Source organism: Tympanuchus pallidicinctus, unplaced genomic scaffold, assembly GCF_026119805.1.
Source record: "Tympanuchus pallidicinctus isolate F22 unplaced genomic scaffold, pur_lepc_1.0 scaffold11, whole genome shotgun sequence".
Lineage (NCBI taxonomy): Eukaryota > Metazoa > Chordata > Aves > Galliformes > Phasianidae > Tympanuchus > Tympanuchus pallidicinctus.
The window spans coordinates 11,635,637-11,923,994 of NW_026294627.1; the positions used below are offsets into that span (position 1 = coordinate 11,635,637).

Below are 288,358 nucleotides of genomic sequence, written 5' to 3' on the forward strand. Positions count from 1 at the left end.
AGGCAACTGGAGCTGAACTGATGGGCTGGAGAAGGCTGCACTGCATGCCTGACCCAGGTCAAAGCCCTGAACTGCTGAGCCAAAGCACCGATGTTTGTGTCTGAGGCTGTAGTGGGATGAGGGCGGCTCTGCCAAGAGCCCATCGCTGTTGTAAAGGTGTGCTCCTGCTCCTCCCATCCTGGCCAGCATTCCTGCTCTTTCCCCATGCCCTCTAACATCAAGTGAACCCTTGGGGCAACTGGTTCAAAGGGCTGAAGCCACAGAAAAGTACCCCGCAAAAATGAATTGTATTTTTCTTTTGGTTCCCTATGGCACGAGCAGAGCACCAGTACAAAGGAGGGGTGGGACAGCACAGATGGGAATGGGGAAGCAGGGAGTCAGCCAGGCATGAAGATGGGATGCTGGACCCTCTCCTATTGGCAGCAACAAGGTAAACATTTGTCTCAGTTTGTTGTGGGACAGCACCCCAAACTGCATTTGTAGCGTGCAGTGTTTGTATTTCTGAAAAGAAATTCAGATGTGAAGCATGAACATTGTAAATGCAATGTTTGTATCTCTTTGCACCTAGCAGCAGCAGTTAGCATATGGAAGTTATCCTCTTTGATTTCAGCTACATGTTTTGTCAACATTCTGCTTGCTGCACCCAAGAGATCTGGAATGAAGCACTTAGATGTAGCAAACTCAAACTCAAACCTTTTAGCAAGCCCTCTCTAATATTTAGCAAACTATTTTTTCTTGCTGACTTTTGCAGGGCTGCTGATGGGTAGGTTTGCTACAGCTCCTCTGTAGCTGTTGTGCTGTTTCCATGCTTGAACTGACATTTTTGGAGTGGCATTTGAGCGCCGGGGAAGGGCTGGCTGTTGCCTTCTCAGTGCATTTGGCAGCACAAGCGGGGAAAATTCACAGTGAGGCATCCTGCATGACTGAGGCGTGTGAGCAAGCCTTTACTTTTCCCCTGCATGCAGATCCAGGAAAGGACCTGCCTTCTTTGTGCTGCCCCCAAAGACCTTGTAGCTTTAGGGTTCAAATGAAGGAGAGCTCTTAGGTACCACAGAATGTGAGTAGGAACTGTTTTCTGGCTTTAATCAAAAGCTTAGTATGCTTGACAATCACATGGCCATTGGGCATGGTGGAGATACATCAACAAAGGCACATCTGTGACTTACATGGGGTGATCTGAACTGAAGAAATGACCTCCCACAGTACTTTCTGCCCTGCATGGGTTCTTGAGATTCCAGAATCTCTTTACTCTTGACAAAGCTGAGTAAGTCAGTGCCTTTTTCATGTGCTGGCCCTACAGTAAAACTCAATGAGACACGGATCTTGCCCTCTGCCCTGAGATGCAGCTTCTTTTGGTGAGCTTGGAGGTGGCTGTTGCCCACTGACTGCCCTGGAGATCACACAGTGGTGATGCTTACACAGCAGCAAAGCAGCCAGGATGAATTTGGGAACACTGCTCATTTCTTCCCTCACCCCATCTGCTCTCAGACTCATACATCCCCTATCACCAGTGCATGCCTTAATCATTGCATTAAGGGACTTGTGTGGGTACTTTCCCAGGAAGACCACTGCAGTGGGACTGAGCATTTGCCGCCACAGAACTGCTTGTTCTCTGACAGCATAATTCACATCATCTTATGAGGGCTAGCCCAAGTGCCAGGATTTTAATAGATCTGTCAAAATTTTAGCTGGGAATTTTGCCACTTCTTATTTTTATGTGGTTGAAATTCCACTCAGAGGTGTCATGCCAGTTTTGTTTGGCAGTTTTTACTTGTGGAAAGAAGTGGAAGTACACTTAAAGAACTCATACACACAGTTGCCATTAACTGTATAAACAACGGCCCATTAAATCAAAGGAAGCTTGAAGAAACTAGACATATATACACTATGATTTCACCCCTTACATTTATTGAAGGAACTGTAGATATCTTCTCTCCCACCTCTTCCTCCCTCATACTGCTTCTAAACTCTCCCCAGCTAGTGCCAAAAAAGCAGGATAGACTACGAAGATCTTGGATGTATTCAGGCACGAAAGAAGGATTTTCACTGCATCCTTCAGGATGCTGCTTTTTTTTTCCACGTGAAGAGATCTGCAAGATAAATCCACAGGAGAGGCTCTGAGGTTTGAGGAGCAATAACTTAGCAAGGAATGACAAAAACCCTTTGTATCATTATATAAGCCACAGTGTTAGCTAGGTAACAACTGGAAAAAAGCAAGGAAGTGATTGGGGTAGGTACACAAACAGAAAATTTAACAGAGCCTCGCATGTTCATTTAGATATTCCCAAACAGTAATTGCTTGTGTTGTAAATGAGGTTCAGTAAATAGTGTTACAGAAATTGAATATATTCTGAATAACTCAAGGACATTGTGCTCTACCTTCTGGGTTTTCTAACTTACTCATTGGGTTTGTGTTATTTTACTTCTTAAAATAGTTTGGGGAATTACGTTTTAGAAATGACTGGGGTTTCTGCCTTTGCCATGTGGAAACAAAAGAAATAAGTTTGCTATTAAAAGTCAGTGAAATCAAAGAACATTGACTGAAAAATGAAATACTTTATCTCTGGATGACAGTATTTTGAGACTACTGAAAATAAGCCTGAAGTAAGTATTGAGTTGAATAGCACAGTTTTGTCTGGTATTTGTTTATCTCCTATACTTCTGTTCATTAGCTGAGATTTTTCATCCTAGTTTTATTACATCCAACATTTTTTCTACTTCAGCTGGGCATTTTGTCCAGATTTCATTGGAAACTGAGAGACAGCACGTAGAGATAACTTTTATTATTTTAATTAACTGATTTTAATTAACTAGGAATTCAGATATATTTTTTGTATTGGTATTCTGTCCTTAAGTATTATGTACAATAACAAACCTGAAATCATTTACGCATTTCTATTTAACTGATTTATATAAACAAGCGTCGTAAGCTGCATGTCATTTCCTCTCACTGAATTCTGGCTTATTTTTTCATGAAGATATCCCAAGTGATTGGGATTCATTGATGTTATGTCACCAGTCATTAAACAAGAAGTCCAGAATGCCACATAATTTTGAGGTTTGCAGTAAAGGAATTGGAATAAAAATTTTGAAATTTGGCACCTTATATGTGACCTCTCATTTCATAAGTGGCGATTTACTAGGGCTATAATCTGAAGTTAGATGTGGCCTTGAGCAATGGGTGAGGCAGGAAGCACTGTGGTTGTGAGACACAATTAATTCACTGTTTCCTCTTTGCCATGCTGGCTGCTAATAGCTTCAGACTGTGCCAGTGTCCCAGCACAGCAAGCCTTAGAAGAAACTGAAATGTGTTAATGATCATTTACCTTCTTGCTGAAAAGGTTGGTAAATGCACCCCTTTCCTCTCCCACAACACTCACTTTCATGGATAAGGAACCAGCTTGTTTGATTCTTATTCCATTATTAAGTCTATCAGCAAGCTACCACATCTTTAGGGGGGCAGTTAAGGTGATGATCATTTAGCCCCTAGAAAGTATACTAAAGCTTCTTGTTTTTTTAGGACAGAAGACAAATCCATATTGTATGGTTGATCATCATATCTCTTAACAACAGCTAAAGTATTTGACTTGTTCAATTAGATGATTTGATAAATCATGTCATTAATATTATTCTGTTATTTCATCCACTGTAATGAATATCGTTATTACAATGGAGTGATTAAGAAGAGGTAGAGAAGAAGAGGGAGAGGTGAAGAGCATGGTCCTTCAAAGAGTCTCTAAGTTATGAAATTCTTTTTTGTGCTGACTGGAAAAAGCATACAGCTTTGGTAATTTGACTTTGATATTCAGCCAAGATAGTATACCACAAGGAAGCTCAAGGCACCTCTTTTAGAAGCCTGAGCTTTCTGATTCTTTTGGATATGAACAGGGAGAGCAGGGATGTACTCTGGGAAGCTGCTTGTCATTCTGATGTAATTGTTGTATGTAATTGTTACCATTTGAAAATTCAGGCAATCAGCGGTAGGCAGTCTTGGTCTTCATTTCATGTTACATGCTATCTTTCACGTGTAGATCACGTGTAAAACATGGTTTCTGAATCAATGCCTCTTAAGAAGAAAATATTTTGGATGCAGATGACTTGTGGTAGGTGCAATGTATTTAGCTGTTCAGGTGTAGAGACTTGAATAACAATTTTAAACACTGTAATGCACTTGGCCTGTGCTTGGCACAGCCTTAAGCTCTTTGTGACTGTGGTGGTAGCAGTCCATTTTTTGGAGGTGTTTGACTTTAATAAACTTGGAGTTCTTTGACATCTTTATATTTTCCTGTCCTTTCTATTTATCTATATATGACCACCACTTTTTGTAGCAATTTACAATGACCGTTAGCCAGCTATTATGACTTGACTAAGGGCAAATAGTGCCTGAAAAACGTGGTGGCCTTTACAAGCGAATTACATCAAAGGAACACAAGGGTACTCTTAGTCACTAAGCATGCCTCGAGTACAGGAAAGACATTGAGCCCTGGAGCGTGTCCAGAGAAGGGCAAAAGAAACTGGTGAGGAGTCTGGAGCACAAGACTTATGAAGAGTGGCTGAGGGAGCTGGGATTGTTCAGTCTGGAGAAGAGGAGGCTCAGGAGAGATCTCACTGCTCTCTATAACTTCCTGAAGGGAGGTTGTGGTGAAGAGGGTTTTGGCCTCTTCTCCCAGGCAACGAACAGAACCTGGGGAAATGTCCACAAGTTGTGCCAGAGGAGGTTTAGATTGGACATAAGGAAGAACTTTTTCTCTCAGAGAGTGGTCAGGCACTGGAATGGCTGCCCAGGGAGGTGGTGGAGTCGCCGTCCCTGGCAGTGTTCAAGAGGCGCCTGGATGAGGAGCTGCGAGATGTGGCTTAGTGCTTGTGGTGGCAATGGTGATGAGGAGACGGTTGGATGATTCTATGATTCTATGCCAGGGAGGCATCAGCTACAGAACAGAGGAACTGGTAAGCAGCAGTTTCTTAAGCTGGCACTACTGGCTCAATAATAAGAAATAACACATTTTTTTTTTCAGGTATTATTTTTTTCATGCTAAATATCAGAGTCATGACTTGTTTGGAAGGGATTATTCGGTGCTTTATTTACTGATAGTAGCCTACAGCTAATTGAAAAAGCATGAAGCAAGCTCATCAGGATGTTGCTTCATTATAGTTTTGTAAGATTTGATCACAGTATTTTCTCACCAAAACCTTTTGGAATGATACTTCAGATACTAGAGACCTCTTAAACTGTTCTCAGAGTTGTTAAAACAAGTTCGGCTGAAAGTGGACAGGGCAAAGGTCTGTGGGTATTCACAGAGTTTGAGGAATGAAGCAATAGGTAGCTGTGTAGTTCTTAAGGACTGATTTTTCCCTGGGTCGTGCCTTTACAATACACATAAAGTTTGTCAGCACATCTTCTCTGTCTACCATAATCACCTCCTAATAAAATCATTCTGACCTCCAGTCCTACATGTCTTTCTGGAAATGAAATACATCATCCACTGTACCATACTCTCTCAATGGCTGTGTAGCGTGAACTCTTTCAAAGATGAACTGGAAGCAGTCACATGGCTGTGCTGGATACCAAAAACCACAGCTTCAACTTACTAGTATGGTACTAGGGAAAATTTTATTTCCCCACAGAAATAATGACTAGCCTTACCTGTTTCTTAATAATTATTAATTATTAAATCATTATAAACGATTTGACCGATCTTTGGATTTGCAATGCGAAGCATGGGCTTATGACTATCTCAGGCAATACAGGAATATCCTTTCTTGATGCCTGTATTCTTAAATAGGTGCACTGCAGGGAGTTACGAAGGAAAAATAAAGTGCTAAGCTCAGGTGCTTATCTCTCATGGTGTATCTTCATCAGAACTACATCTGTAATTCTGATGAAGATACACTATGAGAGATAAGCACAGAGAGTAGATGTACAGATGGGAGAACACCCCACAGAAGAAGCTCAATGCACATACTTCTTATACTGCTCTTCAACAGAGGCTATCATGGCAGTCTGGAGATGGAACTGGGTCTTGTTCTTGTTCAGTGTGGCGCTTTTGGTCTTCCTACTAGGAAGCTCCTGTCACAGGATCACAAAGGTGGAGGCTGGTAGGGATCTCCGTGTCCACGTGGCCCAATGCCTGCGTCAGCAGGGACACCCAGAGCAGGGTGCCCAGGGCCACATCCAGGCGGCTTTGGGAGATCTCCAAGGAAACTCCACAGCCTCTGGGCAGCCTGTGCCAGTTCTCAGCATTCTTTTCAATGTTCCTCCCTCTCTTAATTCATTAACTAATGAAGTTCTTTCCTTTTTACACTAGTTTTCTTATCTTCAGGTCTATGTCTTGTGAGGAGGTAAAATGTGCTTTTGTTAGGACTATTTGTATGAACTTTAGATTCACTCCAAGAAGGTCTCTGTTGCCTTATTTGTATACCATCTTATTACTGACTTACACAAAAAGATTGAAATGTACTTGAAACTAAAAGTAAATGGAAAAGGACTCTATTGACAAAAGCTTCTTCATAAATTCTAGGTGGAAATAATATTGTGCATTTTGATGTTATACTGAGGGACATGGTTTAGTGGGAAATGTTGGTGATAAGTGGACAGTTGGACTGGATGATCTTGGAGGTCTTTTCCAACCATGGTGATTCTACAATTCTATGATTCTTTGATCCATTAGAGCAGGGGAGCAATGCATAAAGCTTAATGCATGTGGTTTCATTCTATTATAGCTAGCAGAAAGAACTTAAATACAATCTGATTGGACAGACTGTGAGGAAGAAGAGTTGCACTACTACAATAATTACTTACATGGCTTGGCTTATTCTGTCTGTCCTAAATCTTCCTCAAAAGGAATTTAATGGGATTGATGGATGTCTCCTGACTTTGGAGAGGAGATACGTTTGATAATTTCCAGGTGAAGGGAGCAGAACAGGTAGTACAGTACAGTACAGTACAGTACAGCAGTAGAGCCTGAAGGAAGAAGAACACAAAGGGATATCTTTATGCAGACAAACTCGTTTAGAGGACTAGAAATAGTCATCACAGCTGTGCATTAGTGCTAAAAATCCAGAAGATTAAAGATGGAGTTAACCTAAAAGCTATTATTTCTAAAAAGACGTGAGTCTATTTTTTTAATAGTTTAGTTCCCGTTGCTGTAAAAACTGTAAGAGGAGTCAAGGGAGGGCAATTTAATAAATTTTTATATTAAAAATATTAAAAAATAAATGCCTGAAATAACTCCTTTAACAAGGAGCTAACCAACTCCTGATTTCCTCAGTTTCTTCATTACCATAGAGAGAAATCCTTCCACAAGAGACAACGTTTGAGTGCAGCTGTACAAATATTTCTGTATTTTTCCTTTTAGTAAAAGCGCCAAAACCAACTGGCTGTCATGTTAACTGCTGAATCACTAGTATGGAGAATGGCAAACATGGACAGGAGCATGTTCTGCTCACAAGCAATTTAGGGGAGACTCAATCTGCTCATTTAAAAATAATGATTTTTTTATTGTTACAGACAGTGAAAAGAAAAGGAAAAGACTGTTGGATGGTGCTGTTTAACAAAGATATTTGCAGAAACAGCAAATATGCATGTAGAAAGTGCAGTAGGATTTTCATCATCCTATATCATCCTATTCCTGTGACAATAAAAGAAACACAATTAGTTAATTCTTCTGGAAAGTTTTCTAGAAAAAATCTCCAGCGCTACGGAACTGGGCAGAGTACGCCAATGAGGCAGACATTTCAGGAATAAAGAACTTATCCTTCGCTGTACTGCAGGAAAAGGAGTTTGACTCAGTAATTCATATCAGTTTTCTTGGATTATTTCTTTCTTAAGAGCATCAAAATGATGCATGACTCAAGTGTTTACAGATTATTTAGCAGAATGATTCAATTATTAGTATCTGCTTGAGGCCTAATTCCTGAGCAAAGAGTGCTGGAAGTATTTGCATCTCACTGCGGGAATCACGTAGCCACTTCCGTACCTGCAGAATTATTCAGATAGGGTCTGAACATATGTCCAGAAGATACAAGTCTATAAGAATGGGAAAGCAAATCAAGATGAAGGAATATTCTGAAAAATCACATGTATTTAATGAAAAGTTAGACACTGATCCTTCCTGAGTAGTGTCTGAGACCAACAGTGGTAGCAAGGAATTTCCTTAAAAAAATTCAGATGAGAGATCCCCTAATCCAAGGTACATCTTCATGTTTGAATAATGACATTGGTACCAGTGCAGGTGGGACAGCATAGACCTTACTGGCAGAAATCCACTTGGTGCATCATTTAGACAAAGTCTCTGACACCCAGTCAGAGGTTCAAGAACTGGTCCTGGAGAGCATGGTGTGACTCATACTCCCCTGCTTGCTCTCCTTATCCCTTATCTTTTCTTGACGCTGATGACAGGAGTGCGTGGATGTGCACAGAAGCATTGCTTGGGGGATGCTAAGTAGCACAGGTTTGAACCCCAAGAAAAAACCCCACCTGTCTAGCAGGTGCTAGTCCATACTGGTCCCACCACACTCAGCACCATGCCCTTCTTCTCCTCAGGCCATGCCTGAACATGGGAATTAGACCCAGAAACTAATGTGGGGGTTACTGATGTTTCATAATCTGGCACAGAATATTTTACCAGTGGATTTGAGCATCTTTTTATTTAACAGGCACCAATCCTAAGGCCAACATGTAATAAACATGAAATAAAAGCTGCCAGTTACCTATTTGTAAATATGAATTTATTCCACATGCAACACCCATCTGTTTCGGCTGATTCACTGTTTTGTAACAGCAATAGCTATGATGATAGAGATGGAATTGAATAATCCCTTTCCAAGACCTGCCTTTCCTTTTTAGCTCCCTGGATACCAACAACAAGCAAGAATTTGGCTTTCTTCTGTCTTTTCTCACACTCTTACTTTATGTGTCCAAGGGTGTTAGTGACCACAGAGGCTTCCTGAATCTTTCTGTATCAACTTTTTTCTGTGCTCAAATATAGTTTGCAAACATCCACACAAGGGAGATTCTCTTACTCGAACAAGTGCTTACAAGTAAACATTTCTTCCTTTTGATTATTTTACTTTATTTATCTTATTCTTTCTCACCAGCTCTTCTGTTTAACTTTTTGTCTGTGTGTGTGTGTGTGTGTCTGTGTCTGTGTGGAGCACTTCTGAATTTGAATCTTGTAACTCAGTTCATCTCTAATTCTGGCTATAAAGAGAAGCATTTAAATGCTGAACACTTTTAAATATGATAGTATCTCAGAACAAGAATGCAAGGACAACTAGCAATAACATGACAGAGCAATAAGGGTGAGTAGTACATAATTACTGAAACATGTGCACTGTGGGTGGAAGGGAAAAGGAGGAAAAAGAGGTCAATTAGACATAGCATTATGATGAGATCAGGTGAAAAATAGTGAGTTATTTCAAATAAAAAAATATCTTTCTGATTGAAAATTACACACGGCTGAGTACCTGACTGAGATCGCTGGGTATATTTGGAAGATACTATTTGTGATGCTTTTAAAGAGATGAACAGGAGTGAAATCAATTTCTCTTAATGTTGGATGTCTGTCTTTAAAGGATATCTGTATGGAGAATATGATTCATTTCATCCTAAAGGTAGACACTTTCATTGATCACACGTATAAGGCTTAAAAAGAAAACTGTGTTTCTTTGCTTTAACTATAACATGGGACTAAAAATGATGATCACAGGTTTAAAATTTTTCACCAGCTGGGTCTCAGCTTCCTAACAAATACTATTAGCAGTTTCATGATCCAGATGAACATAATATTATAGTCAACTGTGTTTACTCATAGTCATTGACTCCATATGAAGTACTGCTATTTGGGCCTTGGCTTTGCTAAGAACAAGGATATTATGGAAAAGCTGACTACTCAATTGCATAGACAGACAAGAAATAGTATCATGACTTACACTGACCCAAATCAAGGAATCAGATAGAAGGCAGTTGGAGTAAAAAACTGAAGGCACTTGGCTGAGAAGAGATCCACAGTTTCTGTGAGTCAAACGAAAAAAAATATTTCACCAAGCAAAAAAAAAGCTTTTTTTTTTTTTTTTTGCAGAAAGCTTTTCAGCATATTACAGTAATAATTTAATTTTAAAAAAATAAAAGTAAAGGTGATAAATGCAAGGGCTAGAGAACAGGTCAAATCTAAGATAAATCTGTCATAAATGTAGATTCTTAATTAATTTATCTAAGTTAAGAACGTAGTCATTCAGTTTCCTTATTATGGTAAAGGGAGAAAAACAGATGTCTTCACACAAAAGTTAAGGCACTTTCTGGTGCCTCTCTCAATCCATTGAGGATATGAGAAGCAGAGAATAATTGTACATCTGGCTTAGCATTTCATTTGGAGGCCTGAAGCTTAGGGAAAGAATACAGTCATTTAAAAAGGCTCTAATTTAGAGATTAGGAAATGTAGGGATAAAGTGAAAGCTGTCAAATGAAATTAGAACACGAAATGAAAACTTAATAGCAAGAAAGCTGTCAATTGTGCACAGAGATTGAAAAAAGTAGGAAAGAGCAAGACATTGTGTGTATATGGGTTGAGTTTTAAGATATTCTAGGAATGGCTTAGAAGCAAAATTGTTGCCTTGCTATTCATAGGAGCACTGGCACAGAATGTGTGATCAAATATCAGATGAAAAACACATTTTCAAGCTGAAGTGTAATTCAGAGCAAAACATATTAACTGAAATCTCTGAAAAAAGTCAGTAAGCTCGTCTGGAAGAAGTTTGTTGAAAAGGAATGGCATAAAATTGCTAAAATTAAGTAAATGTAAGGCCCATATTGGATGTGGTGGAACATTGATTCAGAGAGGAGAAAGCCTGTTAATGCAAGCATAATAAGTATGTAAAACATTAAGTAAATTTGAAGATAAGGAAATCCAGCATGCAATCTAATAGAATATGAGATACATATGGCACAGACTAAATAAATTAATATGATAAATGAACTTACTGTCTACCTTTGCCTGAGGAAATGCTTTACTAGGCAATGAAAATGGGTTAGATCATGTTTTCTTTGGTTTCCCTAAAGCTTTTGAAGCAATATCAAAGGAAAAATATTTAAACATAGAATATGATGATTAGAAGTAAACCAGTGCAGAGAACAAGGAATTAACTATAAAGAATATAGCTACGCAATATGCTTAGAGAGGAATAGAAGAGCTTCACAGACCTACTTTAGAAGTTTAACTAAAAGTTTGGACTCAAAAAAATAACATTGAGTTGGGAGGAAAATCAACCTTGTATTTCACAGACCTCATAAAAAATGATCACACAAACATCCTTTGTGAATCGAAAATATTTTCTTGCTTTTTCCAAGCCGGCCACTGAGCAGAACAAGACGTTCTGGTCAAATTGTTCTCACAGGGAAAATACGCTAAGCTCAAAATGATAATGTCTGGGGAAAGAGTAAAGTGAATCTCCCTTCCTAACAATCCAACTAGCCTCTACTTCCAGAAACTGATTATTAAGCCACAAAATTTTTCATGCATATTAACAATTATAGTAAAACAGCTCAATCTTTAACCAAAATTGCTTACATTTTTTACTGCAGAGTAATTCATTTTTTTCCAAAGTTAGTTGGTTCTTCTTGCAAGACACATCACATCTTAAACACTGACTGAAATGAGGTGCATGATGTCTCTGTTATTTGAACTTAATAAACCCTGGTTCAATGAATAAAATAAAGAAAAGAGAGAGAGCATTAATTCAGAATTGATTAGAGGAACAGAAGATTTATTGACTATTAGAAGTAATTACTGTAATGTGCTTCCTCTGCCATTTGTCTCACACTTAAATTCGTAAAAAGGAGTTCTACAATTCACCTTGCAGTTCTGTGGTACTTTGCTTATCTCTGTTATATACATATGTTATTTGATTAATTTTTCCGTAACACAACAGAAGCATTTCATCTATTCTACAGTAACAATTTTCTTATATAAGTGCATGTTGTTTTCTGTGTTTGCCCTTTCTTGTACAGCCCTGAAGGTTATCCTGTACCTTCCTTCATTGAACAAATTCTGTTTTGCAACCACTTTTTCCAAGAAATGAGTGTCTTCTGCTTCAGTCATTTGCTGTCACATGTTTAGACCTGTTCACTGTCAGACAGTTTAGGGCCAAGACTGTAACTGAGAAATGTTTTATAACATCCCAGGACATTATACTGTATCTCCTCACCTGCAGGGTGTTTTCCACTGGATAATACTTGAATATTATAACTTTGAAATTGAACAACATGAAAGACTTCAAGGCTTCAGGGCTGTGAGGAAGGGAGAGAGGAATAAAATGAGATGCTTAATTCATGTTTCTGACACGACAGCAGTGTCCAGGGGATCTAGCCAGGATGGGCATCCTGCTTGCTTGGATGACATCCCAATGGCTACAAAAGTCTTACATAAGCACTTTAGTGGGATGTGGTGAAGATTTGTTCTTTCAACTCTAAATCAAACCGTATTAACTTTCACACAAGTCCTAGCAAGAACAATTTCCTGTCACATAACACACCACAGCCGTGCACATTTGTTATTTGCAGAATGTATGAAGTCTCACCATATCTCAGCTCTCTGAGTGCCTGACACAAAAAATGAGAAGAAACTGTGCTAACACAAGGACATGAGAGCCAAAATGAAACTGTGCAAGATATTTGATGGAAATATGATTCAAAGCGAGGAAGCAGACTAGTCGCCTGGATTGTTCTAGACAAGTGCTACACCTACACATCAGACCAGGGTTATTCCCAGTTAAAAAAAGTAACAACAGTGGCTTATGATGATCTCCAGTATCAGAAACAACTGGAAGTCTTGCCTGAGCAACATACAACAATAAGTCATTTTCTCAGGTCTCCCCAGAAAATTATTTTGAATTTGAATATGTTCAGTGCCACTACGAATGGATCCATTGGCCCCCACTGAAAGGTGATACCCCTAAACTTATCCCATGATTATCATTATCTTTTTGCTGACTTAATACTTGACTTATACTACTTATACAATGGAATTTCCCAAGAAATTACCTTTGGGATAAACTCAGGAACCTGGTAATTACAGCTCTCTCTCTAGGAAATGGGTTGTAAGTGTTCAGATCTCTTAGGAAAAAGAAAGAGATTTTGAACCTGGATGTTTTGTATTATGCATAAGCAATCTGACAGAAAGCAAGTGAGATAAATGCTGTTCCTCATCAGCCTTTATGGGTTTTCTCTGAGGACTGACTTGTCTAGACCACAGCTACTACATAAGGAGACAAAGTCAACTGTGTTGAGGAATGTGTGGTACAACCGGTGAGTTTCATAAGGTGCAGTAAGCTGCTTGCATGGCTCACCCCTTATGCAGTTCTGGCCGTACTTGGCATCAAAAATATCAAGTGCCTTGGACTTGCAGAGTGAGTTGGGAGCACTGAAAGTGCAGCTGACATTTAAATGCACAATCACCACTTAAAATCACTTAGCTGCCACTTAAACATAGTCCCAGATGCTTTAGAAATGTAGTATTTTTGTGTCATTAAAAGCTGTGGGTGTAATTGCAGTGATTCTGCCTGTAAGCACACATCCCTGGCATTTCTACGCTACCACTGATACATGTATTCTCTCTTTGCTCACTTATCACAGTACTCAGAAGGACATAAAATAATGTGACAGTCCCAAGCAGCTTCTTATTTAACTGCACTTGAGGGATCCCTTGACATTACTGAGTAGCAAAAAAAATTGCCTTTTTTTTAAAAAAAAGACGTCATTTCAAACTTAACGCAAAGTCCCAGTAAATCTCTGCCTTTAATAAAGCAGGGAATGAAGGATTTGGTAAAACAACTCGTGGAAAATATTTACTGTTTACATAAAAACAAACCATCCTTCTTCCTCTGACTCTTCAAACAGGAAGAGTTCAGCCTGACTCCAAAACAATCCTGAGTGAATAAACAGGCAGGCCTGCAAGCCTTATGTCTGTCCAATGCTGGGTATGTCTATTGTTTTCTTAACTAAAGACCTGGTACAGACCAATCTCTAAAAGAGCTCTTCCATCAAGAACTGACAATGTTTAAATATAATATAGATAAAATATTGAGCCACACCATTGTGATCAGCAGGTCATAGGAGGTGATCCTGCCCCTCTGCTCTGTGCTGGTGAGACTTTACCTGGAGTACTGTGTCCACATGTGGAGTCCTCAGTACAGGAGAGACATGGACCTGTTGGAGTGCATTCAGAGGAGGGCCACAAAAATGATCCAAGGGGTGGAACACCCCTCTTACAAGGACAGGCTGAAAGAGCTGGGGCTGTTCAGCATGGAGAAGAGAATGCTCTGGGGAGACTGGTAGCAGACTTTCAGTACCTAAAGGGAGCTACAAGAAAGAAGTGGACAGACTCTTCAGAATCTGCTGCAAAAGGAGAAGGGGAAATGGTTTCAAACTAAAATGAGAGATTTTGATATCAGACAAAGTTTTTTATGATAAGGGTGATGAAGCATTGGCAGAGGTTATCCAGAGAGGTGATGGACGTCCTATCTCTGGGGACACTCAAGGTCAGACTGAATGGGGCTCTGAGCAATGTGACTGAGCTGTAGGTGTCCCTGATCATTGCAGGCAAGTTGGATTAGATGACCTTTAAAGGTCCCTTCCAACTCAAATGATTCTATGTTTCTGTGTTTCATTTAATGTCTTCTGAAAGAAATTCAGGGCACTGAAGTACCCTCTCTGGGTGTGGACAATGGGATCTGGGAGTCCATCCCAGCTCATGGGGCTCAGTGTGCTCCTCCCTGGCATCATTTCAGTTCCCGATGGGAGGCAGGTCAAGAAAAAGCTATCAACCCTATGCTTTGGATTCCACAGAATGAAACCAGGTGGCAAAGAACCAGTGTGTCCCCACTGAGTTACAGCACTGACCTGCCTCACAGGCCAGAGTTCGTCTGCAACAATCATTCCACATACCCTTTACACTTCCCCTCCTCATCTCTCCCATTTTCTTTGCTTCTTTCCAGGTCCTCTCTGCAGCTATCCTTCTCTCTTCTTTTTAACACTGTTTAATGGCTGCTCCAGCCGGAAAATCATCACTTGAATGTGGGGAAAACAAACAAACCATGGTGGGCTCTGGTACCCTCAGAGCAGGACTCTGCTCACACATGGCCATGGTTACACCTTCCCACTCGTGTGCATTGTACTTACCTGACGCATAAGCTCTTTGGAGGAGGAGCTGATCCTCATCTCAAAAAGGAGTTATGAAGACTACTCTCATCTGATCCACGAACAGTGCTTGTACCAAAACAAAGCATTTCACCTTAAGCTGTTTGACCTCCTACATCTTGCCTCTGTTTCTTTCCCAGTATTTCAGAAGAAGTGTGAATCCCCTGGAACGTTCTCAATGTGAGTAATTAGTGGTACAGTAAGTCTCATATCATATAACTATACGGTTTCTGTCCTGACTAGGTAGGTATGCAGCATGTTGTAGTTTAGTCATCAAACAAAGAGGAAGTGAGGCTAATTATGTCATTGCAACATTTTTAAAAATAGACAGTTTACATGTGCACTATTTTCAGTAACAAGTTACATTATTGGAAATACAAGAGTTGTTTTGGTTATATCATCTCACCAAAACCTAGTCTTACCTGGTCTGAGCCTAAACACATCTGTGCCACCTCCACAGCTGCAGCTGTGGTAATGTCAGGGGACAAAGGGTGTAACTACACCTCCACAAATCTGTAGCCTGGTCTGCAATGATGCATGATTTAATCTCCCTGTGTATTTCCATATGTGATCCAACGTATGGGTTTTACATATTTATCAAAGTTGGCTTGACAGTTCTTGCACCTGGAAGTTCTGTCTTTATGCATATTGCCTTTTAAGGACTGCCAGCATTGTCAGAATTTACTGGTAATGACAACTTTCTCCTTTTCCTGATATCTCTGTTCTAGGTCTGCACCCCAAAGTTCGCACTTCACACATTCATTAGACTTGTCTCCTTTCATAAACCAGATCTCTGACTGAAAGAAAAGAGTTTTTGCAGGCTGAATTTCTTTCATTATGCTGTTTTTTTGAACCTACTCCCTAAAACATGTCATCATAAGATTGGCACAATAATCTGATCTCTAAGCACCCTGACAGGAGTTTATCCAGTTTGTCTTACATCAGAGGAAGTAAAACAAACTGTGGTTTCATGCAAGTTCCTGGTGCTGTCTAAGCTAATATCTATCCATTACCATGGTCCTGAGTGGTTCCGTTATAACAGGGTGGCTGGGTTTTTTTTGTGATTCATTATTCGCAGCAACTGTTGACCCATAGTGTGTTTGCAGTTTATTCTGTTTGTTTGTGATCTTTTTGAGTAGCTTACACAAATCCTCTTATCTTTAATAAGCACAGAGTAAATGGTAAATTGTAGATAGCTAATCACTAATGATGCCCTTCGAGTTTCCTTGTTTGTTCATTATTTTCTTTGGATTCTTGAGCTTGTCTTCACTTAATGGTAATTCTGATAACAGAATGGTAGCTCTGATAACAGCAGTTAAAGTAAATATCTTAAATTGTACCTGTCTATAAAGAACAAGGTAAAGAACAAGGAAGTTTAAAGAAAGATACTTGAGAAAGAGATTGATTCACTTTGACCAGAGCATTGTGCCTAGTTCTGGTCATATGAAATTACAAAGCAGTAACCAAAAATAAAAGTTTGCCAAAATTGCCAGGGGGATTAAACAACACTGTTCACATCAAAGGGCAGAAAATGGTCACACCGGTTTAACAACTGAAATAAGATATCTGCTAAGGACACTAGAGAAGCATCTTACAGAAAGTACGTTGTCTTACGTATTTTTCCTTAACATAAGAACAATGACATGTTCAGTGATGTAGGACAATAGTTTACAATTAGGTAATAGGGAAGTACTCTTTCTTATGGAGTGCAAAAAAATCCCTGAGGTTTACTGTACTATTTTAAATCTGAGATTTTAGTGAGAATGCAGATATTAAGAACATCTGTATCTATGCAAGACAGAACTAAAGAAAAGCAATGTAAAAATCACCAAACAGGAACAAAGAAGAGATCTTTGTTCTGAGTAACAGCTCCCGAAATAGTCCATGATGGTATTTTGTTTACTCCTCATTACCATTAGGGATAGACAGAAATAGGGCAGTCCAAAAGGATGTCTGACTTGGTCAGCTGAGCCATTCTGATGTTCTGCAACTGTAATCATTACATCTAAAAGAAACTTCACACGTTAAGCATGTAGCAATATTACACAAGTCGTTCCTTGGAGTGCCATGAAAAATCCAATGCAGAGAGCTATGAGCAGAGCAAGAGGATTCATAAAAAATAACATTTCCAATGTTTATGTAAGGCTGCATGCACAGTACTGCGTGTGTGAGCCTGAACTTCCTACAAGTAAGTGTTCACCCTCCGGAGCTGATGCTTGTGCAGCCCCACACAGGGGCAGTGAGCCCACATCCGATATTTACTTTGCGCATCAAGTGACTCAGTTTCAGAGTGTGTAACTCATACTCTAAGTCCCATGAACATAATTTGGGAAAATTCCCGAATGTGAAGCCCTGAGCTGTGTGCTTCCTGCTTGGCACCCAGAAGAAAGCTGCCACAGGGCTTTGGCTTTCAACTGGCAGAAACGTTTGCATGGCACCAAGGTCAGGTGTTCATCCAACACCATGCACGGATGTTTGCATTTTCTTTCAAGTCACTGAGTCTGTTTGTGCAGAAGAAATAAATCTTCCACGTAGTGCCTGCACAGCAGCTGTTATCTGGGCAATTGCTTCCTGAACCAAAGCCAAGTGAAGTCAGTATTGAGTCTTCTGTTATGTTGATTGAATTGAACTTGATTAATTGAACTGAGAGTAGGAACTAGATGATCTTTGAATTCCCTTCCAACTCAAGCCATTCCATTATTCTATGCATTTTGATTCAAATCTTTATGATTCCATTAATTCTGATTCAAATCCAAGCAACTCTCCTTATTAATTCTGTACTCACACTCTAGGTACTCATAGTAGTTGTAGAAGTTAAGTAATTGTAAATAAAGTGATGTTATCACTTCCTTTGCATTTCCTAACATACCATGATTCTACTGTTATACCTCTTCCTTTTGTATTACTACCCTGTTGTTTCACCATTTTGCATCACCACAGATAGAGCTGATTGCATATGATTTTTTAAAAAAATGCTGGGATCCCATCTTTTACTACTGGTTGAAGTCAATTTGCACCAAGATTTCCAACCAAGTTGTAAACAGGATACTTTGGGGCTGCAAATGACAGCTTCATTTCATTTTGCTTCTCCTCATTTGGAAATCCATCCACATAAACATAATAATTTTTGGATTGATGAACATATTTAAGCTTTTCTTTTATTTTGGAGCAGAATCTCCACACTGAAGCTGAGAAATATTCTCAAAGCATATTGTCAATAAAATTTCCTGCAAAATAATTAGCGTGGCACACGCTAATATTCCATGAGAAAGGTTCTAAAGATGATTCCAAGAAACTGCAGCTGGACTCATGATTGGAATTTGAAAACTGAAAATTTTAGTGAAGTAGGAAAAGTGCCCTACCGTAAAAGAACATCATCTTATAGTTCTGAAATCCACACTCATTTTCTTGCACTGTCATGGATGTTCTGGATTACTTGGGATAAATCTTTGAGCTCTAAAACATCTGAGGGACTGAAACTGATCATCCAGCTCAGCTCCTTGAAGCATCCAGTTGCACAGTTAGAGCGTAAAGGTATTTGTGCCCTGCCTTGTCATCAGCTAAGTTTCTGCTGGTATGGACTATGTGGGGGCAGAAACTAATCTACCACCTTGTGTCTAAGCTTTGTCAGAATCATAAAAGTACAGATTTTCTTTACAACTTTGTCTGTAGGATCATATGTAGTAGACTAATAGATCAAAGCATGGAAGGGGAGCACGCATTTTACCAAGGAAATAGGTTGGTTTTTCCAGTTGCTTGACCACATCCTCACCATCTTGTTGAGTCACATAATTGGGTGATTCCTTGTTTGAAGCTGCACTCCACGGCACTGCAGACATGTGCTGATTGTTTGGGGGTACCTGTATTGCAGTCTGCTTACTGTACCCTCAGATATCTTATTTCATGGGCATTTGCAGCTTTCCATGACAAATTTTTTCTGTCATTTGTCTTATTCCAACTTCTCTTCACCATTGAGGTCTTTTGACCCCTCTTGCAGCTCTGCATGATTCACTTGCTGTTATCCACACATGTACTATAGCAGAACAGATGGTTTGGACCAGAGGTAAGACTTCTGATTTACCAGCTTACTATGGCCAGCATATGTGCCAGAACATGGAGGCCTGTGTAAGGTTAGAGATTTGATTTCAAATCTCTCAGACTAGGCCTCAGTGAGTGGTGACATCTCCTCTTCAGAACTCTGTGGCCCAAGCTTCACAGTGTGCTTCAGTTCTTCTGTGATACTTCTGTGACCCTTGCCCAAAGGCCTGCATACCTTCTTTTACTGAAGTACTCTGTAGGCCCAGGCCAAAATAGCTGAGCTCAAGAATACTCAGCCACAGCCAGTGGTAAACGTGTGAAGAAAGATTATTCTCTGGCTAGAATGAAAGGAGAAGAGAAGCCTTCTGGAACTAAGTCCTGTGGATCAGTAGTCATAATGCAAACAGCACACTTTCAATCATTTTCATTTCAAATGTAAACTGTACCAGTAATGTTAGCATAACATTGCTCTTAGTATGAAGAATAAGCCCCAGTCATCTGTGTAAGGAAGAGCACTTCCTGCACTTTCAAGTCCCTGCTAGAAGGGACTTTATCTCTTTATCTGCTTAGGAAAACCCTGAAATTGTGCATTTAAAGTATATGCATGCTACGCCTTGCCTGCTGGGATCTGCATGATGGTTGTCTGCTGAATCCACCTACGTTACCTTGATTCCTCCACCGACTCCACTGACTCCACTGAATTCACTAGCCAAAGCTGCAGCCAGCAGTGTCCTCCTGCCTGAGACTCAGGGATGTCAGCATGAATCACCTGGGGGGCACCAATGAGCTACACAGGCAAAAGCACGCCCAGAAATGGAGGGTCCTTCATACTAGTCACTGTTTCTAGTATCACCTAACTGTAGCTGCATGCTGTTCCTGCATGGCAGACATTAATAGCCCTTGGACTATTTATCCTCTCAAAATGGGGCACTGTGGGGGACATGGCTTTGGTGACAGCCTAGCACATGTCTGAAAAGTTATTTTTTTGAGTAAATACATAGAAAGGATGCTGTGAACTCCAAACCCTTCTGATCCAAGTGGTTCCTGAATAACCCCAGGTTCCTCAGAGGACTGCAGGTCATTACGGTCATTTTATTTTCCTGTGAAAACTATATTCAGATGATGTAAGCTTTGGTTAGAAAAGGAAATTTTCTTCTTTAAGAGCAGAACAAGACCATGTGATGTCCATTGCAGACTACATAGTATGAATGAGATAATTCTCAGGATGCTACTCCATGAAGCAGTTCCTACCACTTGGCAGCAGGCTCTCAGAGCAATTCATACAGAGGTAAAGATACAACCTGAGTGGTTCACTCACATGCACTCAGAAGTGCATCATGCTTTGCTACTATGGCAGTAACATGTTTATTATGAAAGTGAGAAGGCAGTATCTATTTCTCTACTGCTAGAAAGATATTTCTTAGATGATAATGCTCCCCCTTTCAGTTTCTCTGGGAAAGACAGAGAGGGGCAGACAGCACAGTGCACAGGAGATAAGGGCACATGACATTACAGAGGTACCTGTTGTGAGTGCCAGAGGCATGACTGAACAATGCTGGCTGGAAATGTAGTATGCAGTTGAAGAGCTGTGAGCAAAAAGGATGTTCCAGCCACAGAACAATAGTGTCGTGTGGGAAAGGGGAAGTTGCCAGTGCAGAATGCAATCTCTGTGAGCTTTGAACCTCTGGCAAAATGTCGGGGAGAACTGCTGGGATCATCTCTTGAAATGCTGTTTTCCCCTACGAGCAGTAGATTCATCTCATCAAACCCCAAAATTTGTGTGGACTTAGAGCGTGTGTAGTCAGACCATCTTGTATAAAGAAAAGAATCATGACTGACATCATGGCTTGATCTTACATTCCATGAGCTTTCTGATCAGTAGCAGCCATTTTTTCCAAAGAGTGCTGTATTGTATTTGAAGAGCAAACACCTTCAGCAAAAGAATGTAAATAAACTCACCACATCATAAGTGAACATGCAGCTCTTTCATCTAGAAGACTGAAGATTGAGGTCTTCTTTTAAATTAGGCTGAGAAAAAAAAAAACAAAAACACTCTGGTGAGGCTGCACTTCAAGTACTGTGTCCAGTTTTGGGCCCCTCACTGCAAGAAAGACATTGAGGCCCTGGAGCGGGTTCAAAGAAGGGCAACAAAGCTGGTGAGGGGTCTGGGGCACAGGGCTTATGGGGAGCGGCTGAAGGAGCTGGGAATGTTCAGCCTGGAGAAGAGGAGGCTCAGGGGAGACCTCATTGCTCTCTGTAACTACCTGAAGGGAGATTGCAGTGAGCTGGGGTCGGCCTCTTCTCCTGTGTAACTGGTGATAAGAGTAGAAGGAATGGCTTCAAGCTGCACCAGCTGATTCAGGCTGGATGTTAGGAAATACTACTTCTCTGAAAGAGTGGTCAGGCAGTGGAATGGGCTGCCCAGGGAGGTGGTGGAGTCACCGACCCTGGAGGTGTTCAAGGAAAGTTTGGATTTTGTCTTGAGGGACATGGTGTAGTGAGAACTATTGGTGATGGGTGGATGGTTGGACAGGGTGATCTTGTAGGTCTTTCCCAACCTTGGTGTTTCTGTGATTTCAGTGATTCTATCAAATCGAGAGCTTGTGGGTTAAAATCAAGGATCGGTCAGTAAAGGGCATCTGGTGGTTGGGGTCTGCTACAGGCCACCTGATCAGGGGGAGCCTGTTGAGGAGGCCTTCTTGCTTCAGTTGCAGGAGGTGTTGTGCTCTTGTCCTGATGGAGGATTTCAACCACCTGCTGGGTTATCTGCTGGGATAGCAGCAAGGTGGGTGGTAGACATTATAGGAGATTCCTGGAGTCTGTCGATGAGATGGATGTGATCTACCTGGACTTCTGCAAAGCCTTTGACATGGTCCCTCACCACATCCTTCTCTCTAAATTGGAGAGGCATGAATTTGGAGGATGGACTGTTTGATGGATTAGGAATTAGCTGTCTGGACGCAGCCAAAGGGTTGTGATCAATGGTTCTGTGTCAGGGTAGAGGCCGGTCACAAGTGGTGTCCCTCAGGGGTTGGTCTAGGGACTGGTGCTCTTCAACATCTTCATCAGTGACATAGACGATGGCATGGAGTGCACACTCAGCAAGTTTGTGGATGACACCAAGCTGAGCGGTGCAGTCGATGCACTGAAAGGAAGGGAAGCCATCCAGAGGGACCTGGACAGGCTGGAGAAGTGGGCCCATGAAAACCTAATGAGGTTCAACAAGAAACTTGGCCTTCCAAGTGCAAGGTGTTGCACCTGGGCTGGGGCAGTGAAAGGTATTTATACAAACTGGGGAAGATCTCCTTGAGAGCAGCCTGCAGAGAAGGACTTGGGGATACTCATGGAAGACAAGCTGGACATGAGACAGCAATGTGTGCTTGCAGTCCTGAAGGCCAACTGTGTTCTGGGCTGCATTAAGAAAGGGGTGGCCAGCAGGGAGAGAGAGGTGATTGTCCCCCTCTACTCTGCTCTTGTGAGGCCCCATCTGCAGAACTGTATCCAGGCCTGGGGCCCCCAGTACAGGAAGGATGTGGAGCTCTTGGAGTGTGTCCAGAGGAAGGCCACCAAGATGATCAGAGGGCTGGAGCACCTCTCCTATGAGGAAAGGTTGAGGGAACCGGGCTTGTTTAGCATGGAAAAGAGAAGGCTCGGGGGAGACCTCAGTGTGGCCTTCCAGTACTTGAAGGGAGCTTATAAACAAGAGGGGGAATGGCTTTTTACAAGGGTGGGTAGTGATAGGACAAGGGGAAATGGTCTTAAACTGACGGGGAGGTTTAGGTTAGATATTAGGAGGAAGTTTTTCACACAGAGGGTGGTGACACACTGGAACACGTTGCCCAAGGAGGCTGTGGATGCCCCATGCCTGGAGGCATTCAAGGCCAGGCTGGATGTGGCTCTGGGCAGCCTGGTCTGATGGTTGGTGACCCTGCACACAGCAGCGAGATTGAAACTGGATGATCATTGTGGTCCTTTTCAACCCAGGCCATTCTATGACTCTGTGAATACACTGTTTAAGTGTATAGCATTGATACTGAAAAAAGAAATATCAATGGGCTGAAAAATTAGTGGTCTTCACAGTGACTGTATCCGTAAGTTTCCTAAGCATTTCAGTGTTCTACTTTATTCCTTGGAGATCCAACTTCAACAAAATATAATCATTCTATTCTATTTATTGGTGCTGTTTGTTTGATATATTTTCACTAACTGTAAGACTTTGCCATAAGTAGCTGTAGCTTCCTCACCCATCCTATTATTTTTGTCTGTGGCTGAGGGTTTCTGCACTGGTCCTGCAGGGAGCAAATCTGTCACTGCCATCTAGTGTTCTTGCAGAAGGTTTCTGGAGACTATACCAAAATAAAAACTGAACACTAACATTGATTTTCTTTGTCAGTTTCCCAGCTAGTAGCAAATCTTACGTAATTACAGAACCTCTTACAGTGTTTGTTACCTTTCCAGTGTATCATTCAGTTTTGTGGACAGCTGCCTTGTTTCTCACTTTGGAAAGTTTAGAGTTCTTTTCTTATTTTGTCTTTTCTAAGAGACGTTGTGTAAGTCCTGCTTCTTTGGGATCGTGCAGTCAGCACAGAAACCGGTACTGAGGAGCATGCAGCAGATTCTTGTGGTCCCTTCCAGGACCTGGAATGCCAGGAACTGACAAGCTGGTATTTCTCTCAGCTGGGGTAGAGCTGACCGCAGAGCCACGTGTCTCTCACCAGGGACACAGACACATGAGCTGGAGCCATGTTGGACCTGTGCCGAAGGCTGCTTCCAGGCAGCCAAGCAGTAAACAGGAATGTGAATGTTTGGGCTGGGGAGCAGCTGGGTATGATCATGCTGAAGACTCTAAAAGGCCCAGCTTCCCATGCAGTACCTGTTCCTCTGCCAAATGTTCAGAAATTTGCATAGTTACGTGAATTAATTGGCGCTCATGGAAGCTTCTTTACTATTTTGACTATAGAAAATATTTTGCTGATCTTTGTACTAAAAATAATGAAAACTAACGTTAAATGTCCAGGCCCTTACATCCCTGAAGAGAGATTAAATGTAACTGCATTCCAGTGTCAAGCACTACTCAGGCAAGTGTCTATCAACAATTACACTGATATAGAAATGAATGGTTTTCTGTTTATTAGATATAGAGAATCATGCTGACATTTTTCTAGCAGTTTTATCAATATAATATTGTGGAACAGGATTCTGATTTCATAAGTTTTCCTATTTGTAGTTTTCCCTTGCATGTCTTTTAAGCATTTTAAGGTCTGACATTCACTTTACCATTTTACAGTCAGAATAGGCCACAATAGATGATAGGCAACATCATCTGACCATCCGCATCATGTGAATTACAGAATCAAACTCACCTAGCCTGTTCCTGTGTAAACCTGGCCATTTGTGCGGGTTCAATGGGCTTTGCTTGGGAGGCTGACGTACAGAGGTGGGGGGCTGGTTTTAAAGACAAAAAATACAACAAGATTGTTAGTTTAAATTAGTTATTAATATTCAAATTAGTATGGAATTGAATTTCATAGTATTTTTTAATCATTTATGATACTTACTGTAACAATAAGAGCTAATTACAACTTCATTCTTATTCTGGAAATTTATCATAGTATCATAGAATCACAGAATGGTTTGGGTTGAAGGGACCTTTAAGATCCAATCCCCATGCTGTACACAGACACCTCCCTATAGACCAGTTTGCTCAAAGCTCCATCCAGCCTGGCTTTATGCTTCCAGGATATCCGTAACCATTTTGGGCAACCTGTTCCAGTGTCTCACCACTCTAACAGTAAAGAATTTCTTCCTAGTATCTAGTCTAAATTTAGCCTCTTGCAATTTAAAGCCATTTCCTCCCATCCTGCCACTGCCTGCCCTTACAAAAAGTCCCTCCCCAGCTTTCCTATAGGCCCCCTTCAGGTACTGGAAGGCTGCTATAAGGCCTTCCCCCAGGAGCCTTCCCTTCTCCAGGCTGAAGGGCCCCAAATCTCAGCCTATCCTCATATGGGAGGTGCTCCAGTCCTCTGATCATCTTCGTGGCCCTCCTCTGGACATGCTCCCACAGTTCCATGTCCTTCTTGTGTTGGGGTCTCCAGAACTGGACACAGTACTCCAGGTGGGGTCACACGAGAGCAGAGCAGAGGGGCAGAATCACCTCCCTCAACCTGCTGGTCACGCTTTTCTTGGTGCAACCCAGGATACAGTTGGCCTTCTGGGCTGCAAGCACACATTGCTGTCCCATGTTGAATCTTTCATCAACTGACACTCCCAAATCCTTCTCCTCAGAGCTGCTCTCATGTCATTCTCTGCCAAACCTGTACCTGTGCTGGTGATTGCCCTTACCCAGCATTTGGCCTTGTTGAACTTCATGAGGTTGGCTTGGGGTTGGTGATTATTTTGTATTTTCCCTCTTCCTGTCTTTTCTATAAAATCAGTTATGTCAAAACAAAAAAAAACCAAAAACCAAAACTTTAGTAAAAACTCCTCAAGATAAGAATGTACTAGAATTTTACTTGAGGTGAAAAAATTGATGAATAAAATGCACAGTATAGCTTTCTCAGTTTTTCAGTCCATAGCTCTGTCTTGCTTTTATGACATGCAGTGAAGGATATCTTAACTGAAACAATTCCACAGTGTCACTTCATTCCTCCAGTTTATTTAAAACTACTTTCTTAAACTGAGAAATAGTCACAGTCCCATTTCATTTTCAGTGATTGAAAACAAAACAAAACAAAACAAACAAACAACAACAAAAATCACAAAAGAAGCCCCCAGAATTTATATGGTACCAAAACAATTGCTATAAATACTGAAAAGGTGACAAATATGAAAAGGTTTTATTTTGAATATTTTGATTTGAACGTTTGAGTTCTCTGCCAGCACAGATAGGCATAACCTCTTTGAATGTCACTTGAATCACTTCACAGCAGCTGGAAACACGGGCTGTGTTACCAGATGAAAGGCTTCAACCTGTGTGATTCCCTTCATATTGCTTTCTGTCTTTCCAGTGTCAGGCAAACTGATGATTTCTTCAGGGAGTGCTGTTCCTTTTTCCTGCTCTTCTGTCTGCTTTGAGATGCTGCCTTGCTGCCTCTATGCATTCAGTTTCTTTCACATATAACATGGACATCTCTTTCTAGGGAGACATTCCCATTTAGACGGGGATACATTTAAATAACTTTGGGTTCCCTAACTTCAGTGTTGCAGCCTGCTGTTATCTTGCTCAGGGAAACACCATGCTGTCCTGACTTATTTCTTACAGGTCTGGATCCCCAGTACTTCAGAAATAATTTTGCGAAGAGCACAAGGATTAATTTTAAAATAAAACATTCCAGGGAGAATTAGCTCTATTTCTTCAGAAATACTACACAGTTCTAAGAAGTTGCTAGATTGCTGGGACTTAGTCATGCTTATGATCATGAAGAATGTATCCATCTCCTCACTTTAATGCTAGACAAACTTTAAATGGTGTAATGCCCCTTAAAATCAGTATCATTTCTTTCCTGTTTTCCTATTAATTTAATGCAGTTCCAGACTGACATAGAGCTGTATAGTTCCATATATACAGTATATGAGTATACGTTTGGTTCTAGGTAGCCAGTGCTTTTTCACAGAACTCTGCTTTCTTCTAATAAACTTGTATGCCTGAATTATTATTTTCGTGTACTAAAAGCTGCTCTGCAGCTTGTAGCATGGCACTCATCTGTACTTAGCACCAAAATAAGGAGTTGGTATGCAGGATGCGGACAATTCTTTTACTCCAGATGCTGTATTCAAACTGCAGCGGTCCATTGAAGAAGTAGAGGTAACCTGAGGAAAAAGAAAGTTGAAATGAATTTAAATTGAAAAATCTATTTCTATTACTATTACTATTACTATTATCACTATTACTGTTACTATCTACTTTGACTCTGAAGATATACATCTCCATATTTTATAATAATATAATTGTCAAAGAATAGTTGATATCAGAAGCCTGATCTAGGCAAGAACAGAAGTGTTGATGTCAAAAAAGTCAGAATTACAAATGACAGAATATCCTACAGAACACTAATGTCAAGCTGCAGCCACAACTAATAGTAATAAAGCTTCATTGTCAGGTTACCTACCATTTCTGTGGTAGACTGCATCCACTCTATCACCAATTCCTGCAAATTCATCTTCTATGAACTTGGGGTAGCCCGTGTCCATAACCTCTGTCTCTTCATCATAACTACATTAAGCATAAAAGAAAATAAAAATTCAGAGAACTTAGCCTGGTCTGTTCCCTTGCATGCTTTGAAGTTACCCGCACCAAGAGAAGCCAGCAGCCATTCAATCCCTTACGCTCAGTGCAATAATAAAACTCAAGGCAATAAGTAGGGCACCATTACACCAGAACACACTCTCAATAATCACAAAACCAGTAAAGTCACATTTTCAAAAGTGCAAAAACTACCCATTATAGGGAAATGATTGTACGTCAGCTTATCAGCAGTGTGATTCTGCCCTCAGGCTGCTTGACATGGAGATTATTGGAAGGGATGGTAACATCTTTTCTAAATATGTGAGAGACCTGGCTGCAAGCCCCCCTCCTGGCCAAGAAAAACAGCCATTGTCAAGTAAGCTAGATGTCCTGCTCCCACAGGAGCCACACGAACAACTTTAGGGAGCAAGATAAAACTTTGTCTAGAAGATTCATCCATGTTATAGACTCTCATGGATAGGGCAATTTGTTCTTTCCTTTCTTTCACTCTTTCAGTTTTTACAAGCTGTGCTCATATATTTATAAAAATCCTGCATGCACTTTCATGATATATTCTAGACATATGTCACAGCTGTGAAAAACATAGACTGACAACATCTGAAGCATAATGCAAAATATTTGCTGATCTTTTGACACTTCTGCACACGTTATGAAAAGGGCATTGAAAAGAAGCACCAGTCTGTTTGCAGCTTACCTCCAGTACTTATTCCCTGTAAAAAAGAGAGTCTTGCCAGTGTCATCAATATGGACCACTGCATCTATCCTTTTCATTTCTTTTGGGAATCCCATTTCATATATCTTTTTAGGAAAGCCTTCAACTATGTCATAGCCGTTCAGAGCCCAAACCTTCTTTCCTGAAAATAAGAATAAAGCATGTATTATTCTTTTCTAAAGGCTGAGCTTTGAGAGAATGATAAAATGAAGATGATATGATCCTTATTTTCATATATCTAAAAGATTCTTAGGCCACATACTCCATGGGTATTAAACTATTCATGCTAAAAGTAATCCTAGCCATAGGAGTTTGATTGTACAGCTCTTAAGTTAATGAAAGTTATGTAGGTTTGCGTGGGATGGAGCCTGCATTCATTGTATTTTGTGTAAGGAAGATAGAATGTTATGTACATCCATTCATTACCTCTCTGTCTCTCATTGAACTTGAGTGAATATGTAGATTTTCCTGCCAACAACAAAACAAAAAAACTCACCTTTAAACATGAAGACAAGATCTTTAATGGGGTTTTCATAAGCTGCATCTATTTTGTTTGGAAGCTCTGGCCAAAAGGATTTAATTAAAACAAGTTCTGCTTCAACCATCTGAGGGTGCAGTCTCCAGAAAAACCTAGTTCAGAAAAAAAGAATAACAGAGAAGTTGGGGTGCTCTTTGTTTTTTTTTTTTGTATGTCTGGTTGGTTGTTTTTTTTTCATTCAGAATAAGAGAAACAATTGCACTCAATGTAATGTTTCTGAATCTAGTATAACTTGATCAAAATAAATGCGAGTAGATTTATGTGCATTGACAAAAGCCCTGTGAAATGAAAAATATGAAGAAATAGTGCAGCCTCCAGCCATATCAGCTTCACTTCACATTGTTGGGCAGTCTGGGATGTAACTGCACTGCAAGTCCTGCCTAAAAACACATGTGATATAACTTCTTAAAAATATCAATGCTGATTTGGGAATTTTTATATTTACATAGATCTTTAGTGAAAAACTCAAATGGCTCTCAAATTTTATCAAGTAGCCACTGTCCATTACACAACAGACTCTTTACCTGTCCTTGAAGACCAGCATTTCTCCACGAAGTTTTGTTATGGCATCAATTGATAAATCTGCAGCACATTGCTCTGGTGTTTTGGGATGTTTTGGGTTGGGATCTCTGTCTCCAGGACCTGGAACGATATAATATGATAACAGCCTGTCAGTTTTCCTGTTCTATGGCTCATAATATTAAATAGGGTATGGAAATGTCCCCAAAAACCACCATGAATAAAAGCAGAATGGCAAATGATTTGTACCAGAGAAAGTCTGTTCCCTCTTTCTCTCCTTTAGCCAAATGCATTATAGATTTTGTAGTTCAGCTGCAAAGATACTACATGGACTAATTTCCTTTATCCTAATTCTGAAGATCCTCTAAAAGTTTTATTCTTTCCATGACTGAAACCTGAATATTTCTGTTCTCCTTTCTATATCTGCCTGTTTTACCTTCTCAGGCAAAAAAATAAAAGGATTCTGTGTGCTCTCTTTTTCCACCTCATCAAAGAAACAGCACAGCTACCAACACTCCTCTGCAGTATTACTTTCTTTTTTACCCCCCTGAACTACTAAATCTAAGCATCTTTTGTCCTTTAGTCGGATTGCCATGAGTTCAGTGATTAGGACTTAATCAATCATGAGTGTTGCTACTGAACATCTGAAGGCCTTTAGTAACTGTGCAGCATATCTGTAACAGGTTATAATGACACAGGCAATACATATTTTACATTATACAGACTTACCATAGAGCTCTTGGATCCCTTGCACATCATCATCAGGAAGCACAAAACCAGATTTTCCAGTATAAGTGTAAATTGGGAACATCAGTGCTCCAGGGTCTCTGGAGTGTTCAAGTCCCAGCGAATGGCCAAATTCATGAGCAGCAACAAGAAACAAGTTATATCCTATAACAAATGACAACAGAAGTAAATGTATACCTCCCTATACAGCCAAAGTGCACTGGACTACTCAGCCTTAACACTGTGATTTAATGTGAGGTAACGAAGGAGAGAGAAATGGAGGAATTATATATAATTTCTTGACTTTTTCCATCTACTAGAACATTTGTTTTAAGAAGGGCTTAATCAACTGCCTCATAGCTGGTCTTCAACTATCTCTTATTTGACACTGTTCTGTAGGCAGCTTTGATTCCTTGATGGATTCCTTGAAATTTCTTAGTGATGCTGAAAGATCTAGGATGAAGTCTTAGTGATACTTAAATAAAGAAAAAAAATTTTGTTGGGAATTCACTTCCAGTGGAAAGTCTGCATTGTTTTTATATGGCAATAATTCTAGAAAGGTGAAATAACACTATAAAAAATTAATGTTTTGTTCTATTAAAGCTCTCTGCTGAATAGACAAGGAGAGTAATTTTCAAATTAGTTATGAGTAGTTGACTTCCAGCTGTGCAAAGTATATCATAGAATCATAGAATTGCAAGGTTGGAAATGACCTGCAGGATCATCTAGCCCAACTGTCCTCCCATCACCATTGCTAGCTCAAATGCTAAACTGTAGCTCCTCATCCAGGCGCCTCTTGAACACTGCCAGGGACGGCGACTCCACCACCTCCCTGGGCAGCCATTCCAGTGCCTGACCACTCTCTGAGAGAAAAAGTTCTTCCTCATGTCCAACCTAAACCTCCTCTGGTACAACTTGTGGCCATTTCCCCGGGTCCTGTTTGTTCCTGGGAGAAAAAGCCAAACCCCTCTTCATCACAACCTCCCTTCAGGAAGTTGTACAGTGCAATGAGGTCTCCCCTGAGCCTCCTCTTCTCCAGACTGAACAATCCCAGCTCCCTCAGCCGCTCCTCATAGAATTTGTGCTCCAGACCCCTCACCAGTTTTGTTGCCCTTCTCTGGACACGCTCCAGGCCTCAATGTCTTTCCTGTAGTGAGGGGCCCAAAACTGAACACAATGCTCAAGGTGCAGCCTCACCAGTGCTGAGTACAGGGGGATGATCACCTCCCTGCTCCTGCTGGCCACACTATTTCTAATGCAGGCCAGGATGCCGTTGGCCCTCTTGGCCACCTGGGCACACTGTCGGCTCATGTTCAGCCGAGCATCAACCAACACCACCAGGTCTCTTTCCTCTTCACAGTCATCCAGCCACTCATCCCCAAGCCTGTAACGCTGCAGAGGTTATTGTGGCCAAAATGCAGGACCCGATACTTGGCCTTCTTGAACCTCATCCCATTCACCTTAACCCAGTGATCCAGCTTATGTAGATCCCTCTGAAGGACCTCCTTACCCTCAGGCAGATTGACACTACTTCCCAACTTGGTGTCAACTGAAAACTTACTGAGGGTGCACTCAATCCCTTCATCTAGGTCTGAATAAAGATATTAAATAAGATGGGCCCCAGTACGACCCCTGGGGGACACAACTTGTAACAGGTTGCCAGCTGGACTTCACTCCATTAGCCACTACATATGTTTTTTCCAAAAGATAAAGTGAGGTCATTCCTGACTAGCTGTCCATGAGCTGTAAGTAAAATGCCAAGCTGACAGAGCACATTAAATATGCATTTTTAAAAATTGCTCCACTTCAGATATGTATATCTTAAAATTTATGGTTTGCTTATGTTATATTCCCATTTATGATTAGCAATTAAATCCACTTTCCAAGGAGTAGACAGTGAACATACAACCTAAAGAATAGTAAACAGAAAAAAACAGACCGAAACAAAACCATTTACAATTGTCCATCACCATTTAAAATAATCTCAGGAACCTCTCTTACCTTTAGAATCATTTGACCAAGTTTCATCATCATCAAAATGGGCATCTCCTCCATAGTCTGGACCAGGAGGGAAGGCATGAGCCAGTAATCCAGAGGGTCCATCAAAGGGGTAAAAGTCACCATGTTCTATAAAATAGCACTCAAACCAATTAAATCAATTATATCTCATCAAATTGGCAACAATATAACTATAATGTAAGAAGAACATGCTTTGTCTTACCTTTAGTGCCAAAAGAGATCATGATATCAGCAGTGCCACTTCGTATTCTGGTGAAGTTAAGGGGTGTCACATCAGACCAAACCTTGAATGCTTTTTTGAAGGCTCTCTCTACTTCAGCGCGTCTCAGATCGTGAGTGTAACTCACAATTCTATCAAACAGAATAATGTCTCTGGTTTAATTATGCAGATTGAAGAAATTATTTAATACACTTTCATCTGTCTGTACACTGCATTAAAAAGTATTGCTTGTTACCTCCCTGTGTTCTTATCTGAACATAAAGACCTGAACAGTTGCATACAATATTCCAAGAAATAAAAATAACCATTTCCATTTTCACTGTGGTTACTCAGATTCAACAGACCTCTATAATTAGTTTTACCTGAGTATTTAGAAAAAGACATATATTCATTAAGCCGTATCATTAACTTAAAACTATTTTAATGCCATTTAAAATGTCTAATGACCCTCGTTTTCTGCAGAGGCTAAGCATGATCCAAAGAGGCTTTGTGGGCCAGCATCATCGGCATTAAAGTAATATTTTTTACCAGATACTGGACTGATATCTCTGAAAGAGTTCAGTGATTTTATACTGGCTGCAGCTAACTGAAACACCATACCGATGGCACTGGTATTTAGGAAAATGAAGTCATATTGCTGTGGGAGAGCTCCCTCTCTGGCAGATTTGTCTAGGACAGGTCTAGAGGGAGCAGATGCCAAACCAGAGACAAGAGAGATCTAATGATTGAGCTCTGTGAGGATCAGAGGTGAGATGCGTGATTCCTATCCCTCTTTCATTTGGAACTGTGGATGTGCTCAGTGTCTACATGGAGGCCAGCTTGCTTCAGCTTGCTTACACACCAGCTCTACTACATGAAAAAGCATAATGGAAGATTATTTCCTTCCTTGGACTGTAAGACAGGTCTAGGGGACCTTATTAAAACTCTCTAAGGGACTCAAAGAATTTTAAATAGCAATAAAAATTCTGTCAAACTTGAACACACTCTTTTCCCATCAACTTTGTATACTGAGCAACCTAAGTGACAAGTTATCTGGAATGACAGAACACTCAAAATGCCATTCATTTACCTGTATGTTAAATTAGTTTTTGACCATTTGAGTTTTCGAGGGAAAAAGTTATATTCCCCCACATCTGGAACACCACATCTTGGTTTCTGCATGAGCTCGTATGTTTCTTCATCTAATTTTCCTGTCACCTCTAAACCAAAAAAAGCTTGCATTTCTCGAAGTTTAGAGGCCATTGTGTTGGCACTCTTCTTCATAACACCAGTGGGATTTGGACGGAGATCATAGTGAGTTCTGAGGTAGCGCTAAGAAAGGAAAAAAAAGTCATAAGCCTAGTTTCCATGCATTTCTAACTACACAACTGTTTATAAAACATGCAGATTAATTTATACTGTACCTCTGCAAACCGGAGGTCTTCCTCTGTGAATTCATGGCTATCATCAAGAGGAACAGGGACTGTCAGACAAAATGACAGACCCAGCAAGAAGAAGAAGACAGCTGAAAGCATTATGTTGGATTTGTGATGTCTGATGTGTTAGAGAGCAGTTACCTTCACATTTATAGCCCTGCTCCGATGAGTCACCACTTAGGGACAAGTTAGAACTTCCTTGTCCCTGAAAGTAAACATGCTTAGACGGCCACTTTTTCTTTCCTCCCCTGCACTGTGGTTTAGGCATCTGTTGTTCCACTGAGGTCTCTGAAACTGCATCTTCATATAAACAGTCTCAGGATATTTACAAAGGTTGTGGGAAGAAATCGGGAGAAGAAAATGGCACTTTTTGATTATTTTGCAATAACTTACACTGGCTTATTTCTCCTCTCTGCTAGAGTAATTATTTGTTTTCTACTTGACAGAAAATAAAAAATATATAATCAGCTTTTTTACTTTCAAAATAAATTCTACAACTTTTCAATACTTAGATGCATCAATTCTTAATTGTTGGAATAGACCAGAAATGTTTCAGTTGTTTTTAAATGCAGCTTTGAGTAATAAGAAATGATGTTATAGACATGACATGTAATAGGACATGACATTTCCTTGTTTTTGCAAAGAAATACAACTCTAAAGCATTAATAGAAGTTTTACTTCAGGAATCCTTAAAATGGCTTTCTGTCAATCTTTCAGACTAATTTACAGCTTGAGACATACCTAAAAGCAGAAATGTTAAGTGTCAGGAAACAGTTTTGAATATCTAACAGTGTTTTTACTAGTAGCTAAGCAGATCATGCAGAGGGGCTGCTTCATACAATCTCTCTTCTTTAATAACTTAAATTTACTTTGTGAGGAGAGAACAGCTATAGATCAGTGAAACACCTGCTCTAAGAGAGGCAAACTGCTACAGGCAGGCAATGAATTTGTGTATCTAGAATGACAGAAATGTGTGTTTTTCTTCTGAGGTGGAAAATAGGATGAATCAGGTGTTTTGACAGACATAGGCAATAGGCATTACTATGTTCGAAAGCTGAGCAGTGACTTCTGTCTCCCCAGGGTCACTCCAACCTCATCTGCTGCCCAGGCTTGTATCACTTACCATGCCCAGAAGTCTGGGTCCTGTTTTATCTGAATCCACCTTTCTCTTCTGTGGAGTCTATTCTCACATGGAAAACCTCAAGCAGCTTTCTGGTAGACACCAGTGCATGCTTTCTAATACACATGCCCTTGCACGCTGATGTTGCCTTGTTGACAGAACAGGAAGCAGACAAAAATCAGTGTAGCTGAATGTGACAAAGCTCAATTTTATGTAAACAGTATTAGCCTTTTATCTTACACGGTTAACAGCTAAAGAAAACAAACCTGGGAGGAATTTGCTATTTAGGCTATTTTTACCTCTCCACCCACCTCATTCAGTGCAAAATATGACTAAATCAATTAGGGATAGACAGCCTCTGTTCAGACTGTTTGCATATCCTCCTTTACATTGCCTATTACCGGTGCTGAGACTGTTTAGCAATGGTGGCATAAAGACTAGTATTACCTCATCTTCTTAAAAAGTGCTTCAAGGACAGCATATTGTTGATGTAATCATCATTCTGCACTCCTTGCAGGCATTGCCATTCCTACCAGCTTATCACTAGGAGCTATGCATGCATCTTACTTCTTTCTTTCCAGCACCTCCGTATTGATATTTGCTGCAGTGCGTTCATTGGTGTAGCGGTATTCGGTCACGGGGTCTGTACTTGACTCTGGTGAGGCTGCACCTCTAGTGCTGTGTTCACTTTTGGATCCCTCACTGCAAGAACGGCACTGAGGCCCTGAAGCATGTTCAGAGAAGGGCAGTGAAGGACCTGGACAAATCTTATGGGGAATGGCTGAGGGAACTGAGATTGTTTGGAGAAGGGGAGGATCAAGGGAGACCTTACTGCTCTCTACAACTGCCTGAAAGTAGGTTGTAGTGCGGTGGGGGTCGGCCTCTTCTTCCATATAATTGATAGGACAAGAAGTGATGGCATTTTGTTGTGCCTATTAGGAAAAATTTCTTCTCAGAAAAAAATGGTAATGCATTGGAACAGTCTGCCCAGGGACGTGGTTGAGTCATCATCCCTGGGGGTGTTCAAGAAATGTGTAGATGTGGCACTGAGGGACATGGTTTAGTGGGTATGGTGCTGATGGGTTGATGGTCAGACTAGATGGTCGTAGGTTTTTTTCCAACCTTAATGATTCTGGGATTCTGTATGGAATGATTGCTCACATTCAAGTGATGCCAGAGCCTGAGTTATAAATAAATAAATAAATAAATAAAAAACTGTGAAGAGAGACATGAATGCAGATAAAAGCAGTCAGAAGTGGTTTGTAGACATTGTGCTGATCCCACTGCAAACAAGCAAGCTTGGAAAGCTACATTTTGTAAGCACTGACACTCACAGAACTGCTGAACAGTGAGAATTCAACAGGCACTGCAAAATTTCTGCAGTTCTGGCGTCTTGTGGGTGTGGGCAAAGTTAGCTGGACTGATGGCAGTTTTCATAGGCACAACGGAGACTGGAATGAGCATGCTGTTTTTTTCCCTCAAGAGTAAATGAATACAGAAGAATGGGAGAAGTGGTGAGAAGTGTCTGAAACCAGCATTATTTGAAAACAAGAACTGTGCCAACAATATTGCTTCAACATATATTTTGTGGAAAGGTGTCATGTTTTGATTTACTCCCTGTGTGTGGTGACCAAAATAGCACTGCACAGAGAATGTGGTGAATGCTCTTTAACTCTCAAACTGCACACTCTTTACTTAAGGCAAATAAAGTCAGTAGGTCAATTTGTAAATGCACCTTACCACAAGTTGTATTTCAAGTTGGAACATCTCCAGCGCCTACAGTCACCTAATCACATATAGGTTGGCTTCCTATGGGAAGATATTCTGAGGCTCATGGTACAGATGGATAAATGAAGTCCCAGTATGGTTAAGATAAAAATCCAGCCATGCATCTGCAGGTGGGGATGGAGATGGAAATGGTTCATATGAGCAGGTCTTCCGCAGCGATGGTAAAGTATGTTACACCCACTTGGCTCCTCTAAGGTAATAGCACCCCTGTATCATTTACTGGACAAGAGATGCAATTGGAAGTGTTTTGCAAGGTCCAGGGCTGGAGTCAAGAATTATAAGCATGTTTTGTAAAGGCAATGGTTCTTGTACAAGTGGGTTCCTGCAGACCTTGTGGGCCACTATGTCATACAGCGACAAAGTGGCTGCCTTTCTGTTTGCCTACAGAGCAAGACAACTTACAGCACAGCACACTTATGAGTGTGACAGTACCCATAATAACTGTTGTTATATATGAGCTTCTGACTGCTTTTTTCTGCTTCAGAATGAATGCAGGATCCTAACCTGTCTGTGATCCTTTGTCAGATGTCACGTTTAGTTTTTGTACATAAGCAGTGGTATCTCACTGACCTGCTCAAGAAATGGGCCATCTGTTGTGCTTCTCTTTGCAATCAGGATAGCACTCCCATATCCAAGCTGTACGAACAATTTGAGGAAGATTTACAGCATTTGCTGTAATTGAATTTTATTGTTTCTTGAAATAAATAGATGGAACCTGTAAAAAATACTATTTTGAAGAATGACTGCAGTTATTGAGTTCTACGATAGTAAAATTATTTTATTCTCCCCTTATATTACTTTATTACTTCATAAAATGTGGTACCCACTTATCAAAGTTCAGTAGTCTCTGACCGGGCTCTTTTAGATGTTTCACACATTAAGAATTTAATATGTAAAACAAAGTTTACTTACATGAAGATATTTGACTGTACACAGCAATTTGATTTAGCAGAGTGATGGGCAATGTGCTTAATTCACAGTGTAAATATAATGCATTTCAAAGAGTGCAATTGCAAGATGCAGCTGAATCACAATACGTTTGTGATCCTTATTACCAGTCTCAGTAATGTGCTTACTGTAATGACACTGGGTGTCCCCAGTCCCCAGATAGTAATATACAGGTTGAAACCAAATCAAGTCCTTTGCTCTCTCCAGATCTCTTATTTATTTTGTTTCTCTGCAGCACTAGTTTATTTTTTATACTTACTGAGAGGCTAAAGGATGTATGCACTCCCCATGTTCGTCTGAGTAGCAAAGGAACGCGTTTTGCACTCTTGATTTACTCGGGGACACTCATTTACACAGCTGGTTGATCCACTGATTTAGCCAGCTCATCCAGCATGGTGGATGCCACCTCCAGTCCCATCTGTGTGAAGTTTATAATTCTTTGCAACACCCCTGTCAGTCAGTCACACCGTGTGCTCCTCATGAGTACACCCCCCTTGCCCACGGCCTCAGAGCTTCTTCCACTGTAGAGGTTCATTGACTTGTCACACCAATACCAAGTACTAAATATCCTGCTATCTCTATTGCTGGCAAACTGGGAAGCAACTCGGAGGTTTTTCTAGCCAACATAATTTTGCTCATAATGGGAAGAAACTGTTTAGAAGTAGAAAAAAAAAAGTGGAAAACAAAAACCCAGGAATCCAGTTCAAAAGTAAAAATGCAATTTGCTTTTTGAGACATCAACAACCTTATTTTTCTGTTTTTTAAATCCTGATGTTTACATTCACAAATGCTTACAAAATCTATTTAAAGATTACCTCTGTAGCACTGTGGCTGTCTGACATACGTGATTGGATCTTTGTATGTTTTGAGATATTTTTTCCTTTCGTCAACCAAGAAATACAAATAATATGCATTTAAAACATTTTAATTTTAGTTCTTCCATCATAGCAAAATATTTTCCCTGTCTGTAAGCTGTTTTATGTGTGACTTAATATGCAATATTATTCTTAAATCTTAACCAATCCATACAAGGATACCTGTTTTCCATAGAAATACATGCTTCACTGTAGGTCTAAAAATTAACATAAGGAAGAAACAAATGACTTCATTTATTCATGCAGTGATTCAACAGTTCCTTTCAGAAGCTTGGACACTTCATAATGAAACACAAATTTTGCATGTTTAATATCTAAGTAGAATTTGAACTTCTGGACACATTCTACACCTTCAGGAGGAACAGATGATTCTTTTAAGGATGTGAAATTAAAACTAATGTCATCAGCCCCCAAAAGATTTTTATTCACAATACTTATTTGTAAAAATTGGAGAAAGGAGCTTAACAGAAACACACACCTTCTTCTACCTTCATGTGCTCTTTACTTTAATGTGTTTCTATTAGTAATGAGGGCTACTCACGATTTCTGTTTTAATTTTCTATTGATTACCAATTAAGAAGAGCACTGTACTTCCTATATCTTTCAAGTAATAACAAATCAGAATACGTACAAGCACTACTGAGTCCAAACATTTCAAACCAGTGCTGTCTATAGCACCTGAATGCCATGGACACCTTTGTCATCTTTGGTATTCTAAGAAGAAATGTCACAGGTAGTGATGTGAATTTTGAGAAGGGGAGAGAAATCCTCTCCTTAGGGCCAGCTAAATATATGAGAGTTGTGGACACTCTCATATGTAGTTGTGGACACAAAATAATGATCTCTCCAGATGGAGGTATTAGCAAGCACTTTCAGAGACATCAGTGAATAAAAGTACAGTCTAGTTGAACTAAATTCTAATTCTGATTTCTATTCAGGATAAGAGCTTCCCACGTATATACACAAGTAATTGAAGATAGTGCCAAATAAATGGGAAAAAAGTGCACTGAAATTAGCAAAAGAGACAGTAACACAAATGCTAAGGACAACTGTTTGTCCTCCACAGAAGTGCACAGAAGACTCTTTACAAGTGAAGCTTACAGTACACTTTTTATTTGTAAGTAGTTGTAAGAGTAAAACCATACGTTTTAAAAACATTTAGGAAAGGAAGTATGATTTTAAAGCCCTGGCTTTTTCTTGCCAACCACACTCATGCTATTTATGCAGCTGGGCTTGTTAAAAAGCATTTTCTCATCTCTATTGCAAAAAGTCTTGAGAAGAAGTGGGAAAATCTAGATGTCTGATGCATACAGTTTCATAGGGAGTGCTACTAGCAAGTGATAAGGTTGATCTTAAGTTTTGAACTACCAATAAAACTACTAGAAGTAGATTTTAAGAACATCTTAGTGAAACCTAGCAAAATGCATGTTTTCCAGCGTTAAATTATCTGACACAGAAACAAACATGCCATTTTTCTGTTTCAAAGAAATGCAACGTAAAAGTGTCTTGCAAAAAAGTTACTGCTCCATATGCACTGAATTCATGAGAGGCCACTGGGAGAGCTGGAGCACTTGCCCTCTTAAGGAGAAGCTTGGGAATCCGGAGCAGAAAGAGCTCTGGGACGATATACCAATCAGCCACCAACGTGCATGGAGAGCTCATGGAGGAGCTGGAGCCAGGCTTCTCACTGCAGTGGAGGTCAGGAAAGAAATGACAATGGGTATTAACTGGAACAAGAGAGGTTGAGCCTGAATATAAGGAAAAGCATTTTTTCTCCATGAAGATAGTGAGGCAGTACCACAGGCTACCCAGAAAGGTTGTGCAGTGTCTGTCTTTGGGGGTTTTCAATCTCAGGAGGGTGAAGCCCTGAGCAGCTGAGTCTGATCTTATTTCAAATCTATCTTTAGTGGATTATCATGCATTTATTTTGGGTTTTCTCAATCACATTCAAATTTATTTATGACTGTTTTCACAGTATCAGTTGATCTTCAGTTACTGTGAAATACTAGCCAGAAACTGATACAGAAATAATAACCAGCTAATACATTTTGCAAATGCAAATGAATTTTAAAGGGATTCAGACTTAACATCTCTGGATAGTTTTAACAATTCAAACATACATTCTATATACTAGGCCAGATTGGATGGGGCCCTGGGCAGCCTGCTCTAGTATTAAATGGGGAGGTTGGTGGTCCTGCATGTGGCAGGGAGTTGAAGATTCATGATCCTTGAGGTCCTTTCCAACCCTGGCCATTCTGTGATTCTACCATGATATATTTTGTACACTGCAGTGCTTTATATGAACATTAACAGCATTTTCAGCAGTTAGTACAGACCTCATTTCCTCTGCCATTCTCTGTCATTCTTTTCATGCTTGTTTCTGTTGTATAGATGTCCTCTTGTATCCACTTCCACAAAAACAGAACAGCTTCTATTCCTCTTTCTCACAAGATCTGCAGACACAGTAATACAAACACATGAGGGCCAGCATTCAATTGCAAATATATGGGATAGATTACAAAGATTACTCCCACAGAATCTCTCATAAAAGTACTCAGTCTCAGTGTCATCTGACTCTAAACACCAAGCCCTGCTAACATGGCAGCCGTGGGAAGAAATGAGAATAAAACAGATCTTTAGAAAATAATTTCTCAATATATATATCTCTGATTTTATATCTCTGAAAATCATGTTTTTCTTGGTATTCGACATTTTCTGTACCAGTAAATACCAAGAAGTGACATTTCTGTCTTACTTGTTCTTCTTTCCTCTGCAGGCAGTATGCTCTGATTCACTGCAGTGATAAAGAGCATCTGCTATTAACTTGAGTTGGTTAGTGAGGTTAAAGTTTTGTAGAAAAGTAAAATTAGAAGTGTATCAATTAGCAGGAGAAGATTGACCAGGGTTGTGACTTTGATTCAAAATGCTTGCTCATTTTGGCACTGAAGCAATTTTACTGAAATAATATCAGTATCGGAGACTATGCCCATGTTACACTGTGTTGTGTGGAGGCTTGACACAGTCAAATTTATAAAAGAGTCAAGCAGAAGCTGCAAAACAGTAAAAGCCAATCAAGTGGGAAAAGCAGCTCAGCTTACATTTGTGAGTAGGCAAAGATGTAGCTTTCAGCATCCTAATCTAGCACTCCCACATACTTTTCCTTAAGATACCTCCTGTTCCACTGCTGCTTCAGGCTGAGGTTTTCCTGGTCAGCAGCAAGAACAGAAGCAGTCATTGGAATGTTCAGTGTGGGTATCTTCCTGACCTTCTCAATTTCTTTGCATCCTATCACTCGTCACCTGAGAAAAGAGATCAACACCCTCCTCACTACAACCTCCTTTAAGGTAGTTTTAGAGAGCAATGAGGTCTGCCCTCAGCCTCCTTTTGTCAAGACTAAACAATTCCAGTTCCCTCAGCTGTTTCTTGTATGTCTTGTTTCCTAGCTCCTTCAGCAGCTTCATTTCTCTTTTCTGAACATATTCCAACAACTTTCTTCTTTTAGTGAGGAGCCCAAAATGGAACACAGTACTTGAGGTGGAGTCTCACCAGTGCTGAGTACCAAAGGGCAATCACTTCCCTATTCCTTTCGGTCACACGACTTCTGAACCCTCTTGGCCTCATAAGCATACTGCTGGCTCATATTCAGCTGGCTATCAGACAGCACCCTCAGCTCCTTTCTCCTGGTCAAGTTTCCAGTCAGCTTTTCCCCGAGTCTGTAACACTTAATGGGGTTGTTGTGACACCACCACCCTAGTGCAGCACCCAGCATTTATCCTTACTGAGTGCAATCCAATTGGATGCAGCCCATGGAACTAGCCTATCCAGATCCCTCTGCAGAGCCTTCCTTCCCTCAAGCAGGTCAACACTACCACACAACTTGGTGTCATCTGCAAACTTACTCAGTGTGCACTTAATCCATTCACCAAGATCACTGATAAAAGCGTTAAACCAAATTGTCCTCAATAAAGAGCCCTGGTGAACCACATTTAAATCCATTCATGACTCCCTGTGCCAGGCCATTCAGACAGCTTTTTACCTAACAAACAATACATTAGTCCAAATCATAAACAGCCAGTTTCTCCAGGAGAAAGCTGTGGGAAGTAGGGATGCTGAAACAACGGACAAAGTAACTTGACATGCCAATGAGTTAAATGAATAAAATGCATTGGAACCTTGGATGAAACTACTAGTTTGATATTGGTCTACTTTTGTACCCAGAATGCTCTCATTATTGAGATGGCAGAGATCCATTGTAGTAGAATACCTGTGGGACTGAAAAAAAAACTATGTTCATTTTTTCAGTTGTATCCACATTTTTCCACAAACAGTAAATAGACGACGGAACAATGGAACAAAAACTAGTGACTCTTTCCCAAAGGCCCTACATCATATGAGAAAAGAACACAATGGACATATACACAGGTGAGTTCAAGAAAGAAAATGATACTTGGTATTGTTGCTAACAGGTACATGAATGGCCTAATTCTTGCTCTTTTCTTTGTCAGCTGAAGCCAAGAAAACCGACAAAGTAACTTGACACGCCAATGAGTTCTGTCAAGCAGGAGTTCCCTTTATTACAGCTCTGGGTGCATGGGGATCATTCCCACCAACGTGCACACCGAGAGAAGCAGCGACTACATTTGGCATCTTCATATTCATTACATTCCAAGGACACGGGCAGAAATAACATCCCTGGTGGTTGTGGGATGAAGGATGAAGTCATTTGCACTGTAAGTTTCCAACCTTTTAAGGGTGGTAGCCCAAACTGGTTCCCACTGATGTTATATTGAGCTGAGGCACCTGTTTTGCCCTCTTATCTTCAACACCAGGACATTGATTCTGCTTCCTTATCTTCACTTGACCACAACCTCCGTGGCTCTTCTGCATTCTGTTCTGGAGCTTGCACTTACACAAGCCTCCATCCTTCAGTTTATATCTGCTCACGTTGTGCAAAAGGCTGTTCTCACAATAGCCTGCTGTAGGGAACCTGCTTTGGCAGGGGCGTTGGACATGATGATCTCTGGAGGTCCCTTCCAACCCCTACGATTTTGTGATTCTGTGATTAATATAGAAAAGCTGTTCTCATGATTCAGTAGTACCAAATGTTTTGTTGAAGTCCAAGTTAATGACGTCGACAGCCTTTCCCTTGTCCTTTCTGTGGGTCACCTTATCACAGAATAAAATCGGGTTAATAAAGGTATAAACAGAAGGGATGAATCAGTTCTGTTTGCCTTTGTTTCTATGAAAAGGAATTATTTGAGTTTTTAACTATCTCCTGGATTACCTAACTGCCAGAGCACAAACTCTGAACGTACTATTAAGCATACTTTCATTTGGTTTTGGTGAATTGCTTCATTTTGTCCATTTAAAATATAAACGCATAAAGGGTCAATCCAGCTCAGTATTACATCTTTTAGGAATGACAATAGGAGATTACATCTAGGGAGAACAAGAGTCTGATGAATTTTTGACTGATGGTGACTGCTTTAATGATCTTATGCAATAGCAAGTTCCAGATGTTCAGTAACCACTCTGTCAGAGATGTTTTCATTTCCAGGTTTTAAATCAGACTCCTACAAGCCTGACTGAATGCCCTTTAGTTCTAATACTGTACGGTTTGGTACGTAAGAGTTATGCAAGATTAGCCTTCAAGATATTGCAAATTTTAGTTTTATCAAGTTCTTGATCTCCTGTTCTCTAAATTTCTCATTTGATAGCTGGCCATTTATTTAATCATTTTGACTGCCCTTCTGCTTTCTTTCCCTAGTGACATTACATCCTTTCTGTGGATGTGGAGAACTAAATTGTATGAAGTACTCAAGAACTGATCACAAGAATGTTTTGTACACTGCCAAAATCATGTCCTCCACTGTGTTCTCAATATGTATCCTGATGATGCCTAGCACTTTATTGACTTCTTTTGGCTGCCAGAGTATGCTGAGCCTGTGATTTAAGATCTATTCTTGTGGAATTCACTCTTACTCTTATAGAATACCCCATTTACTTCGAACTCCAAATGGCAAAAAGAATGTGAACTTAGAGAAATAAATCTGACATGTTTGTAGATTTTTGCCCCCGCTGTCTTAGTGGTAGTGAAAAAAGTACTCTAGAAGTGCATACTGTCCTCTAACATTATCAAAATACAAGGATTGTTTTATCTTATTGTGCAATTTTAGTTGCACTGTTTCTTTTTCACTTACAGGAAAGGAATAATAACAGGAAGATCAATTTCCCATTCAAAGCTAACATGACAAAAAAACCCATAACCATGTGGCTAAATAAGATACAAGTTAAATTATAGTGTATATGATATGCTGTCTGCAAGATAGATGTGTGGATTTTTTTTTTAATAAAGCTGTGTGAATAACTGATACTTCTGTGTAGTCAGAACAAGAAAAATATGAAAAAAAAATTGACCTGAAGATTTCTGTATTTGTCTTTCTTGCTAAAGGAAAAAAATAAAAATAAAAAAAAAACAAACAATAAAACCACAACATACATCAGGTACTTTTAAAAGAGAGCTAAACAAAGAGAATCTAAACAAATCCATTTAAAAATCTTTGGCTTTGGTAAGATGGTTATTATCAGTCCAGTAGGTTGTTGGAAAGTCTTTCAGAAGGAATCTATTATGCTCTGAGGTGCTGACAATGCAGTGCACTGATCGTCTTCACCTGATATTTTTGGCTTTAGTTAGAATTATATGTCTTCTGCTCACTGAATTAAACCATATTTTTCACTGAAGAAGATATTTGTCTAAACATTTGCTTAGCTTGAGTTTTCTCAGATTTCACAGTAATAAGTCAAGAAGAAAATTCTAAACATTAGTCTTGTATGTTCAAAATGCTTCAAAAGCAAAGCAAATTAATACTTACATATTTCTAGTATCTAACTAAGCAGTTTTGCTTGCAGGGTTTATAGTCACATTTTCAAATATTTATCCCAAATTTAAAAGTCATTTGTCAAGTTCAGTGCATTCATTTCCAGTAGTTTGTTAAACATAATAATTTAGTCCTCATATGCAATGCAATGAAAAATCAATGGTATAAAGGAATATAAAATTATTAGTGAAATCATCAGTCTATATTGAAGATCAGTAATGTCAGCAAGCTCATTAAAAATAGTCACAGGTTTGAAAGACAAAATTGTCTTTCAATATTTCTCATGCATGAAGCCCAACTGAAGTTTGTAAATTAATTCTTCAGACAATGTATGTGACAAAATAGTAACCACTGCTAATTGTCTCCCAATCCAATCTCTGTGTAATGACAGTTGGTATCCCTGCTCCAATCAAATATCAGTAGACCACCCAAAAGACATACAACAATAGTAGGTTTCTCCCGTTAAATTCTATGCCAGACACTATTGATTAAAACTGTGAATGAGTGAGCACGATGTTGATGAGAGTTATCTGTGAAAATAAAGTGAGCAGTTATGCTGAAATTGTGCAGTAATAATTATTATCTCGCCCACTTCATTCTTAGAGAATTAAACTGGTTGAATGCTATTGACTAAGGTCTATGACTCAAGCCTGGCTCTGAAACTCAGACGGTGTTTTTAGGTTATTATAAAATTGAAAGACAATCGAGACAGGGAACTCCCATGTCCTGTTTACCTAGGCAATGAAGAGTAAGGTGTTTCACAGACATTCAAAAGCAGAAAAGACTTTTCAATGAGTCATGGGTGGATTTTCCACAACTGCTGATAAATAATAGTTTGAAGCACAAAACAACCTGCAGAACTCTTAAATGAGCTGTATGCCAAAGGAGGTTCAAATTAGTTATTTTAAGTTCACAGTCATTCTGTTTGAAGCATACAAAGCTAAACTTGCCCAGACACAACAATGTGTTGGTATTTTCTCACTGTAAATCCTTTAGACAAGTGATTTAATTGACATATGTTACATTATGCTAGAGCCTTCTTTATCAAGGGTCTGTATGCAAGTAGACACTTCTCTGACCAATTTCTAAATCTCTTTGAAAAGAGTCACTAAATGGTTTAAAAAAAGAAAGTTTGGAAGATATTGTTCATTTATTTATGTTAGTATTTTCAAACAACATATACTGTTAAATATGCAACCACTTCACTCTCTGCTTACTAGAATTGCTCTAGAATACCAAGACTAGATAAGTATATTTTTCTGATTAAATAAAAGGTGTGTTTTCAAATACAGTCCTATATGATTAGATATATTGTCAGAGCTGGCCTGATAAGAATGTTGGATACTTCTCTTTCTCCCATTGGACTAGGCTTTGCAGACATTGAAGATGTATCAGGGGGAAAATCCTGCTCAGTTAGCCCCAACTCCTTTTATTTTTCCTTGGAGCATTCTGTTTACAGAAAACATTTTCTGTTTCTATAACAGGTTATGACTGGAATTTGGTGATTCATCTGATTACTTTAATCCAGATCATCTAATTTGTAGGTGATACCACAGAATTAGCATTCTTTGCTGATAGCAATGAAGCCACAGAGATGCTAGTATTTCTAAGTAGGTGCTAAGTATCAGAAGGTATTTGTTAAAAATGTTTGAGTATTGTCTGACTCAGACTGAAAGTAAACCAAGCCAGACCAAATTAAACAAAGTCCTCATAAGGGGCAACTTTACTTGTCAGTCAGCTTTATGGAACAGCTTTATATTCTGCTTTATAGTCAGCTTTATAGGCTGTTGAATTCCTGTATCTTGATTAACAAAGGACAGTCTTCAGTGTTAAAATATTGAACCTCTACAGATCTAGGTTATATCCCAAATTTGAGCTGCCAGAACAGATACACCTACAGTTAAACGAAGAAGAAAACATAAGCTGAATTATTTATTCTAACTCAAGCTGAGTTTGTTACATTTTCAACATGAGGGAGATCAGTCTTGCTTTTTTTTATAAGAAAAGTCTTTTATTTATAAGGAAAACGCAATAGATACTAACAGTTGCAGAGAAGATCGGATTGCAAAATAAATAAAATTGTTGGAGTGTTTTCCTTAATGCCTCACATCTATCATCAGTGCAGACATGGTCTTTACTGTTCCTATAATTCACCTGAGCCTCAGGATTTCTAGTATGAATGATATATTTTTACTGGGAAAGCATTCCTTGGTTTTATCCTTCCTATTTGTATTTTTAAATCAACTCCTAAATCAAATCAGCCCCTATCTCAAATCAGCTTATTATGCTGTCAGTAATACAGTCACCAAATGCTAAAATATTGAGAACATTCATGCCTTCTCTGATTACAAAAATATTCATATATGAAAGTTGCATTTATCTCCATAATTCCCTTTGCTATGGCACTATTGAATCATGAGAACAGCTTTTCTATACTGTGAGAACAGCCTTTTGCACAACGTGAGCAGATATAAACTGAAGGATGGAGGCTTGTGTAAGTGCAAGCTCCAGAACAGAATGCAGAAGAGCCACGGAGGTTGTGGTCAAGTGAAGATAAGGAAGCAGAATCAATGTCCTGGTGTTGAAGATAAGAGGGCAAAACAGGTGCCTCAGCTCAATATAACATCAGTGGGAACCAGTTTGGGCTACCACCTTTAAAAGGTTGGAAACTTACAGTGCAAATGACTTCATCCTTCATCCCACAACCACCAGGGATGTTATTTCTGCCCGTGTCCTTGGAATGTAATGAATATGTAGATGCCAAATGTAGTCGCTGCTTCTCTCGGTGTGCACGTTGGTGGGAATGATCCCCATGCACCCAGAGCTGTAATAAAGGGAACTCCTGCTTGACAGAACTCATTGGCGTGTCAAGTTACTTTGTCGGTTTTCTTGGCTTCAGCTGACAAAGAAAAGAGCAAGAATTAGGCCATTCATGTACCTGTTAGCAACAATACCAAGTATCATTTTCTTTCTTGAACTCACCTGTGTATATGTCCATTGTGTTCTTTTCTCATATGATGTAGGGCCTTTGGGAAAGAGTCACTAGTTTTTGTTCCATTGTTCCGTCGTCTATTTACTGTTTGTGGAAAAATGTGGATACAACTGAAAAAGCAGGTATTGAACATAGTTTTTTTTTCAGTCCCACAGGTATTCTACTACAATGGATCTCTGCCATCTCAATAATGAGAGCCTTCTGGGTACAAAAGTAGACCAATATCAAACTAGTAGTTTCATCCAAGGTTCCAATGCAATTTATTCAAGTAATTTTTAGACTTCATACGAAAACTGTCTGTCAGGGAAGTTTTTGTATAGTGCAGAAGAGAAAAGTTAACAGAAACAGGCTAGGGAATAACTGCCTTTTCTACCTGGGAAAAGAACTGAAAGAGAAAATGAAACACGGTTGAAGTCAGACTTCTAAAAAGTGACCATTAAAACAAAGGTGAGCCATCTGTTAAATAGAGTTACTCAGAATGCACATTTTTTTATGGAAAAAAGTCCTTATACTGTAAGGTCCAACTAAGTAGTTAGTTGGGGAGACAAGGGCATTTCTATTATACATTCATCTGCTTTCCACATAAAGTCTGTAAACATAAAAAGTGCTCTAACATTGAACAAAAATTTTCAAGATTTACACATTTTACACAAGGTGGGATGCCAGAGAGGCCTGCAGTAAGAAATGTGCAGAGATAGAACAGGAGGGAGTATGTTTTCTAACTAGGCAATGTCCTATGACCTGGGCGTTAAGAACACAGGGCAAAGAGAAGATGAGACACTGTAAAGCAAAGATGAGATAACAACGTGCTCCATTCATAAATGAGATTTGATTAATTCATATGGGAGGATGATTCTCTTGAGGCTAAGAGAGAAAGATCTGATGGAATTACTTCTTTTTTCTCCTTACTGGAACACTGCTAGAGGGTGTCACAAAATACAAGCATAGCCACAGATGAGCAGAATCAATACAGCAGTCTTACTAGTTGATGTATGTATGTATATATTTTTCTCTTTCCCACAAAAGGAACACAAAGAAGGAAAGTTGATTTGTGGTTTGAAATCTTTTCCCCATGTGTTTATAATTTCCCCTCTGCATTTGTCTCGAAGGACTGGTTCTAGTTATATAGAATCATGTATGTTCTAGTTGTAATTCATGGCAGAGGAGCATGTTAAAAGCAAGACTTTCTTTCAGAAATATATATCTCAAGAAAGTCTGCTTAGTTAGATACATTACAATAGTTTCCTAATTTATTTCTGCCTTAAAATAACTACAACAAAAACAATCAGGACAAAATACAGTGTAACTGTATTTTCTATTTGTAGCCTCCATGAAGATAACAAATAAAGTTTAAGAGTGGGAAACCATTACAATTAAAGGAGAAGCAAAATGATATGAGAGGAGACTACAGCCCCAAATTTGGAAAGGTGATATATCTGTAATCCCAGATGTTCTGGAGCTGGTTCATATCATGTCACAAAATGAAATGAAAAGTCTGGTAAGCACAACACATGATTCATATCCTGGTACTGGACTTGAAACACACACAAATAAATAGAATAAACAGAAACATTTTGTAAAACATTGGACCCTGTTTTATGAGGTACCTTGAATTTGCTTTGTTGTGTCCTCCACTGGAATGAGGTTTTGCATTCCAAGGATGAATATAATTACTGTCTGTTGGAAAGCAAGAACATTTTTAATAGATGAATATCAAACTCTTTAACTCACATCACCAGCTGCCACAAATTAATGATAAAGAAAGGAAGAATAGCAGCCAGTTTTAAAGCAGCAGAGCAGCTGTTGAACTCTACATAGCAGTTCCTACATTGTCAAGCTAGCTACTTACCTCAGCACAAGTTGCAAATAGTTTTAAGTCCAGCAAGTGCTCTCTTCAGGTCTACACTTTGTGAGTAAGCTTGGAAAACAAGTGCGGATTCAACTCAGGACACAGCCCAGAGTTCAAATCCAAGTATCCAAGATTGAGTGCTCATGGAAAACAATTTACCTATATAGGCATTTGAGCAGTGTAAATACTGCCCGCAGGGATGAGAATGTGTGGCCAGAGGTAATATAAAACTACTGACTCAGGGCTGTATGCTGTCCTCTGCCTGTGGGAGCTGGGCCACAAGTACAGGTTAATCATCCCACAGTGACTCTGGCTAACAGAAGTGTACATTTTTGATAAGTCAGAACTTCTTTCCTGAGGTTGCAAAGATTCCAGGATGAATCCTCATGGCCAATCACCAACTCAGAGATACAGCGTTTCAAAAATCTGCTCCAAATACAGAATTGAAAATTTGATGGAGTTGAAAAACTATATTAGATACTAATAACTATTACAAAGCCTTAGAATGAGTGATACTAGAAATAGCAGAGATTACAAAGATTTCTTTTGTTTTCTATTTGATTACTTGATGATATAAATCTATGTTATAGTTTTATTTTGAGTCTCTGTAGTACAATTAATGGTGGCTGTAGATGACATTTAAAGATTCTGGATAAAAAGTGATATTTCTTTTAAGAGAAAACTGACACCTGAATATAATATTACTAATATTTTTGCTGTTCTTAGTTATGAACAGAAGGCCATAAAGGATTAAACACATCTAGTGTTAATGTTAATTCCCCCATACGTCAGCATTACAGAGTAAGATCTAGACGATTTCAAAGGGTATCATGAAAATTTGAAAGTGGAAAAGGACAAAAATCTGAAATAGGAGGAAGATTTTTCAGAGTTTCAGTAGTTCTATAGAGAGCTAAAGTTCACAGCTGCACAAGAGGGCTTTTATTGGTTATTAAATACTTTTTCTTTAGTTCAGAATTTTGCTTGTTCATCTTAAAAATATATATATAAGTATATATTTTATATAGAAGTAATCCTAAATTTGTGTAATATCACAGTTCACAACTATAAGAAATATATTTAAAGGTACTAGAGGCACATGATCTTTCTTGACTAATACAGTTTATCAGTCATTAATTTTCCATCACATTTGAAATAGGATTGAGAACTGCATTTGCTAGATGAAGAAGATATGATTAACAGACCATGTACAAACTTGTTTGCATGAATTTTGTAAGAAATTTGTAACAACTACTTTGGAATTGTAACAGGATCTTTCCTACCGCAGACTGGAGACCTATTTTTCTAGAAGAAAGAGAATGACTGTGACTGTAAACCCTGAAGAAAGGAATTATAGGATTTTTAGGGCACATTCACTCCCATGGGTTGCCACCAAGTGGGATCACTGTGGGTTTCCTCATCTCTGTTGATGGTTTTACTGTTTACGGATGTGGAGTGTGGTGAGAATGGAAAGCAGATTCCTGGCTTTCCTATTAATTCAGACTTCATTTGGGGAAGGAAGAAATGAGCAAACTTCATTTTTAACGTTTCTTAGTAGGGTTAGGAAGGAAGGATGTAACATTTAGACACATACATAAATCTTTTTTAAAATCTGCACCAGAGGGCAGTGGGCATGGAACAGCCTGCCCAGGGAACTGGGCACGGCCCCAAGCTGCTGGAGCTCAGGGAGTCTTTGGACAGTCATACTGTCTGATTTTTGGGTAGTCCTGTGTAGAACCACGAGCTGGATTCAGTGATCTCTAAGGGTTCCTCCCAACTTGGCATATTCCATGATTAACAGAAAAATTAGGAAAGCTGTAATTACTGAGTACCATGGACTTCTCTCCATGCTATCCTTTGGATGTGGAAAGCTTAGTAGTTTTATTAAGTCTCTCGTAAATAAAATACTTGTCTTATTCATGCAGTAAAAAAAATAATAATAGCCTTGTTCTGACAGGAAGGAGTCAATTCAGCAGCTACATGCCCCCGCTAAAATTAAGTCCAGTTGCAGGGAAACTCAGGCCTGTGCATCCAGAAGGCTTTCATCTGGATCAAGCTACCTTTTCAGTCTGTTCAGCTGCACTTGTAAAAAATTAGAAGTGGGGAAAGATAACAGTCTGAGAATGGAAGGGAGCATTTTCAGCAGGGCAGGGGCACACTTGGCCAAGACCAACAGACTTTTGACACCAATCGCTCTGCAAAGGGCACTTCATGCAGGATACCAGCAGTTTTGCACATGCAAGCAAAAGAGGCAGATCTCCCTGTCACCCACAGGGGTCGGGAATGGAGATGGAGCCTGCAGGGCAGCAGGAGGGACTGGGATGGTCTCAGACCCCACAGCGGGGCGGGTCAGGGGGGCTCAGGACGGTTCCGATTTATGGGCTGTCTGGAGAGGAGGGTTGGGGTGGCTCAGCTCCTGGCAGGCCCCACAGGAACTCACAGAAACTTCCAGAAGGTGCTGCAGCCAAACCCAAACCAAACCACAGCTATGTGAACTGCTTCCCAACTGGCCTGTGTGGAAGTCTGTGACCTACTTACAACACCACGGCACAGAAACTCACCTCCTACCTGATTTATTTCCAAGAATCATGTCTTACCGCTTTTTTCTTTGTTTTCCCTTTTCTTTCCTGTCTGGTGCTATTTAGTCTGAAGACCAGTCTGAGGTGAGCCCTCTCTCCAGCCCCGTTCTCCCCCAGACCAGCTGATTTCCATCTCAAACGCCAAGTAGACAAGTCAGCTTTCTCTTAATATATTTGTCTCCAAGCTCAAATGCACTTTGATAGGTATATTCTTACACTTCTCTCAGCAGAACAGTCCACCAGACACCAAAAGCCTTTCTGAATAACCCAGCTCCCTGCAGCAGGATCCATCAGGATTTCTTTACGGGAGGCCTCGGCATTTTGCTTCTTGTAAAGAGTGAGAGACAGCTCATGTCCTGGACAAGCTGTGATGAGGGAGAAGCCCACAGCTGGGCAGAGCTCAATGCTGGGTCTGCAGAAAAGCCCCACAGCTGGGGCTCCTAAGCTGCAGCCCTTTATGGACAGGTGCATTTTGAAACAAAGCTTCATCAGCTGCAGGGAGAACACTGTCCAAAGATCTGTGCATACAGTATGGCACAGCATGAACCCCACTAAAAGCTATGCAAAATAATAATATGAAAGCATGAGCACCAATTTTTCTTGTAGAGAAGCAGGGGAAAGGTAGTAAAGGAGGGAAATCAATATCCCATGCAGTCTTAGTATGTTCTTTTTTATTTTCTCTCTATATCCATTTTTTAAATATCTTCTGCTTTTGAACATAGGTTGCTTTCTGCTGCCTCCTCTGAGAGTATCGTATTTTTGCTGAGGCCTCTATTCGGGTTTGTGGCTTCTGAGCATGATTTGTTTCTTAACAGCAGTGTCTGCAGTTCCAGCTGAAGCCAACTTCTGATTATGCATTTTACCAGATAATTTACTCAAGAGAATAAAACCACCATAAATATTGCCTTGGAGGTTCCTCTCATCACCAGAATCACAATTACAGTTAGGTCCTGCATGATGTGGAATAACCATTAGCAAAGGCCTAAGCATAACTGCTGGGTGCTGAAGCTCAGGCAGTGCACATACAGGTACGGATGCTGGATGAGCCTGGTGAAGCTGTGCGGTGGGCATGCCAGGGTTATGTGCTGCTCAGTAGCAGAGCAGCAGACGTGCCATTCCGGGCTGCGTTAGTGGAGGAGGATGTGTCTCACGTATTTTCTGTCTTTTAGAAGCAGACTTCAGAGGGATGCTCCAAAAGTAATGCCTCCTATTTTATTATACTGACCTACAATGTCAAAGGCTGATGTTGGTGGTATGACAGTAGAGATGGAACCTTCCTGCCACTGTTCCACTATGTTTTGTTGCCATGTGACAGATGGCAGCAGAGGGGCAGTCTGACAAGATGGCGTCTGATCTACTACTTGATGTAGTGATTGGCAATCCTGCCTATGGCAGGGGTTGGAACTTGATGATCTTTGAGGTACCTTCCAATCCAACCCTGTCTATGATTCTATATGTTTCCATGATTCTATGATTCTATAGATGTGGAAGTGTTCAGGAGGCAAAGGTGTGTATTCCTCCACATGGAAAAAGTTGCACCCCTTGACATTCACTGACTCTTGGTGAAACTTAATGGAGGCCAAACAAGGGATGTTGGCACACTGAAAGTTGGTCAGTGTGGGCAGCATTCTCCTAGCAACAATGCCATCCTAACAGCTGTGAAAAAACGTGTAGATTTTTATGAGCACAGCATCCAGGCTAAAACACATAGCTAATGGTGGAGACTAAGCTGAAAAATACTGCTTTATAGCTGAGAATTTGCTCTCTTCTATCAAATAGTGTTATGCTCTTTGTATCTTTTGTAGTTTCCATGGAAATAAATAGGAGGTGTTATTTTGGAGTGACCTACGTAAGGCTGCATAGCAGACATGTAACAGAGATATTGTCTGGAATCATGCATTCTCAATGTCTCAAGTTGTGCCAGGGAGGTTTAAGTTGGATATTAGGAAGAATTCCTTTATGGAAAGAGTGCTCAAGAGGTGCTCAAGCATTGGAACAGAGAGTGATGGAATCTCCAACCTAGATGGGATTTCCCTGTGGACATGGCATTAAGAGATATGGTTTACTGATGGGACTTTGTAGACCAGGTTAATGGTTGGACTTTATGATCCTGAAGGTCTTTTTCAGCATGAATGATTCTATAACATACAGGGAATCTTCTGAAAAGAATGGGAGAGGTAAACAGTAATGACTGTGGGTTTGAGAAGGCTGGCTTGAGGAAAAGAGCATGGGATGGAAGGAAATGCAGTGGCAGTAATGAAAAGAAATGCAGTTGCAGAATGCTTCAGCCTGATACCAGTGACATTTTTCATAATCTGCTGTCTCAAAGGAATTTCATATTAGGTTCCAAGTCATCTGCCTGCCCTGAGCCTGGGCCATAACTGTTCAATGAATAAAGTTTGAGAATCCTATCCCATGCTCTCCCTTTTCTCACTTCTAACTGAACTCTCAAAATCTTGTTCCATGCTCTGCAGTCAGTACTACAGCTCCACGCAGCATCAGTTCCTGGTCTGTACAGAGTAGCTAAGCAGCATCAGTTCCTGGTCTGTACAGAGTAGCTAAGCAGCATCAGTTCCTGGTCTGTACAGAGTAGCTAAAAACTCATTTTTATGCTGAGTTAGCAGAGAGGGGGATGGAGCAGAGTCCTGGCACTAAGCCGCATAAATATTTTTCTCTTACATTAGGCCCTGTAAATTTTGTTTGTCTTCTTAGGAATTGCATAATGCATCAGCAGATTTTTGAGGGACGGTATTTCTGCCCTGGTCTAAAATCTATACAATATAGAAGTCTGAGTTGCTGCCACTGCTCTTTCCCATTTTCCAAGCAAAGAGGATTTTGTTCCTGGAAGCACTGTTTTTTTGCTAAGAATGATAACCACAAAATTGCTGTTTACATCATGGATTTGTAGGGAACAGACAGCAAGTCTCTTTCTTGTCAGTGTGGAGAAGAAGCTTGAGCCCCAGGTTACTTCAGTGGGAGGTGGCTGGCCATCTGAGCTGGTGTGGGAAGCATCCACCACTGGAATGTGACACCAGCAGTGGTTTTGCTGTACCAGGAAGGGCTGCAGAGTGCCACAGAACAGTGAATTTCTTGGCCTTCTTTTGTTATACATTAAGCTTTGCCTGAACTGTGTGCTCTCTCCTGCTGTCCCTCAAGAAAGATTTCCAGTTTGAGCATCAGAGCTTAGAAAGAACAGAACTGACAGTACTGACAGTAATCCAAACCGATAAAGAAGCTCTGTAGAAAGAAAAAGCCAGACGCCTCATCTGATTGCTCCATTCCAAGAAGTTCTGTGTGTGTGGATTTTGTCCTTTTAATATTTTGAATCTGCTATTTAGCATTCAGTGAAAGCTTTAGTGTTCTGTAAAAGAAATTCAATTATTTAATATAAATCACTAGTGTCTTTTCAAATGAGGTAGAAAGTATCCCTCTTTGCTTTTCATACAGATTTAAGTAAATACATATTTGTCTGAATCTCAAATGTATTAATTCCACACAACTCTCATGGTTTTACCCTTGCTAAATTTTGCAGGGTTCTGCTGTAAACGTTTTAAGAGATCCTTGGATGTAAAAATAAAACACCATGATTGTAGCTGTCAGGAGAAATTAATGATATAAATGCTTTTTCCACTTGTGCTTAACTGAACATGAATATGAAATAAAACCTTCAGATTAAAAAAAAAAGCTATAGAATTACTCACAGTTCTTACTTTGCAACCGTAACAACACTGTATTGCTTGCCACAGCTTATGTTTCTCTTCACCGTATCAATAACAAGTCTGCTTTTGGAAAGATAGAGCAGATGCGAGCAGTTGGAGTAAGAATAATTGGTTTCAGGAAAGCAGACCACAGCAAAATCAGGCAAGTGGTAGAATGCTACTTTTGAGAAAATAATCTAAGAAAATCTAGGAGTGTAGGATAGAGAACCCCTAGGAGAAGCAAAGTACCTAATCTATATAAAGGCAATCTCATGAGCAAGAGAAAGCTCAATAAAGATACCACTATACTTGAAATTATGTGAGAATGTGAAGGATTTGAATAAAAAGTGGAAATGTTATGAAGTAGGAATGTAAAATATCAGCAGTATCGTGGACATTGAACAAGAAACCATGAAATCACTTAATTTTTAAAGGGCGCACAGAGCAGTAAGTGCATATTGGCTTTATGGTGATTATACACATCTTACATGGCTTCATCTATCAGAGCTTCTACATTTGGTAACATCTAATAACCAAAGAAGAGCAGGCCGTAGAAGCAGCAGTGTTGTTACTTCTGTTCTTGGAAAATGCTGTCTTTCTGTCTTTCTAAGGTAGAACCTAAAACACATTTGTTGCAATTTTCATTAATATGGAGGTTAACATAAGCAAGGTACTGTATGATCACTGGTCAATAAATGACAGCACATATCTAACGAGAAAAGCAATCATCAAACAAGTTTTAGCTTTAAAGGTGACTGTATGCTTCAAACACCAGCTCAGTCAGGCTCACAAAGTACCTATATTCAGATGATAAAACACGAGTTAGATACAAAGCACAGAGCCACTGAACGGAGAACAGGTGTGTAGTAGGTCACTCAAGTTAAGAGCAGCACTGCAACACTGACGGGAGGCCATAGACAGGAGGGTGTCCTCTGGGCACTGCTCCCACCACAAATCGCAAGCCCGCCAGTGTCACTGACAGAGCGGAGATGTGCTGTGTGCCTTCTTGCCAGAGGGACTTCTGTTTAACTAGTAAGCAGCTGCTCGTTCCCCTCCTTCAGTACTCTACAGATGATGAAAATTTCCCTTATTTTGCAATTCATGAGTATTCCAAAAGGGATTTTGAGGGAGTATTTTGAAATAATGTACAGATAGACTTTGATTTCTTGGATTTCTCACATCTTCACCCATCTAGAGCGCTGCACATGTTCCTTAAGATCATAAGCTCTCCCGTCAGTCCGGAATATGCGGTTACTTTTTGTGCCAGAATAAACTAATGACCACATTGGATGGTTGCTCTCAGAAAGTCCCAGTCAAATGGATGAAATGAAGACATGTTGTGTCCAGCACCTTTGTGTTTGTAGAAGCAGTTGCTGGCTTCTGTTTTCTGGCATGCGGAGTGGCATTTGCAAGTCAGCTCTATTACATGATGATTTCAGCTTTCTCTTTTGTGCTATGGAAGTTGCTCATGCTCGGTTTTCATTTTTAGTTTCATAGATATTTGATTATAGCTAGTATACAAGAAAGAAATAGTGAAACTTCCTTTCAGAATCAATTTCTTTGCCTGGATGAAACAGAAAAGGAAAATATTTATATGATTCTAACTAGTAACACTGAAGCTCTGATTTTCTTACAAGTTTTGGGTCAAAAATACATCACTAAGAAAAGTGCTGACTGAGTCTAGGATTTCAGGTCACTTGGTACTCATAATTCACAGGCACTAGTTCAGAAATATGAGATTATCAAACTGACAAACATTCTGCTCAGACGAAGGATTGAGAAGGTACACAGATTTGTGCAGTAGCTTTGCCTTTTACCCTTATGGCGTATTTTGTGATGCATGCTGCATACCTGATATAACATAGGCCAATCCTTAATTCATCTTCTTAAGCTCACTGAGATTCAAAGTAACAAATAACAAGGGCAAAAGCTCCTTGGTTACAACCTATTTCACTTCTCAGTAAATGAGGATCATAGCAAACCCTTCAGTTTCAGCAGTAGGTATTGCAAACAGGTTTTCCATTAGCTCCAGCTCATCTGGTCTAAAAGCTTCTGTTGTCCTTCCCTTTCTCTGGAATCTTTCCTCACTGCATACACTTGGAACCAGTTCAGGGTCTGTATTAGAAAACATTCACTAAATCTCAATCTATGAATAACTATAAAATTATTAAAACGTGTGTTTATCAGTGTCTTCAGAGCTGCCCAATGGTGCTGCTGTTAACCCTGCTTTGGAAATCCTTCAGTGGGAGCCCCTGTTGCCTATGCACAGGATCCATCTATTTGGCTGTGATACTTTAAAGAACATGATTTTGGTTACAGTTCTGTCTGCAGGATTACTTTGTTTTGGATCAAGGAGGTAGAGCTTGATGCAATGTCAGCCTCTGAAAACAAAAAAATAATGTGTTTTCTCAAAAGAGAGGAGTGTCAGCATCACTGTGTGGTCATGCTGAAGGATGTGCTCCCTCTTTCTGAGCTTCCCAGGTTTAACATCTGATCCTGCAATTCATGGTAGTTGGAGAACCCACGCTGGTATGATTTGCAGTTCCAGGTCCAAAAAGGATAAAGGGCAAAGGATGAGGAGACAGCACATACTGCAAGGTAATGAAGGAGTTAAATAAATAGCTTATTTTCTACGTCCAATGCAGGTAATAAGAAATGCGACGTCGCATCCCAGAATAAAAGGGAATGAGGAGTCAAATGAGCAGTAAATCTTGAATTCTAACTGCTGATCTCTAAACGCAGAGCTGTGACTTTGTTAGTCCGTGGAACTCAGAAGTGTTATTCCAGTTAGACATCCAAAACAGTTACTAAGCACTGCTATAAGTGTTCTGCATTGACTTGCTGAACACCAACTACCTTTGAAACTGAAAAGTTATTAGATGGCTATGTGCCAAATTGAACAATAGAAAACAAGAATTATTTTTACCCAAATAGTTGATTAGGCCTTGATTGACACAGAATTGTAACAGAACAATTCGACTGTAGTTCTTCTGCAGTACGGAGCTATTATTGTCTGTTGGTTGCTTTGTTCTGTGCTCCAGATTGCCACTGGCTCTAACAGCAGAAAGAAACCATGAGCTGCAGTGGTTGCAGTTCAGGAGAGCTCTGGGCTGAGTGACTGTGAGTAGTAAACATGGGGCCAGACAGAAACTCCCTGGCTGCAGACCAAACCCAGCGCTGCTCTTGCCAGCAGTGGGTGAGCAGTTTTGGTTTTACTTCCCTTTGCTTTTGCCAAACCATTCTGTTCAAAAAAGATTACCTGGAGGTACAGGAATTTTGAGCCAGTATTCTGCACACAACACTCTACTATACCAACAAAAACAGTGCCTTCTGCAACAGAAATAATGAAAATCATAAAAATAAGATACAGGAAGGCTTATTGTCACACTTAATTTGATCATTGTTCCTGCCAACACAAGATAATTAATTACTGGGCCCAAACAAGAGTTTTGTCACTTTTAGGAAGCCTGAGCTTCAGGTTTGTATTTATCTCTGAAAAAATGCCATTGAAAAAATGCCATACATATTTACCTTCTGAGCTTAAGCTTTCAACATTGCAATGCCATTGTCAATTCATCTTAGGCCAATTGCTTGTGAAATGGCCAAATACCTGCAATCTTCTCAACACTATTAAAACATACTTCTAAAGAAGTGATTATCCAGCTCTGACCAAAGCTTGTGCACTTGGTTGGATGCTCCAGGACCCAAGGTACACAGCTAAGAAGATTAAGAGTAAGCAGTAATATTTGTATTAAGAACTTTGTTTTCTTGGGAAGTATAGGACTTACAGCTCAATTTCCTTTGTTTGCTTGTTTAGGGAATTAATCACCTTTGCAAATATATGTAGCAATTCAGACATGCATTGAACTAGATTTTCAAAAATACTAATGAAAATAAGGAGTGCTGGGTACTCAGGTTCTCTATATATTTAATACTAAGCCACAACGTAAGCACTGGCATATTTTTAAGAAATGATAAAATCCTGTATGGTTCAAATCATAGGGGAAAAGACACAATTATTATAGCTGTTCTTTTATGACATATATATAGAGTATCCAAAGACTTAATACATATTTATACATATATGTATATATATAAGGGAATGGGGGAGGGATGAAGTGGGAAAAATATTCTTGATGTGAAATGTTGAACACGTCCTGCTACTTGTCCAGTTAGATGGAAATTGGGAGCTTTGAGTATTGTTCAGAAACTACACTGAAACACAAAACTGAGGATTTCTCATGTGTTTCCCAATTCCAATAGGAATCAGTTGCATCTCCATAACGAACTGCATGGCTCAGCATTAATGTCAGAAAGGAAATCAAAAGTGTTCATTTTCCTTCAAAATTCTGCCTACTGCAATTTGGTTTGACTGATTCCATTCACAAAATCAGTGCATTGCAGAATGTCTTCTAAACCAGTAAAGTCTTTAAATGACATCCCTACTCAGCTTGGAACTTCACTGAAATGCTGGAAATTTAAAGTATCAAGATGATAATTTTGCAACAAAAATAGGATAAAAGCAGGAAGATTGGCTATCTGGACAGAAATAGAAAAGTAATTTAAATTATCTGTCAAACTTTTTGTTTCTTACTTCAGCCCATAGTTCTGTGGCACAGCATGCACAGACTACATGACATATTCAGTTTCACTGATTTTATTATTACATTATTTTAAGAGCTATAGTAGAATTCCACAAGAAACTTAGGACCTTAACATGAGATATTTAAGATTCATGAATATGGGATTTTTTTTTTTTATTTTTTTTTTTTTGTAATAGTCTACTGCACCTTCATATTCCATATGGAAAAATATTTTTAAGTATTCTGAGCATTTCAAGTACCCACTTGAAGCGAGCCCCAGTTCACTGGTACAAGAATCTACTGTTTGTCTCAGCAAAGCAAACAAAAACAAACAAACAAACAAAAAAACCACAAAACCAACAACAAAAGTATAATTTTTATTCATTCTTACATGGCCATCATTAAATTACAGGAAAAATTAGGATTGAATTCCATTACGTCTTAATTGACTTTATCATGCAATACCAAGATTTGTGTTTTAAGGAGCTAGAAGCCGAGCTGCTTTGAGAAACATCCATTTGTGTTGTGTTGCGTTGCTCAAAGCACTTTGTATCACTGAAGACTGCTTTCTATTGACTTTCAGCTTGCACTCCCATCAGCTACAATGCACAGGATAATCCTTAGGGATCCCTTCCCATTTGTGATACTCTTCTGTGATTACCCACAAACTTGAGTAACTGTTAAAAGCCATACAGCTGGCTGATCTAGTGATAGCTATCATAATCAGACGCTTTGATATGTTTTTTAACTGCATGTGTCTATGTCACATTTCAAAATTGAGTCTTACTCCAGCAATTTGCTTTAGTGTTGCAGCAATGCTTATCCAACGGATAAACATTATTTAAAGGTCTGGTTTTATTCATTTTGTTTCATGATAAAATAAATATGCCAAGAAATATTAGCATAAATAGGTAGACTTGCAGCCTTGCTGTGGCTAGGCTTGCTGTGCTTAGTTCCTGTGTTTACTAGAATTATAAGGAAAAAAAAAATAAAAACCGAAAAAACTAGTGGCTTGCTAAGAAATAAGGTTGGTTGTGCTCACTGACGCCATCTCCAGGCACTGAAAGAGTTCGGTTTGGGCTGAATTACGCGGTAGTCGAATTTGGGCTGCTCTCTGGGCTCGAGTTTGAACTCTGAAGTCAAGGAGACCCCTAGTGGTAACATCTTTGTTAGAATGTTTGCTAACGGAACGATCTGCTGCTCCGAAATCCTTGCGCACGTCTGCGCTTTGGGGTGGGGAAGAATAAGGCTGATTTGTTTCTTTGGTAGAGCACGATTTTCCACTGTTATAAAAGGAAAAATGAATTTTTTGAAAGTGTTCACGGGACTTCAGCACTGCTCCAGTAGCACAAATCTGACATCAGACACTGCTCTTGGAGAAGTAGGTAAAATAATAATTACTGGCACCGAAACCATTAAGTTTCGCTGTGTCCCACTGTCATAGGCAAGATATGGCTATTTCTATGGTTAAACAAGATCCTGAAGGTAAACAAGCTTACCAACTTAGTCTGGATCCTTTGGGTTCAGTGGAAGAGTTTCATATAGGTTAAGTCTTTCTCAATTCAAATAAGGATTTAAAACAGATGAAAGCAGCCAGGAGATAATTTTAGGCACACAGGATTGGAAGGAGGCTCTGAAACTTTGGTAGAAAACGTATGTCAGAGTAGATTATGGTAGATCTAAGTGTAGTGGCATGCCTTGGCTTTTTGTTTTTAAACAAAAAGGCCAAAATGATATATGATGGTTCTCTCTATATATTAGTTCTGCATTTGTTTATATTTGCAACTGTATTCATTAATACTACTCTTCAAACAATAAAATTATTTCAAATATTTCAATGAAATTATATGAAATATTTAAAAGATTTAAAGGATAATGCTCAGTAACAAATCACAGTCTTGTTACTGACTGTAATATTGCAAGTGTAGCTGTGCTTTCTTAAAACAGTGCTCTTATAACTGAGCTGTATGCAGAAATTGCCCTTTCCTGAGTGGAAAAAGTTTGCAGCAGTCACAAGAGTAATAAAAGCAGGCAGCACCCAAGCAAGTAAGAAGTGCAGCACTTATTGCATTCATAGATACAGGGAAGGGCCAATGTTGTTTCAGTTTGAATTGCATGGCCCCCATGATGGTACATTGTGACTTCTGAATCAGAGCATCAATTCATAACAAGTAATCAAAAAACATGTTTTTCTCATAGGAGATGTGTATATTACATAACAGAGAACACAGATTAGAAAATTAAAAGAGCATATTTTTAAATGATACATTTGGTAGTGTTTGCTATAGATGTCCCTGTTCATCCACAGCCTTCTGACTTTTCTGGGCTCGTCTAGGGAACTGTTGCACTATAAACATTTAAACAACACCTGCCATTACTTAATGCTTAGATGAAAAAACTTACACGGACTCTCCTTCCCCTATAGCTGTCACAATGACTCCGACCAACCCGTGCAGAGATGCTGACCTACCTGGCTGCAACCCATGGCCCATGCACAACAGTTCCTTTAACAGTGAGAAAAACTCGCATTCCAAACAGAAAAGGACTTTCTAATAACAACATTAATTTGGAAAGAGAAATCTGCATGAGATAAAGAAACTGCAGTTATTTTAGAAGACAAATTATTCATAATTTTTATGTGCTGGGGAGCCTCACAAGTGAAATGTTCCTTACGTTTCTCATCTGACATCGGGAGAAGCAATGAATGTAAGATCAGGATTTTCTTGAAATGCTCTTTTCTTAGAAATCAGATGAAGTGTAAGAACACTTAACATTTTCTCCTACATACACAGCAAGTAAAATTCACACTTAAGTAACATACATACTGCAGCAAAGAGTTATTGAGACACACAGCCCAGCTCAAAATAGGGCACTCGGTAGCGAAAGTGGGCTAGCTGCGGAGGTGTGATTCTTCAAGAATAGTAATTTCTCCTGCTTTTGGTCCACTCCATTTGTCTACAAATTATAGACACAATTAATACAATTTCTTAAAAGTCTTCCCATGCCTGTATCTTTCCTAAATGTAGGAACAACTTACAAAGGACAAAAATTACTAATGGAAAAGGAAATGCGTTTGATCCTTTTACTATTCTTAAAAGCATCGTGCCCTTCCTGATGGTCTAGGCTCACAGTTTATTCTCCTACCTTATACAATTCCTTTCTTCTGTTAATTTCATCTTCATTACAGTTTCTGATTTTTTACTGGACTTGGACACTCATTTTATGAGCAGCATTGATTTGAGATGGTCTGGGCCAGATCTCCAGGTAAATTCCAACTGCTGAAGCAAGCAGTTGTAGTAACACTTTCTTCTGTATCCTGTATAGCTGATCCTGTATCTCCTGCTTAGTTTTGGAAGCAGAATAGTTACTATACCACCTTTCACAGGAAATCACCAGTGTCCTACCTGCTGTAGCTTCCAATAGTCCGATGAACTAACTTATTTAGTGTCTCTGACTCACCATCAACCTCTTTATTCATCATGGGAATATTTCCAGATGAAAACCTGTAGAGCTAACTCTGCAAAAACAAAGTACCTTGTGACTCGCTAGGCTGCAAAAATGCAAAAAGGCAAAGTTTGACCAATAAATTTGTGGCACTTGGCTGGAATCATTGGTGGGGTTAAACTATGCTAGCATCAATATAAGCTTTGAGGCAAAGAATTCTAAAAATCTGTGAACAAAGCGATACATTTGAATGGAATGATTTTCTATCTTGAATTGATAAAGCTAACACTGTAAAATAAGTTCTTGGTTTAATGCTTACATTGTTAAGGAATATTGAGCAATTATAGAGGAAAAAAGTTAATAATATGTCCTTATATGGAAAAAAAGTAATATTATGAGGAACATTCTAGTTAAAAGACAAGCACCATGCAAAGGATGAGCACAGCATTTATTTGTAAGACAGTGATGTCCTTAGATAGAACCACAGCTCTAACAACACAGTGTCTAGTGCAATGAAACTAGAGCCTTCACAAGTATGCTAGCTGCCCCCCAAACTATCAAATTAATAGAAACATGATCATCTTTTATGAAACAAGGATTAGGAACATGTTCCCTAATGAAAGGAGATACTCTAGAAGATTACAATGAATATAAAAAATAACATCGTAAGTGAAAATATATTTTGAAGCTTAAGCACTGTTTACTAACTGACCTTTCAGATTCCTTCCTGTGGTTTTAGCTATCAGTGGTTCTTAGAGCTGTGTCATGTTACCACATGGCAAAAGTACACGAAAAAGCTCTACAAACTGCCATCCTGTATCTTTAAAGCTATGAACATTCCATTTAAAATTGTACATCCTAATTAACTTCAGTATATAGTATACTCAGTGGTAAAGCACAGGCACAACAATAACCTTGCAAAATTTAATATGTGGCCCAAAATCACAGTTCCATAAACAATGTAAACCAGAAAAACTGGCTAAGGGTAGATCTTGGCACATAAGCATGCTGGTTGTTCACTCGCGTGTCAGTAACACTGTTAGGTTTGGCATCTCCAATTCTATGAGGACACTTTTCCACAGCAGAAGATCCATTCCTTATGTCACTAATCACTATCACAGGGTGAAAATGGGACTTGAATAAGCCTACTGAAGATTGAGGAAGGGTGTAGCATTTCACTGTCAAAATTTTAAGCTAGCTCTGAGAACAGCCCCAATCAGATGGGAGGAAACCACCACTGTGGCAGATTGGTGATTTGCGAAGGTCAGAAAGTTGACTGACCCCCATCCAGCAGCCCCCAGAAGTACATGTGGAAAAGCATGAGGAGCACTGAGCCTTCCTAGTTCTCCTTTCACCAGCTGGAAGAACAGATGTAACACCTTTTTCCGTATATAAAAACATCTGCACATGTGTACACGGGCTAAAACTCTGCAGCAGGAACAACGCATCACACAGTTTAAACAAATAGAAATGGAAACGATTAGAAAACTGATGGAATTTGATCACATTATATTGGCAAATATCGTCTATTCTTATGTGTCAGAAAGACCCACTTTTAACATCAAAAATCAATGCTATGGCTCATGCCCAGCCCACAGCACTCCAGCACCAATGTGTTTGGTATTACTACTACATTCCTTATGCTAAAGCAAAATGCATGTGAGGAAACAAGCCGTACCTCAAACCACCACGCAACAGAATTACTCAGAAGCAAGTGCCAGATGCACTGAGGACCCACTCCTTACAGAATTAGCGTTACTCCTTCTATTGTGACTGCAACCTGCAATTTCCTTAAGTGACTACATTCCTCATAGATTAATAATAACTAATTTCAGATGCGTTCTGAATTATTCATGTGCCTTGGCCAATGATTTTACACTTTCAAATAGAAGTATTTTGGCCAAATAGATGAGGACTCAGTATTAGCTGTTAATCTTATTTGTTTTAAAACTAATTACTGAGGGGCATTTCATCATAGCATATTTCATTGTTTGTAAATTGACTTGGAGATAAGTTTGAATGTAAAAAAGAATTCCACAATTAGTCCATAATAGCAGGGCCATAAATCATAACTACCATTTCATTTTACTGCCATTTAAATTACTTCAGTAGATTCATTAAACCTTTATGAAACATTCTAATGTTCAGAAAGAAAGTGAAAAAGAATAACCTTACTACTAGATCAGAAATAACTTAAACAAGTTGGAATACTATATTGAAACCCAGTAATTCATTATCATAAGATGTACAGTGAAAACAAAACTCATCTGAAAACCACACATGAAGAATGAAGTTCTATGTTACGGAGAATTTAAATAAGCCAAAAAACACTTTTAAGTGATTTTATTATCAGCATTAATTTACTACAAAGCTGACAAAATATATAGGTCAATAAGAATCCTTAAATGCATAGCAATTTTTTCTGAAGTTGAGAAAATAAACAAAGAAGTTGAAGATGAAAAATAGTTTTTTAAAGAATCTTTATTAAAGTTATAGTTTCTAGAAGAAAGGGACACGGTCACAGTATTTTAATAAACTATAAAATAATAAGGTTATTCAACAGAAACTGTTGGAACCACTGCAGGTCAGGAAAAAGTAGCCAGATTTTGAGATTATGTTCTGTCCAATGTAACATCTATAAAGGATTCATTCATATACACCTTCTGGCGTTGTCATAATGGTGAGTTACTACTGAAGAGCAATTCCTTTTAGGAAAGAGAAAGGCATTCATGCAAAAGAAATGCAGAATGTACAACAGAGAAGAAAAGGGTAAAGAGAAAAGCAATGGAAGTGTTGCCATCTCTCCCAGCTACAAATGAGATACCTGGATTGCATGCACTTAAACATCCCTCTGACTTGGGAGGGACTTCAATGTCAGAAGCGGATGGAAGTGGCTCTGGAGAGACAACAAAGTGGACTTTCCTGAGGTCAGAGAGAGAGAGATGATCCTCAAGGAAGAAAAGGTGTCCTAAGGCAGGAATGGCACGGGAACTCCATAATGAGAAAGCACCAAGTAACGGAGCAAGGGGTATGTGAAGGAAACAGTGGCACTAACACACACACACACACACACACACACGGCCGGACACTGGCTTTCATCCTTTTGTAATATGCTCTAAAAATCCCTATGGAAGAATACTCTAAGAAACAGCCAGATAAATCACATGAGAGTTGAGGATGGGAGGCATCCCGGTGTCCCTCAGGCCCAAGCCCTGCTTCATTGCGGACACCCAGAGCTGGGGGCCCAGGGCCACATGGAAGATCTCCAAGGAGGAAATCCCACAGCCTCTGGGCAGCCCGTGCCAGCGCTCCGTCACCTGCACAGCACAGCAGAGCTCCTGCTGTTCAGAGAGAACCTCCTGTGTGCCAGTTTGTGCCCGCTGTCTGTTGTCTTGGTAATGGGCACAAATCATAAATGCATAATTGCCCAAAAACAAATACATGAGGGAGGAGGAAGAAAAAGCTTGAATCTCTCCCCATTCATATGCTTTGCAACAGGTGTTGAAATAAGGCTGACTGAATGCATAATTCAGGACAGTTAACTACCAGGTTTGCTGCCTTATGTAAACAACTACCAACATGACTGAGATCAAAGATGATGTTTGCTATAGCTCTTAGTTAAGATTAGGTTCTGTTACTGGTGGGAGCACACAGTAGTAAAGAAATCATTGAGACTTAGGCTAGAAATAAAATTGACCCACTTTGCTGAAAGTAAGTCCTTCAGTGATCAATAACAGTTATACGCTCACAAAACAAACAAACAAAAACCTAAAAAAGGCAGCATGACAAAAAAGATTTGTTCTGCCCTATTACATAACACTTTTATTCGTCATACTCTACAAAGCTAAACCTGTACAACTTTGTACACATTGCATTGAAAGAACTGTTCACCAGCTATAAGAATAATGAACAAAACATTAGAAACATTAAACTTATGGTCCCTTTTGATTTTTTTTTTTTTTTTTTTTTTTTTTTTTTTTTTTGTGGTCAGTATCAATGTATCAGCTCAAAGCTTTCAAAAGATCGGAAAAAATACCTTAACAACCAAAATATTGACTACAGTGTCCCCTTCAGGGGAGGGGAAGGAAAATCTGTGAATCGGTACCAAATTTGTATCTAAATGCAAAATTCAAGTTCCACTATATAGAAATGTGAAATTACAGCCATCAGTAAAGAATTGTATGGTTAAACAGTAAAGATAAATGTGATTAAAAGTACAGATACAGTTAAAGAACATAAGTAAACATACATGACTGTTTAATTCAAAATCACATTTTTACATAGAAGAAATATTACATTCCAATCTACCAGTATGGCTTTTTCCATGAACAGGTGGGTGCTTCCAGATTAAAAACCCAAAACTTTGTTGTTCAAGAACTGAGAAAAATTTAGCTATGTGAAGAGAATTAATGTAAAGAAATTAAAAGTGAGACCAAAGCAAAGTTTATAATACCAAGATAGACATCACTGTGATTTAGTTGTGGAAGACATTTCACCTTTGCTTTTACTATTTGTCATAGCTATGGCAGCATATTTCACTTGTGAACTTTCATCATAAGATACGGCAGAAAAGGTGTCACTTCCTCATTTGAGAGATTAAAATGCACCTAAGCAAAGCAAAACTAAAATGTGAAGGTTAATGAAAGCATTCAGCTGAACTCAGTTTTGGCTTGTGGATGTGCACAAAACAGAACAAAAAAAATAAACAAACAACTTTTGGCACTTATCCACAGAAAGATGTAAGGTGATTTAATTAAAAAAAAAAAAAAAAAAAAAAGACAGCTAGGAAAAGTGACCAGCTCACAATGAAACTGTACAAGCCATTAGTTCACATTTAAACAATAAATCTGATTGCAGTTTAGAGCACAAAAACATAACTTAAAGTCCTATTTTATTCAAATTTGAAAAACTATATTGATTTTAAGTCGTTTAAATACATTCATTCCCAGTCAAAGTTTTACAGTAACTGATGATTTTCCATCACGCACACAACCAAGTTATAAATCCCTGAAATGTGGATTTATTAGAGGAATACTGATAAAACCTTAACAGAGATACAAATGATACATCACACAGCATCTTACACCTTAACTGTAAGTACTTGACTGTCTTGGATGGTAGATGCATCACTCCTACTGTTAGACACTAACACCAGCCTCTAAGACCAACTGGTTTAACTTGAATTCAGAACAGCTTGCAATTACCTAAAAAAGTGTGGGTTTTTTCCTTTTTCTTTATTTTTTCCCCCAACCACACTAGAAAATGTTCAACTTCTACCTGTATTTCAAAACTCCTGGAAAGAGAATTTTCCAGTTATAACTGGGTCTAAATATACTAAGCTAGAAGAGTCACTGAAGTGAATTTTAGAGTCATTTCAAAATCAGTGCCCTTGCAGAGATTCAATATACAGCAGTACTTCCCTAGATCTAATTGGTGTATCTTTATCCTGTGCACCTCAGAAATTCAATTCACTGTTTTTGGGACTCTTGAAGTTACTCTCATTCTGGCACTGAGTTTCTGTATGGAAGGGCAATTTCCAAACAAAAGGCACTCTGTTATGGGAGAAATCAGAATCATCGGCAACGCAAACAGACAACCTGAAACCTATTTAAGAGAACTGCTGAAGTCTTCGCAAGGTCTGAAATTAAGTACTTTCCTTAAGAAAGGTGGAAAAATAGACCAGCTGCAGTGCACGGGTCTGCATGCACACAGACACTAGCCACTGTATGAGCACAGCGATCTGCCAGTATCTCAGCTTCTTCTTCATTCCAAAGCTTTTTTGGCTTGGGCAGAACCATACCGCTAAGGCTCAGCTGCACTATCAGGTGACTTGCGGAAAGGCCCAGGGAACACCACTGACTGACAATATCGTCTGCATCCCCAACAGCAAGCAGCTTCAGAGAGTGGCAAGTAGCACAGGTGTTCCTTTAAAAGAATGAGAGCATGGGCACGCTTCTATTTTATTCCACTTCCTACTGCTATTTCTTCCTCTCTTCACCCTTCCCTCCCACTCTTCTCCCACCACTGAATAAAAATAAAAATAAAACAATCCACTGTCTTGGGAATGAAGCTTTCCTTAATGATAGAAAAACTCACACTTAGTCTGAATAAGGGATGTGCAAAACAGAAGTAATTTCCCTGAGGCAAAGATCTTCAAGTCATGCCTAGCTTACATTGTCTATTCTCATTTCAAGCTGTTGATGTATTTGGCACAATGAGGCCTTGATCTGGAGTCTCGTGGCATTATCACAGTCTAAACAATATAATTATATAATGAAGTAGAAGTTACAAATGCTTCATTCTCTCCTTCCATTTTGTTTTCTTATATTTACTCATTAAAATCCTGTTTCTTCTCAAAGATGGCATTCAGATTCCTGGCAGAAAGGTGGAGTGACAACCTTTAAATAAAGTTGGTCACAAAAACTGCCTAAACAGGCAATCACAGTAATTATTGTTCTCAACACATGAATAACAGGGTAAAAATTAATGGCCTGTTACATACGGGTCAAAAACAGATGATTCAAGTCTTTCTTACATCACAGAAAAACTTCAAGAGAGGTAAAAGAAAGTCATGCTGTGAATGCTTCCAGTCTAAAACACGAAAGAAGCAAAGCTTGAAGGCAGGTCTTTCCAGCTTTCCCTTTTTATATATAAATTGCACTTCTTATCCAAAGCAACTCAAAGTCTAAGTTGTAATAGAAATTTGGAGCTGCAGTACGGTATCAGAGTACCTTTGTTTGACATCTGAAGTACAGGTAACTAGTTTCCAGCTACCCTGCATCCACAGCCACACGTGAGCTCCACACCTTTCTGCTTAACAAAGCATCTGCCATTAAATGCCATGCCACTGGGTGAGTACAGAACAGAACGAAACAGAGCTTAAGGCCTTTATCTCCAGAAGGAGCTGAAAAGTGTGGCACAACCCATGACCAATACTTAATACTCAAATTAACACACCCCCACCCAGGGCTCAAATAATTAGTCACTCTTTCTAACGTTTCTTTCACAAGACAATCATACCGCCAGCAAGCAACAGTGCCAGGTAAGCATTTTTAAGGTCTCAATAAATCATAACAAAGGGCACTTCTGAGAAAGATCATTTTAAAGATTTGGTTCTAGAAATAGACACCACACTCACATTCAAGGGACATTCTTCACTTTTAGGCCTTTGTCACAAATCTGAATCTTTATTGTTCTGAAAGAAATGCTATAAATGTAAGACTCAAAACAAGAACTCCAACTTTCAGTCTCGGAAGAGGTGTGGTTCAAATGCCCATATCACATGTAACAAGAAAACTTCCTTAGAAAAGGAAAAAAATTACTGTAAAGTCTTTCATAAAAATGAAAATGCAATCCGATGTTTTTCTCATTAGTTTGTGTACAGGCGGGCACCAAAAAACTTGCATTTTCTTTTGAATTCTTGCTATGACGCTTGACGAACTTTCTGCCATTCGACAAACTCATCCAGAAGTACAGGCCCTGCAAAAGGAAGAAACTCAGAGTAATATCTACCACAGTCTTTCAAACATTTTCTCTTAACATACAGAGGTTAAAACTGAGCCTAGGCAACATGCACGTTAACCCTTACAGCCAAACACTTATGAAGACATGAGATGACTACAATCACTTCAATCCAAGGGTGGAATGAATAACACTACACAGTGAACTACAAAAAAAGGTATTCTTAACACACATAATAGGTGTACTGAACTGAATGGAAAGCATCAGAGTATATTCTAAAATGGGGCAAGTGACTCCTTCTTGCTGGAACTTCCAGAATTACACAATTAGAAACGCAGAATAAAATTGGATAACCTCTGCAATTCAGTTATAGTAGGCCTGACTATCAGCTAAGTGTAGACTTCAAGCTCCCTAAAGCATTTCTCAAGTACCAGCAGCTAGGCTACTTTATAATTTAACTAGAATTCATTACGTGTAAGTGTAAAAGAAGAGTTTGCTATTTACAGTTTAGCTTGCAAATAGTGTTTTCCTGTAGTAAGCAGCTTTACTAGATCCTTAAGTGGATATAAGTTGGCTTAGGTACATCGTCATGCCACAGACTTGCTTCTAAAATTAGTACCTGCAGTTCAGAAACGAGTGGCTGTTAGGACAGTTTTCTATGTGTTTCTGGAAAATAATTAGTTTTCCCTTCAAAGTACTGCTTCTGCTATTTAATGCACTCATGTTTTATGCCAATTAAAAATGCTAACAATAATAGCTGAATAAATGAAATGTTACGATTACTTACATGCACCATCTTCATCATAGTTGCTAAGATCTGCATGGACAGTTCTGCTGAACTCTAGCACATTGTACCACTGGTCCTTGTTCATGACTCTATACTTCGATTGCTAGGAAAAGAATTTAATTTCAAAACATTAAAATGCCAACATTAAAATGCTGCACGTTCTTTCCAGTTTTCTCTCATTTGTAATCTTCACTCAGTTCCTAAAAAACAATTCAGTGGGCAACAACAGCCACTCTCTCCCTTGGTTTTCCAGTTTTTAGAAGACTATGCAGCACATATTCCATAGCTCTAAAATTACAGAAAATAGTTTCTTGAAAGAAGATCAGAGCAAAACTGAAATAAGTTCACTGTATTCTGAAGCCTCAAAAACCTGTTTTTATCTTGCTCTCAAGTGAGGCATGCTTAGCACAGGTGCATTTCCAGAATGAACAGCTGCAGGAATCTTTTCTCCAAGATGTAAAGTAGCATTACTGTAAGGACACATACTTTCCTCCAACTTATCACTGATTTTATGTCCCAAGCCTAGTATGCTGAGCAGTGTATATACATTTACACTACTAAATTGCTTGTGGCTAAGAAGAATCTTCCAGAGGCAGTCAGAGCTTAAGGTACCTACACATCATTATCTACAGAAGGCAGATTTGAAATTAACATGTGTAGCTAAAGAGACAGGCTCTACTAATTTTACCTTTATTGCCCTAATTAAGATGGAATTTTGTTGCCTTCGATTGGAGAAGGGGAGAGAGGAAAAGTGATCTGTGATGTATATAAGAACATCACTGTTTCAGAAGGAGCCTGAGGAAGGGAAAAGGAGAAACCTGGATACATTCTTGACCCAAACAACACAAATCCTGAAATCCTCTCATGAAACTGCCCAACTAGCATTCTATCATTCTAAAACTCAAGGAAACGCCTACCTCCAGGTACTGATAAAATACTGAAAACAGTGGCCAAGTTCTTCCAAGCAGAAGCGCTAACATGGATTTTGCAGTATCAATATCAAGACTTCGCTGGTCTTTGTCCTAGAGTTACATAAAGAAAGCACAAGAACACTGAAGTACAAACTCACTGAATAACTAAAATTATAACTTCTCTAAGATGCCAGTAGCCTTACCCTTGCAAAATCAAAGGCATATCTGTAGATATTCTTAAAGGATGAGATGTCATTCAACTGTGACCGCAAGAAGTCAAATTTACTCTGTAACTTTTCTGTACAGTCACACCTTAAAATAAAGGAGAACAAATGGTGTTAGAAGTTCAAAACAAAACATTTGGACCATGAAAAATGCCAGGAAGAGTAAAAAAAAATAAAAGTAACTGCAATCAGCAAATCACAGAATCACAGAACTACAGCAGGTCACACAGGTAGGCATCCAGGCAGGTCTTGAACATCTCCAGAGAAGGAGACTCCACCACCTCCCTGGGCAGCCTGTTCCAGTGCTCCGTCACCTCACTGTAAAGAAGTTCTTGCACACATTTGTGCGGAACTTCCTGTGCTGCAGTTTCCAGCCGTTTCCCCTTGTCCTGTCTCCACTCACCACTGAAAAGATTCCAGCCTCACCATTCTGCCCCCCACACCTTAGATATTTATAGACCTGGATCAGGTCCCCTCTCAGTCTCCTTTTCTCAAGGCTGAATAGACCCAGTTCACTCAGCCTTTCTTCATAGGAGAGATGCTCCAGGCCCTTCACCATCTTTGTGGCCCTCCGCTGGACTCTTTCCAAGAGATCCCTGTCTTTTTTGTACTGGGGAGCCCAGAACTGGACGCAGTACTCCGGATGAGGCCTCACCAGGGCAGAGTAGAGGGGGAGGATCACCTCCCTCGACCTGCTGGCCACGCTCTTTTTAATGCATCCCAGGATGCCATTGGCCCTCTTGGCCACAAGGGCACACTGCTGGCTCGTGGCCAACCTGTCGTCCACCTGGACACCCAGGTCCCTCTCCGCAGAACTCCCCTCCAGCATTCATAATGCTGTGGAGGTAATGTGAACACTGGACATGCTCAGAAATTTGCAGCTGACGACTGCTGAGGTTCTGTAAACAAGATTTTTTTTTTAAGTATCAGCAATATCAGCCTTTTAAAAACCCATCAACCATACTTCTAAAAAAAGTCCTTCCATGCCATACTCATTATTTCCTTACCTTTCAATCATTCTTAACTTTGTAGACAACAGTACTCAACATGCACTGAAGTGATACAGCCCTTACTTACAGCTGGATTCTGTTCCATACACCTTTGGGAAAAAAGCCCAAAAACTAAAAAACACTTCCAAGTCCATACCTGTGTGAGTAGCAGGATTCAGCAGGTGCTTAGCAAAACTTACTGAGGTCTGGGAGTGTTTTATGACTGATAAACGCAAACTCTGATAAGCCCGTATCACCTGGACTAGTCAGTAGCTATTGAACCGAAAACTCACAAGTTGAGCAAGGATTTACCAGTCTGTTAGTTGGTATGAAAACCCTTTGGTAAAAACCCTCTCTCTTACTAATCCCAGGAAGGAAAGTCTTCCTGTACTTTACCTAGCAATCACTTCTTTCATAATAAAAAATTGGTTAGCTTCACCAACACTGGCACTGGAGAATGTAATTTACTCGTGTAAATCCTGTGGGAAAGGCTCACTCTAAAAGAACAGTTGTTACATTATAATCACATTTTATTTTTATAAAAATAACAGCTGTGTTGGGTTAAAAAAATCCACCTTCTTCTGTTCTCCGTTTGACAGAAGCAGTACTTTCAGAAACACACAGATATACGCATAAATACTTCCTCTGGGGTACCCGTCTGCCTCCTGCCTCTCAGAGAACATATTCTTTAAGGACTTGCACCAGAAGCCCTCAGCAACGGGCATTTCAGGAGTCCTCCAGCACACTGCCAAGATGTTGCACCTTGATGGGGAACTTTCCCTGCAGCTGATATTCCTGTTCATCAGTTCTGCTAGCCCATGCAAGCACATATGCAGATCTGTCTCTACCAGAACAGCTGCAATGAGAAAAATGTAATGATTCCAGCTAGTGAAGCCTTTTTGCTCAGTGGAACGCTTTTGTTATTGTCTCCAGCAGCATGTAGGTAAAGCAGGGCAAAGTCCAAGCTAAGATTAGTGCTAAATAAACAATTACCTAATTATGTTCCGTATTTAAATTATAAGAACTTAAGATGTTTATATTATTAACAAAATAAACAACTTAAAACTCAACTGAGATTATTTATCATAAAATACGTACAAACGTCAGCATACCTACGTCTCCTACAAAACACTTAGTTAAAGTTGCTCAAATATAAGTGTAAATACAAAGTGAAACTGCTATTATTGTCTATTCTGTAATTGGTAATATTAATCAGTACTGGTACCAGTGCTAACTGACATCTTGGTCAGCAACATGGACACTGGGTTTGAACGTGCCTTCACAGCAAGTCAGCCCACGACACAAAACTGAGTGGTGCTGTCAACACGCTGAGGGAAAGTGACACCACACAGAGAGACCTGCACAGGCTGGAGGAGAGATGCCCATGTGAACGTCATGCAGTTCAGCGCTATCAAATGCAGTTTTGCACCTAGGTTGGGGCAATCCATAAGCACAAACTCAGGCTGGGCAGAAAACAGATTGAGAGCAGCACTGATGAGAAGGGCTTCAGGATGTTGGTTGATGAAAAGCTCAGCAAGAGCCGGCAATGTGTGTCTGCAGCTCAGAAGGCCATACCACAGCTTCATCAAAAGAAGCACAGCCAGTAGACCAAGGGAGGTGACCCTACCCCTCCACTTCGCTCTTGTGAGCCCCCACCTGCAGTATCACAAGTGGGGCCCCCAGCACAAGGACACAGACTCGCTAGAGGAGGTCCAGAGGAAGGTCACGAGGATGCTTAGAGGGCTGGAACACCTCTCCGATGAAGACAGGCTGAGAGCTGGTGTTACTGGGGTTATTTAGCCTAGAGAAGTTCTGAGGATACACTATAGAGGCCTTCCGATACTCACAAGTGGCTTGCAGAGTAAATGGGGCAGGAACTCTTTATCATGGAATACAGGGATAACAGTTCAAAACTTGAAGAGGGGAGATTTTGGTTAGATGTTAGGAAGAAATTCTTTACTCAGAGAGAGGTGAAGCACTGGCACAACATTCTCAGAGACATTATGGGTGCCCCATCCCTGGAGATGTTCAAGGCGTGGTTGGACGGGGCCCTGGGCAGCCTGATCTAGCAGGTGGCAGAACTGCCCACAGCAGGGGAGTTGGATCTACGTGTTCTTTAACGTTCCTTCCAATGCAATCCATTCCATGATTCGCTCATACGTACTGTAACACAAAAGTAATTTCCTTAAAAAAAAAATTAAGGAATAAATGAAAGCGCGCTACATCTCAAGATGCTACTGCGGAGCTACTGTCAACCTATTTAAAACTGAGCAGTTTAATCAATCACATTCAGACACTGCTCTGAGGTCTGATACAGGGACATAGCATTTAAAGCCACTTCCACACTCACTCAGTGATTCTGTTCACACTGGTACACTAAGTAGTTTCCAAACCACTCTTTTATAAACACAGCTGTTTCTGTGTCTGCATCATGAAGATGACTGAGATCAATGGGAATCAAGTTTTCATATTAAAAAAAAAAAAAAAAAAAAAAGTGCTAAGACAGTCCTTTATTAACAGCAAGTGCAGTGACAGCCTTCATATTGCAACTAGATGTTTTACTTTGTGGGTATGTGGAGCCCATAGCTGACAAACACACAAATCTCCTTCTCCACTATTTGTCATATACCTAGAGTTCAATGCTCGAGTTATTCAGTCTCCAAAGACTTGAAAGCAAAATGTAAGTAAGCAGTCACTTGCTAAGGGCTATTCATTTCATCCTAACAAGGCATCTGAAAGAGCTGAAATAAGTTGTGCAGCTGAGGCGCTCTGCTGACAATGAGAAGAGTTTCAGACATTCAGATGATTAGTGTAGATTCAGGGAACCAGATTTCATATATATGAAAATGTCATGGACCACCCTACCAACATGACATACTAGAATCCTTACTTCCATAACTTAAGTATGATCAACTTCCATTTAATGCATGATCCACCTTAATTTTGACAGTAAATACCATAACACATAGCTATTTTTCTCCTCTTCTCTGTAAGAACAAATTTCATCAGTGTATCACAAAACCACAGATTAAAAGAAATAATCCTGCAAATGAAGAATGCTACTTCAAGATTCAGGCATTCAAATGTTGGCATTTAATTGCAGCCAAGAGCTTAGATTTTGATGTCTTCAGCTTTATGTGCTGCCATTCATAGAGCTCTAGCCAACCAACCCACAAGAGTAATTCAGCTGACCAAACTGGCCAGTACACCAGGCTTTGGTGTACACTGAATGCCACCTTACGTTCCAGCGCATTCACCAGATCTAGAGAAACTGCAGTAAGAGCTTAAGAAATCCAGCTGTTGCACATTAACCACACATTTAGATGTCTTGACCTGAATTCCTCCCAATGCTGACGATGCAATTACGTGACAAGGTGTTCCACGCATTTTGAAATAAAGATTCTGTAGTACAGTTCAGACTTAGGACACATGCTGGGCTTTTAATACTTGCAATGTTATTTCTCCATGTAAAACTGTAATAATGCTGTGCAAGAATATAATGATCCTGCTGCTCTAATAGCGTAAATCCTTCTCTTTCAAAACTCCTGTCAAACCTTTAACAAGAACCTGGAGTCCCTTGATCCCTATAGAGTCCATTATTATGATCCCCCATTCCCAGAAAGCACAAAGAACACAAGTCTACAGATTTCTGTTTTTTTAAGCCATTGAGCCTTCAGTTCTTTCATATGAGTGTCACAGGTTGACCAGATGCTTAGCCTACAACCTGGTGCTATACCACTGTTTTGCTCCCCCCCAAGTAACTGTTTTAGGCTTAGGTAGGTGCTTCAATTATGTCTGTTTATATAGAGATGCATAAAAGTATATAAAAAAATATATGTATTTTGTCTTAAATACATTACATCTACAGGATGATGAGCTCTATTCTTAAAATGAAGATTTAATTCTTAATTACACTAGATTATTACAGACAGAAATTAAGTCTACAGTATTGGCTCTGAAGAGTTGCCATGCATGTTTGTGCACACAATCAGCTAGACTGGCTGATTTTTGAAGCCTTCTAGTTGGTATAAAAATTAAGTTCCTTATAGAATTGACTTATACTTATTTACTACAGTACATCTAAAAATGAATACAGTTTAACTGAATGCAGTATCATAACAAGTCACCCTTGAAACATTAATGAATCCTAAGGTTCATAAATAACAAAACAACAGCTGAGCCTAACCTCACCAAAAGCTAACAGTTATACAAACAGGCATCTCTTTAGCATTTTACAAAAATAAAAAATAAAAAAATCCTACACACAGGAGGATTTGAGAAATCTACTTATAAACTGAAAAAGCATCATTCAACTTAAGCAATTAAAAATGGCTTCTGACCTGTATCTAGTAGATAATAACAATAAACAGTAGATTATCAAAAATAGGCCTCATCTCTAAAGCTTGGATATCAGTAACCAGCTTCTCAGAATACCAGTGCTGAGATAGAAGCAGATCTGAGATGTCCTTGAACATGTATCTGGTAACTGGTATTTTAACATGCCATCAAAACCTGATTAAGATTAGACAAACTTTTTGTGAAGTCATCAGATTCCCAATCTGATGAAATACAATAGCTACTTCAGCTGGTGACTGAAACCAGACCTAAAAACCAAGAGCTTCTGTGTCTTATTGCCAACATACAAGAAATAGTGGGCAAGATTCATTAAGGTACAGGTATAAAAATTTAATAGAACGTTCAAATTTGATATGTAAAAAACAAACAAAAACCCTCTTACTGTAATGAGGTCATCCCCTTTAACCATTCTTCCTTGGTAAAAAATCCCATGCTTTCAGCCTCTAGCTTCCAGGCTAAAACTAACATAATAATCTGGTGGAAACAAACAAGGGGAAAAAAACGGAGTTAGTATGTAAGAAAAAATTGATTTCTAGACTTCTTTTGAAGAAAACTCCAAACATTCAAACAAGATATGCAACTCTGCTTACTGAAACGAAGAGCTGTACATGGAACTAAGTCTAATCCAGTAAAAGTGTGATTAGTATTGTGAAAGAAACCTACATTTTCAGGTTCGACACCAATGTCTTCACAGAACTTTTCCATTCCTTCAGGCCCCACAACATCGTCAGGACCTTCGGAACCAAAAACAAACCAAAATGAAATAGAAGTAACATTTAATGAATGTAAATTACATTTGAATTATCACATTCCAAGGTAGAATTAGACAATGTTTTATACTTATACAATGTTTTATAGCTTATATAAAAGCTATCTTTAAGAACACCGCATTACTTTATTAATTAGATTTTGTATTACAGCCACTGTATCAGCTGCAACATGCAGACAGGTATGAAATGCTTGTCAATGACATAACTGTAAGGACCAAAAGCAAAAGGCATGCAGAACTGCTGTGAATTGCCTTCCCAGAACAGCGTACCACTATTTTATTTCACTTATGTGGGTTTTCAGAAGCATCCACTGAGCTTCACACAGACACAGCTAAACTCAGCAAATGTCACCTCTGCCCTATGAATAATGTTCTCCAAATAGTTATTTTACCAGCACAAAAAAACCTACATCTGTCTGACCTACCTGTTGCCATTATGGGTTTGCTCTAACATTGCAGATAACGATTCTTATAATAAATATTAACTCTTTATGATCAAAGCAGTATAATAAATCTGAAAAAAATGCTGGGCAAAAAGTAATAAAAGCCTTGGCTACAATGAAAAGAACTGAGATCAGAACACTTAATATTATGCTGTTAGCTTTCACTTATAACACAAAGAATGCCTAAAAAAGCAGCAATAGATTGTATTTAGAGAGCATATACGGACACTGCAAAATGGATTGTTTCCCTGAGTCCCTCTGGTTTCAGCTATTTCTGCTAAGCCTGTTCCAAAAACTTCCAGGCAACCCAATATTATCAGGGGGCTTTCTGACATGCTGTTTTGTACACATTTGAGATCTTGATGTTAACACTGCTTTAGTGAACATGAGCCCATGTAAACGGCAAAGGCTGTGTGCTCAAGAACAAAATATCACAGAATGTTTGAGAAATGTTGCTACTTTAAAAAAGAAAAAGAAAAAAAGCTGTTCTGTTTCTCTGTTTAAATTATGAAGAGATACAAGATATGGCATATTTAGATTACTGGTTAACTAACAATTATGACTCCCTACAATGAATTCTTGATTGAACAACAATAAAATATATAAGCCTTAAAAGATTAAAGGCACTTGAGTTACTTGTATTGTAAGAAGAAAATAAACAGAACAGAGAGGAAATTTTCCACAGGAAAGACTTCAAAACAGTACAGCTCAAATCTAATTGAGAATGCAGATTACTAGAATCAAGAGTAGTTCATTACTCTGGAAACACTGTCAGTAAGGGACTGGTTTTGAATCATAGCCTCAAACCAATCCCTGTAAGATAAAACACCAGCTCATTTCATATTGAGAACTGAGGCAATAAAGAATTTTAGTTACCAGTTAGCCAAGATGGACTTTAGTTAGTGACTATGTAAGAAAAGAAACTGATCATAGTTTACAGATGCAGAATTTCTAATCATACTGCAGTTTATTTACTAATTATAATTGTTCAGTGAGTGCTGCAATATACATTAGACATTTTCTCAAGGCAACTACTACTTGGGTAGTGAGTTAATTTATTCACAAGAGGGTACTTCCAGCTCTTGTGAACAAAACCTTAGTTATTTATGACATAAAACGTGTTAGGATAGATTCTCAGCAGAACCAGTATAAACATCTATCAACCTTTTTCTGAAATATGAAAACATGGAGCTTAGATCATTAATTATTATTTTATTATCATTCCAATTTGATTACAAACAAGATCACTGGAGAAATAAATTTCTATCTAAATGCTCATGGTCCCAACTTCTACTTGTCCTTTCCTAATGAGCAGCAGAATCCCTCAGTTCAACACTGCATACCATGCAACATCAGTCATTTTATTTTGACAAATGCCATGTAAAATTATGAAGCGTAGAGGAAGAAGAGAAAAACAAGAAGACAAACCCTGAGAATGTGTTAGCAAAAGCCATATGAATTCAAGGGTATATGGACATACTTACGTCTCCATGAGGACACAAAGCAAAAATGCAAATAATATCTGATGTATTTATTTGTTTTAAACAAAGCCATGCCATTTTAAATATGAATATACTGCATATTACCTGCATATTCATGAAACCATGCTAGGCACTTCTTGCTTGAAAAATGTTCCTCTCCGCTTATTACTTTACCAGATGCTTGTGACCTGCAATAGCTTATAGAAACAGAAGGACAAGAAGTGTTATTTTAATATGAGAAATGGGAAACCAGTTACATTGTGTTTATTTTTTACTTCAAATTAAGCCAACTGTTTAATGAAGTCAATATACACAAAAAAGCTGAATTTAAGAGGCAATTGTCAGCCGTCCTATTTCAACACTCACTGGAACAAGGAATTACCTCGGAAAACAACCTTACCTTAGCCTGATTTATTCCAACTATGACTTTTACTGATATGCTGAAATACTGCTACCTGATAGATGTTAAACCAAAAATCCACATGCAGGTGTTCAAAACGTCACCTCTTAGTAACTCAAATGCCTTAGCTACTCACAGACACACATACACACACACACAAATATATGTAAGACTTTAATGTTGGTCTCTAATAAACAGCATGATCTTCAATCAAGGGTGCTGAATATGCACAGATCCAATTTAGGTCATCAGGAGCTGCAGTTTGACATATTTAAAAGTCAGGCTATTTATATTTAGGCACCCAAATTTGGGAAGAAAACTCGGTCAGCTTGTTTATATTAAGCATGTAACTAAATCTCTAAGTTCTATGGCTGTTTGGTGCACATACAAGAATAGTATTATACAGCCTATGGAAAGACCCAAACAGCTGTGCACAAGCAGCTCCCACTCCCTACATTACCTTCCTTATGTGCCACAATATCCTTTTCATCTAGGAAGCCAATTTTTGTACCTTAGCATTCCACAAAAGAATGCACAACATAACTGATTGTTTCCAGTAAAAACATGACTACATGAAAACATCTTTATTCAGTAAGAAGCACCTTTACAAAGCATTCTCCTCTCAAACAGAGTACTTCTAGAATGTGCTATGATTACTTCTAAGAACTAGGTGAAAGTAGTTGGAGCTGCATAATTTTAAATCCTCTCATACCAAGACTGCCATTTTAAAAATAAAAATGTCAAACAAAAAAAGAATGGTTCAATTCTAAAGGTGCTGGTCAATTTCAGCTCCTACATATTGCTTTAAGCTTCCCTGGGAGAAAAAGGTATACAACACAAATAGCCAAAGGCCCTTAACAACACTAGTCACTAGGAAGGAAGAGCCATACTACTGTGTGTTGGTTTCAGTCATGTTAGCGTATAGCTATTTCTATAGACATATAGATGTTTCATTAAATAATATCAGCAATATATTGCTGCATTTAAACACTCCATTAGAAATGTTCCTATCTTCACCATTTTGTGACCAGCTAATACAAATATTCATTTTTGGTTATCAGTGTTCAAGAACTGAAACTGGAACAGCTGCAGAGAATGGCTATGATAGGCAAGGAAACTGAAAATCTGTCATACAAACCAGAAGAATTTAGACTGCTTCACAAAGTAAAGCATCAGAAAAGAAATTCTCACTCTGAATGCTCTAAGAGGTGGAACCACGAGAAAGAAGCACTACATAAAGCATGACTCAACTATCCCTTCCAACTCAGGCTGTTTTATGATTCCATTATAATGTTAGCAGAACGGTTATTAAGTAGTGGCTCTGAATAAGTTCAGACTGAAAATAAAAGATCATCAGCACCCGCAATAAGCGGCCTCTGGAGCAGTTACCCACAGTAAATAGTCGTAACAAAATAGAAGCTGAGGTGCTTCTGCTCTAAGTTCAAGTTTGGTCAACCTAAGAGGAAGAGCCTAGGCCGCAATTTCTCGCAAAAGCCATTCCCGTAGCACTGATTTCATAAGTCTGTTGTATTCTAATGTCTTCAGGATGTTTATTGTAACTGCTACATTACTATTATGCTTGGAAAGTTCTCAGAGATAGAGAACGCCTGCGGTTTCTTACAGAAAGCCACATGGGATGCTCCTGCTGCTACGCTGTAGCATTCTAATGGCCATTTTCAGGCACCATGGCTTAAGTGTCCTCTTTATGCATGTCAATCAACAAAACTCTTTTGGATCTGGACAGTGAGATCACATCTGGAATACTGTACAGTTCTGGGCTCCTCAGTTCAAGAAAGACATGGAACTCGAGTCCAGCAGAAGGCCACAAAGATGATGAGGGGCCTGGAGCATCTCCAGCATGAGGAAAGGCTGAGAGACCTGGGGCTGCTGAGCCTGGAGGAGACTGACGAGGATCTTATCACTGTTGATAAACATCTAAAGTACAATCACTGTTTATAAATAGCTAGAGTACAAGGCTCAAGTCGATAGGACTAGGCTCTATCCAGCAACATGCAGCAACAGAACTAGGAGCAACAGGCAAAGCCTGGAACACAGGAAGTTGGGTACAAACATGAGGAAGAACTTCTTTACTGCCAGTGTGACAGAGCACTGGAACGGGCTGCCCATAGAGACTGGGGAGTCTCCTTCCAGCCGGGTGCTTTCCTGTGCAACCTATTGCAGGGAACCCACTGTAACGGGTTTTATTACCTGCCTTTATTAATGAAACCGTTCCCGATTTTGCTTAGGGGCACACTGACCATTTCAGCGCCGGCCCTCCGACTACAGCCAACGGCACGAAAGAGGAGAGCCGCCCGCTGCAGGCGCGAGCTCAGGGAGAGGCAGAAGACAGGCTGCACTCGAACCCTACGCTACAGCAGCAAGCAAAGCCCGCACGGGACACGAGCAGCTCCGCAGCGCTCCTCCTGAGGCTCTCAGCGGCCGCCGCCAGCACCGCCGCGGCCGGGCAGACGGGCGGGGGGGGGGGGGGGGCGATCCCCGCTCCCCGCCCGCCTACCCGCGCGAGACCCGCAACTGGCAACAGCCGCCGGAGGCCCGGCCCGCTGGCCGCAGACGCTACCTGCCGAGTTTACACTTCTTGAGGCCGGTCTCGTCCGCCGCCGCCGGCCCCGAGGATTTTCTCTTCTTCTTCACCGGCATCGTTCTGCTCCGGCCGGGGGCCGCCCCAGTGCCGGGGCTCGCCGCCTGGGCCCCCCGGGCTCAGCGCTCCTGCCGCTGCTGTCGGGCGAGAGCGGAGGCGAGAGCGGCCCCGTCTCACCCCACTGCTGCTGGTCCCCGCCCCGCTGGGCTCGGCCGGTTCTAGTTGGGTCGGGCCGGGCCGGGCCAGGCCGGGCCCCGCCGCCGCCGCGCCGGTCCGAGCAGTGAGCTTCGCGCCCGGGGCGGGAACGGGGAACCGGGCGGCAGCGGCTGCGGAGGGAACGGCGGCGACCCGGACGCAGACGGCGCGGACACGGAAGTGACAGCGCCGCGGCGGGGCGGGGCGTCCGCGGAGACCGCGCCCACGGGGGAGGGGCGGTGCCGGCCGCGCGCTTCCCTCCTCTCGGGGACGGCCGCCATTTGCGGTCGCCATAGAAACGGGGCCCGGCGACGCCGGGACGGCTGCGGGCTCCGGAGTCATGGCCGCGGAGGCGGACCCGAGGAAGCGCTTCATCTCGGCCACGGCCGCGAACTACTTCGGGCTGGACCCGGCCGCGGCTCCCGCCGCCCTCCGCGCCCGACCCGAGCTGAGCGGTTTCCTCGACGACGGCAGCGAGTTCCTGCTGGTCGTGCAGCGCTCGGGCGACGGGCTCAGCGCCTCCAACAAGGTACGGCCGTGCGCCGCCTGCCCTCGGCGGCCCGGGCCGCCGTGTGTGTGTGCGCCGTGTGGCGAGCCCGCTCGGCGGGCTGCCGTGAGCGGAACGAGGTTTGGCGGTGTGCGACGCCCTACTGAGCGCCTCGTCCCGGCGCTGCGGGGTCGGTGTGCGGCCAGCGAGCTGAAGAGGAAAGGCTGAGTGAACTGGGTCTGTTCAGCCTTGAGAAAAGAAGACTGAGAGGGGACCTGATCCAGGTCTATAAATATCTAAGGTGTGGGGGGCAGAATGGCGAGGCCGGACTCTTTTCAGTGGTGAGTGGAGACAGGACAAGGGGAAACGGCTGGAAACTGCAGCATAGGAAGTTCTGCACAAGTGTGCGCAAGAACTTCTTTACAGTGAGGTGACGGAGCACTGGAACAGGCTGCCCAGGGAGGTGGTGGAGTCTCCTTCTCTGGAGATGTTCCAGACCTGCCTGGATGCCTACCTGTGTGACCTGCTGTAGGGAACCTGCTTTGGCCGGGGGTTTGGACTCGATGATCCCTGGAGGTCCCTTCCAACCCCTACAATTCTGTGATTCTGTGATTCTGTGAAGAGCGGTGGCAGCTAGGGGCAAAGCGGGGTTTGTGTGGCCTCTCGTGCTGTTGTGCCGGTGGGCTGCAGTGCCCGATGTGTCGGTGCGGCTCTTGGTGCACTGATGGGTAGCGCTGTGAGCTGTGAACTCATGGGCTGGGATCTATGTAGAATCATACAGTGCTTTGGGCTGGAAGGAAGGAACCTCAAATAGCGTCCCGTTTACAACTCCCTGCCATAGGCACGTTGCCACCCACCAGGTCAGGCTGTCCAGTGTCCCATCCAACCTAGCCTCAAGCCCCTCTGGGGATAGGGCGCTACAGCTTCTCTGGGCAGCTTGTGCTGCGGCCTCATCACTCTCCAAATGTAAAAATTTCCACCTAAGTTCTGATCTAAATCTCCTCTCTTTTTAGTTCAAAGCCATTTGCCTTAACCTGTTGATGGCAGACCATGTAAAAAGCCAGTCTCCTTTCTGTTTCTGTTGAGCTCCGCTCAAGTCCTGGAAGGCCATAATGCGGTTTCCCCAGAGCATTCTCTTTTGTAGGCTGAACAAGCCCAGCTCCTGCAGCCTTTCCTCCTAAGAGGACGATTCTCTAGTCATCTTCTTGGCCCTCCTCTGGACCTGATCAACAGCTCCCTCTTTCCTGAGCTGGGCGTCCCAGGCCTGGATGCAGGACTCCAAGTGGAGCCTCATGAAGGCAGAGTAGAGGGAACCATCACCTTCTTGTCCCAGGTAGGAGACGGCCACCCCTCCGTTGATGCAGCCCAGGATACAGTTGGCCTTCCATGCTGCAGGAGCACACTGCTGGCTCTGGCTCATGTCCAGCTTCTCCTACACCAGGACCCCCGAGTCTCTGTCCATAGGACTGTTCTCAATGAGTTCTTCACCACATCAGGTGGTGCAGACTGTCAAGCCCAGTGCATTAAATGTTTAAGAACATTCTTTTGTTTTATGGATTCTTTTTTGCCACAGATTTCAGTACATATTTTGAGGTAATGTTTAGAATTGCGACCATAAGTGGAAATGTGAAAGTGACAAGAGCTGTGGAACAACTTAATGACTTTACTGATGAAGAGGCATGTCTTTCTCTTTATTTGAATGATTCATAAATTACAGTAGAATTCTATAACTGCAGACTTGAGCAGTCAATACTGAGTATTTAGAACAGTGTTTTCAAAGTTATGCAGTGTAAAAATGTGACCAAAAAAAAAAAAAAAAAAGGGTTTAAATCCTTCTTGCTCAATCTTCTCTACACACAAATGAGAGTGAGTTTCTATTTTGCCCATAGAAAATGGTAAGTGAAGCTTTCAAAATGAAAAATAGGTATTTGTGGATATTTTATGATGAAAAAGTGTTGGAATTTACATTTCACGTTCTTGCCAACTCAGGTAGGACTATAATAAAAATTTTGATTTTCTGTGCAAATTAAATACTACCAGGGTGTTATGGTACCTGAACAGGACCAGCAGTACCAGGTGCTGGAACAGGCTGCCCAGAGAGGTTGTGGATACCCCGACCCTGGAGGTGTTGAAGGCCAGGTTGGATGGGGCGCTGGGCAGTGTGGTCTGGTATTAAATGGGGAGGTTGGTGGCCCTGCATGTGGCAGGGATTTGGAGATACATGATCCTTGAGGTCCCTTCCAACCCTGGCCATTCTGTGATTCTCTTTATCAGAACCTGTGTGGAATAATGTGGTATTTTATGTTATTTTCCTTGATGTAAAACATTTATTTAAAGAGTAATCTAATATAACATGCAGTCAGGGAGAGTTTTCTAAACAAATGCTGTTTTTTTTTTGTCTGTGTGCTTTTTTTCCTTTCACTATTACAGATTGAAACTACTCATTCAAAGAATAATGTGCTGGTGTTCTTCAAGCTGCGACCTGATGTAATTACAGAAGATAATCTTCACAGTAATATCCTTGTGTCATCTATGCTGGATTCACCAATTAACAGCCTTTATCAAGCTGTTAGACAAGTTTTTGCACCGGTATTGCTAAAGGTGAAAAATATACTGATTTAAACAGTCTGTAGATTTAAATTGAAAAATCAGAAATCCACAGCATATCTTAACTATTCTGACATGTATTTTTGAATGTAAGATATTTATATATTTTAAGAGGTTGAGTAATGAAAGATAGTTCTAATTTCTGAGTTAAAAAAAGACACTTTTGCCATAGCACTCTGGGTAATGGGAAGATTCTTTCTGGTCATGTGTGTGCCTGACTAGAAATGTGGAATCCACAGGACTTTGTTTACTGTAGCTGGGGGCAGAAACAGAAGATGCCGTTCCTTGACATTAATTGTAGTGTCTCATTATGTGGGCAGCTGAGTGGCCATCCTTGGATGTGTTTAAAAACTGTTTGGATGTGGTGCTCTGGGACATGATTTAGCAGAGGGTTGTTAGAGTTGGGGTGGTATGGTTAGGTTGCAGTTGGATTGACGATCTGTGAGGCCTTTTCTAACCTGAGTAATTCCACGATTCTATGATTCTATTTTGATTAAGGGGAAATAGCAGTAATTCTTCCGAGTCACATCTTGTGACATTTTTATTGTAGGATGAAAAATGGAGTAAAACATTGGATCCCAAACTCCAGAAACTTCTAAGCGAGCTCGAAGCAGGTTTGAGTACTGTGCTCAGAAGATCAGATCCTAATTGTACAGGAACAGAATTCACTGAAGATGATGTGCAAGGTTTGTTTGGCAACTATGCTTTTTATAATTAATTATCATGCTATTAATACCACTAATTTTGTAGTAATCAACATTATTAATTATATTGCTATAATAAATGCAGCTGACTTCAAATTGGGAGTAAATCACTGATAGACTGAATTTTCAGTCTTCATAATCCCAGTGCCTGCAGAATTGTGCAGCATCTTGTCATCTGTAGTTTGGAACTGGTGGTGGTCAGCTCTGGTCTCTTGGTATGAACTTGATGCTGCATTTCATTTGAATCAGAAGTTGAAGGGTAATCAGGGAATTCTAAGGCAAAAATTTACTTTATAAGTATATTCTGATTGACAGTATTTAGTGAACATTCATTTATTCTATATTTAAACACACTCTGTTCTTATCTGCAGCTATCCTTACACCAACAGATGAATTTCAGTTCTGGAAAGAATGTGCTCAGCATGGAAATAAATTGCGTGGTAAAGAGAGAGCTTCTCATTTCAAAGACCTATTTGAAGACCTTGCAAAAGTATATTCTCTTTTATATAATCAGTGATATATTTTTAGACATAGTTGAAAAGAGATCTTATGAAACGCAAGGCAGTGCATATTATAATTTGTTCAAAGATATGACAATATGGCTATTTAGTTAATTTTTCTTAGGCAAAAAACTTGACTTAAAATGTCATTTATGTAGTACCAAGTGACAGTGGTGCAGGGGAATGCCCAAAGTTAACAGGGAGGAGATCTGACAGTTAAATCCTAACAGCTGCTATGGAGATATAAGAATGCTACAGTTTGTTCATGCTAACTGATTGTATTGTGCAAAATTTTAGTCACCTGGAGAGCACTTGGTTGAACTGAGCTGCTGTTATCAAATTGTTCCTTACATGAATAAGCTTAAACTAATATTTAATGTTTTTTTGAGAGGATTCTTCCATATCCTATTATGCAGCAGACTACAGGAAATTATAGCAATTACTAGCTGCTGTAAAGTATAAATGTTTCTATGACATTATTTGCAAAGTGATTATATTTATTTTTTTCCTAGCATTATTACGACTTAGATAGTCTCTCATTACTTGAAGTTGTGGATTTAGTGGAAACTACTAAGGATACTGTTGACAATGTATGGAGGCAAACAGAACATGATCCTTATCCACAGCCACGCATGCGTAATCTCCTGGATGTAATAGGTAAATCCTTATGCAGTTTTTATTAAATAATAATTTGAGGAAAAAGTAAAATGAATCTTTGAGCACACATCTTCCTCCTTTTAAAGACCCCGCTGCTAGCTTACAGTGTTAAGATGCTTGCACGTTGTAATTATGATCCATCAATATTATTTGCTTTGTGGTGTCCAGTAATTAAACCAGTTGTGGTTGATATTTTCAGGTAATTGGGAAGACAATAAATAATATCAACATGGAGATTTATACCTTCCAGCCTGTGGATTACGTTTGTCTTGCCTCTGTTAGGGTTAGGAGCTAATCAACTGGAGAGGAACTCTGCAGAGAAGGACCTGGGTGTTCTGGTGGACTACAGGCTGGCTGTGAGCCAGCAGTGTGCCCTTGTGGCCAAGAAGGACAATGGTATCCTGGGGTGCATTATAAAGAACATGTCCAGCGGTCCAGGGAGGTGATCTCCCCCTCTACTTTGCCCTGGTGAGGCCACATCTGGAGTACTTTGTCCAGTTCTGGGCTCTCCAGTTCAAGAAAGGCAGGGAGTTTCTGGAGAGAGTCCAGTGCAATGCCACAAAGATGATGAGAGGTCTGGAGCATCTCTGCTACAAGGAGAAGCTGAGGCCTGGAACTGTTCAGCCTGGAAAAGACTGAGAGGGCACCTTAACAATATTTATTAATATCTAAGTGGTGGGAGCCAAGTGGATGGGGCCAGGCTCTTTGCAGTGGTGCCTGCTGACACAACAAGGGGAAAGGGCACAAACTGGAACACAGGAAGTTCCACAGAAACAAGAGGAAAAACTTCTTCACTTTGAGGGTGACAGGTCTGGAATAAGCTGCACAAAGAGATTATGCAGTCTCCTCTGGAGATATTCAAAACCCACCTGCATGATTTCCCGTGTAACCTACTGTAGGAAACTTGCTTTAGAATCATAGAATCATTTCAGCTGAAGGGAGCATTGAAGGTCATCTAGTCCAGCATCCCTGCAGTGAGCATGTACATATACATCAAGCAGAGGGTTGGATGAGCTGGTCTTCAGAGATCCTTTCCAGCCACTATGATTCTAGGTTTGACTCCTTGTCTTTTTTTGTTCCCAGAGGGTAAAATTTAATTGCATAAAAACTCAAAAGTGGATTCAGTTTGTATGGAAGTGAGGGCAGGACGTGCAGAGAGGTTGCTTTCCTCATTGTCATGACAGCAGTCCCACATCTTTGCACCATTGTAAGATACTGAACTTTCCTGATGCTGTTTGCGTGTGTAGGGAGGAGTTACAGTAGTTGGAGCTTGTTGTGAGTTTAAAGGAATTATTTTGGATAAAGAGTATATTGCTTTTGCCTACTTTGTGTTCCAGGTAGCTGTCTGGGTAGATATGTTCAGAGAAAACTAACAACTTTGAATCTGTGGGAGGATGCTTTTCACATTGTTAAAGAAAATACAAAGGCTGGCATCTTAATTTGTGAGCAGTGGGTGTCAGCTTGTGAGTACTTAACTGGACAGCTATGGCAACGTTGCACTCTGCATCAATGGAAAAATGAGAAGTATATCCCTGAATCATTAATTGAACTCTGCAAGCGTCTTGATGAGGTAATGCTCATTCTTTTTTATTTTTAATTTATTACTTATTACTATGTAAGACTACTTATTATAATCTATTTCACTGGACACAATTAAATGCCGTGGTTTTAAGTTATAAAAGGAAAATAAACCACTTCTTATAGCCTTTTCAGAGCAAGCATTCTGTAATTAAAAAAAGCTTGTATATGCCTTTAAAAACTTACTATAAAAGGTAGAGGGACATCATGCTGCTTATGTGCTTTTGCTTTAAATGTAAGTTTTATGTATGTCGAATGTATAATTTTTTTTCCTGTTGCAGGTGTTAACTGTTAGAACACTGCATGAAAAACTGACATACTTTTTGCCATCTGGAGAACAAAATGATCTACACCTTGCTCAGGTGTTTGAGCCCTTTGCTGGCCTAAATCCTGTACACTGCAATCCTTACACAGAGGTATATTGCTTGTTTTTCATTTATAATCAAACTTTGTCTTTTTTATTTATTTATTTGAATGCTCTTAAACTAACACGTATACTTGTTACCTGTAGCCATTATGGAAAGCTGCTGTCTCTCAATTTGAGAGAATTATTGCACCCGCAGAACAAAAAATGGCAATCAAACTGAAGAAATTTATTTCAGAAATTCAAGACAGTCCTCAACAGGTACAGTTATTTTTGCAATCTGAAAACCTCCCTTCAGACAAAGTTGCTGTATTCAGAAGCAGTAAGTTTTAAGCAAAGGAATAAATACTTACAGCCAAAGATTGTATTTATAAACAGCCATAAGCCAACTCTTTAAAATTTCATATTTCAGCTTCTTCAAACATTTCAGAAATATAAGGAACTGATAAAGCATCCAAATACAAGCAAAGAACTGCTTTTTGAAAGGGAAACATTGCTAGCAAGACTTCAAGATTATGTCAAAGGTAAAAGTTATCTAACAGTCTTAAATTGCATTAATATTTTTGCAAGTAATAGAATTCTTTATTTACTAATGAATTATGTAACTTTATCCAGTATGTTTCTATAACTGCAGTAATAAATTCAAGCTTGTTCTATTAAGTTTCTGGTCTAACATGAATCATCTGCTTGTGTTAGACTATCAGACAGACTTTGAAACTCGATGCCACGGTGTTCCTGGCGATGTTTCTGGACCTCTGTCAGGCAAAAACCTTTCTGAAGTTGTCAATAACATCGTATGGGTACGGCAACTGGAGATGAAGGTAACAGCTTCCATTGCAATCTGATTCCATTACAGTTTAGGATCAGTATTATTGTGTGAACATATATAAGAATATATAGATTCTGAGATCTTAATACTCATTGATCTGTACAGTGTTCACTTGAAGTCCAAAGGGATTTCTTGATATTACTTTTCTGAGTCATTGACATATTTCAATGAGAACGATTGATTGATATATCCCTCCCAAAGTAATGATTAGCCCAGGTTTTTGGATTCACTTGAGTTTTGTGTGACCTGTTTCAGCTCAGTATGACAGAGGGTGGAGGTCTGAAAGATGTTACTTTTCTGTAGGGCCTCTAGAAGGAAAAGCAGCAGTTGAGATTTCACAATGATTTCTCCTGCTTGCTCTACTGAAGAAAGTAATGCAAGTGATATGAAGAATAATCTCTTACAGATATGTGTCACTTGTATGCCCACTTTAGGCTGAGCTGAGTTTTTGAATTCCTCTCAAATCTTCACAGATGGTGTTGACTAAAGTCTTGATTAACTTGTCCATGCATGGGTCTGGAATCTCATTTGAAGTGCCCTTGAGAATTGACATGGACAGTAAAGAAGGACATGGGAGATTTGTACTTTTTATGGAATGTAAGCATGAATATGATCAGATGGGATACCCTAGGGTATCTCAACAATAGTAGACTCCTGTTGTGGACAACTTAGTCAAATCAACTTCTCAATTCACTCTAATGGGAATTTGAACACCTGGGACACAATTCAGGATTTATACTTTTTTTGTTATCTATTTTTGGCACTTAATTGGATCTTTCCTAATACTAATTTGTATTGTGATGATTCCTATTTTCTAATTTAATACCATGAAATTAAGCTTGCTTTCTTTGTGGTTGTGTTCAAGGTGGATGATGCTATAAAGCTGTCAGAGGCTCTTCTGTCTGATTTGTCTGGGTTTCAAACTTTTCACCGGAGTGCGGGTTCCTTTCTGGAACAGTTAAAAGTATACGAACAAGAACAATTTGATGATTGGTCTAGGAATATCCAGTCAGAAGTATCAAATCCCAAATCAGGACTTTGGTAAATACATTTTCATTAAAATGATGATCATCTGTAGTGATATGTAACTAACAGAACCTGCTTTAGGAATTACAAATTTCACAGAAATAAAAATGAACTGAGAAAGGAAATGAAAAAGTTTGTTATCATTTCACCATTCTGCCAGGATAGGTTGTCAGGATGTAGTTTACTGGACTATGCTAGTACCTGGTTCTGACATATATATTTGTTTTGCTTGCTGTTAATACTTTCGTAATAATTTCTAGAACTCAGATGAGTATAATAGTGATTAATAGATGACACAATATGTAGTTATAAATAATTGATATTCACAAGAAATTCTGCGGTCCAAATAGAGCAGATGGAAGAAGGGTGTGTAAATCAGTTTAAACTCATAACCTGCATTCACAAAAATATAGAAATAACTGTTTATTTATTTATTAATTTATTGGCTTGGCCTTAAAGCTTCTGATTGTGTCTGGCGTCTGTGTGTTGCCAGCTTTCTCTGAGAATAGTGAGAGTTCTGCAATGCCAAGTCTTGATACTCCTTTTTAAAGATGTCAGAGAAGAGGAGGACTATCACCTTCTTTGCCGTGTTGGCCACTCTTCTCCTCTTATGATGCAGCCCAAGATACTGTTGTTGACCTGGACAGGCTGGAGAGCTGGGCAGAAAAAAACCAGATGAGGTTTAACAAAAGCAAGTGTAGAGTCTTGCATCTGGGGAGGAATAATTCCATGCACCAGTACAGGCTGGGGGATGACCTGCTGGAGAGGAGCTCTGCGGAGAGGGACCTGGGTGTCCAGGTGGACGACAGGTTGGCCACGAGCCAGCAGTGTGCCCTTGTGGCCAAGAGGGCCAATGGCATCCTGGGATGCATTAAAAAGAGCGTGGTCAGCAGGTCGAGGGAGGTGATCCTCCCCCTCTACTCTGCCCTGGGAAGGCCTCATCTGGAGTACTGCGTCCAGTTCTGGGCTCCCCAGTACAAAAAAGACAGGGATCTCTTGGAAAGAGTCCAGCGGAGGGCCACAAAGATGGTGAAGGGCCTGGAGCATCTCTCCTATGAAGAAAGGCTGAGTGAACTGGATCTGTTCAGCCTTGAGAAAAGAAGACTGAGAGGGGACCTGATCCAGGTCTATAAATATCTACGGTGTGGGGGACAGAATGGTGAGGCCAGACTGTTTTCAGTGGTGAGTGGAGACAGGACAAGGGGAAACGGCTGGAAACTGCAGCATAGGAAGTTCTGCACAAATGTGTGCAAGAACTTCTTTACAGTGAGGTGACGGAGCACTGGAACAGGCTGCCCAGGGAGGTGGTGGAGTCTCCTTCTCTGGAGATGTTCAAGACCTGCCTGGATGCCTACCTGTGTGACCTGCTATAGGGAACCTGCTTTGGCCGGGGGGTTGGACTCGATGATCCCTGGAGGTCCCTTCCAACCCCTACAATTCTGTGATTCTGTGATTCTGTGATTCTGTGACTGTTGGCCTTTAGAGCTGCAAGTACACACTGCTGGCTCACTCCAGCTTTTTGTCTACCAGGACTCCAACTTCTCCTTATGTTGCTCTCAATGAGTTCTTCTCCCAGTCAGTAAACATCTGAGTTTGCCCTGGCCCAAGTGCAATGCACAGCACTTGTCCTTGTCGAACCTCTTTAGGTTCTCATGGACTCACTTTATGAGCCTGTCCAGGTCCCTCTGGATGGTTTCCCTTCTTTCTATGGTGTCAGCTGCACCACTCAGCTCAGTGTTATCTGTCATTGTTATTGACAATAACCCTCTGGCTATGGCCATCCAACCAATTCTTTACACCCCTAATAGTCCAGCCTTCAAAACCATATTTTCCTAATGCAGAGATAAGGATGTGATGTGTGACCATGTAAGAGGCTTTGCAAAAGTCCAGATAGACAACATCACTCTACCAATGCTGTAACTCTATCATAGAGGGCCACCAGATTGTTCAGGCATGATCTGCCCCTGGTGAAGCCATGCTGGCTGTCTCTAATCACCTCCTCATCTCATATGTGCCGTAACATCTCTTTCAGGATGTTCTGCCTCATGATCATCTTCACAGGCTTTGAATTAAGAGAAAGGTTATTAGAATAACATCTGAGTAATTTAAAATGCTAATAAACATAGAAAAATATAATAGAATTACATCAAGCTTTTCAAAATTATTACTTTATTATAAAAAGCACCTAAGGAACTAATAGGAAAAGTTTTTTACTGATGCGTTTAATTTGATTTTGTTTTAGCATCCAAGCTAATAGTCCAGTAATGGAGTTGGATCATGTTTTTGGAACATTAAATATACTTTATTCAGACCGTTTGGTGACTCTCCTAAGAGAAGTACGTCAGCTGTCAGCACTTGGTTTTGTTATACCAGCTAAAATACAGCATGTTGCAAACACTGCACAGAAGTTCTCCAAGCAAGCGGTCATCCTCAAACAGGTAAAGGTTAAATGCCATAATAACTTCCTGTTCTGATTTTCCATTTTTAGTAGTAGAACAATTCCAGATTATTATCTTTTCTGCTTGAATGTGTCGTTAAGCTTTCTGCTTATTGTAGGGCAATTCAGTCCAATTGGGAAGGAAGTAGGTTGTTTTTAGGTCTTGTATCATGTCCTGGAAGATGTCTTGAAAGCATCTAAAGTACTACTAGACGTAATTAAGGTGATGTATAATTATCTCAAGCATGTGTAAGTGGCAGTCCTTTTTACTATCAGAATTAATCACTTGAAGAAGACATCACATTACCACAGTATATATAATTTATTCTTACGAGTGTTATACTACTTCAGTTAATTCTAATTTCTAAGTAGCACTGATTGCACAGTACATTCAGAAATATACTGTAAATATTAGGAGTACTGAGATATAAATAATCTGTTCTTGGTAATTTAATCTCTTCATTTCTACAGGTGGCACATTTTTATAATTCTATTGATCAGCAAATGATTGAGAGTCAGAAGCCAATGATGTTGCAGTCTGCCCTAGCATTTGAACAGATAATTAAGGTGAGAGGACTCTCCTCTCCTGTATATACAATTTCAGTGTAATCTGCCTATCCTGTGGTACTTCTCTGTTTTTACTGGACATTTTAAGTGCAGTCTTACAATGTAAGCAACACCATCTTGTTCATTAACATTTATTAAAACTAGCAGTGCTTTCTTTTTTTGATATTTTGATTGACTTACTGACAAACGAATTATAACATGCCCACGAACAGTGCTTTTAGTCTGCCATTAAGTTTCCCCAGTGCATTACTGTAGCTATAATGATATGCCCATGTTTTTGTGGTTTGCCAGCTTGTTATTTCTCTGGCACAGTGGAATGGTGTAGTTAGAATCATAAAATCATAGAACCACAAGGTTGGAAATGACTTACAAGATCATCTAGTCCAACCGTCCTCCCATCACCATTGCCACCACAAGCACTAAGCCACATCTCTCAGCTCCTCATCCAGGCACCTCTTGAACACTGCCAGGGACGGCGACTCCACCACCTCCCTGGGCAGCCATTCCAGTGCCTGACCACTCTCTGAGAGAAAAAGTTCTTCCTTATGTCCAATCTAAACCTCCTCTGGTACAACTTGCGGCCATTACCCCTTGCATCCTGCTCGTTGCCTGGGAGAAGAGGCCAAATCCCTCTTCACAACCTCCGTTCAGGAGGTTGTAGAGTGCAATGAGGTCTCCCCTGAGCCTCCTCTTCTCCTGCACTTTGTACTCAAAGAGATCTTTCTCATCTCATCAGTCTCTGTATAGTAGGTGATAATCTACTCTATTTGTTATTAAACCTTACAAAGTTTGTGTGGTTTTAAGCATTCAAAGTCTGGTCCTGGAGGAAATGCTCAAATAACATGGGATAATCCCAGGGAATTGGAAGCCTACATACAAAAACTCCAAGCTGCTGCTGAACGTCTTTCCACTGAAAACAGAAAACTAAGGAAGTGGCACACAAACTTCATTGAAAAGGTATATTTTCAGGTGAAATCGAAATTGTGTTTTTTAAGCATTACTTTACTCTCTCTTTCATTTATATATAGTTATCTTTTAAAATTCTTTAACAGGTTATATCTCTTATGAATATTGATCTACTTCGGCAGCAGCAGCGTTGGAGAGATGGACTCCAGGAGCTCAGAACTGGTTTTGCCAGCCTCGAGTCACAGGCAGGGTTTCATTATCATATTGCAGGGGTTGAGCGTTTGACTTCTAATGCTAATCAAAATTAAGACTCAAACATATTCTCATTTAATTAATTTTGATTAACGAGTTAATTGCTTAATAATGAGGACAGGTGTTTTTTTTTCCAGTTGTGCTAATGGAAGAAGTAAAACACTTGTTTAATTAATTGGTCTTAGATGAATTAATAGAAAGACTTTCAGTCTTCTGCAAAGGGTGGGTCTGCACCATTAGCATGTTGAAATACAGAAATGGCTAGAGCTATAAAGGATCTCAAGACAGAATAGGATGAATGTATAAAATTTGGATTTAGAATGCGTTTGGAATGCATTTTTGACTGAAATAGTGAAGAAGCTACGTTTTTATTTGTTCATCTACCAGCTGCCAATTCTTGGTTAAGAATATCATACTATGAACTGTAAATGATATCACCTAAGCCACTTTCAGGAGCCATTAGTCAGTTTCTTATTTCCTGTTGCCTTTAACAATAATGGGTCTATAATCTTGGATGGATGGATGTGGTGTTCTTGGCCTTTCTAATACAAATGTGAATCACTTTAATTGGTACATATTTACTAGTCAAAAGTGCAGTAGTTCTACTGTATTTTTCCTATAAAATTTGCCATTTTCTAAAAGTAATATAAATAATAAGTGATTATTTAGCCTTTTTTTTTTAATTAGAAATGATAAAAGTGAGCAAAATATATCCTGTTTTACAAATTATAAGTCTTACTGTACCTTGCAAATACACGATTGCTCTTGTCATCAAGCTGTTAAAATTCTGTAGTAGCTGACGAGGATTTCAGGGCTCTGCTTGCAGAACTTACAGTAGCGACTGGAAAATCAGCATCTGAATTCATTCATATAAGAATTATAAAGAGGTTTGTGCTTACTCTTTAAGAGCATTATTTGGAAGAAAGGAGCTAGAAGTAAATGAATAACCTATAATAATCCATGAGGGAACGTTACAATGTAAGTAAGTCTCTCCAAAAGTAAAGCCTCCTGTTTATTTCTGTGAAAACTATAACAGATACAGAGAGCACAACAATACTGTTTCCTAGAGCAAATTCTCAGCGAAAAACAGTATTTTTCAACACAGTCATTACCAGTGGCTATGCATTTTCACCAGCAACAAAAAAGAGCCTGCTTGCTGTACTCATAAAAGCCTGCAAGGCTGTCTGGAATGTGGCTTGTCTTTCACATCCCTGTCGCCACTGCTGAAATGTATCACCCATTGCCTCTCTGTGCTCACACGCACTGTTTTGTTTCTATAAATGTTCAGCAAATGTTAATGAATGTCAATGGGGCCATTTTTTCCACATGGAGGAATTCAGTTCCACACCTTAGCTTCATATGCACTTCCAGTCAGACACCATTTGTCAGACTGCTGCCATCTGTCCCACTACAATAATGGAATGCTACAGTAATGGAATATGATTGGAGGGTTCAGTCTCCGCTGCCATACCACCACTGTCTGTTTCTGATGTTGCTGGTCAACATAATAAAACTGAAGGCATTACTTTTGGAGCAGCCATCGCACTATCTTACGTAGTCCATGAAGTTGTTCAAGTGTCAATTTCCAACAGTTCCACACTTTTCTTTAAAACTTTGTTTATCACTGTCTTAAAATTTAATTGAGGAAATGTCATTTTTCTTCATCCTAGGAATGCTTCTTTTGGAAGATTTCTCGTGTGCTGTCTCGAATTCTAGGATAGAGCTTAACTGTGTAGCTTCTGGTAGCAGCCTTACACTTCCCCTAAGGACTGGAAATCAATACCTGATTAAATAAGAAGGGATGCTATTAAGCTACAAGAAGTTTCTTATTTCTTTTTTGACTTCCACTGCCCTTCTGAAAATGCTTTGATGGCTTACAAATGACCACTTACAGACTTTTGTGCTTTCGATATTCTCATTGCTCACATTCCAATGAAATTTCTAATTCTCTAATATAGAATCTTATATCTGCTTATTAGTTGGTACTAATTAGACAAGGAATTTCTGAAATACAGTCGATGTATTGTAGGAGAGTAAAAGCTGTGTCTGTGTTGTGTTTAGATCTCTCATTCAGCAATCCCCATACCTTATTTTTAGCTGAGTCCCCTGTGAAATTCTTAACCTGAAGTGCAGTAGAGACTGCTTTGATTTGAATTTTGTTTCTTATTTCTGTGTTTTAAGATAAGATGATCTAGAATTACTATGCTTAATATTGAATCATGCAGTATTTCTTTGAGCTTTTTCCAAGATCAATACCTCCAGGCATTCCACTGTGCTGAGCTTTGCATAATAATGTTTTAAGGAGACAAGTGGAGTAAAATAACAAAATAAACATTTTTACATTTTAGGGTTTCAAATCAAGTGATATGAAGGCTTGGAGACAACACTGGAATCATCAACTGTACAAAGCTCTGGAGCATCAGTATCAAATAGGTTTAGAAGCACTTAATGAGAATTTACCAGAAATAAATATTGATTTAACATTCAAGTAAGATTTTTTTTTTTTTTTGTACAAAGAAAATGTTTTGGCTCAAATTGTATTCAAAAATTTAGGTTTTGTATTTTGTATCTGTTCCACATTTTAGGCAAGGCCGGTTGCAATTCAGACCTCCTTTTGAAGAAGTACGAGCTAGATATTACAGAGAAATGAAGAGATTCATTTCCATTCCAAATCAGTTTAGGGGAGTAAGTGAAACAGAGGAAGAGTCTATCTTCACTGTTATGACTGAGAGAAATGCAAATGGATTTCTGACTGCTTTTAGTAAAGCAGAAGATTTGTTCAGAAGGCTGGCAGAAGTTTGTAATCAATTCAAGGTATTTTCAGTATTTGATTCATGCTTTTTGATTTGTACCTCTTTGGGCTTTAGACCTTCTAGAACGAGCTGTGCTATGAAATTTTTGCATATTGTCCTTTTATGCAAGGCATGTAAGCCAGCCACTTAAGCACACGTGGCTTGAAGCATGTGTACAGTTCCCACTGAAATTTCTATTACAGCAATCTTTCTACCCTTGCTCAAGATCTGTTTTTATCATCCTTTCAATACATAAAGGGAGCTTATAAATTGAAAGGAGACTGATTTCCCCTGCCCCCTCCTCCCCCCAGAAAAAAGAATAAGGGGAAATAACTTTAAACTAAAGGAAGGAACATGTAGTTTAGAGATTAGGAGGAAATTCTTTAGACAGAGGATGGCGAGGCTGTGGCACAGACTGCTCAGAGAAGTTGTGGATGCCCCATCACTGAAGGTGTTCAAGGCCAGGTTGGATGTGGCCTGGGCAGCCAGGTGTGGTTAGCCTGCCTGTGTTAGGGAGGGCTGGAACTGTATATTCTCTAAAGTTCCCTGCTAACACAAGCCATTCTGTGATTCTGTATTCCTTAAAAGCATGGATATGTCAAACCATTCTGTACGTCCTGATTTTTGCACGAAGAGAATCAGTACGTAGTTGAAGGAGCATAAAGGTTAAAGAAAATGTAGCTTTAAGGTGTTATTGAAATATTGTAATATTATTGAGAAACGGAGTATTCTTACTCTACTAAATATTTGTTTTCCATGAAATTAAAAAAAACTATGTTGAGAAGGAATGGATTGTAATTGGCCAAGTAGATATGGAAACTCTGGCAAAGACGCACCTTTCTGGCAAACAGGACTGGGAAAAAAACTTCAAAGCATTAAAAGTGAGAGGCAAAGAAGCAGAACGTCTTCCCAGGTATAGTGCTACTCTGTTCCTTTGTTTGAATAAGGAATTCCTTCAGGTACTTTAAAGGCAATAGTAAAAAAGAATTATTTTTCATATGGAGTTATAAATACAATTTAAAGTGTTTTTCTAAATACTACCATAATTTTGACAGATTTGGATTTTGTTTTTCAGTTTTATTTTTAGACACCCCCTTTTCTCCATGGAACCCTCTCAGAATGCTTTTAATGACTTCTTTTCATGTGATGGGAGCCTTCCTCAAAATTCAGGGTTGATTCTGAGATAGTAAAAGACACTGCAGTATTTTAACAATTTTTTTAGCTAAGTCATGTACACCTGAATTATATATGGCATTGGAAATAGGCTTAAAAATATTTATATGTTAAATAATTCATGTATTTAAGCACTTGATTACATCCTTAAATTTATACTTTAAGATACAGTAGTTTAGGCTTTTATTCTTACAGGCATTTGTGTAGGATGCTGTGTATTGCATGGATAGAGTTACTAAATGGAATTTGTGGGAACCACCTTCAGAGCAAATAGAAAGAGATCGCATTTCATGCAGGAGAATGGGGCTGGTGGGATTGCTGGCTAATTGTTACTTTCAGTAGTAGAGATTTCCAAGTGCTTGAGGACAGACTGAGAGAGCAGAAGACAAATCAGCTGATGGATCTTGAAGCCAGAAACCACGAGTGGATACACAGTGTCACAAGTTGAAAATAATTGGTTTTCAGGCAGGATACTCAGGAAGATTTTAAAATAGGATAGCCCTTTTCACAGCATTCTTTAGGCATCTCCTTAAAGTCATTGTCAGAAATAGGGAACGGGGCCCTTATATGACTCACTTGGCTTTTCTTATATTCTTTGCACTATGAAGGCCTGGGTTAGTAAATTCTCATGGAAGTTAGAGACCTAAGGACATTATTGCAGAAATAATATTTTTGTTGCACCAATAATATTTTTCTTCTTGAGTATTAAAATTTTGAATTTTGAATTCAGTGTCGGGTATAAAATCAAGTGATTTACTCATTGTTGGAACGATCAGAGTGTTAGACCTTAGTCACCATAATGTTGAGTATATATGCTTGACATTTGTTATATGTCTTTCAGTGCTACGAGTAGCACAGTTATTATCCAAGAAAGTAAAATTTGTATTTGTAGAATGATGTGAGATTTTTTCTTACTAGGCTATAAAATCAAGTTAAACTACAGACATGCCTACATGATAGAACTATATTGGGACTTGTACATATTACTGAATAGTTGCTGTTCTTGATATTTTTCTTGAAGCACCATCAAGATAGATTGCATAACTGTTAACTGCAACCCTGTGAAAACTGCAATTGATGATTTTATCCAGAAGTTGTATGATGTTCTTGTCATTTCTTTGAGAAAATCTATACAAGGTAAATAACTTCAATGAATAGTAGTTTTTTATTTCTGTTGCACTTATTTGCACTGTTACTGTCTTTGTTGAAGACTTATTTAACAAATATTTTTCTTTTAGACATAGTAAATTGCAGAAATCACAGTGAAGCAAAAGTAATGTTACTTGATTTCCACTGGAGGCCTAAGCTATGACCTCTTGATCTCCATGTGCGTTTTTTCCATTCACTTGTTTTGGCAACATCTGTTTCGAATGCAGCAGAATACACCTAGACAAGAAACTCAGAACAAGGATCATGCAGAGGGTGAATTACTTCCCTAGCCTGACAACTGAATTGCTTTCTGGATGATGCATTATTTCCTGGAGTTGTGAAGAAAATATATTAAAAAATAGACATACATAGATAGCATAGCATAACAATTGTGCTTCATAGCATAGCTTTGCTTTTCTTTGTGAATATTTTCACTCTGCAAGGAGGTGGCTTTATTTATTTAATTTCCTCTAAAACAAAATAAAACTCCCACTCCCCCTCCAAAAAATTTCACATCTGTTTTTCTCCTATTACCGTAAAAAAACATACAGATTTTGAAAATATGCAAATAAATGCACTAAGTCTGTATGTTCAGTTCTCAGAAGGGACTGATACTTACATTTTAAGTAATACACTGCAAGTAGCGAATTAAATTCAGAATTCTATATGTAAACACGAGCATCCAACCTTTGTTGAAGAGGCATTTAATACTGGAGTCTGCAGTTTTTAAGCAAATACCTTATGTACAAAGCTATGTCTTATGCTGGTGTTGTACCACAGCACATTTGTCTGACTTTGTTATTTATTACTACAAATACTTTTCCATAACAGCTCTGTTTTCTATGTTTCTTTATGTAGCTCACCTTTCTGATGTTTCTTCATTTCTTAATGATGCCATGGAAACGTTAGTTGTTAGACCTCAAACTGTAGAAGAAATATCAGAAGACAAATTAAAATATTTAAATCTACATGAGCAAAAAGGAGAGGTAAGATACAATTTTATCATATCCAAGATAAAAACTATATAAAAAAAACCCAAACAACTGCATTCTGGTAGCAAAACTTACATTGAATGTAACTAATTTAGAATATGCAGTGGCATTATAGAGTCAGGGCAGAGGTCCATGTAACCATGTAAAGTATTTTCTTTCTAGCAGGTATATAAAGGTGAATAAAGTGGCAACATAGGGAAAGAATATAAAATCACGATATTGTATTTGATGTTTCCCACACTTCTAGCCTCTAACCAGAACCTTTATGATAACATGATAGAATGACCAGGGGTGAGCTTTATGTAGTTCTTCTCCATATAGTAAGACTGGCTTTCTTTTCTGCAGCCTTAGCTAGTCTCCTCTTAAGGCAAATATACCTTTGACATTTATATTATCTTCTGGTAAAGTGTAGCTTGGTCACTCATTACAAGTAGGACACTTTTATTATTTTTTACACCTCCCGTCTATTAACTTCATACCATTTATGTCTTATTTTGGAAGAGTTGTAGAGCAATCCATTCATATGCATACTTTTCATGACACACAATGATAATGCTCATTGTTATATTCTATAGCAGCCTCTCTTCTCTATACTGAACAATTTTAGTTTACTTCATTTTTTCGTTTAAGCCTACCATCACTCTGACAATCCTTCTTGCCCAGAACAGCATTTCTCCTTAGTATTAGGGCATTTTCTCATCACTCAATTTTTGAAGGAGAGCATAGGTAACAGATGATTTTGGAAAATGTGTCACATTCTCTGCATTGAATTCCATCTTTATAGAAAGAAAAAACTTTATGGAAAAGATAGCTAACCTCCCAAAATCTCCATCTGCCCTGTTTTGTTGCTGCACAGGATGTTATATAGTATGGAATATTACGTGGTTAGTTTGAGTCATCTGCCTGGTTGTGTCTCCTCTGAGCTGCTTTGACACTCCCAGGATATTAAACAGGAAGGCAGTTGGCAACATCTTGATACTGAGCAAACACTGTTCTGCACTACCTGAAACATCAGTGTGTTGTCTGCATTGTTTTGGTGACATAATATTAACGTAACACATCTGCTGTGGTGAAAATTAACTCCTTCCCAGCCAGGCCCATGACACATTTAGGTCATGTATATACCAATCTTCAGTTGTTTTGATACTGTTTCAGAATCTGGTTGATTGGGTATCTACAATAAGTAGGGAGCCATTTACCTGTTTCTCAATAAGCATTAATTCCTGTATATTTCATTTCAGGATCAAGATTTAGATTTTTTCTAAATACCTCACATGCTATTTTTCTTGTGTTTTACTTTTTATGTTAGCAGTATTAAAAATGCTAAAAATGCAAGTGCATGTAGACACATAATCTATGGATACACCAGTGATGATTCTTATATATTTATTTATTGTTTGGGTAAGCAGGATTTACTGAATTTTTACATACATGTGTATTTTTAATCCACTTGAATTTAGATTTTTCTCCTGTTTCAAGAAGCTGAGGATAAAAACAAACTTTTGCGAACTGTGGCTGGTGTGGGTTTGGACACAGTCAGTAACCTGAGAGCTACGTGGGATAAATTTGAGTTAATGATGGAAAGCCACCAGCTTATGATAACAGAGCAGGTAACAATGTTTAATCATGGAATCATAGAATGGCTTGGGTTGGAAGAGACTTTACTGATCATCTAATTCCTTCCCCCCCCTGCCATGAGCAGTGTTTCTACCCACTCAATCAGGCTGTCCAGTGTCCTTTCACAGAATTCCAGAACCACAGAGGTTGAAAAGGACCTCCCAAGATCATCTAGTCCTCCTCTCTGCCATAGCAACACCTCCAGCTGTGGGGTGTTGATGGCATCTTTAGGCAGCCCATTCCAGTGCCTCACAAGTCTCTAACAAGTTTCCTCCAAGTATAAAATCTAAATTTCCTCTGTTTTATTTTAAAACCATTCCCCCTTGACCTGTTACTATCTGCCTCCGTAAAAAGTAGGTCTCCCTTTTGTTTATAAGCTCCCTTTAAGTGCTGGAAGGCTACAATGAGGTCTCCCTGGAGCCTTCTTCAGTCAACTTTTTGTTTGTAGGAGAGATGCTCCAGTCTTCTGATCTCTCCTCTGGACCCGCTCCAGCAGCTCCTAAAGCACTGAAGTCTGGAGAAATACTTTTTCATGAATTATATCAAATCCATACCTTTTCCTTGTTCAGTATCAACACAAACTTTGATGACAGTCTGTAAGGAGATACTGCTTTTTAACCAGTAACCAGGTGAAATATCTGTAGAACTGATTCTGAAATTAATGTTGTTCTTCTGTCTCAGAGACCTGCCTAAAGACAGAGATGGCTTAATATAAATCAGCAGTTCCCTGAAGAAAACAGAACAGTTAAAATATATTGTTTATTTTATTGTGTTCTTAGCACTGATGCTGGGGTGGTTTCTTTTCTTTTTTTTTTTTCTTTTTTTTTTTCCAACAACTTGGCTAAACTACGTGCATTCCTCTAATTGCCAGGCCACTGAGACATTGTTGAACTCTTTTTCATTATTGCTGAAGATACTGATGTGTCATACAAGTAGCAGTTCTTCTGTGTGCAGGCTAAGTGGGTAGCATAGGCCAAAAAATAAATCTTACCTACCAACATAAAGTTAGTACCCCTTGTTTTGAAATAAAACCAGAAGACTAAAGATGAACAATTTCTTAGGGTGTTACATGTGAAGTTGGAACAATGTGATTACTTCACTTTTGCTGGATAGTAGTTGTAGTTGTGATCCATTAAAGGAATCTCATTTTTAACTCTTACTTTACAGATTGAAGTGATGAAGGGAAATGTGATGTCACGTATTGATATATATCTTCAAGACCTGGAAAAATTTAAAGTTCGTTGGGATCAGCTGAAGCCAAGTGATGATGTAATTGAAACAGGTGATCAAGATGTGCTTGAGAAAAGTGCTCAGATTATAAAAGAGAAGAAAGAGGAATTTGATGAACTTGAAACCATGAAGGAAAAACTCATGTATGTTTATTTCCCTTTACATTGTAGTCAGTAATGTATGGATCTTTTGCAGTAACAATATCTTAGAAAATATTACATTTTATCTCACGGTTAATATTGCTAATTCAGTTTTCTTCATATTAAATGATTTTCATTCATTATTTTTCAAGGTTATTTTTTTTCATTTTACATTACGTGACTTTCTCGTGCTGAAGTTTTTATGAAATAAAAGGTCAAGGACTCAGGCCTCTAAGGAAAAGAATGTGTAAATAAAAAGGCAGATATTCTGACTTTTGAACTCACTAAAGAGAAGTTTGGCATACTGGTCCAAGGAAGGGGACTGATTGGTTCAGTCAGCTGGTAACTTAAGTGGGCTAGAGCTCACCTCTCTCATTTCTTGAGTAAGTGTCCTATCTGTTAGACTGTTGTGTTGAAGGAAAGAATTTTTTCCTCTAAATACCTACTTTAGGTAAACTCATTACTGCATATCCTGAGCAGACAAAAATTTTTTATTTCAATTCTTAGCTTGGCATGTAATTATGGTAGTAAATAAAACCAGCATGATTCTTCTACCTATAATGAAAAAACAAATCAATTTGAACTTTATTTCACACCTCATTTTGGGTAATACCAAGTTCAAGATTCACTTTGTAAAAAAAAGAGAAATGAAAGTTTATGGCAAATACAGTTACTCCTTTTATTCCTTTATTATTTCTGCTTGGGAAGGAGACAGTAATGAAGTTGCAGTTGGCAAAAATGCTCTTCAGTAAAGCCAGTGGCTTTTCTTAATTAAAGGAGGTCTATTTTAATGTAATTGCTTCTCTTAAATCATTAATGTGTAGTTGAATAACTTGGTGTATAATGTGGTTATCTTTTTATTCAGTGAAGAATGCCATCATTTTAAATTGGAAGAGCCTGACTTCTCATTGTCAAAAGTTGTATCTCAGGATATTAAGTGTTGTGCAGAAGTCTGGGCATTGTATGAAGAGTTTTATCAAGGTTTTCAGGAGAAAGCCAAAGAAGACTGGATTACTTTTAGGTAAGATTTTCTTGCTTTATTTTTTGTGGACGTGTATGCATGGCTATAGTTCTGCGTTGTTACGACCTTTTCTATATTTGATTTTCATACAGGAGTAAAACATACCTATTTGAGGAATTTTTGCTTAACTGGCATGATAAAATTAGGAAGATGGAAGGACACACTGTAATGACAGTAAAGTTGCAAAAAGAAGTGGACAAATACAAAGTAAGATGCTACTTATAGCAAGGTGTTTAAAATAAAAAATCCAACTGTATTATTTACTATGTTACTCACTGTTCATTTTTCACAAAAAAAATCAGAATTTCAGAAAGTATCTCCTGGTGCTGTTTTGAACATTTAATTTATTTGTAAGAATGTTTTAGTGCCTTATAGAGAACGAGGAGAGCATTACAATTTACTTAAATGTACTTCACAATGAGTTTTCCTGAGAAAGTTCTTAAACATTAAATCCAGCATTCTAAAAAAAAAAGCATTTTAAGAATGTTAATTTTTTTAGCAGCTTCGCTGTAAACAAACAGATACAATTTGCAGAAATATTAGGTAGATTCATGTAATTTTTTTCCCATAGATGATAATTCCACTCCTAAAATACATTAGAGGAGAACATCTTTCTCCAGACCACTGGCTCGATCTCTTTCGTCTTCTGGGTCTTCCCCGAGGCACCACTCTTCAGGGTTTGCTATTTGGAGATCTGCTTAAAGTGACTGATGCCATTATAGAAAAAGCCACAGAGCTTAAGGTATGAATAATGACTTATAATTGTACTTTTGTTCTGATATTTATTTATCTAGTGTTCTTTTGTAAATGCAACAGTGTCTTTCCATAGAATATTTTGTTCTGCATGCATATTTATATTTTTATCTTAATATAGAAATGTAATTTGTCTTTGATTCTTGAAGAAAAAGTATTACCACAAGGCCTGTAGTTTTAAATGAAATCTATTTCTGCCTTTAAATAGGATTTGAATTGTCGGGCTCAAGGTGAGGTTACAATCAGAGAAGCATTACGTGAACTTGAACTCTGGGGAGTTGGGGCTGTCTTTACATTAACAGATTATGAAGATAGCCAAGGCAAGACTGTCATGCTTATTAAAGACTGGAAAGACATTGTCAACCAAGTTGGAGATCATCGCTGTCTTCTACAGTCCCTCAGAGACTCTCCATACTACAAAGGTTTTGAAGATAAAGTGTCCATTTGGGAAAAAAAACTTGCTGAGTTGGATGAGTTTTTGCAAAATTTAAACCTAATACAGAGGAAATGGGTCTATTTAGAACCCATATTTGGCCGTGGAGCCCTGCCCAAAGACCATGCACGGTTTACCAGAGTTGATGAAGATTTTAGGTTAGTGATATGGAATCTAATATATTTTCTGTACCATCTTTGAACCGTGTGCTACATTGTTATTAAAAGTGGAAATATGAGGCACAACTATTCCAAAGAAGTTGTTAAATCATGCTGAAGATATGTTGATGTAAATTCTGAAATATTTCATCAGAGATTTTTAAAACTTATAAATCAGATACTTATACAACTCATATGTGTTTTAATTTTTAATTAAATGGCTACAAATGTTTAATATTGAGAAAAAAACTGTAATGGTAATTTTATGAATTATTCCTTTTTTTCTCTGTCAAGATCTGTTTTGTCAGATATCAGAAGGGATAACAGAATAACTTCACTGAATACCCGGGCAGGAACAAGAAATACCTTAACTGCCATACTTGATCAGCTTCAGAGATGTCAGAGATCTTTGAATGAGTTTTTGGAGGTACAAGCGAAATTAATATAGTTTTCTATAAAGAAAGTAAGTAAGTTTGAATTAAAGTAAATAATAATAAAAATATTTTCTTTTTATACAGGAAAAGCGCTCAGCATTTCCAAGATTCTATTTCATTGGAGATGATGACTTATTAGAAATTTTAGGACAATCCACAAATCCTTTGGTTATTCAGACTCATCTTAAGAAACTTTTTGCTGGTAATGCGTTAGTTTTCATTTGGGAAAAATATTTATTCAGAAATAAGTATATTTAAAGCTAAATTGTCTGTTGCACATTTTTTTTTTCTCCTTTTCTGCTACTAGACATGGGGGAATTAATCTTTAACAGTATCTGACTTCATTGTCATTTTCTGATTAATAGGCATTCATAGTGTGAGCTTTGATGAAGAATTTAAACACATAGTTGCCATGAAGTCAGTAGAAGGAGAAACTGTGCCACTTAGGAATAAAGTTCTTCTGTCCAATGATGTGGAGGTAAAAAAAAAAAAAATAAAAAAATCACATCCAAATATATTTCCAGAAAGTTTCGAGAAAATAATTTGCAATGTATCTGAAATTTTTTCTTCTTTTGGGCAGGTGTGGCTAAGCAGTTTGGCTTTGGAGATGAAGGAAACTCTGAAGAAGATGTTAATTGATTGTGTTGATGCTGGAAAAAAATCAGAAGGGTCCATCGATCCAACACTATTTCCTTCCCAGGTAGAAGATGATTCAGTAGCACTGCTGTAGAGTTTGAAATACACCAAATGAGTTACTTTTAAAGGCTCACAAAGTATACACATGAATTTGCAAGAAATCTCCAGACAAATCCCAGAAAAATCCTCTTTATATACTATAGAGAAATTCTTCAAAATGTTTTTTTTTTTTCTTATAATTCTTATGTAAATATTAAAAGTACTAAGGTATATTACATGCTGCCTGATCTTACATAAAATGTGTTTAATATGATATCATTCTTGATCTTAGCTAATGGACAATAATAGATGTGGGGCTGCTAAAACTTGTGACATTGAAAAAAAAAAAAAAGACATTTTTTGAATGTGATTAATCTGTAAATTTTCCCTGTGAACAGAAATAGTGAACAGAAATAGTAATAAAGATAAAATTGATTTTTGCAATTTGAACCAGTAGCACAAATGGCCTAGTTAAACTTACAAGTCTTCAGGTTGGTATAATTGGTGGAATTTTTTGATCCAGTTCTTTCTGGTTCCGAATTTGACTGAATCTTTGTAGCTCTAACAGTATTTTTCCAGTGAACTTAAATTACTTAAAACATAAGGGGTATATAGAAATCCAAATACAAAATGCTATGTTAGCGGGTCAGGAGTGGAACAAGTTAAAGATGTGATCTGAGCTCTTTGGCTGCAGACTCAGTGGGCCTAAAATGTTTGTGTATTACACCTCTGTTAATAAGAAAAGATGCTTCTAACAGTTTTGGTACCACATGTTTTAGAGCAGCTAATGTATTTGCTGTACTGGATTGCATTACAGGTTTTTGCTAAATGTTATCAGTTTTTAAAAGGTGGCTGTATTTAAGTGCTTAGCAAATGTTTGATGTCGTTTACGTTTACAGTAAAATAATTTAAACATTGATAACATTTTCTTAGTGACCAATGGTAAATGATTGTTTTCCTTTATCTTCGGTATTTTTAAAATGTAATTTGAACTTCTTAACTTTTTTTTAATTTTTTTATTTAAGATTCTTTCTTTGGCAGAACAAATTCAGTTCACTGAAGATGTTGAAAATGCTATCAAAAACCATAACCTGCAACAGTTAGAATTAGAACTGATGGCTAAACTGGAACGTTATACTAGCATTGATACTAGTATGGAAGATACTGGCAGTACAGGTACAAAAATGAGCCCTAATATGTAAGACCTCATTTTGCAACTGTATAGTATTTAACATTCTCTTTGTTTAAGTAGGAAACTACAAATTAGATGCGTACTATTATCAACATTAGTGTATTTAATGTTTCAGTGAATAACTGACTTTTATTTAGGAGAGCTTATGTATTTGGAAATGTACATAATTCATGTCTCTACAAAATAAATGAATATATATGTATCACCACATAGTTTTATATAAAATGGCTATAACTGTATGTAGAGAAATCCTCCCATTTTCCTTCTCCCTTTATTCTTAGTTAAAATCTCCAGAGCATATACAGTATGATTTCAGATCCTCATAGAACCATAGAATCACCAAGGTTGGAAAAGACCTAAAAGATCATCCAGTCCAACCGTTCACCTATTCCCAATAGCTCCCACTAAACCATGTCCCTCAACACAACATCCAGCCTTTCCTTGAACGCCCCCGGGGTCAGTGATTCCACCACCTCCCTGGGCAGTCCGTTCCAGTGCCTGACCACCCTTTCCGAAAAGTAATACTTCCTCATGTCCAGCCTGAATCTCCCCTGCCGTAGCTTGAAGCCATTCCCCCTGGTCCTATCACTAATGACACGAGAGAAGAGGCCGACCCCCAGCTCACTACAGCCTCCCTTCAGGAAGTTATAGAGAGCAATGAGGTCTCCCCTGAGCCTCCTCTTCTCCAGGCTGAACATTCCCAGCTCCTTCAGCCTCTCCTCATAAGCCCTGTGTTCCAGACCCCTCACCAGCTTTGTTGCCCTCCTTTGAACACGTTCCAGGGCCTCAATGTCTTTCTTGCAGTGAGGGGCCCAAAACTGGACACAGTACTCGAGGTGCGGCCTCACCAGTGCTGAGTATAGGAACATGACATCAGTTGAGAATTTGTGCCTCACTTACCAAGTGGATATAGCTGTAAACACATTTGGAATAATGGCTGTAAACACGTTTAGAATAATTTGTTTCTGAAAAAAACCTCTATCTCACTCTCTTGAGAGTAGGGGCAGATAACATCACATGCATTAGGCCCATCTTTCCAATGGCTGAAATTACATGATGACTTACTACCTCTGTCAGGATCTCATTTTATGCTGATTTGTAAATACATATAATTGTCTCAGTAAAATCAAATGATAATAGAAAGTAACCCAGTGAATGTCAGAATTGCTAACATTGTGATTTTTTTATTTTTTTCATTGTATGCAGAATCAGGAATTCTTGAGCTCAAGCTTAAAGCTTTGATTCTTGATATCATTCATAACATTGATTTAGTGAAGCAGCTAAATCAAGCTCAGATTCACAGTGCTGAAGACTGGGCTTGGAAGAAACAGTTGAGATTTTATATGAAAGACCAAAAATGTTATGTTCAGATGGTAGATGCTGAACTTCAGTACACTTATGAATATCAGGTATGATATTTTTAATTTGTGCTTGGTGGCTTTTAAATATGTATCAAACTCTTTTTCATTCTTCACATGCTGCTAGTTGCCTTCCAAACATTGCTGCTCTTTTCCAAATTAGTTATGTCGTTTTTGTTCTATTTCATAGGAAGTATTAAAAAGTTGAATACTTATTTTTAGTTCTTGATTTTGATAATGTAAATGTGATGGTTGGATGGAAAGCAGCTACAGTATGGATACATAATACTTAATATGGATACAGATTGATCTGATTTCAGTGCTTTTTTCATTTCCTTTAAAGTTTTTCTTTTTTTTTTTTTTTGTAATACAAAAAAAATTAGGGAGATTTCATTATTTCCAACAAATTCATATACTTAAAGAGATAATAATCTTAGTCATTGCTTTATCTTCTCTTTTTAAATTTATTAATTTATGAATGCAAGTAATGAAATTATATCTTAGCTAATTTTTGTGTACTAAACCATATAATTATTTTGTTTCTGCAGGGCAATTCCCCTAAACTTGTTTATACACCTTTGACAGATAAGTGTTACCTAACTCTTACTCAGGCTATGAAGATGGGCCTTGGAGGAAATCCCTATGGTCCAGCTGGCACTGGCAAGACCGAATCAGTAAAAGCCTTAGGTGGACTTCTTGGAAGACAAGTATTAGTCTTTAATTGTGATGAGGTGTGCATGGTTCCTCGTAATTTATCTTAAAAAATTCAAGAATATCTTCTCACATACTTCATAAAGAAGTATTACATTCTAAACATAGTCTTAGTAATTTTTCAGGATCCCTTCTTAGACATTTGTGGTTATTTAAAGTAATGTTTTTTATATTTTTTATTTATTTTATATTTTATATATATATATATATATATATATATATATAATATATATATCTACCTATACCTATATACCTATATATATACATATATATATATATATATATAATATTTATATATATTTTTAATGTTTTTTAATAGATAGGTAGATAGTCTTCTATTACTTCCTTGTTATTTGTATTTCTTTTTAATTTTAAGGGCATTGATGTGAAGTCGATGGGACGCATCTTTGTGGGCTTGGTGAAATGTGGAGCCTGGGGCTGTTTTGATGAATTTAATAGACTTGAGGAAGCTGTGTTGTCTGCAGTGTCCATGCAGATTCAGACTATTCAACATGCTTTGAAGAAACATAGTTCTTCATGTGAATTACTTGGTAAAAAGGTACGACAAAACAGACTTAAGGTTTTCTTACACAAATAGTACTGAAAGAACTGGATCTCTACCAATTTGAAGAATGGCTACTGTAACTACACACAGTACACTTCCCAATTTTCTAACAACAATATACTATTACCCTTGCATTTCTAATTCCAGATTGAAATGGATCATAATTCTGGAATTTTTATCACTATGAATCCTGCTGGAAAAGATTATGGAGGAAGACAAAAACTGCCTGATAACCTCAAACAACTTTTTAGGCCAGTTGCTATGACTCATCCAGACAATGAACTTATTGCAGAAGTGATTTTGTATTCAGAAGGCTTTAAGTGTGCTAAAACACTTGGTGGAAAATTAGTGGCTATTTTCAATCTAGCAAGGTAAGCATATTTAAAAATAAAATTCTTAGCATGTTTCTGTTTTGTGGATGGTGACATTGATCCTTGTGGTTATCTCACGTTTTTTGTCTATGTAGTATTTGCCATGTACTTTTTGTTAATTTTCTGAAATATTGTATGAATTGAAAATTGCACAAAGCTGTATTTTGGAAACCAAACTAGCCATAAAACAGTAGGTTTGGAATCGTCTGAACTTTTGCTTTCAATAAAAAAAAAAAGTGACTAATATAAAATATGTTAAAAATAAAAATATTGCAGTATATTGGGAGCTTCAGGTATGAAAATAGGTGGAATGCAGTTAAAATCTCAAGGTGGCAAAGTACTGCACCCCTGTTAGCCTCATTAAATATGAATGTAAGCATATGACTGTGATTAAATGTGTATTTTGACTCCCGAAGTAGTTTAAATGGAAATGGAATTTGATTATAGAATTGTAGATATGCCAGATAAATGAATGCAATTATAAACTGTCAGAAGTTAAATTCACTAGTTAAATTTAGTTAAATTCACTAGGGATGATGATATAAATATTAGCTGTTGAGTGTCATTGCTTATACCTCTGAGATGCATTACGCGTGCTACTAGAGAAACTCTTCTGCTTCTGTTTTGCCCCAAACCATATTGTAAGCTGAAAAAAAAAAATTAGAAAACCTGGCAATGTTGCCTAAAATTTATTTCAACACAGTTGAACAGTTCAACAGGTTTTTTTTGTTGTTGTTTTCTGTTTTCATTTAGGGAGCTTTTAACACCACAGCAGCACTATGATTGGGGTTTACGAGCATTAAAGACTGTTCTGAGAGGCTGTGGCAGTCTTCTTCGTCAGCTGAAGAGAAGTGCAGAAAAGCAAGAAAGTAAGATTGATCATGTCAAACTTCTTATTGTTTAGAGTACTGTACAGATATCATTCTCTTCATTGTCTTCAGTACAGTTATGAGAAGCCATAGTTTGGATTAGAGACTACTTAGCAGAGAAAAAGTTATCCAAGAATAGGCCCAAGAGTAATCTCCCTTATAATTCCACTTCCATAGTCTTATAATGTGGATTCAAGCAGTGATACGCTCTGAGCTAAAAACAAATAATAATAAAATAAAAAAAACAACAAAAACCAACACAAAAGAAAAAACAACCAAAACCAGAACACAAATTAATCTGTCTTCTTTGTTATTACTTCCAGTTAACGAAAGTCACTTGGTGGTTCAAGCTTTGCGGCTTAATACCATGTCAAAGCTTACATTTGCAGACTGTGCACGATTTGATGCATTGGTTAAAGATGTCTTCCCTGGCATTGACTTCAAAGATGTGGAGTATGCCAAGTTAACTACAGCTTTACAGGAAGCCTTTGAAGAGGCACGCTTGGAAATTATAAACACTCAGGTAAACACTGACTAGAATAGCAAAACAAAATGAATTGTTCTTAATTAGGACTAGTTGATAGTAGTTTTGACTCATTTCCTTCTACTTTTGAGTGAAATATTTTATAAAAAAGTGGAAAAAAAAAAAACCTAAATGTTAGATTATGATTATTCCTATATATACAGATGTGTATGGCGGAAGCGTGGGAGGTTGATCGTGTAATTCAATGAAAAATTGTGCAAGAAGGCTTAAGATGTGAGCATTGTGATACGCAGTTCTTTTTAAGCTGGGTACAAATTCCTCTGAATGTTTTGGACAGTGGAAGAATTAATATGTAAACATTTACTTTTATCGAGCAATTCTGTGTCTCATGCATATTCATATACTTTTTGAGCTAGTTTTTTGACTAAACATTCATGAATTTTTCAGGAAAAATCAATGTCCAGAGATCACAGATTTCTTTGTTTTAGTAATACAATGAAATGCTTCTAATATGCAAAATAAGTTTCTTGCTACTCTTTCATATCTGAATTTTAACTGATCTTCTAAATGCCTGTTATTTCATAATCACAGAGACAAGAGTACTGCATGCAAACTAGATTGCAAAAAGCATGAAAAAAGAGAACATGATTGCTTTAGCTCCATGACTTTATCTATCTTCTGTTTCTTTTTATTATTTAGGTCAAGAAAGCTTTGGAATTGTATGAACAACTACGTCAAAGAATGGGTGTAGTTATTGTAGGTCCAAGTGGTGCAGGGAAGTCAACACTTTGGCAGATGTTAAAGGCAGCACTTGGTAAAACTGGCAAAGTAGTCAAACAGTACACTGTGAATCCCAAAGCAATGCCTCGTCATCAGTTGCTTGGCCATATTGACATGGATACCAGAGAATGGTCTGATGGTGTGCTTACAAACAGTGCTCGGCAAGTGGTACGAGAACCCCAAGGTACGTTTAGGAGAGAGTAGTTGTACTGTTCTGTTTAATTTGCTGAAATTGTTTATTTTCAGCTTAAATTTTTACAATATTTTGTTACTAGTTTGTGGTTAGGATAAGGTAAATGAAACTTCTGGTGCCAGTCATATTGAAGAACACAAATTGGCACTTTCCAACTTTTCTGTACTTAAGAGAACAAAAGCAGACATCAGAAGATAAAACATGAAGAATGTCCCTAAAGAGCTTATATTAAACTTACAATGAAGGAAGGATAAGAAATAGTATTCAATTAGTTCAGGAGTTATGTCCTTTAAGTGTTTTTCTTGGGTTTGATATTTTGTAATTTATAATTTTACATTTATAATGTATAACTGTGTCTGGAAAATAGATACTACTTCATGGATAATTTGTGATGGTGATATTGATCCTGAATGGATTGAATCCTTGAATTCTGTTTTGGATGACAACAGACTGTTGACTATGCCTAGTGGAGAAAGAATTCAGTTTGCCTCAAATGTCAACTTTATTTTTGAAACTCATGACCTTAGCTGTGCATCTCCTGCTACAATATCTCGAATGGGAATGATCTTTCTGAGGTAAGTCAGAGAGTATTATCATTTCTTAAACAAAGCGAATCTTCCTAAGTTTTCTAGAAAGGTGGTCTAAACTGTGCAGAGTGGTTGAATTAGTTGAGCACACTTGAAAAGCAAATCAGTGAGAGAATCTAGCTGAAGTTTTGTGCGTCTTCAGAGCTGTCTTGCTATAACCTTTTGGCAATGTATTTCCTAGTTTTTCAGAGACATACTGCATTATTTTGTGTATGACCAATAGAGCCAAAATATTGACTAAATATTCTTATGCAAAAGTCACTGGACATTTCTTAGAATTTTGTTCCATTTTAACTCATCTGTGTGAAGATGTGGAAATCTGTTAATTTGAATCTTGTTTTCTTTTGCTTTAACTTAGTGATGAAGATACAGATCTTAATTCTCTGATAAAATCTTGGCTAAGAAGTCAGCCTGAAGAATGCAGATACAACCTTGAAAATTGGATTGGGGACTACTTTGAAAAGGCTTTAAACTGGGTTGTCAAGCAGGTTGGTAATTGAATACTTGATCACTTCTCAGCTTCTATTAAGGAGATACATTTTTCTAGTTTTGGTAACTGTTCTTTTTAATAAGAGTAATACTGGAACCATTTGAGTCACTATGAGTTTCTAAAACTTGATTGCTCTATTTGAAGTTTTGAAACATATGCTACAAATCTCCACTGCTGTGGCCAACAAACTAATAATGGAACACCTACATTACCTCCCCTTTGGGAAGATGCCCCACAGATGATCGCTTTGTGTTTTTAATGCTATTTCCCCTCTTGTTTCTTTTACCCTTGGATATTTTTCTACTTTTGAAGTATCTTCATCTGGATGCTAAAGAAAGGCATGACACTGGTCTTGAACATCATCCTTTGATGGTAAAGAGCAAAATTCATAAATAATCTATTTCTGAGAGAGATTCTAGTGTATACTTACATTGGTTTCTTACCAATTCTCAGAATACTCAAGAAAAGTTCTGATTGCTAAATTACATCAATTCATAATTAAACATGGAACTAAATACAAGTTTAAGACTTTCAAATCAATGTTTTAAGATAATTTCACATCAAGTGGAAGAGCCAAAGAATACGCTGCTAGCACTACATTGCATTTATTATTGGCATGTGATTAAATGTACTCTGACTTGCAATTTACAGAATGACTTTGTGGTAGAAACAAGTTTAGTTGGAACTGTGATGAATGGACTTTCGCATCTTCGTGGCTGTACTGACCGTGGACAGTTTATCATTAACTTGCTCCGGGGTCTTGGTGCCAATCTTAATATGAGCTCACGACTAGAATTTGCAAAGCAGGTAATCTTTTTCATCGCGTTCATAAAACATTTCTCGGTCCATTTAGAAGACGATTTTTTTCCCTCTTCTCAATGAAGATTCACAGTAGCAGAATATCCGTGATCTTATTTATTTGCAGTCTGTGCTGCATAGAGGGAAGTAGCTAAAGTAGCTTAGAAGTAAATGAATGTTTCACGTGTCCCTGATACATTGCTAGGTTCATCCAGCCCAGGCAGCAGTTCTTTTGTACTGCTACAAGTGATACAGAACAGCCTCTGTTCATACTGTTCTATGCAATGAACCTTTACAGAGAATATTTTGTGCTTACTGCATCTCTAACACATTTATTTTTTGTGTTGCGTGGAATAATAGCACTGTACAGGCTTTGAACCTTACCAGGAAAGTGTTCTTTGAAGTTTTTAAGTTATGTATTTTATATTCTGGGGTGTGGTTTTATCTTTGTGTAAATACTTGAAGACACAAAGATAACAAAACAGTGCTGGAAAATTAAGCGGCTTGCTTGTCCACAGTGCCTGCATAAGGCCGTCCCTGGAGAGAGTTATCTCCATTGTCACCCTTGGGTTTTCTCTTGAAGAGAAGAAAATAGCTCCTTCTAAAAGACAGTCTGGAGCTATAACATATTCAGGGTAGATGGCCAAAGATCAAACTCAACTTCTGGATATTAGCCACTGATGAAGAGGAATGAGTTACATTGGCCTTTTGTAAATGTTGTCTAATATTTAAAAAGTTTATATACAGGTGTACTAAATGCAGTTTCTTATTCTTTGATTTCTTTGAGTTTAATTCTTTATATTTCTGAAAATAATGTTATGTGGAATAGTAATACGTTGTTGTTTCATTTAGGATTTCATCATAAAGCATATGTATAACATGATCAAATTTGGTTTCAAAGCAAGCTGCAAAATTATAAAATGGAGGAATTGCTTCTTTTTGCAAAGTTACTCTGAACATTCTTTATGTATAAATTAATAATTAAAATAGTAGGCCTTGCCATTAGGGATATGGATTTAAGAGAAATTTTATTTTGTTTTTTTTTTGAAGATCTTCACTTGGGCACAAGAATCTCCACCAGATCCAAGGAGGCCCCTGGACACGTATTATGACACGGACAGCGGGCAGTTAATGATATATCGGCTGAAAAAACCTGAACATCTAACAGCTGATAACTTCAGTAATCTGCAAACACTTCCTGTCATCCAAACCCCTGACATGCAGAGAGGCTTAGATTACTTTAGACCCTGGCTAGACTTAAACAATAAGGAGCCATTTCTTCTTGTGGGTCCTGAAGGATGCGGAAAGGGGTAAAAATGCACATTTGCTATTTTAGGCAAAGCATACTTCTGTCTACTTGAAGAAGTTAATAATGATTTGTATTAATGATTTTATCTCATGATTTTCTCATTTTTACTTACAGAATATAGTATGTTTACATTACTAACAAAGCAAACCTTCTAGAGTGGCAAGTAACAAAATTCAGGGAAACTTCAAGCTGACACTTTCCCTGAATTTTCTTACTTGCCACTATAGAAGGCATCTGAGACATGTGTATGGGGCTTTTAGTTGTGAAACAGGATGTTTGAAGCACCTGTACTGTCATCGAGGCAACAGCTGAAAGGCACTTCAGATACCTGGTCTTGGTTTCATCCTGGATACCTTTGTTCAGACAGCTGAATTAAAATCATCCTGTTGATTATTTTAGGTTCATTATTTAGGAGGGTTGGTTTAATACATACAAGGTATTGAAGATAGGTCTTTATTTTATGTAGATGTACACCACACTTTAATTGAATGTCTTGAATGGAAAATGGTAAATTCAGCAAACCTCATGCAACACCTCATATTACTACAGTATTCAGTGTGTGCATTTTAATCCAAAAGCTATAAAATATCTTTGGATACCCAGAATTTGAATGTGTTTTTATCTTATTTATACTTATGTGTACACTTTTGCTTTTTTAGGATGCTGCTTCGTTATGCATTTTCTCAACTTCGATCCACTCAGATTGCTGCCATTCACTGCAGTGCACAAACTACCTCTCAACATGTTATACAGAAATTAAGTCAAACTTGCATTGTAATAAGTACAAACACTGGGCGAGTATTTAGGCCAAAAGACTGTGAAAGACTTGTTCTGTACTTAAAGGATATAAATCTACCCAAACCTGATAAATGGGGAACAAGCACTCTCATTGCTTTTCTTCAGCAGGTAAACGCCTGTTTACAGAGACTTCAATACCCTGGAAATAGTTCAGTGTCTGTACCTACACTGATAATTTTCATAGTTAGAATCCTGTACCTGAATTGATATTATTGTTGTTTGTACTTGAATAGAATATATAGCTATTAGCTTTTAGCTAATATTAGCTCATTAGCTATTATTATTATAAAGTACCATTTTTATTGAACTTATATTTTTAAATGATAAAGACAGTACTTGACAATGTAAGTTAATGATGTGACACAATACTTTTCTCAGTGTAGATATATGTATACTATTCTTCTCAGTGTAGGCTGGAATTCAAAATGAAATATTTGCAAACAATTTTCTCTAGATTTTTATACCTCTTCCTGCTGATGATATTCTTTCTGTACATTTCTTTGAATGGCTGCTACGGAGTAATCCATATATGTCATCTGTTTCCTTTTTGGATTTGTTTCTTTTTAGTATGCTTTTAGACACAAAGCCTTCTAACACTGATCGTCTGCTCGGAGTAAGATATCACTGATGAAATGTCTAACCTCCTATTTAATGCTAGATGCTTTTCTCTAGGAAGAATTACCAGCTAGTTATGGATAATTCTAGCCAACTCTGTCTTTTCCCTTGATATCTCATCATATAATACTGATTTTTCTATACTGGATTTTACAGTTTTTAAGAATTTGCATTTGAGACCATTAGGGAAAAAGACACCAGTACTGAGTGAACCACTGACAGTCAAGGAAATAGTAATGATGCTGTATCTGTCACTAATATGTTTTTGTAAAACACACTGCTAATGTTTATTTAATAAAATGTTTATGTAATTATTAAAGGTTCTGACATACCAAGGATTCTATGATGAAAATCTGGAGTGGGTTGGTTTAGAAAATATCCAGATTGTGGCATCTATGACTGCTGGAGGAACATTAGGAAGGCATAAACTTACCTCCAGATTTACTTCTATTGTTCGTCTTTGTGCAGTTGAGTAAGTATGTGAAAGTGACATTTGACATTCAGAGCTCAGATTCTGCTTGTTTATAGAGCCCTTGCTGACTTTACTCTTCAAAAAGATGTGGCTATTCTCATCCTTTTTTCTAACAGTTCTGGGATCTTCACATTTCGAAGGTTGTGATTTCCCTCCTTTCCTCCCCCCCCCACCCCCCAATCAGTTTTGCTCTCTTGAGACCCCACCAGGGGTAATTCATTCACCTATGGGGCTTGCAGCATGGGAGGCAGAGAAGTATTGAACTGGGTCCAGAGGAGGGCCCAAAAGGTGAACGAAGGGCTGGAGCATCTCTCCTGTGAGATAGGCTGAGACAGCGAGGAAATGTAGTGACAGACAAGGGGGTGGTGGTCTTAAGCTAGAAAAGGATAGGTTCCAATTAGATACTATGAGGATGGTGAGGCACTAGAACAAGTTGTCCAGGGGGATTGTGGATGTTGTCTCCCTGGAAGTACTGGAAGTACTCATGGCCAGGAGGATGGCATTATTGCCTGTGGCAGCAGAGTTGCAACTAAATAGTCTTTAAGGGCCCTTTCAACCCGAGCCATTCGATTATTCTACTGTTTGGTGTTGTTTGGCAACTCTTGGCACTGGAAACCACTTGAGTAATCTCTAGGTGTTGGTAGTGTTGTTTTGTTTGTCTGTGTGTTTGTTTTGTATCTTTTTTTAAATTTTAAAACATATTTAGTAGTGATTACAAACTGAGAGTGGCCACAGTAAAACAATAATGGCAGTAACACAATGTTACTTAGCTGCTAGAAATCCTATTAATTGGAATTTCTCAGTACTTGTCAGTATAACTTAGTATAAATTTGAGTCTTTTTAACAGAGAAATTAAGAATGATAGTCCATAATAATTTTTATTTTTTTTTCCTGTGAAGCTATCCAGAAAGAGACCAACTGCAAACTATTTGTAGTGCCTACTTGGAACCTGTACTACAGAAAAACCTAAAGAATCACCCTGTTTGGGGTTCCTTACCAAAAATACATCAGCTAGCAGGATCTATGGTTCAAGTATATGAGCAGGTGTGGAAATTTAACTTATTGTTTTCAGGCAGATGGGCAGTTCAGAAATATATATATTTTAATGTTTAGCTTTTGATATTTACAAGAAAATAAAAAGGCTTACCAGTATTAAATTTCACATTCATATACTTTTCAGAATCTTGGTATCTGATTTGAAAAGATTTCTAGATATTAGAAGTGAATAAGTAGTAAGGGCTTTTGCTTTGCTACAGATTTAGCGTATGATTTCGGCAATCATCTTAACCTGTCCACACTTCGAGTTCCTGAATGATAGTAGTATTTTCCAGCTTACTGAATGAGGAGATAGTGGACGTCATCACCTGAGCATATAGCAATCTATGGATGTTGTAAAGAAAACAGATGGGAGGGTGGAGTTCCTTGCACACATTGTGTCTGTTAACATTTTACACAGCTAAAATAGATGTTTAGACACACAAGCTCATTTTATCCTCCCACTTAAAATTTAAGAAACCTCTGGCTAGTGTGTCAAATATTTTAATTATGAGAAAATCTTTTGCATTCACAAAACAGGACAATTAATCAATGCACTTTTGAAAACAACTAGAATGTGTATAAGGAATAATATGTAAATTTGGGACCTTAATTAAACTAATGGTATTTTGGGGAAAATGACAGCTGTTATTTCCATTTTTTTTTTCTACTTTTTTTAAGGTACGAGCAAAATTCACAGTTGATGATCATGGTCATTACCTTTTTACACCATGTATTCTTACTCAGTGGGTTCTTGGTTTATTCAGATACAAGTTATCAGGTGGTAAGTCACTTACTTAGTTTTCATTGATAAAGCAGTTCTGAAATGACATAAAATATTAGTGATGACTTCATGTGCAACTTGCTGTTCCATCTGTGGTACTTTTTTGGTTTGGAAGGATATTCAATTTTGTATACTTTTTCTTTTAGATAGTTTAGACATCTTTCAAGACTAATTTTTATCTTGTGAAATAACTATTATTACTAAGTCATGAGCAATTACTCCTTATTGCTCCTTAGCTCTTAAATTAATTAGAGAAACTGTTTACATAAGAGGCGTACGTAAGTAATAAAAAAGTATTAAGAATGTTAGATTAGCATTGTTTCTTTTCTTGGATCATCAGATGGTATAAAATTAGCTTGAATGAGGTCAGAAAAGCAACACTGACAGTCAATGAATGGGTAACCTCAGCATATTTAAGAACTCAATTTTTGTGCCTAATGGTGACATATTTAGGCTTTTTTAGTGATGAACAATATGGCATGTCATTTTCTAGCCCTTGAAACTCATCTCACTTCCTTTCTTACATCTGTGTAGAATATTGTATCATTGTATTCTCCAGTGGCACTTTTGTAATACAGACTGTTTGGGGGATTTATTATTATTTTAGTATTTATTATCAGTCTTTCTCTTCCCCTTTGAAAGTTTCCTGTTTTTTTTTTGTTGTTGTTGTTGTTCATTTTAATTGCTTGGAATTTTATATTTCTGTTTTTACTTAGTGTGCAGTACCTTGTTCAATTTCATTAGAATGCTGGCTACACTGAAGAACTACTTTTCATAGAATATTTTTTACTTTATCTTGCTGTGACACATAAGGATATTAAAAAGCACTGCATAACATATTTGCTTTTTCTCTTACTTCTTCCTTACTGATGCTCTCCTGCTGGTATGTAATTTCACTTATTCATTTTCAATTTCATATTTTAAATGAGAAATTTCAGAAAAGTAGAACTAATTGAAAAACACAAACTTTAATCTCTCCTATGTAATTGTTTTCAGGACCATCAAAACAAACTGCAGACCACGTACTGGAAATAGTTGCTTATGAAGCATGTCGTTTGTTCCGTGATAAAATCGTTGGCATGAAGGATCTCCATGTATTTGATAATATTTTGATGAAAGTGTTTGAAAGTGACTGGGGCTCAGATGTTCTGGGCAATATGGAAGGTAAAGCATTTGAGGCATATTACAGAAATTTGAAATATTTGAATAGGAATTGCTTAATAGCATCAAATTAATCAAGCCAGATAGTGCATTAGGACCTAAACTTCTAACTATTTAATTTTATTTTTGCAGATATTTTCTATGTAACTTGGGGAGCTTATCAAGAGGCATTCACTACTCCAGGGCAGGCATTACCACCACATGGGAAGCCACTTGGCAAGCTAAACTCAACAGACTTTATAGATACTATTAAAAAGGTGAGACAGGATTAATTAAAGAAAATACATAGCAAGACTTTTTTTTTTCTTTTTTTATTTGACTAAGGGACATACGAGCACCAGGTTTAGATCACAGTGTGCTGCTAGATTAAGGAATCATCTTCTACATTTGGTCAAGTGAAGATCTGTGGTGCTATATGGCAGACAGCTGGAAGTACTGTGTAGTGAGGTGCTTTTAAAAGCATGTCAGTTACATTTGCTGGAGATGTATAACAGCCCAGTGGGCTGTGTTTTGAGAAACACTGATGTACATCTACATTTGTGAAATATGAAAAATGACACTTATGAGGAAATGCAAGTGCTAACTCTGCTAGGCAGACTACTTGATGAGAACCTTGATGTCTGCCTCGTAAGAGTATTGTTTGGTGGACTGGTGATCTGGATGCTTCCTATCCTTAATTGCCAACTTGTGACCAATAGGTAAATGATGAAGTTTAGTAGCCGAGTAATTAGTTTTACTTTTTTTTTAACATTCTTTTTTAAATCTGACTGCAATTAAATTGGACCTTAAATTCAAGGTTTTGTTGAATATAATAAAGCAGAATTTAATCTTAGAATCTGCTCTTGTTTGTATTTGAATAGAAAATTCCATAATGCAATTACACAGCAATTAACTACCTGAAACACTGTTCAATATTGTGCCAATATTAATTAATAGATCAGACTTTGATCTAGCTCATTATTTATTTCTAACTATTTCAGTGGTATATTTCTATTCCAATAAATGAAAGAATACCAATATATTGCAGTGCTGAGGATATTGCATGCTGCCTTTACTGAGGAAATGTGATTTATTCATTTCTGGTAAAAGGCAAGCAGTGTATTGAAATTTTGTCACGTAAATAATTTGTTTGTAATGAAGACCAGTGTGGCCTCTTGGACTTTCATTTCTAAATTTTTAAATGTTGGATGCTTCCATATCTTATTAGTTGTTTTTATTATCGGTGAATGTATTGGTTATTGCTTTCTTTGTTGTTGTTGTTTCAATAGGGTGTTATTCATTATGGACGAGACAAAAAAGAAATAGAGATACTACTGTTCCAGGAAGTCCTCAATTATGTGTCTAGAGTGGACAGAGTACTGAGTTTTCCTGGAGGATCACTTCTTTTGGCAGGACGGAGTGGTGTAGGTCGTCGAACAGTTACCTCCTTAGTTAGTCATATGCATGGAGCTTCTCTAATTACTCCCAAAATTTCCAGAGGCTATGAGCTGAAGCAGTTCAGAATTGATCTTAAGCATGTAAGTAACTCAGCGTTCTGCAGTCTCAAGTCTATGCAAGTGCATCTAAAAAAAGAACGGGAATTTTGAAGGACAGTAGTGTTGTGTGAAAGGAATTTTAAGAAAAGCATAATGTCAGTGGTCTGAATGAAACAGATTTTTAGATGTTCCTGTGTAGATCTGCATACTGTTCTTTACTTTCCTGAAACTCTACTGTTTTGAGTATTAGCACTTTTTTTCTGAGTGTTGTGGACTTAAAATGCATTTCAAGATTATATGAATGTTGGAAACTTTTTTTCGTATGTATGTTCACATATTCTATCTCTTCTATGGTCTGCTTGCTCATAGGATAGTAGTTCAATCAGGTTAACTTTTAGTGATTGGTGAAATAATACACTTTATTCAAAAATGCAGACTTAAGTCAGCAGCTCTTCGTACCTTCAGAACTGCTAATGAAAATTTTACAGCAAAGTCCCCAGAAGGAATGATGCAGCACCAGCACTGAGTCACATCTGGAGCATAAATGCACTCTACAAAATAGTCTGCTGTAGTTATTTTCTGATTACTAAGTTGTACATCTAGGTAGAATGTTCTCTATTTGTTATCTTGAATAACTGAATCACCTGGTAGTCTTTTCAAAATGTATCACAATTCATATGCTGTGGAAAAAAAAGATAGAGTATATTGTCATGAGTAGATTATTGTTCTCTTATGAACAACAGACATTCATTCTATACTGAGATTATCTTAACTCTTTCTAGGTGATGGAGCTTGCTGGCATTGAAGCACAGCAGGTGGTACTTCTGCTTGAAGACTATCAGTTTATTCATCCTGCTTTCCTTGAGATGATCAACAGTTTGCTGTCTTCAGGTGAGATGAATCCAAAAAGATTATGGTACTACTCTTATGACACAGAAGTGGTTCAGTGAGGAAGTATTAGCTGTTTACTAACTTTATTTCCTTACCAGAACTGCCAATTACCTTTCTGTTTTTTTGTTGTTTTTTTTTTTTTTGTTTGTTTGTTTTGTTGGAATACCTGTACACAAAGCAATCTGTTTTGATTGGTTTCATTTATAGTATTGGATCACTGTTTTTGCTTATGCTAAAATGACTTGTTAAGGTCTATTTCTGTAATGTAAACAGAGTAGAATGTTTATTTTAAATAGAATCACTAACATGATTTGTGAATTTCATGATATGAAAAGAAGGATGAAATTCATGTAATGAAACTCATGAAGGTTTGGAGTGAAGTACTGTGAGTGCTGAATTCAAACTGTATATACACGTTGCACAAATTAATTTGAATAATTGTGGTGTGGTGCATTTAATCTAGAATTTTAAATTCATTTATCAAATAGGAGAAGTTCCTGGACTGTATAAAACAGAAGAATTAGAACCACTTCTGTCTCCTCTAAAGGATCAAGCTTCACAAGATGGATTTACAGGACCAATTTTCAACTATTTCACATACAGTAAGTGAAGAAGATTTTCAATTATAATTTATTTCAAGGTTACAAAAAAAGGGTACCAAAAATATGGGTAAATAATTAGTAAGCCCCATTCTGTGTGTAATTTGAACATAAAAGTAGTTTTTTTTAGATAACAGGCAAGAATAACAATTAGAATATGATATCTGGAGGCATAAAACTCTCGGCTTAAAATTAACTCCTCTATCTGAAATACTGTATCCATGAATGTTCCAAAAAGATATTGTAAATTCTGTTAAGAGTAATTAGAAGGAAGAAAACACGTGTCTTAATTGTTTTCTGGTTTGTTTAGCTTATATACGCTTTAATAGATTTTTTTCTCTATTGTATCTTAGCTACAACTCAGTTTAGATTCTGAGTACTAGGAGCAAGTTTACAGATTTAAAAAAAAAAAAAAAAAAGAATTGTTTCTTCTTGGCCAACAAGAAGAAAAAAAGTATTTTATAAATAATTAATGCAAGTGAAAAAACACAGAAATTTGCAGTCACACTCAAAAGCCCTGGAACTACTTCTAATTGTTTCTTTATTGATTGAAATACACACCAGCAATATCCATTTTAAATACTGTCAGCTTTTCTCAATTAAAAAATACATTAAAATATATATAATGAGAGTCCTTGATATTATTTAAACTTAGAGTTGAATTTGTAAGCATTTGTACCCTGCTGTATCATAGTATAATAGTATCTTTTCTCAAAAATTATTCTTTGATAAATATTTGAAAGGACAGTAAGTTATGTTGTATTTGTAGTAAATCTATTTTTGTATAGTCTGATTGTTATCTACAGTGTATATTGCAATTCCTTAGGGATCCAACAGAATCTGCATGTTGTCTTGATCATGGATTCCACCAATATAAATTTCACAATAAACTGTGAAAGTAATCCAGCACTGTACAAGAAATGTCAGGTCTTGTGGATGGAAACCTGGTCTGAAAACAGTATGAAAAAGGTAAATTGCTTTAATTAAAAGGTATGATGTGCTTAAATGATTGTCTACATAAATAACTGAATTTTGATGAATAAAACTTGAGTAATGAAGGAATAATTGTCATTATGCTTGGCTAACCCATTTCTGCTGTGTCCTAAAGATAGAAAATTCTACTGAACAGTTAATTAATATTTTTTATTTGTCCAGTAATTCTGTTTTGCTCTTTTTGTGGGCTGAGTTGAACAGAATACTACTTACTCTATCTCTAAAACAATATTTGTGAACAAAATACTGTTAGACTACAAAGTGATAAAACGAACTATGGTTGATGATGGTATCCACTGTTATTACTATGTTTAGCAGCTAGTTTAAAAGTAATTTTGTTAAAATTAGCTGCTACTGATACGTGTTTGCACTGTAAACCTTATGTTATTCTTGAATCTTTGTGAAGCATTCTGCTTGATGGAGCAGGCAGTGTTTTCTTTTTAGGATCAAAATCTGCATAGTTTAGGATATTTTCAATCTAAGTATAAGATATATATTCTTTCCATATATTAGGTGACTTCCAAATTCATTTCCCTAACAGGGACAAGGCTGCTGGAGCTGCACATCTCCAACTTGAACCAGTAGTGGGGCTGAGTGTGTATTCCCAGTAGGTGCACGAACACCCACATACAGTGCACATGTACACCACTGGCCACACAGAACACTGCCAGCAGAAGCACACACAACAAACAACGCCAATGGTCTCATCCTCTTTCCCTTTTCAGTGATCATAATGAAGTGTGTAATAATGCAAAATATGTACATATGCCTGATGTGGATCCCCTACCAGCTAGGCTTTAAAACACAGTATTTCTACTAGTTGGCTCGGGATCCCTCATATTCCCAGCTACTGGCATGCAGACAGATGAGCTGTTGAGATCACTGCCCCACCTCAGCAGCTCATGTGCGTACACACACACCTATACAGACACACACACATTTATGTACACTCACACACACTCTTCTGGTAACTGGGCTTAATCTCCCAGGCCATCTAGTAGCTGACCTTGGATCTATTATCTACCATTTTGTCCTTGGGATGACACAATGACTAAGGTACTCATGTGCATGCACACACTCGGCCACGTACATGTATGTTGACCCCAGGACCCTGCAGTCTATCAGGTGCTTGGCCTTGGACCCTCTTACTCCTCTGGCAGCCTGTTCTTCCAGGTGCCTCGCATAGTAAATCGTGTGCTAACCTGGAATGTTCTTCTGCTGAATCTCATAATGTTTTCCATACCTCTGATGCAGAAGCCCCTTCAATCTAGTCTGCAAGGTAGTCTGGTTACTTCCATTGTCTCACAATGATGAATTTCACAATCTGGATCATGACATTTGTCACCTGAGACAGCCGTGGGAGGAGCTAATGCACAGTATGCATTTCTAACTGGGTTATGAGATCTCCCCTATCATTGCACCTCAGGTTCAACAGCAGGTTTTACTGGAAGTTGTTTTTGGCAAAAATGTTTGGACCAACTCTGTCCACTAGTAAAAACAACTTAAAGATAGTTTACTTCCAGAGGATTTTTTTTTGAGTGGTGTATGAGCAGTGATTAGATGTTTGTGATTTAGTTATATGCCAGAATTTTGAAAATGCTTTCATTTGTTTTTATCTTTGTACGTTTTGTAGTCAAGAATGTATGAAGATGAACACATACTCCATCTTAGAACATGACAAAAGCTTTGGACATATGGACTTAGACATTATTTAATTTTGATGTTGCAGCCACTCAGTTGTATTTAAATTGCCTTCTGATTTCTGTTGAGTTCTGTATCTTTTTACATCTTTGACATTTGTGTTATCGTGGAAGTGTTTTAGGACTTTGTTTTGTGTTCATAAAGCCAACAAAAGCTCCTCTGCCTGAGAGAACAAGAAGTCATTAGTTCTGGAGAACAGCAGATTCGATCTATTCAATGCTGTATTTTACAAATCCTTTATTCTCAATTTTAGTCTTTTCAGATTAGCTACTAAATTATTTTTTAATCCTAACTCAAATTTGAGTTTTAACCATCTTGATTTGTTTTAGATACCCGAAATGCTTTTATATGATGATGGAGAAGATAAGGCTGAAAAAACACACAAAGAATTTAAGAAAAAGCATTCAGGTAATATTTTGGTGGGGCAGCTGGTTGTTACAACATTTCATTAAACACTTAGTCCTGTGTTGGGCATAGATGACGGCGTGGGTAATTCAAGTAGGTTTTTGCTAGCATATTCATGAACTTAAGTATTGTCCACATGGGAGGTATTTTTCATTTGGAAGCATTAGTCTGGAAAATATATCCTGGGGCAGCAAACCCAATCTCCTACTGGTTATATTGATATATTCCAACATAGAATGCCCTTTGATAGTCTCATTCCCTTCAGCAAGAGCTCTTGCATCAGGAATGCTTCATTTTCATCAACTGAACTTCAGGTTGTTAGATGCCATTTAGACACTGTCTTATCTTACAAAAAGAGATTAAGGGCCAAGTTACAATCAACCAGACATATTTAAGAGGCTTATCGGTGTCCTTCCCATGAGAGAGTCCCAGCTTCCTGATAGAATGCAAAGTTTGTCTTATAACTGGGACAGACCCTTCCTTCAGTTATCCTTCATTGTATCTGAATGTTCCAATGAAGAGAGCTATCTGATTACTTACATCCTTTGCTACAGGAATAGAAGGCAGTTTCATTCCTTACACTTACATTTGTTTTTATGTAGTTTTGAGGGTAGGATTTGCTTTCATACTCAAATCAGATTTCTCCCAAAAGTGTTCCTCAGTTTCACTGAAATCAATCTGTGCTTTTTTTCTTAAGGTTTGTAAGTCTAACACTGCTATCAAGATTGATTTCCTACTTTTATCTGCAAAAAGAGGCTGTACTTTATGTGCGAAAAGAGGAGGTACTTGAGTACCTTCATCTGATGTCTTTCATGCTAACAATTGAGATATAGTTATGCAAACTAGTTATCTTTCATGCAGAGACTTTCACATGGTATTCCATATCATGTGACTACAACACATGATTTTAGCTCCTGTTGTAACATTTGAGACTTGAGATTTTATTGAGAAAATTCTGTGTGCCTGACTTATGTAGAATGTATTTCTGGAATTTCATCATGTGAAGTCAGATCCTGCAATACAAGGGGAGAATCCCAAAATGCTCCTGTGCTTGTCGGAATAGTTCCAAATTTGTTTTTTGTGTGAATGTCCCTAAGAATCATCACCAGATGGATCAGATCCATACCATTACTTTTTGGGCTTGCTTTTCTGCATCAGTGCATAAATGGATTAACAGGAAAGATACAAAAAATGAGTTAATTCATAGTTGTTTGACAAATGCAATTTACTCATACTTATTATTTCTTCTTTTGGTTTACCCTTCTCAGTTCTTTCCCTGCCAGTTACAGTTACATGCAATTGGAATTGTTTGGTTTACTGGGGTTAAATTGAGGTAATCCACCTTAGATATCTAATATTGGACTAAGTAGGAGGAAAAGTAGAATATGAATGTGCCTATGTTTGATACTTAACAGAAAGAAGTTTGGTTTTTAATGCTAAAGTAGTTATGAATACCAAGTAATTTCAGTTTATTGTAAGTAAAAGCTCATTTTTGAAATAATATGAGTTTATAATAAAACTTCAATTGTAACCATTTTAAAAATAAGGAGCAGAGCATAATTTAGGGGACCCTTCAAACACCCAAGTTGGTAACAGTACTTTTGGCAACTTCTTCTAAAATATTGGTCTAATTATCACTGCAAAGTGTCAGAGCCAACAGGAATATAAAATGATAAGTTGTTTGTTTGGGGTTTCTTTTTTCTAAATGATTTTCCTAAATGATTTTATTATCTATGTAACAAATTTTATTGTACAGACAATTCAGATTTTTGGAAGTCATTTCTGGTAATCCACGAGTCGTGTAAAATATATGGAGCGACGCCTAGCAGATACATGACATTCCTTAATGTATACAGTTCAATTAACAACAGTAAAAGAACAGAGCTGGTAAAAAGGCAGAAACACTTGCAGGTATGTATTTTAAAACACTTTTAACACACAGCTTTTCAAAATACTCTCACATTTGGAAATGCCTTGTATGCTATTTCAAGCTCTAGGTTAGATACAAGGAAAAAATCTTTTACAGTGAGGATGGTGAGGCACTGGCACAGGTTGCCCAGAGATGTGGTGGATGCCTCATCCCTGGAGACTTTTAAGGGGAGGCTGGATCAGGTCCTGAACAGCCTTTGTATGTGTTCCCTGTTCATTGCTGGGGAGCTGGACCACGTGGCCCTAAAGTCTCTGTTATTCTATTAGGAGCTGTAGCTGCTAACATGGCTGTGTAGGATATCCTGCCTGCAATTACTAATGCTGTGATTTCAGATCAGGAATAGTTTGAATCTTAATGTACATCTCTGTTTAAAAACCTTAGGGCTAAGGGTGGTATCTTCTTTTTCATTCATATTTTAGCTCTATTAGAATGGGCATGTCTTCTTTTAAGAGCAAAAAGTATTTGCAAAGGCTTTTTTTTTTGACATTATTCATGTAATGGAGTTGTGTTGCAAATGAGGCATCATCTTTTGATTATTTAAGTTCTGTCTCTGATTGTATATTAATATATAAATCTTTGTGTCTATGCAGCAACTTTCTATTTTGAAAGTTTTTGAAATTCTATTTTGAAATTCTATTTTGTGTGATTCTTGCATCCTTATATAGTTCAACAAGCTGTAAACTCCTTAGCCTCATGGTTACTTCTGTTGCCTTGGTCAGAATTCCCTTTTTTGTGGCTTTGCCTCACTTAATGTTTCAGACTTTTTCACACATTGAACCTGTATGCAATTACTCTCACAGATGTGGCTTTGTTCCTGTTCTCTGTGTGTACCACACTACTTTTGAAACATGCTGGCTTTCCGTGAGTGCCTCCTTCTCCTCACAATGTATTTTTCTTAAAGAAGAGTCCCCGTAGGTCAAAGCTTTTCCCTTTTAGTCTTTTTACTTTCACCTCCTTTTCTCAGTCACTCGTGCTATTTGTTCTGAAAGCACACTTGCAATGCTTTCAGCTTTGCTTAAGAAGTGGTTCTTCTTAAAACATCTCTCTAAAACAAGATACCTCTTTGCCTTAAATTCTATGTTCTTTCTATTCATCTTGTTAATAGTTTTCCATCTCTGTAGTAAGTGATTTACAAAGGATTTAAGTTTGCAATGTCAGAAACTGCTTACTTACTTAGGTGGTAGCTCTGATTTGTTTGTGACAAACGCTCATTTACTTCTTGAATTCTTTGGGTAAAGAAAAATAAACATTTACAAGAAAATTATGCATATGTATCCTAGATGAAACATTCATTTTGCCTTTAATACATTTTTCAGAAGTGTTGAATTCTGTCTTCTTGATAATATGAATAATTTAGACATTGTGAATAAAGAAATGGGAAAGATAATTGAGGCTTTGTTTTATGTACATCCAGGTTCTTTAGAGAAGGCACGAATATGTAGAAATAGGATAACCTAGTTTGATTCCATTTAATTTTTGCTGATTTGCTATTAGAGGAAATAGAATTACAGGGAATTAGTGTCAGTTAACTGAAATGTTACTGAATTAAATAGAAAAAAAATTATGAGGATTTCATAAGGTTTTTGACGTAGCGAAACCCCTTATACGAACACAAAAGAGGTTTCAGCTCTCATTTTTGAGTTGAAATCTATAGGGGATTGCTAAGAAATATGCATTATATTTTAATAAATTAAAAATGAATAACATTAATCTGCATCACTGTTAGTCTGTGTGTACTGTTTGTAACCAATCTTCATTTAAATCTGTATAAAATTCCATGCTAAACAATTGCTTCCTACAAACTTTTTTAGGCAGGTGTTTCAAAGCTGAACGAAGCTAAAGCCCTTGTGGATGAACTGAATAAAAAAGCTGGAGAACAAAGCATTTTACTCAAGACTAAGCAGGATGAAGCTGATGCTGCCCTTCAGGAAATTACAATATCTATGCAGGTATTGTAGTGATCAAATCAAAAATGGAGGAAAAAAAAAAAAAGACAAAAAAACTCCATGGCTGCCTGTACTTTGTGTTGTTTTCAAGGAGTGCTAAACCTGATGATTTTACAGTAAGTTGCCTAAGGAAACATGTGAGTCTTGGGGCTTGAATAAATTTGTTGCAGAAAAGAGGATTTGGTAACTTAAACTATGTCTGAACTGATTAGGATGAGATCAGAACCACTTTGGTACCAGAGTAGCATTTACTACTTGAGGTTAGTCTGTAAGTTTTCCTAGGAGTTCATAATCTAAATTGATCTGGTTTTACATTACTTTTAACAATATGAATAAAATACTAACAAGTAGCAGTATTTTAGGTTACAAATCCTATTAATTGAATTTGTGGACCCTTAAAAAATGTGTTTTCTGATGTTTAATCCTCTGAAGTTGACTTCAGATAAAACTGATTGTTCAGGGTTTATCACTCCCTGAAATATCCATCTTTCAGCTCAGAGGTAGATCTGTTTTTTGAAGGGGTAATTTTTGTTAGTAGTATTTTCTCAGTTAAATAAAATAACTGTTCAGAACAGAGATCTCTGCAGAAATCATTGATATGGGATAAATTATAACAAATCTGCTCTCACTGCACTGTTTTTGCACTGTGCAAGTCTGATCATTCTGAAAAGAACTTAAGTAAATAATCTCAAGGAAGAGAGATTTTTCTGTATGCATTAAAGTAGATACATGTTCTTTCAAAGCATTTGGTTCACAATTGCTTTCCATTTTTATAAGCCCACTTGATATTAGCAATTTTTTTTTGTATTTTTAGTGTCTATCTACTTACTGTATATTGTATTTGAATAATTATCATTGGCTTGATAAATTCATTGCTGGCTTCAAAGAATTTTTGTATCGTTTCCCTTGATCTTTTAAATCTATGCCTGCTGTTGTCCAGTAGTTAACAGCTACCAAAGCAACATGTGTTACATTGTAGGACAAGGGCAAAGAGTAGGTCAAAAAAAAAAAGGAAACATGTGGAGGCTGTGAATATCAGAAGGATTATGATAGAATTCTGATTTAGGTTAGCACAAAGTGCAGGTGCCCTCTAACATTTTAATGTCACTTCAAATGTTCCAGTTTATGTAAGAGAGAGGATTGTAATGCATGGACTCCCTTTATCTTCCTTCTGAGCAAGGCTTTTGACCTATAGCTGAACTTCAAGGTTTTCTTATTCAGAGCCATCAGACATTGCTCATACATTTCCATGAAATATCTGAGCCAGTTTTATGTAGTTAATATTTTATAGATTTGAGTGACATGCTTTTATGGACTTCAGTGACACACTGAACTACAGCTTACGTTAATTACTCAGAAAGATTATTAAGATTTTCTCTGCTTCTACACTTCTATTTTTCCTACAGGTTCAACTCAGCTCAACGATTGCTGGTTATAATAATGTGTTGAATACTGGGAAATGTATAAAAATATAAACTCTGACCTTTGTTACCTTGGATCTTTTAGATGAATTGAACCTAGAATATTATACACTTATTTTCTGCATTTATCCTCCATTACTTGTTTTGTGACTGTTTCTCATAGTTCCTGCTTTTTCCATTAACTTCACATAGTACAAAGTGTCTTATTGTAATTTTATATGTCGCCTATTTATTGTTGGATTGAAGCGCTCAGGAGATGACCACTCTGTGGTAAGCAGAATGAAAACTCTGGAAAAAAAATATGAAGCCATTCACCTTGTGCTCTGTGTGTAGGTTGTTAGAGAGGTGGGTGCAGCTTTACAGGTAAATCTTGTAAAAGTATTTTTAGGATAACAGTTTGTAATTTAAACACAACTGTATCTTCTAGAATCACTGAAAAGGTGAGTTTCAGTGCTGACATGAAAGAAATAGAAATGTGAGCAGCTTGCATTTCACAAAGACAAAGATAGGGAGATAATGCTTTCAAGTGTATGAAGTATGTTAGAGGCTGTCAGCCTTGTCCTTATCAAGGAGGTCTGACATCTTCATGCAGGAGGGAGTATCAGTCATAGGTAAGGAGAGAAAAGTTTATAATGAGCTTAGAAAACAGAGATACTGAGCTTGTCTGTGATACACCAAACAAAGGGAAAGAGGCACAATAATATAAAAAGATGCTTAGTCATGTAATTCAGTTACATGAACATAAACTTCAGACTAATGCTTATGTTTTTTTTTTTTTTAGAAACGACCTCTAGTATGAAAAGTGTTTTTTTTGTGCTTGTTGTCAACATCAAATTATATTATGATGAAGACTGTAAGGAATAAATGACCTGAAAATAAAATTGATGCAAATTTGAAAATGAAAGATATTCTTCTTTACAGAGTGCCAGTGAGCAAAAAACAGAGATGGAAAAAATAAAACAAAGAATAGCAGAAGAAGCTGCAGAAATAGAAGAAAGAAAAAGAAAAATTGAGGATGAACTGAAGGAGGTTCAGGTAAAAACTACTAAGGAAAAATTTTGTTTTGTGGTGTGATTTGGCTTATTGAAGGTTCTGCCATGCAAAATGTTTTTGTAGAATTTGTCCTATTCCTATTTCTTAATTTTTCTTTAAATTGTTTAAATATTAAAGCCTTATTGTGTTATAAAGCAGTTAATTCTGTTTCCCAGATTTATGTTGACATTTGGACATTGAATCTGTATTCAGTCTTCTCTGAAGAAAGGCTTTTCAAATAACATCCACCCTCTAGTTGCTATTTCTGTGCTGTCATGGTTTACTGAGTTCCACAGACTTTGTGGAATATTTTTGAGTTATTAATAACTTCTACAGACCAGCTACAATATTCCTTGATGAAACTAAACAGAGTTTGTACTATAAGCTGGAGGGAAATAGTTTAATGAGATGATTTCCAGTTATTGCTTAATTCTGGAAGCTGTGTATCCTATACACACTATCCTATACACGGCACTATAGCATACTGCTTTGTTTGAGACACTTTGCAGCCTTTAAGCATCATTTCTGGGGGGAGGAGGTATGTCTTGAATCATTTCTTTTATAGTCTGTATTCTTCTTGCCTTGGCAGTCATGTAGAACTGCAAGCTTAAGTTAACACCTTTTCTGTAGTCATTGATAAATATACAAGATGTGCAAAGTGTGCACACCCTTCAATAGTTCTTTAACTTCATTGCCTCTTTTTTTTTTTTCTTTTTCTGTTTTGTCAGTATGGATGATGTCTTTCTGGACTTGTTCAGAAACTGTAGAAAGAAAACTTTTATGATCTCTGTTTCTTTATAACTTTATTACATAGATATCCTTAAGCCTAGATGTAAATAGCAGTTGACACCGTTATTAAAACATGCCCATATCACAGCGAATGTAGAAGTGAAAGAGCAAATATGGTCTATACTATTATCTGCATGAAGTTTATGAATTGCAATGCTGACTGGAAAGTTAGAGAATGTCAAGATAGCAGTGGTTTTCTATGGAAACACACTGATCACTTAAAGTAGTTGTTTTTTTAGTAACTTGTGCATATGAATACACATCAGTAGTGGCTGTTTGGACAATAAAGTGTTTAATGCTGAAAGAAGGAAGATGTATGGAAGCCAAAATGGCAAATTTTCAGTTTCTAATATTCTCATGTCTATTTTGATTATGTTTTTATTTTCTAAGCCCCTGGTTAATGAAGCTAAATTAGCAGTTGGAAATATAAAACCAGAGTCGTTGTCAGAAATTCGGTCCCTTCGGATGCCCCCTGACATTATCAGAGACATCCTAGAAGGAGTTTTGCGGCTTATGGGGATTTTTGATACATCATGGGTGAGCATGAAGAGGTGAGGATTTTATTTCAGATCTGACCTTAAGACAATAATTTACAATATGAAATGCTTTCTGCTATTGTCAGGAATGATGTGTGTGCAGAATTCTTTAGTTTCGTATGGAAATAACTCCTAACATTTGCATTCTCTTTCTTTATTTTTTTACAGTTTCTTGGCCAAAAGAGGAGTGAAGGAGGACATTGCAACCTTTGATGCCCGTAACATTCCAAAAGAAATACGAGAGAGCGTTGAAGAACTTCTTTCAAGAAACAGAACGTCTTTTGATCCTAAAGTAATTTGTGATGCTGTTACATGAAATAAATAAAAAATAGCAAAATAAAACCAACAACAAAAAAAACCCATTACACGCAATTAAAAAAGGGGAACTAATGATTATTAAATACGTTAGTGATCTTTAAGACCTAATTTGGCAGTAGCTAGTAGAATTCTTAGATACTAGTTTGTTAGTTTTAAAGGGAAATTTGTGATTGTCTGGAAAAGAACAGGATGATGATTCTTAAATTCATTTAGAACTTCATAATGCCTATGGAGCTTCATATTTGTAAATCCTTTATTTTCTTTGCTAACCTACAATTTAAACTCTTAGTAACAATATAAAATAGCATTTCATTAGAGAAGTTGGCTATTTGGTAAATTTGATAACTGGCAAATCCGTTGCAGTTAACTTATCCTGTATTTCTCTCATTTGCATTATATTTCGAGGATTTTCTTGTAACTGTTACTGATTTTTATTTTTATTATTATTATTATTTAGAATGCTAAACGAGCCAGTGCTGCAGCTGCTCCACTGGCTGCTTGGGTAACTGCTAATGTCCAGTATTCCCATGTTCTGGAACGAATTCAACCTTTGGAAAAAGAAAAGGCTGTCTTGGAAACGTAAGTTAGACACTGTTATAAAATAATCATGCTTAATTCCAGTAATGTCAGAGGAGACTAAGAGAACTTGAAGATTGTTAAGAACAGAAGAAATAAGAAACTATAGCTCACTATAAAGTATTCTTATTAAGTATTTCTGTTTCATGCTGAGGTAAAATCATGTCTTTAAGTAAAACTTTGTCAGTATGTAAGAAAAAAAATGTGATTTTATTTTTCCTGGAAGCTATGCTTTAGATATCTTTCTGCCAGTCACCAGTTACCAGTCTCTGCTGAAGTGTGTCTAGGAGCAACGAACGTCATTGATATGCATAAAATCTATTCTGTTGGTGATTAACTCATGCAACTATATAGGAAGTGTGATTCCTCTTTTTTTAGGCATACACCAAGCATTATCAGTTTCTCCTTATAATTGTAATGATATGAAGTAGTCTTATGAAAACCCATAATCTGAGGAATCTATACTGGTTGTTTTGCTAGATCTTAAAATGACATATTAGAAGAATTTTATTTGATCTCTAAAAATACACTTCAATGTGATGCATTTGTTCTGCACTTTTAAAGATATGTGGTGAGAAACATTAAAACATTTTAAATGTGAAAGTGAATTTTTGCTGTTACAGATCACAAGAAGGAATTGTCTCTGGACTGTCTCCATATGAATTATTGTTATGTCACTGTGACTATTTTTTTTCCTTTGGATCCATTGTCTTAAAATAAGTGTTACATTTTTTAGTAATCTCAAGAGAACTGAAGGCAGAAAACGGAAGTTGGAAGATCTTCTGAACTCTGTTGGTCAGAAAGTATCAGAACTGAAAGATAAGTATGTTGGTTTTGTTTATTTCAAGAGATAAATAAAAGCATTGATGAACAGTATTAATATTGAAATTAACGTGACCAAGAAACCTCCCTGCCCTGTGAGACTTGTACCTCATTTGAAGCCATAATTAGGCTATCTATACAATCAGTACTAGTTAATAGATACTATTAGCATGCTTTTCATCTTGCTGATCAGATGAAATGCTCCTTCAAGTACCTTCTCGCTAATGAATGACCGAGTTGGAAACCTTCATTCTAGAAGACAGCAGATGTTAAAAATGAAGTGTGTATCTCACAGTATAAGTCTAAGAAAACTTGTAAGGGCTAGACTTGTTAGTCTAGAAAAGAAGGGGCTGTACGGAGGCCTTATAGAATCTTTCCAGTACTTAAAGCAGGCCTAGAAGAAAGCTGGGGAGAGACTGTGGATCAGGGAGTGTAGTGATAAGGCAAGGGATAAGGACTTCAAATTCTATGGGTGTTAAACATTAAAAAATAATTTCTAAACTTTGTTGCATTGGGCATATTTCTATTTTGCAATAGTTCACAAAATAGAGTATTGAACTGTAAATTTAAAGGTTAAGCAATAACTTACCAATATTCTTCTTTAAAGACTTTATAGATAAAATTTACCAAAAAGAATTACAAATTCATAGCATGGTGTTGAACTTGCTGCTGGCTTGACTAGGTGCAGAGCAAAACTTAACATCAACTGCTAAAGTGAAGTCAATGCTGCATAAGTATGGAGAGGAACGATTTTCAGACATATTATATATGTATACTAGAAATGTGTTTTTCGGTCTCTTTTGTGTTTCTTAATTCTGTTAATGGCTTGTCTATCATGAGAAGGAAGCAGAAAGTATAAAAGGGAATTGCTGTTGTGTTTTTCATGAATAATTAATATGACAATTTCAGTCAATTAAGCTACCTTTGAAGTAACTGTCCATAATTTTAGTAGTTCATGATAGCAGTTATAAACAATAATTGTTTTACAGGTTTCAGAGTAGAACAACAGAAGCAGCCAAACTTGAAGCAGAGCTAAGTAAAGCTCAGAAAACATTGAAAGCTGCAGAGGTACTGATTAGTCAACTTGACAGAGAACACAAAAGATGGAGCAACCAGGTTAGTGAAAATTTTCATAAAATACTTCTGATTGCTGATATTATAAAAAGTCTTTGCACTGTTTTGATGAGACAAGCAGCCAGTCTGTTAAGTATACATTCATTTGATTTCTCATCAGAAATAATTTTGAAGTGTTTAAACTGAGATGCATCAAGTGCAGCATTGCCAACTCGTCAAAGGAAATGTCTGTCCCACTCTCCAGTGCACTGCTGTGGCCTCGCTTTGAGTTCTGTGTGCTGTTTTGGATGCCACAGTACAAAAAGTGGATATCAAGAAAACATTCTTCACGAGTTGGGTGGTCAGTCATCAGAACAGGCTCTGCGGGGAAGTAGCCATGGCACTGTGTTTGCCAGCATTCTAGAAGCATCTGGAAAAGACTCTCTTACATATGGTGTGATTTCTGAGTGGTGCTGTGTAAAGCCAGGAGTTGAACTTGATTATCTTATGGGTCTCTTCCAATTCAGAATATTCTGTGTTTCTGAAGTTAGGGTTGAGTATTATGGAAAGAAATGGAAGATTTTCCTTTGCAAGTAGCTTTTCAGGTACTCAACCTGCAATAGTAGGGCTGGGCAGATTTGAACCTTTGTGTAAAGACCTCTAAGAATGACTCTTCATGGTTCACTCTGGTATGTTACCCCTCTCTTTAGAAAGTTACCTTACTGTTGATGGTGTGGGATAGGTAGATATATTAGTATACCTAACAAACTAGCAGTTACATTAGCCAGGAACTCATAGTCTTGACGATAGTTTTTAATTTAGGGGTAAAAAAGCTGTATTCATTTCCCTTTAAAGTAAAGAGAAAGTAGTAAAACGTTGCTTTTGTGAGCACGTTTTTTTAAAAATCAGTTTGATTAAATAAAAATGTGGCAGTGCTTACAAAGTGCAGATAGATTGTTCAAAGATATGTGATAAATGTATTTTGTGTGTCTTCAGTGAATCACATTTCTGATTATAATAAATACCTACAGTGTTTGCTATCAGAATCTCTATTTTGACATTGACTAACTGATACTATAAGGGCACATTTCTTATTTTCCTTAAATTAATATGACTTATCCAGTAGCTTGTAATTGACATACTGAAGGGTTCATAAGATTGAGTTTTTTTGGATCCAAATTCTCAGGAGTATCTGTCCATATACTGTAGCTCAGAGCTAAAAAAAAAAAAAAAAAAAAAAAAAAAGTTTTTTCCACATCTTCAAGTATGTTTTGCTGTGAGCTACATATGGTTATGTGAAATGCAAGGGGAGTGACTGTTTCACTTGTATTCTTAATGGCAGCCAAATTTAATTCAGACTATTTGATAACTTATGAGAAATATTAACATAGTTTTTTTTTTTTTTTTTTTTAAATGTAATACATCTATCCATTATGTACTCTTCTTTTCTTTAAAGGTTTCAGAGATAAGAGATGAACTGGCCACACTGCCTAAAAGAGCTCAGTTAGCAGCTGCATTTATTACTTATCTTTCTGCTGCTCCGGAGGATCAGAGGAAAATAAGACTGGATGAATGGACCAAATCAGCAGGCCTTGAAAGTAATTTGTGTGTGTGTGTAATTAGGCTTGATTAAGGAAGTCTTGGTGTCCCCAAATGAAAAGTGACTGTATTCATTCTTATTCAATATGCAGTTGTATATAGAGATGGACTATTTATTGGCATTATTCTATTAATTCTTAAGATTATAAATACTTTTTTAAAAAAATATTTAACCGCATAGTCCTTGCTTAGAAAGTAACATTTACATGGATGAATGTATTCACATTAATAGTTGGAAACTTGCCTATGAGTACTGAATGCTTCTGTTTTTCCTTTTGGTAAGCACTTACCACAGAATCACAGAATGGCCAGGGTTTGAAGGGACCTCAAGGATCATGAATCTCCAATCCCCCTGACAAATGCAGGGCCACCAACTTCCCCATTTAATATTAGACCAGGCTGCTGAGGGCCCCATGCAGCCTGGCCTTGAACACCTCCAGGCACGGGGCATCCACAACCTCTCTGGGCAGCCTGTTCCAGCACCTCACCACTCTCTCTGGAAAGAATTTTCCCCTGACATCCAACCTAAATCTCCCCTCCCTCAACTTAAAACCATTTCTCCTTGTCCTGCAGTTATCAACCCTTTCAAAGAGTTGATTCCCCTCCTATTTGTAGGCTCCCTTCAGGTACTGAAAAGCTGCACTGAGGTCACCCCGCAGCCTTCTTTTCTCCAGGCTGAACAAGCCCAGCTCCCTCAGCCTGTCTTCATAGGGGAAGTGCTCCAGCCCCTTGATCATCTTCATGGCTCTTCTCTGGACCATCTCCAACAGCTCCCTGTCTTTCTTGTACTGGGGGCTCCAGAGCTGGACACAGTACTCCAGATGGAGCCTCACAAGAGCAGAGTAGAAGGGGACAATCACCTCCCTGTCCCTGCTGGCCACCCCTCTTCTGATGCAGCCCAGGATACCATTTGCTTTCCGAGCTGCCAGAGCGCACTGCTGGCTCATGTTAAGTTTTTCATCCATCAGGACCCCCAGGTCCTTCTCTGCAGGGCTGCTCTCAAGGACTGCTCCTTACAGTCCTTACAGATGCCTGGGATTCCTTTGGCCCAAGTGCAAAACTCTGCACTTTGCTGTGTTGAACCTCATCAGGTTCACCCAGGCCCACCTCTCAAGTCTCTTGAGATCTCTCTGAATGGCATCCCTTCCTTCCAATTGGAAGGAAGGGATCTGTCTGTATTAATAGCACCATTTTTTTATAACATCAGCTAGATATTAGCATTAAGTTCAAGAAATAAAATAAGGAAAATCTACAGACTTGCACTACATTAAGACAGAATCTTCACTGTATACAAAGTGGAGACTTTAAAATGTGCAGACTATAAATATTAACATAATATTAATATTAATTTAATAATTAATATTATTAAAATATTACAATCTTTCTTTTAACAGAATTTGATTTACGGCGGTTCCTGTGTACAGAAAGTGAGGAGCTAGTTTGGAAAAGTGAAGGCTTACCTTCAGATGATCTTTCAATAGAAAATGCTCTTGTTATCTTGCAGGTAAACTTATTTTTGAATATTGGAAGTGTTTCAGCTTCTGCAGATTTCAGTAACTTCATATCTTTCTGGAATTATGAACAATTTAATTTTCATAGTTTTATTACCATAAAGCATGCAAAAATAAAAGAAAAAGGAAGTATTTATGTATCAAAATGAAACAAAAAAACCCAAACAGTTGAGGGACATAGGGATGTGCTTCTTCTGTATTATGGTTTTCTTCCAGATGTCGAAGAGATGAAACCTTCTATCAATCTATTAGTCATCATTAACAACAATATAAATGGAAGACTATGTCCTATAAACATGCATTTGGCATGTTCTAATACTCTTTTTGTTTTGAAAACAGGAAAGGAAATATGCAGATGTTGTTCAAAATATCTGGATGTGAAATCCTTAAGTGTTCATCAGATTAGCTGTGTGACATAGGACATAAAATGCCATTCATTTAAACAAGTAGCGAATACCTGAGAAAAGAATTATAATAAATTATATTTAGGTCACTGTGACAGTAGTGCCTCCTATTTATTTCCATGGAAACTACAACATTCTTGACCCATTCTTGCTGTCACCACTGCTGAAGCACACCACTGTGCTCACATCCCCTGTTGGTCAAGCAAGCAACAATAAATGTCAGTAGATGCAGTTTTTTCCACAAGGAGGAATTCAGTTCCACATCTGTGCTTCATGTGCACTTCCATGTCAGATGTCATTTTGTCACGCTGCCTCGCTGCTGCCATCTGTCCCATGGCAACAAAATGTAATGGAATATTGGTGGGAAGGGTCAGCCTTTACTGCCTTACCACCAACATCTGCATTGTGGGCCAATGTAAGAAAATAGAAGGCATTACTTTCAGAGCAGCCCACAAATTAATATATTCATGATTATTATAACATAATTGCATATGAATATGTGACAGTAAATGTACGTTATGCAGTTGTACACTCATACAATACTGTAGTTATAATGTAGTTATTACATCTGCTGGAAAATAAAGATTTAATGCCGTTTAAGAGAGGAGAATTAACATTTGCTGCACAACTTTGCTTGAATGATTGATGGTTCTCAGAAACCAGTTACAGCCTCTTCACCAATTTAATTCTGCTTTATCATCTTTATATGAGATCTAGCTATTCCTTTCTCACTTTGATTACAAAGTTCTTCAGCAAATATGATTTTGTACTCTCAAATGTACTTAAATGTTGTAACTGATTTTTTTTTTTTTTTTAGTTAAATATATTTCTCTGTGTGTAAAGAGCTTTTATCAAGCCATTCCTCAGCTCAAATTGTTTTCTTGTGCATGTGCTTTATTCAGCATCCTTTTAAAACTGGTAATGAACATGATATTTTAGTTACATCCTTCACAGGACAGTCATCCAACTGTTCAAAAGAATGATAAGACAACAGTGTTCTACTGCATGATTTCGTTTTTTATTATTGTTATTATCGTAATGGTTATTATTGTTAATGTAACAATATAGTAAAATTAAGTATATAGCAAAACATCCTTAATATCACTGTAGAGAAAGGAGACTAAATTTGATGATTTTTCTTTTCCCATTCAATTTAATTCTTAAATCAGATTTTCTAATGTTTTTTTTTCTTAGAGTAAAGTTTGCCCTTTTTTGATTGACCCTTCATTCCGCGCTACGGAATGGTTGAAGACACATTTGAAGGAATCACGTTTGGAAGTTGTTAACCAGCAGGTTCAGTGTTTTCTTCTGTTTTTCTGGTCTTACAATTCTGTTCTTCTTGAGAATACTCAGTTCCAGACTTTATAGGGAAGTTCATTAAGTGTTGTGTTGACTGTCAATAATAAATAGGTCGTATTTAGATAACGGTGATTCTTACTTGGTGCTGGTAATTTCTTTACTATGGGAGAATATCAGAGTATTTAAAATTGAGACTCAACATTATTGTAGTATTACTTCTTGAAACTTGTCTCTTTTTGTGTCCTCTCCAAGAATATAGTATTGCTAAGAAGAAGGGAGATAATACAAGATTTTAAAAAGGAGGGGATTTCATTTTTGTATTCTCGGTTGCTCTTCTTTGGATTTCAGGAGTACATATACGCTTCTTCCCTAGGATTTTTATGTTGTGTTTTTATCTACATTGGAAATACTAAGTTAAATTCCAGTTCGAGATAAAGACACCATGTCAGTTAACATGGGTGGATAGGCTTGTTTCATTTGCACAAATATTGGCAGGCTTATGGTGCTATTTAGAAGTCTCTTGTTGCACTGCACCTGGCCTCAGGGCACTGCATCAAATGAATGATGGTAGGTCTTACAGAGATCCCTGCAATCCACGTGGAGGTGTTTTGTTTGCTTTCAAATGGTACTTAAATAGCAACTGAATATTTAATTACTCAGATTGGCTTTGTTACCCTTAGGATTCTGCATTGTTTTGGATCTCCAGTGACTGGAGATGAAATGGAATCTTAAAAACCAAGTGTATGTTTAGATGCATGCAGACAAAAGCCTACGATTTGATATCTTAAGATGAATGTGAATCCTGGCTTTAAGTCTTGATTCAGTTTGTCAACGTAGCTACCTACTGATGCTCTAACTAGTCAGAACTTCCAGATACACCTGACAGACATGACACAAGACCTGTGGTAGATCTGTGGTTGCTAGGCATGTTAAATAGGTTGATTGTGTGTCAGTAGCTGAATCATTCCTTTACCAGAAAACTCATTCAAACGATATACTTCTGGCTGCTATGTGATGCTTGTATTAGAATTGAATAGCTGTACTACTGATGTATAGATTCAGATTTCTGTATAGTGCCTTTCTATTCATTCCTAAAGTGTTTTAAAAATAGTAAAATGTTTACTTCTTAAAACTATCATCAAAGCTCTAAAAATAACATTACTCAGAGGAATTTGATTTCATTTGTCCAGGATACCAACTTCCTAACAACCCTTGAGCTGGCAGTGAGGTTTGGGAAAACTCTTATTATACAGGAAATGGATGGAATGGAACCTGTACTTTACCCATTGTTAAGAAAAGATCTTGTTGTCCAAGGTAAGTGACTAAGGTCTTTAAAAACACTTGTTCAAAGCTTTTGAAAGCTAGATCCATATAGATCTTATAAAACCTGTGGGTTTTTTTGTGTTGTTTTTTTTTTTTTTTTTTTTCTGAAACCCTATGTATTGCCTGGCTTCTTCCTCTTTAATGTGCTGCTAACATTTGAAATATGTTGAGGAATGCTCTTGTTTGCTAAGTTGAAAAATACTGGGAAATATTTAAAAAATTTTTTCAGCTGGAATTAGAATTGTTTCCATAAATTTCTTGTACAATTGAAATTTTAGGTTAATTTCTAGTGGTAATTTCATCACATGGTTTTGGTAGGTCTGTGCAAGTCCAAATGGAAAGGTCTTTTTGAAGAGGGAGAACTGGTGGCTTTTTGAGTCATTTTCGTCACTTAACTATCAAGTACACATCTCCTGTTTGTGAGAATGTGGAGATGGTAGTGAGGACTTGTCTGCATCATTTGCTTGTGATGACTGTACATCTTTTCACTGCGTGGAATGAAATGAATTTAGAAAAAATGTGACTTTGTATGCTACAGTAACTTTGTCCTTGTATGGATTCCATTTTCAACTTGACATTTTTACAACATAAGCCTACAATTTATTCTGATCCTTGGCACAGAAGCAAAATTGATATGTGATTTTCATCTGTACCAGTGTTTTTAACAAGAGATTTATACTTGCAGCGTTCCTCATCTTTCACTCCTACTGCTAAGAATAGGGAAGCAACTAACTGTGCCACTTTAGAAAATTCTCTGGAAGAGAAGTTTTCGCTTTGAAACTTTTCCTTCTTATTTTGTTATCAGAAAGCAAAAATCTTTCTCTAGTCATGCCTGTTAGAGTCTTTTCTGACAAGGCTAGAATGGAAACCAGCCCGCAGTGTAATTCCATGAGAAGCACACTGAGAAATGTAAAAGAAGTATCAGTATAATATAAATTGAAACTGTGACAGCTGGAATTAAAGTGTTTATTTCCTCCTGGATTATAGGAAATGAGTTTGTGGTAAAAAAAAATTATGAGATATTTCTTAATGGAATATTTCTCTTTTCATCTAATAAGTATATATTCAAGGATCTGTAGTTTTATACTCTTTCTCCATAAGTGTCACAGAAAATAATATTTTAATGGAATTAAGATTACACAGCAGCATCAAACTTGTAAAAGAAATGTAACAGATTGAGAGATAACCTAATGCTTTGATATCACTATCAGAAAATATTGAACCTTCTTATTTAGCCAGTGTGTGTGTATGGCAGAAATGATTTTATAGAGTGGTACACTTGTATGGGAAAGTAAATATGTTTAAATTATGACAGTATTCTTAGACAAAAGAAGAATTATCCAGTGTGTCTTCTGTAAGGTTTTATCTCCTATCATCATTAGAAGATTTCAAATATTTGTTTGTAGTAGGTTTACATAAAGGTGTTTGTTTGTTTGTTTGTTTGTTTTTTACCATTTATGCTTTATTACTGGGTAATAATAATTAAATGAACCTGGTCAATTAAGTATTTTCATCATGTAACTTTCACATGCTATCCTACACTATTCCATTTTTCTGTCTGACAGTGCAGAATAGGTTATGTTCCATCAGTTTTTATTTATTAGTCTTTATAAAAATCATTTATAAATTGCTCGTAAGTTATCTTTTAATCTATTGGTCATAACAAATAATACAAATGCCTACATTTACTCTGTGACCAATCTATAATTATCTGAAAATAATAAGTATTTTTAATTTACAGGACCCCGCTATGCAATACAAATAGGTGAAAAAATGATAGATTATAATGAAGAGTTCCGTCTTTTTCTATCAACAAGGAACCCAAATCCCCTCATCCCACCTGATGCTTCTTCTGTTGTTATGGAAGTCAACTTTACCACAACAGGAAGTGGCTTAAGAGGACAGGTAGGCAATTAAAACAATATCTATGTATGTTTATATATATATAGATAATGAACATTCATAGGTACCTCTAGCTTTTGGTAGAAGCTGCATGGTACCAGTTGTGTTAATGGGCATGGAGATATTTGCTAGCACGTAAATAGAACTGGTAAAATCAATGCTGATATTAAATTGAAGGTTTAGAATCTTGTTTTTATACACTCTAGGAGTGGGTCCAGTGGAGGGTCACTAAGATGGTCAGAGGGCTGGAGCACCTCTCCTATAAGGAAGGGTTGAGGGAACTGGGCCTTCCAGTACTTGAAGGGAGCATATAAACAGGAGAAGGAATGGCTGTTTATGAAGGTGGATCGAGATAGGACAAGGGGGAATGATTTTAATCTGAGACAGGAGAGGTTTAGGTTAGATTTTAGGAGGAAGTTTTTCACACAAAGGGTCATGACACACTGGAACAGGTTGCCCAAGGAGGCTGTGGATGCCTCATCCCTGGAGGTATTCAAGGCCAGGCTGGATGTGGCTCTGGGCAGCCTGGTCTGGTGGTTGGCAGCCCTGAACGTAGCAGGGGGTTGAAACTAGGTGATCATTGTGGTCCTTTTCAACCAGGCCATTCTATAATTCTATGATATAAGTAGTAAGTCCAATAAAGAAAACAGAAACTATCTCACTGACTTCAGTTACAAGAGATTAATCACTAAGTTTCTCTTTCCTTACAAACTCTTGGAAGTCCGCTTTCAAAAGTACAGCCTACACACTGCTATACAGTCGATGTGTATATATTATGCTATATTGCAGTTAATGTATATAATGAAATATTCCAACATTCCCTACCAAGTAAAATAATCTTTTTTTTTAGCTTTTGGCTTTAACCATTCAGCATGAAAAGCCTGATTTGGAAGAGCAGAAGACAAAGCTGTTACAACAAGAAGAAGAGAAGAAGATACAACTAGCTAAGCTTGAGGAATCTCTTTTGGAGGTAAAATAATGCTACCTGCTGTATCTGCTAGAATGATAACATAGTTTTGATATTTTTACATGTTTAAACGAAGAAGGTGAAAGTATTAGAATAAAGATCCCTCTGAATTTTTGTTTTGATAATATAAAAGTGTTATTTGTCTGGGAGGAAAAAGATGATAATTATATATGTCCATCTTGAAGTTGTAAGATTTCAGTACATTAAACGGTGTCAAAGGTTGCCAAATTTCAGGGAGTAACAGATGCCTGAGCAGGTTGCAATAAAAAGTGTACAGTATTAACACCAGGGCTAGTTTCAGATTTGGCATTCCTGATAGCACTAAAATCAGAGTATTCTTTGATATTGAAGGGACTAACCTAAAGCTCAGTAGAAACTGACTGGCACTGCACTGATTTTTTAAAAAAGAAATCAATGGTTGAGTCGTTGAGCTAAATTCACATTAATCCTAAAGCAACATAAAAAAATCTTATCTGAAGTACTGTAATGGTTTTCTTCCCAAAACCGTGGGGTAGCAGCATGCATGCTGCGGCATCTCTTAGTTTATTCTGATTCCTTAGTGCAAAATCAAACGCCATGAAGAAACAAATAGTCTTGTCCAAGTCTCCAGCTAGATAAGTACATGAATCTCTACATCTAAATGTCCTGATGTGCTGTTAGGAAATACTGATGTGGCTTCTAAGACTTGCCAGTTTTTAAGACTTGCAAACTGGCTGCAAAAAACAGAGTGTCGTATTTTGGAAATACTGTTTTTCACTTAAAATACAGTATGCAGTCTTCATTCAGTTGAGCAGATCTGAATCTTTGAAGCATTGTTGCTGGATTATTTGTTCATGACTGAGACAAATGCTTGAAAAGGAAAAATGAGTATTTACTGTATAATAATCATTTTAATTTTAAAATATTAGGTGAGCATTGTAATAAAGTGTGGAAAAATCATATCACAGGAACACCAAGGTTAGAAAAGTCCTTCAAGATCATCCAGTCCAACCATCCACCTATCACCAATAGTACTCACTAAACCATGTCCCTCAACACAAAATCCATTCCTTGAGCACCTCCAGTGGTCGGTGTCTCCACCCCCTCCCTGGGCAGTCCATTCCATTGCCTGACCACTCTCTCAGAGATCATGCATCTTTTTGTTCTTTTTCCCCTTGGCTGTCCTTGCAAATCATGGTATTAAGGTGTTTTCGTGGCGTAGTTAATTTAGTTGCGTTTATATTTATTGGATAATTTCAGGAAAAGAAAAGTTTAACTGTCTAATGTGTCAAACCCATTTAGTTTTCCCTTTCAGTTGAAGCATGACAATGAAATGTAACTGACAAGAAGTCAATTTTAGGTTGTTATATGACAAAGAAATTGTTCTGAAGTGTATCTACTGAAAACTAAGTTTAAAAAAAAAAAAAAAATCAAAACTCAAAACAATTAAATGATAAGGAATCATTCATTTTCCCTGCCCTTACTACATATGCAACTGTTTGGAGAGAACTCAGAAAAGAGGAGGGTCAATTATGAGGATGTTGAAGGGATCTCTGATAACAAAACTGAAAATATTCATCATTCATCTCTCAGTTTGTATGGATAGTTCTGTTTTTTGAGGGAGAAAGAAGTTGAGTACAGCAAGTAAAGTAGCCAATTTCAGGTTAAATTGGCAGTAAAATAGAAATTAACAACATTTCTGATTTGTATTTCCTGTAGGGATGTTGGTGCAGAAAAATCTGATAATAGAAATTCTCAGAAGCTTACTGGCAGCTTGTGTTCTGAATTTGTCAGTCTGTATTTTGAGTTTGGTCTTAGGTTGTATTTTCTGTCCTTCATTGATACAACATGCCAGTTCTTGAGTAAACTACCTGTACCCTTAGTGCAATCAGGGCTTCAGAAGTATATTTCTCAGCTTTCAAAATGGTTATTTTACAGGTTTTACAGGTGTTTTTATTTTACATAGTGTGTAACGTAGGTGCCTTTTTGTTTACAGACACTGGCAACATCACAAGGCAATATACTAGAAAATAAAGATCTCATTGAATCTTTGAATCAGTCTAAAGCAAGTAGTGCACTCATCCAAGAAGCACTTGCTGAATCTCATAGACTTCAGAGTTCCCTTGATCAGGTAGAAAAAACATTTAGTTTTTCTATTGCTTTTTTTTTCTCTGCTAAAAATAGCAAACTTGTGTATATATAGATTACAGGAGAATAAAATCAGTGCCATACTGAATTTGTCCTGTGAGGTAAGAGATGCACAAATGCAGAAAGCATTTTCAATACTTAAAATTCCTTTGTTTTACATGTGGTCAATATCTGTACAATTAAGAGTCTGCCTGTTTGAATTAAAGAAATTTTTCCCAAAGGCCCATTGGCTGTCGCTGGATTTTTATTTTATTTCTTTTTTTGCCACTGGCTTCTGCGAATATGACTGACTTTCAAGGCTCGTGTGGACATTCTTATTTAACGAAACTCTCAGTACTGCAAAAATGTAGTTAATTGGTGGTGCTGTTCATCAGGCATGCTGCTTTTTGTAGCACGCTACAAGTATTTTTCCTGTTACATTTTTCTCCTGTTTGCTCTGTTTTGAATTTGTTACTGAGTTTTGGGAAGGGCTCTCTGGTGGATGGGGACCTCAGTGCCCCTAGATTAATTTCCAAGACATTCTTCACAACTTAAAGAACTTTCAAGAAAAATGTTTTTTGATATACTTAAAAGCTAAAAGACAGTGCGGAAGTCTTGAGTGCCAAGTAAAGACAGTGTGCCTCGGCTTGAAAAGTCAGAAAGTATTCTGTTTTCTCAAGCAGTGAGTCATATGGATGTTTCTTCAGTAGCACCAGTAAATGTGTATGTAATAGCCAATAGATGGCAGTAACGTACTGTTTTTATGATATCTGTAATTTTTTTATCCACAGGAGAGGAATGCATATCTCCCTTTAGCTGAGAGTGCTAGCAAGATGTACTTCATTATCTCTGACTTGTCCAAAATTAATAATATGTACCGTTTTAGTTTGGCGGCGTTCCTCCAGCTCTTCCAAAGAGCACTGCAAAGTGAACAGGTTTGTTCTCTTTTCCTAAAGCTTTGTGTGCTGCAGATGCATCGATCTGCTTTCATCTTCAGAATTTTTTAGTTGGACAGTTTTAGAGAATAATGTATAATAAGTAGAGATGCTGAACTGTTATGCTTTACGTATTCAGAATGGATGCACAGGAATTTTTTATGGTTAGAATTTTATGATTTTTAATGTAGTTTATGTTACATATGAATTGTAAAATTGCTGAGCCTTCTGAGAACAAGCTCTTATTTTAATTTCAGTCTTGCTCTTTGTCTAAGGTGAGTTAGGAATATAACTTCATTTAAACAAAACTTTCAGTAGTGAGCTAATATCTAAATAAAGCTAATTCTGTCTACAAGGGGTAGAATAAGAAAATGTCTGTATTTCTATATCATCAAATTATTTGAAGGAAAATCTAAACTTTGTGTGTTGTTCTATAAATTTTTAAGCATGCATGTCTGACTGAAAATGTCATTTTTACATTTCCTTCTTCTCAAGGCCATTACATTTTTCTTACTGAAGTGCAGAACTGTGGATTCATCCCTCGTCACCTCACTCTTTAGGCCAAAAATGCACATTGATTAATGATTTGCTATGTTCTTATTCAATATCTCCAAAATTCATCTTCTCTTGGTTCCTACTTGAGAACTGCATTTGCTGGCCTTTTATCATGTAACTTTTGGGTTCCCCTTTACACTGATGTCTCTGCTTACAACTTCACTTTAGCTTCAATTATGCTTCCAATGATGCACTCTTGCCTTCATTAAAGCTCTCCACCTATTTCTTCTTTTCCCCACCATGAGGTTTCTAATTCCTTGTTCTTTTTTTTCCACACGTTTTTGTAATTTATTTCCTGCTTATTATGTTAACCCTTATAATGCTCAGCTTCTGTTTTTGTCAGTCACATCCACCTCCACTTTCTTCCTATTTTCTTTGCCTCTGTCCACTTCTGCATTTTCCCCCTACGGTCTTCTAGAAATTGGGAAGATGCTAGTCAAAGCAACTTGTGAATCCACATTGCCCCTTCTTTTTGTAAGTACATCTCTTTCAGTTTCAGCAAGGTAGAAAGGAACTTCTTTCAGATGAACCACATAGTACCTGTAATGCCTCTGTCCCTTTTCTTTTTTTCTTTGCTTCTTCTTTCTTTTTTTTTCTTCTTGTTGTAGTTGGTCTTTTAGTCTGTAAGTTTTTATGGAGAGATTATATTTACTATTTTCTACACTGCTTAGTTAATTTGAGCCAAATATTGGCTGCAAATCTAGTTAATACATTTAATATCAACATACTTGTATAGAAATTGTCTAAAAATATAATACAAAAGTAATTTTTTTTTTTTACCAAGAGCCATGAAACATCCAGGATATTGATAAATTAAAGCAAAAGAGATATTTTCTTTTCTTATGTTTACTGTAGGTATAATGTAGAATGACATTCACAGTCAGATTATTCAAGTCTGTCATGGAGTTAACTAGATCAACCTATGCCTGTGACAGGGGGCAGTAGGCCCCTGTGCCACCTGGCCCCAAAAAATGGGAAGGATAAGGGAAAGGGGTAGGGAGATGGGATGTAATTATACACTACTTTATTTCTCAGCATGAACTTTACATTTTGTCATGTTTTACTGGTAGCTACAAGTGAACTCAATAGTATTTTTTTAGAGATTATGAGTGTCACAGAGTCCAGATAATTTATGTCATTCCAACTGAAATTCACTTGTTTTTTTCACTTCCACATGAATTTTAGAAAACAAAACTTTGTTTTTAGGATTCAAGCAACACTGATGAAAGAATCGAGTCACTTATTTACACATTGAAACATACAGTGTATGAATATGTGTGCCGTTGTTTGTTTAAGGTAAGACTGTATTCTTCTGGGAACTTTTCTGTTTCATCTTATTTCTACTATTTCCCACATATGAGTGTTTAACCTAGTTACCATTGTAAGGCATTGTGTGCTTGTTTTTATGCTTGTTTGAAAGGAAACAAAAGAAAAACACCAAACAAACTCAAACAATAGACATTGTAATATTCTATTTTCTCTTTTCATCTGTGCCCCAAATCCCTACCTGTTAGCTTGTTTGTTTCCATCTGTTTTCTTGTTTGTCTATATAATGTTCTTAAAGTTGTGTTCGCTCAATATCTGCTTCAGATGGCTTTTCTTACTTCTTGGAAAATCTAGGATAGATACACCTCTCACTTTCATTTTTATTTTCAAATGGGGCAATCATAACATGAGGTGTTTGTGTTATAGTCCTAGGCTGACAAAGACATAATAAATCTGCACAGACCATCTGACGAGTAGTATAAATATTGCAAGTCTGAAGTTTGAGTGGTGAGAATAGAGAGATCTTGGAAGATTTTACTCCTAAAAATCTAGCAGCCCTACACTGGGATGCAGAAGTAGCAGCATTTGTAAGGATTTTGATTTATCAATGTTCAGGTGGAATCTTATGGAATACTGATAATAATTTAAAGTCTTTATTTGAATTTATGATTGTGAAGCCTTCCACTAAGTCATCAGATCTTTTGAATGCTGAAAGGCACCCTATTTGTATATGTCAGAAAAGATGGAATATTTCAAAGCCTGAGTACAGATTGGAGATTTATAATATGGAAGTTTTTCACCTTGCGTGATCTGCCTGGAGGTTGGAAGATGTTGAAAGTGCATAGTTATCATGCAGCTTGACTAACGATCAATCCACTTTAGTTTTCTGTTCTGATAGTGGTCTCAGAGAACAAATAAAAGTGATCAGCAATCTGCTGCTAATTCTGCCTATTATCTGTGTGAGATTTTAATGACAACTGAGGTATAAGGGTGACTTCTGATGAACATGCAAATACTGTTTTTTTTCCTTTTATTCAGGCTGATCAATTAATGTTTGCTCTACATTTTGTACGAGGAATGCACCCTGAACTCTTTCAAGAGAATGTAAGTGCTAGAGAAGAAAATCTGCAAGTGATTAACATGTGATGAAACATTAACATTTACCTAACACAAAATAGGTGGAAGGTTTTTGTCAGTATATATAGGACTCAAAATTTTAGGTTTCTATGTTTCTATTTCTCTATTATAGTTACTTTTAAAAACATCTTGCATGTCAACATTAAATTTATTGGGTTCAAAGTGATGATTACCATTAGAAAGGAAGGTAAAGAGTTGCTATTTGTATAAGAGACTGAAAAAGATGCTTATGGAGAGCTGTTTCAGCTTTTTGTGTGGGTGCTATATCAGTGCTCCTTCTGTCAAATGGCTATACGTTTATGCATCCTTTCAGTTAAATACAGATATTCCTTCACAAGTACAGGAATGCATACACATCTGCTGTGACTGACCATTGCTTGCACATCCTGCCTTCTGTCAAAATGCAGAAAAGGAGTGCAATACCTAAGGAGAATGTAAAACTCTGATTCTGCAACCTGCTGTTGAAGACACTTTCAGGAAAGCGAAGTAATAATGTTTCAATTTATGCATTTCATCCAGTGATTATTAATTGCTTACTGTGTAAGATATCTACAGATTAGAGATCTATTATATTCTCATTTTCCACTAGAACAGGTTCCCCAGGGCAGTAGTCACAGTACCGAGCCTGCTGGAGTTCAAGGGGTGTTTGGACAGTAATCTCAGACACAGGGAATCCCAGATATGTATAAAGAAAGACTAGGAGAAGAACTCATTGAGAGCAGCCCTGCTGTGAAGGACCTGGGGCTTTTGTTGGACAAGAGCCTTTGTGTGAGTCAGCTGTGTACACCTGCAGCCTGGAAGACCAACTGTATCCTGGCTGCATCAAAAGAGTGGCCAGCAGGGAGATGGAGTTGATTGTCCCCCTCTACTCTGCCCTCTTGAGGCCCCATCTGGAATTCTCCATCCAGGCCTGGGGCCCCCAGCTACAAGAAGGATGTGGAGCTGTTGGAGCAGGTCCAGAGAACTGCCATGGGAATGAGCACCTGTCCCATGAGAAAGGCTGAGGGAGGTGGGCTTGTGCAGAAGACTCCTGAAAAACCTCATTATAAACAGGAGGGAAATCAACTTTTTTTTATATGGGTAGATAGTGATAGGATAAAAGGGAACAATTTTAAACTAAAAGAATGAAGGTATAGGTTAGATGTCAGAGGAATTTTTCATGGAGAAGGTGGTGAGGTGCTGGAATAGCCTGCCCAGAGAAGCTGTGGATGCCTCAATGCCTCATCCCTGGAGGTGTTGAAGGCCATGTTGGGTGGGTCCCTGGTCAACCTGACCTGGTACTTGTTTTTGTGATTGGCAACCCTGCCCACAGTAGGGGGATTGGAACTAGGTGATTTTTGAGGTCCCTTCCACCCAAAGCTGTTCTATGATTCTGTGATTCTTAGGGAGGAATGATACTTCATCCTCAAATGTTTTATATTTTGGATACCATACTGGGATCCATTTGGTAAAAATTCAAACCACGTGTACTAAAAATGTCTGTCTATTCAATTTTTAGGCAAAGGTAATATTATTAGCATATTCACAAAAAGATTAGGCATGTCATACGGTGTTTTTATTTGATTGCAGTCTGAAAGAGACCTAGTGGAATTCCTCACTTGTGGGGAAGTTACTATTCTTTAGAGGGTACCCTTCTCCCATGAAAACTGCAGCATAGTTTAGGTACTGCTAATTAGTATTTCTATAGAGCAGCCCATTTCCTAGTATAAGAATCTTTCTCTGCTAGGGTGTTAGATTAATTCTGAAGGCTGATTAGTGTGAGTCACCATTTAATTATCTGAAATACCTACAGAATGGTGATACAGAGCCTGCAAGGACATGGTTTTCTGAAATAGAAGCTGGAGTCCAGAGGAGTGTTGAATTTCAGGAGATGTCAGCTTGCTGGAGAAAATTCCAGTAAAAGGAAGAAGATGAAAATCACAGAATAAATTTGAAGGAAGTAACAGAACTTCACTGTTTAAAAAACGTGAATTTAGTGAACAAATTTTTGATGCTACGAATGCAGCGCAGTTTTGTTGGAGATATATGGATTTACCTATGAAATCTCATTGTCCTTGGGATTCATTTCTGCGATGAAAATACCTGCTGAAAATAACTAACTTACCTTTTTATTAGTAAATCATTTCCTTTTCATTAAGAGAACTTCCCTAACTCATCTACGTTACTTATCTTTAGCATCTGAATAAAACCTGTTTTATCTTTCTAATCCTTGAGGGTTACAGAAAGGGTTGCTAAGCACTGGAATAGGCTCCCCAGGGAGCTGGCTGAGTCAGCATCTCTGGATGTGTTTAAAAATCGTTTGAATATGGTGTCAGGGACGTCATTTAGCGGAGGATTGCTAAGAGTTAGGGTAGTATGGTTAGGTTGTGGTTAGACTTGATTATCTTTAAGGTCCTTTCCAGCCTGAGCAATTTTATAGTTCTATGATAAACATATGAAGGTGGCAATCTGCAAGTTTTCTAAACTAAACTAGAGCCTATCTGGTAGGCTTTTTAGACACTTCTAAGTATTGATTTATTTATTGGATGCTGTTGTTTAGCATACATTTCCATTAGTTGTTGGAGTTCTTTACTAGCTTAACATAATGAGGTTGCACACAAGAAACTTTCCTGCATACTCAAGTATCCAAATATCTCAGTACTCAAGAATCAAATATCAATAATCCTCTTACTTGATTGAAATAATATTTTTTTCGTTAAATTGCTTCAACAAGAGTGCTTGTGCAAAATGTTTATTGAGGAAAATTAAGCTAAAGAGGTTATTTTTAAATGCTTTATCTTTTAAAACTTTAATGTGGTGAGATTAGTAGTTGCTGTGCTTGTAGAGAGTTCTGTATTCTTCAGTATTTACCGCAGTAGTGAAAAATTTTATAGTACAATGTTTATGAAGATGCAAGGCATTCTAATGTTAAGACATTTGTCTTTCTTCATTAATATGTATAGGTTTTTCTGAGATAGCTTTATATATCAGCTCTACATTTAACTATTTTTACTTTTCTATGTAAAGATATTATGTAATATTATAAAACTAAGGAGGGCTTCATGTATTCTTCCTGTATGTGCGTTTTCTTTATTAATAGGAAAATATCATAAATTATAATTGTAAGAGAGGGTTTATTCAATTTGCATCTAGATCAGTGGGTGCAAAAAGATATGCTAGAGTCTATATCAGTAGTTCTACTTGATTGATGTTTTTATTTGGAATGTTACTGCTGTCTGTAGAACAAAAAAAGAAAGTTTATGTGATTTGTAGATGCCGCTGATGCAAATTTTCAATACTCTGAAGATTTATTAATGTATTTTTTTACCATCTCCAAGTGCAGGATTATATTATTTCTGGTATTTTTTTGAAATTTTTAACTAAGATCTTTCTTAAAATGATTAAAAACTTCATTCCTGTCTAGAAATACAGGGTCTGAAGGATTTATTACACATAGATGCAAGCAAGATTACCCCTTTCCTAATGCAGCTGAATGTTCGTAATACCAAGCTATTATACTAGGTATTCATCTTATTCTACTAACTGTATGGTTTGGACACTATGACATGAAACAATACTGAAAGGTGAACTGACAGTTTTCTGTTCTGTGGGCCTTCTGATACCCAGTCAGGCAGTATATGTGTTACTTATCAGCCACATTACTTCATGCTGGTCTGCATGTGGATGATATGGGTGGAAACTGTGGGAGTTAAAAACAGAACAAAAACAAAAACTATATGGCTTTTCCTTTTGTTTATTTTCTTGTAAAGCACTGTAATCACTTAATTTGGATTATGTGAAAAGTAAATACTGTTAATATTATATGGAGTTTTAAAAATGTTGTATAATTCTTTCAGAATCTAGGCTTTAATTTGTTTATCCTCTAAATAATTTCTGCTTTGCCTGCGTGGTACTACACGCTAATTTTTATTCTTCAAGATGTCTGGTGACTGATCTGAGGTGTTCATTTATTCTTGTAGGAATGGGAGACTTTTACAGGTGTGATCATTGGAGACCCCGTAAGAAAATCAGTAAGCTACTTTAATTTGTATATTTTGAAATAAGAAACATTTAATCTTGTTGTTATACATGAAAAGAACAGATAAATTTTCACATGAATATTATACAGTTTTTTTTGAAAATGGTAGTTTTCTGTGCACATCTTTTTTGCCTTTTTTCTTTTTTTTTTTCCTGTTAGCACAATTGCAATTCATTTTATTTAACAGTATGTTTTAAATGCTTTTAACCTCGCTATTGTGACTAAAATAAGTGTTTTTTAATCTCTTTCCCTCAGTATCATACATGAATTGGAGTTTTTGTATGGATTGATGAAATCATCCATATACATTGCTAAATTTGAAGTACATTTTTTAGCAGCCTTAGAGTTCTGCATCTGGAAATATTCTTGCGTGTTTTCCTAAGAGACAGCCTAGATTAAGAAACACCTGTTGCATATTTTTACTGATCATGGTGTAGTTTACTGGGTGTCCCTCAATTATTCTAAGTGTGCATACTTTCAAAATAACCTTCCAGTACAAAAGGGTAGAGAAAGAAAGTGAGCCCTGCCTTATTCTTAGCCTTTTTAATCATTCTCAGAATCAGATATTTTGGTGTAAGTTTTGAAAGGGATGTTTACAAAACAGCCTCTTCTGCTTCAAATCTATTTTATTTCATTCAGGACCAGCATAGCTTATTTCCATCAGACTTATCTGCAATTTTCATTATTCTCAATTACTTTTAACCTTTAATCTTGTTTGGACATCTGTCAGGGTACTTCATATATCCAGTGGTACAAAACAATGGCCAGTGCAAGTACCTTATTTTTAGAATGCCCTTGGCATTATGTGTTCACCTGCATTCTGACATAACTGTTAAAAGTATGCTGGATTACTCCCTTTTTCTTACTTACACATCAGGTCAATTGAAACAACTTTACGTTTCCACATTCTTTATCTCTTAGACGACTGCACTACTTTTTATTTCAGCACGAACATAGAAGTCCTTCTTTCACTCGATGCATTCTTTATAATTCAGTAGATGCCAGCCCACATTGTGACTGTCAAGTAATTTGTTGCTGTAAATCATTCTCAAGCTATGGGAGATCTGTCTGTAGAACGGACATCAACATAACTCTTTTCTCTACCTCACCTAACACACAGCACACAGTTTTTCGCCAGCAGGGCAAAGAAGGTGATTGTCCCACTGTGACGCTCCTTGTGAGGCTCCATCTGCAGTACTGTATCCGAGCCTGGGGTTCTCAACACAAGAAAGATGTGGAGCTTTTGGAATGAGTCTAGAGGAGTACCACTAAGATGATCAGAGGACTGGAGCACCTCTCCTATAAACACAGGTTGAGAGAGTAGGGCTGTTCAGCATGGAGAAGACAAGGCTCTAAGTACACCTAGTTGTGGCCTTGCAGTACATAAAAGTTGCTTATATAGAAGAGATAAATGAACTTTTCACATGAGTAGGTAGTGATAGCACAAGGGACAGCTTTTTTAAAATATAAGAGGGGAGATTCAGGTTATATGGCAGGGGGAAGTTTTTCACTTGTAAGGTGATGAGGTGCTGGCACAGCTGACCGGAGAGCTGTGGTGCCCCCATCCCTGGAGGTGTTCAGGGCCGGATTGGAAGGAGCCCCAGGCAGCCTCAGCTGGTGGGTGGCAGCTAACCCACAGCAGGGGGTTGTTAGTTGTGTATAGTCTTCAAGGTCCCTTCCAGCCCAAGCCATTCTATGATTCAGGCATGTCCATGTATCAAGATTTTGTTTCCCACGAATAGTCAGAAACGCATTAAAGAATGTGAAGTCAAGTATATGGTGATGCTCCATCCAAATATTCCCAGGGGATACGCTCCAAGGGATTGGTTATATTTAATAGCCCTTGGTTTTCTCTTCCACTAATTTATCTAATGACTTTTAAGTGTGTTTAAGACAGGAGCATTCACAGAATTCTGCAGCAAGGAGTTCCATGTGCACATTAATTTAAGAGCTATCTCCTTTAGTGTTTTTTGTTTGTTTTAGTCTATTGTTGCTAATCTTATTTTACTGGTTCCTAAATTTGTCTTTAAAAATATACTCATCATCCCTATGTCTTTTCTAACTTCTAGATACTTTGTATAACCTATTAGCTGTCAGTTTTTTTCTAATTGAAGAGGCTGTATTAATTGTTAATAACTTTCATCATCATTTTCCACTTTTATACATCTTTTCTAGTTCTGCTGTGTACTTTTGGAGATCTGTGGGAGCAGGGGTATAGTGTTGATTCATACGGTGGCGTTGTCCATTTGTGACTACAGATCTTCGTTATGAGAGAGATACCTCTGGGCTTCAGGCGATACTGTTGTTTATCCTTAGAATTTTCTGCTTCCATGCAGCGTAGAAGCAGAAGCATAAAGCTTTGGCCAAAATCTGCTAGTGCAGTGGTGTCTAGAATGATATTTTGCCTGGTAACTTACCCCAGAACTGCCCTTCATTTAAAAAGCTATCCTCTTTGTGACTGTGATTAAATGAAAAGGAGATTTATTTTTTTTGAAGTCAGGTGCTCAGAGTGTGTATGAAAATGGTCATTCTTCTGGTCACTTGTTCTTAATATATAAAAAATTCTTAGAGTTGAGGAGTGACATACGGATCAACAGAATGATGAACTATTTTAGGCTCGAGTAATGAAGCAAAGTTGCTTTGGACACTGTATCTCAACTTACTGGTAGTTTTTGTTTTGTTATACCATTTATGAACTCAGCAAAAGAGTAGATGTTGTATTTCTATTATGAATGCACTTTTTATTAAAAGTGGGTTTTGTTGTCTTTCTATTGAATATGATGTTTCCCCAAAAAATTGTATAGCTTATATATCAAATTTAATTTGTTTCAATAAGGATTCAAAAAGAAGTGTTTATGACCAGATTCCTTCTTGGATAGAACAGGAGCGAGCCTATGCAGTGGCATCTTTGAAGGTTTGTATCACATGGTAGTTTACATTGAACTTAAAAGTGATTGTAATTTGGACTCAAGTACCATAAGAGGAAGCATTTTGTTATTGTAAAATGTTTATTATGTGTTCCAGAAAATATGGTCCATTATGGACCCATTTGAAACTGAATTCTGAGTTTTAAATGTATGATCCTAGATTAGTGTGTTTTAAGCCTACCCAAGGAATTAAAATTTGTATAAATAGAAATTTTTAGAAAAGAAAAACTGCTAATAATAAAAATAATAATAAATATAATATAAAAATAATAAATAAATAATAAAAAAACTGCTTTATGTTGTATTAAAATGGGCCTTTAATTGTGAAACTGAATTTTTACTTAACAGATTTTCATGCAAACAGAAATATTTCAGAGATTTTAATTGCATAAATCAAGCAATTTCATATTAAAACAACACAACACTTAATTGCTTTGATTAATCCTGATTCTAATCCTGCCAAAGTCTTTAGTGAAGTCTTTTGATTCCAGAACGACTAAATGAAAATAATGGTCTTAGAAATCCTAGTTTAGATTCTTCTCCTCCTCCATGTAGCTCAGCAGCAAGAAGGAAAACCTTGAACAGTCTCTGGCAAGGATTTTTGTTGTTGCTGAAGTGGCAGTTGTTTATTTTTAGTTTCTCTTCATCAGGGATCAGGAGCAATTGCAACAGTGGTGTGGCAAACATGATTGTTGGGGTTAAAGAAAAAAACAAAAGTGTGACAGTTTCAATCTGGTCATGATCTATGGAAAAGAATGGCACTGAGTTAAGCTCAGAGCGTAAAAACAGGAGCCTTGAAATTTAAAAACAAAACTATTGCAAATACTGACTTAGCATTTGCAGGAAGCAGATAAAAAAAGTTTTAAATTCTAACCATTTATTCTTGAACTCCAAAATGAAAATGGATGGGATTGTTATGAAACACACAAGTATTTTACGGGTTTTAAAATCATAGTGGTATTTATAAATTACTGAAAATATACGATGTCCAAATGGTTTCCTTATTGTTAAATATACATTGTTTGTTTTGTAGACTTCTCTCCCATGTCTCTATCAGACTCTTGGTTTAGAAGATGAAGGTTTGTGGCGCACTTTTTCCCAGAGCTCTGTGTGTGAGCAAGACTTCCCATCTGCTATTGTAAAAAGAATTTCCTTATTTCAACAGGTAACATTCTGTATTAAATTATTTAAAATGAATTGTCATTTCAGCACTGCAAATAAGTTTTACATCTAAAGAATTTAGGCTGAGAACCCTGGTAAGCAGGGACAGTATCTATTTTGGCTTTGTCTTATAGCTCAGCTAGTTTATCATGGATTTTTTTTCTGCAATATGTATATAGTTCTATCTGAGTCTTTTTTTGTGTTAGTATATTGGCTGCAGCTGAGAATGGCAAGGTAACAGGTTCTTTATTAATATTCATAGAATAAATTTTCTGAACAGGTATCAAAATTCCTTCATGCTTGCTTTGTTATTGCAGAATTTCTCAGCTTGCCAAGCATATTAATTTAGATCACCATGAAATGCAAAAGCACCTGACTGAAAACGCAGGAAGTGCTGTATCAGCCACTGCTTTCTAGAAAAGCAGCCATGAAATTCTACTCTTCCTGAAAGCTTGATTAAGGAGCTCACCAGTAATGTTGGACAGTCAGTTTTCTTCCTCAGTGATAGGATCCTTCTTCTCAGGAAGACAAAAATGTTATTCCTCTTGCGTGTATGGAAAAGTTGTCATTTCTCCCTTGAGAAAGACACGTGTAAATTGAAGATTTTTGGATCTAGGAAAGGAATTATGTCTAAGGCAATGCAGTTTCATGTTGGTGGCTATTAGGGGCTCTCTGTTCAGCTGTTTAGAGAATTTATAAAATTTATAAAGAACCATAATGCAAATGGGTGTTTTTGAGTCACATGTTTGATTTGGTGAAATTCAGAACTATTATTCTGTGTGCAATGTATTGCCATAAAACATACCCATAAGAAATAAATCTTTAATAATCAGCATATTACATACCTAATTCTTTACAAAGGAAGTATTAGGAGTGTTTCACAGAATCACGGAATTGCAGAGGTTGGCAATATATGTATAAAATCATATATTGGCATAGCAGTATAAAGCTAATTTTACTTTCTGTTATTCTGGTGACCCACATGAAAGATTCTGAAACATGACAGAAAATGTTTTACCTTAGAAATAGACATTAGGTGTAGTACTATCCTCCCAGTTGTATTCAATGAAAAGAGTACTTAAAAAAGAATTATTATATTAGGTTATCTTGGGAAGGAATGATCAAATAGCTGTATATGTTTAGGGAAAATTGCTGATGAGCAAAGATTAAAAAAAATGTTTTCTTTGAAAAGTTTTGCTTTGTTGGCTTTTATGTTATACTTTTATAAATTCATTTTCCATGAGTATATTTTATTTTAAGGTACTTGTGGTCCAGGCTCTGAGACCAGACAGGCTGCAGAGTGCTATGGCTCTTTTTGCATGTAAAGCTCTAGGTAAGTTCATTTCTCCCTAGAGTGCTTTCACATAACAATTAAATCATTAAGTCTTTTTTTTTTATGTCAAATTTATATTTTTTACTTTATGGTTTATATGGAATTTCTAAGTTGTAACACTTATACTCTGTGAATGGATTTTCTGATTTTATTTTCGTAAAGTATTGTTACGAAGTGCTTTTACTGGTTTATGAAGCTCAGTGATGTTAAAATTCTGATGTATTCTTTGAAGGGATTCTTGAACACTGCACTTTCTTAAAACACTCTGCTCAACTTTATAAAATCCAAACTGTTAATAATACTTCCACTGTCTTCATTTTCTTAAGTGATGCATCTCAGAAATACTATAACATATTTGGCTAAGCAGTTACTCATTTGGAATGGCTCTTATTTTAAATTAGCATAGTTAACATCATTAAATTTGTTACTACAAAAACTGAAGTTGCACATGAACATATTCCACTCTATTGCCCAATCATAGCTTTTTATTGTATTTCTTTGTTAATGGAAGGCCAAGCTGTAGTCACCAGTTAACATATAATTATTTAAAATATCAGAGCCAATCAGTGTAGCTTCTCAGGAATCTGGGTGCATCCATTTGCACTGCTGAAGACTAACAGCATTGCCATCAGACGCTGGCTTATTTTGGCAGTGTTTTATTTTACACATCTGTCAGTAGAAGGTAAGCAGCCTTATGAATAGGAACTTAAGCATGACTGAACAAGTGAAAAAGAGATGTTTGTCTAGCATCTTGTTTTCAGCAATGATGAATGATGTATGTCGAGAAAAGACATAAAAACATCACAAATCTGTACTGAAACAGTGTTTTCTGAAAATGCATCAAAATTTCTTGACTGTGGACATATTGCAAAGGTTTATTTATTTTAATTTATTTGTATTTCTTGCAAGTTATGCAGTTCCTCAATTTAAAGGTTATAGGTGTGATGTATTTTGAAGATTTTAGGCTTTATGTTTTCCTAACTCAGATCCTGACATTTGAATTGTTTGTGTCTGTACAGGTGTACATGACAGTTCAACTATAACATATAGCAATATGTTATTGACAGAATTTTTTGGTCAGTTTTTTGATCTGTTAACTTGTGGTATTCCAGGACCTATTATAATGTACACTTCAGTGTCATACTACAGTTAAAATTTTCAGTATCCAATTGTAGTGCTGATTTATATACCAAAAATGACTTTTTCTATGAATTGTAGACCAAATTAAAGCAAGAGCAAAAACAGTATCGGTCTTTATGCATTGAAGAAATACTACTTTATCCCAGCAGTTTGCTAGTTGATTTTATTTGAATAATAAGAAAAATCTGAAGAGCACTCCATTCTGTGTAGTCACTTTATTTCCATAATGTTTCTAATTATAGGAATAAAAGAATTGTCTCCATCACCTCTGAATCTGAAACGTCTTTATAAAGAGACTCTGGAAACTGAGCCTATATTGATAATTATTTCTCCTGGTGCTGATCCTTCTCAAGAATTGCAAGAACTTGCCAGTGTTGAAAGAAATACTGAGTGCTACCATCAGGTCAGCCTTAGATGAGCATAATTATTAAAACCATGGTTTGTTATGTTCAATTTTACATATCTTTTGGTACAATTCAGTAATAAAAACTGACAACTGACAGCTCTAAGTATTATTGCTTTTAGGGTGGAATAATCAAAATATGAAACAAAACCCAGTGTAATCTAGACTTCATAATTAGCTGTAGTTATAGAACATGAACATTTCTTTCTTCAACAGAAAATATAAATAAGATCTTAAGTGTTTATGAGTGTTTTGGTATTTTGAAGAATTTTACAAGTAAATGTTAACTGATAAGTTGCTGATGGGAGTTCCTGAACCAAACTCTTTTATTTCATGTCTGTTTAAAATAATGTTTAAGGTCAACCATACAGAAAATGGCTTCTAGGAGGGCTTGCACAGGAATCTTCTCAGGCACTAAGTTGAGGCTGACTGGCCTGTAATCAGCTAGTTCTTCCTCCTCCTCATCCTTTTTGAAGATAGGTGTGATGCTTGCCTTTTTATCAGGAAGCACCCCAAATCAGTGTTACTTTCAGATGATTGCAGGTAGCCCTGCAGTGACATTCACTGCCCCTCTCCCCAGCACACTATAGTGCATTCTGTGTATCTTCTCCTGGACTTATATATTTCTAAATGTGTTGTGTGATTCCTGAATCTGTCTTTACATGAGTAATGCTTTACTCCTGCTAGTAGGCCTGGGAAACCTGAGAGGCCTGGGAACGAGCCTTGCCAGTAAAACCTGGGGCTCAAATGACGTTGAGCTCCACCTTTTCCATGTGCCGTGTCACGAGGTGCCCTTTCCCACTAAGCAATGGGCTCACAAGTGTTGTTAGTTTTCCTTTAATGAAGGAAACCTTACAAAACTCAATGAGAAGGAAGAGCAAAATCCTGCCCCTGGGTATTAAGAACTCCTTGTGGTGCTGCAGGCAGTGAACTGACTGGTTGGGAAGAAGCTCTGCAAAAAACATCGGGAGGGTTTTTGTGGGCAAGAATCTGAACATGAACCAGCCTCTGCCTTGGCAGCAGAGATATCATTAGGTGACATAATAACAGCCTTTCAGTACCTACAAAGAGGACAGTGAGAAAAAAGGCCTAGAGGGTGGTGACACACTGGAACAGGTTGCCCAAGGAGGCTGTGGGTGCCCCATCTCTGGAGGCATTCAAGGCCAGGCTGGATGTGGCTCTGAGCAGCCTGGTCTGGTGGTTGGTGACCCTGCACATAGCAGGAGGTTGAAAGTGGATAGTCATTGTGGTCTTTTTCTACCCTGGACATTCTATGATTCTATGAAAAAGACTATGGGTGTTATTTCTTAAGATGTTCAGATTACATATGTTGCAAAGAAAAAATTGTATTTTCATGAGTTTTTCCAATTTTGTATTTAAATGAGCATGATGAGTTCCTGACACAAAGAGTTATTTTTCTTTTCAGATTGCAATGGGCCAAGGTCAGGCTGAGCTAGCTATTCAGACTTTGAAAGAATGTGCACGCAACGGAGAATGGCTGTGTTTAAAGAATCTGCATCTTGTCATACCTTGGCTTCCTGTACTGGAAAAGGTAAGGGTAATTAGTCCAACACTGTCTTTGTATTGGAAACCTATTAGTCAGTTCTGAAACATCATGCATTTATCTGGTGATGTTTTAAATCAAAAAATAAACCTTAGCAGGTTTCTGATCATGAATAAGGTGAAGAGCTTCAGGTCTAAGCAACTTTGTGTGGTTGCTTTGATTTCATACAATGTAGAGTGTTTCTGCCACAGTGACTGAACAAATGTTCTGTTAGAATTTCCTATATATTATGGGATACTGTCCACGTTTGCTGAAAAATCAGTACATTGTTGCTTTTTTTTTTTTGTTTAAGTAACAACATTGTAAAATAAAAGTTTATAAAAATATTTATTTATATTTTTTGTTCTCAAGCTTTGTTGTTAATTCTTGTTATTTGTTAGGATAGCTTGTGTTTCAGCAACTATAAGGTTTATGCTAATTTGAAATTAGAATGAGTATTTTTTGAAAGAAACATACTGTATCTGAAATTGACTTGCTTAATTGACTTGCTAGCTAGATCAAAACAACTTAACTTGTATGTCACTGTGTCATTCATAAAACAAGCTAACTTGGAAAAAAGAAAAGAAATACTTATTAACAGTTACTTCTGCCTTACTTGTCCTGTTTCTTAGATTAGTTCATGCACAAGGTGTGCTCCATGCACATAGGCTTGGACTCTATTTCTATCAAATAAGGACCATATGGGATAGATATACCTTTAAGGTTCCTATAATCCAGTTCTTGAAGGGAGCTCATAAACAGGAGGGAGGAATGGCTGTTTATGAGGGTGGACAGTGATAGGGCAAGGGGGAATGGTTTCAAACTGAGACAGGGGAGGTTTAGGTTAGATATTAGGAGGAAGTTTTTCACACAGAGGGTGGTGACGCACTGGAACAGGTTGCCCAAGGAGGCTGTGGATGCCCCATCCCTGGAGGCATTCAAAGCCAGGCTGGATGTGGCTCTGGGCAGCCTGGTCTGGCAGTTGGTGACCCTGCACATAGCAGGGGGTTGAAACTGGATGATCATTGTGGTCCTTTTCAACCCAGGCCATTCTGTGATTCTATGATCTATTTTGGAAAAATAGAAAGATAAAACAAGTAATACTGATGTGTTTTGTCTACCCTGAACACGGTGGTGAACTGTCAGGAAGTGTTTGTAAGCTTCTAACTAATTATAAGAATAAAACATCAAACCTTCTAAGTGCATGCGGTATGTTTCAGAAGTTTCTTATTCTTGTGATTAAGTCTTAGAAATTATCAAAGTGAATGGATTTTAAGGAAATCTGCTAAAGTTTATTGAAGTATAGCTCTCTCAAAGCTCTCATACAGAACAGCTGACTCTGTTCTCAAGGCAATTGTCAAGCAACTTTCCCAGCTTCATACATAAAGCATGTGTGAAAATGTATGCTTTGATACATCAGTAATCACATAATGTCTTTGTATTTGAAATAACGTTGAACAATGTTTATTTTCTTAAAACTGTTTTTCTATTCAGAGTTTTCTGTGAGACATGATACAGGGAAGGATGCATGTAACAACCACACATACAAATAAATAATTAAAAAAAAAAAATCCAGCAACAAAAAGAAACCAGAAATTGATATAGCTGTGCAGGTGCTGAAATTCATTGAGTTCTGTTGTTGATACGCAATTCAGGTCCAAGCCTTTTCCTTTTGAGATCTAGTCTTTTGGTGTTCACTTAAGAGAAATAAAGAGCTGCTGTATATTGTTATGCTCTGAGTTTGGAATATGGGAGAGAGCTTTAAGTATTTTGATGTATCCAGGATGAAGCTGAGTATAGCAAACATTAGAAAGTACAGAAACAACACATATTTTGAGTAAACGTACTTATAAAAAGCAACTAAAAATTTTTAGACAAGCATGATTTTTCAATTCAAGGTATCATTCTGTAAATGCTGTTCTGTGTATTAAATAGAAAAATGCAAAATCTCCCTCAATATATAACATTTCTTTGGCAGGAACTGAATACGCTGCAGCCTCAACCAAACTTTCGCCTTTGGCTTACTACTGAAGTTCATCCAAAATTTACTCCAATTTTGCTTCAGTCAAGTCTGAAAATAACCTATGAAGTAAGATCTGTTTAGAAAGCCTTTACTGAATGTTTTAAAAGAATCAATTTTGACACTTAGAAACAATTTATTTAGGTAGACTAATATGTTGATAGTATGGACTATTTAAATAACTATTTTCTATTTACATTTCAATCAGCTAATATAATCAACTTTTAGATTACGTAGATTATTACAAGACTTTTACAAACCTTGTTTTATTTACAGTAATCTTGTTAGCAAGCAGTGTTTTATAAAATTTTATAGATATGAAAAACTGATATCTTTAAAATTTTATTGTGACATTTGTATTGCATTGTCAGGGTATCCAATTAGTTGTTTTTACTTTTAAATACTCTTTGTTATTATATACAGGCTACCTATTGCTTTTTTTACTGGTTGTAAACACTACTTAAGTCAGAGACTGATGTTTTATCATACATATCTGCTCTACAGTAACTAAGAATGCTGGCATGGCATGAGGCCAGATGGCTCAGATCACAGAAATAGTAATTGGTAGTTGAGCTTCTAAAAACAGAAGCTAAGTTCTTGTACATGAGGAAAAAAAAATATATATATATATTTCCTTAGTTGATCAATTAGCATTCATTTCATTAACTTGTTCTCCTGTAGTTTGGTCCTCCTAACAATTGGTTCTGACTATAATTCTCTTAGGCAGACTTTTTTCATGTTAAATATTATTTGCTGAAATACTACTTATAAACTGTAACTTAATTGCATCATGACGTGAAACTTAAGAAAATAGAACTTGAAAATATCAGTTGTTTACAACAAAGGGATGTTTTTTTTCTGTGCAGGCACCTCCAGGCCTCAAAAAGAACCTCCTACGAACCTACGAATCTTGGACACCTGAACAAATTAATAAAAAGGGAAATTTGTCTCGAGCCCATTCTCTCTTTTGTTTAGCATGGTTTCATGCTGTATGCCAAGAAAGAAGAAATTACATTCCTCAGGTAATTCTTTTTTGCTCATTTTGAAAAATTTGTACCCGTTTGCTTTTAGCTTTTATGCTTAGAATTGTTTTTCATCAGATATGTATTGGATCACATTCAGAGATGAGAAAAACTGACACCTCTGGTGCCTACCTTTATGACTTTCTTTGAATTAATTTAAAAATAAAATCTTTGTAGCCTAAATTCTTGTCCCTTTAAAAATTGCCAGTCTCTGTGTGGAGATGTTGTGTGGTATGTGTGCTAACGATGCAGGAGTGAGGTCCCATGGAGAATACCTTTTGAATTCTTTTTGTTTAGGATAGGAAAAAAAACTGTTTAGGATTGTGTGAAAGTCATAAAGAAGCACTTCAGTAAAAAGGAGAGTATAATATTTACTGTTCTTTCTGCATAGCAATCCCATTCAGAGAGAAGGAAGAACAAAGGAGTTTACTTGTTTCTTGAGAGGAATATAATGGTTTTCAGAGACTGTAACATGTTTTTTCCTTAGATAAGTTTTTGTTTAAAGAAAATTTGTTTTTTTTCTGGCTGCAGATGCTTAAACTAAGCAGGAAAAAGAGAAGAAAATAAACTCAACAAACTATTTTGTGTCTGGTTTATTTTAATTAGACTTGTGGTGAAATTAACCTATCATCCAACAGATTTGTTCTGACAGAGCCTGGAATGTTTAAGACTTCTTTTGTTAGTTTTGACTTTATGAATTATAGAATTGTTTCCCTCTAACTGGAACGAACTTTGAATATGCTGTTCAAGAGGAAGAATAGTTGAAAATCATTGAAGTGCCAATTAAATATATGGTCTCCCATTTGCCTTTGTTCAAATTACCATTAATTTGCCAATAACTTTCAAACAGACACAGGACAGGGTTAGTGCCGTTCTCCTTACTTCTACTGTAACTCTATTTATCTTACATAGATTTAGTGGTGATTCTATGATCCTGACATTGCTGAACTGCAGTTAATCCCAGCCAATAAGCTCTTCAGTCTATAAGCAGATCTTTCAAAACAGGCATTTTAAAACTGTTGAGAGACTGCAGCATCTTGCCTGTTTGTGACCTTCAAGGTGACTGATACCTTGATTGTGATCCGTGGGGCAGCTGCAGTCTTAATCTGAAAATACACTAATCTCACATGCACTTGTTATTAAGATTTCATTCATATGCAGAGGTACAGCCATAAGAAGTTACAGCACTAGGGGACTGATGTCTGGATTTCCTTTATATGTACCAGTATTTATTTGTATGTACCTATTTACATTGAAAGGCTTTTGTGAGACCTGCACAGTATGCTTTCATGCTGTGCAAAGACTAATGCCACCAAGAACAGAATGGAAGTACAAAATGACTGGTCAAAACATGCACATCAGCATTCTGCTGAAATAGTACCAGAAATTGTTTTTCTCATTATATTTTTTTTTTCTGACAGTAAAGAAGTGACATGAAATAAGGAGTGAATTGATAATTAGTATAGAGAGGCTGTATTTGGATAATCAAACCTATTTATTAAAATGTTGTAACTAATTGAGTTCTTGACATTTCTTTTAAAATGTCAGGGTTGGACCAAGTTTTACGAATTTTCTTTATCTGATCTCCGTGCTGGTTTTGACATTATTGATGGACTCTTTGAGGGTAAGTCACTTCTGAAGGAATGTTCTTTATTTCTGTAGCCTAACACTTCTTAAGGTTTCTCATTTAGAATTCTTTGTCATATTAAAAACTTTCACAGTAATTTTTATAGATCACTTATTTTGCATGATTGTTTGTAGTGGAGTCATTCTGCTTAAAATATACTTTGTACATATTTAAACTTTACATTTGAATCTTCACTGGAACAGTTGTGGACGGCTCTCACAAATATAAACGCATGACTGCCAAAACTATTCTGCTTTACTTCCCAAGTTAAGGGGAAATATGAGAAATACAGGAATGCCTGGAAGCTTCATCTGTCTCCATCCCTTCCGAGTATGGAGTCTTCCCTTTGTTGAATGAATAAATGGAGCATGTGCTCTTTTGTAATGAAATTCGTAGAGTCATAGAGTTGTTTGAATTGGAAGGGTCCTTGAAAGTCATCTAGTCCAACCTCCCTGCAATGAACCAACTCCTACAGCTACATCAGGTTGCTCAGAACCCCATTCAGAGGAGGCCTCTCTGGGCATTGTTAAGATGTAAAACGCTCCATTGTTCTGTTAAGTAGCTTAGTACTTTCTTAGTCATACTTGATAGAAAAGTACGTATATATAATTGTTTCCATTTTATGTAATTTCAAAGTAAAGTTAGGAACTGATGTTTAGAAACAGTTTGTGATCTTTGGCTTAAATGAGATTTTACACTTCTGGAACCGGACGCAAACTTGAAACATACAGTGATACGAAGAGAATATTGCTAAGCCAGAAAAATGGAATTTGAAAAGCAACTTGACCAGGAAGCTTAACTGTAACATACTTAGTTTTAAGTACTGTGTGATGTGTTGTTTATAATTCTTTAAAAAGTATCTATCTTGAACCATTTATGTTTGGAAGTTGATGTTTCCAGTGAAGTGTTGAGTGCATGATTTGATTTTGGTTCTATCAGTTTTTTTTTTAAATGTATGAGACTGCAAGCAATGATTAGAAATGAATTATTTGATGTTTTTGTAATTTTCCTTTTCACTTAAGAACTGTGGTGCTTAGAAGAAATGCTTGTGATGCAGTGGTAACTGATAGAAAACTAATACTGATATATTTATAGGATCCAAAGATTTTCAATGGGAATTTGTGCATGGCTTGTTTGAAAATGCAATTTACGGAGGCCGCATCGATAATTACTTTGATATGAAGGTTCTTCGGTCCTACTTGGAGCAGCTTTTCAATTCAAGTGTCATTGGCAGTTTAAATACTAGAGGCAGGAAGAGGACTAGTTTCCTGCATTCAATCTCTTTACCAAATTCTTGCAGTATTTTGGTAAGTATACATCTTCAGTCATATGATACACAGACTGAAGTACGTTATTTAGAAGAATCATTATATCCACAAAGAAATCCAGAGATACAATATAAAGATATCTTTATTTACGTGAGACTTCTGTTGCACGGGATGGGTGATTCCTAAGTTTTCAGAATTGTTCTGTCTCATTATTTTATGATACCTGGATGGACTTTGGTGCAAAGCTATGAAGAACTGAATGAAAGAAATTGTGTCATTTTATGACAAGAACATTATTAAATTTTTGCATTGCTTAGTTTATTAACATAATAGCAGAATGTAGTTTTATCTCCTAATTTGCAAAATTTGTCAGTGCTCTCACATAATTTGTTACCATGCTGTTGATGCTGCGTGACATTTTATTTGGGGATAGAAATAAATTCTAATTCTCACTTAGTATTGAGGAGGGAATTCAATAGATTCTGAAGAGTTGATATCTCCCTGTCCTTTCACTTACTGCTGTTGTTATTGTTATTAAGATTCATTTGCATTTTAATGTTTCACTCCATGCTAGATCACCACATACTATGATTTGATATAAACAACATTATTCCAGTGGAAATAAATTACTATTGTTTGACATTCTCTTCCTGGATTCTGACTGCTTAGATTTTGAGGTTTTTTGTTTATTTTAAATATAATATTTTCTATGGGAGTGCTGATTTAATATTGTAAAGAGTGAGGAAATAAATGAGGCTAGTCTCTGTTGTGGTAGGTAACATGGTCAAACAGATGAACCTTTCTTTTTACCTGCGCTGCAGTTAATAGTTCTAAACTTTTTATATGGTTATTTGTGTAAGAATTCTATACTTAAAGATCTTAAGTATCTTAATGTATTTAAATATCTTAAATATTTTTCTTCAAGTAGCTTTGATTAGAATAGAAAAATACTGTTGTGGTTCTATGTTTTTTAGTTTTTTTTTTGGGTTTCAATATTCCACATAGAACCATGACAAATAATAATAAAGTTTTAAAAATAAGGTTTTTTACTTCAGATAATTGGAATAATAATGTTACTAAAATAGTGGTTCCTGGGTGTTCAGTGGACAGATCTGCCACTACTGAAATCTTAGTTTAGAGACAACAATTATAAAATTTTATAAAATATAAATTCTAAAACAATAAATCACACCCGCATTAGACCTGATCCTGCAAGCACTCACTGAAATCCCTTGCAGTGATAAAGAAGAGCATATGTTTGGATGTGTTCAGTATCCAGTACAAATGCAGATGATGCAATGCAATGGGATACAGGCAGACTTTAAACACCAAGTATTTTTTTGTGTTTAGGGTCGCAGAGAGAGATATCTGCCATCATAAGCCTGCCTTTGGCTACAAGGCCTCTTTCTGTTTTGTGTGAGAAGTGTCACTAGTGATTATGAGTGGAACCTCTGTGGATGCTATTTTTCATATCCAGTGATTATGCAAACCCATTTTTATCTTAATTATTTCACTTTTTATGAGTGATAATAAAATCCTCATAGAGCTTTATATAAAAGCGTGTTCTTTATTATAAAAATCTGTTTGCTGTCTACTATTAGCATTCCAAATGCTGAAATCTTTTTTCTGTTTTATATTGTTATTAATCTTGCTTTTAATTGCTCTTTGTTCTTTTAGAGTGGAAACATTGTTAAAAAATATGTAATGTTACCAAATAAAAAGAAAAAAATTATAAATGAAACTACTAAGATACCTGTACTATATACATACTGTATACATTTTAATCAGTACCATACAGTGCACTTAATTAAATTCTTTTCACAGTTATTTTTGTGAACTAAACAAAAATTTCTCTCAGTTATGTGCATTATATGTTTTCTTTAAATGCAGGATTATCGTCATATTATTGAAAGCCTTCCAGAAGATGATAAACCTGACTTTTTTGGTCTGCCTGCTAATATTGCTCGTTCATCACAACGCATGATCAGTTCCCAGGTAAAATATATTTTTCATTTACTTCCAAATATTTTCTGTCACTAATACAAGCTGTAGACTCCAACCAGCTTTCCATAAATTAGAATTTCCGTAAGATTGACAGGCTAAATGGCAGGATTTTTAGACTGTTGATTCCTATTTGTAGAATATTTTTTTATAGTAACCACTACAATTTTATAACATAAAAGAAGCTTCCAAAATAAACTCTATGGGTATCTTGCATATAAATTAGAATTGCATGGAATTGTCAATAGCAAGACATTCTTAAATATTTCTTTCAAATGAAACTGTTTGCTTATTTATTGTAAATCTGTATTACTATATAAATGTTATGAGCCTACATATGAATACATCAAAGCAGACTCCTTAGAAACTCTTTTGTCATGATGGAAAAGGCCTTTCATTTTAACTTCAAGCAGTGGGCAAGGCAGAAATGCTTTATGAAATGGATTTTATGCTTTTTATATATTTATAAAAATATACTATTTATTATAAAGTGATTAAAAAATGGAAGAAACATATCATACAGGCATTTGCTAATCAATGAGATTGCTCCATACCAGCATGTTTCACTATCCTTCGTTTATGCTTAAACTGTGCTGTGCATTCCCATGATGGATCTCTGGGATATACTGAGCTTCAGAACAGAATATTCAATGTTTATTCAATATTTGAATTCTGATTCAGTAGATTAAGTTAGTGCACTTCCTGCAGTTTTATATCTGTGGGATCATCTTTATTAGTAAAGAGACGTTTCATTTATATATCTTTGTTGTACCAGCCAGTTCTTTCCTTAACCTGGGGTTTATTAAGCTTCAGTCTATTCCGAGTGAGTTGACCTAAATCTTCAGAGAGAAAAGTATAACCATTCATGAGGTTTGTGGAGCATACGTCTTAGACAGAACATAGTAGCTGAAAGGAAATAATGAGTTTAGATGTGTCCTCTGTCAAAAAGAAATCAAGTGAATTTTGATTTGATCTTGGACTTTTACATGCATTATACATTTGACCAGTTGAGTACACGTGAATTAGGAGTATTTCAATAAACTTCTAGGTTTCTCTTTTTAGGATATGTTTGCTGACTTCTGAGTATGATACATATTTTCCAGCTACTTATCTCTACTTTACATGGAGGATCTGTGTATGGATATGTGTAGCCCAGCACCTTATCAAGTATCCTTGCTTACAGCTTAGCGAAGGTCGTTTTAGCATTATTACTGAAATAAATAGTCTGAGCTGTTTCAGATGCTTATTTTCAAAGCAAATGATTTAGGATTAAATAAACAACAAATTCTTGAGTTTACAGTGATTTACAATGATTTAATTCAGTTCAGTGTTCACTTACATAAATAATTTCACTGGTCTTACATAGATTGTTTATCTAGTTCATGTCAGTGAGATAGTTTTTTGCAACAACTGCTGTTTAACACATGTTAAAGTTTTAGTTTTAGTCAGCAAATTCCAGTGCAGTCGTTCAGCAGAAAGAATATGGGTAACAATTTGATTTTTCTGACACAGAGTGCTTCCGAAGAATTCTGCCAGTAGCCAGAAGTCTATCATCTTTCTGATTAGAAATATGAAAGTTTGAAGGCGAGGGTGGGGGGAGGAGCATAGTGAAAAGTAAGTTCTGAGGACTTTGTAGGTCTTAGTTTCAAAAAGTCTCTCAGATATCCCTGCTATTGCTGTAGAAGTAAGATAAAGAGATCTCTGTATCATATTAATGAGTTGTCAGCTATCATTTAATTTCAGTTTAGTCCAGATATGAATAGTAGTGTAAATTATGAGAATCTAATTATCTCAATGCCTGAATGATAGGCAGTGATGATCAAAAATTTTTCACCTATATTTTAGAGTTGTATCTAGATCTCCAGCTTGGGTGAATGAGCCAGGTCATCCATTTTGCTGGCTGGTATTAATGAAACAGCAAATAAATACTCTTAGACAACTAGTCTTACCAACCTTTGTGGACCATGAAAATACTGAGTGCCTCTTTTGTTTTCATCATAACTTCTTGGTTTAGGAATGGAAAATATGAGGTGATCTATATTTAAGACATCTACTAAGAGCTCCCAGATATGACACAGGACCCAAGGGAATACATTTTTCTTGTAGCAGCAATGGGAAGTCAGACCCAAAATGACAGTAGCCAGGATTCACGCAACTGATTCCCATTGCTAGCATACCCTGATGCAGTAGAATATTGATCTCCTGGAGGTCCTACTTTGTATCTGCCTGTCTATGACGTTAAGTTATTTAGCCTTTAGGCTTGGAGGAGTTCAGCTGAGAAGTATCTTTACCTCAGCCTGATAGAAAATTAGGCACCTGAAAGTAAGTTCATCCACCTCTTTTTTCTTTCAGTAATTTGAGCTCTAATATTTTCTCTAAATTGCACTATTCAATTTTTGTTCTATAATTTATGATATTGCTTTTCTGTTGAAGAAAGTGTGGCTGAGAGTGCACTATTACTATGTTAGTGCAGTTAAGCAGGTACAGATCTATAGTGATTAGAACCATTTATTTGACTGGTGAATTAATTGTGTCAGGTAACATAAAAATTGATTGGATTGTGAAACTGTTTCAGCTGTGAAGTGACCTAGTCTGTATATCAAGAATCCTATTAATTTTCTGAAAAGCCTCTAGCATGCTCTTTTATAGGGAATAGTTACAGGGAAATTAATAAGAATTAAGTAAATTGGAAACCCCATTCCATTTCTGTTCAGTTAGGTAGTTTTAGATCCACAGATGATTCCGTAGTTCGTAATGTCGGATAACAGGAATGCTTTCGATATGTTGAGTTTGTTTTGTTGTTGTTCTTTTGTTTTTTGCTTTTGTTTTTTTTAATTGTCATATATGCTGTAGCAAGCCAAAGCAGAAAAGTGTTGAATGAATATGGAAGAAAGAAAGAAATTGCAACCACCTCAGTCACTATGTCACTAGCAGTGGAAAGACTAAATCTGATAACTTGGTCCAGTGGTTCACACAGTCTGTGCTAAACATGTGGTATATTCTCTTCTAAATGCTTATCTACTATCCCATATGTTTCTCATCTACTAGACATTATTCTTTCTCAGTCTATATTTTTATTGACAGCTTGTTTCTTATGCAGAGCTGTACTGTCTAGTCCACCAAGTTCAGGATTAGAGGAAGAAATTTTCTTAAAACATGCATAATATGATGTCACTTTCTTTAAACCAACTCACAGAAATTTTTACTTTCCTCATCTGAGTGATTATTTTAAATCTCTGAAACCATTCATATATCCATTGATCTTAAGTCTATTCTGAAACCTTTTATTGTTTCGAAATCTTTCAAGATTAATATTAAGAATAGATCAATACTGTGATCTATTTTACTAACCGTGAAGTTAAACTAATGTAATTATTTTAAAATAAATCTCATTTTGTTTTATCAATTTATTCCACTACGTAAGGCAGAACACTTAGATAACAGAAATGTATATTTCTTATAGACTTTCCATGAATAGTATTTATTTTTCATAGAATCATAGAATGGCCTGGGTGGAAAAGGGCCACAATGATCATCTAGTTTAAATCCCCCTGCTATGTGCAGGGTTGCCAACCACCAGACCAGGCTGCCCAGAGCCACATCCAGCCTGGCCTTGAATGCCTGCAGGGATGGGGCATCCACAACTTCTCTTCATGTATAGGAATGATAGTTTGTGTTGCTGTAGCATCCCATTTTTATGCAGTAGTAGAAATTTGCTGCAGCACAGTGCAGCATTTTGCAGTTATGCAGAATTGTCTTCTGTAACCTTCTACTGCACTGGTAGTAGTGTTTGGGTAAGGCTAAAATGCAGCAGTGAAAACAAACAGGCTGTTTTCAGTGGGCATGTAAATACTGAACATATACACAGCTTGTTTTTTTTTTTCTTCCTCAGCAGGGATCTTCAATTCTAATTTAAGTTGAATAGTGCTAACGGTATGATTTTAATATTAATCATTACTAATAGAATTGTTAGAAACTGTCTTATGATGTTCTGTAGTACAATTCAGTGTTAATGGTGTATGCTTACTGCTAACAGTGATCATCGTTTTAAGAAAGTATTTAAGTATGCATGTGATCTTTCCAACATACAGTATTTTTCTGGGTTTCATTTTCAGTTGCTTTGTGTAGATAGAGCAATTGGATTTCTAGAGTTCACTGTGGTTCTGCCTCACCTGTTATTACAACATGCCTTTAACACAACTTCTCTTAGCTTGGACATGACTGAATAATCTCATGTCTCTTGCTATGTTTCCTCTGCAAAACAGTGCAGTCAAAGTAGAAAGCAACTCAGCTGACAGTTCAGCTACAAGTCATCATAGCTCATTCTTTTTGTTTTATGCCAGGGAGAGACTGTGTGCACAGCTGTAACTCTGCCTTCCTCACGCTTAACAAATGTCTTTACCTGTAAGTTACTGTCATACTGTTGGATCTTTCTCTAGTCACCCTTCTAAAGAGAAATCTCTTGATTCCATGGTGTTCTATTATTTTCAGGACTATTTGTCTGTGTTATGAATACTTATGAACTTATTTCAACCTTTATTGTAATTTTAATAAAATAATAATTAAATGTCTTGAACAAAACAGTGTTTATCATATTTCCACCCTGAAGTATTCAGGCCCCTCCATATATATTTTACACCCTGGAAAAGCGATTAAGAGCTGTCTTGTTCAGCGCAGGACTTGCAGCATACCTGCAAATTTTTGTGAATTATTGCCAATAATCACCCCAGAGAGAAGAAATGAAATTGAATGATGTTGGAATAATCTCATGTGATCTATTATTTTTTTTTAATGTTTAGATTCTTTGACAGAAAATTGTGATAACCCTGATCCAAAGTCAGATCTTCAATTGTTATGATTTGTTCTGTTTTTCTAAAAAAAAAGAAAAGAAAAAAGTGCATGTTCAATTCATAACGCATAAATAATCACATAAGTAATATTAGCCACCTCATCTTAATTTGTGTGAGGTTTTGTGTGCTCCTGGAGAAAGACAAGCAGGTACAGGAAATAGTTTGTGCCGTTCTAGGTAAGTACCTAAAATATCGTTGTATATAAATAGGTATATAAATACCTAAAGTATCGTATTGGAAGTATGTATTTCTTTAGAGGAAGCTTTGTGGTATGTGAACAGTATTTGTAAGAATAGCATAATGAGCATTTTAATGGCCATTTCAGAGGACTGCTGTAACTAGCAGGGTGTTTGTTATGCAGAAATGGGATGCTGGACTGTTTGAAGAACTAGATGATATTAATCAGACACAAATTGAAACATAGTTGTTATTCTATTTCTCCACCGAGAGTTGTAACAATCCAAGTACAGTTATAATAATTTCATTTCATATGTAAGTATTTAATTTAAAATTGAAGGGTGTATGAAGAGAAAGTGAAAATTCAGTCATCTTAAAGCATGTGGTTGTCTTACAGGCATTGATATTTTCTTAATATAAGCTAAGAAATGTAAAAGGAATTTTATTAATTGCCTCCTGCCCTCCTCCTGCACTGACCCTGGGGGCTGCAGGGCTGCTTCTGCCCCATCTCTCTTCCCTCTCTCCCAGCTGCAGTTGCACAGCACTGATTCCCTGCCTCCAATCCACTCTCCCAGAGATGCACGCAGCGTTGCTCACAGCTCAGCTCTGCCCAGTGGTCCCTGTGGGAGCAGCTGGAGCTGCTCTGCTCTGACACGAGGCAGCACTGCGTGCTGCCCACAGAGCCACCCCTGCAGCCTCTGCGCTGCTACTTCAACCTTGCCACATAAACTTAATACAAGTAGCTCACTGTACCTTAGCATCACTGCTAAATGACGTGCTTATTTAAAATACTTAGAATTGCTATTTTGCCTGTGCTTGAAAATTGGATATTTTTGTGGAAAAACTCTATTACCTTTTGTTACAGCTCTTTTTTATTTTGTGGAGTATACTTGCAGAGTTAAAATGAATAGCAGACTACTAGTGGAAAACAGTGTAGAAGCAATCAAGGCAAGCAAATGTGAACCAAGGTCAGAAAACATGAAGTGTATCTTGCCTCATTAAATGTAATTGCAATAATCCCATTGACTTCAGTAAAACAGCATCTTATCCTTTGGTTCTTATATTCAACTTTTTTGAAGAAAACCTTTAACCATTTCCATTTTCAGCAAGTCAGAGCTGGATTCCATACCTCTTCTTCTCAGTTTCTTGCAGAACTTGTTTGCAGTCTAATAGCACAGTTCCATTCTGGCTTTTACCTTGCCAGTGACAGCAACAGAGACAAGATGTTGCAGGTGTACAAGGACACCTGCAACTGTGAGACTGCTGAAGCATACTTGAGCTTATACACCTGGTCTGCCCTGCTTGTACTACCCAAATCAGCTAATACTACATCGCACTATTTTACTATGTAGAGATTAGTGGGGCTGTGGTTTGCAATTATTTACTGAAGTTCAATTGTAATTAAGTAATAGCTGTAGCTTCTCATCCTTTCTTCAATAGATTTTCCTTTTCAAACTCTAGATCCTTAAAGGCATTGTGAACATTAGTACCTAATTTTATATCTGTCTACCACTTCCCCATAATTTTAGTCATAGTGCATAGAGTAATATGGGCATGATTACTGAAAAGGATGCAATTGAAAATTTTCTGAACTTGTTGCATTATTGAAATTGATGTCATGATGAACATAAAGCGATTTTTTAGAAATAATTTTAAACTTTTCTCTTGTGTTAACTGTGCAGAGCACATAATTACTGACATTTATTAAATGCATCTTGCATCAGAAATATATGACTAATAGGCTTTAGCAGAAATAGATGAGTAAGGGCAAATTGTATTTATTATTACCCTGTAATTGAGCAATTTGTGTACCAAGAAGAATTTTTGAAATGTAGGAACCATTTTGCATATACCTGTTGTGCTGCATGAAAGGCATTCTTTGCCACAGGACGGAATGGAACTCACAGTGGAAAACATAACCCTCTGCCTTCGCATTGCATCAGTGCAGAACTACTACATGAAAACTTAGCAATTCCCATAGACTTAGCACTGAGGCTGTACTGGTGCTCTGTATGTGAAAATGCTGTTCTGTTCTAAGAACAAGCTGCATTTTTCTAGATTTCTTACATTTTTCAGAGTGTATAATGAGCCTACATCCTTCTGGCCTTCCTTTTAGCATGGTGTTCTCCAGGTAATATGGTTCTCCAGGTAATATGGGGACCTCTACAAAGCAAAATCCCCCAGCTGTTCTTTTGGAGAAGGTGCAGCTGCAAAACTGGCTAGGTCAGTAGTGGACTTGTGTAGCTCATCTGTAGAGTAATCCTGATTTTCTTTTCCTCCTGTATTGAGTCTCTTTCTTTACAGAAGTATCTCCTGAATGTCTAAAGTATATGGTCCTCTTCTATTTAAAACAATATGTTGGTGATGTCAGTGTTTTACTCTCTTTCACTTTGTATTTTGATTTAAAGAAAACATAGCTCTAAAAATCATCCGTTCTTAATTGAAATCATTTTTGAGTGAATTAACAATACTGAGGTGACCTAAAGAGAACAGAAGACTGATCACATACCTGTGGTGTTCCTAATGCTGTTAAATGGCCCTCAACCAAACAACCCCCAGGGACTGTGCAGAGAAACAAGCAGCACACCAAGTCTGAAAATTGGGAGAGCTTTGTTAGCTCTTTGTTAGCTCAGTCTTAGGTTACTTATACAGTGCTGTGGGTAACTGCAGTCGGATTACAAGGAACAATGTGGAAGTGTTTAGCTCTGTCAGGAGGCGATCAGACTGAAATCTGTTCCCTGCTTTGACAGACTGCGGTCAAGAAAGAAATAGCCGCAGTGCCCTGAGTTACGACTTTGCCCATGTTTACCAAGATGACTACGTTACCACTTCCTTTTTTGGTTTAAACCGTAAAGTCTTATAAAAACAGAAATATTTCTTTGAACAGCTCTGTAAAGGGATATGTTTTTTCACTCAAAGAAATGAAATGCGGTTTCTGTGCTAAGACCAAAGCCTTTTAAAACCGGTAGATGGCAGTAGTGTATCTGCTTTGATATTTCCTATAGATTTACTGAGAAAAGTTGGTTACCTCTCTTTTCAGAAATAAAAATCCTTTTATCTGCTCCGTAGTTGTGGGGAGAAAAAAAAAAAAAAAAAAATAGATCTTGGCAAATCTGTCCTGTTTTTTATTCCTAGAACAATTATCATGCTTAGTTCAGGAATTATTTATCCTAGATTTTTTTTTTCCAGTTGAGTGACAGAGAATTTCAAAATACATTGTAGGCTTTATTTCATTCCTCTTTTTCAAATTACAATTCCACATGTGAAGTTTGACTTTGTTGTATAACGTTTATAGTAGAATCTTTATGAAATAAGTACAACGCTTAGATATATGTCTGTTTTTATTATATATTGTGTTTGTGAAGTACCAATTCTTCTTTTTGCTGTGAATTACCAAAGACAAGACTTTCTTCACGTTCTAGGTCAGTAGAAAGCAGAAATTGATTTTGTGGTCCTGGAATTATGTTTTTATCACGCTTCCAAAAGAGGAAATGTTAAAATCTTGGCATTTCTTGATTTTTATTTTTACTTTTTTTCTTCCTTTTTTCTTCCATTTTCAAATCTAACATGACTTTCTAGTCATTCCATGCAAAGCCACGTGGGTTCACTCATTATCTTTATTGTTATCTATAGTTTTCATTCTCTCTTTTAATTTCTCTAAATATTTTTTTCTTGTACTATAATGCAGTAGTCAATAATATAACAGCTATATCCAGAGAAACCCTTGAAGCATGAAAAAGATGAAAAGGCTGAGGTACTCGATTAATTTTAATAACAGGGCAAACAAATATTGACATTTTAATGACAACCCCACCTTTACTACTATATACAATTTACATTCTCCTAAGATAACAATGCAAGAAAAGCATACAATATATGAATTTTCCACTAAGGAGGAACAAAAGGATTTGGTAATAGTTTCTGTGTACTGTCCATAGTTTTTAGGTGCTCTATCAATTTTTCTCTAAATAGTTTGATGATTATTTTCTCTTACTTAAAATAGACAGTTCCTACAAAGATTTGTGGTTTTGAATAACCTTCTCACCCATCCATGACAATTTCTGATTGCTTTTATATTTTGATTGCTTTTATTTCCATCCTCTCATATTTCTGTGGTATATATCCTTTTTTATGGTAATTTTCCCCAATTTCTCTCATATTCAAAATATTTAGATGTGTATTTGAACCGTATTTGTACAATATACAAGGGTTTTTAAGAATATGTGTATTTAAAGAATACATTGAGATTATAAAGGTAAGCGTCCAAAGGTTAGATATTGTAAAAATATTGTGATTCTGATTATCCTCTTTGATACAAATATGATCAGATTTTCAGATTGCTTAGTATTGTAACTATATCTGTCTGCTTTGTACCTTTCCAAAATAGATTGCAAAAGATCTACATGTCTGCATCTGGGTCTGTTCACTGCCAGGGCTCTCTTTGTGGTCATAGAACCGTCATGTTTAAGGCATGATGGATTTTATTGTAGAGCAGGTAACTGATTGTAAGATGACCTGTTGATAGCACCTCACATATTGTAATATAGTGAGAGGTGCTGACTATTCCTTGAGGTGTAAAATTAGGTTTTCAGAAAATAAAAAACTTCAATCTAAATTCTACAACATAGACCCGTCTGTACGAAGTATTCACACAATAGGCAGGAGTTCTGAAGAACAGCGTAGCCCGCTTAAGATCTGTCTGTTGGATATGGAGTAAGGAAAAGGTAGCAATCTTGGTGATTTACATGCTTTAAGTAAATGCTTAAAGGTATCTGTGATGTTTTTGCACTTGTCAGTGGTAAATTCAATTTAAGTGACTCAGTGACACAGTGGCCTCCCTCACTCCAAAAGTTACTTTTTGTCCTTAAATTCAGATGGCTAATCACATTCCCTTTTTCATCTGTGTCAAGGTCTCACTCCACGCACTCAACCAGCATGCGCACATTTCTGCCCTGCCACATCTTGGGCCTGTTTTTCTCCTTTCTATGACTCCCATGAAAATAAAATGTGTTATGTATAAACTTATTTGCTTTGCCTAGAGATGAGTACAGCTCCCATGGAGCGAACTGTTCATCTTCTCTGAGATCTGGAAGAATCACAGAGTATGCAGAATTCTCTAGGAGAACAGATCATATTTTCATTTCTGATGGAACTAAAAATTTTTATTTTTATTTTTTTTTTTTTTCAGAATTACCTTATTATTTATCAGTACTATTTTAGCTTGTCTAAAAGCATCTTTAAACATATTATTCTAAAAATAGGTTTATGTATTATATATTATATTGATATTTTATATATACTGAGAGGGTGTACTCAGGGTGATGGAGCACTGGAGCAGGCTGCCCAGGGAGGTGGTGGAGTCTCCTCTCTGGAGATGTTCCAGACCTGCCTGGATGCCTACCTGTGCAACCTGCTGTAGGGAACCTGCTTTGGCAGGGGGGTTGGACTCGATGATCTCTGGAGGTCCCTTCAACCCCTACAAATCTGTGATTCTGTGACTTGTAGTTTATAACACATTCATCTTAATATCTGGATTTGTGTCTTGTGAGATGTTTAACATAAATATAAATTACAGTAACTGTTACAAATGTTAGAGTGTATATAAATGTTAGAGTTTAGTGTAGAACCATCTTGTAGTGCTTCATATTGAGGCTGGTTAAAAAAAAAAAAAAAGCTGATGTTTGCTTCAGCAAAATAAAACTTATCAGGAAAACAAAAGGATGTGGTACTTCACTGTGTTTCAACAAAAGAAAGTAAGTCAAAACTCAGCAGATACATCTTGATTTAATATGCTACCGATAAAATAATCCAATCCTTTTAACCAGTTAACAAAATTTATATTATCAAGCTTAGTACTTTGAAGTCAAGTAAAAGAGAGTAAGTCTTTCTATAACATGTCTTGCAAAAACATTCTGTGAAAAGTAACTGAAATTTACTTAATGTACTTCAAATATCCTTGCTTAAGGGTCACACTGCTTTTTCTCTCTGTAAGTTTAATTGCAATATCTCCTTAAGAACATATGCATATGTTTTATCAATTTGGAGTTTCCAGGATTGCTAGTAAGAAGAATCAGCTGGATTTCATAAACAGAGAGCTCCCCTTCTTTCTGAGAATTTGGTAGTTATTCTTTTAATTACTTAAAAGTGTATTCACTCATTTAAAAAGAGAAATAATTTTTTCTAAGTGAGTAAATACACATTTAACTAATCTGAGCTAGCAAGAAGGACAAAGAAAGAGATCCAGGGGAGATGAGAATTAATTTATTATAATTCTCTTGGAGTCTTATTGCCTGATACATACTGTATATGTTTAGTATGTACTCTGTTGTGTTATTGATTTTTTTTTAGCTCAAGCTTTTTTCTGTAGATTATGTGGAAAAGAGGATTTTGATTGAATTATTCACCTCATTAGTTTTTAAATTACAGTTGAACACAGGCAGTGAATATGATAAGAAAAATAAAGAAGGAAAGTTTTTGATTTGAGCTTAATCTGAATGAGGCTCAGGTATATGGTTGTATATGGATATTGCCTGTGTTTTAATAGATGATGATTAGTAATTAAGTATGCAGAAAAGTGTAGTGCATAGGTAAATTAGAAAGTATTTGCTCCTTGCATTTTTGTACATTTTTATTTATTGTTCTTCATGATCTGCCTTTGTTTTCCAATGCTCAGGTCATTTCACAGCTTCGGATACTGAGCAGATCAGTAAGTGCTGGCTGCAAATTTGACAGAGAAATATGGTCAGCTGAACTTTCACCTATTCTCAGCCTATGGAAGAAACTTAATCAGGTAAGAAAGTAGCTTTTAAAAGACAATTTTTTTTTCTTCCCAATAACTGCATTAAAAGTAAGGTTTAACAAATTGTCTTGGATAGTGAAACATAAGGAGCTTAGCAGTAAATGAAATGCATTTGAGGTGGGAAGTAATGTTACATGTATGTAATCAGCTATGAAGTCTGCATGTGGTATAATAGCCTCTCTCTTTTTCCTTCATATGGAATCGAGACCACACTCATAAGACATGATTAACATCTTATATTTGTATTCACAAAATGTTTTTCTTATACAGCATTGAAATATGCTCACTAGCTTTAAGCTGCTGATTCATTTAAATCCCTTCTACAAAGCTTTCAATATCACTTCCTTTTTGTTTGACTGGGTTCAGCTTGGTGGCTGGTATTTTCATGCGTGATACAAACCTTGGTTTCCAGTCATTTTTTGTTGGTCTTCATTTAGCTGTAATGTGTGCACATTGTCTTTGAAATGCAGGTACTAGGCATGCTAGGGGAAGATTTTTCTCACCAAACATCAGATGCCTACTTAGACAGGAGGCCATGTTTTCTCCTCAGTTCTAAGAAATAGAGCAGAGACATCGCAGCCTAAAAATATATCTTGTACATAAGAACACTGGAATGAGAAAAACCTTTCCCTTACTTAGATAATAGCATACAAAAGAGTGACATGAGGTATACATTAGAATTCACAATTACATTTTGAAATGTCTCAGATCCATTTCTTACACATACTAAGTGTATGATAAATCAAATTTTTGTCAAAATAATCTCTTGCTACTAAATAATTCATGATGAAATCTGCCAGCCCTGAAACGGACTGTTGTTAATCAGGTCTGTGATCCTATAAAGAATAGCAGTATATTTCAGTGTGACACCTTCCATTATACCTTGCTAATGGGAGGTTGGTTCTTTACATACCTTTATGCCTGCAATCCTTCTGTTCCAGAGTTCTGATGAAACAGTTCCGTGCATACGTATGTACACATATACAATCAGAAAATTAGATATTTTGATAGCAATGTTTGGTAGGCTGGTAAATGAGACAGTTTTAAACTCTACTACATTAACACTTGCAGCACCCACTGCTAGCAATTAGTTCTTTTGCATTATTAATCATTAGTACTACACATACAAAGCACTTATTCTTTAAAACTTGTATCATGAATTAGTTGTGTCTATACAGCATCATGAATAAGGAAGCATGTATTTTTTTTGCTGTGGCCCTTGATGATCTTAGTTACCCAGGTGAAGGTAATCAAGCCTTAGAGTTCCGTGTCAGGGAAAGCAGGACTCAAATGAGGTCTTGCCTATTGCCCTCAAATTTGAGATCCTCTTTTATAAGAGTTTTCAGTTGCAAAATGTGTCTTAATCCTTTATCCCTTTATCTTTAACGGTGCAATGCTTTGGTGGAGTGTTGTGGTTTTATGTTGTTGGTTTTTTTGTTTTTGTTTTTTGTGCTGTAGCAGGTAACTTACTTAATCACTTAGCTATTTTTCTTTACTTGTATCATCTTGTCATAAAGCAGAAGCAGTCTTTCCAGATCTTAACATTGCCCTTCAGCAGTGACCAGCAGGTGACCATTGGCTAGTTTTGTTCATAGTTAGCACAGTTCTCTTTTTAGTCTGTAACTTTTAAAGTCTTTACTGTCCCATACTTAACACCAGGAGGCACCTGGTGAATTCCTTGTCAAAAAATAAGTTGTCTTCACAGATTGATTGGAAGCTTAGAAGATCATTCCTGGGACCTCATAGTAATGGTTTAGCTAGTATGGCCTTTTCCTAGCGGTAGCAGTTTTACCACTGACCATCTTTCATTTTCCCCATGTGAGTTACCGTATAGTTTGTAAAGTATAGAGAACTGAGCAGCTAGTTTCTTTCAAAGATTTTTGTTTGTGGATGTGAAAGTAGATATTCTTGACGCACTATACCTGAAAACTTCCTTAGAGATGCAAAATGTTCTTTTTGATCTGTGTTGTAATAAGGGCTCAGTTTAGTCACCTTAAACAATACTTTGCTTACTGTATCAGAAATCATTACAGATTAATGACCAGGTATAGCACAGAAGCTGCAGGAGACCTGTGATCTGCTGGGTAGGATGCAGAGGCAAAGTGAGACATCTCAAATGTCACTAGATGCACACCTGAACCAAGATCATGGTGCCTGTCTATACTTCTGCTTCATTCTAAGTAGAGGAAAAAGTATCACTGTGCATCTAGAAAGAAATCCATACTAGATTTACATTTTTACTGCAGTGTGTGGGGAAAAAAAAAGCGAACAAAAAGATTATTCAACTTTGTTTGGCTTTCTAACATTTTTCTGCTATTAATAGGTTCTTTTTTTTTTTTGTCATTTGTAGATCTCCCTTAGAATAGGATGATGTCTAGCCTGATGTAGTTTTTTTGGTGAGAATGTCTGCGTAAGTTTCAAAACATATATATATATATATATATGTCTTATATATATATATATATATGTATATATATATATATATTATATATGCCTTATATATATATGCCTTCAGTACTTGCTTTAATAATAGACTGCTTGCTTTACATTCTGAAAAGGCTTAAACATCTAAAAAAATTTACATACATTGATACATTATGATTCTTTATTCGTTGTTCAGTGTTGGTTTTCAGAAGTTTTAAATAAAGATCTGGAAATTGAAATAAAGGAAATAGTTGAATTGCTGCTCAAGTTAAGATCCACACATGATTTTCTTGCGTGAATGAACACAGCATAGTAGCTAAAGTGATCGCCTGATTACAAAGAAGTAAAATCACAAAAAACTGTTTAATCCTATGCCTGTGAAGTTTCTTTAATTTATTCTCAGTTCTGGAAGCATATCTTTTTTATGTAGCTGCAGGCTATCATTATCTTTTTTTTTCTTTTATCTGTTGGATACAGATATTAGTAAAGTAGAAGCAGATGGGATAGATGCTAACAAGACCTTCCATATCTCTTACAGGAAGTGTCTTCTTCCTGTCAAATGTCAAACTCCCAGTGGTAGTTGGAAATACTGGTTTACTGTTTCAAACTGTCTGAGTCTCAGGAAGTATAGATCCATACAGATCTGTAATCTAGTACAGGTCTTAATTGATTCTAGTTAACATAATTTTAAAGCTGTTTTTAAAATAACTTTTTATTCCAAAGGCAGAAGTGCAGCAGAGGCTCATTTTAGAGCTTCATATGTAGACAAACGTTAACTGTGTTTTTCAAACATTTTTATTCCAGTTCTGAGTACGTAAATCAAGGATTAACTCAAGAAAGACTATCTTACAAGTGCCATGAAAATAGTTATTCAGCATCTAAGTGCTGATGATTCTGAAGCATGAGAAAATTTACAACTTTCCTTAGATGTGACTTATATAATGTCTACTGAAATAATTTATCATAATCTTCAAATGTGCATATATGTTTTTCTGTACTCTGTCAATACTGTATTTTTGTGAGTGTTCGAGTTCAGATAAAACAATAAATAGCAACTGACTGCATGTTTCTCTGAACTGAATGTCAGTATTTAAACCAATAAAATTAGTATGGAGTACATAATCAGTGGTAGAATTTAAGTAGGCAAAGAATTTGAGAAATCAATAACAAAACACGTTTTACCTGATACTGGCCAACATGGTGGTTTTACTGATGGCTAGTTAAAATCCACCGTGCTGCTGTGATACAGAATCTTTTCACACTACCATTTATGTTAGCTTCCTTTGAAAATACTCATTTTTATTCTTAGTGTTAGAGAGCACCTTTGTAATAAATACTGACCTAAAACTGTTGCAGTGCCTCTCATAGTGATTTAGTAATAGCTTAACTCTAATCAAATTAATTAAACTCTCATGAACCTGCCCTTAAGTTAAAAAAGGAAAAAAAAGGAACCTACCACACAAGCCACTTATGCTCAGTATAAGCTTGCATACAAGATTATTTTCCAATGGAAATGAAGGCTCTACTAAATATGTCAAACAGTTGTTACGCAAGATTTTAGATCTGTCTTCCTTGATGTCAGTTGATGCCCCTTTTGGTGGAACAGCACCATCAGGCTAATCCAGTCTCGTTGTGTTCTGTTCTATTTCCTCCTCTCACGCTACCTTCTGCCATGACAGCCTAGACCAGGTCCCATAAAAGAACATGATTGTTCCATAGTGATGTACAGCACTGTCCAAAATAATGCTGGCATTGCCCATCATACAATCGTTTTCAGGGAAGTGCAAGCATTGCAGGCTGCAATTGCAGGCTGTAGCTGGGGCTGCATAAGTATTCTGCCATGTCCAAATGACGGCCTGCTGCAGAGACAAGAGTAAGTGCTGATTTTGTTTGCAGGATGGATGCATTTTTTTGCCTTGCTTAGGGGAAACTCTTTAATACTTCTATCAAAGTTAAAAGGCCCACTCATACTAAAAATTCTGAAACTGTTTCAAAGCAGCATTTGCTGAATAGAAGATAAGCTGTCATGGCTGACAAAATCATGTGCTCTGTCTTCTGCTGTATTTGTAAACTGAAGGTTAACTAATTGCTTTTATAATGTTGCAAAATGCTACAAGACAACTGAAAATCAGTGCATTGCTGCTCTTTAATCTGAAGGATAGAAACCTCAGCTTTAAGAAAAGAGCATTGCTTTTTAAACCAAGGAAAATCAATGAAACAGGAATAGGCAGCCATTCTTTCATGTCTTTTCAGCAAAGAAATAATTGTATAATACATAGTAAAACCTTTATATCTAAACAAATAGCCAGAGAAACAGGAGGGCAGAATAAGTACATCAAAAGACCAGTGAAAGATTCCAAGAAGCACCACAAACGAAACTGAATTTAGAATCAAATGCAGAACTAATCAAATGCAGAAAATATATTTTTGTTATAGCTGTTACATTTCTGAGGATACGGCTTTCAGAACATACAGGGGGTTGAAAAAGCTGAGTTCCAGAAGATTGCGCAGGAAAGCTTTGAGCAGCTTGGGTGAGACTGTAAAAAATCTTACATTGTACAGAGATAGGAACAAGTATAGAACGGAGCGAGGGAAAATGATGAAAGTCTCAAAATACATCTAATTTAATATTGGTGGTATTATATAGCATTTAATGCTAAAGATTAGAACCTGTTTTCAAATTTCTTATCGTTAGGAAAGAACGCTCAATGCTTCAGAAGTTCTTCATCTTAATTTCCAAGCAGGTCATGAGAATATTTTTAAAGCTGATGTGAGTTATATACATAATAGATTTTAAGGGAATGTAATAGAAGGTTAAACGTATAAGCTGATATTGGTATTCACGTTTAATTTTGCTATAAAAGTGACAGATAGGTTCTTTTAACAAATTCCCAGGAGAAAGCATTACAAAATGAATGCATGGCATAGGAGACAGTTATATAATGGACAGCATGGAGGAACTTGGAGGCCTCCTACTTCATGAAATTTGTTGTGAATGGAGATGGGATATGTGAAAGACTGAGCAAAGCAGTGTCTTTTTTTCTATTCCTTTTTGCAATTAAATACTCCAACAAGAAATGATCAACTGGACTGTGCTGCAGAACCAAGAAGTGTTTTATATCAAATATGATCTGGAGCGCAAATCACATAACTATATTCTTACTATTCAATGAACTATCACGTTAGAAGAACCGAAGTAAAAGTCATACTGTGATTTCAGGATTCATGTAAAGACAAAATTCAAAACTTGACTTTTATAAATGCTGTATGTTTTTTACACTTTGAACAGTGGGTTTGTTGTATACCATTTTCATGGTGTGGGGAGGACCTCATCCATCTTTTTTCAATCAGTCATAATGTTAAGTATATTAGCCTTCCAGTTAGCATTATGTTTTGCTTAGTAGTTGAGCGTTCCGATAGAGTTCCTGGGAAAGGTTATGGAGGCAAACATCCGGTGTGTTTTGGGTAGCAAGATGCCATTACAGATTTAGAGAAAGAGAAGAGACACCCTTGTCCAGGCAATTAGTTCTTTACAGAGAGCCATCAGTCCTATAGGTGCAACCGTGTGAGTTACATAGGAGCTGTATTCATTTAAGCTTTTTCTGCATCCCTTGTGTCCCTGGGTTGTTTTATGGTTTAATTTTGGTTTTTTCCTCTTTTGTTATTGCTCAAAGAACAACTTGCTAGACAGCTTTTCTTAGAATTGCTCAGTAGTTGATATCAGTGGCTCTGGTTTTGTCTCATGGGAAGGGATTCTTCTTGCAGTGTAACAGAAGTTTCCACTGTTGATCTGCAGACATGCAGTAACTGTCAGCTTGAAACACACTACTACTACTGGACAATTTAATAAAGCAAACTCTGTTGCTGTTTATTATTCATTCCACTGTGAATAGATACCATGTGGAACTGGGCAAGGTTTATAAATACTGATAACAAATATGTTTGTGTTGTACTTAGTATGTGGTTATTCTTTGTGATACACAAAAATTAAAACTGTGTGCTTAGTTTTTGAAGTATATTGTACTCTGAAATGCAGTTTGTTTCTTAATAGAACAGTCCCGCTATCTATACTGTTAATTATAAAAGAGATTGCTTCAATTTTCCTGTTACTAAATGTAATTCCTTAAGTAAGACATCTTATTCTATATCAAGATAATAAATACCAGGCATCGGAAATAAATGAACGTGATAAGAAAAAGAGATGTATAGAATTGCATCTATCTAAAATCAAGTTCTGTATGACTGTGTATCTATCTTGTATCTAAGAGATACAGCGATCCTGCTAATCAATTTTTTGGGGATGAAGTGTATGAACTCTCTGCTTTGCCTGACATAATTTATGAAATAACTGTGTTGTCTGACCAGAGCAAAAGCTGTATCTGCAACATGGTGCATACTGACCAACGCAGTCTTGTTATGCAGAGTATGCTACTGATTATTATATTGGCATATTAACATAAATACCATTAACAGTGATTTAGATAAATAATTTTAAGGAATTCCAGTGCTTTTGAACTAAGGAGGTGAACAGAGTTGCCCGAGGAGGTAGGTGCCTTTACTGTGTATCACAGGGATAATAGTGAAAGTGGTGTATTTTTGATTCAGTCTCCAGAAGAAGGGAATGTCTGAACTACTTCACAGATACCAAGGTTTTTGAGATATCGAAAATTAAACAAAGAATATGTGTTATAACATCATAGTTTCCCTCAGTTTATTAACTGGATGTCACGTGTTCTGTTTTAGAATTCTAACCTGATTCATCAGAAGGTGACTCCTCCTGTGGAGCAACAAGGATCTCCAATCTTATCATTCATTACTCTTGAACAATTTAGTGCTATTCGCCTTGTGCAAAGTGTCCATCAGTCACTTGCTTCTTTAAGTAAAGTCATTAGAGGTACCACGTTACTGAGTTCTGAAGTACAAAGGCTTGCAAGTGCTCTGATAAATCAGAAGGTAAGTACGCTTTCATAAGTTTATATTTAAAGTGATGAAAATGAAAACTCAGTGATATTCTGGTACATATATTTATGTCACTATTTATTATAAGCTTTTTTTTATTAACAGTTACTCTAAAATGGATCAGTGAGTTCCAGAGATTCTTAAACATTCTTTTGGGTGGTGATTATACTTAAGAGTTCAAAATGGATTCTCAGATGTGTCATGGAGGTTCAGTACTGTCTGAAGGCCCTGAGTAGAGCAGGTTGTTTCTCTCCTTTAACAAATGGCTGTCTGTGTTACAAACAGCTATTTTTAAGCAATCACGAGCAACTTCCAGTATTAAAACATAGCCATTTTACATCTTGGAGTTTAAGCACATCTGTGCAGCTCTTATGGTTAACATATTGTTGCTAAATAAGTTATATGTTGTTTGGAGATAAGTAAATTCATTATCTGGAAACCTTCCAGATGGCCTTCGGTTTTCAGAATGCTTTTTTGATGTTTCTTTTAGAAAGAAAAAATTATCCGTTGAAAAAGCCTCTGGTTAGCTGTATGTATAAAGGTTGCATATATATGTGTGAGTTATCTATATAAATATTTAATTTACTAATATTTATGGTCTTTAATAACTAACAGAAACATGTTTTTTATAGAATGAAGCCCAGAAAAGTGTTGTTTCAACTGTTTGCAAAAGCTTCTGAGTATATTACATTTTCATTAAGCTTTTTCTTACAGACAAATCCGCTAAGATTAGAAGTTGTTTGATAGTATTTCCATTCCAAATACGAAATCATTCTATACAAGTCAAATATATTAGCCAGTAAAACATGTAAATCTGTCCCCATTCTCCATTTTTAGATTTTCATAAAGTTTTACTGCAGTCATAATCACAGTCTGCAGTCTGCAGCTATTCGTTATGGATTACTGCCATACCACACCAGCCATGTACCTATCAGATTAACCTATCATATTGCCCTATATTCTTGATTTATGAGAAAAGTAACCGAAATTGATAGATCTGTTTCATCCATCAAAATGGACTTGTTTATAAACTAGTACAATTAGCGTCTGCAAACTGCCACACACTATCAGTAATAGCTTAATAATTGTATTCCAAAGATAATCAAACATTCATGTGAAACTCAGTGCTTTTTTCCACCTGTAGCAATTTATCATTTGTCTTGATGATAATACGTAGATACTGAGACTCCCTCTACAATGGAAAGTAATTCCCAAATATTTGGTTTATCTACATGTGTGGAACAACTCCCGCTGCAAATCATGTTATGTTATTTATTGATCTGTCAAATTTCTAAATAAAATAATTATTATTTAGTCTTTTTAGATTAACAAAACAGCATTTGTGAGCAAAACAGCCATACAATTAGAATAAATGAGCATTTTTATGTAGCAGTCTCATTGTCTTTTTAAACACATTTTGACTGCATGGTTGAAAATGGTGCTAAAGTACAAGTCACAGTAAATGCAAAGGACACAAGTAATGTATAATGGTCATTTCTTAGTATTTATAGTTACATTTCTTCTCATTGAGCAAGTTTGGGTTCCTTGTGTGCTTGAGTTGCACCCTTAAATTGGAAGCAGCAGGAGCTATGAAGCCAATCGCTGTCACAAAAATGTACTTAACGATTCTGTGCATTTTTATCACTCCCAAGCATCAGTTCAGTGCTTCCTGATCTGTTGAATGAAGTATTTCTGGCATTTTTTATGTGTACTTAACCATTTACCTTGACGCAGATCACTTTATTGGATTGTGACCATAAAGCAATCTTTTCAGCAGCTCTCCAGAGAGACTAATAGCAGTCTCTTGTAATCATGGCAGCTAGATCTCTGTATATTTGTCATCTGAAGTGATTTGCTTAATGCTTTTTGTCTACACTTATGTTTATTTTAATGTGGTTGTGAATTAGCTAATAAAAGAGTATTTAAAAAAAAACTTATATTTGAAAAGAACAAATTCTTTAGTTTTAAGATTACAGCATGTGAAGAAGCTGCTAGAATACAAAAAAAAAAAAGTGAAAATAAATGTATGACTTCAGTTAGTAAGTCTGATTTCAACAATTGATTTCAATAGCTGATTTCAACAATTACTGTTGTTTATGCAAAATTGAAATGTTAATATGCCTCCATACTAACAATTAGCTAACATCTTTCTTTTTGACTTATATTAATTTAGATTGATATATTATCAGTGTAAGTTGAATGCCTTTTAAATGACAGTGAAGTGAGCTGTCCATAAATGTGTATCTATTAAGAGCCTGCAAAAATTGAAGGATAATGTTTGCTCTATTCAAAAAGTAACTAATTATGCAATAAAGCATGCAGCTTTATGTAAAGTATAAATATATAAACTGCTTTATAAACTTGTTCTATAGATAAACAGAATTTGTGTTCAAAGGTCCAAAAACTTTTTTATCTTTAAAGTAGACATGACAGATACTTTGATAGATCACAGAATCACAGAATGGCGAGTGTTGGAAAGGACCTCAAGGATCATGAATCTCCAACCCCCCTGCCACATGCAGGGCCACCAGTCTCCCCATTTAATGCTAGACCAGGCTGCCCAGGGCCAAAAGGATACCTTCTTATAAGAAGTTCTGTGATCAAATTGTGAAAATCTGTTCAATGCATAGCAGTTAGATCAGGAACTTCAATGAAAGCCCACCTGCAAATGTTAAACAGTGTAAACTGAGATATTTAATACTAAACTTATGTAGTATCATGCAGTTTTTACCAGATGGTATTTTATGCCAATTCTTTTTTAATTTTTTTGGAACTTACTGATGTTTCTTGATTGAATAGTAGAGGTTCTTGCAAGTTCTCCATCTTTGTGAGTCCCATAAAGAATTTACAAAATGAAGACCTTCCTATTAGTGGTTATATGCTTTCATGATTATATTACTTGTAGTGCCTTCTTTTGTAGAAATATTTTATTTCTAGGTTATTTCACTTCATTCAGATTACTAGATTAAAATGAAGTAGTTTTGAAATACTTTCTTTCAGTAAGTATCCTTTTATTTCAGTGTCCCCTCACATGGCAAAGCAAGTGGGAAGGTCCAGAAGATCCTTTACAGTATATTAGAAGTCTTGTAGCTCGAGCACTTGCCATACAGGTAATTTTAAAGAATTATTTTAACTCAGTATTTTGGTGTTCAGTTACACAGTATATCGTATGTATTGCATTATAGTAGTTAGAATTTGTGTGATGAAGCTTGTTAAAATGAAAACAGGAAGGCAGGCCAACCCAGGGCAGTGAATGGAATGGGCAGAGCCAGGATCCACCCCTTCCCTGACCTTATTTAAGGGTTACAGTGGAGATGAGTGTATCTCTCTGGAGAATCCTGCATACCTGAGGCCTTCTGAAGGGAAGCAGCTTCTTTTCCTTATTTCTGTGCCTATGGCTGTTGTGTTTGAGCAAATCCTCACTCGCTGAAGCCTGGTACCTTGATACTCTGTCTTGGTTATGCTTTCCATTGTACTGCATTACAATAGCTTTATCTTTAAACACTTTTCAATGTGCCCCAGGACAATCTTCTTAACATCTTCAGAGACTGAGTTCATGCTAACAAGGTCTTCTCTTATGCCCTTTCTGCAGGTGGGTGTAACTCACAATCTTGCAGTCAGTGGGGACCTCCCCAGAATTCCACAGCCTCTGGTAAATTGTTGAGAGGTGTCCAGATATAAAGTCTGCTCATTCCTTCAGCATTCTGAGGTGAATCCCATCAGGCACTGTGGATTTAGGAGCAGTGAGCTGATACAGCTGGTCCCTTACAATTTCAGCATCCAGACATTTACATTTAGGTAGAAATATCTTTAGTTAAAGTACTTGAATTGACAGGAGAGTTATATTGACAGAGAGATAGAAGTGATGTATTTATCTGCCCACTGTAAATTAATATTGAAGAATATAAGTGTAGTATTTTGAATTTACGTAGAAAGTTTTTTCAGAAGTGACCAGTCTTCTGTTGGCTCCAGACATGAAACAAAGATCATTTGTTTTTTGACAGTCTTGTTTGGTGGTGTATGACACAAATTTCAACATTAGTGTTGATTTATATTCAGAAAGAAGATTTGAGGAGGAACATGATTTCTAGTCATAAACTTTTCTAGAGAAACTACCCAATGGAAGTTTCTGAAGTATTCATAAGATTCTTGTATGCAAATCATTTATTTTGGTTAGTGCTTAATTTTACTTAATTGTCTACTGCAGAAATGGCTCAAACTATGAACAAATAAGTCTGAAAATGTATAGTAGCAAGTGATAATACATATTCAGATGTTATTTGGTCATATTATTAGAGTTGGGCTTAGTTCCCTGTGTCTTTTGACATTATTATAGTCATTAATAAAACGCATAACTTATGGCTTTCTCCTACTGTGTGTCAGCTTTGCTTACAATCTTCAAGAGTAACAGTTGGTGACTTCTATCCATTATTTGGTTGTAAGAATTTCCTTACTTCTGTGTTTTCTTAAAATAAGAATTTAATATTAGAGTACAGGCTTCCTTTTGGAGTACACCTTCCATACAAAGTGGAAATAGTGTAACAGATGAAATTACTGCTAAGTAACAGTAATATATGGTTTTTACCCAAGCAAATTCAGAAAACTTTCCAGAATTTCCATATATTACTCCAGCTAACTATTGACAAATGTGCTGCATTATATCACCATGATAGAAATCTTCCTTTTTCATTGTTCAGACTGTTGACAGTGTTGTGCATTTGATTTATGATTGAATTGTTTACAACGTAGAAAAAATTTTACTGTCCAAGAGGGACAGCTTATTAAAGCAGACCTTTGCAATAGATATTTAACTGTGTTCTTAGGTTGTAACTTATGTTGGGTTTTTGTTGTTAGCAAAAACAGAAATCAGTCATAGATGACCAGATAATGATTATTACTTTTGATTATTATTATATTGATTATTATTATTTTGATATAAATTTATGATGTGAAATATATAATACTATTTTGTTTGAAGAAATTCTTGATCAGGCTATTCTGCTTCTCAAGCTTCTGCTCAAATCTCAAATGAAGCAGGTTTTCTGTTTTTACTGTAATATGAATTTTACCGGAAAACATGGATTCTATCTTATTATGCACTTAAGGAAAAAAGATGATTTAACTTAAGTGTGATTCCAATTTATTTTATGCATGTTACACAAAGATTTTGATTCACCTTAATCATTTTTTAATTAGCTTTCATTTTCCTCTGACTTTTCATTATTATTTTATAAATATATTTTATAATTCATTGAATCTGTCTTTGGTTTCTCAGGGATTTAATAAAGGCAAATAGATATTCTCATCATTCTGAAAATTATCTTCAAACTTATATTGCAGTGAAGGCCCTATTTTTTTTAATTGGTTTAGTTTTATATGAACTCCATCATGTTTTCCATCATTAATTGTACCTCCCTCTGCTTCTGTCACTGTAAGATAATGACTCCTACCTTCACCATTAGGGAAACTTAGGTTCTGTGTACTTGAAGAGGAAAAAAACAAAACAAAACATTGAAACTTGAAAGAGGTAAAGAAAGATTGCTTCTACAAAGGATGCAGTAGACCTGTACTTAGGCTATTAATTAAAGGCTGCCTTGTCAAAGTATTTACTGCCAGTGCAGAAAATAAAAGCAACTTCTTTGTGACTGGAATCGAATGGTGTTGTATTAAAATTTGGGAAACTGTATGGAGAGGCTTCCTTGAAAGCCTTAATTTGTTTTAAAAAAGAAAAAGATTAAAGTGAACATCTTGGAGGCTTTTCTGAAACTCAAACTGATACAGAGATTTCCAGTGGAAGATATTTTGAAATCATTATTTGGTGTATTTGTTATTATTGGATCCATTACTGTCTTCCAAATCTTACAAAAACAGGAACCTAATATTTACTAAACAGCTAAAATAGGATTATAATGTGTACTGTACTGTATCTTTCAACTTATCAGTTGGTCTTTGTGTAGATATTACAGCTGTAAGCTAAAATGTATGGAATGAGTGTCTTGAGCTATCAGCATTTTTTGATTGCATTGTAGTGCCTTACCTATCTGTCTTTTCTGAGGTGATTTGTTATCTCAGACATTTTTATAGCACAGTTTTGCACTGTTCACAGTGGTGCACTGGTCTGATAATGTATTTGTTTATTTTGTATACTAGTCTTGCATTTCAGTTCCGGATGCCTTAGATTTTGTGTGACCTACTGAAAAATATGAGGGAGAGAAAAAAGTGGGCCTGTTTGAACAGCTGTGTTCATAACAGCAAAGCAAAAGTAAAAGAAGGGAAAGCAAGGAAACACTGCTTCAAAATGAAAAGCTATGGCTGAACAGCAATTCATTGCACATGAATAGTATTTCTCTTAATACTTTGATTGTGAGGAGAGACCATGTCTTTAAAAAGGTAACTGAACTGGAACCCTAGCATGTGGTTCTGGACGTTTCAAAAGATAGCAGAATCCTTTAAACATACACTTAAGAAAGCTTAATCCAGTGGACTGAAGGGTGTAGTGGATTCCTTCCCTCCTGAGTCCCCTGAGATTATAGGCTGGTGTTTGTCCTCATTTTCCACATCCTGCAAAGCTGAGGCTGAATTCCAGAATAAGCAGCAAATATGTTCCACACAGACACAGCCAGACATGCAGCCTGACAGAGAGAAGTACCTTCATAGGCAGCTACATGAACGCTGGCAGCACGAATAGCCCTATTGTGTTTCTTTGGTTTTTAGTGCTCAAGAAAAATACCCTCCATGATTCTCTGATTTTTGATCTCTCCACTGGTGTGGTTTCCAATCCCTCAGTCTGCAACAGGCAGCCCAGACCTCTGGCTGATATGGCACGAGGTTTGTGAGAGGATTCCCTCTCCCAACTCTCCCCAGACAGGGAACACATGTGAACAGAAAATAAGTAAAACAGTACTTAAAGGACAGGACAGACTCTGCTGATGCCATTCTTGCTCATCCCTGATCCACTCTGAATCATCACTTTTCCCAATCTTTGGTACTACCCCTAAATATCCTGCTATATATTCACCCACTCTGGCACTCCATGGAAAGTTTTGTACCCCTTAAAGTTTGCATAGCTTTTCAGTTTCTTTTGATAGATTGCCGTAGTGCATTTTGGAGCATGAGCAGTAGCTTGATGGTATGTCTCGTGTGATCTTAGGAGTAGCTGATTTGGGTGGATTATGTTAGCTGCATCCCCCACTTTACTGTTGCTCTTCCCATCACTCTATTTTAATATGTATTTGTCCAGGTATGTGTATAATGCAGAATACTTCAGATTTAGTATTTTAATTAAACACAAGGGTTCCTAAAAATATTGTTCTAAATCTATTATTTTAAATCAAAGTTCAAAATGCTATAGAGAATCCACTTTATTCTGAAGAATTCTGTCAAGAATATCAAAACAAAAATACAACTACAGACTACTATGATCTGCTGAGAACCTCAGCATTAATTAGTTATCACAGCTTCCATCTCATTGCGGTATGATTTCACTTTGTACAGAATTTATCAGCCAGAATTCATTCTTTAAATAACTTTTTTTTATCTAAGTGATATCTGCTTTGGAAAAGTAGGGAACAGGGGCACAATAAAAATTTAGATCTTTTCTTTCCCTCCTGGAAAAGGCAAATTTGAAGATATAATAGATTTATTGTTGTATCCTATCCCCCTTTAATCAATTATTCACTTAAATTAAGTAGTGGCTGTATAGAATAGTAGTAACTTGTAAAGATACACTGTCCAAAGAGGAGTTCTGAAGGCTATGTTGTAAAATAAAAATATCAGACTATTACAGGTCAGTGAAAGTTGTCCACTGAAATATGGTCTGTTTTCCAAGGAAGCTAAAGCAGAAGGTGAACCTTTTTTATGTTCAGAGAGTTGATGTCCTCTTGTGACTTAGCAGGACACTGTGTTCATGTGTAGGGGCCTGAGGTGGAAGGATTCCTTATTCCTTAAGTTGTTGTTCCTTTTTCCTTTTTTTTCCTTTAAGCACTAGTTGAAAGCTTTACATTCCAAAAATATTGAAATCATTATTCTTTGAATGAAATAAGTCTTACTTCCACACTGAGTCTGCAAGCTGTGCATTTTTAAATGGAAGTAATGTCAGTGTAAAGAGATTATCCCTCATTTGGGAAAATAATTTGTTTTACGTGTGGGGAAAACAGGTTTTGAAATGCAGCACTGGGAAAGGAAAGTTATCTTTACCTGCATTCGGTTTGGTTTCATTGTGAATTATTGAAGCTCAATTCCAATGAAATTTAGATCCTCTGCTAAGGGAGGCATCCACAGGTTATGGGTTTTTCCAAAAACTTCTGCCTTATATCTTTTGAAACGTAATTTGTTTCAACAGAATTCAACTCTGTTGATTACATTCTCAATTCTAAGCATGTTTTATGAGTGTAGGTATTTTTTTCATTATTAAACACTACCTTGTAAGCAGAAGTTTGAACAGCATCCTTCATCATACTGCTGAAGAGCTGATGATCTATATGATTGTAGAAAATTGATAGCGGAAGGCAATCACTCATAAAAAGACTTCTGTAGTTCATAAAAAAGAAACGAGTTGTTACTGTGCATATTCTAAAAAATTAAAATGATCTTTTTTCTTAATCTCAGTTCAATTTATTGATTTGTGGGGGGTTTTTTAGGCAGATTTGTTTATTTTTTAATGTATGGATGCAAGTTACTCTACATACTCTGTAACTGAGTGGAAACTGGGTCATGTGTTTAATGTGTGTATGATTTAATGCTGTAGTTTTACACTTTATTAAATCTAATAAAATAAACATCATTCACTGATCTTTCTCCTCAAGATCCAAGATGCATTTTCAGAATGCGGAGAGAAAGATGAACACACACAGTGCTAAATGTAAATGAACTGTATGTATTTAAATTTTTTAAATTTATGATGTTGATTGCCTCATTTTAAATAACTCATTTTTCATTCTTTCTTTATCATGGACAAAACTGTGATGCAAAAGATAAAACAGAGGGGTAAAATGGATAGTCTAGTCTGAATTTTTAATTTAAAAACTTCATATATTTTTTTCAAATGTCAGATCTGTTGTAATGAGTATATACTGGGTTTGTACCACTGTATTGTAGTATCTCTCTTATAAATGTTAAATATTGAATGTCTAATTATGCACCCTGAAAGTCTGAGATTTTGCAACATTTCTTTGCGTCACTAAGATCAGCCAAGAGAGAACATACACATGCTGAAAAAAAAACACTGAATTGAAAGGAAAAAAAGAAATGGTGGTAAGAGTGGTCAGACACCAGACAAATGTGTGCTCCTTAGGAAAGTCTGTGAAATGTTTTCCCTAGGTTATTCCATCTGTCTGTTCAGGATACTTGTGAGAACAGGTTTGAATGTGGCATCGTGCCATAAAATCACCAAGGTTGGAAAAGACCTCTGGGATCATCGTGTCCAACTGTCCACTTAACACACATATTTTCCTGCTAAACTATGTTCCTTTGAGCAACATCCCAATGCTTCTTGGACACTCCCAGGTCTGTTTCTTCTACACAGTCTTCTAGCCACAATGCTCCAAGCCTGCAGCATTGCTTGGGATTGTGGCCAAAGTGCAGGACCCGGCACTCGGTCTTGCTGAACTTCATCTCAGTTGGCCTCAGCCCAGCCTGTCCAGATCCCTCTGTAGAGCCTTCCTACCCTCAGGCAGATCAACATTTCCTGCCATCTTGGTGTCATCTGCAAACTTACTGAGGGTGCACTCAATGCCCTCATCCAGATCATCAATAAAGATGCTGAACAGGACCTCAATACCAACCTCTAGGGAACATCACTCATGATGGGTCACCAGCTGGATTTAACTCCATTCACCACCACTCTCTGGGCCCAGCCATCCAGTTAGTTCTTTAACCAGTAAAGTGTGTACCTGTTTAGGCCATGGACTGCCAGATTCCCCAAGGAGAATACTGGGGAGGCAGTCTCAAAGGCTGCTCTTTCACTGCATTCTCTTAGTGAGGTCTTTGTTGCACTTCGCTAACTTGGGAAAAAAAATCTTACTCTGTGTGTAGGAAAGTGTTAACATCTCAGTAAGGACTTGAAAGTGTCTTCCTTTCTGTGGGCCGTCTTCATCCAGTCCATGCTAAGACTAACAGATATTTTCATCATCCCTGGACTCCAATAATGTCCAACTTAAAAAGACTAAGAACAAGGTAGAAGCATGCCAAGGGGCTTGGCCCATAAATGAGGCAGTGTCTGAACAAGATCTCTTGTTCAGCCTGCAGACTTGATGATGAGCTGTTTTCTCAGAACATCACCAAAAAAAATCAGTTTCGGGCTTTAACAAAAGTTTTGTATGCTATAAGAAGCTCTACTTGAGTTGTCTTTAGTCTGAATGCTGTGTAGAAACAAGCATTTATTCATACCCATTTATTACACCAATTTAAAAAAAATAAATAAATTGTGTCTACACAAAATTATTCCTGGTTGAACAAACTTTCTGATGGTCGGAGCAGTTGTAGCGCTTTCTCAGTGCTGCGTAAGTAGCATTAGCATGAGTCAACATGGTGTGTCCCTGGATTCTGTGTGCCAGGACAGGACCAGGCAGTCATGTAGTTGCTTGGTTCTAGGGCAGCTGCATCAGCTGGAGTTTGTTCTGTGATTTCTTTCTTCCTTGTAGAAAAGTAGAGTTCTTTGTTTTTTGGCTGTCATGTTTTTTTGGGATATGTATCCGGTACAGTTAAGCAATTCTGATTAGACTGCTATAGTACGTTTGATAAACTTTGCATACGTACATGAGAGTTAGGATGAGGATTGATAGTTGCTGATAGATGAGAGTTCTGTTAAGCAGGCATGGTTGAGAGATTTTCTTTGAATTTTGGCAGTCTCAAGAGAGGATGTTAGCAGAAAACTGCTAAACAGCTAAAAAACCCAAACCCAGGTTTTGACTGATGACTGCAGCACAAGTGGTCATTATCTCTGAAGAGGAACAAGGAGTGTGAGGGATATGTTTGACTGAAAATCGTGGGATGTTCACCAGAGAAAGTGAACCATGGTAAAGGAAGCAGTTCTCTGTTGGCTCCCTTTACCACAATACAGCATTCAAGGTGGTACAGTGGAACACACAGCAGTAAATTGTTTCATCATTAATTGTGCCTGGAATACTGAGTATTCTTTACCTTGTTCAGCCTTGCTGGCTTCATCACAACTGCATTCCTGCTCCAGAGGTCCACAATGGAATTGACAAACTCACTTTGTCCAAGGATTCGGGTCAGCACTCTCATCTGTTACCCGTAAATAAATATTATACACCATTATTTTCTGTGCCTGGCAACTTCTTATCAGTGGCAGTTGGAAGTAGGACCATAATCTGTGTTCAGTGATTGTCAAGAAAATAACTGAAAGTAGATATTTTTGAGATATGTTAATCAGCAGCTTGTTAGAATTTTGTTACGGCTCTTATGTAGTCATCACTGTGATATTCTTATTAAATGTAGGAACCAGCAACTCAGAAAAGTTCAGTTACTGTTTTGATGAAAATGAATTAATGCAGTAACCAGAATGAAATCAGATTTGTTAATGCTTCCCTCAGCTGTGCCTTCGTGCACAACCGCTTCTGGCACATTGTTAACTAGCAAGTTGATGCTAATAGACTCAGAATTTGTATGCTCTAACAACATGCCATTGCATTAACATTCAGACTCCCCAAACAAATACAGAACTTCTGAGGCATATCGAACTGAAATGAAGAAATAGTATTATATTTAAAGCACTAAGCAGCAGTTTTTGTTTGTATACTCTAAAATAACAGAATGAAATCCAAAATGAAAAATAAACTGCGACTCCAAACCTTTGCATTTACCATTTAAAAGATAGTATGTACCCATATCATACTATGTGAAATATGGCAGTATTCATGTTCATTTTATATAGAGTAACTGCAATAGCTCAAGAGTTTTCACAGGAAAAAATTGCCCAGAGGGAGCAATTTGCTTTATGCCAGTCACTCCTGAGTGACCACACTTTCCCCCCGTCTGCACTCAGTGCCATAATGAATACCTCTGTCATTTCCTTGCAGTGTAACACAGTTACTTAAGCTGATGATTTCCACCAGGTACAGCAGAGTACCCTTGTGGTGGTCAGCTGAATACTTCCTCTCCTATCAGTGTTTGTTACTTGCCATCATTTGCTGTCAGCCTTTTCTGTTCTTTTCTCTAGTAACTTCGAATGCCTCTGAAACTAGTGTAAAGACAGAACTGTACTACATATGTTTTCTGGCTATGCATATTCATATCATACTGGATACAATTTTATGCCGATACGCAAAAGTGAAACAATTTCTGTAGTGATTTAAATGATTTGTTATTTCAATAAAAGATTTCTTCTGGGATTGTAACAAGGGAAAAACATTATAGAAGAGAGTATAATCAGGGTGAATTAAAACCGGTGAAGGAAAAGTACTTGATACATTGTAGAGGAGTTCTGTGATCAGCCTAAAATTATATAAATGATAGCAGGAAAATCTGGCAGCCTCTTTATTCTTTCCACTGTTCGATATGAGGTGCTCAGTTTGCTTTGGGATTATAAAAGATAAAGAAAGCTTCTTCTTCAGAACGGAATAGATGCTTCTTGGATGTTAAGATGAAAAAAATGAAAAAAAATATTTAAACCATCTGAGACTGTACTTTCAGATTTATTGTGGGAAAAAGATTGTTTCATTATACAAAATGGAAACTCACCTTATTAAAGCATTGAAATATTCTGCTAGGAATTGCTGTACAAAGTTTTTTGCATATCACTGATTAGGTACTTACAAGCATCTAATGCTATGTTAATCTACCAGGGACCGTTCAAATTTAAATTTATAACTTTAACTAAGCAGTAAATATTCTGTGAAACACTCTGGAAATATTAAGTAATAAGGGTTAAAAAATATATGTATTAAAAACCTTTTTGTATATGTATGTGATGTAAATGATTTTCAGCGTTAAAATCTTCAGACTGAGGATTCATTTAGTTTTGTTTCACAGCTAAATGCTGTTTATCAATATTGCAGTGATTTCAACTTTCATATACATTCTCCCAGCAATCATTAACTGTCATAACTAACACAGGGAACTAAAGCTGTGCTGTTAATAATATGCTGGAAACTGTTCTTAGTGAATTTAGATCTTGGCTATTAGTTGTTTTGAAGATGTAAACCTAACTGTGTGTTGCAGCAAACACACCAAGGGCTGTGTGTAATGGTGGGAGTGAGGAGGTAGCTGGGAGAACACTGATCAGGCTGCTGACCTGACCCACAGGGGGATGATTAGCTAGATATTACACCATCTTAGTGCTTTTGGTAGTCCTGTCATTGTAATCTAGATGGCAAGTGACAAACGCATGGATTTTTTTGGCCTACCTGGAAAGAGAAAAGTTTCTAGTAAGCTAGTGGTGGAAGAAGTCACTTCAGACTGAAATGCTGCATGGCCATCTAAGATCAATAAATCAAACAACTTTGCATCATCTTGACAAATGAAGTCAATGTGTACTTTTATTGAAGTTAGGGTCGGAGTGGGAAATGAAGAATCACAGCTAATCTGTTGAAAGATTTCTCCTTTTCAAGAAACATCAGTCTTTCCACAGCTCAGCCTGAGGTTCCTGCGCTTCCAGACATGACCTTTCCTAGGCATCAAGGGCAGTGGTGGGGGAAGCACTAGTAACAAATGATCCATTTAGGAGTGTTGTCATTTGTTGAGACCTTAGCACTTGACTAACATGCTGTCATGTGATGATATAGGATGGAAAGAATAACTTCGTTTTTTACACTTCTATTTTTAAAATATATTTTATTATCATTTTTTATTGTGTTTTGCACTGTTTGGGGCTCATATAGAGTCCATTTTCTTTGTAGTAGAAGCTGATACAGTGCTGAGTTTCAGATTTATGATGAAAACAATGATAACACACCGGTCCCTTAGTTGTTGCTGAGCAGTGATTACTCAGAGTCAAGGACTTTTTTGCTTCTCATGCTGCCCTGCCAGTGAGTAGATGGGATGGGAAAAGAGCTGGGACAGCTGGCCCACACTGACCATACCATATCATATTGTGCTCCTCAGTAAAAGCTGGAGGAAAGAATGGTCATTGGAGTTACATTTGTATATACAGTCAGAGTATACAGTCATATATATTCAAATAACATTCAGAGTTCCAGTGTTTATTTTCTGAAGTAACTGTTAAGTGTGATGAGCCCTACTTTGCTAGAAATGACTGGACATCTGCCTACTGATGGGAAGTACTGAATGAATGCTTTACTTTGCTCTGCCTGCATAGGCAGCTTTTGCTTTACCTGTTAAAATGCCTTTCTCTCACTCAGCCCACTACTTTTCTGACTTTTACCCTTCTGATTCTCTTTTCTGTCTCACTTGGAAGGGGGAGAGTGAAGGGCTATGTGAGGTTGAGCTGCCTGCAGAAGTTAACCTGCAACGTTTAAATCTTCAATATTTAAATATATAAAACCTAAATGTTTATTAAGCAGCGCAAATGAGTTATGTCTTCTGCTTTATTTAGACCAATACAAGTAGCAATTACAAACTTTGCTTTTGTGATCTAATGAAAGTTTTTGCTATTGTGTTTCCTAATGCAATTTAATTATATGAGCTTAGAATTAATATCACCCACACTGATCTTTTAATTGGATGGAACAGAAGCATCTATGTTCCTGACGGTGGTTCTCTTTAGCAATTACATTAAAAGTTTATTTGATGACAGCAGTAGAATGATTACATTAGCTGCAAGTTGAGATGTTTGTGTCTACTTGTATTATACAAAACAATTTACAAAATCTGCCCTAACCTGATTGCAGATTTACTGCAAATATTGTTGTTATGCAAAGTCATTAAAAATTCAGGCAGACAAGGCACACAATAACTGTATACATTTAGTTAATGAAAATGGGAAGTGAAAATCTTCTAACTAATTCATTATCATTTGGGTTGAGGGCTCATAGTCTGTGATGTGACAGACAAAAAAGGTCACTGATTCAGTTTTTGTGCATGGTGGAAGCATTATGGAGATGTATTTGACACGTTGATGAGGAAAAACGCCCCTCAACAGCAAAAAAGACCACGCAAAAAAAGAGATGTGATATTTACTTGTCTTGTGGATTTTTTTTTTTTTTTTTCACTCTGAGATGTTTCTATGAAATTAGATGATCAGCATGATGAAGAATATACTAATTACTAATGTACTTTTAAAATGAAGTACTGATGCCTGGTGGGTGCTTTATGTGAGTGAACTAATATTTTAAAATAATACTCATCAAGCTGAAATGTAATGATTTGTACTTTGTACGGAAATGTAATGATTTGTACTTTGGTATTTTTTTAGGCCATCTTCTTTTTTGCATTCACATAGGAGTGGACAGATAACATGCCCTTAATGCTAACTCAGAGATACCTTGCATGTTCTTTCACATGAGAGACAGGCATGTAGTTTACCGTGACGAGGAGACAATCATTAATGAATAGTGAGCTGTTGACATTCCTCCAACTTTCTGGATTTGCGAAATAATTTTAGATCTGTCTAAAATAAGAGTAGATCTTCAGTGTCCCACTTGGTCTAAAAGAAGGCTTCAAAAGAGTGTAGCAACCATGGCTTCTTCAGTTTTGAAATTAATAGATTAGTACGAGACTTTTGTCTCGTACAGAGTGCATCCTTGATAAGGGATAGAAAAAAGTAGGAATTAGTTTTGCATGTTTCTTTACTTACTACATATGGTTTATCAAGATTGGAAAGCAAGCTGCAATGTGCTTATCTCTTCTCTTGATGGCAGATAATGCATTGTGTCAATAGGAAGTTCCAGGTATGTTGCTCATAGAGGCAGGCTTCACGTGAGAAAAAGTAGGTTGGGACAACAGAATAAATGAGTATAATTATTTCCTCCACTTCTCTAATTTTTGTTCTCTCAACTCTAAAAGAGGTCAGTTTTTAGATCAGAAATCTAAATTTCTGAATCAGAAATTCTGTGTATTTGTCTTAAACCTTACTTGAACAAAATTCAGTTATTTGTCTGAATTCAGCAAAGCAAAGGCTATGTTGCTAACCATTTTGACAAAGAAAACATGAAATTTCATTTTTGTGAAGATGGAATAGGGTTTCAGAAGAGCATTAGGAATTTGGTATGAGCTTCATCCTACAAAGTGAGCTGCAGTATGCAAGGAGTGGAACAAAAGCTTGTTTGTTTAGATGAGTGAGTCACATTACACATAAACTGCTGGCTTGCTTGCTTTTAAATCGTGTTGACTTTCTGTTTGCCAGTGTGAAGTAATTGAAATTAATATTCAACTTTGAGATTGCAGTCTATTTATACAATCTTTATTCATTAATTGTATGTATTGACAAATCTACATCAACTTAAAATGTTGAAAAATCAGACAGTAACTTCAGGATTCATTTTTCCTCTTTTTTTTCCTCTTTTAGAATTGGGTAGAAAAAGCAGAGAAGCAGAAACTACTGTCAGACACCCTGGACCTTTCAGAGCTATTTCATCCAGATGCATTTCTCAATGCCTTACGCCAGGAAACTGCAAGGTAAGTGAAAAATAGTCTTACTATTTATGTGTATTAATGTGCTATTATTCTCTGTAAAGATGAACCAACAAATCATGTCAGTTATCATTAGGAGTCATCTCGTTTTTATTATTTGTGCTGAAGTAGAATAGTTACAAACTACTTGTTTGAATACTGATGTTAAAAAAAAAAAAGATAAAATTAATAATGTGTTTTTCTTCAAGGTAAGACTTACTGTGATAGGGTACGCATTGGTTTACATTGTTTTAGGGTTTACATTTCGTTTATTGTTGTTATATGTCTCTAAGAATGTGTGTTTCCCTTGCAGAGTAATGAGCTGTTCAGTGGACAGCCTTAAATTTACAGCATCATGGAAAGGACAAATACAGGAAGGCAAACTCCAAGTTAAGGTACTGTGCTTAGAAGTATTTGTCTGTTCTTCTTGAGTTTCTGTGATAAAAAACGTTGTAGTTATCATAGAATTTTGCTGAGATGTCCAGGTTACCTGTCCACAAACTTTCTGGAAGAGTGAACTATAAATATAGTGTTGGAAATAGAAATGCTGGTTAATTGTATAAAGGTGCAAAAAAACCTGCAGAGTGCTGATTTAAATTTCAAATTTCAAATTCTTCTTCTTCCATTACATTAATCTCCTCTTAGACAAAATAGAAGGTGCCGTTTCATTAGGTAATACGTAGCCATTGTCCAGAAGGTCATTAAAAGACTTGTGGCTTATAGAAAGAAGATACACGTATATAAGGCCATCTCTTAGAAACACTAACCTCAAAATGAGATTTTTAGGAACTAAGTGAACTATAATAGGATTCGTTTTAGATATGACAAAGACACAACAATTTGTTAATAGATACTTAGGGCTACAGCCAGCAGCTATAAACTCACTACTCATTGTCTAGGGAGCAAGACAGAGTACTCGAATATTTTAGTTTAGCTTCTTAATACTGCAGGTGGTAATGTGATTTTGACTGAATCTGAATCTTTTTGCATCTGTCTTATGCTTAAATTTGTAGAGAATTCACAAAACAAGTTCTGATTCCAGTGAATGTTGTTCCCGTGATATTAATGTTCAATAAGCTGTGTTCAGCACAGAAAGCAGGTGGCAGGACTCCTTCTTTAGTCTGATAATGCAGGCAGCAGACACAAGACTGTAGGAAATAACAGTGTCCTAGGTCAGCTTCTGACACTATCCAAAATTACTAATAGAGAGTGGATGAGAATTTCATATTTCTGAAATATTTAGATACCAGAAAAAAAAAAAACAACACCCTGTAATTATCTAACCTGACCTTTGTCCAGAATAGTCTTTTGAATTTTGTTAAATTAGCTCCTGTTGGCGATGGCAAATATCATTTAGGAAATTAATCAGTCTGGATATTCTAGTAAGAGTTGTTTGCCTCATTTGGTAAGAGGCAAATGGGAGTCTACAACTTAACAATAAATAAACCAAGGAACTTTCAGGGAGTTGTGTCCCTGTGTTCTGTCTGTGAGCTTGCAAATCACACATTCTGATGTTCTAGATTCACCCAAGACTTCTAAGTCCAGGGAAACAAGCAAAAACTGTGTTGAACATTTCAGACGACTGGAAGTAATGGTAGACATTTGGGAGGAATTTTGTATGCCAAACCCAGTAAGAAGTGCTAGGACTACAGCTATGGAGGAATGGTCAGTCAGGCCAAGAAAATGCCTTAACATGGATGAATATCAAACCTGATGTTGAATTATCAGTTTTAATTCAGACTGTAGTTTAGAGGCATGATGCAGAGTAGATCCTTCCACGTGATGAATATTTGATTTAGAATTAGCTGTATAAAATTTAACATCAATTGGTGTTGCTTTAACAAAAGGTACTGAAAATGCACATCTGTGCGTCCTTTGATGTGCAAATACTTCTCTTATTTGCTGTGTGCACTGGTTGCTCATCATACAAAATCAGGTATTCTTTGCTTTTGATACTAGAATCTCATTTTCCATTGTTGTGAAAAAGAATGAAAGTAAAGAAGAAACACTGTAAGGTAGTAAATGCTATGAGCTTGGATAGAGGTTAATATAAATAAAGAAAAAATGTTATGCAAGAATATTGTATTCAAATGCACGACATCAACATTAATATCAAATGTGTGCTTTTTGTAATTGACTGAAATACTATTATAAGATTTTTTTTTTTAACACAGAATACCTGCATTGTGGAATATTAATAATTTAATGATGAAAGCCTGTGGTGGTAGTGAAGTGTATATGTATAATTAATTTCATGGGAAACTGGCATTAAATAGCAAGGAAAAATTAACTGTGGAGAATTTGAAAATTTGGAAACAGATACTTTGGACCTTGATGTCAGCACAATTTCAACAAATGTATTTTAAAGAATCATCATCTGTAACAACAGTTCAATTTGAAAGTAAACCTAGTACGAATAGACATGAAATTGCAAATGCTTTCTCTTTGTAAGAACTGATGCTCCAGCCAATACTGTGACCTGAGTTGCAAAAGATACTACATGCAGATACAGTGAAATCCATGTAATATGTAATTCATAGTAGTTGTAATTTCTCTATAACGTTTATCATAGAAAAGAGAACACAACCATGGGTGTACTTAGCCAACCAGTGTCTGAAAATGCATTGTTCCAGTAGTATTATATTTTTCAGTGGCTATTAATATTGAATCAAAGTCAAAGTTTTGTTCTTCGTCTTCAAAGGAGATCCTGTGATTGGTTGACATTTTCCAGTTCAGTTGATTTTATTTTACATAACTACAGTGTCAAAGGAACTACCAATATCAAAAGAAAAAACTTATGTGCTGTAGAAAGAGATTTTTCAATAGGTGACCCACTTTCATAGAACTGTCTTTTAGAGACATTCGGGTTGGACGGACCTTTCAACATGCAGCAATAAATTTTAAAAGCTCTTTGTCAGACCAGTCTTTCCTCAATTACTGTTTCAAACACCCAACTCCATAACAAAACTGCCAGCAGAAAGCAGAAAGAGCAGAAGGAAAAACAAGATATGAATCTTTCTAATACTTTTATGACAGGGATAAACAAGAGCTTTAAAGGCAGTCAGAAATGTGGTGGGATGAAGTGCATGTGATAGGACCTGTGTGTATAGTGAAGTGAAGCCTTAAGTATCAAGGTTAACAGTGGGGAGCAGAAGGAAGTCTGTGGCAAAGCATCAGTGTGATCATTAATAAGCTTTGTTCCTTTTATGCCTTTTGTGGTATTTTCTTCATATATTTTATCTGTGCAAGTCAGATGAGGTGGTACTGGAATGTACATAAGTTATGGTTAAGAATCCATTAAGAATGGATTAGAAAATAGTAGTTCTCTTCATTTTTTGTCTGATGTTTTGGTTATGCAGTTACTCATCCAGTTTCCAATAGCATTTTCCAACATTTCCTAGTTCCAGTACCACTTAGTGATTTTGTTTTTCATCAACCCCTGCCTCAATTTGTTATAGTTAATACAGGGCTTCATATGATAGTAAAGCAGGTAGATGATTTTCACATTCTTCCATTAGACGTGTGCTCCAGTTTTAGAGTTCGCCTTATGAAAAGCTGTATGAAAGTTATTATGGAGTTAAATTTTTTTATTACTAAAATTAAATTTACCACTTCAGCAGGCCATACTGACTACTATTATCATTTTTACTGGCAAACCATTATTATTGAACTGGCAAAATCAGTAGATGCTGAATTTTTCTTGTGGAAGAAGTACAAGGTAGATATCACTGTTGTTAAGTTATTCAGGACTTCAATTAAAAGAAATAATAAAAAATGTATTTTTCAGAGGCTGACAGTACTGGTTTATTAAAAGTAAGCACTTAATGTGTTGAATTTTAAAGCATTGTGAAGTTATTTATATAAATATGTATGTGGTTCTTTCTTATTTTTTCCAATCAGTACTTTAACTAAGAAATCTTGAGTTGTGTTAAATATTTTCTCTCATATTATTTCAGTATAATTTATATTTGCCTATCCATAATCTGTGTAATTGTGAATTCAGTTCTTTGAAAGCTATGCTCAGACTTCCAGGCAGAAATATATGCTTATTTCAGGGATAGTTATTTTCATTTTCTTGACGTTGTAATAATTGTGGACTTGGCTGTTTCTATCATCTTTCCATTAATCTAATGCCAGACAACTGGAGTTTCCTAAGTGAAGACATTTACAGGTATTTTTCTCTAGCATTTTGAAAGTTGTGCATCCAAATCAAAGGAAGATGACACAGAAGTATGGCCCAAGTCATGCTTTTAAATCCTGTTTGCTATTCTCACATATGGCATTGCAACAGTTAGCTTCCTGTTACTTAAAAACTTGGTGACAGTAAAAAGGATCGTTGCTTAACAAAGTCTAATATAATTATTGCTAGCATTTCAAGTCTTTAACACACGTTTCGATACTGTGTATTTCCATGGCAGATCACTGGCTTACTACTGGAAGGCTGCAGTTTTGATGGAAATAGACTTTCAGAAAATCTGCATGACTCTCCCAGCGTGTCATCTGTTCTCCCTTGTTACATGGCCTGGATTCCACAGGTACTAAATTATTAAAAGCTTTAAACTTGCAAGACCCATAATTTGCTTTTTTATCTATGTTGTAGCTCTTCAGTATGATGTTGCTGACTTGCTTTTTCCTTCTTTTTTTTTTTTTAATCTTTAATAGTAAAACATTATTGTGTGTAAAACAAAATAACTTATTTACCACCTATCACCTTGTGGATCTGTTCTTTTTTATTGTTTAAATTAAGACAAGGGCTTTATTTCAGTCATAATTTTTTTCTTCCCTTTTAAAATAATGTAAGTATTTCCAAAAATGTATTTCCTAAGTGTGTACTTGAGTTTGGGAGTTCATTCCCAGAGCGTATTTTTCTTACATTTTAAACAATAAGTGAAAATGTAACAGCAATAAAAAGACAGATAACATGGTGTTATCTGTAAGGAAAGAAAACCTTTCCCCAAAACTTGGGGAACTGTGTAAGATGAAGTAATTCAAACAGTAAAAACAGTTACTGCTTTCACTCTCCAATTATAATAGCAGTGCCTGAAAAGTAAATGAAAAAGTTACACAGAACTTCTTCAAGGATATGTGGCATTACAAATTCATGCACTTACATGATAGGAAAGTTTTAGAAAGCTTGTAGAATTAATTGCATTTGAATTTACAGAACCATAGCGTAGCTGAGGCTGGATGGAACTCCTGTGTCCCTCTGGCCCATTTGCTGCCCCAGCAGGGACAACCAGAGCAGGGTGCACAGGGCCACGTCCAGGTGCCTCTAAAAGCTGTCCAAGGAGGAGATTCCACAATGCAACTACTATCTAACATTTAATTGCCCAGTATATTTCGTTATTTTAGCTCCTTCTCTGGTCTCAGTGAAAGGTAGGCACTTCAGGAAGTTCATCCCATCAGGTAGTAGCTAGGATAAATTTTGTTAGATAAGAAGATTGGGTTTGATTAGAAGAATGTTAAAGAACAAAGTTCTCCGGACTCAAGTAGTTGACTTCTCAGTTAGAATTATTTAGTAATTATAATAAATTATGGTGATGATGAAGTTTATAATGTCTTGTGATAGATACTACCAAAGGAGCTCCACTGCTAACACAGTACTGTATCCCAAAATTTTTTTTGTTCTCAATGTTATTTCTAGCTCTGTAAACAAATCATTATGTTACAGTACAGCATTGGAAGTATAATGGTCTAGATTTAGACAGACAAGTAGGTAACTAGCCAGCATCTGTATTACTGCTTCCAGCTTTGATGTGAAAGAAGATACTAGAAATTGGAAAAAAAAAAAAGCAACAACAACACCAAAATCTATTGATCAGTGATAGATATGTCCTTTCTTTGGTACTTTACAAATGTCTGTAGGCTTCAGAGAAAGAAACAGATTTCTAATTTGCTCAAAAGTTGGTACGCGGAATTAATAAAAAATTTTCACACTTCTTGATATATGAACTCAGTGATGGGAGGGAAAAAGCATCAATTTATTTTAAATAGTTCCACCAAATGTTTATCTTTTGCACACTGAAGATAAGGATTAGAAGTGAGCCTGTCTTTTTTTTTAAAAAAGCATTTAGCTTCTTTTCAAGATAAAGCAGATGATTAAAGTTCTGAATGACAGTTTGTATTCTTTAAACTTCAAAGATATTCTGTGATGTCAGCAGCGCGATTTCTCTGTGCAAGCGTGCGATAGTTCAATAATCAGTGAATTAAAACGTTTCCAATGTGTTCTGTACTTCAAATGAATAGGAAAGGAAAGTGTTTCTGACTTCCCTGCCCTTCAGCTGTTATACTTTAGGCTTCACTGTCGAAATTGACCATGATCAAACACCATGTTTTCAAACAGAAGCCAAGGTAGATCTGAGATATTCGGCACTTTCCCTGATCTCATTATCTTCTCTGTAGGAGAATAGTGTGTGAAGTAGAATATTATGTAATAATTATTTGGGGTTGAATTTATGATCTTTTCCCCACACAAATATCTCTTATAAAATCTAGTGAAAAAAAAATCTGTATGTTTATAACGCAAATGCTTTATGTCATTTCAACCAAAACAAATAAAATGTACTCTCTGCAGCATTTTCCTTTAACAATGCTCACAATTCTCAAAATGGAGTGTTCTAAACTCTTAACTTAGTACTTACTAAATTGTGAAAGCACTTTCTGGTTCTAATTCATGGGATCATTCTAAACTGTAAAGGGTATTGCTGAAGGAGGTAGAACTATGTGTGAGGCAGAGGAGACAAAGACAAATGGAATGTGTGTAAGGGAAGATCATAAAGATTTGTGGTTCAAAAAGACTCTAACAGAATGATTTTAACCCTCAAATAATGTGATTCTGTAAAACATCAGTGGAATTGAGAACTGTATGAACAGCTATTTCTACACAAAAAAAATAAATAAATAAGGTGTACAAATAGGTCTGTGAAGGCAAATTTGCCTACTTTGGGCTTCCCATCTTTGGCTGTACTTGAAGAGCTTTGGTTGATGTTTTACTCTCAAATTTGCCGGCATTTTTGTCTTCCTCCAAGTGTCCAAGTGACGAATGTGTTAAGTATAATCCTCCTGAGATCAGCTGAGCTCTCTTTACAAACTTCTGAGTATTAAGTTCTTATATCTAACTCTTGCAGGGTTATCAGCAATCCCTTCTGCAGGGATTTAAACACTGGTGTTCAAAAGACAAGGGAACTTGATTTTCAAAAAGGAACAGCAAAATTCTTCAGAAATATCTTAACATGCAAGGCACAGTGCTTCAAACAGCTATGTTTCTGTGTATGGTTCTTCTGCTTTTAGCTGTTTTCTAATGATGGAGCATTACTAACTTGCCTTAGATGTGATTTGCATTAGGAAAAAGCTTGTTTTTAAATTCATTTATGATACATAAGCTGCTGCTTTGTTGCTTGATTCTTGAAAACTTTTGAAAGTGTCTTGTTGACAGTAAGGGAGATCTTGAGTGTGAAGAGAAATGTACTTACTGTATCTTAAAAGAATCAAATCCTGAATTACTTACAAGTACCTCATGTTGAAACCTGAATTACATGCTGTAGAAAGTCTAGTCAGTCTTTAAGCTCAGTTCTCTAAAATCATGCAGAGTTGCAATGACCTATGCAAAACCCTGGGAGGAAATTATGTCCAAGGTCCACACAAGGTCTCTGTAGGACAGAAAAGGGGAGAGGAACTGCTGTTGTTCTTAAGAGCATATATACAGACTAAGAGGTAAAGCTGTGGCTCCAACCAGCATCCTTCCCAAAGGAGTGTTTACAGCATAGTAGCAGTCTTTCTAACAGCAGTACTGTTAATGCTGTACAGTAAAGTAAATGTACAAGAGAATCCAAAATTGTTGATGAACACAGACAAAATGTTCAAATTTGAATACTTAAATTTAACACAATAATTTTTTGTGAAGGCACTTAATGGAAACAACTTGTTTCCCACAAGTGCCAAAGAAACCCAGATGCAACTATTGTCACTGTTGGTATGAAAGGAATTTATCCCACCTGCAGGTAACTGAGGAGCAGATCGCAGCTGGAGCAGCATTACCAGGAGAGCTGCAGGGTCCAGACTTTATCTTAGCATCCAGTTATGGAAACCACATCTCTGGAAATTACACTTTTCATGTGTTATGTTGTCTGAGTGATAACTAAGTGCTCTTTATTGACAGGATGCATGTGGTCCATATTCTCCTGAAGAATGCATATCTCTGCCAGTCTACACCAGTTTGGAGAGAGACCGTGTGGTGACAAATATCGATGTACCTTGTGGAGGAAACCAAGACCAGTGGATTCAATGTGGAGCTGCTTTATTTTTAAAGAATCAGTAATATAAGACTGCATTAAATTAACTGCTGAGTTTCAGAACCGTTTAAACACTTCATTTGTTCCTTGTTAGAAGAGCCCTTCAGTTTAATAGCTCATATATTTTTAAAGCAATGGTGTATAGATACTTTTTTTTTCCTTTTTTTAAACTATCTAAAATTAATTCTAGTTCAGTGGAACTCCTGCCATATTCTGCTAAGATAGAGAGAAGTTAATGCAGCAATACTTAGCAAACTGTTACTTTGAGTTATTATTTTTCTAGACTGTAACACAATGTATTTCTTTCTCGGATTTTTCAGATTCTTTCTGTATTGCAGTGTGCAGTTTTGCCCAGTGCAAGCCAATAAACATAAAATATAAATGCAAAGACAGTGTTTTTTCTAACAGACTTTTTCAGTATACTTTTTGAACTGTTACTATTCTTAAGTAACTTATGACTCTGAAATCACATTTATTTAGTAAAATAAAATGAAAAAACTTACCTGTTGTCATTGAAATTGAATGTTTTACTTGAACATAAAAGTCAAGATAAATGTTTTAGTCTGTTTTAATGTTGTTTTTCTTGAAATTCCTTTTTTTTTTTTTTTTTAATTGGCAATAAATAGTAAGAGTATAAATAAATAGTTCATAAACTTCATGTGGGGTTACAATCCAGTCAGACTGCCATCATGGTTGTTTTCTGGAAGTTAATGAAAAAAATCATTTTAGGAAACAGTACTGCATTCCTATTAGAATTGTATATAAATGCACAAGTTAGACAAACAATTCCTTAGGTCGTCAAGAGAGGTTTTCACTCTGTTGCTAGGTGATTAACATAAGGATATAATTATGTTCTTCATTTCTGATGTGAATTATCTGGGGAGTTTTGCTTTTAGTTCAGGATAGTCAAGTTTGATTTCAGTGATCAATGATTTATCACAGACTGCTATCATACCTTTGTTGTACCCTTCACTTGTTAATAAGGGGAATGGTTTTAATTGAGACAGGGGAGGTTTAGTTTAGATATTAGGAGGAAGTTTTTCACTCAGAGGGTGGTGACGCACTGGAACAGGTTGCCCAAGGAGGCTGTGGATGCCCCATCCCTGGAGGCATTCAAGGCCAGGCTGGATGTGGCTCTGGGCAGCCTGATCTAATGGTTGGCAACCCTACCCACAGTTGGGGGCTGAAACTCGATGATCATTGTGGTCCTTTTCATCCCAGACCATTCTATGGTTCTATGATGATTCTATGATTAACAAAAGCCTAGAAAAAGCAGGAAGTCCAAACTGCAGTAGGAAAAATCTCAACATAAGAATGAAATGTGTATAATTTTTAGCAACAGTTACAGACTGACATTGTGAAACACTTTTTAAAGACAGTAGCATAAATGCACTTTATTATTATTCATAGAAAAGAAAATGGTCATCTTGGCTTTGATACCTCTACTAATGTATTTTAATCTGAGGTAGCATTCAAATAGAACTGTATTTCACTTGCAGTATATTTTCGTAGATGGTTTTGAAGGAGGGAGATGGAAGGTGGCAGAAGAGTTGGCTGCATCTCCAGGTTAGGTTCTGAAGAAAGTTTTTTCTCTGTTTTATTCTATTGTTCTCTTAAGCTTGATCTTTTTCCTCCTATTTGAAAAATTGTCAATTTTAATTCTGCTAATAAAAATAATTCTAAAATAATTTATTGCGAGAGCACATACATTTTAAAAATTGAATGCAGTTTAACAGCAAAAATTGCAGTTTTTCAGATAGTTTCTTCCTTCAAACATTTTAATCCGATCTGATGAATAAAAATGTAGCAATTTAGAAAATGCTTGTGAAGAAAATTTTGGAAGAAAATAATGATTGTTCCAACAGAAGGTGTGTGTACCTATCCAGAAATCTCTGTCATATCAGTTTGTCATGGTAGAACATCACTACCAGAGGAAACAACTTTCACTGAGGGAAACTGTGCTTTCAGTTCTCTTATTTACCTGTAAAGATCTTGTTCTGGCCCTCTGGTTTGGATCCACCATGTTTCCTTTAATCAGAATGGATTTGAGGTTTCATATTTCCATAAGCTGAGGATGTTTTTGCTCCTATTAGTTCCAGCTTCTCATTTTTTTGACAGATGATGACATACAGCTATTTAGATAACTAGCATACGGTTAAGATGGCTGGAAAAAATAGAAGTCAGTATTTTAACCTGTCTTGCACAGGGAATGGTGAGCAGAAATATAGTAGGTGCTACACTTAGTATCCTACAACCATCTTACATGTTGTAGGAAAGAAAATTTATTGTAATGAGATCTAGAAACACTGAAAGAAAAATGTTAGTATGAAATCGTGAGGATTTAGGTTTTTCTTTTATTTGCTTCTTCCTATTTTGCAGGTTCCACAGATGCATTCTACCCTGCCAACTGTAACAGCAATCTGACTTCAAGTGTCCTTATGTATATTTAGTCAGGAAGCCTTTACTGATACTATTAATATACAGATATTGACTCTGTGACATAAAGCAGAGAGATGAGAAGCTCCTACATACATAACACACAATCTTTTCTTGTATTTCAGGATCAGGAACTGATTGTATTTCTTGTCAGAAACTGGCTTGTATCCGAACTCCTTAAAACAGCCATTTCATTTCCTGCTGTATTGACAGGTATCCTCTGTGTGAGGTTTAGAACTGCAGAATGTTTCTCAGCTCACACCAAGAGTTTCCAGAGACAGCCATTGCTGCCTTTCTGCCAGAGAGCCTTCTTGCTGTGAGCAGAAAGCACTGTTAGTCTGCTTGATTCAATCTCCTTTTGACTGTTCTACCCCTTGTTTCAGAACCTTTCCACATTACCCAGACTGTCTACATGCTTCTGCTCTGAGTCCTTCTCATTTACGTAAGTCTCAAGATAATCTGGCAGCTTGAAATCTAATACATTTTTAATGGTATTACCATCACTAAACATTTAGATCTATGTGTTATCTGAATCATATGGCTGCAGTGCATTAAGCAGTAGGTTTGACTGATTCGTTAATCTTTCATTCTCAGGATTCTAACTAGAATCCTGATGTTTTGGAAGTCTCCCAAGTGACCCAAGGTGAAAAAAAGAGATTATTTATGTGTTTTTTGGTATTTATTGTCCACACACATCGTATGATATGATATTTTCTACTTGATGTTGTAATATAAATGAAAGATAATTCTGGTAGCTACTACTACAGTGTGAGGGGGATGGTAATTTTGTAATAGACAAACTGTAGAATGTTTATGACTGCCACAGTGCAGCTGTATTACATGTATAGGCCAGTAGAAGTAGGAATCCAGTAACATCAGAAATAAAAGCATCAGAAATGCCTTCATGATCTCATCAGTGTTCCCACCAGCCTGCTCTGCTTTTCAGTTTCAAGGGTACAGGAACTTGTAAGGCTGAAATAGAGAGATCTGAGGTAACACAAATTACCACTCTGTAAACAGTCTCTTTTGAAGACCTGAAATGGAGACATATCTTGAGGAAGTGAAAATTGCTATCATTAGGAAACAAAGTTATGAAATGCAAAATGAATAAACCATGAAAACCCTTTGAAAATAATGGAGGTTTTACTATAATGTTGTCTTTAAAATAAATATTTGTTTTCTTAACAGAAGCGTTTCTCTTACATTTGAAAAGAAACTGTTTTCTCCTTGTATACTTCATAGCAGTCAAGTATGTGTCAAGTAGTGGTGCTGTCATGTGTCAGAAGACAAGCTGTTTGGTGCACTTAGCGAGTTAACTGCAAGATGCTGTCACGGGGCATGCTGTGTTCCCTAACAGAACACGTTTGTTGAACAGTCAAACCGTAGTCTTTCTTTGTTGTTTTTTGAGATAGGCTGCTTTTCAGAAACAAGAAAGACGTTGTTTTTCTCAAATGCTCTGTTGTCTATAAAAGATGACAAATACTTGTTTTATGTCATTCATTTCACAGCCTGTACATCTCAACGTTAGTTACTGAATTCCCAGTCAAAATGCTTTAGATCAGGAAAAACAGTATAAATGGATGGCCTGGCAAGAGGCATGCATGCTAAATACATCATTGGAGTGACTCGTGGTTGTGACAGAACACCTTAAACTGCTGTGGTGGTAAGGTTAAACTGTAGCATTGATTTAAAACATTATCCAGAATGTTTTTGGAATTGCCCTGAAATATAAAAGCTGCTGTAAAAGGGAAGTTATGCCGAGAACTGAGCATCTGAATTGGTCTTTTCCCCCTGTTTCTTTATTTCAGCTTTCAGAGAAAAGTGCTCAAAAAAGCCCCGTTTTCTCCCATAACAGCTATATAATTGTTAGAGCTGACAGGGGAAAAACTGGACTCCATGCTCAAAAGCATCACTTATGAATCATTATGCAGCATCTTGAACTGATGTAATATCTTTCATCAATGCACTTGGGTTTACATAAAGTATCCATTATACTGGTTACCATACTAAAAATACACAGGCTTGTTTAGGGCTAGAAGTTCTTAGATGAAGCTTTCCATTTTTATTTTTAATCCTTATCACTTTCTATATTTTTGATCTTTTAGAAACAACCGCTATGAATGAGAAACTAAGTGTCGAAGACTCTGAAGACAAAGCCTGAGTCACAGCTGAGAAAACAACTCTGTGAGTCCTTCAGCTGCATTCTCCTCTGAGGGACACAACGTCATGACTCTGCTTGAAGTCTTCACATGTAAGTGACATTCTTGGAAACTGACACTTGAGAGGCCAACCTCCTTCACCTCAGCTCATGGACTACCATGCATGAGGCTGCATCAATCCACACCCCTTCCTCTGCTATCATTCCATTTTGGCCATCAAAACTGCACATAGGAAAACTCAGCTGATGTGCTTCAAGGAACAATTCTCTTGAAAATCTCAGTTTCTTATTTCCAGTTCTCATGATCATAGAATCATAGAATCACTAAGTTTGGAAAAGACCTAAAAGATCATCCAGTCCAGCCATTCACCTATCACCAATAGCTCCCACTAAACCATGTCCCTCAACACAACATCCAGTCTTTCCTTGAACACCCCCAGGCTCGGTGACTCCACCACCTCCCTGGGCAGTCCGTTCCAGTGCCTGACCACCCTTTCTGAAAAGTAATACTTCCTCATGTCCAGCCTGAATCTCCCCTGCCGTAGCTTGAAACCATTCCCTCTGGTCCTATCACTAATGACACGAGAGAAGAGGCCGACCCCCAGCTCACCCCATGATCTTTACGTAAGATGTCTAGGAAGCAATAGAACCATTGTTTTCTCCCTCTTGCAGCAGGTTTGATATAGAAAGCCTTTTTACTAATGTGTTTCAGTAAATGGAGGAATGAAATTGGTGTTACTTATTTAAGCAGCTTCATGACAACCACAGGATCACAGAATAGTTGTGGTTGGAAAGGACGTCTGTGTCCCTCTGGCCCAACTGCTGGTCCATCAGGGAAACCTGGAGCAGAGTGCCCAGAACCATGATCGGGTGCCTTTGGAAGATCTCCAAGGAAGAGTCTGCTCAAATAACCACTGACATTAGCTACTGTTGATTTTGACTGCAGTTTGCCTGAGAAACAGTTCTTATATAAGGGTTTATCTACCATTTAAATGTTTCTTTCTTTTTAAGTTAATTTACTTGATAATACAAAATAATTGCTATATCCATCTAAGTTTTGCATAGTCTGATTCTTGACTGGCACTGTAGTATGAAGATGCTATTTGAAGAGACTAGTCAGTGCAAGAAATTCGGATGTTAAGTCATGTTATATACATTGCTACTATATTTTTGGATATCAAACCATCTCACTACCATGTTCATGTTTAATATATAGATAAACTGAGTAAACTGAGAGCGCATATAAATTGAGTGTGGTGTAAAGATACTCTCTAGCATTTATCCTAGTCTGGTGATCTGGAAGTTACCTAAATGGAAGTAACTGGGTGCCTATGATGAGTATCAGATACATATCCTCTGAGAGCTATTTCTAAATGAGAGCATGTTGGAAGTATTTCTTGCTTTGCATCTCAGGAGAAGGCAAGTTGTCCTGTAAAAACACATCGTAGGCATGTTCCTTGTGTCTTTTCCCAGTGTTAGATTCACTTATTTTCTGTCATCTTTTCAGAGTAGCAAGCAACTATCTTAATAGATCATCTTTGGGGAAAGTAATTAGTAATTGTGCTTATGAAGTGTACCAGAGAGGTAATCTGATCACCAGAGCTGTCTAACTCAGTCACTGACAAGGTCACTTACACTCTTGCTATCCTATACGATATTATTTCCAAGCTGAAAAGAAAGCTTCATATTATCTCTCTTCTGAAATTGCTAAGAGATGACAGCGGTTTAGAGCTCTTTTTTTGTGACGGGTATGGTCGTCGTCAGTGCCTGCCACTAGATGGTACTGTGGCACAGACCCTCGTGAGAGACGGTCGGAAAAGGTGGGGGGGGGGGTTGGAAGGAAAAGGTAATTTATAGGATATATAGCATTGCATCAACAGTCTGTTCCGAAGGAAGATTTCTTATCAGCACTGCAGAATAAGCGGCTATGTCTTAGAAAATGCTTATAGTTAGTAGTGATGTAGTTCTTTGTACTATTAAAAAAAAGAGATTCAGCGGATGAATTTCTCATTGCCAAGGGATGCCTTGATTGTGGAAATACATAAGACACTCTCTGACCACTCTGGTCTGTCACAACTATTTCTGTGGGGCTTCAGTATCCACGTTGCAAGAAGGAACTGTGAGAAGATGTGTGTCTTTGTAGCATAAAAGACCAACAGCCTCTTTGTTTCCTTGATGCAGAGCGCTGCCTGCAGGCCAAGGCAAGGGGAGGTTACCCTTCTCTGATGCGCCCTGGGGAGACACCTGGAGTGCTTTGCCCTGTGCTGGGCTGCCCAGAACCAGGGAGATGTGGACATACTGGAGAGAGTCCAGAGAAAGGTTACAAACATAATAAGAAGCAGAAGAGTCTGAAATGAGGAGAGGCTGCAAGAGCTGGGAATGTTCGGGCTGGAAAAGGGAAGGCCTGGGGGGCTTCTGTTGAGAGAAGTCTAACAGATGGAGCCAAGCTCTTCTCATCTTCTCTACTCTATGTTTACTCAGTTGGCTTTGAAATATTTTCCCTGTGATTTTCGTAGCAAAGCAGCATATTAAAAGTAAGAAATCTTAATGAATTTGAATTTAAAAGGATGCTTGAAATCCAGCACATTTTCAATAAAATGAAGAGATTCAGCAAATAGCTGAAAAGGATATTTGCACTAAAGAAAGATCTTCCCTCAGAGATAATTCCAGTTACCTGTAGGTTGTGTTTTTTTCTGTTAGGGTTCCATGAAAACTAAACATCAGGAACAAGTTTGTGTGTGTGTAGATGTGATAATTGTTTTTGTGCCCTTCATAATAAAGAGCAAGCACAAATACATCGATAATATTGCCTATGGAAGATACTTCCATAGTATTTTTGGTAGTCACACTTAAAAAGTAGTACCCATGATTGAATTGTTCAATTTGATTCAAATAAAAGTATGAAATATTGACATGGCCACCTCTGAAAGCATTACAAGGATATTAGTGAATAGCTAACATCCTGTTTTGACTGCTTCGTTAGAGCTTTTGGAATTTTCATCATCTGCAAACAGGATATGACAGTCCCCACTCCCATTCACATCATGTGGGTTGCACCTACACTTACCCACTAAGCTACATCATATGACAACCCCCCTGTCTAAGTTCCTTAGTATCATTAAAGCTGGAAAAAAAACCTTTAAGATCATCTAGTCCAAACATCACCCCATCCCCACCATGCCCACTGATCATGTCTCCCAGTGCCACATCTCCATGTTTCTTGAACACCTCCAGGGATGGTGACTGCACCACCTCCCTGGGCACTCTTTGCCAGTGCCTCACTTCTCTTTCCGTGAGGAAGCTTTTCTTTCTATCCAACCTGAACCTCCCCTGATGCAACTTGAAGCCATTACCTCTCATCCTTGCTCATTTCTGTAGAAATCTGCATGCAATGGTATTTCTCACTACTGAGGAATGGTAATGTAAATATAGTAACAAGTGCACACTCCTAGCAACCCTAATTTAAACATAGATCCAATGGCCATTTTTGTCTAAGATTATGGGATACATAGAAGCTACAGTGGGAGAAAATGAGCACATGAAAATGAGACATGAAAAATTGTGGTTAGCTGTTAAGAGATTGGTAGAAGCCAGCAGTTTGCAGAGGGTACACAGCAGTGCTTAGCCTAAGACTGGACAATTCTGAGTCCTCCGGTACATGAGAGACATTAAAAACTTGAGTCAATTCAGTGGAGGCCACCTAGATGTAAGCAACTGGGATGGCTCAGCCTGGAGAAAAGGCAGCTCTGTGGGGAGGGATTTACTAGCAGCTTCTTGTTGTTACAAGGCAGTTTTTCCAAGGTGCAGCCAGAGCCTGCTCAGTAGCCCATGGCAGGAACACAGGGATTGTTATGACTGAATAGGGAAAAATATTTTCATGACGTCAGGCAGTGACACAGTTTGCCCAGAGGATTTGTGCAGTCACCACCCTCAAACCTTGAGAACTTGACCGGATAAAAAGCTGAGCAACCTGGTCTGATTTCAGAGTTGGTCCTGTACTTGGGGACTTGTCAGGATGCCTTCCACCCTGAGTTATACTGTGCTTCTATCTCTGAAGAAAAAAGTAGTGGGGTAGCTACATGTTCATGATTCCAAGCAAAGTATATATATCACATAAAGTAATGCTGCTCTGCTCTTTCCACCTCATGCTCTATACACAAATGACCTACAAGTCCTTCAGTTTTACTGCTGCTTCATAAGCTATCAACAAGTTCAGGGTTAAATCAATGGGAAACAAAGCAGTTCACAGAATAAATGGATGAGTGAAATGTAAAACCATAACAGGGCAGGCCAAAAACGATTCAGAGAAACTGTTCACTTATGGCATAAAAAATAAATGTTCTGAACACATCTGAAGCAGAATGTGTGCCAGTGAGAATGCTGTGTTAGTGGGGAACTGATGTGTAAAAGGAACACTGGAGAGGAGACCACAATATGAATCTAAAATCTTTACCTCAGTATTAGTTCCAGAAAAGCTGAGAGAGATTCCAACACTGATTTTGTATTTTTATGTTATTTAGCATACATCTCAAATGTTTGATAGGCATGGCCATACGGAAAAGAATCCAACAGAGAGTCACTGAGATGATGAGGGAACTTGAGCACCTCTCCTGTGAGGAGAAGCTGAGAGAGGTGGGACTGCTCCTCTTGGAGAAGAAAAGACTGAGGGAGATCTCATCAATATCCATAAATATCCATAAATAACTGCAGGGAGGCTGCAGAGAGGACAGAGTCAGGCTCTGCTCAGTGGTGCCCAGAGTCAGGACAAGAAGCAGTAAATCTAAATTTCCTTCTCTTTGCTATTAGAAGTTGGCTTAGGCTTTTCAGTACAGTGGATTCCAATTCCCTTTTCAAGGCTTTTTCTATTAACTGCTGTGTCCCTGAATGTTGTCCCTGTGTTGTCCATTTGTATGTACAAATCTTCTTTGAGTTTTATGAAATTGGGGGCTTATAACTGTGAAAATACAAGTATTTTTTTACAAGTATTTTCTTTCTATATTCCTCAGTTTATCTGTCTGTGATCTCTTTTCTCAATAATTTCCTAAATAACAGCAGTATTCTCAAAGTCTCTTGATAGATGAAAGTTTTTATTTTCCTTCTCATCATCTCCAACTCATTTTGCAAAGTTCTGAGATGTTATTTTCCTTTTTTAAAGATCAGGTGGACACAATATTCTAAATACCACCATTTCTATTTTAATTTAATTTGATACCCACACTTTCAAGGAAATTGCTTCCATGCAAGTTTCACACCCTGTTGAACAGCACTATTCCCGCACTCCCTCACTCAATTGACAAGACAAGTCAGGTATCATTAGCAGTTGCCCATCATCTTTCATTAGATTAAAGAAGTTAGCCAAGTTCTGTTATGTCAATATGGATATGGCGCTATTTTTAATTGCTGGTGGGTTGTTTTTGTTTTTTTCAATTTTAATTTAAAGCAATGTTGGCTTTTTTATATATTTTTTTTCTTAAGAATACCTTTCTGTTCATCTTAAAGCCATTTTTAAGTAGATTATGTTTCCTTTCCATCTATGGATGGAACTGATTCAAAGGTAGGTGAAGTCATCAATAATTTTTCTGCAACAATACTCAGAATAAAATAAACTTAAAATTCTTAATTATTTTGTGATAGCACTGGGCATCTCAAGAGAATTATCTTTCTTTCAAAACTGGAGGGCTGGGCTTCTCTCTTGGCACTTTATAGGGGCTGCTCTGTTGGTGGTGGTGTTGCAGGTTTCCTGCCCCTTATCTATTGTCTCGTCTTGTTCTCCAAAAAGTCCAGCAGCTACAAATGTTTGGTTATTTCCAAGGCAGAGGATCCCCTCCACTTTCCAATGGATCCCAGAGCATACAGACAACTTCTTCTACTGCTGCCAGGCCCCAAACTTTGAACAGAACAACAGAAGAGTAGCAGGGAATAAAGACAACCGAGGGATGTAGTTTTCTGCCTGCATTTTCTGCTTTCTTAGTGTAGTATATCATAATTTTTTAACATCACAGAAGGCATTTCCAAAGCATAGCAAGAACATGTAACAATTGTGGAGGTCCAAAAGGGAAGAGACATTTCTTTTGAAGAACCATCTTTGCTCTCATCTCAAAGAATCTGTGGCTGGTTGTTGCTGGAGATGGAAGACTTTGAGGTGGGGCTTTGACCTGATCTGTTCTGGGCACTGCTTAATCCATGGGGGATTTTACAGTAAACCTCATATCGCAGAAATCATTTTTTTGCCATCTCCCAATGTGAAAACATGTCTAGGGGAACATCAGTCACATTAACCATCAGAAGGCGTTGGCCTAGTTAAAGGTCATGGAAAAACTGAGAATAGTTTACGTGGACACTGTCAGCAAGTGTGAATCAACATCTCTCTCTGCCTTCGGGGAGACTGTGCTGCTTCACACAAGCTGACCAAATGCCTCACAGAATTAATTTAACATTAAACAGCTCTGTGTAATGGGGCTGTTGCTGTGTTGAGCAGCAGAAATCATTGGTTGGGGTATATTTTCATGGGGCCAGTTAAGAAATTCATTATTTTTTTCTGCATTTGATAATGACAGCTCATTAGAACCAAGGCTGCTTCTGAGAAGGAAAGTATACTGAAACTAGTCCTAAGTAAAAGAACAGAAAAGAAAAAAAAAAATAATGCTTTAGAGAGTCTACTAACACTGCTGCAATATTAAGTATTTAATTTAATATTTTATTCCTCAGTTGTAAGGAATTTTCCATTTTGAAGTCTGAATGTATTTCTTCATATTTGAAATTCTGTGCAGCTTTATAAACTCAGTACCAAAATAGAGTGAGTGATGAATGAAGGGTCTTCAAGCAGATAATGATAACAATTTATTTGCTTTGTAAATAAAGACTCAGTTTTATCCAAGGTGCAGAAATACATTTTTGGTGGACTTTAGGGACCCACTGCTGCTGTTTAAGCTTTCAGAGTCTGGGCACTTTCAGTGTATGTAGCATAACCCTTCATGCAGAACATTTTATATTCCTTCTGTAAAGAATGTCTATGTGATTCCAAAGCAGGTGGTATTTGAAACTCTTTGCCCAGACTAGACTAGCATGAGTAGTATCATAAAGTGAAATAAGTTTATGATAGGAGTTTGCATGCAGTGTTTGTTAAGACATGTGGCCTGTTTTCCCATAATATACTGCTCCTACAGTGTGTTGTGCTTGTTCTGTATGCTGGAAGAAAAAATGAAAAAAAATGTATATTTCCAGGCAGACAAGAAATCCATTCCAATTTTAAATTCAGTCAGCAAGATTCAGTCAGCCTATGATCTCCTACAATATGAGGTTCAGGGAATGATGCTGCAAACCACAGCCCAGGCCTTCAGCAGTGCTCCCTGTGCCACCCAAGCAGAGCCGCAGACGTGGTGCAGTGAGCAACCAGTTTCCAAGAAAACACTTGTAAGAGTTTCTCAAGAAACAGAATAGAAAAATATTTTATCTTTTTTTTTTTTAAATTGTCTCACTTCATATACCTGTAGTTTAAAAATTAGAAATGGACAGAGAGTTAGATTTCTTTCTAACCAAATATTGCCACCCCTTTCATTCAGTGATAAAACTAGAACGTAAAGCAAGTGGAATGAACCATCTCATGAATTTATAAATATGTTCCCTCATGAAGTCTTCAGTGATAGGTCTCTCTGCAGTCTGCAGAGATGCCTCCTTTCTCTCCAGTTGCTTTCAGTAAATACTGAAGGACCAGCCATGATCTCTTGGCACCTTACTCTCAGAGTAATAATTTACATACAATGAGTCAGATCTGTGGTGATCAAAGACGTTTACTCTTTCAACCAAAACACTTTTGAGAGGACTGCTGCTCAAAGGGAGTGAGTTGTCACCTTAGAGGTGTTTTGAGCCAGGTAGCCAAAGCACTAAGAAATGAGGAAATTGTAGTCTTCTAATGTTTATGCTTTATTAAATAAATATGTAGAATATTGTCACACATAATGTCCCACAAAAATTGCAGAGAGACTTTAAGTAGACAAATACCCAAGTTATTTAAAAGTCTCTAACAGGGGATGACGTTTCAAGACGAAAGAATAGCTTAAAATGATTAAAGTAGGACTGGATGATCAACAGCTGAAGAAAGCTGTCCACAGATCTCAGGCTCCACAAACGTGACTGTCTGGGCCCTGAAATACACTCTACTGTAATGGAAAGCACCTTAACAACCACTGAAGTTTGTTGAAAATGCAAGGCTATGCTCAAAAGTACTGAAGCCTTCGTTAACACAGAGTGTGGAAGAGTTTTCCTCTTTCTCCTAGTTTTCACTTCTCTTAGTTCAGTTTAATTGTTAATACACTTTGGTAAAGCCACGCTGGCTGTTAAGAGCAAATGAATCATTTTGCAGTTTGCTTGAGGAGACGCAGACCTTTTAATGTCTGTTTAATCCCAACGTAGGAAATCTGAATCGTTTTGGAATGTGTTTTCTCAAATGCCTATAATCCCCCCAAAACCTGGGGGATCCCCATTGCAAGAAAAAAAGATCTCAGCCATGGCTCATTGGTTTCTCCTGGCTCTGCTGGGCACAGGGGGGCCTTCTACCAGAAATATCTGCAAGCACTGTCCCCATAAGGGAATGGGGGAAACTGTTTTCAAAAACCCTCAGTCATGACCAATTCTTCCTAAAGACCTCTTGGGGACTTCCTCAGAAAGGACAGCTTAAGGGATACACAGAAGCAATAAACACCTGCATTTAAGCATTGTAAATACATCAGGCTGAATAACCACACCAGCAAAGCCCCAGTAGCACTTTTGGACCATAAATTTTGATTGGAGTCCTGCATGGCTTAGGAATAATAAACGGTACAGGAGAGGGTGCAGGTAATAAGTGCTGCCACTGCTGTGCACACTAAGAGGGAATAAAACCAGGCTGAGTCTTCTCCGAAACGTGTGCAGGGAGCAATGCAGAACATGGCAGACAAAACCCAGTGCACACTGCTCCCCTTGTCCCTCCCTTTCCAGGACCACCCTTCTGTGAAGATGACTTGCCTTAACAAATTGCCCTGTTGTGATGGTTTATGTTGTACTGAGTTTGATTTTATGCTCTGCTTAAGTGAACTAAAATAACAGGTTAGAGATTTCCTGTACACAAAGAATAACTGAAGGAGACGGCATTCCTACCAATAAAAAACTTCCTAATACCAATGGACGGAGAAGTCTCAAGATACTGCAGTGAAACAATAAATCACCATAATTATTAAATAACATGTAGTGCTGGGTGAAATCTGAGTTTCTGTTACCTTGGTGAAAATGTATAAGCAGCTGGGGAGAGTGTACTTAAGAACAATGCAGATCAAACCTGTTTATATCTGAGTCAGATAAATACATCCCTGCAGATACAAGGATGCATTATGTCAAGCACAGGGAGGTAAAAAGCTGTGGATAGAAAGGGTACCGCCTCACCTGTGTGACTGCAAGTTGGCTTAACTGTCACAGGCAGTGCAATTTGGCTACAAAAATGGCATCAGATGATGGTTCTGAGGAGTTCCAGTACAGTGCATTGAGCCATTCCTGAGCTAATACGAGTCGGCTAAACACCACCAGGCTGGTTCTCACCAGCATAGAACCTGACCCACTGAAAACGCCATGAAAAGCAAAGGCTGTAAGAACAGGTCGAGTATTTAGGAAAACAAAACAGCAACCCACAGCGTGACAGCAAAAAATTCAGCAAGCACAGCTTCCCTGTGGAGCCAAATTTGTGTCTTCTTATGTTGACTTTTCTGTTATAGTCTGTCCTCATTTGCACGACCTCGCTTTAATTTATGTGCAAGCAGAGCAGAGCAGGAATTGGATAACCTGTTATGCTTGTCCACAATTAAATTAATGGCTGCTTGGGCACAACTCCAACAAACAGCATTGTTACAGCAAGAATGGGATGCACTGTTTCTCTTCTCCTGTGGGTTTGGGAATACAGAATTTGCTTTATATTTGTTTTCCTTGCTCAGGTTATATCTATTCATCTTTGCATGCAGTGATCTACATGCTGATCTTCCTAGAGATTGTTATGTCCTTATCTGTGTCTGGATGATTCAATTATACTCAAGTTCCCCTTTAAGGCACCAGAAGTTAACTTCTTTTTGCAGAATGGAGGAATTTGATACCTGGGACAGAAATATTCACGAGCACGGCTCCAAACTGATGCGCTTGGCAGGGAAATATTTTTATCTTGTTAAGGAAAATGCATTAATGCAAATGTGAATACAAGAAGTTATAAACATTAAAGGTAATTCAATCTCAAAGCTACACAGAGAGACAGAAAATATTACACGGTATTTATAATGCTCTAAATTATGTCTGGTTTGAACTTCATTTTAAACTGCATCGTGAAAGAGAAATCAGAATTTCCAGTTAAATACAAAAGCTTAAATGAGAATTCAGCACACAGGAGACAGCAAACTGACAATATACAATCTCACTGAAGCTTGAGTGTGCATAGACTGGCACAGTTAATCAAAAACTCCACTCATCTGCCAATCCTTTATGCATTCATCAAAGCTCAGCAGAGAGTTATCAGCAGAGGAGATTCATATATCAAGGCTTCAGCTCCAGCTTCTTTGACATCCTGAGCAGATTAGTCTGTGACAGATTTCTGTAGCTCAGCAAGCATCCCAACGTGAAGTTACGATGGAGATGACAGCAAATCCTCAGCATCTAATGTCGTGTCCACTTGTTCCATCAAAGCCAACAAGGCTCCACTAAGGTTACTGCAGCCGTGCAGTTTTTGGACTTGCGTTTTGATGTAGACTCTGTGACAGGGCAAGTCCCTGTTGGCTCGGTGCAGAAGCTACCTAGAGATTCTCTTAGAGACCGTATGAATAAATAAAGCTCATTCAGTCTCTTTTCAAAACAGCAGTGTGTCTCCCATGCAAACAGACCAAAGGATGGCTGGCTCACAAATAACTTCAGAAACCTTTTTAGCCATAACGAGGTCTTCTGAAGGGAATCACACTGCACATCTCAGTGCTCTGAGGAAGCTGCAGTGCAGCAACCATTGCCCCATGTCTGTGTGCCTCACATAGCTGATGCTGGGCATATTCTGGGTGGGTGTAGATATTTTGATCTGGGTTTGTAGCCATCCATTAAGAGGCACATTGCTTGGACTGATCCCATAGTCTATCCACATAGAAGGTCAGGCAGTTGTTTCAGCGTAGGACCAGGGTATGAGGTGAAAGAAAGCATCATTTGGACACAGGGATCTCAGGCAGGTTTTGGGAAGGAGCAGGTAAGCCTATAAAGCTCAGTATGTGAAAACCCCCATTCATTTTGCTCCTCTGGGAAAAATCTTAACATTTGAGTCTGCAAAGACACAATCGTACCTTGTTATGCTACACCACAGGCACAGAGCCACTGTGAGGGCATACACTTCCACATCTTCAAGTGGCAGCTGCATTATGATGGTGGGGAAACACCTGTGTTTTCTCAGGTTTTTACTATTTTTCTTGTTCAGGTGATGGAAAACTGGCACAGATGCTGTGGGGTCTCCTCCTGGGAGATCTCCCAAAGCTGCCTGGATGTGGCCCTGGGCACCCTGTACTGGCTGTCCCTGGGCACCCTGTACTGGCTGTCCCTGCTGGAGCAGGGCTTGGGCCTGAGGGACCCTGAGGTCTTTTCCCAGCTCAGACATTCCATGATTCTGTGATTTACTGAGGTCGTTTGTCCACTTTCTGTCCCATTTTGGAGTATCAGTTTTGGAAAGTACATAATTTCATTCAGATTTCTTAGAGAGGCATAGAACTCCAAGACAGTAAATTTGCAGAAATTTTATCAAAAACATCAGAGATTATTTCTTTGAGTAGGTAAGAGAAATAATATTGTGTGTACCTGTTGGTAGATATATCAAAGCACTGAAGACTCTTTCATCTCCATCTTCTTCTAGATCAGACCAATCTCAATCCAGGTTTTGACCATAGATACTGACCAGTCTCAGAATTTCACTTCCTCTCTCCGTATCTCTGCAGGCCATCTGAATTAACTTTGCCACCAGGACAACTTTAGCTTTTCTCTAAATGAAGAGAGGAAGAACAAAGAGCTGCTGTGATTTCCTCACACACAGAACTTTCTTTTTTGGTATCTGCTTCTCATCTGGGGGATCTTCCTGGGGCTTCAGCACATCTATTTCCACTTCTGGGACTACTTTTCCAAACAAATATCCTTTTATTTCTTCAGCATTTGAAACAGCATGTTGAAGAAAAGGGAATTTTAATAAGCAAGTGGTGTGCTTATTCTCTTGGCTTCATCTAATCTTATCTCTCACTGGCAGATACAGAACCAGGTCAGCTTAGACAGGCTGCGTTATAGAGCAGAGCCAGCCTGCATCCATTCAGGCAGGGAAGATACCTTTTTTTGTGGTTTTATTTGGATTTTCTTATCCATTGTAGTTTGGGTGCTGCTCAAAATGACGTATTCATTTGGTATTTTCTTACAAGGCTCATTAAGAGTAATCTGTTAGATAGCTATTAGAAAAGGAAGATAGATCAAGGTATTATAGAAATCTATAAAACCTTAACTTCCCTATGCAGCTGACTGACCAAGCATCAGAGATTCCTATGTCCTGTGACTCCCTGCAATACAGCAATGAAGAAATCTCGATTACGTGAACTGCAGTAGTCACATCAACGTCTCACCTCACTTAACTGTGTAAGTAAATTCTCCAGAACTGATGTACAACACAGAATGCAGAAAGAAGTACTTCAGTCCCTGCAAGTTTTTTATCTTCAGCTGGTACAAAGAAAGTGATCAGTACCTAATCAGTGAATTTAGCAATGCTTTCTGTGTGTAAAATAAGATTTTCTGTAAATGCTAGAAATACAAAGAGACAGTTTCCCTTTAAAATGAAAACAAAATAGATAAACTGAAATTTCTAGGTTGCTATGGAATATTTTTAAAGATAACCCTAAAAAATGACAATTTCAGGTAGACATAAATATCCTATAAAAAATCTTGCAAGAACAGGCATAAACCCTCCAGGATTTCAGCAGAATTTGATTTCCTATCAGTACTTCCTATCAGTAATCAAACATTTTTTACGGATGCTTTTTCCTGGAGATACTGTCCTTCAAGGGTCATGGATTTGTTCAAACCGGAATTAAAATGCACTTGTAATTAATGTAGAGAAAATGGTTTCCTGATAGTGATGTGGGTAGATATATTTTAAAAAGATTTCTCCTGGAACCGTCTGTATTTGTAAGGAAAAGCCTAATTGCTGCACATATTAACAGGCTCACTAATTCAGTTAAAAATGGAAATGTAACAAGGTCTAGGATTACTTCAATGCCCATTAGGAATGCAAAGTGCCTTAAGAACATATTTTGCTTTCCCAGCTCAAAGGAAGCTGATCCTAAGAAGAGCCACAGCTGTTGAAGCCAGCAATAAATCACAGAAGCCAAGTGTAGAACTCAACTGGGCTGATAATCCGATTACTTGAAACTGCCTTTTAGTGGTCTGAAAACTCATGTAAATTTTCTCTTCCTTTAGGTTTTAGTTCATGCAGTAATGCACATAGTAACCACTGCACAAAATGGGCCAGTGGCAATGCCAAGCATTTCCAAGCCTAAGAGCATGGAGTTTCTGTGAGTTGGATCCTTGCGTCAACTGGCTAAAGAAAAAGGAGGCCTTCTAATTTAGGGAGTTCTTGCTCTGAATACAGAACTTTGTGTATTATCACACCTCCATTGGGGAATATCTTGTTTCACAAGGACTTAGTGCACATCTCTTGCAGGCCAGGATAAATCACACGTGTAGATAAGAGATCTGATAGGACTGGAGAGAGGGAATGGCCTCAAGTTACACCAGGGGAGGTTTAGGTTGGATAGCAGGAAGAATTTCTTCTCAGAGTGATGAGGAATTGACACGGGCTGCCCAGCGAGGTGGTGCAGTCACCATCCCTGGAGTGTTCAGGAACCGTGGAGATGTGGCAATGAGGGATGTGGTCAGCGGGCATGATGGGGGTGGGCTGACAGTTGGACTGGATGATCTTAGATGTCTTTTCCAGCCTTAACAATTCTATGATTCTGTGATCTGTTTCCATGACCAAAAGGAAAGCAAAGGGCAGCCAAGTTGATTGAGAGATCTGTGCCTTCGGCAGATAGAATGGGGAGTCCCATGCTCCTTTGACATTATCAGATAAATCAAATGGGAGATGTAAACACCACCTGCTCTTCCAGCCAGCCTGCTTTGCCTTGGGTTGCTCACACGGGAAGGTTAGATGCAGGTAGAGTGTGGACATTTGTCCCACCTTTGGGCACATAGCCCACCTCACATTTCAAGGAAAGACTGAGCGCTCCTGTAACAAATCTGCACCTGCTCTGGGCTCTTCAGGCAGAGGGCAGGAAGGTAAATTCTTACCACGCACCCAGCTGTGATCACCTGGTGCCTTCAGGAAAGATACTGGTTACTCAGAGCTTGTCTTCATCCGCCCACCTGAAAAAGCTTAACTCATAGTATTCTCTAGCCTTTCAAAAAAGCTGATTACAGGCAGTGCTCCAGTCGGATCCCAGGCTGTGCACAGATGACTGTGACTATGAAATAGCATCAAACAATTCTATCAGTGGAAATAAATGCATTAAGCTTGTTGTTGTTGTAAATTATCTCTGAATTCAATGCTTTTTACTTATGGTGCAGAATTTGGTCCAGAGCATCTATCTCTGCAGTGCCAAACATCCCATCCCCACATCATCCTAGGAAGGTGGTGTCCCATAGGGGCACTCACCATCAAGACTTCAGGAAGACTACAAAAAGTCCATTTGTCTGAGCATCTCAAGCCTCAATTTGTACTTAATGATACGGCAGTGTCTTTTACCTCCCAGAACTTTAGATCTCTACAAAGCAGGTTCCCACACCCGAGCGAAGAAGGAGCACTCAGGAGCAACATGTTGTAGAGAGAGACAGCCCACTGAAGGGCACAGCTCATTGGATGTGTCAGACACACTTCATTATGGTTTGGCCCTTGCCTTGGTGCTGACTGTCCCTCAGCTGATTAAGATGAAGGCGTCTCATGCAGCAAGTTTAGATGATCATACTTTTTGTGTATCAGACCTGGACTCTCCCAGATTCATTTGCACCAAAACTCAACTTCAGGTTCCCAGCTTATAGTGTTCTCCCAGTTCAGTGTTTTAGCCTAGAGATTGGTAAAGATTGTAGAGGGTTTTTTTTTTGGCTCCCTCAAATGCATTCTCTCCCAGGTGTAGAGGTAATGGCCTCCCATGTTAAAGCTGAAATGAGTGCACAGTAGATCCTTCTCTTTTTACTTAATTTTTATATGGCTTCAGGAGAAAATCTAGTGTTTCCTGCTGTCCCTTGGAACTCTGCAGGAATTTTGTTTGCAAGAAAAATTCCCAGTTATGCATAGACTAGTCCAGATTCTCAGAGCACTAAAAATCTCATTTCAAAGGCAGAGATTGGTCTCACTTGTAACCAGGCCAGGTATGTGATTCCACTGGAAGTTTTGGTTCTCTGTTCATCTGCAGACTGTTCCGTTAAGGGAGAACAATTCTCCTCCATAATGAATATGCAAAAATGCCAACAAATTCCTTACTGATAACTGTCTCAGCTGGTTAGTTAAAAGCCTCCAATCGTGGTATACAAGAACAGGAATAACAGTTTGATTAATCCCTGTCTACTGGTCTAGGCCAAAACCCATGCCATTTTATTACATTGCAGTGACAGAGCCATTGTAAAACAATACAGCTAGAAATGGATCTTGCAGATTCAGATAACGGCATCCCCACTGGCACAAATTATCTGGAGATATGCTAATTTTTCCTTTGCTGAAATGAACAGGAGACTGATCTTGAGATTTCATTGTTATGAAAATATATTCTGCTAAGAACAATTACTTCTGTCTTTTTTTCCCCCCAGTGAAGCATCAGGAATACTTAATATGCTATCCCGATAAAGAGTGTAAGTTTCCTGCTGCTGGAGTAATTTGTCTAGGTAATAAATGTATAGAGGATGTGGTGGAAGAGAAACTACAGTGTTTCACTGTTGATGCTGTTATCAGATTCACCTGAAAAAGGGTTGCTTTTCTGCTGGAGGAATCTAAAGGCATGACTAACACAGGTTTATCACTCCTTTTGGTGCTCAGTATGATGACACTGATGCTCCTCAGTTACCCCATGATAAGAGCAGATCTCAAACTGTGGGGTAAGAGACAGACCCGGCTGCAAGCTGTATGTGGAAATCTTTATATCTCCTCCCAACCTTTCCTTGTTCTTAGGTCATCATATTCAACAAAATGACTTGGGGAAGAGAACTGGATTACTTTGTGTTCAGGATTGTGTGAGAAACAGAGCAGTTACTTCACTGATGACATATTTCTAAGATTTAATACATTTTGGGAGGGTTTTTGTGAAAAATGCATCAGTAACTGCTTCACTGACAATTTTTTGTGCTTATTTTGGCCATTTAATGCAACTGGATTCTGCTGACTTTGCTGCAGCCACTGCTGTTCCCCAGCTCCGGGTTCCCGCTCTGTTTTCCTACTGAGTTCAGCAAGGCAGAAGTATCAGGGCACCCACAGATATTCAGAAAATCTGCTTTAGCTGCTCTGACTTTATTGTTTTGGGTAACATGTTTACTGTCTTAGGGATAAATGTGCACTGCATGCATCACAAAACAAGAATCAGTTTCTTTTGTGTGGCTTTACATATTCTGTTTTAAGGAGAAGTTCCATTTCTCTTTGAAAAGAAGAGAACACATTGCAAATCTCTTGGGTTTCTAAACAATTTCCATCATTGTCTCTCTAAAATCATGATTGCGGAATGCATATATATGCATAGATAACATTCTCATTTTAGCCTGTGCTGAAGTTCAACATATACCTGTATGTGAAATACTTGTACCACTGCCTTTCCCACCTTAAAACTGTATATTGTATTGTGTTCATCTCTTTATCTTTGACATTATTGTCCTCTCAAATATCTTGTCAGAAATTAAAGGCCCACTGGTCTTCCATTTAAAGAAGAGGGGAGGAGTGCCCTAAGCAAGCATACTCTGTTTACACACAAAAACCCAGCATTTCTGAATGAGAAAAAGCCAGAACTTTTGGAGGCAAGGAGAAAATAGCATCAAACAAAACTTAATAGAACACACCACAGTAAACTTACTATTGATCTTAGGGGTAAAATTTGCAGATTTTCAGACAGGAGAAATTGGTATGTCACATCTATGTAGGTTTTTGTATCAGATCTATTTCAGTAGTTGATAGCTCACAGACATAGATTAGTTAAACAGAAAAAGGTGGTCATTTTTTAAGAAAATGTGTGGAAATGGCCAGAGGCAGTAAAATGTAGGTCTGAAAAAGGAAGCATCAAGTTGGTGGGAACTTAACAGCAAATTGTTTTAGAGAACAGTTTTAGGACTAATACTCGTTAGGGGCAATAGGAGGGAAGGCTAAGCATGACTGGAGATCTGCACAAACTGCAACCCACAACTGCAAATCGTTCAGTCTGGAGAAGAGGATGCTTGAGGAGACCTTATCACTCTCTACAACTGCCTGAAAGGAGGTTGTGGAGGAGTGGGGGCCTTTTCTCTCGGATAACAGTGACAAGACGAGAGGTAATGGCCCTTTAGTTGCACGAGGGGAGGTTCAGGTTGGGTATAAGGAACTACTTCTCAGAAAGAGTGGTCGGGTATTGGAACAGGCTGCACAGGGAGGTGGTGAAATTTCTGTCCCTGGAGGTTTTCAAGAGACGTGTAGATGTGGGACTTGGGGACATGGTTTAGTGGGCAATGTTGATGGTAAGTGGACTGCTAGAGTAGATGATCTTAAAAATCTTTTCTAATCTTAATGATTCTATGATTCTATGAACAATTTCTGATACTCTCCAATGGACCCTACCTTTCCTGTTTTAATCTCAGTGCAATAGTTCTTGTTTCTCCCTTCCTGTTTTGATTCAGATGTAGAGTAGATAGCTAAAATGAAAATACATAACTAATGACTTCTGGTGTAGCTTGAAGTTCTTTGAAGTGCATGGTTCTGAAAGTCTGCAGCTTTCTACTCAAAAAGAGGAAAAATCTACACTTTGTTTGAAATACCTCCACAATGAAAGACAAAAGGTTGCATCCTTCTGGATCTATATGTACATTACTGCACTGACAGCAACCTAGATAAATATATTCAGTTTTCATTTTCAAACACTACAGAAATGGTCAGATTTATAAGAATATTCCATGAGCACAGCTCCCACCAGCATTTCTTGCATTCCATGAGCATTTGTTGCTTTTTTGGCCTCATTCATTGTTTCCTGGGGGTGGGGGTCACGATCCAATCAAGGTTAAAAGCACCCTTGGTGCTGATCCCATCAGAGATGAGGTGAGCTTGCTATTCCATCTCCGGCTGTGGACTGAGATAGCCCATACTGTCCCAGTGGATTTATTCCATTTGGTGGTAAAGCACACATACACAACTGTGACCATTTCCTTTCTGCTCTATCCTTCTCCAACTTTCTTTCATCACTGCCAACAAATTGTGAGTGCTGTGGAGAAACAAAACATGCTGCTGCCTCGGGGCATAGATAGACTCACTGTTTGTTTAGAACAGCTGTGACATACCAGCCCCGTGCCTGCACATGTATGTAGGGTTACTGTACAGTTGTAGCACAATCTGCAGTGTGCTAACTGTTTCTGCAGCACCAAGAAAGGGTGCTCACAGCTATGGGGATAAACATGGGGGGTAGCAGAAACTCACAGAAGTTTATAATTTAGTCTCTGTTTCTTTGTGGAAGGGAATGGTGATGGCTCAGTGCCTTTGATGTCAACCCTGGTCTCAGCTGCAGCTCTGCCTGCTGCGCTTCCCTCCCTCTGCATTTTCCCTGTTTAGATCACAAGATCTTAGTGACTCTGCAGCTGCACAACTAAATGGAGGATGGTCACACTGGAGCCACAGGGAATTTTTGCAGGATGAACCAACCATAACTTGTGCAATACTGAATTCACCACTCAGACCAGCTTGTCCAGAAAGAGCAAGGAACTGCAAGAGGGATTTTGCTGTTGGGATAGACTACAGAAGGTACGCCTGCGCACCCAGAACTCATGGGAAGGGTGCTGGCCCTGGTTTTGTGTGAGACTGCTGCAAGGCAGGGAGACACCAGCTAGGGCCTGAAGGAGATATTGTGTACACGTGGTTGTGGGTCCAGGATAGACCTGTCCTACGAAGCCATCCATTGCTGCCTTGATGGATGGCAGTCCCTGTTAGCCAGTGCATAGGGATTATTCTCTGCAGGACTCAAAGGGTTCAATTCATTACAGAAAATCCTATTTTTTTCCTTTTTCCACTCCAGTGGAGCATAAATGACCTGAATAAATCCTACTTCTTTGGCACATGTAATGCACGGAATGTGTTCCCATTGCTGTATCAGGATTTATCTCTTGGTGCATGTTGTGAACACACATTTCTTTCCAGTCAGTAGAATTGTTATAGCTATAGAGCTTGATTATTGAAAAGGGAGCTGGTTGGTAGAAGGAAGATATATAAATGTGATATACACAGTACACGTCAGCCACACCAGCTGGAAAAATCCATTTATTTCCACTGACTGAATAATTCACTTTTGATTGCAGTTTATACAGGTAGGAACATGATTACTCAATGTCTGTCTCCAGTAATTCACCCAGAGTAGCATTCTGTGTAGCATTTGTGGCTGGAGTCAGATCCTCTCCCAAGTCCTTTACCTCCAATCCCTCAATGTCCATGGGGCACTGGGCTAGATGCTCACTGCCAAACTGAGAGCTGAAATCTTCATAACCCCACCATTCACAGCCACCATGAGTCTATTCAGAAAGTCTGTGATATGCCTGAAATTATTTCCACATCCTCTCATCCTTTTCTCATTCTACCTTTCCTCCCTGACTAAAAAAAGGCACCTCCAAGTGCCTTTCTCTGTGGAGGCAGGAGGAGGGAGAGAAGTCTCCCAAATGCTAATATCTCTAATCATGGTGATTTCCAGACAGCTGGTCCTCTGCTGAACCCCAGGGAGTGGGATAGAGCATCCATATTTTAACAATGGAAGAGCTTGCACACAGCTTGTAAAAATCTTAGTAAGGATTTTCAGCCCAGCAATCACAGGGCCAGGTACCTCGTTACTGTGTATAATAAATGGTATCTCAAGGAGGAAGAAAAGATAAACATATGTCATTCATAATTCCCCTGATTACGGGAAGCATTCACCAACAAGACGTCCAATTAGTCTATGCAGCTTTATATTTTGCCCATCTGTTTTTACTAATCTGGCCTCAAGCGTGCAGTTTAGTGCTGCAAACCCTGGGTCAGGACTGTTTTATTAAACTGTGGCTTGTGGCATCTGCCTCCAGTGAGGAGAATGGTTTTGAAAGCCTTCCAAATTGCAGCACTGGTAGTTTTCTGTGCTCCAAACAAACCCACTTCTGGCCTGTTTTTCTGTGCCTCTGATTCAAGGACAGGACATCTGCACACATCTGCGTGTTCTCTCAGAAAGAGGGAGAGAAGGCTTTGTAACTTTTATGCATGGGGCTCTCTCTGCCCAGCTTTGCCCTGTGTCCCTGTGAGGGCTTGAGGTGGCACACTGATTGGAGTGGCACATTTTGGGGGGATACACCTTACAGTATGCTAAATATCTTACTTGCTAAATTAAGTCAAATGGATCAGATCTCTTTTTAAATCACTTCAAAAGATGGAGCTGGTGGCTAAACCCTGGCAGTCAGCTGGACATGTACCATTGATGCCAGCGAGGGCTACAATTTCCACAACAGCAATTTTATTGACATAGAGCATGCTGCTCTCTGGACCATACTGCAAAGGCATTGCATTGGTGCCTTTATCTCCTTTCTTTTTTTTTTTTTTTTTTCCTGTTATTTCTGCTGCAATCTGTCTCCAAGCATGATAATACAAAAGATTCTACAAGCTGAGCAACAAAGCTATCATCATTTTTGAAAATTCTTATGACCGTTTTGATCCTTCAATCCAATTTGAAGATTTGCACTACGGAATTTCACCACTTCACCCCTGTGCTGTGCACACACAGCCCAATTGCCTGATGCTCCCTGCAGCAGAAAGGTTCATGCATGTGTTGCCCCTATCCACCTGCCATGGGTGTAAGCTGTTACTATTCCTTTGCATAGTCACAAGTCCCAGTTAGGAAACAAGCACTGCTGCAATGCCTTGGATGGTATAGCTGGGTCCTGGGGTCAAGCCACTGTTTGGAGCTCGAGGCAGAGGCTGTAGGCTGAGATCAGAGAATCAAGATATGCAGCAATTCAGACAGTAGAAATATAGCTGGAAGCTAAGCCCAGGGTCAGGAAACAACAATGGCGTGAAGTCTGAGGAGGGGAATAAGAAGCACACAAGATGCTGAAGAAAAGACCACAGGAATAATAAGGTCTGCAAAACGCTCATGGGCACAGGACTGTGAAACAGTGACTTTTATCTGCTTATTAAGCCCTGTTGGAGCAGCTTGTTGTCAGCTGCCTCTGTGTGTCCAGCAGACTGCTGCTGCTGCTCCATCATCTGGCAAGGCCTCGTGAGTTAATTTACCATTTTGCTACCTGCTGTATACAAATCCAGAAGGCAGTGATGATCTGCACGTACAGGCAAATAATGCTGTGAAATAGTGTTGCATACAACGAGGCTGTGAAGTTGTACTGTTCATGATCAACACTGCATAGTCATGCCAATATTTTTATTTTCTTTCTTCTATGGGGATGCTGAGAAGTGTTTGTGACTGTTTAAAGGGACTTACGCGTAATTCTGAGGAAAGACTGAAGGTGATAAAAAATCTAACAGCAGGACAGAGAGAATGTTAATTTGGGCTGTCAGAGGCAGAAACCAACTTCTTGATATGTTGGACATTTTCCTACACTTCTCTGATCTTACAGAGCTTGTGCTCTATGGCAGCAGTCCTTTGCTGTCAAAGTACCCGAGATAGGCCCTCCCACAGGCCTGTTAATTTGGCCAGCTGGGAAGAAAATACTGCACTGATTAGACAAACACTGTTCCTTGCTTTGTAGTGGAAAACCCATTTAGCAGGAGCTCTTCCTCCTTTGAAACAGCTTGCTTTCAGATGCAGTTGGGTTATCAGCTTAAACACGTTCATCACAGTCAACTGAATTGCAGAGATGCAGCTGAAATCAGAGACATCCACTGCTGGAGCATTTCTGGGTTAGAAGAGCTCTTCTTCAAGAGACAGAAAGCAGCTGCCTAAGTGAAAAGTGCACTGCAGAGCTGTATCTATACAAGCTCTTAGTAGTCTTCATAGCACTTGCGTGTCTTCTTTCCTTCTTTTAAGTAATTCAATTTTTTATGATCTACATGATGAAACATAGTGGCACATGAAAGATTTAAAACCAAATGTATCTTTCTGATCAGGGAGCAGATTAAGAGCTTGAACAATTCTTTCTGGTTATGGTCTTGGGCAAGAAATTGGACACAAATGCTGACATCTACCTGGTGGATTACTGGGTAGATTCGAGATTTGTTTCAGGAAAAAAAAAAATCTGCACTGCAGCTTTGCATTAAGAAGAGCATCAGGTTTGTGCTGCTCGTTGGTTCCATCTCAGTGTCAGGGACCAGCAGCAGTTACTGCGACAGCTGGCACACAAGCAACACGTGTCAGTAAATTGTCTTTATATGGCTCATATTGTCAACAGGCATCAGGAACTTCATGACCTCTAAATGGATGTTTGTGAATAGTACTCTGCAATATTTGCTTGTTCCCAGCCTGGACACAGATGTTATGGACATAATTGTCCATGCTGAAATACTCTCCAGTACTCACAATAATTGAGGCAATCGAAAATATTTCTACACAGAGCAAAGAGGATTATGCCTTATGGCATGTATGCATAACACATATTCATATGCTTTTATTAGCTGTCACTTGTGCTTAAGGCCAAATGAGGCATGCCATTTTGCTAATGGACACCTGTCTTGGGAGGGAATTGTTCATTCAGAGTTCATGGATGTGAATAAACATCTTAGACCAGCATCTAGGAATGTAAGGGATGAGTTGATAGTGCACCCAGACAGATGTCAGCTTGTATTACACAGCTGTTCTTGTCTCTGGAACCACTGCAGGCCTGGTGTATTACACACGCAGGAGAATTTTGATCTAATGACCTTTATGGTAGCTGTCTATTGAAGAATTAATATTACATACATTATCTCTTCTGTCAATTCGTAATTATTATTTTTGTTGCACTTTTTGATTATATGTTAAAAAAGATTTATTTTTTTCCAATCAATAGTTTTGGTGATATTTTATGATAATAACACACCTAGTGGTAATAAATACTCAGTCTCTGACAATGTTGTTACGAGGAATAAAGGCAATCACAGTAAGAGAGATGTTTCTGACAGACACCCCACTCATTTAGTGGCAAAGACAGCCATTCTACAAGCTGAACATTCTGCCATAACAGAAGTTCACTAGCCATGGTGAGGTTGTGGTAGTAGTTGTTTGGCATGATCTGTAAACCCATAGAATATGAGTGCAACCACAGTCTGTGCAGTACAGACCTGCACCTTTTCTGCTCAGGGCATTGGGTCCTTGAATGCATAACCTGGATCTGTTTTAAAACATCTCTGAATGTCCAAGAAGCACCCCAGTGGGGAGCAAAGAGGATTAAGCAAATGGTGTCTACCACTGGGATTCAGAAGAACTCTTAGAATCATGGAAACTTTATTATTACAGCAAAAGACAAGTAGGAACACAATGATACAGATTGTGAAACCTACTGGTTTTTGCTAACTTGAGAGAGAGGTGTAACGGTGGGGATCAATCTAGGGCTACTGATCAAGTCATGTCATGAACTCAATTGCATGAAAGTATACTGTTTCAGTAGAAAGATGCATTTAAGAAAGCTACAGTGACCATTATGACCATATTAATGATAAGAAGCTCAATGCATCTCTCTGGGTGAGATAAGATTTCAGCCTGTATCCAAAAGGCTGTCTGCCTTTATCATTTCTGTTAAGTAAGCCCTGCAATTAAAAGTAACTGCCATGTTCACTGCTAAACACTCGTGTAGCATTTGCATATTTACTGTCTGCTTAACCAAATCTTAATGAACACTATAGATCTGACATTTTTGCAATTCTTTTGTTGTGTACTGTTGGAGAAAAAATAGATTCAATTTGTGGACATACAATTGCACTCTCCACTGTCAATTTTAGTAAAAAATGTTTTTTTGTAGAAGAGTAGAATGGTCTGACTTATCTTGCCTGGAATATTACAATGTTTGATTAAAGAGAAGATCATGTTAAAGTGACCAGTTCTTTGTCATGAAATAGAACTATTCATGAAAAAGACAACTAGAAATGAGCGTTAAAAAAAACAGGATTTATCACATTCCCACACTGATTTCCCTCCCAAGTCTGAATTCTTTGAAAGATCCTCTCTTGCCCTATTAAGTCTCTTGAGACTGACCAGGAGGAAAAACATTTTTCATAAATGGCCAAAGAGTTTGGCATGCTTTGCAATCAGAAACTGCAACATTATTCAAAGATGTCAACTTAAGGCAAGGAATAAAGAACCCAATTTAAAAAAAAAAAAAAAGAAAAGAAAAGAAAAGAAAAAAAAGTTCTATCCAGTCAAGTTTCAGAAAGAGCTGATCAGACTTTCATGGAACATACACAGATCTCAGTAGTGTCAGAATGATGCAATATAAATAGAATTTGTTCTGGATTTTAGGTTTTTGACTGATGACTAAATGTTAATGGGATGAGCTCATTAAATGTGCATAAACAGATAATTTAACTGGAGTTGCTGAAGAAAGAACTTTAAGTGATCAGGATATTTTATTCAGAAAGATCTGTATGCTACAGTATTTTGTCCCAGCCAAATAATGTGACTGAGAATTTTCTTTTAATTAATACAAGTAAAACTAGTGAACAGGGAAATTAAATTCTTCCAGAAGTAATTTTACAGACATGTGTAGCTTTAAGTTAAAGCCTCAGCTGAGCAACGAGAAAGCAGAGGAGATCTGTTATTGTCCATGCTCTGTGAGAATCTCTATGGAATCCGTATTTACATTTTTATAATAAATTATCTATGTCTAGTTAGCCATGGACCAAGGGGAATGGCTCAGAATAGTCTATGTGAGAGCTGGGCTGGGCTGAGCAGCAAGGCAGGAATCAGAAAGCCTTCAAAACCATGCTTGAAACATTCCTACATGGATCATCAGCAGTTCTGTCACAGTTCCTGTTGAATAAATAAATAAACAAATAAATAAATAATGTCTAGAATTTGAAAAGGAATTATTAGTGCAACATTTGTATCAGTGTTGCAGTATTGGCTGTACTTGCTCCGCCAGTTTGGATTGCTCCACATTTCATTCCAAGATCCTGTCAACCATGGTCTGCATGCTATATTACTGAGAACATTTCCATGAAGATGGAAAAGATAGGTAGGTAAAAGCTATGTGTGGTTTGGTAGTGGGACTGGGCTCAAGATTGCTCCACCTGGCCGTATGGGAGGTGCTGTACCAAATCCTGGTGCTTTGGCTTAGGCTGTTCTGAGAGTATTCCAGAAAGCCTTTGTTTTCTACACGTACTCATGCCATGCTAGCATTTCACCCAAGTGTTGTGCTGTACAGGTAATAAGCGTGGCAGGTTGCCCCCAAGGCAGTTCTTTCATTGTTTCATAAAGTAACACAAACTTCTAAAGTGTCTTTTAGGTGCCAACTTGTTTGAAGCTCAAAGAGAAGCCTCAAAAGGGTTGAAATGTGTCTTGTGTTACTTTTGATGAGGGGAAGGATTCCTGGTGGCCAGGGAGAGCCACCTTAGGGCATAGGCAGGAGGTCTCACACTGAGAGGTTCACAGCTTTGAGCTGTGCTGCTTGAGACGAAATAAGGACCACTCTTCTGGAAATCTGGCCTGATGAGGTCAAACACACGACAATGGGATTCACTCAGTGCCGTGGATCTGTGGCACATAGTGCACTGCAATAGTAGTGTAGACAACAAACCACCCTGTACCACTTGGTCCCAAATACAGAACTCTGGAAGTAAATGGCAGTAACAGTACAGAAGGAGCCATCTGTGTCCCTGTCCATCCTTACATTGTCATTTAAGAGGGATTCTGAGCCTGGACTATCCACTCTCTTTTCCCATGCTTCCCAGGACCGTGTCAGGAGATCTTCAGAGATCCTACGTGGAGAAGTTTAACACAGCCCAGATCATTAGGTATTAGGTATTAACACAGCCTAGATCATTAGGGTACCTGATCTGCACTGAGCATGCCACAGTGAACCCTTTTTGCACTCTTAAACGTAGTGTGGATGAGCTTTAAGCCTGACCTACGCAGTGCAAAATGAGCATATGTGCAGAGAACATATGGACCCAAGTGTAAAGTCACAATTTAGCCCAAGGATCATCTAGTAACACGGGATGGTAAAAAGACATTGCCCAGAAGTTATCAGGAGTAAGAATTCATCTTGTGCATCTCTTCTTATTAGTGGACAGGACTATCCCATGTGCTATGCTGTTCAACAGAAGCACTCACACTGAGATGCTATCATAAATATGTACTTCACAGTTGACCTACATTCCTAACTCAGCTGAGGTTTCCAAACAGCTGGCAGCTTGGGCTATGGGTCATCGACAGAGAAGGGGAAAAATGGGGCAGAACACTGCTACTAAAGATGAACTACTAAGAAAAGCAGTGTAGCAGGAAGTTGTGCAAAAGGAGAATCACATGAGCCTTCCCAAGGGGTCCATCCATATAGGAGGGTCATAACTTCTATTTGCTTCCACTTAGGACTGCCTCTGGCTAGTTCATCCATCATCTTAGCCTGTAGACTACTCTGTGACAAGATTCAAGTCTAGTTTTTTTTCTACAATTACAGAATCATAAATCATACAGGTTGCAAGATAACACAAGCAGGATATAGTCCTATCTTAGTGTTACATCAAATGGAGGAGTTTGGGATTCTTGTTTCTTTCTGGCAGCTATGTTTGTTTATATCTGGTAACTACACTTTTTTTTTTTTTTTTTTTTTTTTTTTTAATGCTTAGTTTTTTTTTTATTCATACATGAGTCATCAAATAGACCATAAGGATTTGGATCTGATGTTGACATCACTATTTTAGTATTGAGCTATATTTAAGAAGAAAAATAGTGAAATAATTTCTTCATTTCACCACTGCTAAAATTCAAAGTTTGTTAAATAATAAGCACAGTAATCTAAATATATCTGAAGTCATCAGTTTCAAGATGGTAAATATTCTGTTGTAATTCTATATTGGCTTTTATCTCAAAAGGTGCAATAAACTGTATGACATTTCTGTTCAGACACAAATGTATTGACAGCATCAATTTAGGGGGAATGACACAAGCTATTTGAGAACTGGTCATGCCCACAAGCTAATAGGAGAGGTGTAGCAAAAAAATCGACCAACATCAGTTTTCCTCTTGAATTTCCTGCCAGATGGAGTCATCTTAGGGCTTGCTGGTCATTATGTTAAAGGCTGGGTTATGGACCACGTCAGGCTTGCTAAGCTGATGGATCGGTTGATGTTACTAATTGTTACTGGATAGGGATAGAGAAGATCAAATCTTGCAGAATTTTTTAGTTCATGTTCTTTTCATATCACAGAATCACAGAATGGTCAGGGTTGGAAGGGACCTCAAGAATCATGAATCTCCAACCCCCTGCCACATGCAGGGCCACCAACCTCCACATTTAATACCAGACCAGGCTGCCCAGGGCCCCATCCAACCTGGCCTTGAACACCTCCAGGGATGGACGGGGCATCCACAACCTCTCTGGGCAGCCTGTTCCAGCACCTCACCACTCTCTCTGGAAAGAATTTTCCCCTGACATCCAACCTAAATCTCCCCTCCCTCAACTTAAAACCATTTCCCCTCGTCCTGCAGTTATCAACCCTTTCAAAGAGTTGATTCCCCTCCTGTTTGTAGGCTCCCTTTAGGTATTGAAAGGCTGCAATGAGGTCACCCCGCAACCTTCTTTTCTCCATGTTGAACAAGCCCAACTCCCTCAGCCTGTCTTCATAGGGGAGGTGTTCCTGTCCCCTGATCATCTTCATGGCTTTTCTCTGGACCCTTTCCAACAGCTCCCCATCTTTCTTGTACTGGGAACTCCATATTTGGACGCAGTACTCCAGATGGGGCCTCAGAAGAGCAGAGTAGAGGGGACAATCACCTTCCTGTCCCTGCTGGCCACCCCTCTTCTGATGGTGCCCAGGATACCATTTGCTTTCCGAGCTGCAAGAGCACACTGCTGGCTCATGCTAAGCTTTTCATCTATCAAGACCCCAGGTCCTTCTCTACAGGGCTGCTCTCAAGGACCGCTCCTTCCAGTCTGTATGGATGTCTAAAGTTCCTCTGGCCCAAGTGCAAAACTCTGCACTTTGCTTTGTTGAACCTCATCAGATTCACTCAGGCCCACCTTTCAAGCCTGTTGAGGTTCCTCTGAATGGCATCCCTTCCTTCCACTGTGTCAACTGCACCACTCAGCTTGGTGTCATCAGCAAACTTGCTGAGGGTGCACTTGATTCCGTCACTGATGTCATTGATAAAGATGTTAAAGAGCACCGGTCCCAAGACAGACCCCTCGGGGACACTGCTCGTTACTGGCCTCCACCAGGACATAGAGCCATTGATCACCACCCTCTGTCTGCGGCCTTTCAACCAATTTCTTATCCATTCAGTGGTCCACCCATCAAATCCACATCCCTCCAATTTGGAGATAAGGATGTGATGGGGGACCATGTGAAAGGCCTTGCTCAAGTCCAGGTAAATGACATCAGTTGCCTTTCCCTTGTCCACCAATGCTGTCACTCCATCATAGAAGGCCACCAGATTGGTCAAGATGACCTTCCCCTGCTGAAGCCATTCTGGCTGTCTCGGATCACATCCCCATTCCTCGTGCGATCAGACATGTCATCCAGGATGATCTGTTCCAGGATCTTCCCAGGTACAGAGGTGAGACTCACTGGCCTGTAGTCCCCGGGTCCTTCTTGCTCCCTTGCTTGTAAATGGGAGTGACGTGACCCTTCCTTCAGTCATCCAGGACCTCACCTGACAGCCACGACTTTTCAAATATGATGGAGAGCGGCTCAGCATCCACCTCAGCCAGCTCCTTCAGAACCCTGGGATGCACGCCATCCAGCCCCATAGACATTCAGTCTCATGAGGTGGTCTCAGACATGCTCTGTCCTCACTGCGGGGGGGGATTTACCACCCCGGTCCCCACCTAGATGTTTAGGGATGCACTCACTTTGGCCTGTCTCTTCTGGCCAATATACCTGTAGAAAATCTTGGCTTTCCTGATCCCAATATAACATGTTTAGTTTGTTCCTTTTTATGTCTTTCAGGCTGTTGAATAAAGGGTTTTAGAACTGTGAAGCAGCACACCCAGAAATTACAATGAGTTCAGAAATACTCATAACTGTCAGCAGCAAAAAGGAAACTTGGCCTTGCTGCTATGTGTGAGTGGCAGGGTAGTTAAGCAGCACCTGTAGGAAACTACAATACCTAAGGAGCAAGTGCTGCTCACCTTTGCTTCCAGGTGTTAAGACCTTGGAGAAGCTCACCTGTGGCCTCTATTCTGCATAGAGATGTCATTTGTGTTTTAAAAAGCCTTTGTGTGGAAAGCAAACATTATTCTGAGAGGAGGAAACTGATCAGAGGAAAAGCAAGGAAAAATTAAAGGAAAGGGAGACAGAACACTACTCAGTTCCATTTCCACAAGGATAACATTCCCAAAGGACATTTCTCCTAGAAATGCAGTATTGTTCATGTGAGGGCCCCTGTTAGGTGCACTCCTGGCAGTATTTCCCAGGGCAGACAGTCCACCGGTGCCCTGTCCATTGCCTTTTCCTCCTGTCCAACCCTAGCAGTCCTGCTCCAACCCCAGCTTCTGACCTGTGAGACATAGTTCTCCCTGGTGGAACATGCTCTTGGCACAACCCGCTGTTCTGGGGGGAAATAGATCAACTTTACGCTTATTTTTTTCCCAAGACAAAGTCAGGAACACCTCAGCTCCTCCCAAACTTTATTTGTTCAGATGTTTCCCACATTGCTAGCTGTGGTCTTCCTCTTGACCAGCACTCATGCTTCTGCCTTGTTTTTGCCTCATCTGCTTGATACCCACATTTAAATCAATTGATGTTATTATTACACCTTAACATTGATCCGGAAGGAGCCTCTAGCAGACTGAGTCCATTAAACTGTATGACTTGGGAGGAATTGTGTAAACAAGTTTGTATTTAGTTTTCCTGATTCACCCACTCATACAGACAGACTGATGTAGATGCATTATTTGAAGGTTAATTCCCAGAGAAGTGGTGTAGTAATTTTTTTTTTAATTAAAATATATTTTTGTGATTTAGAAGTATTTTCTAGTAAGACAGACAAAACGTTGTTATAGTTCATAATTTATGCCATGTAATCTTTAAAACAAGATTTTTTTCCGAAAACTTTCTTATTATTGACTCTTCAAAAAATTATCTCAGCTCTTCATTTCCCTTTATCCAAGAAAGATCATGAGGAGCACTTCTCTCTTTATTTCAAAAGGATGTATGCCTCAGGACATTTTGTCTTACATAATTATTATAAGACTTTTCAGGGTCTGAATCTTTCTTTGATAGACAAAATGTTGGAGACCTCAGCAGGTGTAAAATAATGAGGCAGTCCATGCAAATGAGTCTTTCATGTGCTCTATAGCATTGTTCTTGCTGTGTTAGAAGAAAAATGTATGTATGTAGTATTTCTAAAGTGAATCTTCCTTCTGCACCAGCAGATTGCGTGTAAGTTATTAGTATCAAAAAACTGTGCTCTATTAAAAAACTCATTTAATATTTTCTTGCAAGCCCAGCAGTCCTACAGGTGACTTACGCTGTTTGTTTTCATGAAGATCTCTCCAAAGTAGAATAGTCATGCTCTGAACTTTTTTTGCTTCTGAAAGGATGTTCCCAAATGTAAATGGTTTCTATCAGTCTGTTCAAATTCTTATGTGCATTCATCTTCTTTGCCAAAAAACCATAAACATGAAAAATTATGGATGCCAAAGTCCAATTGTATTAACTTCTTCAGCTCTTGAAACCATGACTAAGATTCCTGGTTCACTTAGATGGCTGAATGAGAACTTGAAATAACTTGAAATGTTGCTGATGCTGGAGGCTACGCCTGAAATGGGCCTACTGTCTGCCCCTACTGGCAGAACTTCAGGGAACTGCCTCTCCTAACAGAAAAAATACCTACACATTTTAAGAGGCCTGAAAGACAGTGAAACAGCAAGCAGGGTGCCCCTGGGGTCTTCAGCGCCTCTCAATTTCTCCCAAATCATTTCTGAGGAATGCTTAATCTCAGTCCTCCTGAAGGCCTCACTAAGGCAGGTGGACAATAAAGATGGGTGGTAACCAATACAAGTTCGCCAAGGGCAAATCAAGCCTGACAAACTTGGTGGCTTTTTATGGTGATGTTACAGTGTCAGTGGATAAAGGAAGAGCAACTGATATCACCTGCCTGGATTTGTGCAAAGCATTTGACACTGTTATATGGTTCTGGGTTCCAAGTTTGAGAAAAATGGATTTGATGGATGGAAAACATTCTGGATAAGGAACTGGATGGATGGCCACAGTGAGAGAGTTGTGGTCAATGTTTCAGTGTCCAAATGGAGATCAGGGACAAGTGGCATTCCTTAGGGATCAGCGTTGGGACCAATTCTATTTAATGTCATTGTAGGTGATATGGACAGTGGGATCAAGTACACCCTCAGCAAATTTGCAGTTGACACCAAGCTGAGTGATGCAGTTGACAGTCTAGAGGAAAGAGATGCCATCCAGAAGGACCTGGACAGGCTTGAGAGGTCAGCCCATGACAATCTCGTGAAGTTCAACAAGGCCAAGTGCAAGGTAAGAGCAATCTGAAGTACAGATACAGATTAGGCAGAGAATGGCTTGAGAGCAGCCCTGAGGAAAAGGATTTGGGAGTGTCAATTATGAAAGACTCAACGTGAACCAGCAATGTGTGCTTGCAGCCCAGAAGGCCAACTGTATCCCGGGCTGCATCAAGAGAAGCGTGACCAGCAGGGCGAGGGAGGTGATATCGCAGTCTCTTTCAAGTACTGAGTTTTAACATCCATTCTGCAAGGGCCTTTTAATAATGCTTAAGATGCTGACAAGATACACAGAGATCTAGCTTAGCTAACAGAAATCTGCTGGTAAGGCTATCTATTTTTCTTTCTTTAATTATCACATAAATCTGTTGAAACTTAAGAAAATTCAGCTTATTGCTGAAAGTGAAATGCCAGCAATCAGAACTGTGTAATGTTAATTTACTTTCAGACACCAGAATGATATCAGAGTTTCTTAATCAAGAATACTAACACAGATTTTGAATGCCTATCTATAGCAGTATAGAGAAAGGTATAATTTATAATAAACACCAGCTGGGGCCTGGCTTTTTTCGGAGATGCCCAATGACAGAACAAGGAGTAATGGGCACATATGAAGTTCTCATGAATGTCAGAATAAAATCCTTACTGTGAAGGTAACAGAGCACTGGAACAGAGAGGTTGTGCAGTCTTCTCTGGAGATATTCAAGGCCTCCCTGGACACTTTCCTACTATATGGAACCTGCTTGAGCAGGGGGTGGACTTGATTATCTCCAATGGTCCCTTCCAATCCCTATAATTCCGTTATTCTCACCCTCTACTCTGCTCTGCGAGACCCCCCCTGGAGTACTGTGTCCAGTTTTGAGGCCCCCAACACAAGAAGGACATGGAGCAGTTGGAGTGGCTCCAGAGTAGAACCACAAAGATGATCAGAGGGCTGGAGCTATGGAGACAGGCTGAGAGAGTTGGGGTCTTTCACACTACTGTGGGGGCAACTTACAGTAGCTTTCCAGTACCTGAAGGGTATAGGAAAGCTGAGGAGGGACTTGTTTTTATACGGATATGCAGCTAAAGGACAAGGAGTTCTTAAACTAGGAAAGAGTAGATTTAGACTAGATATTAGGAAGAAATTCTTTACTGTGAGGGTGATGAGACACTGGAACAGGTAAGGCTGTGGGTGCCCCGTCCCTGGAAGCGATCAAGGCCAGGCTGGATGGGGCTGTGAGCAACCTGGTCCAGTGAGAGGTGTCCCTGCCTACAGCAGAAGGGTTGAAACTAGGTGATCTTAAAGGTCCCTTCCAACCCAAACTATTATATGATTCTATGAAATAATTTCTGATATTCTTTTTCTTTTTTATTTCTTTATTTTTCTAACTGTTTTTCTAAGTCTCCTTCTTGATAGATTTTGTGTACCAAAAGTGGAAAAACAGAGCAATGTTCATTTTGCCACGTAACTACAGTGTGTAGTCAGTGTTTGGCTTTCAGCTGTGGCCTGTACTATGCAGCAAATCACACTATCTAATCAGTTCTCTCCCTTGTGACCTCTAAACTATACAAAAATTATGACAATTAATTTAAAATTCATTACAGCAATTAAGTTAAGGCGATTGCTTCTTATATTATCCATTCGGCCCATAAATCTCTGTCTTCTGTGGGCAATGGGTGCACCATAAAGCGTCACAGAGTTACAACAAACCTTACCCAAGCTAGTGTTTAAATTGCAGAGGACAAGTAAATCATGCTTGTCGGGTGTCAGATCTTAGTTTCAGAAATACAGCATATAGAAAAAATGTTGCTGCTTTATGCAGGGGTTTTTCTTGTATCGTAAAATAAAATCTGAATATTTCTAACAGCCAGATATTTTACCTTCTATATTATTAACTACTGTACAAAAAACCTACTACATGAAATACAGATTTGCTATTTCACTTAGACAGTATTGTTCCAAAAGAAAATAATTACATTAGCATTTTCCCCACCTCTACTCTCAATGAAATTCAGTGTCTGCTAGTCACAGATTAAACCAGCATTATCTCCCAGCTCCATGGTTTCCCTGGTTCCACTGAACAACAATTGCAGTACTGCTATGCTGTAAAATAGCCTTTTTTTTTCCCTCAAAGTACAAATATTCTGCCAGAAGTTTAAAATCAGGTGTAGTTAACCTTTGTGCACTTCAGTATTTCAAGTGCCCACCTCCCACTTTTCCTGTAAATGTTCTCTAAGTAAAAATTACTTTCTTTTCATATCATCTTGATTGTTCATTTCATTGAGAAAAAACATGCTGATCATCACCTGAGAGCTACTACTTTCAGTGCTGAGTGGCTCATAGTAGTTTTTCAGGAAAGTGAAATTTGCTCAGATATACCTTAGGAAGAGAAAGGAGAAGTACAACGAGAAAGGTCAGTATTCATGAGGTAGCACTGGCTGTATAGAAATAAGGCTCAGTCATTTACTGTTACAGCAGAGCCTGCAGTAGAATCTTAGTACCATCCTACTAAGAAACACCAGAAGGCAGTAAGGTATTGGCACAGGGTATGTAGGCAGGTGCTGGCTGCTCTCAGTCCCAGCCTAAACACTCTCAGGATGCTGGAAAATAAAACTGGCAATGCCCATGTTCAGCACTTGGTGCTAGACCAGCATGACTTCCCACTCCTTACTAGCAGTGACCACCAAAGATCTTGTGAGGTCTTCAGATGATGTCACCATTATCAAAGCATTTTACTTTCCTAGCAATTTCTTGGTCAATAGGCTGCAGGGCAGGCCTGCTATTCAGAGTGATTTGGATAGTGTGGAGAAATGGTCCGTGGGAACACAATGAAGATCAGAAAGGAGGAATGTCAAGTCTTGCACCTGGAGAGGAATAAGGAAGGATGAAGATTGCCTAGAAGAACTGGAGATACATGGACATACCAGAGAGAGTCTGATGAGGACTGTGAAGATGGTGAAGGTATTGGAACATCTGTCGTACACGGAGAGGCTGTGAGAGCTGGGACTGTTCAGGCTGAGAAGGCTCAGGGAGATCTTACTGATGTCTACAACTATCTGACCAGAGGATGCACAGTGGCCAACTGTATTCTGGGCTGCATAAAAAGAAGCATGGCAACCAGGCTGGGGGAGGTGATCCTGCCTCTCTACTCTGTGCTGATGAGACATCACCTGGAATACTGTGTCCAGATGCGAAGTCCTCAATACAGGAGAGACATGGACCTGTTGAAACATGTCCAGAGGAGGTCCACAAAAATGATCCAAGGGATGGAACACCTCTCCTACAAGGACAGGTTGAGACAGATGGGGCTCAGCCTGGAGAAGGGAAGGTGGGGAGACAGCTGGGGAGACCTGAGAGCAGCCTTTCAGCATCTAAAGGGGAGCTCTGAGAAGATTTTTCAAATTGATGAACCTTTTATAATGCCAGGAGGTTGAGTGATATAACTCAAATCAATCAATATGTTTAGCAGTATGTTCCCTAGAAAGATGTCTTTGGTCTAACAATGTGAACGACATAAACCAGGAAAATATAGTATTTATAAATCATTCCTAGATTCACAGCATTGACAAGGAACATATGTCATTGGACCCATCTTGTAATTTGTACCAATGCTATGTCTGTGAACCACAGTAGTTACATAAAGAGATATATTGCATCATTGGCCTTTGACACGGTCTCTTTTGTTGAAGAGTCCTAAGGACGTCTGCTTGAGTAGAATCTAATTACGTTTCGCTTAGGATCTTTTAATTTTCATGCTGCACTCAGCCTTTCAAGAAGTCATACATGTCTTCTTAGTCATAGCTTCACAATATAGTCTCTGTTCAGTGATTTGATACGTACTTGGAACTGTGCTGACAATAATCAATATGATTTCCTCTAGGCCCTTCTGCCTTCTCATGGCTCTTGACAAACCTCTGTCCCTTTCTGTGCTGCTTTTGAAAATACCAATGTGTTTGTCTGAGCACTGGGGTGTGCCTTTGAGACATTTTGTATCTTCTGGAGAAGGAAAACACACAGGCACTGAGTATTTTTGCCATCTTGCTGAAAGAATCCAGGCTATCATCACCTATTTCTAGGTTTGTTAATCTATTCACCAATTTAAACCTTCGGTCTATTCTAAATTATTGTACCTAAACACCATGAGCCTTTCTGATAAATACCAGCTTGAAAATAACCATTATCCCTGCTGTATGTGGTCAGCACTGCACTTACACTGAGTAAAGCAGACTGCAGTGCTAGCCAATCTCTCTTGCAGCTGATTCAATTCTCCATAGCCTATTAATTTCAGATTTTCATTTTGTTTTCATATTATAAGATAGTACAGAGAAGTTGCCCATATCAGATTTTCAAGAGGGAATTTAATCAAATCACTCTGTGTTTTGCATCCAATACCACAGTCAGGATGCTTTAGTGCTGCTGTGACTTAGGATAAAGACTGATGTCTACAAAATACTCCCATCATGCTAATGGCAAAAGGGTTCCTGTGTAACCAGAGGAAAACTAACTGCTGAGAGACATGAAGGGAATTTAAAGTGACAAAATCTTCTTTGAAAATACTGAGGACAAATATGAATCTAAGACATTTTGTGTGACTTTTGATTTTAAAGGAAAAGGGCTCTTTTCCTTCCTTCCTTCCTTCCTTCCTTCCTTCCTTCCTTCCTTCCTTCCTTCCTTCCTTCCTTCCTTCCTTCCTTCCTTCCTTCCTTCCTTCCTTCCTTCCTTCCTTCCTTCCTTCCTTCCTTCCTTCCTTCCTTCCTTCCTTCCTTCCTTCCTTCCTTCCTTCCTTCCTTCCTTCCTTCCTTCATCTCAAAGTTGAACATTTTAGTTACTTAGATTTTATTTTGCTTATGGTCTTAGCCTTACACAAACAACAAGCTAAACAAAACAAATCCCAAAGCATACAGTGTTACATCTCACAGGCAGATGCAATTTACAGAAGCAGTAGGCACACTTCAGTAGTTGGCTGTGGTTTTAGCAGTGTTTCCAATTCCACTCTTAAATTGGGGCTGCAGTAATACCTTGGTAGCCAAAATTAACTTTGCAAGTACATACATATGATAGAGCAGTAATGCTTAATACAAGCAGCAACTCGGCTGCAGCGAGGTGGAGAGACTCTGCTGAAAGCCTGACACAATAGAAGTTAGAGCCTGTTTTTGTAAAAAATGGAGATTTCATATGAACTCTCCAGAAGAAAAGATCGAGTGTGTCTGTGTGGAGGCATGCATGTATGTGCACATGGAGCATGCATTGTATGCTGCTGTCAAGGCATACTGACACTGCACCGTTCACTTCAGAAAACATCATTTTGTGAAACAGACAAATTTTGATAACTGAATAAAAAATATGATGAGGAAAGTAAACAAGGAAAAATTGGAGCCAGCATGTCAAAAATGAGTAAATCGTAGGAGCAAACCTTTCATATGTCAGGTTAAAATTGATTTTCTTACAGCAAATTGAGTACTCTAATTTGAATTGAAAATGCCAACATTTTTAGCCTTGGCATTTCCCATTTTTAACAGGGGTAATCTTCCTTCCATAATATTTCTATATTCTTTATAAACATCTTGTTCTTTTCAAAATTTCTCACAGAAAGCTTAAGAAAGCAAGACTTTCTATCCCTGGTGCAAAGTACTTTTTCTGGGGTTTTGTAAGATAAGAAATATTTATTTTCTTATGGTGCCAAATCAGAGTTGCCTTGTGTGGTGCAAGTCTTAACTATCCTTCCTGAGAAAAGCCTCCATAATGGCTTATCACTGTTCTTTGGAAATTCCTGTTGGCTTAACTTACTGAAGATAACAGGAACCTGAATTTCTTGCAAGATACAAGCAGAATTTGTAAAAACGTGATCTCTTTCCTATTTTGTCATAAACCTGTCTCTTGTGGTCCATTTTCACTTCACTTTGAAGACAACTATCAGCCAGTTGTTCTGCATCAGCTTTGACAATGCCATAAGTCAAAGAGAAGAGATGCAGTCAAAACAGTTGGATTGATCTACCAACAGCTCCATCTCAGTATGATGCCAGCCTGCAGAAACATGCCTTTGAGAGACAGTACACAAATATAAAAGCAATACCAGATGCTCCCAAAGGTAGAGGTGTCCCCTCGTGCTGAACCATACTGTGTTTGGAAGGAGGATGAGAGGATGGGGAAGGAACAGCCATCTTTGAGTAAGCTTGAGTCCTGCTCTCACAGCACCTATTTTTGCTTAATAAAAAAAAAAAAAAAAAAAAAAAAAAAAGCTGAAAGAATGAAACAAGGGGTAACAAGAGATTCAGATTCATGGAAATTTAATTGTCAGGTCTTTGCTTGTCCCAGTAGAAATGATCACTAGCAGGACAAGGCGAAATGGTTTTAAGTTAAGGGAGGGGAGATTGAGGTTGGATGTCAGGGGGAAATTCTTTACAGAGACAGTGGTGAGGTGCTGGAACAGGCTGCCCAGAGAGGCTGTGGATGCCCCGTCCCTGCAGGTGTTCAAGGCCAGGTTGGATGGGGCCCTGGGCAGCCTGGTGTAGTATAAAATGTGAAGGTCAGTGGCCCTGCATGTGGCGGCGGGTTGGAGATTCATGATCCTTGGGGCCCCTTCCAACCCTGTGATTCTGTGATTCTGTTTCAGAATGTAGAAGTACAAATACAGTCACAGCAACAACAGAATGAACAAAAATATTACCTCACAATGAAGTTCTTTCCCATGAAATTGATTACAGGACAAAGACGATGTTCTTTATTCTACTAATGTTGAAGTAAAGATCCACAGTTTCATGAAAAACAAAAAAACATCAGAAAAGAATATTTATTTCCAGGAGTCTAATGAAGTTTTAAATAATTGCAGGCCTACTATAGCCCACAGATATTGTCCTCTTTAACAGTGGCACATGGTGGAGATGACCAGTGTTTAATAGCTGTTTTTCTCTCTGTCAAGGATCGCACTCAGCACCTGAAATATCAGCCAGTCTTCTGAGAATCCCAACACAGTCAATTTATATCAGAAGAAGAAACAAATGGTAGTTTTGTCTGCTGTCTGGCATGTATGTGACAGTACAATAAATTTGCCTTCCAATTCTTGTTTTCAGGATATGATTACTCTCACGATACTGAGGATAGAGTTTCATTTGAATAACAACACTGGTGTCCTACAGAGTCTAGGTCTTTCTTTCTATATATAAAGTATTTAAAGTATTTAAATTCCTACAGTAAGTTCATAGGTTAACCATTCAAACTATCAGTTCTTCTTGTTCATCTGTGATTTATGCAGTTCACAGTGGGGAGAGACTGTCTACCAAGGGATCAGTGTGCCAGCTGGACTCCACAGTGTGAACTCTTCCTCTTTGGAATACTATTGAGTAGGTTAAAGTCTTTCTTCCTTATTGTTAACACCAACTCTGTGGACAGTATGCACTGTTCTGCAGCTGTATTATAAAACACTATCACTATCTTCACTGGAAAAGTGGAAGATTCTGTTGGCTGGATTTAATAAATTACTAGAATTTCTTCCTTGTCACTGAAGTCCTTTCAGTGTTATTGAGACCTTCTAGAAGTGTTTAGTGAAGCAAAAGTATTACATACTTTGAAGCAATAAGTGGGAAACATCTATATGACAGATTTCATTGGATACAGGAGTACTTAGGCTGTCTCTGCAAATGCAAATCGCAGAACTGAGGAGTGGCTGAAGTTGGAAGGCATCTGTGGGTTTGTCTGGTCGAACCTCTGCTTCAGGAGGGGCATCCAGAGCAGGACTGCCAGGACCACATCCAGGTGGCTCTGGGACATTTCCAAGGAGGAAATTCCACAGCCTCTGGGCAGCCTGTGCAAGTGCTCCATCACTTCACAACACAGAACTGCTTCTGGTGTTCAGAGAAAACCTCCTGTGTTCCAGTTGGTGGCTATTTCCTCTTTTCCTGACACTGGGCACCACTGAGAAGAATCTGGTTCTCTCCTCTTCACATCTTCCCTTCAGGTATTATAGGCAATGGCAAGACCCCAGCATGCCCTGGTTCCTGGGGATGTTCCTTCCCACATGCAGGACTCTGCACTTCTCTTTATTGAACTCCACAGTGTTTCTGTTAGCCCATTTTCCCAGCCTGTTGAAGTCCCTCTGGATGGATGCATGGCCCTCTAGCAAATAAGCCACTCCTCCTAGCTTCACATTATCCACAGATTTACTGAGGGTGCATTCTGCCCCTCTGTCCAGACCATTAATGAAGATGTTAAGCAAGACTGGACCCAGTGTTGAACACTGTGGGACATTGCTCATCACTGGCCTTTAGCTAGACTTCGTGCCACTAGCCATTACATTCTGGTTCTGGACATAAGCAATGTCTGGCCATCCAGCCCATACCTCAACACTGTCTCTTTGAGGATCTCATGAGAGACAGTGTCAAAGCCCTTACTGAAGTCCAGGAAGATAATCTCCACTGCTTCTCCCTCATCCATCAGGCTGGTGATTTCATTATAGAGACTTATTAAATTTGTCAGGTATAACTTCCACTTGTTGAATCCATGCTGACTGCTCTCAGTGAATTTTCTTCATGTGTCTGGAAATGGTTTCCAAGATTAGTGTCATCTTCCAAGAGACTGAGGTGAGGCTGACTGTCCTGAAGTTCCCTGGGTCCTCCTTGTTGCCCTTTTTGAAGACCAAAGTGGCATTTGCTTTCTTCCAGTCTTTGAGTATTTCTCCAACTCGGTACAATCAAAGATTACAGGGAATGGCCTCTCAGTGACATCTGCCAGCTAACTCATCTCCTGCATCTCATAGGGCTTACAGACTTGTGAATGTCCAGTTTGCTCATCTACTCCTTACATCATCTACTCCTGACCTGACCTTCTACCATCAGCAGTTCTTCTTCTTTGTCATGGCCTTTCAGCCTACCCTCTAGGACCTCAGATTCTGGACTTGCTAGTAGAGACTGAGGAAAAGAAGGCATTCAGTACCCTGTCCTTTCCACGGTCCCAAGTAATCAAGTCTAAAAATCATCTGCTATGTTTGAAAATTTTATGCAATGTTTCTTTGGAGACTACACTTAGATAATGGCAATGTTTTTAAGTCTTTTATACCCAGTGCACAGTTGTGAGCCTTTCCTAGTACTAAGAGGAAGCAGGGTGAGACAGCTCTGGAGCAGCTGAACAAGACAACTTTAGGAAAATCATGTGTTAAGGAACATCTGCGTTAATATAACAGTTCCTACAGCTTCCACATTATCAACAAAGAGGCACAGGCATTTTTCTTCCAGATGAGGAGACAGCATAAATCGATCTTAAAGCTTTCAAGAAGAAAAATGGCAAAAATAGCTAATTTGCGTGATTTATGTGAGCCATTAACAGTGTACGACTGTGTACGACGTTCTGATTCAACTGGGGTTGTAAATTTCTCTTGACGAAGAAGACAATTAAGGAAAAACAGGTGAGAAAATGAGCAAATCGTTATTTTACTAATTTGTACTTAGTGAAGATTGCATTCTCCACCCTCGCCCCACCTCCTTCTGACCAAAGGTTTCTTCAAGGCAACTCAAATTGCTATGTGAATGTATGCCATGGTACCTCTGGCTTCAGCTGATAGAATGAAAATCACTAGCCTTGGGAAGTGACTTTAAGTTCCCTTATGCTATAAAATAGAATTCCTGGGTTCATCCACCTTTTTTTGTACCAGGTCAATATGCCATACATAACACTGAATTATAATTCAGAGAAAGCTGTTTTTTCTTTCTTTACCTCTTGGATGCTGTGCCAGCATTAATCAGGAGCTGCATTATGTTGTATCTTTGGGAAGGCGCCATATATCTTTTTCAGTACTGTGTACTCAGGTGCAATAAAGAAGAATTGGTGGAAAAAATCTGATACTGTGACTTACTTTCAGTTTATACAGGTAAACAGAGCTGGGATTTGAGCTCCAAAATGTAAATGGTATCCTCTAATGACAAGGGAAAGTGTGGTGCTCAGCTGATGGGATGGTGCTGTACTGTCGCTTTCTGCCTGTAAGAAGTACCAGCACCAGCATGGAGAGCAGCTGACGAGGCAGAAATTTGGTTACTCTGAATGGCTGAAATGCACATTTGTTACATTCACTAATATTTTGCACTTCTCTGCCCAATGAACAAAAACCCAGAGACATTCAGTTCCAGATGAAGCAGCTGATCATGAAAGCATGGTGAGCTTCACAAACTCACCTGAAGACCCTGTAAGCCCTGAGCACAGACAGGGCAGGCCAGGCAGCCATACCCTCTGTCTGCATCTCTGTACTAGCTGCTTAGTTTTTGGGCAGGATTATCAGTGTTAGTCCAAATGCACTTTCAGGATGACAATCATTAATACCTCCAAAGGAAATCTGATTAAGACCACACAGAATCACAGAATCGCAAAGTTGGAAATGACCTGCAAGATCATCCAGTCCAACCACCCTCCCATTCCTATTAGTACCACAAGCACTAGACCACATCTCGTAGCTCCTCATCCAGATGCTTCTTGAACACTGCCAGGGACGGCGACTCCACCACCTCCCTGGGCAGCCATTCCAGTGCCTGACCACCCTCTGAGAGAAAAAGTTCTTCCTAATGTCCAACCTAAACCTCCTCTGGTACAGCTTCTGGCCATTTCCTGACCATATCCCTCTCACCTTTTATTCTTACAAACTTTATATTGCATATTGTTATGTTGGTAACCACTGTCTTCTGACTATCAAAACTCATGAGAGAACTTATGAGTGGATAGAGGAAAGGATAACACCTATCTTTTTTTTGGATGGTAGCAAATATTCCAGAAGCTTTGGTAGGAGAAAATATTCATCTGTAACAACTTTCTTGTAGGGAGCACCTTTCCCTAGAGTACACAGCACAGAATTTGTGAGAAGACTGTTAAATCAATTCCAGACAAAGTGGATCTTTACCTACATGTTTCTTTTTATATGGCATTTCTTTATGATTTTTCACTTTCTTACTTCTACAGAATTCTGAAAGGAAATTTATTCACAGGCACCAGACGTTTCCTCAACAGACCTTCCTTTAGCTGCAGCTTCTGTTTAAATCATGGTTCATGGGAAGTGATGAGGGAGAACAGAAGGTATGATATTCTTTTCCAAGAAAAGCTTTAAAGGATGATAAATATTTGCCTAAGCTGAGCATTCAAGCCATATGTAAATTTGCATAATGGCACTCCAGGTGATGTGACGCATGGTAATTGCCTGTAACCTGATAAATCAGAAATTCACGAGTATTCTGATGACTGAAAACATTCTCCTGTGGAAAGAAAACCAACCAACCAACCAACCAAACAAACAAACAAACCCCACAACACAATCTCTTTTTAATAAGGGTAGTCTGGAAAAAAACTGCATCTCTTTATAGAAGGACATGAAGGACATGTCCAGGTGAACATGAGGACACCTCCTTGACACCCTCCAGGCGCAAACAGACTGGATTATAACAGTTGGCAAATGTATAACTAAATTTCAATTTAACATACATTTAAAGTGCAGGACAGAAACAAATCTCTGCTTGACTGTGATGGGAATTTGTCATTTTTTTTTGATTCAAAAAGTCACTCTTGGACAGATTTTTATCTACTGGGATATTTTTCTACATCCCTTTGAGGAGGGGAGGGCATACAATCTGTAAAAATCAGCTTTAAAGTGTCTTTATGCTACAAGGGAAAACAGAATCTAAGAAAAGAAGAATGAGGAATCGTGTGAGTAGTTACAGACTGGTTTAACTGAAGAGTGAGAAAGGGGATGGTAGGGAAGCAGAAAGTGGCAGACAGTACGAGCTCATGGAAAATGTGGATTTTGAAGAAGGGAGTTTGTCAAATGTGCTCTGGTCTGCATCATTGGCAGTAGCATATCTCTTCTTATTTTCTATGGCACCTGGGATTCTGAATTTCCAGAACTGCATTTCATGCTACTTTTGCAGCCCTATGTGGTCCTGAGATACTCTAATTAAGGTACACTTACAATTTTGGGCTCCACACTGGAGCAAACAGAAAATTTCTACTAACCCTGTTGTTGCAAGCTTTAATTTCCTTCCCACTTTATCTGTCTTTCCACACTCCTCCAGCAAGTGAGGAGCACTGAGGATGTGTTCAGGGTGACAGCTGGTGGTTCTGCTTTCTTTATTCCTCCCAAAAGTAGAATAATTACTGGAAAAATCTAATGTAAATGCTCAGCTTTTAACCAGAGTTGCCCTAGTCAGAGCTTTAACTTATGCTTCGATCTCCCTTTTAAGAATCCAATTGGATTAATATGCATTATTTTTAGGAGAATGATTGTCTTATTTTGTTATACCATGGGAACAAGAGCACTTTGTTTACATACAGAGAACATAATTAAAAAAGAATTTATTCAGACACCAAATTCCCTGTGAGAATGAGAAACGGTAATTGTGAAATAATGAAGAAGTTTTCTAATATTTTCTTTTGGAAATATAAACACTGAACAGTCATCATTAACAGTAAGAGATAAAGAACTGAAAAAAAAGGAACAAAAAAAGTGTATATATGTTAAGAAGCACAGTTTGCATGGCGTTGATCGTTGGCACTATAGCCAAGTGATGCGGAATAATCTGGATCCATGAAAAGAAACTATCATATGTTGCTATACCATGGGGGTATCTAAATTTCCTATTGAGAATGGTTTGTGGCTTGTGCCAATACCCAGTGTGTGCCTAAGAATTATTTGGGCACTGCTTATCAGCCTGGACCAAAAGGTGCTACGTGCTGTAGTTCAGTGGCATAAATTATTAAGTGCCAGGGGTTGACAAATTCCCTGGCAAAGCTAAACTTACCTACTGGTTAAGAGATATAAAATAAATATGCTCAAGAAGAATGATTTTAAGTGGCTTTAGGATTCCTTCTCCTTGGCGCTTGTAGCCCTGCTTAGAAGCTTAAACCGGCTGGTTTGTGTCGTGTCATATAAAACCTCTTAGGCTATAAACTATGGAATATCCTATGTGTGCAACCCTGAGTGCTTGAGAGATTCATTCTTCCCCAGTTTTTTTGCTCCCTTCTATTTGATACATATACATTTCCTTACTGAAGTATCTTCTTGCAAATTCAGTCCATCTGGGATGGATTGCAGAGAACCATTCTATGTTTTCTGCCAGAAACACTCCTAGGTCTTTGTTTTTAAAAAAAATTTTTTTTTTTTTTCCTTTTGTTCTTTTTTTCTTTTCTTTTTTTTCCCTTATTTGAATTGGAGTGACCCTGAGAACTTTCTACCACAGAGCCTCCCAAGCCACCCAACCATTCAGATGCTGTTTGGGAAGCAGGAAGAAAGAGGTGTTTGTTTTTTACAAAGAGCTGTAGTGATGGATTCAAACTGTCATGTCTGCAATGTGATTGCTGCAGTGTGGTGTTTACATCTGCCATTGCCAGATGAGTTTTACACAAAGGGATGAATGCATTTGAAGTAGAGAGTCTACTGAGTGACAGGGAGGGCTCCTGGTTGAAGTGAGCAATCTCAGTGTACATTTTAAAGTGGGCAGGATAAAGAAAAACAAGGATCAAACAAGATCTGCTCACTGCTGGCACTATTTGAAAACATGAAATGTCTCTGTGCTAAACAGTACAGAACATTACCTTGAAGACTGGTGCAGCTGCTGGAGTTTTGGTGAGTGAAGCCATACTGTCCTCTTTGGGAAGGCACCTAATGGAGTGCTACCTCCCTGCCACTTTGTGACCTGGTTTTAATGCAATTAATGGACTCCTCCAATGGGGCACACAATGGAATCTCTGAGTATTCTTGTGATACCTGTGATGGGTGAACACAGCTATGATGAAAAACATGTATGTAAAAATACTATCTAAATGCACAGAAGGCATTACACTGTCCATAACTGAGTAAAGTGAGCTACAGTTGTTGCTGCTGTGTGTGTCAAGGAGCTGAAGCATTTCATGGCTCCGAAAGCTCCAGTGGAAATATTAAAAAAAGAAAACAGTAAATTGAGTTAAGCTGTGGAAAATGTTCATACTAGAAATTTATCTGAGATCCAAATTATCAACATAGATGAGAATTCTTGGGAAAAATATAGGTAAAATATAACAAAGCAAGAGCATTTTTTATGACTTAATGTAAGAGCAACTGGTAGCACCTTAACTATATAATAATTCCTATTTTAAAACATTCGAGAGAACTTTTGTAAGAATCCTTCATAAGTCTAAATTTCTGTAACAAACAGCAGAAAGGACTGGATGTGTGCTCGGGGCCAGGGATGTGCCTTTTGTTGTTTTCTTATTACTTGAATTTTGGTGTAATATTTCCATTTCCTTTATTTTTTTCTCTCTGCTATTTATTTGCCTCAGGGCTGAGAAGAACTCCCTCCTGCATTGTTATAAGCACATAAGAACAGTACTTCATTCAAAACTCTAGTCTGCTGCAAATTAAGCCAAAATTAATTTCACTAAATCAGTGTTGCAGTTATGTAGGGTCTGGCAGAGGTAGATATATTATAGAAAGAAGGGTCTTGAATACATTTTTGGGCTTATTTTTGCAGTTACTGAGTTGGTGAAGATATTAGCATGCTTAAAAGATTGTCTAGGTGGAAGCAGGACATTTGATGCTATGGTATGATAGGTTTCTGAAAGTACTGGTTGTGTAACCTGAGTTGCAAGAACCCCTCAGGCTTTCCACTTCCAGTTGCACTAACGATCATATTGTTGAAAAGGAAATTGGTGTTTGTCTCCTAGCTTTGCTTTCCCAAATCTACTTGGATTCTCTGTGTCTCTTTTAGACTTCTCCTTTATACTGAATGAGAGGAACATATCTGCTCTATACGCGAACTGGTAGAAACTTTATCCAGCTAGGCATATCGACTAGTGGATGTTACTAAATACACCAGAGAACTACTGTCTTGTGTAAGGCCAGCAGAGACCTAGCTTAAGGCCCAGATTGAAATAAATATGTGTTCCTATACAACAGGAATCTCAGAGCTTTTAGATGGTTAAAATAAGTGACAGAGAGTAAAAAATTTAAGAAGTGTGAGGACGAAACTTAATACCATGGTTAGATTGAGGCCCCATCTGGAGTACTGCGTCCAGGCCTGGGGCTCCCAGCTCAAGACGGATATGAAGCTGTTACAGTAGGTTCAGAGGGCCACGAAGATGCTGAGAGTGCTGGAGCACCTCTCTTACGAAGAAAAGTTGAAGGAGCTGGGCTTGTTTGACTTGGAGAAGAGAAACCTCTGGGGACACTAGTGCAGCCTTCCATTACTTGAAAGGAGCTGATAAGCAGGATGGAAATCAACTTTTCACACAGGTAGATTAGTGATAGGACAAGGAAGAACAGTTTTACACTAAAAGAGGGGTGATTTAAATTAGATGTTAGGGGAAAAATTTTCACTGAGAGGGTGGCACAGCTGCCTGGAGAGCTGTGGTGCCCCATCCCTGGAGATGCTCAAGGCCAGGCTGGATGGGTCCTGGGCAGCTGAGCTGGTGGGGGGCAACCAGCCCACGGCAGGGGGTTGGAGCTTAATGATCTTTAAGGTCCCTTTCATCTCAAGATGTTCTGTGATTTTGTGATTGAGGAATAGCCAAAAAAGGGAAACAATGGGAATCTTATCACTTTGCTGTAATGACTTTGTCTTGTGCTGTGTTGAAAGGTCTATAGAAAAGGACCCAGCATTGCCGCTGGAAGAGCAGACCCAGCCGGTCTTTCTGCTCCTGTTTTCCTGTAGCAGCCAGGCATATGCTGTAGAAATTCTGACTGTGAAGAAATGATTTTTTAAAGTTTTTAATCATTTAGTCCTTATGATGAAAGACTAAAATTTAAGATTTTCCGGCAGAAATTGTTTGCTTTCCTTCAGGTTTTAACCATCTGACTTGCATATTCCTTAAACAGCCATAACTGCTATCTGCAGCACAATTACCCAGGTGGCTCTGAGTGTGCTATTTCTTGCTGATCCAGTAATTGATGGATAATAGGAAGCGTCTGAACATGGATGTTAAATTATATTCACTGTGGGAATAGATTGCATTGCTGCCACTGTTGCTATATTTACTTAAACTACTGATCACTGTTGTCATTTTATGTGCCCTCAGCAACTGGATGCTGCCACTTTGGCTCAGCATGTGGCTTTTTCTGAAGACAAAACACACGGATGGGTCACTGAATAGAGTCAATTGCATGAAGAGAGGACTTCAGGACTTGCCCATTGTTTGTATGGCATAAGCTTTGAAGCACAAAACTGTACACACAGACAGGAATGGAAAGAGCATTCAGCCTTAGAAATTAAACAAATTAAAGTGGACTTTTGCTTATAAACACTGTGCATCTGGCCAGCAGAATGGCACACCAGTTGTCAAGGCACACACAAGGCAGAGCTCACTGGCCATGCCTTTTGCTCATGCTACCAAAGTCATAACATGGTTTGCCATGCATTTTAGTTTGGGCAATTATGGATATTAGGCACACAATTCTCCTCAGCTGGACACCTTAGTGGGGTGTCAAAGACTTGATATGGATCTTAGACATGAATTCCTGGGAGAGAAAGACTTTGCAGGATTTTTTTTTCATTATTCTTCCATAAATCTCTGCTCTGGAAGCCAATTGTAATAAGTGTGTGGGGGTGGACATCCTCACCTAGCTACAGGTCTATCAGGTCTAAGCTTAATTTGCTTCCTGATATGCAGGTGTAAGTTAATCAAAGAGAGATGGCAGTAATGTAGGTTACTCCAAAAGTAATGCCTTCTATTTATTTCCATGGAAACTACAACAGATACAGTAACACTATTTGATAGAGTAAATTTTCAACTTCATAACACTTTTTCAACATAGTCACCACCATTAGCTATGCATTTTCACCAGTGATGAACAAGAGCCTGCATGCCGTGCTCGTAAAAATCTGCATAGCCATTCAGCATGTGGCTTGTCTTTCATGTCACTGCTGCTGAGATGCACCCCCTGCCGCCTCAGTGTGCTTACATCTTTAACTGTTTGGTCTTCATGAACATTCAGAAATCATTGATGAAAGTCAATGGGTGCTATTTTTTGTACATGAGGGATTTAGGAACACACCTTTACTTCATTTACACTTCCATGTCACATGCCATTCTGTCAGACTGCCCTTCTGCTACCACGCGTTGCACAACAACAAAATAGAATAGAATAGAATAGAATAGAATAGAATAGAATAGAATAGAATAGAATAGAATAGAATAGAATAGAATAGAGGCAGGAAAATTCAGTCTCTACTGCCATACCATCAACATCTGCCTAGTCATGGGCCAATGTAATAAAATAGGGGGCATTGCTTTTGGAGCAGCCCTCATATAATAAGATCTATGAAATAGTATAGCTATACAGACAGGATGAATTGGCAAGGAATCTTTGGTTTGGAAAAGAAAAGACTTTTGTAGGCACATAAAAATTTTAATTGCATAGAAAAGAGCAAGGAGTGATTGGGATTCAGGTGGAACTATCCTCAGGAAGGAGCCCCTCTGCTCCAAGACACAAAGGAGTAGAGAAAACCTCTGGCACAAGGAAGCTCCAAACTGGGGTTTTCCGGAAGTGGGAGGATGAACTGCAAATAGTGTCACTCATTAGTTGTCCTGCTCTTATATTCTTGTCTTGCTCACTGCTGGCCTGTGTCAATGGCAAAGTACTAGGCTGAGAAGGCCTTTCTACGTGGTCCCTTGTGGTTTAACAGGCATTATCTTTTTTGTAGCATATCTTGCAAGTACAAATAGTGCCAGCAGTAAGTAGGCCAGGCTTCTCTGTATCCTTTTATTCACAATAAGTATTTTAAACTCATGAATTTAGGGTCTGTTCTGCAGTACTCTTGGTTTATAAAGGTATCATGCTGTGTGACTGCCATGATGATCATGTTTCTGCTCAGGTCCGGGGGTAAGAAGAGCTTGTATGTTAAAGTGGGCATACCCATATACACTCTACTTGAACTATTTCAACATAGGAAATGACATAACTTCAAGGCCAGGCTGGATGGAACTTTGAGCAACCTGATCTAGAGTGAGGTGTCCCTGCCTATGGCAGGGGGATTGGAACTGTATGATACTGTATGATCTTAAAGGTCCCTTCCAACCCAAACCATTCATTGATTCTATGATAATTAAAAGCAATATCAGCCCAGTGAAGCACTGGAACAGGTGGGCCAGAGAGGTGGTGAATGATTGGAGACAATCAAGGTCAGGCTGGACGGAGCTCTGGTCACCTGATCAAGTTGCTCACGTCTCTGTTCATTCCAGGAGAGTTGGACTAGATGACCTTCAAAGGTTCCCTCCAACTCAAATGATTCTATGAATGTAAGATTCAGAGTGTGACAACAGAATGGAAACAGTTTTTATTATTAAAAATGCCCATTTTGTGAGAGTGAACTGCATTCAGAATATTTTTTTTGTAAACTGATTACAGAGTTAACAATATAAAAACTGCAAAAATCATAAACAGATTCTCTCATAAGACTTTTCTGTATGCACAATGGGTTCATATTCAGTTTCTCTCTGACCTTAGGAAGAATATAATATAACCCCCAAATGACCTTTGTTCAGGACAGGACTGAATTTCCTTTGTGACTGTGATACTTCCTATGAGTAGCTATCAATGAAAACTATCTCAACTAATTCTTAGAGCCATTGGGAAAAGTGGAAAGATGCAAAGTGAACCTTTTGACTGAAGGCAATACTGCAGGGAGATTAGCTTAAGAAAACTCAGACCACACTCCTTCATCCTTCTGGAAATTCTCAGAGATGAGGCAGGCTGCATTTTGCAAAGAGACTTTTAATGTGAAGTTTTCAGATCTTTCTGTCATTAGTAAAGTCAGTTGCCAGCAATTATTCAACTTGATGAACTTTAATTGCTTTATTAATCCACTTCATTATTGTGAACACCACAATTGATATTTCTCCATAAATCTTCCCCACTGAATTTTTGTTTACAGTATCAAAACTTAAAACTTGTCCTCTTCTTTCCCAGATTTAATTAATCTAAAACTAAAACTAAAGCATAAATGAAGTAAAAATAAAAATAAGAATAAATTGTTGCTCCCCTGCAATCCCATGTTTTGAGCCTGTCCAATCAGGCTCTGACTGAGAACGTCGGCCTTTGTATTATCGCAGCTCATGGTACATCAAGCTGCTCTCAATTCTGCCCTATATCTTTAGTAGACACAATATGCAGGAGTAACTCAGCATAGGGGTTTCCAGGTTGGCAACCTGCTGACTGCAAGGTGAAGTGCTGCACTACATCTTATATCTCCACTATGCTATTTCATTCCTAAACTGACCCATGTGTATGAGTGTCCTTGGAAAACATGCTGCCAAGCCAAGCTTCCCTGCAGGCACCCAGATAGCCATCCTGTAGTGCCCTAGCATCAAGGAAGCTGGATCCTCCCAGATAATCAGCAGGATACAGCTGTCTATAAGATATTCTTAATGTATTTAAAATGTACATAAGAGATGGATTCCTGGAGCTGTCAGAATTTTTCTGCATGTCTTTTGTCTTTCCTGCACTCCAAGAGGAGCACCTGTGAGGGCTGCACCCTACAGCTCTATGGCTTTCACAGTGCATCACATAACCCTGCACAGAGAAGCAGAGTTTGTCCAGGGCCCCCATACTCCTGTCAGCACAGAAGATTGTGAGCCTCTGGAAGCAAGGATGCAGGAGGTGCAGGAGTCTATGACAGCTTTATTTTGGGTGACAGAGGAGACTGATGATGGGCAATCACATTTAAAATGTCAACAGCTGCTAATGTAATCACAGTATTTCAATTAAATCACAATTACAATGAGATTTCAAACTTCTCAGGTTATTCCAGTTAATTCAAGGCCACTTTCATTCTAAGTTAATTCAAAGTCCCCTGCTCTTGATTTTTCCCCTTACTGAGCTGACTCTAATATTGCAAATTAGATCAGCCTTTCACTGAAATTACTGTCATGTATTTACAGGAAAGAATTTGGTTTATTAACTGAGTTTCATCTGTGGTCCTGGAGTCCATTTTCCGTGAAGTTTCATCCACTGGAATGTCTACAAAATCTGCTGAGGAGGAGAAGACTGAAACCATGGGAACAGCAAGCCGCTGAGCAGCGCCTCTGTGATCTTTTAGCACTCAGCTGTGGCATGAGAAGCATGCTGAGGAAAGAGGCAACTGAGTTAGCATTGGCTGTCATAGTAATCTATGGATTTTTCTAAGATTTCTAGACAGAGTTAGACCAGCTCCTGATTCCCGAAGCAGTGTTGGTTAGCCAAGGTAAGAAAAAAGTAATAAGTAAGAGCCTCTGTGCTGTTGGCACATGCTGCGCTGGACTGAATTATCTCACTTTTTAGCTGTGCCCTGTGGGAAGCTAGAGATAATCAGAAGAACACAGGAGGAATCAGAGGTATTCAGTGCAGGGTTGTAGAGTAGGAGATAAAGCCAAAGGAATGGCATGGAGCTGTGACAGGGGAGGGTCAGGTTGGATAACAAGAAAAGGCTCTTCACCGGAGGCTGGTTGGCATGGAACAGGCTGCCCAGGGCAGTGGGCACAGCCCTGAGCTGCTGGAGTTCAAGAGGAATCTGGAAAACATTCTCAGGCATAGGGTCTGATTTTGATTCTGTGTCCTGGCTCTGTGTGGAGCCAGGAGTTGGACTCAGTGATCCTTATGGGTCCCTTCCAACTCCTTGATTCTATGGTTCTATGAGAATAGAATAATTAGTAGATCCTGGCTCTTGTCCTTCTATCTCCTTCTTCCTTTTCATACATCCTCCACTGGCTCCACCTTTCCCCTCTCTGTTGTGTTGGCTGACACCAATGTGGACTTCTCAGTGTCTGGTTTCCCCTTTGATGTAGCATGGAGGTGCTGCATACAGATGGCAGAATCAGCCTCAGGCCTCGACAAGATGTCTGTGACAGGCTGAGCAGGGGTGGAAACGAGAGACACAAACTGGGGTTTACACAGCCAAGACCCCACAGAGGATGTGGAACATGTCTGGAGGTGCCTGCTGCCCATGCTGCCAGAGAACAGAGTCCCTGAGAAAGGTCCCTTGGGAATATCTACTGGGTTGGGGATGTCCACATCTTGGCAGTTTGAAGGATCCCACCACCCACTGTGTTTTCAACGGATGCAGCAATGACAGCTGGAGCAAAGCTACAACTGCACATGCACTGCTGATGCTTCCTCAGAGTGGAGGGGCAGGGGCAGGTACTGCCATTCTGACTGCTCTTTTTGCTGTTGTTTTCTCTCAGAGAAATAAAAACTTTGAGAACTATGTGGGGAAAGATTTTATTGTATTTCCTGTTTCATGTCTCTGTTTCTGAAAGCTGCCTCTGCTGCTGTTTGGATCCTTACTGATGAACATCTTTCGTAGTGTATTCCACTAAGCTACTTTGCAATTTTATGGGATGGCCATTTAATTTTGGAAGAAATATGCAGCTACTCTTTAAACATAGCTATTAATTTGCTGCTCTTTGCTGACAAGTGGAAGATAATCCTACAGTGGGGTTTTAGAAATATGTCCCTGAAGAAATGGACTTTTCCCCACATATCTCACTCCTGAATGCTTTCGTTGAAATGCTGGTGATAGCCTGTACTTATGCTAGATGTTGTCTGTCGACATGATTAAGTAGATGAGTCAGAATGAAAGAACATTTACTGAAAGCTAGCTTTAAATTTGCAGGGAATAAGATCTCCCCATAGCCCTTCTCTCTCTGTATATATGTGGGTGGTTTTTTTGGAATGCCTCTCTTCTGTGCTGTTTGTTCAGACTACTCAACTCAGCGAGACAGGACATATAACCTCTACAGTTGTGGGTAAATCAATAAAAGCAGCTGTCACGGCTCACTGCTGACCTGTCTTTTCACTGAGACTTATTTTACCAGTTTGAGAAACCTATGATGTGTATATTTGCTTGGAGATGCCCAGGACTATTTGCAATGTGCACAGATGTCTGCGCTCTTTAGGACCAGTAACTGATGGCCAAGTAGCTATCAGAATCTCACAAGACATATAGAGAACTGAATCCAGGCCTTAAAATTAGCAAAATGGATGGTGTCTGCGGTGTCTGTACTTTGCAGGGATGGATCTTAGACATGAACTTACTTCTACCCATATCCAATCTGTAGGGACTCTGGTTATCTTGGGCAGGAATAGTCAGCTTGTGCTCACGGTGGACGTTCTGTGTAGTGGAATGTGTACGTAGGACCCACTTCTCCAGCAGGCAGTGAGTAGGGCTGTGCAGACAAGATCTGTCTAGACACACAGCTTGGGAGCAGCTGGTCCTGAAAACTATCTCCACAGCCTGGAACTTCAGGATGAACACTTCCCGACAAAGCAGAAAGAATCACTTTGTTTTGGAAAAAGGTAATGGATTGAGAGATGTTCGGCGGTGACAGTACTCCAAATAGTACTGTCCCCTCATTTTAGATGACTTTTATATGTAAGAGATTTGGAAAAACAATATTGACTGAATTGGACTTAAACCAAATTATGAAAGACTGAAATTTTCAGTGAACTGGAAAACCAGATTTATTTGTTCAACTAATAAATTATCCTAGAAGTAGAGTGTAAATAATTTACAGATGTACACAAGATTATCCAGTAATAATCCAGATACTTACAGACCTAGTTGGTCACAGTGTCAAAATCTATTAGCAGAAATTTTTTGGTAAATGGTCTGGAAGGTGATATAAAATACATTAATCTCTACTCCTAGATTCAGCAGATCTGTGTGTGAATTTAACATATTCTGTCTATGCAACTTCATCTCCCTTTTAATTTCAAGGGTAGCAGGAAGTTGGGTAGTCATTAATATATGTCATATTCATTGTTCCACTAAAATGATGATTGTACTTGAAGATACTTTCCTGTTTCTATGTACTGCTGCAGTAAAAATATACGTATTCTGCTCACTTCTTATTGGAATATCTTTTAGGTCTTATCATTTGTTGCACTTGATTAATTCAACAACATTCCTGCATCAAATCAACCACAGGCCAATTTTTGCCAATAGGAACTCTGCCCTTTGCTATTAAAGCATATGGACCATAATCTGTTAGTGTTATTAAATTTGACAAATATAAATTTGTTAAATCAGAAGGCATGAGTATTTGCTTTCCTAAATCTTCTTGCTGCTTTCAATTTCTTCCAACGGCAGTCAAATTATTCTCTTCTAGCATTAAAATATGGCATTTTCTTGACTAAAATAATAATCTATCTTCCAAATGACTTTTCTTCTAAAGATCATGAAATTCTTTAATTTATGAACCTTGCATGTTCTCCATTTTATAGATAGATAAATAAGGAGAACTGGAAAGGACCCCGCGAAGTGACTGACTTGCTTGAAATGCGCTCTGTTTTGACACAAAACTAAGATAATATGGTGAAAACAGAGCTGTACCATTTATAAACTTTTGCCTTAGCTTTTCTTATTCTTCTAGTGATATTTTAAAATGTAGTTATTAGCCATACATGATTGTATTAGCTTAGACTGAAGTTATTATTACTTGATTCGAATGATAAGATTTTGGCTGCAGTTTTGCCCCTGGTAGTTGTGGTAGAAGGAATGACAGAAATTAAACTGCATCTTGCTTTTCTTGCTTTTCATTTTGCCTTTTGGAAGAAATTACTGTTTTTTCAATGAAAATTTTCTCTCATTAACACACCAACCTTATTTGTTCTAGCTTGTGTGATCATATGGAACATGGCTAAAAGCAGAATTTGGTTTCTTACATTTACAGCAGCTTTTCTATAAAGATTTGCCCAGACAAGGTACAGAGTTGCTCCTGGTCCTGTCCATGAGGGTCGCAGAACCTCTATCAGACCACATATTTCTGACTTCCTCTGAAATCCTTCAGCCTGAAATGCACAAAGATCAGCCTGTTGCATTCCCAAAGCTGGGGCTAAAAATATGTCTTTTAGCATTAGCTTTTTACTGCTTATTTGGTTTTATGCCTGGCTGTAAACTCCGTTTGCGTTTTATTTGCTGATCTGTTTTATTAAGTGCCTTCCAATGAACAACAAGAAGCGTGTAATAAAAACCAGTTGCAGTACGGTGACAACTTTTCTCTCTCAGTCACAGACGTTAAACTACTCTCTGGTGTGCTGCTATGCACAGCCCTGCATCGTTTCTAACACGTTACTGAAATGTTTAGCTGGGCCCTGGCTGGCTCTTCTGGCTGAATTTGCATTGTGTTTCTGTTGCGGGACATCCTCCCCTGGGATCTCTTTCTAATTCATTTGTAGCTTCTTCCACACCATGCTCCACAGGATAGATCTTTTCTAGAGTAAATAGCATAGTCAGGTGATGCATGAAAACATGACTTTTGCCTTTTGTGAGAATCTGCCCCTTAAGTGACAGCAGCAGATGTTGAAGTTCTGACTTTATTTTTCCTCATTCAGTATGTGTGTAACACATACAGTGTCTTATTACACAGTCAAGTCATATTTCTACATCTTCCAGTACAATTTTCTGCAGTAGTGTACTATGTGGTAAAATTTTAAATGCTAAGGTGTTTCTACTACTTGAAGTGAAACTCCTACCCAATGTAATGCAGGAGGACCCAGTACCTCACTTTGCTTTGGTCCAATTGATGCAAAACCCCATAAGTTCCTTCTTATCCCTTTGACAGTAGTATTCTGGAGCCTGAGTGACAGGGTCTGTGCTCAGGCTGTCCAACGACCTTCTTCTGCGTGGGGTACAGCCTTCTGGAAAAGGTCTGTACAGGACTTCAGTTTATTGAAGGTCATTTTGGCCTCTCCTAACAGTGACAGCATAGCAGGCAGTGCCTTCCTTAAAACAGTTCAATATCCTCCTCAACACCCCAGGTCACACATACCAGTGCAGGATCTGCCTATGATGAAGCCGCTGACATTGACAGTCATAACTCTTAGGCTAGAAAGCTGAAGACATAGAAACCACTTGTGACACTGTTAGCTCTTAGCCTATACTTCTGCCACATTTTCAGAAACTTTGAGAAGCTTCCAGAAGTCTGTAAGCAAAATATAAAACAATAACATATAAATATGGAAGAAGAGGAAATTTACTGCTGCTTCTCATAGTGGTCCATCAACTACTCTCCTCTTCCCCTTTTAATAGTTCTTTATTCCCTGTAAGCTACTCCCAGAGACTGGATCCAGTTTAGCATTGCTTAAACGTGGAATTCGAACCATTATCACTTCTTACACACATAATTCATAAGAAGCTATTAATAGAATCATAGAATACCTTAGGTAGGAGGAGGCCTTAAATATCTTGTAGTTCCAGTCCCCTGCCATGGTCAGGTTTTCTACCCACCAGACCAAGCTGCCCAGAGCCCCATTCAACCTGGACTTGAATCAGAGATGGGCATCCAGAACCTTTCTGGACAGCCTGTTCCAGTGCCTCATCTTCTCAGTGAAAACTTTAATCCTAATGTCTAATCTAAATCTCTCCTCTTTTAGTTTAAAGCCATTCCCTTTTGTCCTATCACTGTTAGACCGTGTAAAAAGTTGGCCCCCCTCCTGCTTGTAATCTCCCTTCAAGTACTGGAAGGCTGCAATGAGGTATCCCCATAGCCTTCTCTTCTCCAGGCTAAACAAGCCCAGCTCCCTCAACATTTCTTCATAGGAGCAGTGCTCCAGATCTCTGATCATCTTCCTGGCCTCCTCTGGACAGACTCCAACAGCTCTATGTCTTCTTGTTTTGGGGGTCCCAGCCCTGCACACAATACTTCAGATGGTACCTTACAAGGGCAAAGTGGAGGGGGACCTCTCCCTACTGGCCAGCCCTCTTCTGATGCAGCCCAGGACATTGTTGGCTTTCTAGGCTGCAAGTGCACACTGCTGGCTCAAGCCCAGCTTTTCATCCATGAGGAACCCCAAGTTTCTTCTTTGCAGAGCTGCTCTCAATGAATTCTTCTCCCAGTCTGTACTCACATTTGGGATTGCCTTGATCCAGAGAAGGTGTGGATGCCCCATCACTGGAGACATTTGAGGCCAGGCTTGATGTGATCCTGGGCAGCCTGATCTAGTGGTTGGCAGCTCTGCCCTCGGCAAGAAGGTTGGAACTAGAGAATCTACAGATGCAAGCCATTTTATGTTATGATGATTAAGTGCAACACCTTTGTACATGGCCTTGTCAAACTCGTGTGCTCAGGAGTTATTCCTTTTTTTTTTTTTTTTTTTTTTTTTTTTTTTTTTTGTGCCTAATCACCTTCTTTTACATGGTAGCAAAATTTATTGCTATATTTGTGAGACTTAGATCTTTTTAGGACACTACAGTGCTCTAAAACATCTGAAAATGACTGTGGAAAATTAATATTTTGCTTACACAGCAACTTCTAATGGCAGTAGACAAATTCAGCTTTTCATGATCTCAAAGTATCCCAAAAACGTAATACAATTATAACTTTTTAGGACTGACCTGGTTTCATTTATTATTAGCACTAAATCAAATTAATCTTCTTTAACAATTCAGTATTGCAACATCTGTACCAGTTTTTATTTTTATGCTTGCATCATTTAAAATTATATTAGCTAATTTGCTTCACTGAACCTAAGTGAAAAGAGATGTAAATCAGAAACTTTCTATCATTAATAAATACCATTAATCATAACATAAGCCTACTGCAGAGGGAGTGGCTCCAATCTGAGCTGCGACCTGCTGAGCATTTGAGAAAAAGCACTCAAGTTTAATGATTTCTGCCAGTGAAGCTTTTTTAATATATAATTAGAAGGACATGTATGCTAATAAAGTTGATGTTTTCATTACATTCTATTTTAGTATTGGATTATATATGAAAAGTATATATACTATGAGGTTCAGGAGTTTTGTACTCGGCGTACTTGCACTGATTTTAAAAGTGAAGGTGCCCTGCACTAGGGAATTGTGCATGAGGAGAGCTGGAATGTGTGTTAATGTGGTGATAACAGACATTACCTGGTAAGACTGTCCCCTGACTCAGGCCTAAATCAGCCACTACTTTTACATCTGGCTGACTTCAGCATCCTAATGTTGGAATTGACTATAAAAAACAAAGTTCTTTGCAATTGTTTCTCATCTATGGCTATTAATCACAATGAATATGAGCAACTTTCAAAGCTCTTCTATTTCTCAGTTATCTTAAAAACTTCTTGCATTTGAAGTAAAAAAACAGATTTGGGAGTTAATTGATTTAAAAACATTTAAAGTGATCTTAATCACTTTTTCTACTGCATCATTCTTGTAAGAAACACAAGAATTGCCTTTTCTCTTCTCCAAAGTTCCAGCGTAATTGAATTTATGAACATATAAAAATTCTTCCATCATTCATCCAAATGGAAATGCCTGCTCAGAGCTGATTTTAACTTTCTTTTTGCATTTGTGTATGTTTTAAGCATACAAAGTTGATAAGAAGTTCTTCTGTTTGGTATCTCAGTGGATGTTCTTATTTTCTTAGAGCAGTCCTGTCCCGTTACTAATTCCTGCCTCTTCTTCTCTAAAGTAAAAGACAACCTACAACTCCTGCTTTTGCATATTAACAGTAATTCTGTTATTGTCTCAGGGCAACACAGAAACGTGCTGTAACAAAGTCAGCACTGTAAAAAAAAAAACTGTTTTCTTGCATTTTACATCCTTTTCCATATCCCTAACAGGTAAGCACTTAACTGGCTACTGTGTCCTCTGCTTCCCAGCGAATGTGGACAACCTGCAGCATTAAGATGATTGCAGCCACATGTGGTCAGCAGTTCTTGAGGTCCTTTACATAGATCTGCATGTTTGACTAGTAAATACAAAGAACTTTGAACACATAATGGCCAATACAAATCACAAGATAAAATATCTCAGTTTTTAAGAACTTCATCTGACAGGCGTGCTTACTTTTCCTCAGGGGCTACAGGTGTGAACCCAAGGGACTGCTTTGACAAGCCAAGTTTAGAGGTGCTGATGGAAACACAGAACCCTACTAAGTTTGGCTGCAAGGGACTTCAGTGGTCATCTCATCTCTTCTACTTCATGCAAGGCAAGTACCAACACTAGACCAGGCCTATAACAAGGAAGATCTGACAGCTCTCTGGATAACACGCTTTAGTGCTGCATCTCTCACAAGTGAGAAAGTTATCCTTGATGCACTAGCAGAACCTCCCAAGCCACAGCTTGTGGCTGTTGCTCCTTGTCATATTATAGCCAAGAAGAGTTTGGCTCTCGTATTTTAATTCCCACACAGACATTTGTAGACTGCTGTAAACCACCGCCTCCTCATTCTGAGCAAGCCTATGTCTCTCAACAGACAGACTCTCATAGACCTTGTGCTCCAGATCCCAGCTCTCTCAGTAACCTTCCACTGGTGCACTTCTACTTGCTCAAATCCCCCTTAAATCAGATGGTCCCAAAAGTGAATTCCTGTCTCAAAACTAGTCTGCCCATACTTCCATGTTGATCATTTTGTATGTTAGGCATTGCAGTGTCTTAAATGTAAGGCCAGCATGACCAAGGCCAGCACAGAGGTATCTGCCCAAATTCCCTATATATGCAACAGATGCAGCCACCCCTGAAGGTCTCTTGATATTAATCAAGTGTGGAGCATTTATTTGCCTCTGCTGACTGCACAGGGAAGTTTCATCCTTCAGCAGAGTCATTCAGCACTCTTTCACATTGGGCAGGGAGCTGTGTGAATCAAACTGATGGCACAGGACTGTGCCAAAAATGGCGTTTGGCTCAGAACTGCACAGCAGATGTCTCGATCCCCTGAGGAGCTGGGACAAAAGGTCATCCTCAGCCTCAGTCCCACTGGAGAGGAGTATGTCTCAGTCCTGCTCAAAAGCTCGAAGATGGTGAAATCTCCAACTGGATGAATATTAGGTGGAAAAAATAACTAAACCACAGTTGTGATTTATTTATTTTTAAGTGATGTTTTTGAAATTTCTCAGCACAGTCTATGAATTATAGCTGACCAAGACTCAGAAGCTATGCTATGGTTTAACCTGGCAGCAGCTCAGCACCATGCAGCCTTTCCTTCACTCTCCTCTCCCCAGCAGGATGGGGAAAAGAGTCAGAAAAATAAATAAATAACACAGTAGAACTCATGGGTTGAGCTAGAAAAAACTATTTACTAAGATAGAGAAAAGGAAGAGAAAGGGAAAATAATAATAGTAAGGATAATAATATAATGTGTATTTATGAAACTAGTGCTATACAAAGAAATTGCTCACCACCCACTGACCACTGCCCATCCAGTCCCTACTGACAACTGCCCAGCCCCAGACAACACCCCTCAGCTTTTAAAGAGTTTGCACATGATGTCATATGTTATGGAATATCTGTTCAGCCAGTTTAGGTCAGCCGTGCTGGTTCTGCACCCTCCCAGCTCCCTGTGCCCCTTCAGTCTCCTTTGATGGCAGGACAGTATTAGAAACTGAACCATCCTTGGCTCTGCGCTGCACTGCTCAGCCAAAACTGAAACACCAGTGTGTCAGTGTATCTACATTGTTTTTCTCCTAAAACCAGAACATAGCATCATACCAGATACAATTAAGGGGAAAAAAAAAACAACACAACTCTCTGTCTGGTTTGACTCCAGGACAGACCAACTTCTATTATTATAGATGCATGAAGCCATATTTTGTCCTTGACATTTCTGAGCTAAGAGTGGTGAATATAGCCTCTGAATTTCTGCTTTGTTCAGTGTTTTGGGATATGTTTCATTCAGCATTGGGAATGATTGGTATTGTTCATTCTGTCATGCTTCTCTCTTCTTTTTTCCTAAAATTGTTTTTCAGGTACTGTACACTGGATTTGGTAATTTCAGCATCTTCTGAATAGGTGCAGACTAGATAAGCATGACATTGCAGCCATTCAAAAATAAAAAGTAGGCTGTTTTCAATAAATCTGGTCTCCTCCAGCTGTAATGAAGCTGGATGATCATTCCCATTCTTTACTGGCGATGTTTTCCCTCAGGACAAACTGCAACTTCATGCATTTTTAATAGAAAAAATAGTTTATTTATTTTGCTTTACTGCTAGCAGCAACCAAATTGTTATTCTAATTCTTCTGGTATAATTCATTTAATATATTAAGGTGAAAGTCCAATCCTTCTACTTATGTTGAATAGTAAATTGCAATGCAAATAGGGGTTACAGCTATATTATGCAAACAGAGGAAGAAGATTGGGACTGAAAAGATTGCAGGAATTGGAGATAATTTAATAAATATGCTCCATAAACCACATAATCTCTATTACAATTTTTAATATGTACGAACACTGTAAAAAGAGTAAGAAATGGTTTCAGAAATGTATTTAAAACAAATTGTTTCACTACTCATTGCCTAAATTAAACTATGTAATGGAATTTTTCTTTCCAGAATTCTATATATATTTTCATCTGTTATCCATCCATGAAAGACTTCCTTTTCTTGGCTCCTTGTGTAGTGAATTTGTTTTCAGATCTCTGTGAGTCCCTTAAAGTTATGTAAAGCAATGCATGGTATGATATCATAGAATCACAGAATCATTTGAGTTGGAAGGGACCTTTAAAGGTCATCTGGCCCAACTCCCCTGCCATGAACTGGACCACCTACAGCTTCATCAGGTGCTCAGAGCCCTATCCAGACCTTGAGTGTCTCCAGGTCTGGGGCATCCACCCCCTCTCTGGGCAACCAGTGATTCCCTACCCTTTGCATAAAGAACCCACCAACTCAATTAATCCATATGTAAGGTAATCATCTGAAAAAAAGCAAATGGTTCCACTGGAAGAGATGCATTTCAACATCCAGAATGCCAGTAATTGGTTATGATTTACCTACCTAACAGAAAATCTCATCTGAGCAAACTTTTTTTCTAAGTGTTTAAAGGATGTTCTATTGCTGCAAGCAAAAATTGTGTGTTTTGAACTTCAAATAAAATGTGGCTGAATTCTATTATATGTGATCTTATCTAGGCAGTTAATAGTGTCTAATGGTATGAAACTGATTTGCAGCTTGATCTCCCCCTGCTCCTGTGCTATATGGATATCTGGCTGTAGCTGCACTGTCATGTATGTGGCTCCACAAAAG

General features: G+C 38.1%; 3 protein-coding genes across 9 annotated transcripts; 1 reads left to right on the top strand and 2 right to left on the bottom strand.

Moving 5' to 3' along the window:
- Positions 1 to 25,861: 25,861 nt before the first annotated feature.
- On the bottom strand, positions 25,862 to 50,289 carry LOC128074809 (collagenase 3-like). 4 transcript variants are annotated; one of them, XM_052670934.1, is made up of 16 exons: positions 50,073 to 50,288; positions 49,831 to 49,900; positions 40,690 to 40,806; positions 37,101 to 37,245; positions 35,310 to 35,922; positions 34,746 to 34,890; positions 33,611 to 33,937; positions 33,277 to 33,518; positions 32,190 to 32,338; positions 31,970 to 32,095; positions 29,972 to 30,133; positions 29,248 to 29,365; positions 28,682 to 28,815; positions 28,168 to 28,327; positions 27,337 to 27,440; positions 25,862 to 27,037 (listed from the first exon to the last, which is right to left on the bottom strand). In XM_052670934.1, the coding sequence occupies exons 7-16, from the start codon at positions 33,719 to 33,721 to the stop codon at positions 26,937 to 26,939; spliced, it is 1,407 nt and encodes a 468-aa protein (XP_052526894.1). In that variant the 5' UTR covers positions 33,722 to 33,937; positions 34,746 to 34,890; positions 35,310 to 35,922; positions 37,101 to 37,245; positions 40,690 to 40,806; positions 49,831 to 49,900; positions 50,073 to 50,288; the 3' UTR covers positions 25,862 to 26,936. The 4 variants fall into 4 exon arrangements, with proteins under 4 accessions (XP_052526894.1, XP_052526892.1, XP_052526896.1 ...); XM_052670932.1 differs by adding an exon at positions 41,524 to 41,652 and having other exon boundaries at positions 34,746 to 35,922; XM_052670936.1 differs by lacking the exon at positions 33,611 to 33,937 and having other exon boundaries at positions 34,746 to 35,922; positions 50,073 to 50,289.
- Positions 50,290 to 68,613: 18,324 nt separating this feature from the next.
- On the bottom strand, positions 68,614 to 85,130 carry DCUN1D5 (defective in cullin neddylation 1 domain containing 5). Its single transcript, XM_052670980.1, has 8 exons — positions 84,773 to 85,130; positions 81,900 to 81,991; positions 79,765 to 79,835; positions 79,484 to 79,575; positions 73,736 to 73,844; positions 73,539 to 73,643; positions 72,622 to 72,724; positions 68,614 to 71,852 (listed from the first exon to the last, which is right to left on the bottom strand). The coding sequence occupies exons 1-8, from the start codon at positions 84,850 to 84,852 to the stop codon at positions 71,797 to 71,799; spliced, it is 708 nt and encodes a 235-aa protein (XP_052526940.1). The 5' UTR covers positions 84,853 to 85,130; the 3' UTR covers positions 68,614 to 71,796.
- Positions 85,131 to 85,257: 127 nt separating this feature from the next.
- Positions 85,258 to 221,524, top strand: DYNC2H1 (dynein cytoplasmic 2 heavy chain 1). 4 transcript variants are annotated; one of them, XM_052670901.1, is made up of 89 exons: positions 85,258 to 85,517; positions 87,906 to 88,076; positions 88,633 to 88,768; positions 89,158 to 89,276; positions 89,799 to 89,943; positions 91,281 to 91,513; positions 91,803 to 91,937; positions 92,033 to 92,146; positions 92,298 to 92,409; positions 92,582 to 92,706; positions 93,580 to 93,755; positions 95,983 to 96,178; positions 96,649 to 96,744; positions 97,549 to 97,701; positions 97,797 to 97,895; positions 100,251 to 100,390; positions 100,488 to 100,716; positions 101,480 to 101,607; positions 102,889 to 103,004; positions 103,875 to 104,002; positions 105,469 to 105,618; positions 106,793 to 106,998; positions 107,861 to 108,016; positions 108,109 to 108,223; positions 108,588 to 108,758; positions 108,978 to 109,360; positions 109,655 to 109,787; positions 109,879 to 109,996; positions 110,160 to 110,272; positions 110,375 to 110,494; positions 111,495 to 111,645; positions 112,868 to 113,070; positions 113,568 to 113,750; positions 114,107 to 114,289; positions 114,443 to 114,666; positions 115,420 to 115,535; positions 115,859 to 116,058; positions 116,719 to 116,983; positions 117,360 to 117,567; positions 117,938 to 118,067; positions 118,721 to 118,876; positions 119,918 to 120,177; positions 120,836 to 121,082; positions 121,910 to 122,061; positions 122,961 to 123,105; positions 123,778 to 123,880; positions 124,877 to 125,044; positions 125,174 to 125,298; positions 126,310 to 126,558; positions 127,299 to 127,407; positions 127,896 to 128,009; positions 128,833 to 128,975; positions 131,030 to 131,108; positions 132,862 to 133,016; positions 134,847 to 134,984; positions 137,324 to 137,437; positions 138,614 to 138,774; positions 138,928 to 139,051; positions 139,535 to 139,656; positions 140,390 to 140,476; positions 141,465 to 141,591; positions 142,985 to 143,126; positions 144,522 to 144,631; positions 146,237 to 146,335; positions 147,532 to 147,655; positions 149,406 to 149,569; positions 150,417 to 150,536; positions 152,509 to 152,643; positions 153,431 to 153,574; positions 155,336 to 155,425; positions 156,434 to 156,499; positions 160,492 to 160,542; positions 163,387 to 163,464; positions 164,511 to 164,642; positions 165,899 to 165,971; positions 167,354 to 167,514; positions 168,941 to 169,066; positions 171,036 to 171,146; positions 171,944 to 172,099; positions 173,648 to 173,723; positions 174,822 to 175,033; positions 176,885 to 176,989; positions 188,696 to 188,812; positions 195,989 to 196,198; positions 199,225 to 199,314; positions 212,628 to 212,737; positions 213,045 to 213,126; positions 217,150 to 217,266; positions 220,890 to 221,524. In XM_052670901.1, exons 1-89 carry the CDS (start codon positions 85,329 to 85,331, stop codon positions 221,046 to 221,048), a joined length of 12,906 nt encoding a protein of 4,301 aa, XP_052526861.1. In that variant the 5' UTR covers positions 85,258 to 85,328; the 3' UTR covers positions 221,049 to 221,524. The 4 variants fall into 4 exon arrangements, with proteins under 4 accessions (XP_052526861.1, XP_052526863.1, XP_052526864.1 ...); XM_052670903.1 differs by having other exon boundaries at positions 124,898 to 125,044; XM_052670904.1 differs by lacking the exons at positions 212,628 to 212,737; positions 213,045 to 213,126; positions 217,150 to 217,266; positions 220,890 to 221,524 and adding an exon at positions 199,797 to 201,702.
- The last annotated feature ends 66,834 nt before the right edge of the window (positions 221,525 to 288,358 follow it).

Excerpts from the sequence above, each read along its gene's own strand:
- LOC128074809 (XM_052670934.1), bottom strand. The coding sequence starts at position 33,721 with ATGCTTTCAGCTGTCTTCTTCTTCTTGCTGGGTCTGTCATTTTGTCTG. Across the intron at positions 33,519-33,610 it reads AAGACCTCCGGTTTGCAGAG|CGCTACCTCAGAACTCACTA; the intron begins GTACAGTATAAA and ends TTCCTTTCTTAG. Across the intron at positions 29,366-29,971 it reads AGGGATCCAAGAGCTCTATG|GTCCTGGAGACAGAGATCCC; the intron begins GTAAGTCTGTAT and ends ATATCGTTCCAG.
- DCUN1D5 (XM_052670980.1), bottom strand. The coding sequence starts at position 84,852 with ATGCCGGTGAAGAAGAAGAGAAAATCCTCGGGGCCGGCGGCGGCGGAC. Across the intron at positions 73,644-73,735 it reads ATGCCTTTGATTTTGCAAGG|GACAAAGACCAGCGAAGTCT; the intron begins GTAAGGCTACTG and ends ATGTAACTCTAG. Across the intron at positions 71,853-72,621 it reads CTATGATGAAGATGGTGCAT|GGCCTGTACTTCTGGATGAG; the intron begins GTAAGTAATCGT and ends TTCCTTTTGCAG.
- DYNC2H1 (XM_052670901.1), top strand. The coding sequence starts at position 85,329 with ATGGCCGCGGAGGCGGACCCGAGGAAGCGCTTCATCTCGGCCACGGCC. Across the intron at positions 139,657-140,389 it reads GAAAAGGCTGTCTTGGAAAC|TAATCTCAAGAGAACTGAAG; the intron begins GTAAGTTAGACA and ends TACATTTTTTAG. Across the intron at positions 213,127-217,149 it reads AAGGCAAACTCCAAGTTAAG|ATCACTGGCTTACTACTGGA; the intron begins GTACTGTGCTTA and ends TTTCCATGGCAG.